A 288,358-nucleotide genomic window follows, 5' to 3' on the forward strand; every position below is an offset into this window, starting at 1 on the left:
GCGATAATCCTCAAACTTTTACAGAGTTACCTGGAGCAAGCACGTCTCTAGTCTTAGAGTACTAGTACTTAGTAACCAGTACTAAGCAGATACATTCGCCAGTAATTGACAACTGCCCTACTTGAAACAGCGGTAGGGGAAGAATGACCGTAGAAATCATTTCGTGACCAATCTCCACGAAAGTATCTGGCCCGCCCGGGAATCGAACCCAGGCCGCCTGCGTGCCAATCTGACGCGCAACCGACTGAGCTAGCCGGCGAAACAGTTACACAACCAGCAAAATCCATGTAAAGTGTGGTTAGGTTAGCTGTTTCTGTTACTGCTAGTTACGACGACGACGACGACGACGATGATGATGATGATGATGATGATGATGATGATGATGATACTTTTGTCACTTCCAATATTAGGTTAATACAATGTATTTGAGTTTGAAAAAAAGTTTACACATTGGCAGACTATTTCATTTATTAAGAAATACATAATTTATGTACCATATACGTAGGCCATTTTCATTTTATGAGTTTTTTTGGTATGTACCAAATACGTTTTGGCGAGCATAGAAAAACTTATTCCAACCGAATATGGTACAATGTTTGTACCATATTCGGTCGAAAATTGTACCATATTCGGTCCGAATATGGTACATTTGTACCATATTCGACCGAATATGGTACATTTGTACCATATTCGTTTTTGTACCAAATACGGTCCGACAACGCTGTATGCATGGCATAGTCTAATTTATCTATAATGAGAATCTGCACTTTTTAAAAAGAGATAACATTTCAAATGTCTCACCTCTAAAGTTGTTAATGTGGATGCTAATGGTGTCGCCGTCAACTGAAAATGTCAAAAGTAACCATTTTTAATTTACATTTTATTAGATCATTGTTACTATTCAGCAAAAACTTTTTAGTAGATGTACTCTTATCGTTTAATTAAAGAGAACTTTAATCGTACGAGATCAGCCTCCTCTGTTGATAGATCCATTGCCAAAACAGATGTCTCCCATACAGACATAAGACTATTGTAGTCAAGTTTATCTAGTGTTATGTCGAAAAACAAATCCAAATTTTCTCTCTCCGTACGCATTATACAAATGTGATCTGATTGACTAAATCGATCAAATTGACATCCATAACAATGTTCTTTCACAATCTTTGGAAATGAGTTCAACACTGTCCTTGCATGTAATATTTTGAAGTAAGATTCAAATAACAATTTGATTGATGTATTATTTGAAACAGACGTCATTGTCATTAACTCCAAAGAGAAAATGAATTTGAAGATGTGTTCTTGTGGTTGGTAAACGCAATATGATGTGATGGATCTCCTCCAACCATCTTTATATATTCACAATCCTTTGAATGTTTACTATGCTCCGCCCAGGGGTTATCAGATGACTTCCACTGAAACAATGTCTTTCCACAACTAAAACATGTCACCTTGTCACCCACATTGGTATAGAAAAATTCGGCTTTGGCTAAACTTTGTTAAGTAGGGATTATTTGCTCCGGCCAAAACGTATAGGTGCTAAGGCGATCCTCATAAAATTTATACACTGGATGAGTATATTCCGAAAAAGGAATACCACTTTGAAAAGAAATACAATCTGTTTGATTCATTTTCACTGATTTTCAACAATTGAAGTTAAAAACAAGAATGTTTCCTTCAAATCATACAAGTTAAATAATTGGTTTGAAGATAGTCTTACGCGTCTGCAACCGTCTTCTACAATGATGACAGAACTATTTTTCCATGGTTTTATAGTTAAGACACATTCATTAGATAGAACACATTTAATTTTTTCTTTTTCTTTTTCGTGATGAACTGCCACTATGCTAACATCTGCATTAATTTTAAAATTGATCGCATCCAGTTGTGCTGGTGTCATGATTTTTACAATTATTGAACAAGGTAACATATAACAGTTTAAAGCTATTGTCTAGGAATATAGTCCTCAATATCTTTACTTTGAGAAAAGGTTAATAAATATGGTATAAATTCGTATGTTTCTTCATGTAACTGTGGCTCATTGCTATTGTATTCATCGACAATTGCTTGAAAGTTGGAATGTCTTAATAGGTTTATCATACGCCGATGGCTAGTTTGCATCCACCAATATATACTTAAAACTTCACAATCAGATATCCATGGTAACTCTGATCCACTCTCATCAAAAAAAGAATTTATCATTCTCTGATTTGCATCATACACTCTCAAATCCATACTTAATATTATGTTTACAGATATTAAAATATGTTTTCTTTCTAATAATAACACTATGATTAAGATTAAGTTGACAGATGTTGTCCATCGGGTATCACCTTGATCAGTTTCAATTTCTGGACAACATATTGTCCCATTCCAGTTTGAACCAACATCAAATAGGCACTAAAAATATACGCCTTCTGTTACATCACATAATTCTGGTATGTGGAACCTTTGAGCGACCTGAAAAAAACAACAACAACAATATTTAAAGGTATTATCCTGTTTAGAGACACACGCACACACACGCGCGCACGACTAGAGTCCAAGCACATTGAGACAAACAGTGCATACATTATAGTAATTATATCAGTATAAATACAGGTTGACCGCCTTGGAACATAGGTTCACTAGGGGTTTAAACTATAATTATTATTATTTTTACTACTCAATCTAAAACTTACCTCAGCATTTATCAATAATTTATAAAATTAAAAAGTATATGTCTCATTAAAGTCTGTCTTAACTTGACAAATGTGAAGAGAAAAGTAGGACACAATTGAATTTACGTTATCATACATATAATATACGTTAATTTATTATAAAATACTTACAAAGGAAATTCTACATAATACACTTGCTAACCGTTTTAGTTACGCCATTTGCGAGGGTTTCTCACTTCCATTTTCTCGGCATTTCTTTGTTCTAAAAGTAATAAAAAATGAAGGTTTAAACAAGAGTGATTCAATAAAGCTTTCGTCATTGGATAGCTTAAATGAATTAATAATGGTCATTGTAAACACAATAAAAATATAAAACAGACATACATAATAATGATCAATTAAATAAAATAAAAAAATAAATATATATATATATACAATTTATGTTCCAAGAGAGTATAAATGATATACCAAATTTCTATAAATAGTTTATAAACTTACCGCAGTTTTCCAAATTAGACGCCATTGTATATACTCATTAATAATGCCATGCGTCTGGACAAAATTATCTATAGTGGATCCAAGTATATACTCATTAATAATGCCATGCGTCCGGACAAAATTATCTATAGTGGATCCAAGTATATACTCATTAATAATGCCATGCGTCTGGACAAAATTATCTATAGTGGATCCAAGTATATACTCATTAATAATGCCATGCGTCCGGACAAAATTATCTATAGTGGATCCAAGTATATACTCATTAATAATGCCATGCGTCCGGACAAAATTATATATAGTGGATCCAAGTATATACTCATTAATAATGCCATGCGTCCGGACAAAATTATCTATAGTGGATCCAAGTATATACTCATTAATAATGCCATGCGTCTGGACAAAATTTTCTATAGTGGATCCAAGTATATACTCATTAATAATGCCATGCGTCCGGACAAAATTATCTATAGTGGATCCAAAATTATGTACATGACGGTACAGAAAGGTCTCAATATCACTGTTTTGGATAGTCTGAACTTCCTACCTGAAGCTGGCGGCGCTGCCCAAGGCATTTGGTTTGACAGAATTTAAAAAAAAGGTTGATTTCCCACTTTTTCAATACCAGAGATAACCAGACTTATATCGGACCTTATCCTCAAGCCACGAGCTTTGGGTGTGAGTTCATGAGTTCCTAAGAATGGGAAGAACTGTTGACTTGGCTCGAATCCAAGAAAGACGAGGAATTTTCTTTTAGATAGGAAATGTTAAGAGTATTGTCGAAGTGACGTTGACATTCTTCGACAAGCCTGTTTGAAATTCCGAGAGCTCCTTATAACAGCTACACATACTTTGCGCTGATGGATTTTAAGCCCACTTCATCTACTAAACGACATACCATCCAAAAGAGTCCGAACATAATGAGCGTGTGATCGTCCAAATCAGTGTTTATATCCAATGTATTACAATTGGTCAACAGCATACGTCTTCCACACTACTACTAAGGTTTGTGTTCATCTGTCTCACAAACGTTTTTGGTGTTATTTTAGTTCCAAAGTGAAACCCACTCTGATTGAGCAAACTCCGTTTCCCAACGCCCACCATTTTTAAATATTAACAGTTTGAAGACCATTTGTCATGTTCGTTCATGGCGTTGTCATATTTTTCCCAGTCTTTCAATTTAATGTCACATCGAAAACAAATCACCCGATCCGAAAGTCCGGTATAATAAAACCCGGCTTTAGCCACTTCGTACTTGTCAGGAACCATCTGTGGCGGATAGGTGTCAAAGGTTCGTAATCTATTCTCGTAATATTCCATTCCAAAAACTCCGGCTCGAAAAGCTCATTTAAAAAAAAAAAAGTTAAAATGCACGGTGAAAACACCATGTTACACTCTCTATTTATAGCGTCCTCAATCCAGGTGGTTTAGGGAGGGGTTCTCTCAGACCAGCAACTAACTTGTTGATTGGCTTGTACAATATCGTATATTTGTACAGATGTCCAATACTTGTTGATGGTTGGTAAACTTAGAAAAATAACTCCTCTGCTCAAATGCTTTATTTTTATTGCAGGGTTACTTTTTGGCCAAAAAACTTCTAAGAACATTATGTTCGTTTTTGTCTACTAAATATCAACTCGTTGTTAGTCCTATAATTCAAAATAAGCAAAACTGACGTTCTTAATAAAAATGTATTGATTAAAAGATACTACGTTACTCATGAAATAATATGTGGCACAGGGACAAAGGATCAAATGATGTTTAGTTATGCCCAATAATATTGTTACTTTACTGTCCAAAGGCATTCGAGTAACACCGTAACAATTTTTTAAAGTAGGCTCTGACCAAATTACAAGAACAATTTCCAATGAATTTATAAAGGTTTTTCTATTCGACAGAAATGTTATAAAAAATTCTAAAACTTTTGTACATACAGGTATACATCATATTTCACAGTTCCAATATAACGTGTCTTATTGGTTTTCATAACCCAGACATCGCAAACATCATGCTCAGTGTAAGAAAACGAAATCACAAGGTTGAATAGGCCTATTAAAAGTGGTCCCTTAATAGCGATATGTTAGAGAAATGCCTAATTGTTGATCGTTTTGTCCCCAACTCCGGAAAAAAAAACAATAAAATCAACCGGTTCCTTAATATTAATTATAACACTAATGATTTTTGAAATACAAAACGAAAAAAAGCATTTCCCTAATAAATCCAAATATACTCGTATTATGATTCAAGTCAAAAACAACATAGGATTATTTGTTATAATTATTTTTTCAATAATTTTTTTTAGAAGGCAATTGAATTAGTCTTATCCTTTGTATATACTTTCACCACAGAAGGACATTTCAGCTTTTATTATTCCAATTATACTTGATACAAAGACTAAAATTGACTTGAGTCGGGCCCAACAGGTCGTGAATGTGGCAAGGTTTATGTTGGTTTTGTTGTCTTCGGGTAAGCAGTCTTTTTTGAAGGTCCATTCCATCTGGATGATGGATGTTTATTCAATTCTTCATTTATTTTGACCCGCCATTCTTCTTTGAGGAACTTTGTTCTGAATATATTCATACAGACGGACGCTATAGTAACTGACTTAAAAGGATCGACGGCACCAACCCACCTCTTTATTTCTGTCTTTCCTTTTGGACCCAATACGTCTTCATGTCTTCCTGTCGCTGACATTAACAAATACCTAAATGTCAAGCAGGCTTGTCTCAAAATATCTACATCGCTCCTACAGTATTCTAATATTTTCTTTCTAAAGTCAAAGACCTTTTCTCTTTTTGAAGTAAGCCAAGCCAAAAGGTCCTTTCTCTCTTTTTCACTCATGAAATCGACACCGAAATAGTAAGGCTCTGGATATGTACCGACATAGGATTGATTTCTATTCCCTCATCACTTTGGTCTTCAAGACAATTGATGATTTTATTGACCTTTTTCCTAAAATAGGGAATGTGTCTCCATGAGGTTTGCTGGGCTTGGACTTCTATCTACTTTATTGGATAGGCCGAAACAACGAAGTGTTTCTTCTGGTTACAAATCACCCTGACTTTGTTCGTGAGGGTTTTAGCGTACCCTTAAACACCGATGTTCCACTCCATCTCTTTTTCCAGCACAAATTATTTGAGGTCAGCTTTTCTCTATCAGGATGGTTGAAGCATTGCAATATACAAAACAGCATAATGTCCTTGTTCAAAAAGACAGAGGCGTCCGTGTCTTTTGCTAAATGATTTTGTGCAATGTGAGCGGATATACGTCCTTCGATGATGAAGAGCAGCAAAATGATAATGTAAACGTTATAGTGGAAAGACTAGTTGATCAACCATTTTCATTGGTCCGTTGGTTTTAAAACATGGTCAATCTTGCCACTGTTCGCTGATTGGTTCACGATTTGCGCCTGCGCGAACTCGACGGTCCATCTCTTCATTTGAGCTCCAGTTCAATCAGACACTAAGACACTAATACGTTCTAAGAATACCATTCTAAAATAAACCGATGATGATATAAACAGATCCCATTTTTGTAATTTTCCCGCCTTAATTTTCCCACCTAATTTTTCCGCCTTAATTTTCCTACCAAAAACGAAATTTTTGAATTTTCCCGCCAAATGTTTTTGCATATTCCCGCCTAAATTTCCCAAGCCACGCCATGACGTCATTCAAAATGGCGCTGGGGCGAAAGAGCTGACTATACTATTCCCCCCATAAAAGGGTTCATGCACATAAGCTTATGATCTCTATCCTTACATTCGCCCTATTTATCAATTTTTTGGCTTTTATCCCACAAAATATCTCATAACGAACGATACTCGTTTATCCTTCTTACTGTCATGTATGTGAATAAACGTCTCACCCCCAATAAAAAGGGTCACCGACATTGTCTTGTTTTCTCCAATTCTTACACTCACCCTCACCACCTCACCAATCTCGTTTCTTTTTACCGAGAGACTCATTTTCACGGTTGGTAGATTTAGAAGTTACCATCTAAACATCTGCTCAAATGATTTTTACCGCCATCAATAAATCATATTGAGCCTTTATTGACGTTTAGGTTTACTAAACATCAACTAATTGTATATCCAATTGTGGCCCTCTCTCGTTCTATGACCTCATAAAAAGAATATCACCAAGTTCTTAGAATCGTGATCGCAGTTTATTCATAGCAGTCTTTCCAGTTAATCTTAATATATATATATTTACACAACAAGTCCGTGTTCGTTTTAACTTAACGTTTTAATTTATTATATGTTGGTATATATTCTCCACAGTTATTTAAGTTTATACTTCGACTACATGTGATATGAAAATATAATACGAATATTGTTTCCGTATTTCTGGTATCATGAACGCCCTTGACGCGAATTGAGCGTTTCTCCAGGTCTGGCGTGGCTGATCAAAAGTGGGCAGGTATTTTATACTACGGCTCAGCCAAATGAGCACAATTTCCTTTTGGTTAATCGTGACTCTAGGCACAATAAATATGCCCGGCGTTACTTCTTTCAGTCTCAATCAGACAGTATTATAGCCAAAGCAGTAAATATAGTATTAAGGAAACTTTGTATCAGCAAATATAGCAAAATGTGGATTCAGCAAATTCATGCCAAAAACCTTGTATGTTTACACAACACACCTGTGTTTACAATTGAAATATCGCTTTTTAAGTAAAATACAAAAATAAATGTCGTAAGTGCATTAAATAGATTCAAAAATAAATGAATTAGTTCCACATTTACCGAAGCAATGGTGGCACAAAGATCTGGCCCCGGGACCTGGCCACCTATTCTTACATGGCACCATACCAAATTTCATGGCATAAATGTCCTGTGCAGGTTTTTGGTTCATCACTGTGTTTGCTTCACATGCTGGGGAATGGCATCCTTATCAACCAAAAAATGAGGTGACGTTATAATCTCTCCATGCAGAGACTTCCAGTTATGCCCTGGTGCGTGCGTGAGAATGTAAAGCATAACGTTGCATGGCAATTGAAATTTCCCCAGTCATAGCAGTTGCAAGAAGGTAGGACTCCACCAAGGTCAAGGTTGTACTGTCGACCACTAGAAACACAGGTTACAGTGAACAAATGATCCCAAGTCTTGTCAAATACACTCACGACTCACTTGTTATGAGTGACATACAGTGTTTTATGAATGATGATGCCTTACATGTGAGAAAGTTTGGTAGGTTTAGGAAGTAGCTCTCCGATACATTTTGCCTATTCTTTAAACATATCTAAGCAATAAAAATATCAATGCAATGCATTTTAACCAGTTAATCAATAATAAAATAAAAAAACAGCGTTTATTTATAAAAAAAGTATGGGCACTTTAGATGAGACAATACAAAATAAGGCGGATTGTAAAGTTATATGCAGTTGTCAGGAGGTAAAACGACATATGTGTGTTTGGTTTTTGGTATGTAGCATTAAGTAATGAGCAACATGGTGACATTGCTGGGTTATCCCTTGACCCCAGTGACGATTCCTTATAGTTGTCAGAGATACCAACTTCCATAATACTTTAGGTAGAACAATGTGTATGTTTGTTGTAACTTGTATGATATGCACAATTTTGCATCTCTTTTGTTTTGTTATCAAAAACATGTATTTTGTTCTCTTTAAGCAATTGAATATAACTATGCCTGTTTGTGCTCCATTTACTTCAGTTTATAGCTATAAGAAGAGCATTAAGTCTGTTTTTCCTTACCCATTAGGTCATTACAATTAGAAATCCATAAAGCTTGTTTGTCTTTCTTTTCTTTGGTCATTACTATGAGAACAGCATAAAGCATTTGTATTTGTATAAATAAAATGTAGGGTTTTAGTTAGGTTTTGGAAAGGACGGGGTGCTTAGGATGAAAAAAGCACCTGGTTTTGGGCAGTAAATAAATAAAACATTATGAATTTCATGGAAAATGCTTCAATGTTATATTAGGCTTCAACTACCAAACACGTAAAGTTTGTTTTACATTTTGATGATAATATTGATTTTATTCAAGCAAGCACAGTTAAAACAAATGTGTCGAGTCTGATTTCAAATACTGCAAAACACAAGCGATTCAATAAAACTTTTAGAGTGTTTTTTTTTTTAATGTTGACAACGTTTTTAAATTGACCGTGTTTTAAACAATCAGCCTATTATATGGAAATTAGGTTTAATTAATTGATATTGTCTTTGTTTGGTGAAATAATATATATGGAATATGACGGCACGAGTTTATTTTGTGTTGTCCCTTTTTAAGTGTAAAGCATAAAAAATATGATAAACAATGTTTTTTATTCAGATTGGCCTACAAAATGAGCTCTTACCGAGTTAGTTAGTTACATCATACTATTATATGCTTTATTGTATGGTTTGCTTGAAGACGATCTGATTGTTTTATAAAAAAAACGAACAAATTTATGTCTGCGTTCCTAATTTTCTATGTATGTATACATGTTTTTTTGTTTGATTATTACATGCGATAAATATGAGTTGTTAAATAGTATGCCTACATGTTTTAACCGATGTTACCATTGTTGCTTATGCATATTTGTTATATACATATTTGTTGTCTGGGGCCGGTGACCTTCAGCAAATAAAATATTGAACTTGAATTAGTGTTGTTTTTGATATAACCCAGGACTTCCCAGGTGAGATAGACCATTTTGTTTTATATAGTGTTTACCCTTAATCAGTAAGGTCCGATCAATAACTTAGAAAACTTTTCTTTCATCATCGCAAAATTTGGTCAGAATATGATTTAGCATAACAGTCATCGAAATTAGACTTTTTGATGAACAAGCCCGAATTCTTATAATATTGCTTGGCAATCAAAGTTTTAAACAAGCCCTGCTATTTGAAATTCAGAATTTGAGCAATCCCAAACCCATTTTACCAGTGCAGGGCTTGCGGGCTTTTGAAGACTGGCATTATATGCCAGAAAGTTCATATTACCAGCCACATCGCTTTTTTCACTCAAGAGTTATCGCCATTTAGTTGCAGAAATAACCAAATATTTGTCAATATTTATGAGAAAAGTCAAGTCCAATCATTAACTGAAGATTCCTGTCTCCAATCATCAAATTTTGTCAGAATGTGTATGGGTATCTCGGATAAGGCCAATAACCATCCATATTGCTTGAGTCATTTAAAAGGTATCCCCCTTAACCTATAGAAATTACCTAAAATCAAAGTCTTGTCCGACCATTAACTTTAGAAGCTTTTGTCCGATCAACACCTAATTTAGTCAGAATGTTTATGGGAATACTTTGGATAAGTTTGGTAACAAACCATATCGCATGGGACACTGGCGAGTTATCGCTGCTTCAATGTTAGTATAGAAATTACCTAAAATCGGTCTTGTCCGACCAACAACTTTAGAAGCCTTTGTCCGATCATCATGAAATTTAGTCAGAATGTCTATGGGAATAATATCTTGGACAAGTTCGGTAACCAGCCGCATGAGACACTCGCTTAAGAATAAAATAGATATTACCTAAAATCGGTCTTATCATATCATCACAAAATTTGGTCAGAATCATGAGAATGTGCATGAGCAGATTATCTCCTTCCAATTGCAACCACCCATGTCGCCTCCATCGCTTCAGTATCATGACCCTTGAAAAGGCCAAAACTGTTAAAATACGGCTCTTGTCCGCTCTTTAAATGTGACTGAACATACAATCGCTTAAAGAAAAATTATGAAATTCGCTTCCTTTTACATGGTGACGTCACACCAAGTTAAATGATCTTATACATTTTTAGTATGTGCATGACGTTATATATATGTTAATGCTGCACCTTATAGAATCGGCGTTTTGACATTTTATTTTGTTTTTGTCTTAGAATGAGACAATTTTTACGTTGTAGCTGCAAACCGTTGATAAAAGACTGCTGAAAAAAGATCCGATCGCAGATTTATATATTTCCGTTCAAAAAATAATGTTTTATGGCTAGTGCGTTTCTAACTGTTAAAGAAAAATGGATAAAACAACAATTTTTAAACTTAAATATAAAAATAGTTTTTGTCAACAATCTTATATGACTGGTTGTAATGTATGTTCGCATAAACTGGCTCGTTCCAATACATAACGGTTATCAACACGTAAAATCTGTGAGAGTGCAGCTTTAATATACTTGGAGCCAAAGATCAAAGGCTACGGGCATTTCTTGGTCAATGGCTGTCAATAAGATATACAGCTTCAATGTACTCTAGTCTCAAAAAAAGATTCGTTTAACAAGTCAAAATCTTTCTGTAACTTTGGGTGCTAACCATAACTTCTATTTGCGACCCTACCCATTCATTTCCGACATATCCGACTTCACTTCTAGGACTTGGTGTTTGATAGAGGCAGTGTTATGGTAAAATACACCGGCACACATCCTACTGATTTCAAAGTTGGTTCACCGTGGTTAAATCGATAGGCCAAATAATCTTTACAATGCATGGTAAAAACTGCATCCTTTTATATCCGAAAGCTTTAAATCGTAATAACTTTTATGGCGAATCACACTCCACAGCGCCATCACTAGAGCTACAGCGCCACGACTTTAACAAAATATGCGTATATTTCCTTGTTTGCGCCAATAAACAGGAAAACCTCGAGACGAAGGAATAAACAACTCGTATGTAAGGATGCATTTATATACAACAATGGCACCATATGAACAAGGGAGGTAACTTTTATATAACAGACCTAGTAAAAGACAACAATTTGGTGACACAACAATCAATACTTAAGATTGCGTTTTAGTTTAATTTGTGCCAGTGTAAGTATTTTACATAATTTTTATTTCCATGACTGTTCTTAGAGTGTACCTATGCACCGACAGTGGCTGAAATCCTGGAAACTCTCAAAATATGTCCACGGCCGAATTGGGAGAAAAGCTCCTGGCACCACATTTCGTAATACATTGGATACTGAAACGAAATCGTAGCGAACCTACAGTAAATATGTTCTTAAATAGTACCACATTCTCCAATTATCGAAAAATGTCCATGTTATAATTTTTTTTAGATGACATATTTATCATGTATGTATGAATAAAATGGAGTTTTGTATTTGGTCACCAAGAAGACAAGTGGGTTTTTACCGAGTTCTCCGGTTTCCCCAACAACACAAGACCATACTCCCGCGCAAAATCGTCCGAACGAGAGTGATTAACATAATGCTGTAATAACTTGTTTCACCACGTTATAAATTAATATGTTTAAACTAATCTTTAGAAATGGCTCAGCTGCAGCACGGAAGTGTCTACAGCTTATTTTTTTCTTTGCACCACCGATGAGTAGTGGAGTTGGCGTTCAGTGGGTGTGCATTTGCCAGATCCAAAACCAAGATATTTTAAAACAAAAGAACACGAGCTCTCATAGGGATGTGATAAATACCTCCGATTTTGCATTATATCCTAGGTGCCAATTAATCTTTGAAAAATTCGAATAAAGTTAGGTAAGTTGTAGCTGTGACGCGATAATGACGGACAAACTGACAGACTGATAGTGAGATACCTATATGCATCCCTTATAGATTGCCATATACAGACAATAACTTCATAATGAATTTGACTGTATTATTTATGGCATGTAGAAAAGAGCCAAGAAGCTACGTTCATTTCGGAACTCCTCGCCCATTTTAATCGAAAACAACCTCGGATGTATGCCGGTACATCAGTAGAAGTACTTCGTAATATTTTTAATTATATCACTTATTAAATGTTGTATTTTGGCTTGCATATGTAGATCTAAGTTTGAATTGATTGCCAGGGTAGTGTATAATTGCAAACATAATTAAGATTCCGAAAAATTAAGTCATTAAGTTCAACTGCTAAATTGAAATTACTATTACTATAAGCTCCGAATGTCTACGTTCATGACTCTGTCACACTCGGACTCTGTCACATTAGGAACTCCTCGGCAATTTTTATTTTTCGAAAACAACTTCGGATGTATTTGGAAACAAACTCAAAAAGCGGTAGGTTTTGGTTATTGTATAGGCATTTCGCTCCAAACACTAAGAAAGTTAGTCTTTATGTTTAGTTTTCTAAACATCTAAGACGGCAGGCTGCATGGGTGCAGCCAAAAATGAACTCAGTTTGTGGTATTTCTTGTCAGGAAAAAAAATTAACAGAAGGATTAATCTATACTATTATGAAAATAATTATGCCACAAAATTGAATATATTACAGATACAACTTATACTCAAGTTGCTAGCAAAATTACCAGCGGTATCTTTGATTTCACGAGTGTAGGGTAACTGACCTTATCATTTTATACTCCCTCAACAATATGTCACATTAACTAAATATCCATTACAAAAAGGCAAACATTGTTTATTACAGTCACAATATAACATTACACATACACCAACTGGCGTTTTAAAAAAAAAGAAGAAATATCGCTCTTCAATCTCCACAAACGCGTGTGCCGGAAACTACCAGCAGCGGAAATTACCGGTAAGTGTAAAACTCTGTATGTTCCGGTATCTACAAATAGTTTTAACAACAACACCCGCCTTTCCTTTTAGAATCCTTTCCGAGTTTTACGTTTTGATCTTGCTGTTTGCGTGGAATGCCGTGACTTGCTAACGTTTGTGCTGAAAATAAAAGCAAGAATAGGTTTTTTTAATTACACATATACATTACCAACGTGTTCGTCTATATCAGTTTAGGGTGAAATACAAGCAAGTTATATTTAAAATTATCTTGCAAATATATTACTTAAATGTTTGACTGGAGTTTGCGATGAAACAGAAGTAGAAAATGTAAAAAAAAATCGTAATACGTATAACGGTTGACAATAGAGAAATGTATGTGTATATACTACGTGATAAATTGCGTCATAAATGCTATGTCGGAAGGCAACATTTTGCTTAAAATGAAAATCAGATCGCATTTTACCATATTTACGTTCGAAAATTAATGTTTTATGGCTAAACGCGTTACTAACACTTTAAGGAAAACGAACTTTTCTGCATATTGTAAATTATCTAACTATTTTATTTAGTATCAAAACTGACAATCTATAAAAGTGCAGCTTTAATGTGTAGAGGATGGACATATCGACGCCGGACAACATGATCCCTACGCTCTAGTGTGACTGTAGCCTGCGCTATGTTTTATTTAAAATGGTGATGGAAAAGTGAAATTATCTTTGTTCAAAGTCTTATTCGAAGCAAAATATTGCCTTCCGACGTAGCATTCATGAGGCAATTTATCACGTGGTATACACACACTGTGCTAGGCTATATGTCTGTTTTGTTAATTGTACATTGTATGCTACCTATTGTCATGAATACGTCGCCCACACACATGCCGGTCTTGGCTGAAGCCTCGGTAAATATCAGGTTGTTCTCCTCAGCGAACGATTGGCCTTTCTACAAGAGATATACATGAACATTAAATAATTTCTTACCAAACCAATGGTATGAATTCTCTATCTACAATAATGCGCGTATGAGGAACGGCCAAGTATGTGTACGTACGGCACCCACAGCGACGACCACATTGCTATCACAATGCACCGTCTGTACGGCGTAAACAATTGTTTGTTTCCACGTACCCGGAACATCCTGTTTTTCTAGACCAAAGACTTTTCTTGCCGTATTGTGGATTTTCTTTTCGCAATTTCACATTTTGAGTGAACATTTAACTTTCAATACATTGAGATAACCTGATAAACGTCGGTTTTATACAGAATCTCTGTTTTCAAAAAAAACAATACAGAAAAAAGGTACGCACTTCTACCTACTTACCCTTTTTTTCGGAGATGTTAGTTGATATAATAACTGTTTTTGGCCTTATTATGCACCAGTCAATTGTAACATCGCCCCCAAGACCGGAGTGGGGGTGGTGGTATACCGGGGATAGCCGGGGAAATGGACAGTGTTTTTACCTTTTAGGTGGCCCCGGGTAAATGTGGTGGTTTTGTCTTCACACCAACAATAGCGAGGATGGGCAATACGGTCCCTGGGGTGCGGAGGCATTTGGCGGGAATTTTACCAGCAGTTTGTCCCCGCAGAGCGGAGATTTTACCCGGGCTTGGCTGGACCGAAAGTCAAAGTCCCCGTTATTCCCCGGACCTTGAGGGAGGAGGACGTGGTTACAATTGACTGGTGCAATACAACAGAAACCCGGGAAAACTAGACAGGCAATGTCTAGCAAACGTACCTCTTTCGGGACGGTTCGTTTCTCGGCGGCCATGTCCGCCTTGTTACCGACGAGGACAATCACGTTCTGAGAGTTCGCCAGCTGTTTCAGCTCCCTAATCCAGTCCACCGCCCGTGTGAACGTTTCCTGCGAAGAGAAATATACAAGTAAGTCCTGCCAATTCTTTTCATTTTTTTAAGAAACTAAGAAGTAAAATAAAAAATCACACTTGCCTTATGCACGGACTTTAGTTCAGTCGAGATATTTTTAATTGTGAGATTGAGTCCCTCCACAAAATAGATCGATTTGCCGAAAACCAAAAAAAACGGCAACTGTATACAAAAGAATATACAATCGACTTACAATGTCCAAATGCAAACACCGGTCAACCAGTATTGTTTAAGTCATATCAGTGCCAATGATGATAAGTAATTGATTAAATGCTTTTAAAAACTTAAATGTAAGACTATTGTTATCTAAAACAACCTGCTCTCACTATGCTATGATCCCCGAGTTAGAAAATCATTGTTGATCTTGAAAAGGCGTAAATACATTTGTTCGAACAGCATCAGCTGAATCAACTTTTCTTAATCTTTCAAAACTCAATGTCCTGCTTAGATTTGCTACAACATTTTCAAAACATAGCGCAATATAAGCACCGCCCTTACTGAATCGGGCATTGTCCTACGGGCATCGGGTAGGAATTCGTAGATTTTCGTGGGAAGACATGGATGGATCTACCAGTTGAATGATTTTCCTAATCATCCTGGTTCTCGCTGTCAAGATTTAAGCCCCGAATACCACGACATATAGCGTAAAGGCAGATGACCCGCATTACATTTATATACGTGTACGAATGCTGACGAGCGCCCAACGTTGGCACTACGAATGTTGCATACTGTAACATCGACGAGAATACGAATAACGTGAACGATTAAGGAAGATAACTCACGATTGCTTAAATGTATGTTGCAAACCTCAGTTGTGTAACAAATTGTATTTAATCGTAGAACAGCCCTGTCTATTTTCTTATTTAAAATTAAAGCAATGCTATGGCACAGCGGGGCACTCGCCAAATCTGTTATGTCGTATTCGACCAAGGCGGCCTTCGCTTACCCGTTACACATGCTAGGCTATCGTAGGGACGGGGCACTTATCATATTTGTTTTGTGGTATACCGAGGCGACATATGTATGGAAGCTGGGCTATGATAGAGACGGAGCACTCACCATACTAATACTTTTAATGTCGTATACCTCTACTGCGGCCTTTGTACCCATGTAATACATTGGGTCGAGCCAGTGGTACGGAATGGACACTAACCTTATGTGTTATGTTGACTACTGCGGCCTGCGCACCCTGGAAATACATAAGGTCGAGGCAGTAGTAGGGACGGGACACTCGAAATAATTTTAATGTCGTATACAACCACGGCGGCAATACTATGAGGTGTGGCTATAGTAGGGATGGGACACTCATCATATTTGTTATATCGTATAGGACTAAGGCGCCCTGCGAGACTGCGGTATGGACGGGGCACTTGCCATCTTTGTTATATCGTATAAGACTATGTTGGCCTGCGCACCGCGATAAACATTCGAGGCTGTGACTCACTATAATTATTATTTCATATACGACCACGGCGATCTGCGTGCCCCGCTAATACATTTTGATGAGGCTGTGGTAAGGACGGGGCACTCAACATATTTGTTATGTCGTATACGACTACGGCGGCCTGCGCACTCCGCTAATACATTGGGGTGAGGCTGTGGTAGAGACGTTGCACTCAACGCATTTGTTATGTCGTATACGACCACGGCGGCCTGCCTGCTCCGCTAACACATTGGGGTGAGGCTGTGGTAGAGACGGGGCACTCAACATATTTGTTATGTCGTCGACGACCACGGCGGACTGCGCGCTCCGGTAGTACGTTCGGGTGAGGCTGTGGTAGGGACGGGACACTCAACATATTTGTTATATCGGTATACGACTACGACGGCCTGTGCGCTCCGGTAGAACATTGGGGTGAGGCTATGGTAGAGACGGGGCACTTAACATATTTGTTATGTCGGTATACGACTACGACGGCTTGCGCGCTCCGTTAGTACATTGGGGTGAGGTTGTGGAAGTGACGGAGAATTCAACATATTTGTTATGTCATATACGACTCCAGCGGCCTGTGTGCCCCGGTAATACGTTGGGACGAGGCTGTGATAGGGTCGGGCCACTCACCATATTTGTTATATCGTAGACGACCACGGCGGCCTGCGCGCCCCTGTAATTCATTGCAGCGAGGCAGTGGTAACGTAACTGTCCCGAGGTGTCCCAAATGTCAAACTTAATCGTCTGTCCCGACACTCTCATCGCCTGTGTAAGAAACGCCGCTAAAATACAATAAGTATGTGTTAGCGCCACAACATGAACGGGAGATAACTGCGTGACACTCTATTAAACAAGAAAACGGGAGGCAACTCTATGAAGTGAGGTTAAAATGTATGAGTAGTTGTAAGCTTTATCTCTTTATTTAATTAGATAAAAGCGGCCAATTTGTATGTGACTGTAAAGAAATAAATAGATTTTATGTTAGTAAGCTACTGTCATACATCATCAAAGAACACACAGGTGATACATGATTTGACGAAAAAAAAACCGAGAATGCTCGTCTGTCTTGAATGTTTTTTAAGCTCGAATGGTTTGAGGGCTGAACACTAAGTTTTCCAAAAGGAAGGTATAGAAAGGATAGTTTTCAAAACATGAATATTATTATTTTCCCTCAGTGGGCACCGAAAATGTGCAAAAAAATCCATATAAGTTTAAAGATATCTATTTTACAAAAATTTTAAAACAAGTTATTACAACATTATAATAATCACTCCCGTTGGCACGATGTTACGCGAGAGTGTGGTCTTGTGTTGTGAGAGAAACCGGTGTACCAGGAGGAAACCAACTTGTCCGGCTTGGTGACCACAAACCAAACTCACATGCGCCCAGACCGGGTGGTCGCCTAGGTGAGAAGCAAGTGCGCTTACCACTTCGCCAACCAGACAACCACTATTGCACTGGCAGATTGTCTTACAGAGGGAAAGTCGCCAGGAACGTCGATACACATTCATTTAGACAAGATATTTATTTCCATACGTATGCCTTTATTACAACTACGTTTTTTTTAATAACTCACCCCCAGCTGTGGCTCCTGAGTTTTCTGTGAATTCTCCTCGAACGAACCTCAGAGCGATGCTGGATTTCCCCACGCCCTGGTCGCCAAGCAACATGAGTTTTACGTTCTGTAGTTCCCCGCCACCAGACATGGCACCTGCCGGCATGTTGCGCACGCTGTCCTTGGCACTGTGGTCTGATCTTTTGTTAGAAGACTTATATCACTGGTTTCCAGACTTAATGCCAAAAATTCTTATTCAAAGACAAAAACAAAACAAAAAGTTGTAAAAACGATAAATCTGTGAGAGTGCAGCTTAAACGTTGAGTGAAATGCAGACTAAGAAAAAGACTGCTATGTGTATTGCAAGTGCGTTATCATCAGTTAATTGATTTAAAATATTACATTGCCGAAAACGTAACTAACATTTTGCGCACTAAAATATAACTTTTTAAAAACAGACTTAAAAAAAATCATCATCTTATCAATATGCAGCAATTTGTCTATGAAAAGTTTTTTTTTTTCAACAATTGAAATGATTAAATTAATCTATGATAGTATTTTCAATCAACAATTAAATAATAAATAAATAATGTACCGCAAAATCCATTTTCAATATATATGTGCGTGGTTCGATCATTCGATTATTTACTACAGTACGCATAACCGCGTTATAACTACTTATACACCTTGCTTATGTCCATATGTACTACGTGTATTTTTATATGTATATGACTATTACATACACAAAAGATAATTGAACTTTGAAGTTAACCTTAGAGATAAAAAACAAATCCTGACCCCAATTTCTGGGGAGTTCTTTATCTGAACAAACTTTTATATCTTGTCTCGTATCTAAATGTATCACTCTAATCGTGATTAAAATAAAACCTAATTTATCATGGTTATAATATATACAATTTGCTTCCATGAATTTTATTATTACGTTATTTATCCTTAAAATAAAACAACAAAATACGCTTAGCTTAATCTTTTTTTTTAAGAATACAACCTATATGTTCAGCCAATGAATTTGCAGATAGACACTCTTTAAGTACAAGGCTGATTATCATTGTTTTAGAATTTCAACTTTCGCGCGTTTTAAAGGTCCGCCTTCTGCCACTCATCCGAAACACACTCCCTGCGTCAGATTTTGCGTTGACAATGTGTCAGCAAATATGGTTTTATTCTAAATCATTTAGATGACCTGAATTAAATCCTAATGATTAAGAAGGACTCGTTTGATCCAAGCTCATTCCGTCCATTCTTAATCATTAGGAGTTAAATCCATGTCATCTAAATATTTCATAGATAATGCCCGTAACTTCACTGGTGTACCTTAAGCTCTCTTAAGCAATGCAAAGGTTTACGACTTATGTTATCAATACTGACACTACAAATTGCTCAACATTTACACGCCTGTTAACCTATACCCCTTTATCATTACATTTATTAATTCAATTTTATATTCGGCATCAATGTTAAAAGTTAGACCTTGAAATATGAATGGTGAATTCACCAAATGTCTCGTATATGTTTCAGGTATCCGGTTTACAAATAAGGTGGTCGAGCCATTGACAACGATGCTAACTGGTGATTTCTGGTGTCTAAATATGATTTTGGTGACATCTGAAATGGTATTGTTTACCACGTGTAATTTTGTCATCATTTTAAATAGACTGCTTACCACATGTAATTTTGGTGTGATCTGAAATGGCATTGCTTACCACATGTAATTTTGGTGTCATCTGAAAAGGCATTGCTTACTAAGTGTGATTTTGGTGTCATCTGAAATGGAATTGCTGACCACGTGTAATTTTGGTATCATTTTAAATGGAATTGCTGACCACGTGTAATTTTGGTATCATTTTAAATGGAATTGCTGACCACGTGTAATTTTGGTATCATTTTAAATGGAATTGCTGACCACGTGTAATTTTGGTTTCCTTTTAATTGGTTTTGCTTACCACGTGTAATTTTCGTGCCCTTTTGAATGGAATTGCTGACCACGTGTAATTTTGGTATCATTTTAAATGGAATTGCTGAACACGTGTAATTTTGGTATCATTTTAAATGGAATTGCTGACCACGTGTAATTTTGGTATCATTTTAAATGGAATTGCTGAACACGTGTAATTTTGGTATCATTTAAGGGGCATTGCTTACCATATGTAATTTTGGTATCATTTTACAGGGCATTCCTTACCACATGTAATTTTGGTATAATTTTAAATGACATTGTTTACCACATGTAATTTATGTATCTCTTTAAATGGTATTGCTTACCACGTTTAATTTTGGTTTCCTTTTAATTGGTTTTGCTTACCACAAGTAATTTTTGTGTCATTTTAAGAGACATTGCTTACCATGTGTAATTTATGTGTCATTTAAAGAGACATTGCTTACCACGTGCATTTTTGTGTCATTTTTTAGGGGCATTGCTTACCAGGTGTAATTTTGGTATGATTTTAAGAGACATTGCTTACCACGTGTAATTTTTGTGTTATTTTAAGGGGCATTGCTTACCATATGTAATTTCGTTATCCTTTTACAGGGTATTGCTTACCATATGTAATTTCGATATCCTTTTTCAGGGTATTGCTTACCACTTGTAATGTTGGTGTCATTTTAAGAGACATTGCTTACCATGTGTTATTTTGGTATCATTTTAAGGGGCATTTGTAACCATGTGTAATTTAGGTATCTCTTTAAATGGAATTGCTTACAACGTGTACTTTTGGTATCATTTTAAATGGCATTGCTTGCCACGTGTAGTTTTAGTTAAATTTAAAATGGCATTGCTTACCACGTGTAGTAACTTTGCCGAAGTGTTTGTCCTGAGGGTGGTATTGAAAATAATAATAAAAAACTGTTTAAATTTTGCTTATATAAGTATTATACTTAGCAGCGATTTCACACTACAAAGAATAATAACAAATTTACACTTTTTTCGACATTATGAAAAGAAATAATAGTATAGCAAATCACATCGTCATCGAACTGCTAAATTCTTTCAATAGTGTGGCATAATTCCTTCAACTCTTGGAGAGATAGGGATATACTTTTCCCCTTAGTTCTGTCACAAAGGTGTGCATATAAGTTTCCCCTAAAGGTTTTTTTTATCCAATGTCTTGCTTTGTGAAAGATTAAATCTCATCTTTGCCATGATATCAAAAGGGTGGGAACTCAAGACATGTTGGTTTTTATAGGATGGTTGATAAGCATCAGTAAGGGGCAATCGTTTTGATCTATGGGCTGTGTAGGGAGTGATAATTGGTGGAGCTGTCGTCGATGTGTCATTATGATGCTTTGTTCTCAATACTTTACCAGCCAATGGTAAACTATAACGCTATGATAGAATTTGGGGTATTGATATTTATCTTTATTCTAGGGACAAAGAACACTTTGTGTCCCCTAGCAAATATCTAATTACTGAGGTCTTTGACCCTACTGATACCTCATGCGTATCCGAATAATTGTATGCGGATGACTTTTAAAAGTTTTTAAAAGGTATTCTTTTATTTAAAGACACGTATTGAAAACGGCACAGAATACATAGAAATTATATAGCAAAAATACGGGTGGACTACTTTAGCTATAAGGGTTAAAAATAAATCAATGTTATACAAATACCTCACTATTTATCAATATTCCATAGATAAAATAGCATTTGTCTTATAAGAGTCAGACTTTATTTACTTGTCGTGTGTTTAAGAGTGGATACATTTGAATTTATATCACGTTTTCATACATTAAATATACACTATATATATATATATATATATATACAATATATATAGTTGTCATTCCTTTCCCATTTCTTTAATTAAATGTTACATCGGAAGCAAATTACCCTATCCTAAAGTCCGGTATAATAAAAACCGGCTTTAGCAAAGTCGTACTTGTCCGGAACCATCTGTGGTGGATAGGTCTCTGTAGAGTTCATGTTTTCAATACGAAGACTGACTCCAAAATGACATTGTTAATCAAACCGTTCTTTTATATTTATATAATTTAAATCACGTGATGTCTATTTATAACAAATGGCATAAATACTATTTATAGAATGACATGTTCAAGCTTGTCTGGCTACCAGTTTTCGAAATTATTTGGATAACCTTCCGGACACTGTAGCGCACCAATCAGGTTCATGTGGTCACTTTGTAAGTAGCATGAAACAACCCCATCTATTTAATGAAACATACGGCCTACTTGAGGTATCAGTTCCTTTAACAGTTGGTTCTCTTTGAGTCCCAAACAAACCCTTTCTTGGTAGGGACCACTTCCCAAAACTGCCTTATGTCAACGCACGCGCTGCCCTTTCCTACACATATATAAACATTTCCACCTAGGTGAGCTTTCTATTCTTCTTTGTTTTGAAGCCCTTGATCCCTATAATCTGAAGCATCGACCAAATTTTTCCATCGCATCAAAGTGGGACTGATACCCTTCTTTGTCGGTTTGTCATTTTCCCACTCTCGTAGATCGACCCTGAGTTCCCCTTTCCAGTCTTTTACTTCCAGGTATCGACAGTTTCCCAATTGAAATTTCATTATGTCGGCAGTCTGAATGACACCACGTTTGAGACTGACACTTATGAAGCTCTTCCTTTATACATCGTTACCTTCTCTGAGTGGTCAAAATTTCTTATTTCTGATTGGTTGTCTGTATTTAGAATTAAGTCATCTTCTATTCATAGAATATTTTTTTTGAACACGTGTTCCACCTTTGAAAATAATAAGTTCCTAAAGAGGGACCTTATCCGTAAAAAGGGAAAGTGCTTGAGACAGGCTCGCTTGAGAGTACAGTTCTGTCGACTTTATTGGATACGCGGTTTTTTACATTGTTTTTTTTGTACTTGTTTCAATTTAAACATATTTAAAGCATTAAATTGGTAAAACATAATTCATTTTACAATGACAAAAATGCACGAATCTGGTGTCTAGTCTCTTTATCTGTGTATTTAGTTTTCATTCGTTAAATCAGTGATGCGGGTTATATTACAACGCCTAACGTGACCAGGGGCATATGTTGAAATTTTTGACGCCTGAATGATATTGGTATTGTCCCATTCTGGCATATGATGTTAAAACAGAGTTTTGACAGCTAAAAAGCAGAGAATAGAACTCTAAACTATGGGATTCATTATTGAAGCCTTCTAGTAAATGGCTAGATTCATGTAAGAAAACGACAATCAACTGTACAATACACGAAATGGAATCTAAATTTAGTACAATTGTATTCTTTGACGAACCAATGGTCTTTATTTTAATGCTCACAGGAGTATCGTTTGATCCATTGATCAATTTAATAACCGATGTTTTAAATTCTGTCGATCGATGGCCAATTTATTTTTATCTGTTAGAGGACGGGATTGATTCATTTGCCTACGGTCATTATAAAATACAGTAAAGGTATAGGAAATTGAATTGCATCGTCCTCTGTACGAAGCAAGAGGTGAAGATGTATTTTATTACTTGACATGTTTATTTACTATATACTATATAGTATATACTATTAATGAACAGCATTTGAATTGACTGAAAATCTTCTATCTTGTAATCACGTCTCTCATCTAAAACCAAAACATTGTTGACCATTATCTTCAAACATTATACATCAACAATTTATGGTTATTTGCTTTAGCACTTGCTTTTATATTTTTTTTTATTTTAGTCAAATATATTGAAATTTATTTTAAACAATATAAATATGTAAATTTGAAAAAGAGAAATGAAATGCTTATATGTATTTACTTGTTTTGTTTTAGAAAAGTTAATATTACCATGGGGATATAGTGAAGTATAACCCTTCATCCACAGCATCCACAGCGATGAAGTTTGCGGCTGCAAGGGTTTCCTAAAACAAAGTAGTTTCAATTGAAATTACAACTTTTCAGCGTCAGTGTCAAAACAATTCTTTTTACACAATACTATTATATAACTGAGTGAATATATAACTCACTGCATCCAACTGGCTTGGGTCCGTCATCGAAGATGCGATAAGAGCTACGTAATAGCTCTGAATTGGGATAGACCCAAGAGGGGTTGCTTAATATATTTCGTCAGTGTTTACTGTCTGGCGGTCTGGAACAAGTGTTAAATATATTAGTACAACGAATATAGACTTGGTCATACGTATAACGTAAAACATGTATACTTTAATGTTGAAACGGGAAATAGCGAACTATAAAAATAAAGTCTTACCATCTGAGTCTGAGCTTGGCTCATCGGTGGTGAAGGTGTCTGTAACAAATGTTAAATATATTAGTACAAAGAGTATAGACGCGGTCATACGTATGACGTAAAATTGTATACTTTGATGTTGAAACGCGAATAAGCGAACTATGAAACTAAAGACCTACCCTTTGAGCTTGGCTCATCGGCGGTGGAGGTGTCTAAGCTTGGCTCATCGGCGGTGAAGGTGTCTGTAACAAGTGTTTAATATATTAGTACAACGAGTATAAGGTAAAACTATATACTTTAATGTTGAAACGCGAATAGGTGACTATGAAAATAAAGACCTACCCTCTGAGTCTGAGCTTGACTCATCGGCGGTAGAGGTGTCTGTAACAAGTGTTTAATATATTTCTGTTTCTTTTTATCCATAATATGGATAAATGTATTGCCCATAAACGGGGTTAAATGTGCTTCTTTATGCCTCCCAAATTCGAGAGACACTTTGCTCACTTCGCCCGTAACACTTCTTTTTCACTGAAACTCATTCTGGAGATAGGGGAAATGGGTGAAAACAACATGTTACACTCTCTATTTATAGAGGGGTTCTGTCAGACCAACAACTAACTTGTTGATTGGCTAATACAATATCATATATTTGTACAGACGTCCAAACCTTGTTGATGGTTGGTAAACTTAAAAAATTTAAAACATCTGCTCGAATGCTTTACTTTTATTGGAGGTGACTCGTTTGCAAAAAAAACCATCTAGGAACTTTATGTTCGTTTTGGTCTACTAAACTTCAACTCATTGTTAGTCCTATATATCTGTTCCACTGATTCAAAATACGCAAAAATGACCTGTACACTTTTGTTACGTTCTTAACAAAAATGTATTGATAATAAAATACAACGTTATTCTTAAAATGATATGTGGTACAGGGACAAAGAATCCGCAGAGCCGGGTTTTATGTGTATTTTGTCTTTACTTATATTTCTTTGAGTTAAATTCTTACACGTCGTTTTCGGTCATTTCCCACACTTTTTGTTGTTATTACTTCAGAGTTGAAAATGTTGATCTTTTGTTTGTTTGCTGTTGTCGTAGCAAGTAAGAGAAGAACTTGGTCTGTGAAGAGCTTCCCTATACATTGGTGTATGAAGGTGTAGGTGAGGGTATTATATTAGCAACAAGACGAGTTGGCTACTTTAGTTAAAATTCGGTGTAAGTCAATTTAAAAGAACAATTTCCAATGAATTTATTAAGGTTTTTCTATTCGACAGAAACGTTAAAGGAAGTTCTAACACTTTTGTACATACAGGTATACATTCATTATATTTCACAGTTCCAATATTACGCGTCTTATTGATTTTCATAACCCAAACATCGCAGACATCATGCTCAGTGAAAGAAACGAAATCACAAGGTTGAATAGGCTTATTAAAAAAGTGGTTCATAAATAGCGATGTGTTAGAGAAATGCCTACGTTGTAAATCGTTTTGTCCCCAACTCTGGAAAAAAACAAGAAAATCCACCGGTTCCTTAATATTAATTATAGCACTAATGATTTCTGAAATACAAAACGTAAAAAGTATATAATATCCATTTTTAACAAGTTAGTTCCTTTCCCAAATAAATCCAAATATATTATGATTTATAATAAAATCATTTTAGGGGTTCAGTGTGATTTGAGAGTTAATATGTTGGACTTAAGGCCACTCCTTTTTTGGTTAACAAAAAAAAACATTCTAGGCTAAATCTCCACTTGGTGGTGGAACAAAAAGGAGAGGAGTATTCGTTATAATTATTATTTCAATACATTTTGTTAAAAAGCAATTGAATTGGTCTTATCCTTTGCTCTCCGAAAAATCTGTCTCGGGGTTCAATCTTTCTGTCAGATCCAAATGTTCGATAAAGGTTTTCATGTCTACGTCATTGTTTATCTGTTTATGAAATTCATGTTTCCTGATACACACATATTTCATTACCAAACTTTTGATATAGGTTTTCTTTTTCATCGTCAAAGCGTACACCTTCTTCATGGATTGTTTTGTAAGTGTATGGCACCCTCCTCTGGAAAACATTCAGGACAACCTTGGAATATGCAACCGTGAAACTTGTAAGCTGTGTTAGTTTCTAAACAATATCCGTTGAGCTTGTACCTTGTTTCTGGCATCGTTTTCTCGCGGTCATTGGGAGCGTGGTGTGTCGTCATCCATTTTAGCCATTGTATAGAAAGTTTACTAAACTGATCATTGTATCCACTGGGTGATATTTTATCAATGGGTGACGACACATTTTCGGTAAGGGTATCATTAACCTAATCTTCGTAAATTCATTCTTCGCCTTGGAGTATATTCAAATGTCCATCTATCATTTTAGCGTGGATCCATTCTTCATTTATTTTGACCCGCCATTCTTCTTCGAGGAATTTCGTTGTGAAGATATTCATACAGACGGACGCTATAGCAACAGACTTAAACGGCACCAACTCATCTCTTTTTTCTATCTTTCCTTTTGGACCTAATACGTCTTCCTGTCTTCCTATCGCTGACATTAATAAATACCTAAATGTCAAGCAGGCTTGGCTCAAAATATCTACATCGCTCCTACAGTATTCTAATATTTCCTTTCTAAAGTCAAAGACCTCTTCTCTCCTCGAAGTAAGCCAAGTCAAAAGGTCCTTTCTGTCTTTTTCACTCATAAAATCGACAAATACGATTGGTTCTCTCTGGTGTTAAACAAGTGAGGAAACCATCCGTTCTTCAACTCATTCAACCCAAACGCTTTGGGTAATGCCGCCAGCTTCATGGGTAGAAAAATTAGGCTATCGATCACTTTCATATGGAGACCTTTTTCTATATCCATGTACATGATTTTGGAGCCGTTGTTTATAATTTTTACTGGCCTCATCGACTGGTCAATGAAATACTCGGTCGGTTTTATCACATTCTTTACATCGTGTCCCACAGCTTTTACATATAGAGCATAGTTTAACCAGTTAATCAATAATATAAAATAAAAGACATAGGGTTTATTTACAAAAAAGTATGGGCACTTTTGATGAGACAGTACAAAATAAGGCGGATTGTAAAGTTATATGCAGTTGTCAGGAGGTAAAACGACATGTGTGTTTGGTTTTTGGTATGTAGCATTAAGTAATGAACAACATGTTGACATTGCTGGGTTATCCCTTGACCCCAGTGACGATTCCTTATAGTTGTCAGAGATACCAACTTCCATAATACTTTAGGTAGAACAATGTGTATGTTTGTTGTAACTTGTATGATATGCACAATTTTGCATCTCTTTTGTTTTGTTATCAAAAACATGTATTTTGTTCTCTTTAAGCAATTGAATATAACTATGCCTGTTTGTGCTCCATTTACTTTAGTTTATAGCTATAAGAAGAGCATTAAGTCTGTTTTTCCTTACCCATTAGGTCATTACAATTAGAAATCCATAAAGCTTGTTTGTCTTTCTTTTGTTTGGTCATTACTATGAGAACAGCATAAAGCATTTGTATTTGTATAAATAAAATGTAGGGTTTTAGTTAGGTTTTGGAAAGGACGGGGTGCTTAGGATGAAAAAAGCACCTGGTTTTGGGCAGTAAATAAATAAAACATTATGAATTTCATGGAAAATTCTTCAATGTTATATTAGGCTTCAATTACCAAACATGTAAGTTTTGTTTGAATTCATAATCATATTTCAAGTTTTAATCAAAATATAAGGAATAGTTGATTATCTTAAGCATTTAAAACTTTGAAGGCAGGAGTGGGCACATTCAAGCCACCATGAGGACAGAAGGGTGCGTTCAAAAGGACAGGTTGCAGCACCCTCCCCATAACCCTCTACCTAAAACTCTATATAATGAATTCATATTTCAGATTTGTTTATTATAAATGACATACATTGGGCAGATTGATAACAGCGTTGTAAACTCTATCGTTTTTACTTTTAAAGCAACTGTGCACCAGATGATCAATTTGCAAGAAAAAAAGGAATTTTTTTTTGGGAAAAATGACATAAAATTTGCATTAATGTGTACAATGCATTGAAACTTACTTACTGAAGTACCACATAGTTTACAATATATTCAAGTTTAGCAGTTATTTCGTGTTTTTCCATTAAAAAAGATTACTGGGTATGTCTTAATGCGTGATTGGCTAGACGATGTTATCACGTAATATTACCAAGTTAGGTGTAAACCTTAAATATACCACTCGTTTGGAGTAAGCCCTCGTAGCACAGTGGATACAACACTTAACTTCAATTTTGGCCACACGGGTTCGAACCCAGTATCCGAAACAATTTTCTTTTTACATATTGGTACTTTTTTACTATTATGATATCAAAGCGTTCTTATAAAAAATGTCCTGATATTCGTTACAGAAAAAAATCTTTTTTGGTGCCAATTTGGTGTACAGTCCCTTTAAACGTGAATTACGTTTACATGATAATATTGATTTTAATCAAGCAAGCACAGCTGAAACAAATGTGTCGAGTCTGATTTCAAATACTGCAAAACACAAGTGATTCAATAAAACTTTCAGAGTTTTGTTTTTAATGATAACAACGTTTTTAAATTGACCATGCTTTAAACAATCAGCATATTTTTTGGAAATTAGGTTTAAATAATTGATATTGTCTTTGTTTGGTGAAATAATGTTTATTAAATATGACGGCAAGAGTTAATTTTTTGCTGCCCCCTTTTAAGTGTAAATCACAACAATTATGCAAACCAATGGTTTCTATTCATAGTTACATCATACTCTAATTTGCTTCATTGTATGGTTTGCTTTAACACGATCTGATTGTTTTATAAAAAAAAAACGAACACATTTATGTCTGTGTTATTATCTATGTATAAATGTTTTTGTTTGATTATTACATGCAGTAAATATATATTTAAACACGATCTGATTGTTAAATGGGGAAAAAACACGAACAAATATATGTCTGTGTTCCTAATTATCTATGTATACATGTTTTTGTTTGATTATTACATGCAGTAAATATAAATTTGAACACGATCTGATTGTTAAATGAAAAAAACACGAACAAATATATGTCTGTGTTCCTAATTATATATGTATACATTTTATTTTAATTATTACATACAATAAATATAAATTTGAACACGATCTGATTGTTAAATGAAAAAAAAACACGAACAAATATATGTCTGTGTTCCTAATGATCTATGTATACATGTTTTGTTTGATTATAACATGCAATAAATATGAGTTGTTTAATAGTATGACACCATGTTTTAACCGATGTTACCATTATTGCTTATGAATATTTGTAATACATTGTATACATATTTGTTGTCTGGAGTCGGCAACCTTTAGCAAATAAAAACAATTGAACTTGTATTAGTGTGTGTGTGCGTTTACTATAACCCAGGAACCCCCGGGTGAGATAGACCATTTTGTTTTATCTAAGTTTTACCCTTAATCAGTATGGTCCGATCAATAACATCATCGCCAAATTTGGTCAGAATATGTATACTATAAGCATAACAGTCATCGAAATTAGACTTTTTGATAAACAAGCCCGAAATCTCATAATTTTGCTTGGCATCAAAGTTTTGAACAAGCCCTGCTATTTGAAATTCAGAAATTGAGCAAACCTAGAACCGATTTTACCAATGAAGGGCTTGCGGGCTTGTGCCGATTTGACTACTGTTAGAATGTGTATGGGTATGTCGGATAAGGCCAATAATCAACCATATTGTCATAAGTCATATACACAAAATTTGGTCAGAATCATGAGAATGTGCATGGGCAGATTATCTCACGCCATTTGCAATCACCCATGTCGCCTCAATCGCTTCAGAATCATGAACTTTGAAAACTGTTTAAATACGGTTCTTGTCCGCTCTTAAAATTTGACTGAAGGTACAACCACACAAGAAGAAGGGCTTTCACTTTTGTTTCTCATCATAAATACTTTTAATGAAATTCGCTTCCTTTAACATAGTGACGTCACACCAAATCAAATTATCTTATATTTTTTAAGTATGTGCATGACGCTATATACATGTTAATGCTGCAGATTCGCCATTTTGACATTTATTATTTTTTTGTCTTAGAATGAGACAATATTTACGTAATATCTGCATACCAGAGATAAAAGACTGCTGACAAAAGATCAGATTGCAGATTTATATATTTCCGTTCAAAAATAATGTTTTATGGCTAGTGCGTTTCTAACTGTTGAAGAAAAATGCAAAAAACAACACTTTTTAACCTTAAATATAAAAATCTAGTTTCTGTCAACAGTCTGATATGACTGGTTGTAATGTTTGTTCGCATACATTGGTTCGTTCCAAGACAAAACGGTTATCATAATGTAAAATCTGTGAGAGTACAGCTTTAATTTACTTGGAGGCCAAGATCAAAGGCTACGGGCATATCTTGGTCGATGGATGTCGCAAAAACATACAGCTTCAATGGACTCTAGCCTTAAAAAATTCGTTTATCAAGTCAAAATCTTTCTGTAACTTTAGTTGCGAACCATAACTTCTAATTGCGACCCTTCCCCCTCATTTCCGACATATCCAACTTCACTTTGAGTCGGGTGTTTGATAGAGGCAGTTTTATGGTAAAATACACCGGAACACACCCTGCTTATTTCAAAGTTGGCTCACTGCGGTTAAATCGATAGGACAAATAAGCATTACAATGCGTGGTAAAGCAGCACCCTATTTTATTCATAGGCTTTAAAATAAAAATAATAATAAACTTTCATGGCAAATCACACTCCACAGCACCATCACTAGAGCAACAGCGCCACCACTTTAACACTGTATGCAGTTGTTTCCTTGTTTGCGCCAATAAACAGAAAAACCTCGAGACGAAGGAATAAACAACTCGTATGTAAGGATGCATTTATATACAACAATGGCACCATATGAACAAGGGACGTAACTTTTATATAAAGAAAAAAAGAAAGTTTTATTGGTCAAGGCTCATTTCGAGCATATAACAAACAACATTTTTTGGCACACAACAACCAATACTTAAGATTGCGTTCTAGTTTGCTTTGTGCCAGTGTAAGTATTTTACATAATAGTTTTATGTCCATACACATGACTGTCCTTAGAGTGTACCCATGCACCGACTGTGGCTGAAATCCTGCAAACTCTCAAAATATGTCCAAGGCCGAATAGCGAGAAAAGCTACTGCAACCAAATTTCGTAATACCTTGGATGCTGAAACGAAATCGTAGCGAACGTGCGGTAGATATGTTCTTAAACAGTACCACATTCTCCGATTTTCGAAGTTTGTCCAAGTAAATAAAAAAAAATCAGATGAGTATAAGTTTTTTCCAAGGCCGAGGTTCATTCCGACCCGAGCGTACGGTGTTTTGCGGAAACGAGGTTTACCGAGTTTCCGCAATACACCCTACGCGAGGGTTGGGATGAACCTAACTTACACTTTACAAGCGGCTATGGTAGATGCTTTTTCTCCCACCTCAGATAAATAAAACTAAGTAAAAATGTATTTTTTGCTAGAACTCTTTTGTGCTTAGTGAAAATAATTGCGTATGGTTATGCGATAATTCGTGGTTGTCATGGATATGCGCGCAGTGATTCAGGCTATGTTAATAGTCAAATCGGTCTTTAAATAGTTCTGAGGAGAGTGAAGCATGATTTCTTGAAAGGTGCGTGAAAACTGTTTTCTGGTGACATTTGAAGCGATAAATAATAAATTAGCGTTCTAAATATTGCCACAATAAAAGATTTCCATGATGCTACAGACGAGAATCTTCAACAAGGGAGGTAATAACAATGTGGCGAGCATTAAAAAGGAGTTCCATACTGGCATTTTATCTTCGCCCGTGGGCAGGATAAGAATTTCTAGCATGGTTAAATTTTTGGATCTACTTATCTGACGTGGGAGAAATATTAATCTTACTTATGTATGCATGAATGAAAACGGAGTTTGGTTTGTGGTCACCAAGACGGACAAGTGGGTTTCTCCAGGTTCTACGGTTTTCCCCACAACGCAAGACCACACGCGTAAAATATAATTTTGTAATAACTTGTTTCATAATCGTTATAAAATTAATATGTTTAAACTAAACTAGTTATTAAAGGCACAGCTGCAGCACAGAAGTGTCAGCTTATTTTCTTTACACCACCAATAAGATGTGGAGTTGGCTTTGGAATAAAGTTGAGTTGTAGCAGAGACACGATGATAACGGACAGACTGATAGTGAGATTTCAGTTTGCACTCTTATAGATTGCCATATTACATACAATAACCTTTTAATGAATTTGGCTGTAATATTTATGGCATGCGGAAAGAGCCAAGAAGCTTTGGTATCTACGATCCATTCGGAACTCATCGGCCATTTTAATCGAAAACAACCTCGGATGAATACCGGTACATCAGTAGAAGTAAAATTTTGGAATAAATTAGTAATTTATTACAGTGTTTTAGCTTGTATTTGTAGATCTTAGTTTTAATTGATTGTCAGTCTAGTGTATAATAACATAATTAAGATTCCGAAGAGTTAAGTCATTAAGTTTAACTGCTAAATTGAAGTTTCTACGCGATCTACTTGCAGCGTTGTTGTAGTGTACCGATTTCTGATATTGTAAACCGTCTATATACATCCGGGGTTGTTTTTGATAAAAGTGGCCGACGAGTTCCGAATGTCTGCGTTCGCGGTCCATAGAATTACCGGAATCCCCCTAATTACCGGAATCCACCGGAATCTACCGGAATCCCCTGAGATATAAAAATTAAAGAATACTTTGAATTGCTGTTTGGGGTGTTTTAAGCTATAATATTCGTAATGTACTAAGAGGTTTACCTTTATAATCATATTTCCATATACAGAAAGTGATAAGGATTCCGGTAGTTTGAAGGTCGGATTGCCGATTATAATGATTTGAGCAAACTACCGGAATCCCTTACGTTCATGAATCTGTCAATTGGATCACGGGTAAGATTCATATTTCATAATTAAGAAAGCCTTTTACGAACGCAACCGCATTTTCCTCATGAAGTCATTACATGTAGTTTAATTAAGCTCGTGCATTCGCGCTTGTAGTTGTAAAGGCATTTTGCGCTAAACACTAAATAAGTTAGTCTTTATGTTTAGTCTTCTAAACAACTAAGACTGTGTGGTATCGTTCGGTACTGGTACCCTTCTAGTAGATTAGTCGAGGGTAATAATCGGGAACCAGGACATGGGAAGAAGGGAGACGAATCCGATTCATGAGGCCAGGAGTACGCTTGCTGTAGTTCAAGGTAAAAAGCCACTTTTTTAGACAATATACGGGTTATGCAGGTATCTCAAGGAAGGGAAATTGTCCTAAATAACCTATGCTAATTGTTGTACAGTAAAACTGCAATCGCTCGAAGTCGCCGGGGACCGAGCCTAAACCTCGAGGGAACCGATGTTTCGAACGACCCGATTTTTAATCATCCAGTCTGTTATGAAATATATTTCAGTGTATTTCAAGTATGAAGTAGTCTGTTTACTAAGACAACGATTATGTGTTGCGTTGTGGAAATTGCTGATATGTTCAAAGGCTGTCGTTTACTTTATGTATAATTCAATATAAAATGTAAAAGAAATATCAATAAATCGATTTTTTTATTAAAGTAAGCTGAAAAACACAACAACGGTAAGCCGGGCCAGTAAAAAATGAACTCTTTTTTGTATTTCTTGCCAGGAAAAGGGTGAAAGGATGAACTTTATTTATTTTGTTGGCATAATTACTCAACAGAAGGAGCAATCTACAATTATTATGAAAATACTTTTGTTACACAATTGAACCTTTTACAGATAAAATTTATTTTAAACGATCAAATATCACCAGCGGTATCGTTGATTTCACAAGTTCAGGGTACATGTAACTGACCTTATCATGTAATACTCCAATAGAAATGTCACATTAACTAAATATCCATTACAAAAAGGCAAACACTGTATATCACAGTCATAATATAACATTGCACATACACCAACTGGCGTTTTCAAAAAAAAGAAGAAGAAATATCGCTCTTCAATCTCAACAAACACGTGTGCCGGAAACTACCTGCAGCGGAAATTACCGGTAAGTGTAAAACTCGGTATGTTCCGGTATCTACAAATAGTTTTAACAACAACACCCGCCTTTCTTTTTAGAGTCCTTTCCGAGTTTTACGTTTTGATCTTGCTGTTCTCGTGGAAAGCCGTGACTTGCTAACGTTTGTGCTGAAAATAGCATTAATAGTTTTCTAAATTACACATATACATTACCAACGTGTTCGGCTATATCAGTTTAGGGTGAAATACAAGCAAGTTATATTCAAAATTATCTTGCAAATATATTACTTAAATGTTTGACTGGAGTTTGCGATGAAACAGAAGTAGAAAATGTAAAAAAAAATCGTAATACGTATAACGGTTGACAATAGAGAAATGTATGTGTATATACTACGTGATAAATTGCGTCATAAATGCTATGTCGGAAGGCAACATTTTGCTTAAAATGAAAATCAGATCGTATTTTACCATATTTTAGTTCGAAAATTAATGTTTTATGGCTAAACGCGTTACTAACACTTAAAGAAAAACGAACTTTTCTGCAGTTTTATAAAACATTTGGGATTTGATATATTGTAAATTATCTAATATGACTGAATTGGAGGAACTGATGCCGAAATCAGCCGATTCTGAAACAACTTCTTTATACAGTATCAAAACTGACAATCTATAAAAGTGCAGCTTTAATTTGTAGAGGATGGACATATCGACGCCGGACAACATGATCCCTACGCTCTAGTGTGACTGTAGCCTGCGCTATGTTTTATTTAAAATGATGAAGAAAAAGTGAAATTATCTTTGTTCAAAGTCTTATTCGAAGCAAAATATTGCCTTCCGACGTAGCATTTATGACGCAATATATCACGTGGTATACACACACTGTGCTAGGCTATATGTCTGTTTTGTTAATTGTACATTGTATGTTACCTATTGTCATGAACACGTCGCCTACACACATGCCGGTCTTGGCTGAAGCCTCGATACATATCAGGTTGTTCTCCTCAGCGAACGATTGGCCTTTCTTGAAGAGAAATACATGAACATTAAATAATTTCTTACCAAACCAATGGTATGACTCCTCTATCTACAATAATGCGCGTATGAGGAACGGCCAAGTATGTACCACACCCACAGCGACGACCACAATGCTATCACAATGCACCGTCTGTACGGCGTAAACAATTGTTTGTTTCCACGTACCCGGAACATCTTGTTTTTCCAGACCTAGGACTTTTCTTGCCGTATTGTGGATTTTATTTCGTAATTTCACATTTTGAGTGAACATTTAACTTTTAATACAGTGAGATTTCCTGATAAACGTCGGTTTTATACAGAATCTCTGTTTCCCAAAAAGCAATACAGAAAAAAGGTACTCACACCTACCTACTTACCCTTTTTTCGGAGATGTTAGTGGATATAATAACTGTTTTGACCTTATTATGCACCAGTCAATTGTTACTACGCCCCTAAGTCCGGAGTGGGGGTTGTGGTATACCGGAGATAGCCGGGGAAATGGGCAGTGTTTTAACCTTCCAGGTGGCCCCGGGTAAATGTGGTGGTTTTGTCTTCACACCAACAATAGCGAGGGATAGGCAATACGGTCCCTGGGGTGCGGGGGCATTTGGCGGGGATTTTACCAGCAGTTTGTCCCCGCCAGGCGGAGATTTTACCCGGGCTTGGCTGGACCGAAAGTCAACGTCCCTGATTTTCCCCGTGGGAGGAGGACGTGGTTACATTTTTTTTTAAAAACTGAGCAGTAAAATAAAAATCACACTTGCAATATGTACGGACTTTAGTTCAGGTCAGTCGAGATATTTTTAATTGTGAGATTGAGTCCCTCCACAAAATAGATCGATTTGCCGAAAACCAAAGTTCAAACAATTGGCAACTGGATACAAAAGAATATACAATCGACTTACAATGTCCAAATGCAAACACCGGTCAACCAGTATTGTTTAAGTCATATCAGTGCCAATGATGATAAGTAATTGATTAAATGCTTTTAAAAACTTAAATGTAAGAATATTGTTATCTAAAACAACCTGCTCTCACTATGCTATGATCCCCGAGTTAGAAAATCATTGTTGATCTTGAAAAGGCGTATATACATTTGTACGAACAGCATCAGCTGAATCAAGATGAGTCACGGCATTTCTTAACCTTTCAAAACTCAATGTCCTGCTTAGATTTGCTACAACATTTTCAAAACATAGCGCAATATAAGCACCGCCCTTAATGAATCGGGCATTGTCCTACGGGTATCGGGTAGGAATTCGTAGATTTTTGTGGGAAGACATGGATGGATCTACCAGTTGAATGATTTTCCTAATCATCCTGGTTCTCACTGTCAAGATTTAAGCCCCGAATACCACGACATTTAGCGTAAAGGCAGATGACCCGCATTACATTTATAAACGTGTACGAATGCTGACGAGCACCCAACGTTGGCACTACGAATGTATCATACTGTAGCAACGACGAGAATACGAATAACGTGACCGATTAAGGAAGATAACTCACGATTGCTTAAATGTATGTTGCAAACCTCAGTTGTGTAACAAATTGTATTGAATCGTAGAACAGCCCTGTCTATTTTCGTACTTAAAATTGAAGCAATGCTATGGCACAGCGGGGCACTCGCCAAATCTGTTATGTCGTATACGACCAAGGCGGCCTGCGCTTACCCGTAGCACAAAGGCATGCTAGGCTATCGTACGGACGGGGGACTTATCATATATATTTTGTGGTTAACTACCGAGGCGACATATGTATGGAAGCTGTGCTATGATAGGGCGGTGCGCTCACCGTACTAGTATTTTTAATGTCGTATACCTCTACTGCGGCCTTTGTACCCATGTAATACATTGGGTCGAGCCAGTGGTACGGAATGGACACTAACCTTATGTTTTATGTTGACTACTGCGGCCTGCGCACCCTGGAAATACATAAGGTCGAGGCTGTAGTAGGGACGGGACACTCGAAATGTTTTTAATGTCGTATACAACCACGGCGGCATGCGCACACCGGTAATACTGGCGATAGTCTGTGGTAGGGTCTTGGCACTAACCAAAATTTATGTCAAATACGACCACTGCGGCATGCGCGCTGCAGGTTGTGCATGGGAAAAAGGCTATGATACTGACTACCACGGGGGCCTGTTCGCCCCGGTAATACTATGAGGTGTGCCAATAGTAGGGATGGGGCACTCATCATATTTGTTATATCGTATAGGACTAAGGCGCCCTGCGAGACTGCGGTATGGACGGGGCACTTGCCATCTTTGTTATATCGTATAAGACTATGTTGGCCTGCGCACCACGATAAACATTCGAGGCTGTGACGCACTATAATTATCATTTTATATATACCACCACGGCGATCTGCGCGCCCCGCTAATACATTTTGATGAGGCTGCGGTAAGGACGGGGCACTCAACATATTTGTTATGTCGTATACGACTACGGCGGCCTGCGCACTCCGCTAATACATTTGGGTGATGCTATGGTAGAGACGGGGCACTCAACATATTTGTTATGTCGTATACGACTACGGCGGCCTGCCTGCTCCGCTAATACATTGGGGTGATGCTAATGTAGAGACGGGGCACTCAACATGTTTGTTATGTCGTCGACGACCACGGCGGCCTGCCTGCTCCGCTAATACATTGGGGTGATGCTATGGTAGGGACGGGGCACTCAACATATTTGTTATGTCGTTATACGACTACGACGGCCTGCGAGCTCCGGTAGTACATTGGGGTGAGGTTGTGGAAGTGACGGAGAACTGACCATATTTGTTATGTCATATACGACTTCAGCGGCCTGTGTGCCCCGGTAATACGTTGGGACGAGGCTGTGATAGGGTCGGGCCACTCACCATATTTGTTAAATCGTAAACGACCACGGCGGCCTGCGCGCCCCTGTAATACATTGAAGTGAAGAGTTGGTAACGTGACTGTCCCGCAGTGTCCCAGATATCAAACTTAACCGTCTGTCCCGACACACTCATCGCCTGTGTAAGAAACGCCGCTAAAATACAATAAGTATGTGTTAGCGCAACAACATGAAAGGGAGATAATTGCGCGACACTCTATTAAACAAGAAAACGGGAGGCGACGCTAGGAAGTGAGGTTAAAATGTATGAGTAGTTGTAGGCTTTATCTCTTTAGTTAATTAGATAAAAGCGGCCAATTTGTATGTGACTGTAAAGAAATAAATAGATTTTATGTTACTGAGCTACTTCCATACATCATAAAAGAACACACAGGTGATACATGATTTGACGAAAAAAACGAGAATATTCGTCTGTCTTGAATGTTTTTTTTTAGTTCGAATGGTTTGAGGGCTGAACACTTAGTTTTCAAAAAGGAAGGTAAAGAAAGGATAGTTTTCAAAACGTGAATATCATTTCTTTCCCTCGGTGAGCATCGAAAATGTGCAAATGTCAAGCATTTCCATATTAGTTTAAAGATATCTATTTTACAACAATTGCGGAACAAGTTATTACAACATTATATTAATCACTCCCGTTGGCACGATGTTACGCTAGAGCGTGGTCTTGTGTTGTGGGGGAAACCGGAGTACCAGGAGGAAACCAACTTGTCCGGCTTGGTGACCACAAACCAAACTCACATGCACCCAGACCGGGAATCGAGACCTGGTCGCCTAGGTGAGAAGCAAGTGCGCTTACCACTACGCCAACCGGACAACCACTATTGCACTGGCATATTGTCTAACAGAGGGAAAGTCGCCAGGAACGTCGATACACACTCATTAAGACAATATATTTATTTCCATACTTAGACCTTTATTACAACTACGTTTTTGTAATAACTCACCCCCAATTGTGGCCCCTGAGTTTTCTTCGAATTCTCCTCGAACGAACCTCAGAGCGATGCTGGATTTCCCCACACCCTGGCCGCCAAGCAGCAAGAGTTTTACGTTCTGTACTTTCCCGCCACCCGACATGGCACCTGCCGGCATGTCGCGCGCGCTGCCCGTGGCACTTCCTCTCGCTCATTTCCACAGAAATGTGTGTCTGAACTACCTGTATGGCATCATTTAATCCGTTTAAAATCATCTGTCACAGTGTTAAAGATGCACTCTCACAGATTCTCAGAATTGACACTTTTTAATCTTTTTGACTCGGAATCGGCTGATTTAGGCATCAATGCCTTCAAGTATTCATGTTAGATAACTCACAATATATCAGATCACAATTGTTTGGTTAAATGCCGGAAATTACATTTTTCTTAAAGCGTTGGTAACGCTTTTAGCCATAAACATATATTTTTGAAAGTAAGTATGATAAACTTTGGTCTGATCTTTTGTTAGCAGTCTTATATCACTGGTTTCCAGACTTAATGCAAAAATGTATCATTCAAAGACAAAAACAAAACAAAAAGTTGTAAAAACGGTAAATCTGAGAGAGAGCAGCTTAAACGTTGAGTGAAATGCAGACTAAGAAAAAGACTCCTATGTGTATTGCAAGTATGTTATCATCAATTCATTGATTTAAAATATTACATTGCCGAAAACGTAACTAACTTTTTGCGCACTAAAATATAACTTTTTAAAAAAAGACTTAACAAAATCATCATCTTCTCAATATGCAGCGATTTGTTTATGAAAAGTTAACTTTTTTCAACAATTGAAATAATGTATGATTACCGCAAAATCCATTTTCAATTTGTGTGCCTTAACTTCTGTAAAATGAGCGATTATAAATAGTTATGAGACAGCGATGCGTGATTCGATCGTTCGATTATTTTTTATTGTACGAATAACCGCTTCATAACTACTTATAAAGCATTGCTTATGTCCATATTACTGCATGTTTATTTATATGTATATGACTATTACAAACAAATTAGATAATTTAACTTTTAAAGCAACTGTGCACCAGATGATCAATTTGCAAGAAAAAAAGAAAATTGTCGAAAACTGACATAAACTTGGTATTAATGTGTACAATCCATTAAAACTTACTTACTGATGTACCACATACCACATCCTGGTACAGTGGATATAGCTCTGGACTTCAATTTTGGCGATTCGGGTTCAAACCCGGTCTTCGACACAATTTTTTTTACATTTTGGTATTTTTTTTGCAATTATGATATCAAAGCGTAACAAATTCAATTAAATAATTGTCCTGAGATTCGTTACTGAAAAAAAACTTTTTTATGGTGACTATCTGGTGTACAGTCCCTTAAAGTTTACCTTAGAGATATCAAAAACAAATTCTGACCCTAATTTCTGGGGAGTTCTTTATCTAAACAACCTTAAATAGCTTATCTCGTTAATTTAAATGCATCACTGAATCGTGATTAAAATAAAACCTAGCTTATCATGCTACGCTCACTCCGTCCATTCTTAACGTTAAGAATTTATAGTCTGGGTTCCGAAGCAGAAAAATGTGAAAAATAATAAAATATATTTACTGCACCCCTCTGCTATAAAAACTATTTTGGTATCCAAATTGTAGGTTATAGTCTGTAGATTATAAAAAAGTGAGTTTGGCCACTTGGCGGCTCTTGCGAAAAGAAAATATCCAAGATGCCCCCCCCAAAGAAGGCCGCCATTTATTGCCATTTCAGTAAAAATACTATGTTCGAAAATAGTTATTTTCATTGAATAACTAAGAAAGAATATTCACATGGATACTACGTTTCTCATAATGTACTTCAAATTGACATATAACCATAACTACTTCAAGGTCATTGTCAAGGTCATTTCAAGGTCAAAGTATAAAAAAACACCTAAAATTCTATTTTTCCTGCTTACTTTTCTTCTTTTTTTAATTCATTTATGTTTAGTGTTTGTCAAAAAGTGGTGGTAGAATTGTAAATTGTATGTTTCTTCATTGAAAACAATATTTTAGGATATAGCTTTTATATTTTTTGAAAACGCAAAGGTTTCATACTATAATAGCATGCCAAAGGTGGTCGCAAGATTGCTATTGCTGTAAGAGTCTTATAGCAAACTGTGCTAGTGTTACTCTGAAAGTCTAAATGCATGGTATGTATCTATTTCATAGTATGCTTTATGTTGACATATCTATCTGATCCCTCCCATGTCAAGTTCAAGCTTATTTCAGCCATTTCAAGGTCATGGTGATTTCAAGGTCAAAATATTAAAAAATAACTCAAAATATGTTGTTTTCCTACATACTTTTTTTTTCATTTTAATTTTAATTTGCGTTTGGTATGTGTTCAAGGCGTTGACACAATTGTAAATTATATGTTCCCTCATTTAAAACAACTGTTTAGGGTATAGCTTTTTTATTTTTCGAAACCACCTCCACCGAGGCTAATACCGTTACAGTGTGCCGATTAAAGGTGATCGCAAGATGGCTATTGCTGAACGAGTATAATGACAAGTTGTGCCAGTGTTAGAATCAATTAAAATGTATATCTTTATTCATGACATTTATTAATTTCATACTGTGCTTCATGTTGACATACATATCTGATTTCTTCAAGGTCAAGGTCAGTTCAAGATCAAAATATATTGAAACACAAACAGTTGAGAATGTTGTTTATTTCGCCTTTTTATTTTTTCAATTTTGTTTATTAAATTGTGATTGCAGAAAAGTAATTGATTATTTCCTCTATTTTGATCTCTGTTTATTTACTTTGAAGAGAAATGTTTTAAAGATGATATGGTGACAACTAGGTGTCGTCCTAGTACATGTTACCCAAGGCGGTTACCACAATAAGTTAATTCCTAGAGACTTCATTATTAGTACATTGTATCTGTTTCATTTTTAAACATATATCCATATGAAGAGATGAAAACTATTGTAATATGTAGTGCATATTGAAATACAAAATTAAGCTTTTCAAACTTAAAGTCAAACTCATTTGAATGTCAAAATACAAATATGCTTAATATCGGCGTTGTAATTATTAAATTAATTTATGTTTTGGTTAAATTATAGATAAAAATGTCTATACATTACCAAAATCACCAAGCAGTTTTAACCATAGTTAATATATTTCACAAATTAAAAGTCAAGTCAACCACAAAAGTTCCCTTCTTGAGCCAATTTAAACATGTTACAAGACATATATTTTTGCGAGTCCCATGAAAGCAAAACAAGCCATAAGTATCGCTTTTCAAGCCCATCCAGGGTTTAACCAATAAAATCTCAATATATGCACAAGGCCAAATCGGGAGAAAATCTCCTTGCACAACAGATCGTAATACATTGTATATTGTAAAGTGAAACGAAATCGTAGCCAACCAGTAGTCAATATCTAAACATGGAACCACATTTTTCGATTTTCGAAATTTCAGATGACATATAAATCATATGTGTGTGATAAAAAGAAAAAAAGGCACAGCTGCAGCACGAAAGTGTCGACAGGTAATTTTCTTTGCACCGCCAATGAGTGGTGGAGCTGGCGTTTAGTGGGCGTGCATTTGCAAGATACATACCCAAGATATTCTAGAAAAAAAGAACAACAGCTGTAATGGAGACGTGACAAATGCCTTCCATTTTGGCATTATATCCTAGGTGCCAATTGACCTTTATAAAATTCTATTAAAGTTAGGTAAGTTGTAGCTGTGACGCGATAACGACGGACAGACTGACATACTGATTATGAGATTACTATATGCTTACCTTATCTATTGCCATATACATACAATAACTTCATAAAGAATTTGACTGTATTATTAATGGCATGCAAAAAGAGCCAAGAAGCTTTGGTGTCTTCGTTCCATTCGGAACTACTCAGCCATTTTAATCGAAAACAATCTCGGATGTATGCCGGTACATCAGTAAAAGTAGTTCGTAAATTTTTGAACAATATCATTAATTAATTGTAGTATTTTGGCTTGCATATGTAGATCTGAGTTTAAATTGATTGCCTTGGTAGTGTATAATTGCAAACATAATTAAGATTCCGGAGAGTTAAGTCATTAAGTTTAACTGCTAAATCGAAATTACTACGCGATCTACTTGCAGCGGAGTTCCAATTTCTGACATTGTAAACCGTCCATATACATCCGAGGTTGTTTTCGATAAGCTCCAAATGTCCACGTTCATGATTCTGTCACATTCGGACTATGTCACATTCGAAACTCCTCGTCAATTTTAATCGAAAACAACCTCAGATGTATTTGGACGGTTTACATACTTCAAAACGGTACGTTTTGGCTATTGTATAGGCATTTCGCTCTAAACACTAAGAAAGTAAGTCTTAATGTCTTTTAAACAACTAAGACGGCATGCCAGGAAAAAAGTGAAAGTATGAACTTTATTTATTGTTTTGCATAATTAATATACAGAAGGATCAATTCAATATTATGAAAATTGAATATATTACAGATAAAACGTATACTCAAGATGGACAAAAAAATACCAGCGGTATCTTTGATTTCACGAGTGCAGAGTAACTGACCTTATCATATTATACTCCCTTAACAATATGTCACATTAACCAAATCTCCATTACAAAAAGGCAAACATTGTTAATCACAGTCACAATATAACATTGCACATACACCAACTGGCGTTTTCAAAAAAGAAGAAGAAATATCGCTCTTCACTCTCCCCAAACGCGTGTGCCGGAAACTACCAGCAGCGGAAATAACCGGTAAGTGTAAAACTCGGTATCTACAAATAGTTTTAACAACAACCCCCGCCTTTCTTTTTAGAGTCCTTTCCGAGTTTTACGTTTTGATCTTGCTGTTCGCGTGAAAAGCCGTGACTTGCTAACGTTTGTGCTGAAAATAGAAGCAAGAATAGTTTTAAAATACACATATACATTACCAACGTGTTTGGCTATAACAGTTTAGGGTGAAATACAAGCAAGTTATATTTAAAAATATCTTGCAAATATATTACTTAAATGTTTGACTAGAGTTTGCGATGAAACAGAAGCAGAAAATGTAAAAAAAATCGTTATACGTATAACGGCTGACAATAGAGAACAGTGTGTGTATGCACCACGTGATAAATTGCGTCATAAATGCTACGTCAGAAGGCAACATTTTGCTTACAATAATGGCTTTAAACAAAGAGAAGTTTTCTTTTACTACACTATTTGCCATCGAAGCAAAATGTTGCCTTCTGACGTAGCATTTATGACGCAATTAATCACGTGGTATACACACACTGGAGATACAACAATGAAAATTATATGGACAAACCAATCAGTCAAAAGAAAACATGTTAAGAGGCACATGGCAAGGACCCAGACTGCGGGCTTAAACTACATGTAGCTATGTTATGAAAGTAATAAGGTGATTAGTTTCACTAAACACTTCGACAAACCTGTTACCAAAATAATGTTTTGACAGTGCTGCGTCAGACGGCCGTGTTGTAAACAGTTTTTTTCGAAGTGTTATAAGAAACTAAACTCTCAAACTCTGGTAAAAGACCGAAGCGGTGCTCCGTAATCCGCGTTTTATGTCTTGGAATGAGCCAATTTTTGCTTAAATGTCTTGAAGCCAGTGATATAAGACTGCTGACAAAAGATCAGATCGCATATAACCATATCTACGTTCAAAAGTGAATGTTTTATGGCTGAACGTGTTACTAGCGCTTTAAGGGTAAATGAACTTTATATGTCTGTTTTGTTAATTGTACATTGTATGTTACCTATTGCCATGAACAGGTCGCCCACACACATGCCGGTCTTGGCTGAAGCTTCGGTAAATATCAGGTTGTTCTCCTCAGCGAACGATTGACCTTCCTTCAAGAGAAATACATGAACATAAAATAATTTCTTATCATACCAATGGTATAGCCACAATAATGCACATACGGGGAACGGCCAAGTTTAAAGTATGTGTAAGTACGACACCCACAGCGACGACAACAATGATTTCACAATGCACCGTCTGTAAGGCGTAAACAATTGTTTGTTTCCACTTACCCGACAGACTATGTTTTGCCGACCTAAGACTTTTCTTGCCGTATTGTAAATTTTCTTTTCGTAATTTCAAATGTTGAGAGAACATTTAAATTTTACTGCAATAGTGATATTACCTGATAAACGTCGGTTTTGCAAAGAATCTCTGTTTTCAAAACAATCAATTCAGAAAAAAGGTACGCCTAACAACCTACTTACCCTATTGTTTCGGAGATGTTAGTAGAAAAAAGAACTTTTATTTGGCCTTATTACAACAGAAACCAAGGAAAAGCCCGACAGGCAAAGTCTTGCAAACGTACTTCTTTCGAGACGGTTCGTTTATCGGCTGCCATGTCCGCCTTGTTTCCGACGAGGACAATCACGATCGGAGAGTTCGCCTGCTGTTTCAGCTCCTTAATCCACTTCACCGCCCGCGTGAACGTTTTCTGCGAAGAGGAATATACAAGAAAGTCCTGCAATGTTTTCTAAAGAAAATCAAGACACTTAAAACTGATAGAAATCACAGTTGCCTGATGTTTGAACTTCGGTTCCGGCCAATCCAGATACTTTTAATTGAGAGATTGGGTCCCTTGACAAAAATAGCTCGATTGGCCGGAACCGAAGTTCAAACATGCAGTTACAGTATAAAAAGTGTTTTGTGTTTTAGTGGGGTGCGAATCCACGTGGGTAAGGTAAAAAACAGTATACCGACACCTAAACCACAAAGCCACTGGACTCTAACAAAAGTAGAAGATATTCTGAACTCAGTCTCAACGATACATTGATAACATCACGTGGCGATGTCAATCAACCAATCACGAAACATCAAAGCTGTAATTAAGTGATGCATAGCATTGTTAACGCTTATATAAAATTTGGGTCTTCAACGACAAGATTTGAGCAAATATCAACATTCGCTGGAATGCTCCATCTTTTGTATCAGTTTTAACACTCCCATCAAATGATTTGCCACACTTTGTTTCTTTATACAAAAAAGTGCATTTTACAAAAAACATGAGTGAGTACCTTTGAACCCTTCAATGATCGCTAAGACCCTCTGCTTTCACTATACGAATATCCATAAGTTAGAAAATCATGGTTGTTCTTGACAAAGCGTAAATACATTTGTAACAATATTAGCATCGCCATTACTGAATCGGGCACTGCCTTACGGGCATCGGGTAGGAACTCGATGACCCGCATACATTTATATATGTCTACGAATGCTGACGAACACCCAACGTCGGCATTACGAATATTGCCTACTGCACTACGCCGAGGATTCGAATAGCAAACGATATGTATACGACTAAGAAAGATCACGTACGATATATTTCCATATAGGAGAAATAAGTAATAAAATGCGCCAAAAATGTACCATTTCGGACTAGATGTTGTTAAAATTATGGGGGTGGGGAATTACGGCTCTGAGGGAAGGGACGCTAGTCAATAGGTTACGCCCCTAAGCTACACTCCCTCTAACGTCGAATCCTGCATCCGCTCCTGACATATACAATACTTTGGATTGGTCACTGCTGTCATAAGGTGACTTTTGTGACACTAGGCACGGCATACAAATCTGATGTGGTTCTCGATACCAGGATAAACCAATCCTCAAGCTCAAAAAGTTACAAATGTATTTGCGAGCTGTCAGAAATCACGCCTATAAAGAGAATGGTATGCACTTGGCGCTTGTAATTTGTGTTACATCGTATACGACTACGACGACCTGGGCGCTTCAATTATTATTTGGAACACTATTTGGTAGTGACGGTGCAATCACCATATTTGTAATGTCGTATGCGAATATGGCAGCCTGACCATTCCATTAGCAAATTGGAGCAAGCTTATGGTAGGGGCGGAACACTTAAAGTACTTTATACATGTATATCGTAAAACGACCACGGCGGCCTGTGCGCTCCAGGGACGCATGGAGGTGCAGTGCTATGTTATGGACAGGATGCTCACTGTATTTGTTATGAAGTTTACGGCCAAAGCAGCCTGCACGTTCCAGTGATACTAGGATGTGGGAACAGGGCAATGGTAGGGACGACAAACACACCATAAATGTTGTGTCGTAGTTGACCACAGTGGCCTGCGTGCCCCAGTTATATATTGAAGCAAGTTTGTGGTAGGGACGGAACACTCATATGTTATGTCGTATACAAACATGGCAGACCGGACGCTTTCACCAGTAGGAAACTACTATGGTAGTGAGGGGGGGCACTCAGTATATATGATATACGGCATGTCGTATATTAACACCGCGGCCTTGGCGCTTCCCTTGAAAGCTATGGTATGACAAGGAGGAGGCACCTACCATTGTTATTATGTTGAATACGACCACGGCGGCCTGCGCGCTCTAGTAATGTATGAACGCTTTGGTATGACACGGACGGGACACTTACCATATTTCTTATGCCGCAAATGACCACGGCGTCTTGGGCGCTCGGCTAATACATGGGAACAATGCTAATGAAGAGACGGAGAACTCACCTGATGTGTTTTGTCGTATAGGACCATGGTGGTCTGTGCGCTCTATTAATAATATATTGGAGCATGGCTATGCTAGGGACCGGACACTCATCATATCCGTATTGTCGTTAACGATACCGGCGGCTTACGCGCTGCAGTAAGATATAGTAGTTAATATATGGTAGAGACGGTGCAGTTATTATTGTATTATGTCGTATGTAAAAAAACGGTAGGGTCGGAGAACTCACCACATTTGTTATGCTGTATACGTCCACGACGGCCTGTGCATTCCAGAAACACATGGGAGCAAGGCCATCGTAGGGACAGAGCGCTCACAATATATGTTATGTCGCTTTTGTAAACGGCAGCCTGTGCGCTCAAAGTGGCAAATTGAGCAAGACTATTCTAGAGTTGTGGCCCTCAGTGAGACCTTGAAACAGGGCTTTGGTAGATATGGAGCGCAAACCATATTTGCTAAGTCGTGTACAACCACGGCGGCCTCAACGTTCCAGTAATATATTGGAAACGGGCTGAGGTAGGGACCGGTCACTAACCATATCTATATGTCATATACGACCACGGCGACCTGCGCGCTCAGGTAAGATATTGTAGCAAGCGTATGGCGGGGACGTGACACTCACCGCGCTCCAGTTACTACGAAGGCTATTGTAGGGACGGGGCGTTCACAATGTTCTCGTTGTAGTATACGATCACAGCGGCTCAGGCGCCCCGGGCACAGCTGAGAATAAGACCATGGTCGGGACGGGGCGCTCTCAATGTTTTTGTATTAGACTACTGCGGTACGCGCACCCGGGTAAACACATTAGGTTGAGTCTATGGTAGGGTAGAATCACTCAACATATTTGTTTTGTCGTATACGACTATGGCGGCCTGCGCCTCGGTTAAACATTATGTCTAGGTTGTGGTACGGACTTGGTACTCACCATATGTGTTATGTCGTAAACAACTACGGCGGCCTGCACGCCCCGGTAATACATTCGGGCGAAGCTATGTTAGGGACGGGGTACTCACCATATTTGTTTTGTCGTAGACGACCACGGCGGTCTTCGCGCCCAGGATAGACATTGGAGGGAGGCTGTGGTATGGACGGGGCACTCACCATAGTTGGTATGTCGTAATCGACTACGGCGGCCTGTGCGCCCCGGTAACACATTTTGAGCGAGGCTGTGGTATGGACGGGGCACTCACCATATTTGTTTTGTCGTATACGACGACGGCGGCCTGCGCGCCCAGGATAGACATTGGAGGGAGGCTGTTGTATAGACGGGCACTCACCATAGTTGGTATGTCGTAAACGACTACGGCGGCCTGTGCGCCCCGGTAACACATTGGAGCGAGGCTGTGGTATGGACGGGGCACTCACCATATTTGTTTTGTCGTATACGACGACGGCGGCCTGCGCGCCCAGGATAGACATTGGAGGGAGGCTGTTGTATGGACGGGCACTCACCATAGTTGGTATGTCGTAAACGACTACGGCGGCCTGTGCGCCCCGGTAACACATTGGAGCATGGCTGTGGTATGGACGGGGCACTAACCATATTTGTTATGTCGTAGACGACCACGGCGGCCTGCGCGCCCCTGTAATACATTGGAGCGAGGCTGTAGTAACGCTCCTGTCCCGCAGTGTCCCAGATATCAAACTGAATCGTCTGTCCCGACACGTTCACCTTCTGTGTAAGAAACGCCGCTAAAATACAATAAGTATGTGTTAGCGCAACAACATGAAAGGGAGACCACTGCGTGACACTGTATAAAACAAGAAAACGGGAGGCAACTCTAGGAACTGAAGTTAAATGTATAAGTAGTTGCGGGCTTTTATCTCTTTATTTAATTAGATAAAAGCGGCTAATTTGTGTGTGGCTGTAAAAAGAAATAGATTTTATGTTACTAAATTACTGCCATACATCATCAAAGAACACACAGGTTATACATTATTTGACGACAAAACCCCGAGAATGCTCGTCTTGAAATGTTTTTAGCTCGAATGGTTTGAGGGATGAACACTAAGTTTTCCAAAAGGAAGGTATAGCAAGGATAGTTTTCAAAACGTGAATATTTTTTCCCCTCGGTGAACACCGAAAATGTGCAAATGTCAAGCATTTCCATATTAGTTTAAAGATATCTATTTTACAACAATTGTGAAACAAGTTATTACAACATTATATTAATCACTCCGGTTGGCACGATGTCTTGTGTTGTGGTGGAAACCGGAGTATCAGATGGAAACCAACTTGTCCAGCTTAGTGACCACAAACCAAACTCACATGCGCCCGGGCCGGCCATCATCGATATCCGCTTTTTCATTTTCTATCTTTCTTTCTCATTGAATGCCAATTGTTTACATGGTGTCGGTGGACACGACAATACAAAGTCATATAGACAATATATATTTATTTCCATACTTGGACCTTTTTCCAACTGTGGAGTGTTTTTATAACTCACCCCCAATTGTTGCTAATGCGTTTTCTGTATATTCTCCTCGAACGAACCTCAGAGCGATGCTTGATTTCCCCACGCTCATGTCGCCAAGCAACACGAGTTTTACGTTCTGTATTTTCCCGTCACCTACTTGGATGTTGCGCGCGCTGCCCTTGGCACTTCCGGACGCTCTCCTCGCGCTCATTTCCCCAGTAATGTGTGTCTGAACTACCTGTATGGCAACATTTAATCCGTTTAAAATAATATGTCACAGTGTTAAAGATGCACTCTCACAGATTGTCAAAATTGACACTTTTTAATATTTTTGACTCGGAATCGAATGATTTAGGCTTCAATGCCTTCAATTCATTCATGTTAGATAACTCACAATAGATTAGATCTCAAGTGTTTGGTTAAATGCCGGAAATTACATTTTTCTTAAAGCGTTGGTAACGCTTTTAGCCACAAACATATATTTTTGAAAGTAAGTATGATGAACTGTGGTCTAATCTTTTGTTAGCAGTCTTATATCACTGGTTTCCAGGCTTAATGCAAAAAAATCTCATTCAAAGACAAAAAAAGAGTTGTAAACACGATAAATCTGAGAGAAAGCAGCTTAAACGTTGAGTGAAATGCAGACTAAGAAAAACACTGCTATGTGTATTGCAAGTGCGTTATCATCAATTAACTGATTTAAAATATTACATTGCCGAAAACGTAACTTACTTTTTGCGCACTAAAATATAACTTTTTAAAAAAGACTTAACAAAATCATCATCTTATTAATATGCAGCAATTTGTTTATGAAAAGTTAACCTTAGCAACAATTGAAATGATGAAATTAATGTATGATAGTATTTCCAATCAACAATTAAATAATAAATAAACAATTTATGATTACAGCAAAATCCATTTTCAATGTGTGCCTTAACTTCTGTAAAATAAGCGATTATAAATAGTTATGAGACATTGATGCGTGATTCGATCATTCGATTATTTTTTATTGTACGAATAACCGCTTCATAACTACTTATAAAGCATTGCTTATGTCCATATTACTGCATGTTTATTTATATGTATATGACTATTACAAACAAATTAGATAATTTAACTTTTAAAGCAACTGTGCACCAGATGATCAATTTGCAAGAAAAAAAGAAAATTGTCGAAAACTGACATAAACTTTGTATTAATGTGTACAATCCATTTAAACTTACTTACTGATGTACCACATACCACATCCTGGTACAGTGGATACAGCTCTGGACTTCAATTTTGGTGATTCGGGTTCAAACCCGGTCTTCGACACAATTTTTTTTTACATTTTGGTATTTTTTTTGCAATTATGATATCAAAGCGTAACAAATTCAATTAAATAATTGTCCTGAGATTCGTTACTGAAAAAATCTTTTTTTATGGTGACTATCTGGTGTACAGTCCCTTAAAGTTTACCTTAGAGATATCAAAAACAAATTCTGACCCTAATTTCTGGGGAGTTCTTTATCTTAAAAAGCTTAAATAGCTTATCTCGTTAATTTAAATGTATCACTGAATCGTGATTGAAATAAAACCTAGCTTATCATGCTACGCTCACTCCGTCCATTCTTAACCGTTAAGAATTTATAGTCTGGGTTCCGAAGCAGAAAAATGTGAATAATAATGAAATTTACTGCACCCCTCTGCTATACAAAATATTTTGGTATCAAATTGTAGGTTATAGTCTGTAAATTATGAAAAGTGAGTTTGGCCACTTGGTGGCTCTTGCGAAAAGAAAATATCCAAGATGGCTCCCAAGATGCCCGCCATTAATTGCCATTTCAGTAAAAATTCTATGTTCGAAAATAGTTATTTTTATTAAATAACTAAAAAAGAATATTCACATGGATACTACTTTTCTCATAATGTACTTCAAATTGACATATAACCATAACTACTTCAGGGTCATTGTTCAAGGTCAAAGTATAAAAAATACTCTAAATTCTAAGATTTTTTCTGTTTACTTTTCTTTTTTAATTCATTTATGTTTAGTGTGTCTCAAAAAGTGGTGGCAGAATTGTAAATTGTATGTTCCTTCATTTTAAACAATATTTTAGGAAATAGCTTTTATATTTTTTGAAAACGCCAAGGTTTCACACTATAATACTATGCCAAAGGTGGTCAAAAGATTGCTATTGCTGTAATAGTCTTATAGCAAACTGTGCTAGTGTTACTCTGAAAGTCTAAATGCATGGTATGTATCTATTTCATAGTATGCTTTATGTTGACATATCTATCTGATCCCTCCCATGTCAAGTTCAAGCTTATTTCAGCCATTTCAAGGTCATGGTGATTTCAAGGTCAAGATATTAAAAAATAACTCAAAATATGTTTTTTCCTATATTCTTTTTTCCATTTTAATTTTAATTTACGTTTGGTATGTGTTTAAAGGCGTTGACAGAATTGTAAAGTGTATGTTCCCTCATTTAAAACAACCGTTAAGGGTATAGCTTTTTTATTTTTCGAAACCGCCACCGCCAAGGATCATACCGTTACAGTGTGCCAATTAAAGGTGATTGCAAGATTGCTATTGCTGAACGAGTCTAATGGCAAATTGTGCCAGTGTTAGAGTCAATTAATATGTATATCTTTATTCATGGCATGTATCAATTTCATACTGTGCTTCATGTTGACATACTTATCTGATTTCTTCAAGATCAAGGTCAGTCCAAGGTCAAAATATATTGAAACACAAACAGTTGAGAATGTTGTTTATTTTCGCCTTTTTTCATTTTTTTTTTTTATTAAATTGTGTTTGGAGAAAAGTAATTGATTATTTCCTCTATTTTGATCTCTGTTCCGTTACTTTGAAGTGAAATGTTTTAAAGATGATATGGAGACAACTAGGTGTCGTCCTAGTACATGTTACCCAAGGCGGTTACCACAATAAGTTGATTCCTAGAGACTTCATTATTAGTACATTGTATCTGTTTCATTTTTAAACATATATCCATATGCATAGATGATAACTATTTTAATATGTAGTGCATATTGAAATACAAAATTAAGCTTTTCAAACTTAAAGTCAAACTCATTTGAATGTCAAAATACAAATATGCTTAATATCGACGTTGTAATTATTAATTTATGTTTTGGTTAAATTATAGTTAAAAATGTCTATACATTACCAAAATCACCAAGCAGTTTTAACCATAGTTAATATATTTCCCAAATTAAAAGTCAAGTCAACCACAAAAGTTCCCTTCTTGAGACAATTTAAACATGTTACATGACATATATTTTTGTGAGTCCCATGAAAGCAAAACAAGTCATAAGTATCGCTTTTCAAGCCCATCCAGTGTTTAACCAATAAAATCTCAATATATGCACAAGGCCAAATTGGGAGAAAAGCTCCTTGCACAACAGATCGTAATACATTGTATATTGTAAAGTGAAACGAAATCGTAGCCAACCAGTAGTCAATATCTAAATTGGAACCACAGTTTTCGATTTTCGAAAATTTCAGATGACATATAAATCACATGTGTGTAATAAAAATTAAAAAGGCACAGCTGCAGGTAATTTTCTTTGCACCGCCAATGAGGGGTGGAGCTGGCGTTAAGTGGGCGTGCATTTTCAAGATACATACCCAAGATATTCTAGAAAAAATAAACAACAGCTGTAATGGAGATGTGACAAATGCCTTCCATTTGGCATTATATCCTAGGTGTTATTGACCTGTATAATTCGATTAAAGTTAGGTAAGTTGTAGCTGTGACGCGATAACGACGGACAGACTGACATACTGATTATGAGATAACTATATGCTTACCTTATCTATTGCCATATACATACAATAACTTCATAATGAATTTGACTGTATTATTTATGGCATGCAAAAAGAGCCAAGAACCTTTGGTATATATGTTCCATTCGGAACTACTCGGCCATTTTAATCGAAAACAAACTCGGATGTATGCCGGTACATTAGTAGAAGTAGTTCGTAAAATTTTGAACTATATCATTAATTAATTGTAGTATTTTGGCTTGCATATATAGATCTAAGTTTAAATTGATTGCCTTGGTAGTGTATAATTGCAAACATAATTAAGATTCCGAAGAGTTAAGTCATTAAGTTTAACTGCTAAATCGAAATTACTACGCGATCTACTTGCAGCGGAGTTCCAATTTCTGACATTGTAAACCGTCCATATACATCCGAGGTTGTTTTCGATAAGCTCCGAATGTCTACGTTCATGACTTTGTCACATTCGGACTCTGTCACATTCGGAACTCCTCGTCAATTTTAATCGAAAACAACCTAGGATGTATTTGGACGGTTTACATACTAAAAAACGGTACGTTTTGGCTGTTGCATATGCATTTCGCTCTAAACACTAAGAAAGTAAGTCTTTATGTCTTTTAAACAACTAAGACGGCAAGCCGGGCCAGCCAAAAATGAACTCATTGTTTCTGTATTTCTTGCCAGGAAAACAGTGAAAGTATGAACTTTGTTTATTGTTTTGCATAATTAATATACAGAAGGATCAATCTACAATATTATGAAAATACTTACGCCACAAAATTGAATATATTACAGATAAAACGTATACTCAAGATGAACAAAAAAATATACCAGCGGTATCTTTGATTTCACGAGTGCATAGTAACTGATCTTATCATATTATACCCCCTTAACACTTGTCACATTGACCAAATATCCATTACAAAAAGGCAAACATTGTTTATCACAGTCACAATATAATATTGCACATACACCAACTGGTGTTTTCAAAAAAGACGAAGAAATATCGCTCTTCACTCTCCACAAACGCGTGCACCGGAAACTACCAGCAGCGGAAATAACCGGTAAGTGTAAAACTCGGTATGTTCCGGTATCTACAAATAGTTTTAACAACAACCCCCGCCTTTCTTTTTAGAGTCCTTTCCGAGTTTTACGTTTTGATCTTGCTGTTCGCGTGGAATGCCGTGACTTGCTAACGTTTGTGCTGAAAATAGAAGCAATATACATCACCAACGTGTTCGGCTATAACAGTTTTGGATGAAATAGAAGCAAGATATATTGAAATATATTTTTCAAATATATAACTAAAATGTTAGAAAAGAATTTACAATTTCAATTTTCAAATTTCAAAATTCTTTACATTTTACTACGCTACAAGTAGATCGTGTAGTAATTTCAATTCAGCAGTTAAACGTCATGATTTTCCTATTGTGATTTTAAATAATTAATGCCATAATACACTTCAGGGTCGATCAGTTTAAACTGAGTTACACTCAATACACTTTAAATACTACAATTATTTAATACTATCATTTAAAAAATTACGAACTACTTCTTCTGATAAAACGGCATCTATCCGAGGTTGTTTTCGATTGAAACAGGCCGAGGAGTAACGAATGTGAACTATCAACACATTCGGAGCTCTTCGACCATTTTCTATATATTGTTTTCGATGGAAAATGGCCGAGGAGGATCGAATGCTACCAACATATCAACATATACACTTGCAAGCATCACAAATAGACCTTAAACGCATTGTAATAGCTTTACCGACAAATGTGTATAACTGCCTAGGAACGGTCAGTGAAGCAGTGAAGCACGAGTTTACTGGAACACGAGTGCGGGCTTAAACTACATGTAGTTTGTATCACCATAACATCGCACTACCAAAGGTATCCGATGTAAAATTATTTGAAATTTGATGAATGGTTATCCCTTTTTATGTTGGTATCAGTTGACAGTGTTTAAAGCTGCACTCTCATAGCTTGATCGTTTTGACAACTCTTTTTTCATTTTTTTTTGTCTTGGAATGAGCCAATTTTTGCTTAAATTAAGACTGCTGACAAAAGATCAGATCGCATATAACCATATTTACGTTCAAAAGTGAATGTTTTATGGCTAAACGTATTACTAGCGCTTTAAGTTCAATTTTGAATGATCTAATATGACTGAATTGGAGGAACTGATGCCGAAATCAGCCGATTCTGAAACAACTTCTTTATTTAGTATCAAAACTGACAATCTATAAAAGTGCAGCTTTAATTTGTAGAGGATGGACGTATCGACGCCGGACAGCATGATCCCTACGCTAGGCTATATGTCTGTTTTGTTAATTGTACATTGAATGTTACCTATTGCCATGAACACGTCGCCCACACACATGCCGGTCTTGGCTGAAGCCTCGGTAAATATCAGGTTGTTCTCCTCAGCGAACGATTGGCCTTCCTTCAATAGAAATACATGACATAAAAACTTTCTTATCATACCAATGGTAAATGGGCCCCTAGCCACAATAATGCACGTAAGGGGAACGGCCAAGTTTAAAGGATGTGTTGGTACGACACCGACAGCGACGACAACAATGCTATCACAATGCGCCGTCTGTAAGGCGTAAATAAGTGTTTGTTTCAACTTTCCATGTTTTCCCGACCTAAGACTTTTCTTGCCGTAGTGTGGCTTTTATTTTCGTAAATTCATATATTTTGCGAGAACATTTAAATTTTCCTACAATAGTGATATTACCTGATAAACGTCGGTTTTGTAAAGAATCTCTGTTTTTCAAAAACAACACAGAATAAAGGTACGCCTACCTACCTACTCACCCTATTTTTCGGAGATGTGAGTGGATAAAAGAACTTTTTTGGCCTTATTATGCACCAGTCAATTGTAACCACGTGTACCGGGGATAGCCGGGGAAATGAGCCGTGTTTTTACCTTCCAGGTGGCCCCGCAATGCCGGGTGAATGCGGTGGTTTTGTCTTCGCGCCAGATATGGCGAGGAATGGGCCTTACCTAGGGTCCCTGGGGTGCGGGGGCATTTGGCTGGGATTTTACCAGCAGTTTGTCCCCGCAGGCCGGAGATTTTACCCGGGCTTGACTGGACCGAAAGTCAAAGTCCCCGCTATTCCCTGGACCTTGTTGGGGGAGGACGTGGTTACAATTGACTGGTGCAATACAACAGAAACCCGGGAAAAACTAGACAGGCAATGTCTAGCAAACGCACCTCTTTTGGTACGGTTCGTTTCTCGGCGGCCATGTCCGCCTTGTTTCCGGCGAGGACAATCACGATCTGAGAGTTCGCCTGCTGTTTCAGCTCCTTGATCCATTTCACCGCCCGTTCGAACGTGTTCTGCGAAAAAATGTATACAAGTAAATCCTGCCAATTATTTTCAAAGATTATCTAGACACTAAAAAGTGATAAAAATCACGGTTGCCTGTTGTTTGTACATTAGTTCCGGCCAGTCAAGATATTTTTAAGTGACCGATTGGGTCCCTTGACGAAAAAAAAACTCCATTTGCCGGAACCAAAGTTTAAACATCCGGCCCCAATACCTCGAAACATCTTAAGCTTTAGTAGCTTATTTTAGTTACAATGTAGCCAAAATAAATAATTTTATTTTGATAAATGAAAAATTGTTAATTGTGATTATCATAAACATAATTCCTATCTAAAGTCTTAAATCTCAAAAAAAGATATAAAAAAACTCCCCACAAATTATAGGGAAACAAAAATAGTGAGATTAGCTTAATCCTGTTGTTTTTTTACTTAAGATGTTCTTCGAGACGGGACCTCGAAAAATTGGGGCTATTCAACTGTTAACAATAGAAAATACAATCGACGTACTCTGTACACATAAAAACACAGGCAAAGCAGTCTTGATTAAGTCGCTTTAGTGCCAATAACGATTAATGTAAGGATATTGGTTGCTTAGACCAGCTGATCCCACTATACGATTATCCTGAGTTAGGAAATCATGGTTGTTCTTGAAAACTCGTAATTTATTTTGTTACAGCATCAGCTGAACGCCAAAAGAGTCACGGCAGTTCTTAACTTCTCAAAACTCGTTGTGCTGCTTAGATTTCCTACAACATTTCAACACACAGTAGGGCCGGTTCTTGGAATTGGCGTTAGAGGTGGCGTAACTCAGGGTCGCAACCTTTTGATTTTTGCCCCTACCTCAGAACCGAAAGTTATGGCATAAACTGTTTGCATGGGGATTTGGAGTGACTCCATCGAGAAAACTTTAACAATATGTAATCGGAAAAGGTGCATTATGTATTCTATTTTTTCCCGAGATTGCAGAAAAAGTAAACTCGGACGATTTAAGAAGGGGCGCACGCCCCACCTCTATATCACCTAGTAAATAGCACAGTCCTTACTAAATCGGACATCATGGGCACTGTCTTACGGGCATCGGGTAGGCATTCGTGGATTTCCGTGGGTAGTCGTGGATGAATCGACCAGATATCTGACCAATGGTGAAGGATTTTCCTCACTGTCACGATTTCAGCCCTGATTTCCAAGACAGAGCGTAGAGGCAGATGACCCGCATAATGTTTATATATGTCTACGAATGCTAACGAACACTCAACGTGGGCACTACGAATACTACCGAAAGTGCTTTTCGAGAATACGAATAGCAAGCACGAGGTGTAGGACTAAGGGAGATAACTCACGCTTGCTTAAATGTAAATTTAGGGGTGGGAGTTGTCTAGTGGTATAGGTGTCCTCCTCTCACCCAAGAGGTTGTGAGTTCGATCCCCATCAAGGGTACTTTCCCATGGCCTCTCAAAAAGGACACAGTACTGGTTTCTGCCCAGAAAACGGACTCGAGAGTGATTCTATAAGCTTAGCTTTCGTCACAATCGAGCTAAAATAAATTTGTATATACTAAATGTAAATTACAATCCTCAGTTGCGTATCGAATGGTATTGAATCGTAGAACAGTACAATGAATTGTCATAAACTTAAAGTCACGATTAACGACGACCCTCCACGAATATTCATCGAAGGTCTCTAACACAGCTACAGCTATAAATTGCACCTATAGCTATGTCTAAACAAGAACAGCTATACACACTGGCGGTTTCACCTCACTTACCGTCTTTCTTCTAATTTCAAAAATAGGAGAAAAAAGTAATAAAATACATCAAAAATGCACCCTTCAGACTAGATATTGTTAACTTTATCGGGGTACGGTGGGGTTGGGGGTAATTACGGCTCTGAGGGAGGGGCACAAGTCAAAAGGTTACGCCCCTATGTTACGCTCCCTCTAACGTCAGATTTTGCATCCGCTCCTGACATATACATTCATTTGGATTGGTCACAGCTGTCATAAGGTGACTTATGAGACACTAGGCACGGCATACAAATCTGATGTGGCTCTCAATATCAGGACAAACCAAGCCTCAAGCTGACAAAGTTACGTATGTATTTGCGATCTGTCAGAAATCACGATTAAGGGGAATGGTATGGACATGGCGCTTGTTATATGTGTTACGTCGTTTACGACTACGACGACCTGGGCGCTTAAGAAATACTTTGGAACAATATGTTATGTCGTATACGACCACGGTGGCCTGCGCGCCGGGGTAATACATTGGGGCGAGGATGTGGTACGTCCGGGCACTCCCCATATGTATTATGTCTCATACGACCACGGCGGCCTGCGGGCCCCGGTAATACATTGGGACAAGGCTGTGGTATGGAAGGACATTCCTCATACATGTTATGGCGTATACGGCCACGGCGGCCTGAGCGCTCCGGTAATGTATAAAAGTTATGGTATGACACGGATGAGGACTTACCATAATTCTTATGGCGTATACGACCACGGAGGTCTGGGCTCTCCAGTAATGAATCAAAGCTATGGTATGACAAGGAGGGTGGGGCACCTACATAGTAATGTATGAAAGCTTTGGTATGACATGGATGGGACACTTTCCATATTTCTTATGCCACAAAAGACCACGACGGCTATACATGTGAACAAAACAATTGTAGAGACGGAGAACTTACCTTATGTGTTTTGTCGCAAAGAACCATGGCGGCCTGTATGCTCTATTCGTAATATATTGGAGCATGGCTATGATAGGTACCGGGCACTCATCATGTCTGTTTGTCGTATACATCAACGTCGACCTGCAAGCTCCAGTAAGATATGGTAGCAAGCGTATGACAGGGACGTGACTTTCACCATGCTCCAGTTACTTTGAAGGCTATTGTAGGGACGTGGCACTCACCATGCTCCAGTTACTACGAAGGCTATTGTAGGGACGTGGCACTCACCATGCTCCAGTTACTACGAAGGCTATTGTAGGGACGTGGCACTCACCATGCTCCAGTTACTACGAAGGCTATTGTAGGGACGGGGCGCTCACCATGCTCCAGTTACTACGAAGGCTATTGTAGGGACGTGGCACTCACCATGCTCCAGTTACTACAAAGGCATTGTAGGGACGGGGCGCTCACCATGCTCCAGTTACTACATAGGCTATTGTAGGGACGAGGCGCTCACAATGTTCTCGGTGTAGTAAACGATCACAGCGGCCCAGGCGCTCCAATCACACCACGAAGGAAGGCGGAGCGCTCTCAATGTTTTTGTATACGACTAATGCGGTACACGCACCCGGGTGATCACATTAGGTCGAGTCTGTGGTAAGGTAGAATCACTCACCATATTTGTTTTGTCGTATTCGACTTTGACGGCCTGCGCGCCTCGGTAAAACATATGGTCGAGGTTGTGGTACGGACGTGGTACTCACCATATTTTTTATGTCGTATACAACAATGGCGGCCTTCGTGCCGCGGTAATACATTTGAGGCTGTGGTAGGGACTGGGCACTCACCATATTTGTTATGTCGTATACGACCACGGCGGCCTGTGCGCCCTGGTAATACATTTGGGCGAGGTTGTGGTAGGAACTAGGCACTCACCATATTTGTTATGTCGTATACGACCGCGGCGGCCGTTGCGCCCCGGTTATACTTTGGGGGCGAGGTTGTGGAAGTGACGGAGCACTCACCATATTTGTTATGTCGTATACGACTAAAGCGGCCTGCGCGCCCCGGTAATACATTGGAGCGAGGCTGTGGAAGTGACGGAGCACTCATCATATTTGTTATGCCATAGACGACTTCAGCGCCCTGTGCGCCCCGGTATAACGTTGGGGCGAGGCTGTGGTAGAGACGGGGCACTCACCTTATTTGTTATATCGTAGACGACCACGGCGGCCTGCGCACCCCTGTAATACATTGGAGCGAGACTGTGGTAACGCTCCTGCCCCGCAGTGTCCCAGATATCAAACTTAATCGTTTGTCCCGACACGCTTACCGTCTGTGTAAGAAACGCCGCTAAAATAGAATATGCATGTGTTAGCGCAACATGAAAGGGAGCTCACTGCGTGACACTCTATAAAACAAGAAAACGGGAGGCAACTCTAGGAAGTGAGTTTAAAATGTGTGAGTAGTTTCGGGCTTTATCTTTCTATTTAATAAGATAAAAGCGGCAAATTTGTGTGTGACTGTAAATAAATAAATAAATTCTATGTAACCATTTATGTTACCAAGTTACTGCCATACATCACCAAAGAATACAAAGGTGATACATCATTTAACGGCAAAACCCCGAGAATGCTCGTCTGTCTTGAATGTGTTTTTAGCTCGAATGGTTTGAGGGATGAACACTTAGTTTTCAAAAAGGAAGGTAAAGAAAGGATAGTTTTCAAAACGTGAATATCATTTCTTTCCCTCGGTGAGCATCGAAAATGTGCAAATGTCAAGCATTGTTTACATGGAGTCGGTGGACACGACAATACAAAGTCATATAGACAATATATATTTATTTCCATACCTAGACCTTTTTAGACTATGAAGTGTTTTTTATAACTCACCCCCAATCGTTGCTTCTGAGTTTTCTGTAAATTCTCCTCGAACGAACCTCAGAGCTATACTGGATTTCCCAACGCCCTGGTCGCCTAACAACACGAGTTTTACGTTCTGTAGTTTCCCGCCACCAGACATGGACCCTGCCGGAATGTTGCGCACGCTGCCCGTGGCACTTCTGGACGCCCCCCTCTCGCTCATTTCCACAGTAATGTGTGTCTGAACTACCTGTATGGCAACATTTCATCCGTTTAAAAGTATCTATCTCTCACAGTGTTAAAGACGCACTCTCACATATTGTCAAAATTGACACTTTTTGACTCGGAATCGGCTGATTTAGGCATCAATGCCTTCAATTATTCATGTTAGATAACTCACAATAGATCAGATCACAATTGTTTGGTAAAATGCCGAAAATTGCATTTTTCTTAAAGGGACTGTCTCACAGATTGGCACCAAAAAAAGTTTTTTTTAAACGAATCTCAGGACAATTATCTAATATAATGAGTTACGCTTTGATGTCAAAATTGTAAAAAAAGTACCAAAATGTTAAATAAAAAATGTGTCGGAGCCCGGGTTCGAACCCGCGTCACCAAAACTGATATCTGGCGTCTTCTCTACTGAGATATCAAGGCTTACACAATTAGGGTGACATAATTAAGCTATAAACCTACCTCGGTAATATCACGTGATAACGCCGACTAGCCAATCACGCATAAGGAATGAATTCTACGCGGTAGACATACCCAGTAGCTTTTTTTAATGGAAAAATACGAAATAACTGCTAAACTTAAATAAATTGTGGTACTTAAATAATTAAGTTTCAATGCATTTTTCGACAATTTTATTTTTTTTCGCTATTTTTCATCTGTGAGACAGTCCCTTTAAAGTGTTGATATTAAACGCCCTCAGCCATAAAACATCAATTTTCGCTTTTTAATATGATACAGTGCGGTCTGATCTTTTGTTAGCATTCTTAAATCACTGGTTTTCAGACTTTAACGCAATTATTTCTCATTCAAAGACAAAAACAAACCAAAAAGTTGTAAAAAAACGCTCAATCTGAGAGAGTGCAGCTTTAACGTTGAATGAAATGCAGACTAAGAAAAAGACTGCTATGTGGTATTGTAAGTATGGTATTATCAATTCATTGATTTAAAATATTAAATTGCCAAAAAAGTAACTAACTTTTTGCGCACTAAAATATAACTATTTAAAAAAAAAGACTTAACAAAATCATCATCTTATTGATATGCAGCGATTTGTTTATGAAAAGTTAACTATTGCAACAATTGAAATGATGAAATTAATTTATGGTAGTATTTGCAATCAACTATTGAATAATAAATAAACAATATATGATTACCGCAAAATCCATTTTCAATGTGTGCTTTAACTTCTGTAAAATGAGCAATTATAAATAATTATGAGACAGCGATGTGTGGTTCGATCATTCGATTATTTACTACAGTACGCATAACCGCGTTATAACTACTTATAAACCTTGCTTATGTCCATATGTACTGCATGTTTATTTATATGTATATGACATTTACAAACAAAAAATGATAATTTAACTTTTAAGATAACCTTTGAGAGATATCCAAAACAAATCCTGACCCTAATTTCTGGGGAGTTCTTTATCTAAACAACCTTAAATAGCTTATCTCGTTAATCTAAATGTATCACTTTAATCGTGATTAAAATAAAACCTAGTTTATCAAGGTTATAATGTATTCAATTTGCTTCCATGAATTTAATTATTACATAATTTATCCCAAAAAAATAAAACAAAAAAATGAGCTAAGCTTAATCCTGTTTTAGAATACAACCTATATGTTCAGCGTGGACAATGTCAGCAAATATGGTTTTATTCTAAATCATTTAGATGACTTGAATTAAATCTTAATTAATAAAAAGGGCTCGTTCACTACGCTCACTCCGCCCATTCTTAATCGTTTAGAGTTTAATTCATGTTATCTAAATATTACATAGATAATGCCCGTAACTTTTGGTGTACCTTAAGCACTCTTAAGCAATGTAAAGGTTTACGAATAATTTTATCAATACTGACACTACAAATTGCTCAACATTTACCCGCCTGTAAACCTATACCCCTTTATTATAACATCTATTAATTAAATTTTATATTCGGCATCAATGTTAAAAGTTAGACCTTGAAATATGAATGGTGAATTCACCAAATGTCTCTATATGTTTCAGGTATCCGGTTTACAAATAAGGTGGTCGAGCCATTGACAACAATGCTAAATGATGATGGCTGGTGTCTTAATATGATTTTGGTGACATCTGGAATGGAATTGCTGACCACGTGTAATTTTGGTATCATTTTAAATGGAATTGCTGACCACGTGTAATTTTGGTATCATTTTAAATGGAATTTTGGTATCGTTTCAAATGGAATTGCTTACCACATGTAATTTTGGTATCGTTTCAAATGACATTTTGGTATCGTTTCAAATGGCATTTTGGTATCATTTTAAATGGAATTGCTGACCACGTGTAATTTTGGTATCATTTTAAATGGCATTGCTGACCACGTGTCATTTTGATATTGTTTTAAATGGCATTGCTGACCACGTGTCATTTTGATATTGTTTTAAATGGCATTGCTGACCACGTGTCATTTTGGTGTCATTCTATTTTATATTACTTACCACGTGTAATTTTGGTGTCATTTTTAATTGTTTTGCTCACCGCGTGTAATTTTGGTGTAATTCTATTTTATATTGCCAACCACATGTAGTCATGTAATTTTGGTGGCATTTTAAAATGTATTGGTAACGGATAACCAGCATGTAAAGTATATCACCGAAAATACATTACTGATAAAGTTCAGGAAGTTTGTATTTTAGGTCTTTATTTAATCTAAAAACGGAAGTGAAATGACCTATATTTTAATTTTTCAATACCAAGGCAGTGTGTTTGCAATTTGTTTACCAGTTAAGCATCATCTGCACATTAAAATACAACCTACATTTACAGCCAATGAACTTGCAGATATGCAACCATTAGGAACTATGCATAATCATTAAGAATTTCAACTTCCGCGGGTGTTTAAAGGTCCGCCTATAGCCACTCATCTAATACTCAACCCCTTCGTCATATTTTGCAGTAACCAGTGTGTCAGCCAATGAGGCTATATTCTAAGTTAGTTAGATGACCTGAAATAAAATCTTAATGATTAAGAAGGGCTTTTTGCTACGCTCACTCCGCCCATTCTTAATCATTAAGATTTTAAATCATGTCTTATAGATATTACTTAAACCCTTTTACGTAATACCAAGATAACGGTCTCGCACCATTTCAAATTTACTGGACATATGATACCTTAAAATAATTGTTGTAATATAGTTCAATATAGCTTGGCTGTTTTTGTTAACTTGTTAAATTTGTATCTTTAAGGCGGAACATGATCAGGAAAGTAAATCATAACTTCTGTAAACAATTTCGTTGACATGTTGAAACGAATTTGTTATAAATCGTCTGCCGCGCGGCGGTTTTTGCGTGTGTTTGTTTTTTGTATTTCAAATTTAATGGCAAAGCCTCTCTAATAGATTTCGTTATATTTAAAAGCTGCACTCTCACAGATTGACAGTTTTAAAATTGTTTTAGTTTTTGTCTCAGAATCAGCTGATTTTGGTATCAATGCCTTCAATTCAGTCATATTAGAACACTCACAATAGAACAGACCTCAATTGTTTGAAAACTACCAAAGAACTTATTTTCTTAAAGCGTTAGAAATTCTTTTAGCATTAAAACATCAATTTTCGAACCTAAATTTGAAAAACTGCGAACTGGTATTTTGTCAGCAGACTTCTATCATCGGTAACAAGACATTTACGAAATTTTTTGCTCATCCCAAAGAAAAAAATAGTCAAAACTGTGAGGGTGCAGCTTTATTTATATAAATGTTAACTAGTAAATATTCAATATTTAAAATGTTGTTGATTCTTATTGACATACATTAAAAAAACTGTTGTATAGTATTAGAAATTCGCATGGTAAATACGAGTATGCTCTCAAGCTCAGACGTTATCTATTCTACATTTCAAACATAATGTGCGGTATCACGATTCAATAACCTCCGCGTTTATCTAAAGGACAAAATGTGCCTCCTCTTAAAAATGCATTAAAGGGACTAGACACCAGATGGTCCAAAAACCGGCAAATACATTAAGTCCTCAAAACAAGCGTAGAATTATCAATAAGAGCTCGTTTGAGGCCGATAATACATCATTTTAAATGATAAAAAGAATATGTTGCCCTTCTCTCAGCTGAGTTTTCCCGTTTAAAAAATAGTGCTTACAGGTTTCCCAGTTTATAGTGTGTATATTTAGCATGTTAAGGTCCCATGATATGTATAGATACATATACCGGCGCTATTTTAAAATTAACTGGGACTTACATGGTAGACAAACCCAGTAAATTTCGCATTAGAAAAATATGCAAAAATTGCGAAAGATACATGTGTCGTGATGTGATACATCAGTTAGTAAGATTTAATGCGTAGTAGGCGGACCTTTAAACACCTGCGGAAATTCTTAATGATTAAGCCTATAACTTAATGATTGCCTATCTGCAATTTCATTGGCTGAAAATATAGTTTGTGTTCGAAATAATGTTTGAAATGCACCTAGTTCCCATTATGACCGCGTTGACATAGCAGGCCAAAATTGCTTATTCTAATATATGTATTGACACATGCTCGTATTAACCATAATCCTCCGTGTAGACCTAACTCAGAACAGTCTAATATATGTATCAAAATACGATGTGGATGCGGGTATTTAATATTATGAGCATAACCCAGGGGTGGTATTCAGAATTGGTCTTAACTGGAACGATGTAGCTAATCGGATTCCTCGATATAAATAACGGGCATATACAGTGGATAGAGTTAATGATGTATGACCATGACATTGATTCAAGTCGCATATTAAATACCATTCCAGAGGTTGACTATAATTCATGCATAGTTAATTTTAGATAATGCACATGTATCGTTTTGTACCAGTTACATACCTGACACGGTGATGTGGAGATTGTAGATCTATCTTCCTGATGTCATGTCTACATTTATCTTAATCGTTGCTTTAAATTTGATACAAATCCGCCCCTTGGTTAGCATACAGCGTTCATTTCAATGTCACTTAATTTAATCACTGCTCAGAAAAAAATGACAATTAGCTACTTCTAGTATTACACAATTGTTTTACGTTTAGGAATACTTTTAACACAAATCTAGTTTATAACTTTATCCCAGTTATATCCGCCGGTATATCTTAAACACATCTTGTTCTATTCATTGATAAATCAACAACTTCATATCAGTAAGTATGTGATAACTTAATGTAGGCATGTACACTCTCCAGTTTCAGTAATATAGTCACCTTGTACATATGTTATATACGCCCCCTAAATAGTTTTCTTGTATGTATAGCTCTCACAAACAGTGCAAATTGTTCAAATATAGTAAATGAAATAAAACATTGTATTATCACGGAATATTCTCATAATTTACACACATTTGCGTTGTCACTGCCGAATAATAACCATATCATTTATGTTTAATACTAATTGGTCCGATCCGGAAGTCATCACTACTCGCTAGTCTTATTCGGAATACCTCGGTCTCTCTTAAAGCGACTCTCTTACATTTTTAGGGTCAGATATTAAATCTGCACTCTCACACATATACCATTTTTACAATTATTTTTTTTTATCTCGGAAAGAGCAAATTTTTGCGTATATATCTGCAAATCAGTGAAATAAGATTGCTGACGAAAAATTTGATCTTAGATTTTCATATTTCTTTTTTTTTATGGCTTAACGGTTTAAGAAAAATGCATAAAATATCATTTTTTTTAACCTAAATATAAAAATCTGAGATCTTATTTTGTCAGCACTCTTATATAACTGGTTCTCATGGATTTTCGCAAAAATTGGCTCGTTCCAAGACAAAAAATAAAAAAGTTGTCAAAACTTTCAATCTGTGAGAGTGCAGCTTTAAGCGAACATAAATTATGTGTGCATTTCGAACTCACTGTTTGTAACGTTCATGAAACGAAAGCAGAAGTGTAGATAAGAGAACATATTGTTTTGGTATTACATTGAACATAAGATAACGCTGAATTTTGCCGTAATATAAAGCTTTACGGGTGCTAATGATTATCATTTTCGTACACCAGATCGATTTGATGATATCATATGCGTACAACCATTGTTAGATTTATCATTGTCAAACATCTGATGAATGAGAATGTTGAAAATTGAATGCTCTTGGCATTAATTATTCAACACTATGTTCCAATATATGAACATTTGTCATGCAGTCGATATTTAAATGAGTGGCAGATACTCGTTTAAGCATACTTAGGTACATCAACGTCTAACATTATTGAATTTTCAGTAGCGTTATCTGCAAAAGAGAGCATTTTATAAACTATTTATGCACCAGTCAATTGTAACCATGACCCCCAGGTCCGGGGAATAGCGGGGACTTTGACTTTCGGTCCAGCCAACCCCGGGTAGAATCCCCGCCCTTCAGCGACGGACTGATGGTAAAATCACCGCCAAATGCCCCCGCACCCAAAGGACCCTAGGTAAGGCCCATTACCCGCTATATTTTGCGCGAAGACAAAACCACCGCATTCACCCGGCACTGCGGGGCCATCTGAAAGGTAAAAACACGGCCCATATCCTCGGCCACCCCCGTTATACCCCCGGACCTGGGGGGGGGGGGGGGGGCGTGGTTGCAATTGACTGGTGCATTACGACAGAGCTTTATCTTGAACTTTTTGGTGATGTTTTATATCTAAATCGAGAATTTCACACGGATTTATCTGTTTCGATGGCTTACCCTATCAAGCGTGAACGAGTCCCTTTAAAACAGATTTAAATATATATTAGTTTTCTCTTAAGCACGAAATTATGAAAATTGTGTGCGATTTATAAATATAAGGGAGGACTATGTGTATTGTGGGGTGTGTCTGGGGGGGGGGGGGGCGGTGTGTGTATTGGTGTGTGTGTGGGGGGGGGGGGGGCGAGGCGGTGTGTGTATTGTGTCTGGGGTGTATCTTAGGGGGGCGGCGGTGTGTGCATTGTGGAAGGGTGTGTGTATAGTGGAGGGGGCCGGTGAGTATATTGTGGGGGCCGGTGTGTGTGTATAAAGGAGGAGGCCGGTGAGTGTATTGTGGGGGCCGGTGTGTGTGTATAGTGGAGGGGCCGGTGAGTATATTGTGGGGGCCGGTGTGTGTGTATAGTGGAGGGGGCCGGTGAGTATATTGTGGGGGCCGGTGTGTGTGTGTATAGTGGAGGGGGCCGGTGAGTATAGTGTGGGGGCCGGTGTGTGTGTATAGTGGAGGGGGGCGGTGAGTATATTGTGGGGGCCGGTGTGTCTGTATAGTGGAGGGGGCCGGTGAGTATATTGTGGGGGCCGGTGTGTCTGTATAGTGGAGGGGGCCGGTGAGTATATTGTGGGGGCCGGTGGGGCCGGTGAGTATATTGTGGGGGCCGGTGTGTGTGTAAAGTGGAAGGGGCCGGTGAGTATATTGTGGGGGCTGGTGTGTGTGTATAGTGGAGGGGGCCGGTGAGTATATTGTGGGGGTCGGTGTGTTTCTAGGGGGATGGGGGAGGGGGTGGCGTTTTGTGTATTTTTTGGGGGGAATGTATTATGTTGTGTGTATTGTGGGGACGGTGCATGTATTGTTGGGGAGGTATATTGGAGGGGGTGTATTTGTGGGGATGGGCGGTGTGTGAATTGTGGGGAGGCGGAGTGTGTATTGTGATGACTTGAGGTGGGGCGGTGAGTGTATTTTTTTTGGGGGGGTGAGGGGGTGTTTGCATTGTGGGAGGGGGCATGTGCATTGGGAGGGGCGGTTTGTGTTTTGTTTAGGTGTGGGGGCGGTATGCGTGTTGTTTTGATGCACTGTGTATATTCAGGGTGGGGTCATCGTGTTTGTTGTTGGGGGTGTAGTATTTATTGTGGATGGAGATCGGTGTGTATATTGTGGATGGGGATCGGTGTGTATATTGTGGATGGGATCGGTGTGTATATTGTGGATGGGGATCGGTGTGTATATTGTGGATGGGGATCGGTGTGTATATTGTGGATGAGGATCGGTGTGTATATTGTGGATGGGGATCGGTGTGTATATTGTGGATGGGGATCGGTGTGTATATTGTGGATTGGGATCGGTGTGTATATTGTAGATGGGGATCGGTGTGTATATTGTGGATGGGGATCGGTGGGTATATTGTGGATGGAATTCGGTGTGCATATTGTGGATGGGGATCGGTGTGTATATTGTGGATGGGCATCGGTGTGTATATTGTGGATGGGGATCTGTGTGTATATTGTGGATAGGGATCGGTGTGTATATTGTGGATGGGGATCGGTGTGTATATTGTGGATGAGGATCGGTGTGTATATTGTGGATGAGGATCGGTGTGTATATTGTGGATGGGGATCGGTGTGTATATTGTGGATGGGGATCGGTGTGTATATTGTGGATGAGGATCGGTGTGTATATTGTGGATGAGGATCGGTGTGTATATTGTGGATGGGGATCGGTGTGTATATTGTGGATGGGGATCGGTGTGTATATTGTGGATGGAATTCGGTGTGTATATTGTGGATGAGGATCGGTGTGTATATTGTGGATTGGGATCGGTGTGTATATTGTGGATGGGGATCGGTGTGTATATTGTGGATGGGCATCGGTGTGTATATTGTGGATGGGGATCGGTGTGTATATTGTGGATGGGGATCGGTGTGTATATTGTGGATGGGGATCGGTGTGTATATTGTGGATGGGCATCGGTGTGTTTTAATTGTGTGATGGGGGATGGGGAGGGGGCGGTGAGTGTATTGTGTGATGGGGGATGGGGAGGGGGCGGTGAGTGTGTTTGATGGGGGATGGGGAGGGGGCGGTGAGTGTATTGTGTGATGTGGGATGGGGAGGGGGCGGTGAGTGTATTGGGGGAATTCACAGATACGGTAACTTTTTACTGGGGTGAGAACATTGACCTAAATCAGATACGAACCTGTATAGTTTGCCATGATTAATATTGCTTATATAAAAACAACATCAAACACTGTCAGGTGTTATAATGTTTATTGACTTAAAATGTCTAAACCATAGTTTTATAGCAGAAATAATAAATTCAAAAATCACATAATTGGTAATAAAATGACAATTATAGAAAAATACACGCTACAATATGCACATACATGTATGTTATACGACATATTATGAATTAAAAACACGGTTCCCGATGTACAATTATTTGAAATTTGGATGCCAGGTCACCCTTTAGTTTTGGTATTGTTTGAAATGGTTTAGAGAGTAAAGAAAGAATATGTTAATATCAAACCCAAACAAATGTTACAAACAAGGATTTTATACCAAGAAAGATTGCAGAATAGGTTATTTCACGTTCGATTACAGTTGAAATAAGTACCAAAACTACGAACTGCAATCACTATATCGGTAATGAAATTTGACAAATAATTTTACATACAGTCGAACCCCGTTAGCTCAATCTCGCTTGACTCGAATTCCTCGATTACTCGAACTGGATGTAAAGGACAGATTTCTATATTCTGAAGGTAAGCATTCCCACTTGGCTCGAATTTTCCCGAGGCTCGAGGTATTTTCGTCGGTCCCAGGGAGATCGAACCAATGGGGTCCGACTGTATAGAAATAAGCAAGCAAAATACCCTTTCAAATACCACCAAAATGATATGGGGTCACCAGTCATCATATTTTATCATTATCGCCAATGGCTCGATAACAATATAAGCTGACTTGTATATCGGGTACCTTAATTCTCACACTGTTATGAAGGTTCAATCATGTATACAATCCAACGACAACATGTACTTAAATGGGCGCAATATAGGTCGATGAAAAAACAACAACATTTTTAATGCATTATTATGTTTAAGTCATTTGACTTAAATAAAAACAACAACATTGAATTTGTGTACATATGAAGAAAAACGCCTTATAAATGATTTTGACCCTATTTTTCATTAATATCTACGTGGCCACGAATTCCCCAGTTAAAAAGACCCAAAATTTCTCGAATTTGTTTTTTGTCTGAAGACCAGGCCCCAATTTCTCGAAACTTCTTAAGTCCCTTATAAAAAGATTAAGCTAATCTCACTATTTTTGTTGTTCTATAAAATGTGTTATAATTACTTTGTCAAGAATATTTAGAAATAATTTTGGAATAATCTGTATGATTATCAGAATAAACCATTTTTCATATAGCAAAATCCATTTTCAGTATGTATTTTAGCTAATTGAAATAAGCGACTTATGCCTGTTAAGCTTAAGAAGTTTCGAGAAATTGGGGCCAGTTTAATGGTTTATGTTTTGTTTTAAACATTTATGAGTTAAACACGATAATGCATTAAAATTTCAAAACAAAAAAACACACTATATTTTGTGCGAAGACAAAACCACCGCATTCACCTGGCACTGCGGGGGCCACCTGAAAGGTAAAAACACGGCCCATTTCCCCGGCTATCCCGGTATACCCCCGGACCTGGGGGGCGTGGTTACAATTGACTGGTGCATAAGTCTCAACTCTGCGACCGTGGAAACGCATTACGTTGCCTTATATCTGGTATAAAGAGAAGAATTACAATAATACTACGGATTTCAATCTTGAGGAAATGCGTTCTTAAAGCTGCACTCACACAGATTGTCCGTTTTGACGTTCCAAAATGTCTTGGAATCAGCTTTGGCATCAATGCCTTTAATTCAGTCATGTTAGATGACTCACAATAAAACTGATTTCAATTAATGGGAAAACTGCCTAAAAGTTTTATTAATTTATTTTTCTTAAAGCATTAGTAACGGTTTTAGCCATAAACGTCAATATGTGAACAAAAGTATGGAAAACTGCGATCAGATCTTTTGTCAGCAATCTTATTTCGCTGGTGTCAACAAATTTACGCCAAAAAAGAAAAATATAACAAAGTTGTAAAAACGGTCAATCTGTGAGAGTGCAGCTTTAAAAGAAGTATACGGACAGTAATACAACCTAGATTTTAAGTTTTAAACATCGTACGGCAGGATTTAGAGCTCTAACAAGGTCATTTGTAGTTAGATTTCTTGTTAGTTATTTTTTTTACTTATTGAGAAATTCTGTATTTAAATTTCTTCGCCAAAAATACCTAAAAATTAAATATATCCTTTCATTAAAGCTGGAAACGCAATTGGCTGGTAGTCTATTGAGATATCGAGGTCACTGCACCGGCATAACTATAATTCACTATTAATTTGTACATAAATCAATTTATTGGAAAAAAATGCAAAAATAAATTAATACAAATAAAGTCAAAACTCGCTATGTCGAAGTCGTTGGATCCTCGGGAAATACTTCGAGTAACGAATATTCGATATAACCGAAATACAAAAATTGTTAAACTATACCCAAACCCTTTGAGAAAAGTTCGACATAGCCAGAACATCGAGAAAACAGTTCGACATAGCGAGAACATCGAGAAAACAGTTCGGCATAGCGAGTTTCGACTTTTAAAGATGCAATTCACATTCACAGTATTATCTCGTTCATAGAGCGAAATTCCATTAATCATTTATATCAATCACCGAATACGTACACGTACAAACTTCATATCTAAAAATAAATAAAAACATTACGAAGCGTTGTTAGGGATGTCCATAAGCATTAATAACAATCAAGCACAGACAAAGAGCGACAACAAACTAACCCACGTTATACAAACTCAAAATGTTCACCGCCCGAAATATGAATGTCCAAATACTATTAGTATAATACAAGTCTCCGTCCTATGCACCTTGCCATTCTATCCAACTTATCTGACTGGAAGGACAGGTAACTGTATCTAACACACTGGTCTACTGATATCTGGCGTCGATGTGCCATGGTGGTAGAATTTGAACGATTCCAAGAAATATACATGGTCGGCGTTCGTGCTTTGTTCATATTTGGGGCATCTAACCCTGGAAAACTTTAGAGCCCACGTCCTCCCACCACCTCCTTCCATTGGGAAAATATTATTAGGGGCGTTTGTACAGAGATCACAGGGTGAGAAGGTTAGAGTGTCATACGCCTCTGATTATTACGAATATATTTGGACTAGCTAGTTTAAATGGCCGAAACAAGACTGTCATCTCTTATAATCAATCCACAAACATAAATCATTCATATGCAACCTGCCCCATATACGTATATAATTTGTTTAAAACCACAACTATATTATACAAAAAACACCGGACACACGGCCGCCAGCCTGTCAGCGGTCCCGTGTTATGTGGCGAGCGTTGCTCAATTCAACGACGTCACCTTCCTTATCTTCCACAAACATTTTCAATATCCTGCCGCGCGAGTAAGGATATGACTCAACTTCCTTTGTGGCCCGGCTCAATGCGTCGTCCTTAGCGTTTTCTAACGAAGGGAACCAGTCGCTAACCACTTCCGCTTTTTCCATATAGCCTCCCGGTCCCGCCAGGAACTCCGCCACCCAGCGATACTCCTTCCGTTCTCCTTTGGTTACCTGCTCGGTGTCCGTGCTCTTCGACATTGTTTTAGAGTCACTCAAGGGATTCGATAGATTTGAAATACAAGAACCAGTTTACCTCTTTCGTAATCAAATAAAGACTTCACTTGTTTTAAGATTGATTCCGTTTTCACTTATTTTTAAGATCCAATAAAGTGTCACTTATTTTGACGATCCAATGAGGCAGTCACGTATTTTGGTGATCCAATGGCACAGTCACGTTTTTCGATGATCCAATGACACAGTCACGTATTTCGGTGATCCAATGACACAGTCACGTATTTCGGTGATCCAATGACACAGTCACGTATTTCGGTGATCCAATGACACAGTCACGTATTTCGGTGATCCAATGACACAGTCACGTATTTTGGTGATCCAATGACACAGTCACGTATTTCGGTGACCTAAGAACGGAACAGCTTTGTTCTGTGATCTAATAACAAAACCCCTTATATGTTATAATCCACTAACGATGACACACATATGTTGATGATCCAATAACAAGATTACTATAGTAACGATATCAGTAGTTAATCTTATCAATTAGAGACTAATCTTAGCAAATAAGTGCAGTGAATAAAGCTGGTTTATGTAGGTAATTACTTAATTAGTGACGATAAATGTTAAACGGCAACTTTCGACGTTTTGTAAGTTGCAGGACTTTAGTGATGCCAAATTAATAGCCAAAGTAGCCTTAATTCTGATCCGTTGTACTTCAAACCGAATAGATTTTCTTCAGTTATTTCTTTAAACGGTTATTTTCATTGTTCATTGTCTATAAAACACGGCCATCAATCCTTGAACTCTAAATGGACTCAGTGCCGCACTTAAAGACCCGGGTTAAACAAGTTTCATTTTTCAAAAGACTTTCAATCCATATTCGACACAAAACTGCACACACACGATGTCTATTCACATTTTCCGCTCAGCTACTTCCGGTTGTATTCTTCGTGCCAAGTCACAGAAACGCTTGACGAACTTTTCCAAGCGCCTGGTGACAGTGATGGCCGCACTCGCCCCTGTTCCAAGTTGTTAGCGACTCCGCTGGATATCACAAGCGATCTGAAAAGAGATCGATACACCTTGATCAATATCTCGCCCTAATATTCCATTCACGAACATCAGACTTTAAAAGGTATAAAATTACACTGAACCACAGTGTGTTTTTTTTCCAGACAAATCGCACTTAAATTGTGCTTTGCTTTTACGTCCAATGAAAACAGTTTGCACTAAGTTTTTTTGAAGGTTTGATGCACAAGTTCCGTGATAATAATTGTCGCGTATATCAAGAGGCCACAATGAAATATCTGTTTTGCCAAATCTATTTTAAATTCATATCTTTGCTTACATTTAATCTATGACGGAGTAAATAATATCTGAACAAAAAAATCCGTATGACCTCAAATAAGAAATTCATTCAATTGAAAATTGAAGCTCCCAATAAGGACGTCCTGGTCTCTTGTTACGACATCACGGTTTACCTTTAATGGAAAACCTTCCTGCGCCACACAATTATCGGAATATGACAAAACAGGCAACGTATTAAGGATAATACAATACTTAAATTATAATAATAGATACTTTTAATTACACCTGTACGGCTGTAGTTTAGTGCAAGGCTGTTATCGAGGGGTGAATGCGAAAAGGTTCTAAGTGACATTAAATAGAGAAGAAGATAGAACCTTTTCGCTTTCACCCATCCGTATGCAAACTTAATATCGCAACAAACCGATAAAGCTTTAGATAATCCGACACTTAAAGTGCTATTAATCTTATCATAAGCCGCTTAAACAACCTCGATATCTTATATTCTCGTTTCCTATACTTCCTTATAGAATTATGCAAAACATTAGAAGTTTGATACGTTTTTAATTCTCATATCACCGTTCATCCATATTAAGGATGTAATCTATCTTAAATGGGATATTCAATTTAGAATTTGGCTTAAACTTAATTACGTAATTTGCTGGTCACTATGGTTTGGGATTTGTTGAAAACAATTTCGTACAAAAATTCTTAAAAACATCACATATCAGCATTTAAAGTGACACTCTTATTCAAAATCAATACAAACACATGTATTACAGACATAAATTTTGAGTGATAAACTTTTAACTACTAACTAAATAATGCATTTGTGGGAAATATAAATTACTGATAACAAGATTGTCCATGTAAAAGCTGAAAACGCAAAAATATTAATGATTGGTGAGTGTTTAAACCTTTACTGCGATCTACTATCGTTTCTTAAGTTAAAGATACCGAGTTTTCTACACCTTTCTTTCGAATCAGAACCATTGTTTTCGACATTTATTCATTCCTTTTGGTATATTAAAACAATTGTATTAATTGTGGTAGTAAATTATATTTGGTAGTAAGAGTGCATCTTTAAGAAATTTAGTGATTCAACGGACATATTCTGAAAGCCATTTTACACTGGTATCGTATTCGACGATTAGTGATAATTAAATTAAAGGGACTCGCTCATGTTTTTGGACCATTTTTTTCTCCTTCACGATAATGCATCTGAAAACATTAATATTTTAAGATTATTTTACTCTTTAATACCGACATGCAGAAAAATTGCAATTAAATATTAAAACAACAAGGTTTTGGTGGAGAGCGAACCCACGCCGATATAGTCAAGAAAAAACAGACAACAAAACCGCTCGCCCACGAGGACTCTTACAGAAACAGCGGGATAGTTTCACCTAATAACCTTTTTGTTGTAACACGTTACTTTCACTTTTTCAAAATGGCGACCTTCAAAGACAATATTTGAGCATATATCAACATTTGTTAAAAGGTTCCAGTTGTCAGTTGTTTTAAAAATTCTAATAATTTGCCACACTTTATTTTCGTTAGAAAAAAGTGCCTTTTACAAAACATGAGCGAGACTTTTTAAAAGGACCCGCATGTTTAATGGTGGTAACGACTTGACATTTTTTTTCAAATTAATTTAATTTACTTACTTTTATGAACAAACTCCAAACAGCAATTGGAAAATACTCATTTTAACAGAATTTAGTTAGATCAAGCCATTTTTTTCATCGGCGTATTAACTAACACCGTTTGGCAAAATAAAGCCCCCCCCTCCCAAAAAAATCAATAACAAAACAACTTTAATTTTACATTTTACTTTTGATGATGTTCTATCATTGTAATATGTATTGTATGCAAACTCCAAACATTTTATGTCTGACCGTTTAAAAAAATGAACGAATCCATTTAAGAAAAAAAATGAACGAGTCCATTTAAAAAAAAAATGAGTCCCTTCTACACTCTCACAGATATACCATTTTTACAACTTTTTTATTTTTTGTCTTGGAAAGAGCAAATTTTTGCATATATTTCTGCAAACCAATGATATAAAATTGCTGACAAAAAATCAGATCGTAGATTTTCATATTTCCGTTCGAAAGTTAATGTTTTATGGCTTAACTAACGGTTTAAGAAAATTGCATAAAATATCGTTTTTTAACTTAAATATAAAATCTGCGATCTAATAGTTTTATCAGCAGTCTTATATAACTGGTTTCCATGGACTTTCGCAAAAGTTGGCTCGTACCTAGACAAAAAAGTAAAAAAAAAAGTTGTCAAGACGTTCAATCTGTGAGAGTGCAGCTTTACGGTTGAAGAGCTATATTGTTACTTTATACTTTGTGTCAATTCAAGGTCTGCCTTTCCACCATTTCCTATCAATTGTCAAGCACTTAATGGAAAGAAAAAGAAATATTGATTTTACACCTTTTTCAGTAGAAATTATTGGGCTTAAGTAGAAATATTAGCAATGATGGCCAAGGTTTAAATGTTTGTACAAGGACGTAGCCGCCGTCTCCACCGCCGATAACGATACTATGTCCATTGCATACTTTTCTTTGTAAAAGACAGACAGAAAAACAACTAGTAATATAGCATCAGGATCATTGCCCACAAAAGCCACCAAAATACGTGTATTAAAACATTGCATGTATCTTTTATTGATCAGTGATTTCGCACTTCTAAACAAAATATTGTAGAAAATACGACAAAAACAGCTGGTGTTTCTTTAAAGTAAACACAATTTTCAATAAAATCCAGGAATTCATATTTCGTGCAAGAAAGATTTTCAGTACAAAACACATTTGCAGAATGTTAAACGGCCGACAATTACTCCGGATAAAAACGCCTATCTGTATAATAAGGTGAATAATTAATGAAAATGGTCGCTAAAATATTCCAATTTCGGATCGTAAATAGCAGTAGTCGAATCAAACGAGGCTAGATAATTCTTTAATTAAATGAGATAGAATTTAACCATCAAAGTGTTCTATTGGAAACGATGAATCATAGTAAACAGTTTTATTTACATTCGTTTGCACGGATGGAATGGAGCTCCATTGTAAATAATTTTAAGTACAGTCCTTTGTGAAACATTTCTTTAAATTAATGCATTTCAGACAGGCAGTTTATGACATAGCAACTGCGACAATGTACTTGCGCAAGCTAAACAGGGGGGGGGGGGACTAAACTAGAACCCATATTGACTAACGTATTAAGTCTGAGACTCAACCAGAACCCATACTGACTAACGTATTAAGACTGAGACTCAACAGAACCCATACTGACTAACGTATTAAGTCTGAGACTCAACTAGAACCCATATTGACTAACGTATTAAGTCTGAGACTCAACCAGAACCCATATTGACTAACGTATTAAGTCTGAGACTCAACCAGAACCCATACTGACTAACGTATTAAGTCTGAGACTCAACCAGAACCCATATTGACTAACGTATTAAGACTGAGACTCAACATAACCCATACTGACTAACGTATTAAGTCTGAGACTCAACCAGAATCCATACTGACTAACGTATTAAGTCTGAGACTCAACCAGAACCCATACTGACTAACGTATTAAGTCTGAGACTCAACCAGAACCCATATTGACTAACGTATTAAGTCTGAGACTCAACCAGAACCCATACTGACTAACGTATTAAGTCTGAGACTCAACCAGAACCCATACTGACTAACGTATTAAGTCTGAGACTCAACCAGAACCCGTATCAACTAACGTATTAAGTCTGAGACTCAACCAGAACCCATATTGACTAACGTATTAAGTCTGAGACTCAATCAGAACCCGTATCAACTAACGTATTAAGTGTGAGACTCAACCAGAACCCGTATCAACTAACGTATTGAGTCTGAGACTCAACCAGAACCCATACTGACTAACGTATTGAGTCTGAGTACTAGATTGAACCAGAACCCATATTGACTTTGATCTTTGTTTTTAAGTCGGAATCTCAAAATCAGACTTGAGACGTTTGTGAATATGTGCAGTGAGCATGACATTATTATGTCACTCTGTGACTTTATTTATTCATCTTCTGCCAAAAAAGTACAATAAATTAAAATTGTTTTTCATGAATAATGCCCATTTTCAAAACCCAAACCCAACGTGAAAAGCATTGTTATTTATCATTACGCTAGTTATTGCACAGTTGAACTCCGCCTACGTGTTATCGTTCCGATATGGTAGTTATTATAGAGACGAAATGAAAAACTCTCAAAAATGGTACAATTACACCCACGGCATTCTCGTACACTATAGTGATGATGCTATGCGTACCTCTTCTATCATTGTTAAACCTCTGATGAATGAGAAAGGTCCACGGCTGTTGGTTTGTTTTTGCCATGTCTGCCACAGGGTTCTTACCATAATTATGTTCCTTAAAGCTGCACTCTATCAGATTTATTGGTCTTAGAATTAGCCCGTTTTTGCGAAAATGTCTGAAAACCAATGATATAAGACAATAATAAAAACCTCAGATCGCGGTTTTTCATATTTATGTTCGAAAAATGATGTCTAATGGCTGTATTTTAGGTAGTTTTCTAAGCAATTGAGGTATGTTCTATTGCGAGCTTTCTCATATGACTGAATTGATGGCATTGATGCCAAAATCAGCTGATTCTGAGAAAAACTTCAAATTAAAGTCAAAACTGTCAATCTGTGAGAGTGCAGCTTTAAAAGAAACAGATATCTCTGGGAGAGGGGGGGGGGGGGGGGGGGGGGGTCCGTTAAGAAATTATACAAATTGTCGTTAAGCGCCGATGCAATCTTTCTCCGTGTGTCATCTTAATTCCGAAATAAAGTCCGGACACGTTATTAAACCGATATTCATTGGAAGGCATATCAACCCAGGGGTGGCAAAGAAATGGTATATTGCATCAATGTTATGGCCAGAGTATTTTATAGTTTCTAGAAATTGATATATTTAGAACATTCAATTGCTAGATAGAAGAAAATAACAATATAAAAATAAATCATTATGGACACTTTTTTATCATAATATGACAATAATGGAATGCACCAGTTGATTTCAATGGGGTGGGGTAGGATGGGGACCGGCGCTCGACCCCACCAGAAATTGTTCAAGCACAAGCGACAAATTCCCTCAAATATTTTATTGGGGTATTAGAATTACATGTACCATATAAAATGGTTGATGCATTTAAAGATGCACTCTTACTCCCAAATAAGATTTACAACAATTGGAACAATTATTTCAACTGACTGAAAACGATGAATAAATGTCGAAAACAGTTTTTCTTATGACGAATACTTTGTTAAATTTTAAAGAAAGGTGCAACAACACGATAATTCTACCTTGTTAGCCGATGGTAGATCACAGTAAATCTTTAAGCACTCACCAATCATTTAATATCGTTGCCTTTTCAGCCGTAGAATACACGGTTACAATCTTGTTATCAGTAGTTAACATTTTCCATAAATTCATTATTTAGAAAGTAGTTAAACTTTAAACCCTTCATTCAATAATCATGACTTTTATACATCTTATTCAGTGGATATACGAGAAAAACACAATGTATGTGTATAAATCAGCGTTTAAATGGGTAATATATCAGGAAAGATAGAAAACATGTCAGGTGTTTTAAGTGTTCATTTGCCGGCCAACTTCAACTGGGGGGGGGGGGGGTCACGGTCCTTGTGCCATCCCCCCCCCCCTTCCCCCGCTGGCAAAAATCACACGAAACTATTAAATTACGATTTTTTTTATAAATACATGTAAGGGTTACAAATCAATTGTATCGTCAGAGAACTAGTTATTATAACCTGAAAATATTGCGCACCAAAATTATGGGGATCACAAGAAACATTCTATACAGTCGAACTTCTTAGATTATTTTTACAGTCACCATTTCCTTTATGTTAGAATTGTTTTGCAAGAACTTTATGACGCCACAAAATAAATACATTATTTGATTGAATACTTGCAGTCCGTATGTCAATTGCAGAAGAAGGTTCAATGATTGCATAGCAAACAAATTGTCTTGCGGATAATTTATAAGAGAAAAGCGGAGCGGTAATTCAAACAAGCCTCTTACCGTTACGTGTAAATCGATGGCAGTAAATTCCAGACTTCTATATCAGCCGAACACAAGCGCGAGATTGTCGTCTGGTCCCGTGTCGCGCGCGCCTATATCGGGTATCCTCGGATATCTAGGTAGAAAATTGTTAATGGAATTGTAAAGGGCAAATTACAGCAATTCGTAAGTGCCGCGATGCTTGCGATGAATGACATCTAGAGTGGTCCTACAGCTCTGTCTATTGGATATGGTTTCATTTATCTGGTCTTAACTAATTGTTATTTAGAAATTTGATATTACATGTCTCTTAAAAACTATTAAAGTGACACTCTTATACAAAATCAATACATACGCATGTATAACATTCATAACTTTTGATTGATAAACCTTTCGACTACCAGGGGCGTAGCTTGACGAAAATGTATGTGTAGGCCACTTTTTAGAGTACTGACCATATGCAACTTTCGATAAATAATATACGAAACATTAATGTCGCGTGAAAATGAATTTTAGAGCAAAGGAAAACGATATATTTGAATATTTGAAATACCCGGTTTCCGATATATTAATGCGAATTTGTCGGAATTTCATATTTTAGACCCTTCTCTCTCCCCCCCCCCCCATGCCTTCAGTTTTTATTGCAGATTTGGCATTTTTAGATTTTCGGGTTTTTTTTTCTGAAAAATGTGTAGGCCGCGGCCTACACGGCCTATAGGAAGCTACGCCCCTGAGTCTACCTACTAAATAATGCATTTATGAAAACTAATAATTATTATATTCAACAAGATTGTAACGGTATATTTCATAGCAGAAAGCGCAAAAAAATATGAAATGATTTGTGAGTGTTAAAATATTTATTTTTAATATTCTTTCGTCTCATAAGGTAGAATACCGTGTTTTCTATCAAATTTAACTTGGTATCCACCACAACAACCATTGTTTACGATATTTGTTCATCCTTTTTGGTATATTAAAGCAATTGTATTAATTGTGATTCATCTTATTTGGAAGTAAGAGTGCATCTTTAAGTTGTAGGAATGTTATATTTAAAGAATAAGCATGTGTGGTTACATACAACTGAAAGTTCAAAGTTAAAGGGCAAATTACACTAAAATGGAAGTGCCTACTCTTTGTTACATGCCTTATTTATTCAAATTGACACATGACAGTGAATCAAGGCATGGTTATACATGACTACCTTTCATATTTGAAGGTTTTGAAGCTAAATGGTTTTGTGCTTTTTCAAAAACAGGTTGAACATGCTGGATCTACTTGATCTACTTTTTATTGTCTACATTTTCATTTCATTACTTGTCCTCGTACACCGGATACTGTCATTTTACCAAAAACACAGCGGTTACGTTCAACCATTTTTATTTTTCTTAGAAATTTTTTTTCTAACGTTGTTTAATGTTTAGTGGAACTTTGTTGTAGGTCGAAAAGCTCTAGAAATCAATGTTATCTTGCATGCTTATTGGTCAATTAACTATAGAATATATAGAAAAAAATATTTAGACTGAGTGGTGTCTGACTCGGGGTTATTAAAAAGCAAAAAATTAAAATATGTTGTTCAACCATTTTCACCTATGTCATTCACTATGGAAGGGCATGAGGATCGTGAACTCTAACATCTTCTAATTTTGCAGTAGAACTTCGAATTAAACTTTGCTTTCCTTGAAATGATGTTCACATGTAAATAATAAAGTTTTATAAATAAAAAAAACACGAAAAATAAACTTTAGGGTCATCTTTAAAAAATAGACTGGAAACGATTTGTAACTGCTACGAGATGAGATAGACGTTGGTATTGGTTACATCAGTACAACCAAACCATTAGATTTAATTATTTAAATTATTAAACAATTAAGTCCTTGGTCTCTAATTAACACGCGATGACAAATGATGGAAACAGAGAAACACGTGATTTGCGGCCCATTTAGAAAGTACATACTCTGTGAATACTTATTTTAAAGGACGTATTGCTGCAAAAAAAGAGGTCATTTTGATACAGTCTGTAATATAGACTGTCCGTGCTCGCCATTTACGCCTTATGTCAAGACAATAGCCCTTCTGGATCAGAAAAGAATTAAGTTTTCCATGGATGTAAATTTTGATAAGTGTTTACGGCCATGTCTCCGACAATAAAATCGCTGGAAGGATTCTGATTTAATCATTTAAGAAGCCTCTGACAACAACAGTCAAATCTAGCGCTGTCTATTACAGAGACGTTCGCGCGAAACACTTGGAAAGTTATTGTTTATTTTCGTTTATCATAAAATTGATTCTTCAGTTGTTCACAATTCAGATATATTTTCGTCTGTGTTTGATTTTCGGTTTGGCATTTACACAGCAATGCAATGCCACATTGCCCGACAGCTGGGCTTGTCCCTGTAGATTACTTCTTTTAATCATATTTTTGAAATATAACCAGTGACACTAAATATAATCAATTTGAAAATCCACGGGGCGGATGATCGACCTACAAAATCTTTGAAACTATAGTGATCACATTATTCATGAACGAATGAATACAGCAAAAGATTTTCGTCCTAAAATCGAAGTCTTACGCCGAGCGACATGAAAGCACTTTTCAAAGAGATTGTTTTTAAGCTTCCGTAGGATACTTCCGCTAGAAAAACTCGAAAGCAAAATTACAATACCGAGCCATTGTTATGAAGCCTTTTGTGGGAGATCTTAGCCTTCGCATCGCTGCACGGTTCCTTGGAATATACCCGTAATTAGTTGAAAAATTCTATGAACTATATCCGTAATAAGTACAGGGTTTGTCAGTTCTGTGCTCCAGAAGTTCAACATTGATTGCACGTACAAAACAAAGGCAGGTTAAACATGTAATAGTGCTGGCGGTAGCCCAATTCGGAGCTCCTCGGCCATTTTCATCGAAAACAACCTCGGATGTATGTCGGTACATCAACTGAAATAGTTCTTAAATTTTTGAATTAAATTATTAATTAAATGTAGTGTATAAGCTTGTATTTATTGATGTAAGTTTAAATTGATTGCCAGTGAATTGTATTACTGCCACTATAGTTAAGATTCCCAGTCGTTAATCAGTGTATGTATACCACGTGATAAATTACGTCATAAATGCTACATTGGAAGGTACTATTTTGCTTCGAATGAAGACTTAAAACAAAGATGACTTCACTATTTCTTCACCATTTTAGATGAAACAAGGCGCAGTCTACGCCTCTTTCGGAGCCCCACCTCCGTTTTTTTTACCAGAGTGTGATTGAGAGTTTAATTTCTTCAAACACTTCGAAAAACCTATTCACAGTACGGCCGTCTGACGGAGCACCGTCAAAACATTATTATGGGAAAAGGTTTGTTGAAGTGTTTGAGGAAACCAATCACCTAACCCAATTTCGGTAATTAAACGAAGGCGGTGCCCTTTAAGTGGCATAGGCTGCCCTTTGTTTAATTTAAAATGGTGTAGTAAAGGAAAAGTTATCTTTGATTTAAGTCTTCATTTTATGCAAAATGTTGCCTTCCGACGTAGCATATATGGCGTGTTTATCACGTGGTATACACACACTGTTAATTGTAACTGCTAAATTAAATTTCTACGCGATCTACTTGCAGCGGATTTAAACATACCCAATTGTGAGTATGTTAAACGTCCAAATACATCCGAGGTTGTTTTCGATAAAATAGCCGAGGAATTCCGAATGGCGATAACCCCTAGTCCAACATTTATTAATAAACGATTTATAAAATATTGTGTAAAATGTGTAAGCATATGCGGGGCTAAAGGGTTTGGGGGTAGCAATGGCGCCCCGACTTCCCCTTAAATTAATCATGATTGTGAATTGTTTTGTCAATATCGATGGAAAAAAAAACGAATATGATGCACCAATATAATACAATGTACAATTGCAGACCTAAACGAGCATAGGTGGTTTACCTTTAAACTGGGTAAAAGGACAATCGGAACTCCTCGGCAATTATCCATCAAATTTGATCGCGAAGCTTGTCGGAGATGACCTAGTTGTAACGATTGGGGGAAAGGGCACACGTCAAAAGTTGATATTGTTATTAAACAAGTTTATTGCAGGTGCTTGGCTGCAGGACTCAATGTGATGTCAATATAAGCGGATAAATATTGCGCAATATTAATTACTCCGCCCCAGAAATAGTGCAAATATTTTTCTAAAGATTCAATAACCGAAGCGAATTGGTGGTATAGATTTCAATTTCAGTCAAGATAAATCAGAAGCTTGGAATGCGTGTATGACCAGTAAGAAAATATTGTGTTATATGGTTGTACTACAGCATTATAACTAGAGTGCGACAAAGCTTTTACGGTTATCAATTGTAATTCTGTATTATAACCACTGATAGCTACTTATAGAACAACGCCCATGTCCTTTTTCTGGGTGTAAACCAGAACTGGTGCCAAGGAATCACTCCTATGATCATACCAACAAGGTCTTGCTCCAGAGGCGGAGACATCTATACAGTCGAAACTGATTGTGTCGAACTCTGTTATCTCGATGTTGTGGTTATATAGAATTTTGTTAGATCGTCTCGGATTTAGTTATTCTTTTTTTTGTATTTCGGTTATATCGAATGTTCGTTTTCTGGAAATATTTTCGAGGACCGAAACATTTCGACATAGCGAGTTTTGAATTAACCACTTCACCATCTTAGCGTTGATATTGACCACCTTGTATCTCATTCTGTCGTTTGCTTTAAGTTTGAGCATACTAAAACCCCAACGAACTCTAATGGAAAATAATAACTGTCAATGTCAGTCACGATGATTTAAGGACAGATGAGCGATTTAGGTCCGTAGTGGTTCTCTTGGAAAAGCTTAAAAGCATGTCATATATACTCACATATACATCAGAACTAGAAATGCATAAACATTCAGTTGTGACTCATTAAATTGCATGTTTTTCAATGTTGATGCATTTCTAGTTGGATAAAGTTTATGGGATTAGGCCCTAGATCTTGTATTTTATCAAACCAGTTTAAAGATGCACTCTTACTCCCAAATAAGATTTTCCACAATTAAAACAATTGTTTTAATATACCAAAAGGAGAATAAATGTCGAAAACAATGGTTCTTATGAAGGATACCTAGTTAAATTTGAAAGAAAGGTGCAGAAAACCTTATGAGACTATAGTGAACAGAACAGAACAGAACTTTTATAAGGCATAAACATTAACATGTTCGTAGCCAAATGCATATATAAACATTCAATAGTAGATCACAGTAAATATTTTAGCATCCACCCGTCATTTAATAATTTTACGTTTTCAGCTATCAAATACACGGTTACAATAAATGCATTATTTAATAAGTAGTTAAAGGTTTATCACTCAAAATTTATGTTTGTTATACAAGTGTATGTTTTCATTTTGAATAAGAATGCCACTTTAAGGATAAGGCACTAAATCGTTGCCTTTTATCAAACCACCGACTGTGGTGTCAGTATAAATTCAAAGGTTTCCAAGACCACAAATCAAGCAAACAACACACGCGCATACACGGTTACATACGCACTATTACAAACTCGATAAGCGTCCCTTTAAACAATAGCGAACGCACCAGAGGACATCAAGAAAAAAATAATTAAATCATTCAAATGTTTCAGCTACTGAACAATTGTCACTTATCCATTAACCGCTTTTGAAAAAGCTGAACATTCATAATTCATAGCTTCCGCCAATAAAAGACAATGCAAATACTGAATTCATCGATTGTGCAAATTGTCAACGTGCTCCATACAATTTAATGAAAAAAGTATGAATGTTAAACCAACCCCAATTAATCATGACAAAGGCTGTATTAGCAAATTTCCGGACTTTCCTTGTTTCAAACAATCGTTTGAATAATGCGTCGCGCCCGTGTGCCCGGCTTTCAGAAACCCATAAACCATTAAACCGATATGGTAATATAAACAGGACGTTCGGCATTCGGAACTCCTCGGCATTTTTTATCGAAAACAACCTCGAATGTATTTGGACGGCTTACATACTCAAAAAGCGGTACGTTTAAGTCCGCTGCAAGTAGATCCCGTAGTAATTTTATGACTGTTTTGAAGGCATTGACACCAAAATCAGCTGATTCTGAAAGAAAAATAAACAAAATGTCAAAAATTCACCATCTGTGACAGTGCAACTTTAACTTTGCACTCTCACAGATTTACCATTTTTACAACTTTTTTATTTTTTTGTCCTGGAAAGAGCAAATTCGTGCGTAAATATCTGTAAACCAATGATATAAGGTTGCTGACAAAAAATCAGATCGTAGATTTTCATATTTCCGTTCGAAAATTAATGTTTTATGGCTTAAACCGTTACTAACGGTTTAAGAAAAATGCATAAAACATCAATTTTTGATCTTAAATATAAAAGTTTGCGATCTATTTTTTGGTCAGCAGTCTTATATAACTGGTTTCCGTGGATTTTTGCAAAAATTGGCTCATTCCAAGACAATTTTTTTTTGTCAAAACGTCCAATCTGTGAAAGTGCAGCTTTAAAGGCAGCCAATCATATTCGTCTTTACATTTGTTACACAACGAATCAGTGATACACTTCTTTTACTGTACATTAAAGGGGCTGTCTCACAGATCAATAAAGCTATACATCTACCTCGGTAATATCACGTGATAACACCGACTAGCCAATCACGCATAAGGAATGAATTATACCTGGTAGACATATCCAGTAATCTTTTTTAATGGAAAAAATACGAAATAACTGCTAAACTTAAATAATTGTAAACTATGTGGTACTTCAGTTAGTAAGTTTCAATGCATTGTACACATCGTTGCCAAGTTTATGTCAGTTTTTGACAATTTTCTTTTTTCGCTATTTTATCATACGTGAGACAGCCCCTTTAAATAACATTATAAGTGCTTAAGATAAAATGAATTTTAAAATCAGGGGACAAAAATGAAACACTTTTTGAAGAGTTTAACACTTTACCGACATCCCACTTCTATTTTAGATTGGAAATACTACATTTACATTTAAAAATAACATCACGTTTTCGATCTAAGCCAAAAATTGAAAACCCAATTTATGAACCTGTTGAATGGATGGAATTTACCCGGTCTCAAATATTTTTTTTAATTAAATACTGTATGACACTACATATATTTTCGTCACACACACACACATCGATAACGTCTTCTTTTCACAATGGGCTGCTATATGCTCCTCGAATACCATATTGTCAAGATTTCAATCTTTGCGATTCCATCATCTTTCTGATCAGCAATTTTCTTTCCAAGGCCAATATTGCCTAATGAGGTCATCCACATTGGACAACTACCAGCCGGGCACGTCATCGACATAATGTGGCCATTTTCTGTCAATTCCTCTGCTTAATTGTTAATCGATTCAAATTAAAATCCTATTACCATTTGCGTCACTTGAGAAAATGAATAATAGCCAGCTTCCTGGAAAACTACATGTTCCATTTGTCAACATCGTGTCTGATTTCGTTATTTCGTGACGAGAGGAAACTTTGCAAGTGTTTTGAAACCCTATCGCAGGGCTCCCCTCCCCCATTACAATTCATTAATGATAAGGCCTTACATTAATGGTAGACGAAACGCAATCAAAAGGTCCTTATTCAAGGTGTTTTGCACACGCAATGGTAGTAAAATTATCCGGATTGGTAAAACTTCTTACACTCTCCTGCGCTCATAAGTGTTTCAGAGGTACCCTCTTTGATATTCGAAACATTTAAGACCTCATTTGGTCACGTAAGTATTACAGAATCCGTTCATATTTGGTCGAGCTCTTGTGATACCTGGTCGAGCACTTGTGATACTTGGTCGAGCTCTTGTGATACATGGTCGAGCTCTTGTGATACTCAGTCGAGCTCTTGTGATGCTTGGTCGAACTCTTGTGATACCTGGTCGAGCTCTTGTGATACTTGGTCGAACTTTTGTGATACTCAGTCGAGCTCTTGTGATACTTAGTCGAGCTCTTGTGGTACTTGGTCGAGCTCTTGTGATACTCAGTCGAGCTCTTGTGATACTCAGTCGAGCTCTTGGGACACTTAGTCGAGCTCTTGTGGTAATTGGTCGAGCTCTTGTGATACTTGGTCGAACTCTTGTGATACTCAGTCGAGCTCTTGTGGTACTTAGTCGAGCTCTTGTGATACTCAGTCCAGCTCTTGTGATACTCAGTCGAACTCTTGTGATACTCAGTCGAGCTCTTGTGATACTCAGTCGAGCTCTTGTGGTACTTGGTCGAGCTCTTGTGATACTCAGTCCAGCTCTTGTGATACTTGGTCGAGCTCTTGTGATACTCAGTCCAGCTCTTGTGGTACTTGGTCGAGCTCTTGTGATACTCAGTCGAGCTCTTGTGATACTCAGTCGAGCTCTTGTGATACATGGTCGAGCTCTTGTGATGCCTGGTCGAGCTCTTGTGATGCTTGGTCGACCTCTTGTGATACCTGGTCGAGCTCTTGTGGTACTTGGTCGAGCTCTTGTGATACTCAGTCGAGCTCTTGGGACACTTAGTCGAGCACTTGTGGTACTTGGTCGAGCTCTTGTGGTACTTGGTCGAGCTCTTGTGATACTCAGTCGAGCTCTTGGGACACTTAGTCGAGCTCTTGTGGTACCTGGTCGAGCTCTTGTGATACTCAGTCGAGCTCTTGTGATACTCAGTCGAGCTCTTGGGACACTTAGTCGAGCTCTTGTGATACTTGGTCGAGCTCTTGTGATACTCATTCGAGCTCTTGGGACACTTAGTCGAGCTCTTGTGGTACTTGGTCGAGCTCTTGTGATACTCAGTCGAGCTCTTGAGACACTTAGTCGAGCTCTTGTGGTACTTGGTCGAGCTCTTGTGATACTCAGTCGAACTCTTGAGACACTTAGTCGAGCTCTTGTGGTACTTGGTCGAGCTCTTGTGATACTCAGTCGAGCTCTTGTGATACTCAGTCCAGCTCTTGTGATACTTGGTCGAGCTCTTGTGATACATGGTCGAGCTCTTGTGATACCTGGTCGAGCTCTTGTGATGCTTGGTCGAACTTTTGTGATACCTGGTCGAGCTCTTGTGGTACTTGGTCGAGCTCTTGTGATACTCAGTCGAGCACTTGTGATACTCAGTCGAGCTCTTGTGATACCTGGTCGAGCTCTTGTGGTACTTGGTCGAGCTCTTGTGATACTCATTCGAGCTCTTGTGACACTTAGTCGAGCTCTTGTGGTACTTGGTCGAGCTCTTGTGATACTCAGTCGAGCTCTTGGGACACTTAGTCGAGCTCTTGTGGTACCTGGTCGAGCTCTTGTGATACTCAGTCGAGCTCTTGTGATACTCAGTCGAGCTCTTGGGACACTTAGTCGAGCTCTTGTGATACTTGGTCGAGCTCTTGTGATACTCATTCGAGCTCTTGGGACACTTAGTCGAGCTCTTGTGGTACTTGGTCGAGCTCTTGTGATACTCAGTCGAGCTCTTGAGACACTTAGTCGAGCTCTTGTGGTACTTGGTCGAGCTCTTGTGATACTCAGTCGAACTCTTGAGACACTTAGTCGAGCTCTTGTGGTACTTGGTCGAGCTCTTGCGATACTCAGTCGAGCTCTTGTGATACTCAGTCGTGCTCTTATGGTACTTGGTCATGCTCTTGTGATACTCAGTCGAGCTCTTGGGACACTTAGTCGAGCTCTCGTGATACTCAGTCGAGCTTTTGGGACACTTAGTCGAGCTCTTGTGGTACTCAGTCGAACTCTTGTGATACCTGGTCGAGCTCTTGGGACACTCAGTCGAGCTCTTGTGATACTTGGTCGAGCCCTTGTAATACTCAGCCGAGCTCTTGTGATACCTGGTCGAGGTCTTGTGATACTCAGTCGAGCTCTTGTGATACTCAGTCGAGCTCTTGTGACACCTGGTCGAGCTCTTGTGGTACTTGGTCGAGCTCTTGTGATACTCATTCGAGCTCTTGGGACACTTAGTCGAGCTCTTGTGGTACTTGGTCGAGCTCTTGTGATACTCAGTCGAGCTCTTGGGACACTTAGTCGAGCTCTTGTGGTACCTGGTCGAGCTCTTGTGATACTCAGTCGAGCTCTTGGGACACTTAGTCGATCTCTTGTGATACTTGGTCGAGCTCTTGTGATACTCATTCGAGCTCTCGGGACACTTAGTCGAGCTCTTGTGGTACTTGGTCGAGCTCTTGTGATACTCAGTCGAGCTCTTGGGACACTTAGTCGAGCTCTTGTGGTACTTGGTCGAGCTCTTGTGATACTCAGTCGAACTCTTGTGATACTCAGTCGAGCTCTTGTGGTACTTGGTCGAGCTCTTGTGATACTCAGTCGAGCTCTTGTGATACTCAGTCGTGCTCTTATGGTACTTGGTCGTGCTCTTGTGATACTCAGTCGAGCTCTTGGGACACTTAGTCGAGCTCTTGTGGTACCTGGTCGAGCTCTCGTGATACTCAGTCGAGCTCTTGGGACACTTAGTCGAGCTCTTGTGGTACTCAGTCGAGCTCTTGTGATACCTGGTCGAGCTCTTGGGACACTCAGTCGAGCTCTTGTGATACTTGGTCGAGCCCTTGTGATACTCAGTCGAGCTCTTGTGATACCTGGTCGAGCTCTTGTGGTACTTGGTCGAGCTCTTGTGATACTCAGTCGAGCTATTGTGATACCTGGTCGAGCTCTTGTGGTACTTGGTCGAGCTCTTGTGATACTCAGTCGAGCTCTTGGGACACTTAGTCGGGCTCTTGTGGTACTTGGTCGAACTCTTGTGATACTCAGTCGAGCTCTTGAGACACTTAGTCGAGCTCTTGTGGTACTTGGTCGAGCTCTTGTGATACTCAGTCGAACTCTTGTGATACTCAGTCGAGCTCTTGGGACACTCAGTCGAGCTCTTGTGGTACTTAGTCGAGCTCTTGTGGTACTCAGTCGAGCTCTTGGGACACTTAGTCGAGCTCTTGTGGTACTTAGTCGAGCTCTTGTGGTACTCAGTCGAGCTCTTGTGATACCTGGTCGAGCTCTTGGGACACTCAGTCGAACTCTTGTGGTACTTGGTCGAGCTCTTGTGATACTCAGTCGAACTCTTGTGATACTCAGTCGAGCTCTTGTGATACTTGGTCGAGCTCTTGTGATACTCAGTCGAGCTCTTGTGATACTCAGTCGAGCTCTTGTGGTACTTGGTCGAGCTCTTGTGATACTCAGTCCAGCTCTTGTGATACTCAGTCGAGCTCTTGTGATACTCAGTCGTGCTCTTATGGTACTTGGTCGTGCTCTTGTGATACTCAGTCCAGCTCTTGTGATTCTTTGTCGAGCTCTTGTGATACTTTGTCGAGCTATTGTAATACTCAGCCGAGCTCTTTTGGGACTCAGTCGAGCTCTTGTGATACTCAGCCGAGCTCTCGTGATACTTTTTCGAGCTCTTGTGATACTTTGTCGGGCTCTTGTGATACTCAGTCGAGCTGTTGTGATACTCAGTCGAGCTCTTCTGATACTCAGTCGAACTCTTGTGATACTTGGTCGAGCGCTTGTGATACTCAGTCGAGCCCTTGTGATATTCCGCCGAGCTCTTTTGATACTCAATCGAGCTTTTGTGATACTCAGTCGAGCTCTTATGGGACTCAGTCGAGCTCTTGTGATACTCAGCCGAGCTCTCGTTATACTTTTTCGAGCTCTTGTGATACTTTGTCGAGCACTTGTGATACTCAGTCGAACTCTTGTGATACTCAGCCGAGCTCTCGTGATACTTTTTCGAGCTCTTGTGATACTTTGTCGAGCACTTTTGATACTCAGTCGAGCTCTTGTGATACTCAGCCGAGCTTTCGTGATACTTTTTCGAGCTCTTGTGATACTTTGTCGAGCTATTGTGATACTCAGTCGAACTCTTGTGATACTTGGTAGAGCTCTTGTGATACTCAGTCAAGGTCTTGTGATACTCAGTCGAGCTCTTTTGATACTCAATCGAGCTTTTGTGATACTCCGTCGAGCTTTTGCGATACTCAGTCGAGCTTTTGTGATACTCAGTCGAGCTTTTGTGATACTCAGTCGAGCTTTGGGGATACTCAATATCAATCTCTTGAAATTCTCAGTGGAGCTCTGAGGATACTCACCAGAGCTCAGTCGAGCTCTTAGAATTATGAGTCGAAGAAGAGGACGAAGAAGCGGTTAAAGAAGAAGTAGTGGTAGTTGTAACGGTAGCGGTAGCAGTTACATTACAAGTAGTACTTGTTGTCAGCATACAAGACCTAGCTACCGACCTCAGCGGAATTTCGCCATTGTTTCGCCTAATATCTGGGCCGGGATAGTTCTTCTTTTAGTTCGGGGAAAGTTTTTGCTTTCGGTCAAGGTCTATCAGGTTGTCCGGTTAGCGCAGTGGTTAGCGCACTCGCTTCTCACCTAGGCGACCCGGGTTCGATTCCCGGCCTGGGCGCATGTGAGTTTGGTTTGTGGTCACCAAGCCGGACAAGTGGGTTTTCTCCTGGTTCTCCGGTTTCCCCCACAACACAAGAACACACTCTCGCGTAAAATCGTGCCAACGAGAGTGATTAATATAATGTTGTAATAACTTGTTTCACAATCGTTGTAAAATAAATATGTTTAAACTATCAGGTGTGTTATACAATTAATATAGCACGCAAAACATTTATAACGCAAATTCAAAAGAAAACGTGCGGTGACACGATATGTTACGCTCCTAGAATGGTGTTTTATTTGATCCGTTTTATTGGCTTAGAACTGTTCAATGCTAACAACAAAGAGAACTAGCTATTACCTGCATGAAATATAATTAAGCTCCCATTGTAAAAGAAGGGGGGTTTTCATTCAATTAGCGAGATCAGCAGTTGCGTTGCAATCCAATTTCCGGTTTAGCACGAGCGCAACGGGGCATTCGAGCTGATGTAAAGACAACAACATCGCTAACAATATTTTTCCATGATATTAATATAATAAAATCAATACCTTGAGACATTTCAAGCCTCTAATAGTTAGCAATCCCTTCTATAATCGTGCAAATCTATTGACATTATCAGCGCATCAAATTATTTGCTCGTGCTGTTGTGTCAAATTACGAGTACAAATATATCTAAAATACACAAAGCCCCCCCCCCCCCCCCCACACACACACACATTAATTTGTTGTTGTTGACATTTTCATTTATTCAAACAGAAAGTACAAAAATATGCAAACCAAGCAAAGTAACATTTATATACACATATACACCCCCCCCATTAATTTGTTGTTGTTGACATTTTCATTTATTCAAACAGAAAGTACAAAAATATGCAAACCAAGCAAAGTAACATTTATATACACATATACACCCCCCCCCCCTCTCTAAACTTGTACAATTGATCTCAACAATATTGAAAAAAGAGGTGCAATTACATCAAATTGCATCCTTTTAGACATAAATTAGTCAAACTTTTTAAAAGGGGAGGACTCCTTAACCTTTCGAACCTCATAACCACGTTTGGGGCATATCTGTTCCGTTCTTGTAAGATGGGAAGCACACACTATGTTACGACCCCCTTATTCGTCAAATCCTGGAATCCGATCCAGCAAAGTGTTATATACTAGAGTCATATGTAAAAGTTCGTCCCAAGCCTGCAATTTGTTTGGTGGCGCATCCGTGGTCTAGTGGTAACACACTTGACTATCAATTCAGGGGTCGCAAGTTCGATTGCCCGTTGCATCACTTAAAATACTAATCATCTTCCGGGAGGGACGTTATTAGGGGGTCCCGTGTGACAGTGCTATGCACTGGTGCACGTTATAGAACAAGGGTAGCTCTAACCAGGGTTACATTATGTCTGTGCACTACTCCAAACACTAAACTTCCTAAAATGACTTACAATCTTAACAGAGCACTCGCCAAATTGGCAAGGCCCGAGAGCAAGTATAAATAAGCTTACGCACCACCAAAAGCCTGCAATTAAGGTTGCATCCGCTCTCTCGGAGCAATCCTAGATCTACACTGACTGAAGTTGTTGTATATAACTTTAAGTTTAGTGATATAAAGCCTCACATTCTGTAAAAGATAAGATCACATAAAGTCTGTTCCCAATCATATGGAAGTATCTGAAGTATGAAAAGTCATTCAGAAAAAAATATATAATGCAGAAAATTAATTAAATTATCCAAACATCAGTTATTAAAGCAAATAAAGCTTCATTCTAAAATTTCAAACATATTTATAAAATTTGCTAATATTTTATTGCATGAATGTAAATACAATGTAACAATCAACAACATAAACAATCTTGTTATCAGTAATTAATATTTCCCATAAATTCATTATTTAGTAAGTAGTTGAAGGGAAATCAGTCAAAATTTATGTCTGTTATACATGTGTAAGTATTGATTTTGAATAAGAGTGTCACTTTAAGTACTGTGTACCCTTCTTCCGTGGCGTGAGCCATATGACATGTATACTGATTATTTCATATTGATCAACTTCATAACTTCAACAAATGTCGTCTGTGACAATACGTAAATTTTAGCACACTTACTTCATGTGCAGATAACTGTTTAGAGCTTACCTCCTTTCTTAGTTTTCTTGCCTGTTTCAGCAGCATCTTTTGTCCATTTTTTCTTGCTGTTATTTTCTATCGATCGTCCAATGAAACGCGTGGACACAAATCTCAGGTAGTTCAATCAACCAATAGGAAGGTCTGTTTTAAAGCCACCTTGGTTACCTTTCCAAGATGGCGACTTGATGAAATGCCAATTAATATTTACATTTTATATCGTCTTAAAATGAGTGAATTTAGGTAGTTTATTAACGCAAGCTTTACGATTTCGAAAGATTAAGGTCTAATTCTACTTAGACTCACCTTGTCATAATTCAGAATGGTAAGTTTCAAAGGAAAATTCATTTCAAAGTTCCAATCGTTATCTCAGATTTTACAATACAGATAGTACAGGTGCGTGCTACATTACCAAAACTATTTTTTTTGCGTTTTCATCCGTTTTTTTAGATGGTGGGTTGGACGGATTTCGATTTTTATATTCAAAAATAAATCTTCCACACAAAAGGAAGATAATAAACATGTGACAGTTTGGAAATTATTTAATGTATCAACCTTTGTTTTTGTAACTCGTCTTTGTATTGCCATTGACTGAATAACTTTATTTATTGCCAAAATAGTGGTCTGACTTGATACAACCATCATAAGAGTGAATGAAACCAGGAAAATTATTAAAAACTAAAAAGAAACAACACCCTCATATTTCAGAGTGAAGGCAGGGACACTTCAGTGAAGTCACCCACACTTGGGTCATCGGTCTCGGATGATACCCCAGTATGTATATGTTGCAAAATTTAAGACAACCACTTTTAATTTTCGCCCCAAAATGTTGTAACATTTTATACATTAAAGCTAGAGCCAATAATAATTTTTATCTTACCCCCATATTAGGAACAATTAATAGCACTTTGTGTATTTATTTCATAATGTTTTTTAAGCAATATGGTATGTCGTTTTGATTAACAAAGAATACTGAATAATTATCAAATATTGCTTATCAGTAGGATGTCTGTCATTTGTGCCATAACTTAGCAATGATTTCGGTCGAGGTGTCAGGTGGTTAATTGCACCGTTTTCCTGAAAGTGACAGATTCTGGGGTATTTTAGCATGGTTTTAAGATTTTTATTCTGGGGTATTATAGTATTGTTTTTAGATTTTTTAACGTTTTATAATTAAATTTAAAGGCAAGACTTCCAGATTTTTTCCTGGACTACCCGGATTTCAGATCCAGTAGTCTGAGGGACTCCCTTGTGAAAAATATTAGTGTCTAACCCTGTAGATGGTAAAATGATTTAAAAATACAAGTTCTTTTTCTTTTTTTTCTATTTTATATGGATTTGCATGGTTTCCTCTTTGTTATGACATTGGTGTTCAATTTTATAAATTTTATAAACTTCTTTTCCAGTACAAATATTTAAAGGGACTAGACACCAGATGATATAATTGCAAAAAGAAATTGTCAAAAAGTAACATTAAATTAATATCGTTGTGTACAATGCATGGAATCTTACTTACTGATGTATCACATAGCTTACGACACATGCAGTCTTTTGCAGTTTTTGCGCATTTTCCCAATTGATAATTTACTAGGGTTGTATACCACGTAAATCCCAGTAAGTAATAGTGTCCATATATTTATCTGCACTCATAAAGAGATATGAATTAAACTGGGAAACCGTTATGCGCTATTTTAAATGGAAAAATACAGATTAGACAGCAGCATGATTGTTGCGTTTATTATTTTAACCAAATCATCAGCCTCCTGCTAGCTTGCTTTGACAATTCTCGGCTTGTTTTGAGGAAATACTGTATTGGCCGATTTCTGAACCATCTGGTGTCTAGCCCCTTTAAACGTTGTACATCATGATACAAAACAGGCACTTCACCTGCAACCCTCTGATTGAAATTATACAACTGGCAATATGCATTTGCATATAGTTTCAATAACTCTGGTTGTGGGTACAGTTACTATTATGTATACAAATGTCTTAATAACAATTTCTAACATTATTTATTAGCTTGAGAGCCCGAGGTTGGGCCCATTTGATGCCGCCCAGTCCCAGAAGCTTGAAGGGGTGTCACAGATACATGCGGCAGCTGTCAACGGGGACAAGGCATGGCTTGCAAGAGTCCTTATGTGTAAGCCCAGAATATTATTTTTATATATGAATAAAAAATATTATTATATATGTTATGAAAAGAAAGTTATTAATGTATACTTTGAATTGAATTGATTTCTATTAAATTATTAAGATACTTTATTTTTTATTATACCCCCACAAACGAAGTTTGAGAGGGTATATAGGAGTGAGCTTGTCGGTCGATCTGTCGGTCGGTCTGTCTGTCAGTCGGTCGGTCTGTCGGTTTTCATGGTTTCCGGACGATAACTCATGAAAGGCTAGACAGATTTGAACAATTTTTGGTACACAGGTGTAACATCAGAAGATACAGGTCAAGTTCGATATTGGGGCTGGTTGGGCCAAGGTCAAGGTCACTGTTACTAAAAATAGAAAAATGGTTTCCGAACGATAACTCCTGAAAGGCTAGAGAGATTTGAACAATTTTTGGTACACAGGTGTAACATCAAAAGATACAGGTCAAGTTCGATATTGGGGCTGGTGGGGCCAAGGTCAAGGTCATTGTTACTAAAAAATAGAAAAACGGTTTCTGGACGATAACTCATGAAAGGCTTGACAGATTTGAACAATTTTTGGTACACAGGTGTAACATCAGAAGATACAGGTCAAGTTCGATATTGGGGCTGGTGGGGTCAAGGTCACTGTTACTAAAAATAGAAAAACGGTTTCCGGACGATAACTCATGAAAGGCTAGACAGATTTGAACAATTTTTGGTACACAGGTGTAACATCAGAAGATACAGGTCAAGTTTGATATTGGGGCTGGTGGGGCCAAGGTCAAGGTCACTGTTACTAAAAATAGTAAAACAGTTTCCTGACGATAACTCATGAATGGCTAGACAGATTTGAACAATTTTTGGTACACAGGTGTAACATCAGAAGATACAGGTCAAGTTCGATATTGGGGCTGGTGGGGTCAAGGTCAAGGTCACTGTTACTAAAAATAGAAAAAATGGTTTCCAGACGATAACTCATGAAAGGCTTGACAGATTTGAACAATTTTTGGTACACAGGTGTAACATCAGAAGATACAGGTCAAGTTCGATATTGGGGCTGGTAGGGCCAAGGTCAAGGTCACTGTTACTAAAAATAGTAAAACGGTTTCCGGACGATAACTCATGAAAGGCTTGACAGATTTGAACAATTTTTGGTACACAGGTGTAACATCAGAAGATACAGGTCAAGTTCGATATTGGGGCTGGTTGGGCCAAGGTCAAGGTCACTGTTACTAAAAATAGAAAAATGGTTTCCGAACGATAACTCCTGAAAGGCTAGAGAGATTTGAACAATTTTTGGTACACAGGTGTAACATCAGAAGATACAGGTCAAGTTCGATATTGGGGCTGGTAGGGCCAAGGTCAAGGTCACTGTTACTAAAAATAGTAAAACGGTTTCCGGACGATAACTCATGAAAGGCTTGACAGATTTGAACAATTTTTGGTACACAGGTGTAACATCAGAAGATACAGGTCAAGTTCGATATTGGGGCTGGTAGGGCCAAGGTCAAAGTCACTGTTACTAAAAATAGAGAAACGGTTTCCAGACAATAACTCATGAAAGGCTAGTTTTTCTTGTCAGCAGTGTAACTTCTAAATTACTCAACAGATTTAAATAAAACAATACATGCATGATAAAAGAAGATGCAGTGTGCAGTAACCTTGGAGTTATGGCCTCTTTTCAAAGGAATGGTTTGCCATTCCTGTGTCCAGGCGGCATTTGGAGGTATTTGTCACTCCTGTGACAGCTCTAGTTTTATTTTACTATAATGTTTTAAAAGTGGATTTTTATTTTATTTTACTATAATGTTTTAAAAGTGGTATTTTTTTTTAAAATAACTTGGAAGATTTTAGGAAATCAACTTAAGTTAGCAAATAAATTAAAAGAATACTGTTCTCCTTTAACAGCAAACACAGGTACCGGTGTGATCGACTCTGGTGACCAATTCGGCCGAACCCCGCTGATGTTCTGTGTCCTGGCCGACCGTCTAGAGTGTGCTGAACTCCTATTGAAGGCCGGAGCTCAGACCAACCAAAAGGACAAAGGCGGTCGCACAGCACTTCACTGGGCTGCTCACAAGGTATTAAATTGACTTGTTGCATATTTGTAAATGGAAACAGGGATGAGACATGTCTGCTGATTTGTGAATCTAATGGATCCAGGGACTACAATTGAAAAACTATAAAAAAAATACTGATTAAAATAGTTAACTGGTTGCATTTGGTTGTTACTTTATTGTTGTTACTATTGACACTTCATTTTGCTTCAAATTTGAAGTCAGTAGAGTCCTTCAATTTGCCTTAAAAGGGACTCTTAAAAGCCAGTATTGCTCCTGTGGCAGGGTGCTTCACCCACTGACATTTGGGGCTTCACCCACTGACATTTGGGGCCTAAAGCCCCCCTAGGTCCCATGGCTGAAATAGTTTCACTCCTTGACCTGCCAGGTCAATCACATTCCTTGGAAAGAAATTTAAGTTTTTTATACAAGATACAAGTATCTATATTTAAAGTCCGGTATATGCTAACAAGAAACATTAGCTCAATGAGCTATATTCCAACATGAGATCAGAGAAGAGTAAGACACATTCTCATTCGTTTTTACTTATAAAATATATTTATACTTCAAACTACTTAAGCATTGTCTTATCTTGTAAGCTTGATATACTAAAACAGCAAAGTAACTGTACTAGTTGTTTAAATATCTATACATTTTCAGGGCAATGTCAGACTGTTAAAGCTGGTGCTATCAAAGGGCGCTGACTGTCACCAGAAGGACAACGAAGGCCAGACAGCCTTGCACCTCTGTACAAGACACAAGTCACCCAAGTGTATGACCCTGTTGCTACGGCAACTGTTGCCAGGGGAGATAGATGATCAGGATAGGAATAAGGTATGGGTGTATATATAGAAGGATGCAAACACCTCGCAGTGTAAATTCCTTTGCAGTACTGTATCCACTGCCACCATGTAAATCACATGACCATAAAACTTATATTTGATTTTAAATAAAAAATGTATTTTAACCTCAATGCACCTTGAATAATTGAAATTTGATAAAAACCATCCCAAAAAGAGAGAAGAAAAACTTTTAAAAACAAACTTTGCATAAAGTTTATATAGCTTAAATACAGCCATACTCACCCTGGCATGGTGGCAGAGATCTATTCTACTTGTCAGGGGAGATCACTGTGTAAGAGATTGAGCAGGATGTACACTCATTCACTTAGCGAGTTTTAAACATAAGAACTATAAACTGTCTCAAAATAAATTGATCAGAATGTGGTAGATAGTTAAGATGCAAATAGGACAATAGGCCTGCTTTTGTTGTTTTCAAATTTCAATTTCTTTGTATAGATATCCAAACAGAAAGACAAACCCCCACCCCAACAGCTTATTTTGACTTTATAGTATTTATCAGGTGAAAGGAATAAATTTTAAGGAATAAACAATATTATGAAAAATCATTGACATTTATTTTTGGAGACTGACAATATTGAATGAACTCACTGAAACTTTAATGATATGTATTTGTAGAGGACAATCAACATTTATTTAATTATTAGGCTTAGATTTAAATGTTGAACAAATTTGCTTAAGTTTTAATGTTTTTGTGTTTTTACAGAGGACAGCCTTGCACTGGGCAGCCTCGTACGGCAACCTGGAACATGTTAAGATGCTCATCAAACAGGTAATCCTCTTACAGATGTACGGCCTTGTCTTGATATCACACTTCAATCAGATTACCACTGCTCTAGAAAGTTACCCAATTTGTTTAACAAGAGTACCAGTATGCTAAATCCAAGTCCATGTTGGTTTGGTTGTCCAGGGTTATCATGTGAATATCAAAGTTCTTCATTGGTTTAGTGTGTGTATACCATGTGATAAATTACTTCTGAAGGCAATATTTTGCTAGGGACGTCTTTGAACTGTTTCAAACTGTCATTATTTTAGGACTCCAACATTGGTATATCAGACAGAGGGTAAGACTTCTTGTCCTGATTCACAAGATGTCATTGAACTGTTCCAAACTTACATTAGTTAGTTTCTTACTAACCTTTCTGTGTTATTTTAGGATTCCAACATTGGCATACCAGACATAGAGGGGAAGACTCCTCTACACTGGGCCGCCAGCAGTAAAGACCCGGAGGCTGTCAACTGTGTCAAACTTATATTGGTCAGTTGAAACATACTTTTTATTTGATTATTGTGAAACAGGGTATAACAATATAAGTCTTAATTAAGCATGCTTTTTGGCACAATATTCCATCTTTTTTGGCCTTATTACCCAGGGTTCGAATTTAACTTTGAGGCGCACTCGCAAAATTTTGCGAGTGCTTTTTGAGGCAACTCACAAAATGAAAAATCAACTTGCAATTTGATTATTTGCCTTATTCTCTTATAATATTGTCTAATTAAAGTAGAAATTAACACCTAGGACATATTATGAATATTAAAACGTATCAATCTTAGTAACTTGACTACTAGAACTTGTTGATGGCTTATTCTTTTTGGGGGGTACAGAAAGACTCATCAGATGCTGGCCGCTTTTTGATTACAAAAGTGTCCAATAATTTGACATTGTTCACTTTGTATATTTACCCTCGCCATCGGGTTATATCCATTCGGCAAGGACGGTACAGATTTCATTAAGTCTATAAGTATTAAAAAAACAATAACATTATAAATTTAAAATAAATTCAATGGAACAGTAAATGTAGCGATGATGCTCTGGACCATGAAATATATCGATCGACAAAGTCTATTCACTTTAACAGTTCGGTGGAAATATATTCAAAGGTTGATGGGGTTTACATATAGTGTGCGAATGTGCTAAATTTAGCCAATGATTGAGCTAGGTGATTACGTCATTTGTATTCACTTTGTATTATGCACGCCTCAGAGCATCTTGGAAAGATTCGAGATAAAACTCGGCCTTTTCCGTATTTGTTCTATTTTTGAAAACTGACTAGAGCATGACTCCTTACTGTCTTTTTTAACTTATAGGCTGTTTACACTCGACTCATGCAGCAGAGTTAAGTTCATGTTTATTCTACTTTCCTTTTAACATTTTGTGGTCTAGAAAAAGCCACTCGCAGAATTTTGCGAGCTTGAATAAAAGTCACTCGCAATTTGCAAATGTCGCTCGCATTTTGCGAGTATGCGATTCTAAATTTGAACCCTGTTACCATACATGTGCCAACCTTCAAGTTATAGAAGCATGTGCCATGTGAATCAAATTTTAGACATCTTCATGGTTAACTATGTGTTAAACTGGACAATTACTGTACGGTAAGTTATATGGCAAGTTCCCAACTTGTGCCCATAGGAATACTGAAATTCTTCATTCCAGGATACAACACCGAGTGTTATCAACTGGCAGGATTACGAGGGGCGTACAGCTCTACATCTTGCAGTGGCTGATGGAAACATTGCTGTTGTCAAGGCATTGGTGAGTTTGGATGGACTTTGGTTAATTGGTTCATTTCATCACAAAGCAAATGAAAAGTAAGCAATTAAATTGCATTTTTTGAGAGGGACTTGAATTTAAATTGAAACATATTTCTGATAGCTTTTGAAGAGTTCTTAAATGTTGAATTAAAACAAGTTCATCTAAAAGAACTTCTTAATATGCCAGTTATATGGTTTATTTTCAGGTTGCCGTGGACAACTGTAATGTATCAGCTCTAGACAACATGTTCAGAACCCCGTTACATTGGGCGGCAGTTTTAGGTACATACTTTATACAGCAAGAATTGAGGGCCAGGAAAGGATTTTGTTTTTTGTATTTTTAGAGCCACTTGTTTTTCAAATCAATACATACACATGTATAACAAAAATAATAATCCTTTAATTACCTACTAAATAATGCATTTATAGAAAATATTAAATACTGATAACAAGATTGTAACCCATGTATTTAACAGTGAAAAACATATACTGAGTGACTGGTGGGTTCTAAAAGTTTTACAGTGATCAACTATTATCTCATAAGGTAGCAATACCATGTTTTCTGCAACTTTCTTTCAAATTAAACACAGTATCCGTCATGAGAACCATTGTTTTCAATATTTATAAATCCATTTTGTTAATTTAAAACATGTTTTTTTACTGTTTTTACTTCTTATTTGGGAATAAGAGTGCATCTTTAAGTTTTTTTTATTATGTAGTTTAAAGTTTAAAGCTTTATACAGATGCTTACGGGTTCGATTCCCGGCCCAGACCACACTATCGTGTAAAATGCCAATTGCCAAGAAGGGTGATAAAAATAATGTTTTACACTTTTTTCATAAATGTTGTAAAATATATAAGTTTAAACTAAACTAAACTGAATACCGTGTCCTTTGTTAATCATGGAAGAAACACTTTGAAGTCAATGGTATTTTGCAAACAGTTAAAGATTTCTGTTACAGGCCATTCAAAGATTGTTTCTCTACTACTTGATAACCATGCCGACTACTCCAGTTCCGACCAGAACGGTGCTACCCCACTACACTACGCAGCTCAGAACAACTTTGATGTGAGTGTTTATGGTTTTAGGAATATAAAACCACAAAATATTAATCTAGTTGTTCTTTAAACATTGGATTACTTTGCAGACTACTCAAGTTCCAAACAGAGCAATAACAGGGCTACACTGTGCAGATTTGAACAACTTTTTTGCAAGATGTCAAGATTTTGCGATTATAAGACACCAAAATATTAATCTTGTGGATCTATAAATGTAGGATTACTTTAAAGACGACGCAAGTTCCAATCAGAAGGCTGTAACAGGGCTACACTGTGCAGCCCAAAATAACTTGAATGTAAGAGTAAGATGTCAAAACCAAATGATTGTTAACACCAAAATACTAATCTAGAGGGTCTATGAGTGTTGAATAACCATGCGGAATACTCCAGAAACTTACCTAGAGGATATGTAGTCTGGGGAGGGTGCAGATGGCATTGTGTACACATTGATGATAATTATACGTGTAAACAATTATGATAAAAAATGTATTATCTTTCCTTTAATTTCTTTACTAGGCTAGAATACAGCAGAAGTATTTCTTTTTTCGTACCTCATGAACTGATGAAGCTGATGTCAAGGGCAGATCAATGTTTTTGTGGTGTCTGGGAAATGTACAGCGTTCAAAATATTATTTAAAACATTTAAATGAAAAGGCTTCAATTAAGTGAATAAACAAATCAATTATTATTTTTATAGGACACTGTTGAAGTATTCCTTTCCCGAGCAACCGTGACTGACGAAACAGATGTCGAGGGCAGGTCGGCCTTTATGTGGGCCTCGGGCAAGGGTGCAGATGGTGTGGTGTCAATGTTCATCAAACACAATGTCGACATACAACAGGTCGACAAAAATGGCGGAACTGGTATGGCTCTATGATCTTAACATTGTTGTAATTATTTTATAACTTAGCACATGCTCACAAGATGTCTGTTCTTTCATGTCAATGTTTTTTCAATATGTACACATATTTACAGCAGGGCTCATAAAACTGGCATTAGCAAATTATTGTTATGCCTCTTGGTCAACTGAAAAAACTACAACATACCAGTACAAGCATTGGTGTTAGCTCTGCAATGCTTTTGTTACTAAAAGAAATCTACATCAAATTCCATGTTTAGTTATTACAGAAAGATATAAGCATGGTCAGAACATTTGTCTTTATAAAATAATCTTTAAGCTGAAACATGTGTCAAATAAGATTCGTATCTCAATTAATTAGCTCAAGTACTGACAATATATAATAAACTACGACAACTCGACTTCAAAATACATAAAATAAGTATTTGCCAATAAGTGTTTTTTTCTATTTAATTTAATTTCCATCCCTCTATGTGCCAGCCTTATCTGGCAACACCTAAACAGTAAAAGACCTGCTAGACCATGCTGCCCTGATGGCGAAAGAAAGACACAGATCTTTCTTAACCGAAAATTATTAGAAAGACTGTATATTTGTTTTTTTCCTCAGCCCTTCATGCAGCAGCCCTGTCAGGCCATGCCTCTACAGTTAAACACCTGCTAGACCATGGTGCCTTAATAGATGCAACAGACTTTATGAAGCACACCCCGCTGTTTCGAGCATGTGAGATGGGACACACCGATGTTGTACAGACTCTTATAGATGACGGGGCCCGAGTTGATATGGTAGACGAGGATGGCAGGTCTCCTCTGCACTGGTATGTTAGATGCGTGCATATTTATTAATCAGACCTACATGTATGAAGACTAGTGTAAAGTAGAACTGGCCCTCGCAAAATTCTCAATTACCTGCTGGTATTTCTCACCTCACCAAAATAGTAAAACCTGCCTCAAAACGAAAACTGCCTGCAGAGTAGCCGGAAGGCTCACTGCTGACTAACTTCTGGCTTGGCCAAATAGCTTTGGATGGAAAATCAGGTAGCTTCTGAAGGGGGAAGATTCCAACAGTATGGCCATCTTAACTACTTCAATGAAAAACAACTCGTCAAACAGACGAATGAAAAAATACCCATAGTTGAACCAGCGTATGACCTAAGATAGTCAACATCTGGGAAGGGCTTCAATCTTCTAAAAGTGGAACCAGACCTGTGCCTTACTAGGGAATCCTAGTTTGCAACTTGTTAGTACTGCAACATACCTTATGAAGTACAGCTTAATGCTGTGATGACCTTTAGAAGCCAGTGTGTTGTTGGAATGTTTGGCTGTTTAGATTGAGAGGTGGACCAAAAAAGTACAGGGGCTGCAATTAATGAATGTGCATTTTCCTACCCCCATTTTCAGGTGTGGGTAGAAAGGTGTTGATTTATGTCATTACCAATTAATTAAAAAGATATGACCATCTGACTTTCTGGTAATGGGTTTTTATTTGAGATGGTCACAAAACCCCAAGCAAATTATTTAGTGTTGTCCTATTTTAATAGGTTACAATACAGATCCCCTTCTGGAGCACGAATATGGTAACCTTTAGTTGAATGCTGGCACTTATTTTAGATATAAAGCTATCCAAGATGATCAACTTTAGCAGTCAGACTGTCTTTTCTTCTTTTATTTTCAGGGCTGCCCTGGGTGGCCACGCCTACATCTGTCAGACCCTGATCAAGTATGGTGTGGACCCCAACATCAAAGACTCCTCAGGGTAGGTTTACATGATATTATAGTAAATTACTCTCATTGTAAACTCCATCAACCATGATGTCAGATTTTGATGCCAGCCGGTCACCAAATTTGATTTTGGTATCATTTTGGTAATTTCTTGGTGCTCAATTTTTAAAAGAAATATCTGAAAGTAAAGTGTATTCTTGCTCTTTATTTCAACTGAATTTTATTGTAATTGACGTATTTTACAATTTTTAAGGTGGTGTGTTTTGGTCATTCTTGGTCTTTATTTTTTGGACTCAAAACACTTTCAAAAAATATTAAATAATGTGAAGACACTTGCATCCAAAATTTACATATTTGTGGGTCAGATAGCTTCGACGTGAAAGAAGGAGTATATTATAGTATTCTTGTGGCTAAAGTTACAGCTTTATTGGTATATTTTTGTACCATCATAGAAAATGCTATCAATTAAGTAGTTAAAAAATGAACAATTTGTGTATCATAATCTTTATTTACAATCCTTCATTAACAAAAGCAATGTTGTTGGATATCTGATTAAACTTAGTGAACATGTTTGCTTAAGACACGCTATCATCATCATCATCATCATGTGTAATTTGAATTTAGGATAGCCCTAAAAAGGACTTCTTAAAAGCCAGTTTCGCCCCTGCGGCAGTGTGCTTCACCTCACTTGGACCAAAAGCACCGCCCAAACCCATCGCCAATATGAATTCAGCCCTTCAGCTTACTAACTGTATAACCAATTTCCATGATGAAAATGACATCCTAGGGTGTTGGCGATAATAAATAATTTTCAATCCCTACATATCTACATAATGTATTTATTTATCCCTTATTGCTGCTTGTTTCAGTCGAACCCCAATTCAGTGTGCTTCATATGGAGGGTATGTCAATTGTATGTCTGTCTTGATGGAACACAAGGCAGACCCCAACGCTCACGATTGCGAGGTAATATATTTCTACATTAATCAATTACCGTAAATGACTGGTTATTAGACACACTTTTTCCCCTCAGATTTAGATGTAAAAAAATGCCTGAGTCGTACAACCAGTAACAAGCTTTTAACATCTTTTCTGAGGTCGATATAAGCCTGAAAGTTTGTTAAGATTTATGTAGAAAGGGATATCACTCGCATCATATCGATCGAGTTTATACGGGTTAAAACAGCAGTTGACGATCGGGATACGGTGTATCATAAGACATCTATTATTTAAACAAAAAATTATTGTACAATTAAAATTATTTAATATTATTATGTATAAAACAATAATTAAACCTGCATATAAAGAAGCAAAGCTGTGCACTGTCGAAATATTTTTTGTCATGATAAGGTGTGAAAAACTTGCACTGCCTTTAAGCAGTTTAACATACCAATAGTACAAACTGTGGCGATAATTTCGCACTTTGCCACGTTCTTGATACTTTCATGTAGGTGTTTTGAGAATAAACACTTCAAGAATAAACACGTAAATAATACAGTTTTTGCATAGAAAATATGTCAAAATCGTCTGCCAATCTTGGTCACCATGTTTGTTGACAGTGACGAAAATTATTTTTTTCGTGAAAATGGCGATGGTTATCTTTAAAACCATACAATGATGATGCAAAATATGTTTCATTTTTATTCGTTTCATGTTAGGATAGGCACTGAAAATACCTTAGTGTGACAATTGTTTCTGGATGTCACTGAAATGTACCTTTTATGACTATTTGTAAGATTTCTTTCTGACAGTATATCGTAAATGATAACCTGTCGAGAATGAATAGGGAAGTCACTGTATGCAAAAACTTTATATTGTACGGGCTTGTTCTCAAAGTGTCAACACCTACAGAAAAGAAATAAGAACATTGAAAAGTGTGAAAAATCATGACCATTATTGCATCAGTTTGTAGTATTGGTATATTAAACAGGTCTAAAGGCAGTGCGAATTTTTCACACCTTATCGTACAACTGACAAAAATATTTTGACAGTGCCCAACTTTGCTTTTTTATATGCATGATTAATTATTGTTTTATTCAAATTAATATTGAATAATTTTAATAATTTAAATCGTACAATATTTTTTTTTAAATTATAAACATCTTGCGATATACCGTATCCCGATCTTCAACTGCCGTTTTAACCCGTATATACTCAATATGACGCGAGTACCTTTCCTTTCTATATAAATCTAAACAAACTCTCGACCTGAAATCGACCTCAGAAAAAAGTTCAAAAGATTGTTACTGGGTATTATACGCAGGCATTTTTTTTACATCGAAATCTGAGGGGGGAAAATGCGTCTAATACCCAGTCATTTACAGTAGCTAGCTAATATAATGCCTTGAGGATACGTTCTATCTTAAAATATATATGAAACATTTATTCTCATAGATTCTTTTACTATTTAGACCTTTTCTTTATATAAATGTAGGCTGAGCCTAAAATGTTGGTAATTTCTATATTCATAGGGTATAATTCCTTCTAGTAGAATTTCTATTTATGGATCTAAATTGTTTCATTTTAAAAATGTATGTGATAGAATCTTAAGATATTATTTTAATATTGAACTTTTAACCGTAGATTTTTACTTATTGTGTAGAATTTAATATATATATATATATATATATATATATATAGTCCATAGCACCCACACTATGATCAACGAAGCAGAAAAATGTTTTTAAAAACTGTAAAATTATTGTAAAACGTAGTGTGCTCGACGAATGGGTTTAACCCGATGGCCAGGGTAAATAAGCTCCCCCCCCCCCCAAAATAACACTCATTCTCAACAGGTTATTGTTTACGATACACCGTCAGAAAGAATATTTTGCTTTGTATTAGTATTGTATGGTTTAAAATAACCATCGCCATTTTCACGAAAAACAAAAATTTCGTCACTGTCAACAAACATGGTGGTGGATATTGGCAGAAGATTTTAACATTTTTTCTATGCGTTCTAACACTCAGAACATAGATTAAAAGTTTTTCACAATTTTTTTGTCTTTCGTCTTATAACCGGTCATTTACGGTAATGCGAAATGCTGATTATTTGTTAAAAGATTTGACTATACATGTATATTAATCTGGTTTCTGGCAGTAATGTGTTATTAGTTTTGATTGTGAAAATTTGTAAACTTATACATGTGTCTTAACTTTTCTGTTGATGGCATCTACCCCTGCAGCCCTAAAACATTCAGTGGCTTTAGACAAGTTCAGACACTTTTTAACTTTTTAAGGATGTTTGTGGAAATTTTAAGGGCACAACAGAAACAACAATTTCATATGTGTTTCAGGGTATGACGGCTCTCCACTGGTCGTGTAGTAAAGGACACCTGGACGCTGTCAAACTGTTGATAGAATACCGCACATTTCCAAATCACATGGAGTTTACAGAAGACAGGTAAACTCAATACTCATGGCAAAACTGCAGCTCTTTGCAAAATGCTTGGTAAAGAGGGAGAACAAGAATGTCCTTAATGCTGTCAAGTTGAAGAGTTAGTTTAAACATTATATATTTTTACAATAATTGTGAAGAAAGCAATGATAACTTTAGATATACTAAGTCACTCTTGTTGGCACAATGTTGTGCCAGAGTGTGGTCTTGTCTTGTGTGGGGAAACCAGAGTGCACAGAGAAAATCCACTTGGCAGGCTTGAAAACCAAAAACCAAACTCACAAACTCTCTAGGCTGGGATTAAAACCTGGGTCGCCTTGATAAGAAGCTGGTGCCCTTACTGGACAACTCAAGCTGAAAAATTGATCTCTCAAAAACGAATGGCTTTTCTTTGAAATCTAAATTACTATGAGGGTGAGAAGTGGTCAGGTCATGTGATGGTAGGATGCTGTTCCAAATATTAAAGCCTACTTTGTTACTGTTTTGAGCTCATGTTTTTTTTAAAGGAATTTCTTTTAAATGGTTAGTCGGCTTTGCATCGGCTTTCAAAAAAATTAACCGTGGGGAAAATTAACAAAATGTTAAGATATATTCATATGAAACTTGGTACACATGTTGCCAAAAACACTTTCTCATGTTTGTTTATTTTCACCTTGCCATAAACAATTGTTAAATGTATCAATACACACACATGTACAGGAAGGCCAACAACTGTGGCTATTATAATTGTTGAGTTATGCCCCTTTTATGCTGACAAAACAACAGATGAGCATTTGCAATCACTGCATGAGGCTCTTGTTCCTAATAGACCTGAGACTTGTATGTAATAAATATATTTTAGGTACACGCCTCTGGACTACGCCTTGATGGGAGAGCACCATGAGGTGGCCCAGTACATGCTAGAACAAGGGGCGCTTTCCATTACAGGTAGCTACTTAAATTTGAGCTTAATAGCAGAGCAGATAATATATAAACTTCCATTTGTCAGGCAGAATCTTTCACTGTCTGCTGCCCACTTTGGTGTCCAGGCTTTAACTGTACTTTTTAGGTTAAAATGAGGGGGATCTCGCTATCAAGAGTTGGTATTCCTGTAATTCTTATTCTTATTCTAAGACATGCTTCAGTGGATTGGCCAATTTTATAGTCCAATTAAAACGCTCAAATTCGGCTCTTATTTTTATGTTTAATCTTAGGTGGTTATTTTGTGTGAGCTGTGTATCTGCTTTTATTGTTATACTCCTCTATACTTACAGTAGTGATAAAACAAAGACCAAGACTCAGTATTATTGTAAGTGGATTGCTTATAGACGAGGTCACCAATAAATAACTTTTTTGACCTTGGAATTAATTATAACCATGAACCCCTATCTATAGGCATCCAGGACATAGCTGCCCTTAAAATCCAGTCTGCATTTAGGGGATACCGGGTTCGGAAGACTTTCAAGGAAAACAAACGACTACTTATGAAGCATGAACAGCTCAAGAAGGAGGCTGCAAGGTACTGATTGTTGGTTCATTGTTAATACTGGAACAAAATTTTGTTCTATGAGTAAATACAGCAACTATGAAATCCAAGGATTTGTTTTTGATTTTGGACAGATATTTAATGAATTAAATATTTAAATCATTGATTTCCTTCTTGTTTGCACCTAAAAAGTAAAACAGAGTGTTTTCTTTTTCCATGATCAGAACTATAACAAGTAGAATGGGCGTTACCGTTAATGACTTGGTATAAGGTGATAAGGGGTATAAGACGCAGGCAAAAATATCCTTGAAAAATCTGAGAAAAAAACTTTTAATCTATGTTTTGGGTTAAACGACGCATAGAAAAAATGTTAAAATCATCTGCCGATTTCGGCCACCATGTCTGTTGGCAGTGACGATTTTTTTTTTTTCGTGAAAATGGCGATGGTTATCTTTAAAACCATACGATGATAGTACAAAGCAAAATATGTTTCATCTTTATTCGTTTCATGTTAGGATAGGCACAGAAAAGTACTGAGTGTGACAATTTGTTTTTGGATGGCACTGAAAAGTACCTTTTATGACAATTTGTAAGATTTCTTTCTGACAGTATATCGTAAACGATAACCTGTCGAGAATAAAAAGTTAAGTTATGCAAAAACCTTATATTGTATGGGTTTGTTCTCAAAATGTCAACACCTACAGAAAAGAATAAAGAACCTGGAATAGTGAGAAAAAACAAGTCCAGGCAGCACAAATTTTCACACCTTATCATACAACTGACAACAAATATTTTGACACTACACAACAGCTATATTATATGCATGTATAATTATTGTTATATTCAAAATAATATTGAATAGTTTTATGAATTTCAATCGTACAATATTTTTTTTAAAATTATAAACGATATACCGTATCCCGATCTTCAACTGTTGTTTAAACCCTTATATACTCGATTGAAATGACGCGAGTAACATTCCTTTCTACATAAATCTAAACAAACGCTCGGCCTGAAATCGACCTCAGAAAAAAAGTTCAAAAGCTTGTTACTGGTTATTAGACGCAGGCATTTTTTTAAAAATAAAAATCTGAGGGAAAAAAGTGTGTCTCATACCTAGTCATTTACGGTACTCATCTGTAACTACCAATAATTGACAATATGATACAAAACCGTAATGTCATCGGCAACCCATGTGATTTAAACTATAAACCTGCTCTAAAGCGTTTGTGAATAATGTCAATAAATGGGATTGTAGGTACCATACCTGTTTCCTAACAGTTCTCTACTTAAAACATATTATTTGCAAAGACATTTTCTAAAATGAATTTATCATTAATTAAATACAAATGCTCACTTTGAACAGATATTTGAAAAAATAAATGTTTTTAAAGATAATTATATTAACAAATAATTCCACATTTTATGGGGATTGCTATAATTACAGATTTATTAATTTAATATTTTTTCCAACCACAGGAAAAGGGCGACGGAGGAGTTCCGTAAGAAAGAAGACAGCAAACATCGACGAGAGGTGGAAGACAGGTTACGCAAGACATCGCTTTTAGGAGGCTCAGCAAAATCTAAAACAGAGCCGGATAAATCGCGGCGTGAACATCCGCGGAAGTAGGTTACGGTGACGACATTCCGCAAAACACATGGTCCTGTAAAATACTCACATCGACAGGTTACTGTTTTTATTACGTTATTTTGGCATGCTTTATGCATATATCTGCTGTATTCGCCGTATCTTCGTATATCCTTCTCAGAAATAACAGGTGAAAATTCTTCTAATCTCAGAGCACCCTGATTTGACATGTTTACTCTCACAAGGTCTGGGAAATTTGAAATGATGTGCCTTCTTGAAGCTTTGTCAAATGCACTTTTCACAAAGTTTGGTATCCAGAATAATTTCTTTGTCAAACATTCATCATTAAAGCTGCACTCTCACAGATTGATTGTTTTGACAACCGTTTTTATGTTTTGTCTTCGAATGAGCCAATTTTTGCATACATTTTTAGAAACCAGTAATATAAGACTTCTGACAAAATAGCAGTTTTCATATTTAAAATGGTATTTTATGGCTAAAAGCGTTACTAATGCTCTAAGGAAAATGAACTTTTCGGCAGTTTACCAATCTATGTTCAGTTGTCGGTTATCTTATGTGACTGAATTGAAGGCACGGATGCCAAAATGAGCTGATTCTGAGACAAAAGAGTTTAAAACTGTGAATATGTAAGAGTGCAGCTTTATAAGTTTGGTAGAAAAAAAATGTTCATATTAAAATACATTTCTTCTAATGTTTAGACATTTTAATAGATTTGCACGGTTGTACGATTCTTATCCAAATGTAAATATATCATCCAAAACACGAAATGTCCAAAAAACTGCCCACATTCGTAATAGATCATTGTAAAATGAAATAAGTTTAAAACTGATAAGCAATGCCAGAATACAGATTTAATATCCAGTTTTACAGGACTCATGTTGGAAAAAAGATTGGTGTTGCTAAGCTAGTGATCTTGGTTTGGCATTAATAGAATATTTTATTGCTTTTTAAATTTTGTTTAATACGTTGATGTGGATTAATTGGATTCTTTTATTTTGAAATAATTTAATGCTTTGTGTTTAATTTATCATGTGTTGGAATGTCTTCTTAACACCATTGTGTTCATTTAGGCACAAAACTAAAACACAAATTTAATAGGCTACTTACATATAAACAGAACGCTTCAGTTTACATGAGTTCGTTGTTTTTCTGTTGCTAACCTGCTATAGAACTATGTTTCCTTAGCTTCACATAGCCTGCCTCATGTAGGTTTAGCAAGCTTTTATCACCTGCACCTTCCTCCCTGGTTTGTTTCTATTTACAGGGGCATAGCCTGGCACATTTTCATCTTTAAGACCAGCAGGGTCAAAGGGCCGTTTCAGAAAAGGATTTAGTTGTAACTTCAATGATCTTAAAGCTGCACTCTCACAGATATACCATTTTTACAACTTTTTATTTTTATTTTTTGTCTGCGAAAGTGCAAATTTGTGCGTGAATATCTGCAAACCAATGATATAAGCTTGCTGACAAAAAAATCAGATCATATTTTTTCATATTTCAATTCGAAAATTAATGTTTTACTAACGGTTTAAGAAAAATGCATAAATCATACATTTTTAACCGTAATATAAAAATCTGCGGTCAAATTTTTGTCACCCGTCTTATTTAACTGGTTTCCATGGATTTCCGCAAAAATTGGCTCATTCCAAGACAAAAAATAAAAAAGTTGTCAAAACATTCAATCTGTGAGAGTGCAGCTTTAAAGCTGCCTAAACTTCACAAATGGCAAAAGATTGTTTATTTTTATTTCCTCAAAATCGTGTTCATTTTCAATGGTGCTGAAGTTAAATTCAACCACAAATATGTAGTAAAATAATGAAACTGGCACTAAGATGATTTCAATTTAAGATTTTTATCGGCTAACATCTTTCTTGAATCGGCTCCCTGTATCATTAAACATCTTAGGTCGTTTCCTAATTTCCTAACTTAAATTGCTTACAAAATTAATAGTCAAATTACAAGATATGTGTATGTGTTTTTGACATAAAAGCATGCATTTTCAATAAAGTCAATGAAAATATTGTATTCCAGAAAATATTAAGTTGTAATAGAGTGAGATACTCTAATTAGGAAAGAGACTTAAGTTAGAAAAGATGTTTTATGAATACTGACCCAGCTTTTGGGTCAAGGGGCTTACCTTCTATATCCCTTCCATTTCTCACCAGATTTGCAATATTTGGCAACCTTTATTTTCACTTTTGCAACTGATGTTACCGTAAGCACATGTGATTGTTTGTACTGCTAGCTATGCCTCTATTTATCAGTGATGTTACCCACTTGTATATTCATGTATATACCTATCTCACTTGTTTTTGTGTTGTTTCTTTTAATGATTATCACAGCCTTCGCGTCATCATATATGTAGAGCATAATTAAAATAAAAATAAACTAAATTAAGATATATACACAAAATATAGTACACAGTCATGTTACCTGAGTGACATTATATATGGGTAACTCTAGGAAGGCCCCTTACTCTGGCTAAAATTATTGTTGAGTTATTTCCCATGCAAGGGAAACTTAGGAACATAGAACTGTTGGTATCTATTTACTTTGCATTTGTTTCTTGAGGCATAATTGAGTTTCTTACGGTACTTGATTATAGATTGTCTTTAAAAATTCTTTTAACAATATTCTTGCCAGTAAGGTGAAAGATCTCGGACAGAAGTAGATTTAAGACAGGAGTAGATAGATTTCTGACAGGAGTAGTTTTTGGACAGGGGAATGCATCCATAATATGAGTGTGAAATTCAATGAACACACAATCGGTAGCTTTTTTGTTGTATCAAAGACCAATGTTGACTAAGTCCAATAATTGTTGTAATTATTGTGTGTTGCTGTATCTAGTCTTATATTAATTATATAATGTATATATTACGCTAAATTTTGCTGCGTAAAGACCCCTGGCACAGTAAGATCAAAGTCCCCTGGAATTCAGACCAAAATCCCCTAGGAAGCCCTCATAAATAAGGGATGAATCCCCTGGGAAGCCTCTCAGAAGTAAGGGATGAATCCCCTGGGAAGCCTCTCAGAAGTAAGGGATGAATCCCCTGGGAAGCCTCTCAGAAGTAAGGGATGAATCCCCTGGGAAACCTCTCAGAAATAAGGGATGAATCCCCTGGGAAACCTCTCAGAAATAAGGGATGAATCCCCTGGGAAGCCTCTCAGAAATAAGGGATGAATCCCCTGGGAAGCCTCTCAGAAATAAGGGATGAATCCCCTGGGAAGCCTCTCAGAAATAAGGGATGAATCCCCTGGGAAGCCTCTCAGAAGTAAGGGATGAATCCCCTGGGAAGCCTCTCAGAAGTAAGGGATGAATCCCCTGGGAAACCTCTCAGAAGTAAGGGATGAATCCCCTGGGAAGCCTCTCAGAAGTAAGGGATGAATCCCCTGGGAAGCCTCTCAGAAGTAAGGGATGAATCCCCTGGGAAGCCTCTCAGAAATAAGAGATTAATGGGTATAAATATTTAGTTTTTCAGGGTAATACAGCCATGTTTGTGTAAACAACTGCTCAGCAAAAACTGTTTTCTATTTATATTTGTCAGCTGGGTACATAAAGTATTGGATTTTTATCTCAAATGTTTCCTCTAGATTGAATTAAGTGCACTGTGAATTCCTTAATTGTAGAATTATCATTGTTTTATTATAAGATAACCGATCACTTGATAAAAATCAGTTATGCGGGGTATATCGAACATTGATAAATATAATCGTTAATCAATTTATGTCTAATTTTTTGCAATATTGTCCCCATGATCTTTTTTTGTGTTTGCCCATAATCTGTGGTGCTAAAATTTTAATCTTAAATGAAATGGAAAATTTGAACTGAATTTTGTACTAACATTTTTATTGTGGTAAATATTATATTTAAGAATAACAACAGACATTTTCAACTTTTAAAAGTTTTTATAAAAGCACTGGATAAAATGAAGAAAGTGTGAATTTTAATTATGAATTTTTAATCTGACATTATAAGATTTATAATACATTCTTTTTATTAGAATGGACTTAAATACCAATGATAATTCATTGTTTGGTGCTCCAAATATGCTTCAGTTATGGTAAGTTATACTGTTTAAGAATTGTTATAAGATTTTAAATGATGAATGGTGAAAAAAGGGACCATATGCTCTTTAAGGGCCTTTGTTAGTATAGCAGGTTTTTTGTTTTGTCCGCAAAATTATTATTTCCTCATGATGTATAGATATTTATCGCGTCCAAGAAATGTGCAAGTAATGTATTTTTTTCTAAATTGCCAAAAAGATTTGGTTTAACATGCTTGTAATCGGAAAATAGATAAGGGCTGACGGTCCAGAGTGGGTGGTGGGGTACAATTGGAAAAAAAAAATAGGGGGGGGGGGGGGCATAGGAGAGGGTTGGTACAGTTGGAAAAATAGACTGCCCCAGGCTTGGGGTGCCAGAAGAGGGTGGGGGTAGTGTATAGAATATAGAATTGGGCTGTGGGTAACAGAAAGGGGAGGGGATGTTTTGTGGCGGCTGAGGGGTGGTAAAAGCAAACAGTTTGCAGTTATCTATGTTTTAACTTATAGGTATTTGTTATAATGCCCAGCAAGACCAATGTTTATAAAGGATTTAACTTAAGTATGCAACTTACGAAACATTGACAAAACAGCAATTATGAGTAAAAGCAATATCTGAGGTATTTTTCGGTCATTGTGTTAAAGAGAAATACATTTGTACACTTGAAGTTCACCTAAGGTGAAAATGATTGGTTAGAAAAGTGATAATTATAATAAGATTGTAAGTTTCGTTACAATTATAGTAAAAAGTTTGGCGTTAATTGAAAGACATTTAGTTCACAGTTGCTTGATTTGTTTGAAATATACTGAAGCTGCTCTCTCACAGATTGAACCTTTTGACAATTATTTTTTATTTTTTGTCTGTGAACGAGAATTTTTGTATGGAAACCAGTGGTATAAGACTTCTGACAAAATATCAGATCACAGATTTTCATATTTAAGTCAAAAATTGATGTTTTATGCATTTATCTTCAACAGTAATTAATGCTTAAAGCCGTAAAACATTAATTTTCAAATGGAAATATGAAAATCTGCAATCTGATCTTTTGTCAACAGTTTTATATCACTGGGGTAAGTTGATATTTACACAGAAATTGGCTCATTCCAAGACAAAAAACAAAAATGTTGTCAAAATGGCAAATCTGTGAGAGTGCAGCTTAAAAAAAAGGACTTGTTTTAGTGATAACATCATTATTTATTTTGTTTGAAATATACTCAAATGATGGAAAACAGGAGTGGATTATTAAGGAACTGCATCTCTCAGACTTCTGAAGGATTGTTTAAAGACGTAGCGACCACAGGGTTGTAAGTTGGATTTCAGTTTATGGGTTTTCGTAGCTTTATGACTCTTCTGCTAAAAATGTTGTTTAAACAGGGTGTAGAAACCTTGACAAGTTTGTTAACAATTATACCCTTCACAAAGTTTGGGGTGGGGAGCTGGAGTATACAGGAGTGGGGTTGTTGGTGGGTCAGTCATTTGGTGCATTGGTTTTAACTGTGTCCTGATTATTTGTCATGAAAAGGTGAAGGGATTTATTTATATATTATACAATTATAATATAATATTTAACACCATATCACACAGGTCTATTTTGACTTTGGTTACAAAATACAATATTTTCGGTGGCGTTTAATAATGATCTCTTTTCAGCTTAGAATTTCATGGGAGGGTTGACAGCTTAAAATGATATCTGGTACACATATTTAACGCTATAAAATAAAGCTTAAGTTCAACTTTGGTACATTTTTTTATCTTGGAATGTGCCTAATGTATGCCAGCACGCTATACATTAGATTATAGATGGATCAACATATTTTTGTACTCCTGTTCAAAACCATGAAATACAGGTCAAGTTTGACTTCGGTTACAAACTACCAATTTAATTGAGTTATGGCCCATTTTAACTCCAATTTACCTAAGCATGCGTCTATAATTCATGAATGGCTTTAAAGCCGCGCTCTCTTAGATTGAACATTTTGACAACTTTTTTTTATTTTTTGTCTTGGAACCAGCCACATTTTGCGAAAATCGATGGAAACCAGTTACATATATATAACACTGCTGACAAAAATTAGATCGCAGAATTTTATATATAAGTTCAAAAAATGTTTTATGCATTTTCCTTTAACCGTTAGTAACGGTTTAAGCCATGAAGCATAAATTTTTGAACGGAAATATGAAAACCTATGATCTGATTTTTTGTCAGCAATCTTAAATCATTGGTTTGCAGAAAATTTTGCAAAAATTTGCACTTTCCAAGACAAAAAGTAAAACAGTTGTAAAAATGGTATATCTGTGAGAGTGCAGCTTTAAAGGGGACCCTGGGTAAAATCCCCGCCTGCGGGGCTGAACTGATGGTAAAGTCCCCGCCAAATGCCCCCTCATCCCAGGGACCCTAGGTAAGGCCCATTCCCCATTATATTTTGTGCAAGACAAAACCACTGCTTTAACCCAGCACTGCGGGGCCACCTGAAATGTAAAAGCACGGCCCATTTCCCCGCCCATCCCTAGTAAACCCCCGGACCTTGGGGGGCCGTGGTTACAATTGACTGGTGCATTACTAACCACAGCCTGTTAATCAAGTTATGTCCCCTTTTAAACTTGATAAAAAAAATGGTGTGATTAAAAATCTGTAAAAAAAAAATGTCCTATTTAAAAAGAATTGATGTTAATCCTTTTTAATATTTACAGGTAGTGTTTAAGATCATGTCCACCAAAGGAATTGCTTGATGGATTCAGATTTAATAATTAAGAAGGCTTTGGATAATAATGACAGGCTAAATTGTACTTAGTCATAAATTGGCTTCATTAAGTAGGTTAATATTATATATTGAAGTCACATGCACACTGGCTTATATAGTGACATTTGCACCAACACCAAGGAAATTAGTGTGTGTTTTTGGTATTGAGTGTTTAAAGGCCTAGTTTAAGCCTTCTATAAGTGCCCCCCCCCCCCCTCCCCCAAAAACAACAACAACAACAACTGTGTATAGTACACAACCTCTATTTATTGATCTTCATCTACTTGCCTTGATCCCTGTTATCAGATCTCTGATCTGAGTATCCTACTGTGCAGTTTTAGAAGTTTTATTATAGAAATGGGCCCTAAATGGCATTGAGCCAATAAACGAATAAACAGGAAATTGGCCCCTAATGTGACACCAGTGCAATTAGCCGGAGATGCACAGCAAGGGATTATCATGCCAAACGTTCCTTAAACTAGGCCTTTAACAATAAAGTTGACGCTGGGCTATGCCTGGATAATGTCCCCTAAATTGTTAAGTGAAACAAAAATAACTTATTTTTCAGTTTTATAAAGGAATGCTAGAGTTCTGTTAGTGACTTCTTTACGATCATTATTCAGTTACAAATAATAGAACTAAAAAATGGTTCTTTAAATTCTATAAATTTAATTTCTCTAACAAGTTGGTGACAACCCCATGAAATGAAGTAATTGCTAGATACATATCTCTTTTACTTTCACCTTATAAACCGCACAAAAAGGCAATAATGTTTTAATAACTTGGGGCATTGATAGATTTTGAACAGAAAAACCATAATACATGATTGTATTTCACATGTTGAAAGAAAGAACTCGGCTCTGTGAAACAAAATATTGTGATATTGCCATTGTGTTTTATGATTTTATGGACTTTGAATTTCACACTGATTATTTATTGTATAAACAGACAAATGAACTATTGTATTTCTAATGAATGCCCACGGGAAAAATTATTGCGCTAGTCTTATTACATTTTTACAATGCATTCAGTAATGATTTAATCTTTATTTTATTCTCAAGAGAAATTATCAAAGAAAATATCAAACAAGTTGAAAGCATTATTGAATGTTTGTTATACATGAATTTAAGAAATCTTTATTTTCATTTCTGATTGGATTATATAATCTTTTATACAAACAAGCTTTACAATAAACATTTTTAAGGATTATTAAGTGCTGTATATTAAAGAAAAAATATAAGTAACGCTTTTTAAGTATTCTCAAACTTAAGTTTGAAGTGGGTACATTTCTTTCGTTATTTGAAAACGGCTGTATACAAATGCGACTGGATTTGTGCTCAATTTGTCCGCAAATAAGATAAAAATATCCTTTTTGAATGCAACATGCTTTTTAAAAGACCCTTCAGTTCTGTAAAAAAACATTGTCATCTATCACATTATTAGAAAGTATTATGGAAACGCTGAAAGGATTATGCGAAATATTTTAATGGTGACTTGAATTGAAAAAATATTTAGTGCTTGATAGTGAACTTATAGTGTACTGCATTAAATTGACTTGTTCTGCTGTGAACAAGATGTATTTAATGTAATAACCGAGTAAATATACAGTGCACGGATATGACTGAGTTTGTCAATCTAATTTAAAATGAAAATCAGACCAAATGCTATATGGTATAAACATACATGGTCTTTGTGAAATATCTTCGTTCAAACTGTGAAACTTTTGTAAAATTTTGGACGGAAAGTAAACAGAACACCTGATCAAATTGTTATAATAAAATTATAAAGTCTAAATAAAATGATTAACTGCTTTGATAAATGATTGAGTTGAGAATAAATCATGCTGATGTTGAAAAAAAGTGTTAAAAATGTGAGCTAATTGACTTCATGATCATAGCAGTGTAACATTAACATTCATTTTCTTGAAACTTCTCACAAAATTGTTGTCATGGATGTAAAACCAGGAGGAGGGATGGTAAATACCTCCCGTAACGTTAAAAATGTCCCTCCAAAGCCTGAAATACCAATGTCTGCGGCGGGGCGTGTGAAAGGGAAGAAAAGTTTCCGGAATGTAGCCGGGAACATCATGCAAGTACAGAAGGTTGTTAATTCACACAGACAGTTTGCCAGGTATGTTGAGGTCAGGGGGGGGGGGGGGGGGGGGGGTTAGTTCTTTAAGGGCCTCAGTGTCACACATTATACCAATGTACTTTGTCAGGACTAAACCGGCTCACTCAATTAACAATGGTGATAAAATCGGCAGAAATCCATTGAAAAAGCACTTGAAAAATAATAATTGCCATAGCAGTATCGCTGTTACCTCTCCCATATTTATACAGATTGGTAATTTAGTCGCCGTTGTGCATTGGCAGAAACTGTTGAGCATGTTCAAATGTATACCAGTACAGTACACATTGAGGCCACCGGAGAGCCGCCGGTTAATTACGGGGGGATCCTGGTGCTCTTCCGACATAAACAAAGCACTTCCATTTCAATCCCTTTGCTCACTTCGGAATTTTTGAGCATGTAAATTAATCATAATCCCACCTGCCATGGCTTAATTATGTTTTTGCTGATGTCTGATGATGTCCCGACAATGTACTCTTAGTTATGTGATACTGTTGAGCTGCCAACTAGTATCAATCCCCTTAAATTCCCAAGTTTGTGCTCAGTGTGACAGGCTCTTTCAAGGGACTAGAAACAAGATGATACAATTGCAAGAATTGTTTTTGTCAAATTTATGTTACGGTACATAAAATTGTTATCATTGTGTACAACACACTGAATCTCAATTCTTGATTATCATATTGCTTAAGATACACGCATCTAATTTAAACAGAGACAGTGAATGGAAAATTATTGCAGTTATTCCATGAGGACATTATAGTTCAATCTAACAACATTGTGGTTCGTGTTGCTATGTGCAAGACTATAAGTATCTTCCATGGCCGAGAGTGTAAGATAGGTTCATTCCGACCCGAGCGTAGGGTGTTTTGCAGAAACGAGGTTTACCGAGCGGTAGATGCTTTTTCTCCCACCTCAGTTAAACAAAATTAAGTAAAAATGTATTTTTTTGCCAGAACTCTTTTGTACTTAGTGAAAATAATTGCGTACGGATATGCAATAATTCGTGGTTGTCATGGATATTCGCGCAGTGATTCAGAGTGTGTTAATGGTCTGATCGGTCTTTAAATAGTTCTAAGAAGAGTTAAGCATTATTTCTTGAAAGGTGCATGAAAACTGCTTTTTGGTGACATTTGAAGCAAGAAATAATTAACTCGCGTTCTAAATATTGCCACCAGACAATGTTTCCATGATGCGCTACAGACGACAGTCTTCAACAAGGGAGGTAATTTTAATGTGGTGACCATTAATAGAAGTTCCATACGTGCATTTTATCTTCGCCCGTGGGCAAGATAAGAATTTCTAGCATGGTTAAATTAATGGATCTACTTATCTGAGGTGGGAGAAATAATTATGTAATGCCGGTTTTATGGTAAATTCTGTCCAACTTATGCAGACTGTTCAAAAGCTGTGCATATTAATATTTGAGTTTAGAAAGTTTGGCAACCTCTGTTTAGAAGGATCTTTTTTGATGTCAGTAATTCATGTATTAAAGTAACTGTTATTGTTTTAAAAAATTATCTTGTTGTCAATTTTATTGAAAGAGATGTTTTTGAAAAAATGAAATTGTATGATTTAAAAAGTCTAATAAGGAAATTAAGTATTCGATAGACAATTTATCATGCTCATAGATGGTCAAACATAATACTAAAGAGCATTTAGTCTCTTAATAAAGTAACATTACAAAATTTAGTGATATTACTAAAAATAGAATATTAATGGAACACAGGAGAAGAAGGGAGATAACTCTGAGAAGTATTTGGGAGTTGGAGGGCAAAGTAAAAAATAATATGCGAAAGATGGTCAGTACATACCAGCAACGTGTCAAGTAAGTTGGATGGGTGTTGTTATTATATTGGCGAATAAATCTTCCTTGCTATATAGGAGGGTGTAACTGCAGTTCTCTCCCCCTCCCCCATTGTAAACTGAAATTCCGTCAATATCCATCCGAATCCTGAGTTGCAAATATTATTGGAAATCTTTTACATGTCCACATACTGAATGCCAAATTTTGAGTATCTGCCTACTATGTATACACCTTCTTGGATTTAAAGCTGCACTCTCACATTTTTTGTCTTAGAATGAGTCCATTTTGCGTAAATGTCTGAAAACCAGTGATATAAGACTGCTGACTACGAATCAGATTGCAGTTTATCATTTTTACGTTCTAAAATTGATGTTTTATGCCAAAACACTCAATTTTCTTTAAGCTTTAGTAACACTTTTAGCCACAAAACAATTTTAAAAACTGCGGCCTAATCTTTTGTCACCAGTCTTATTTCACTGGTTTTCAGATATTTACGCCAAGATTGAATTATTCTAAGAAAAAAATAAATAATGTTGTCGAAATGGTCAATCTGTAGGAGTGCAGCTTTAAAATATATCTTTTAAATCATATTGGGTCATTATGCTCCTTTTCAGTACCAGGAATCGGTTCTTGCAGGCTTTAAGTGCTTGTCAAGTAAGTTTGATGGGTATTATATGGTGCCACGTGGCATATAAATATTTCCTTGGCCTTATATGCACCCCATAAGTATATATAGAAGGGAGACAACCTGAATTGTAAAGTAGTGTAGCTCTAAACTAGATTGACTTCCCTTATCTCACTCTGAAACATGAAAAGGAAAATAATTTGGTAACAGACGCATCACAAAGCAAATAACAATGCTCGTCTATTGTTTTTGTTCTCAGTCAAACAAGGGGCATAACTAAATAATTATAAATGTGCACCCAGTGTGTGCCCCCCTTAAATTATTCAAGTGATTATTCATGACATGGCAGCAAATATGTGCTTTACAAAATAGAACTGCAGATAACATTAAATACTTTTAAGTGTATTTTACGACCTTATGTGATTTTGTGAAGTGTACGCCATGGGTTCATTGCATAAAGTGTAACAGTGATTGTTAATGTCTACTGGAACATTGTCAATGTGCATGTATTTTACTTAACATGGTATGCTCTATCCTAACTGATTTCAATAAAAAAAACACAGCTGCTGGCCTAAATGGATAGTTCAAATGGCAATTGGGCCAGCTGTTATAAGTTTGAAAAAAAGTAATTTCCAATGTTTTCAATAAGGCATGTTCACATTTGGAAAACTAAATTAATTTTAAGTAGAATAAGTAAAAGCTGGTCGGTTACTTTACTATTTGAGATGGTTCAACCGAAACTTATTGAGAACCCTGAATTTCTATGGAGATGAAGTAGTTTCTGGTCGGTTACTTACATTTTTGAGATGGCTCAACTGAAACTTATTGAAATAACCCTGTCCTAAACTCAGAATGTGATTGACTATAAACACCAGGCAGCACATACTTCCCTCTGCACCAGGCAGCACATACTTCCCTCTGCACCAGGCAGCACATACTTCCCTCTACACCAGGCAGCACATACTTCCCTCTGCACCAGGCAGCACATACTTACCTCTACACCAGGCAGCACATACTTCCCTCTGCACCAGGCAGCACATACTTCCCTCTACACCAGGCAGCACATACTTCCCTCTGCACCAGGCAGCACATACTTCCCTCTACACCAGGCAGCACATACTTCCCTCTACACCAGGCAGCACATACTTACCTCTACACCAGGCAGCACATACTTCCCTCTACACCAGGCAGCACATACTTCCCTCTGCACCAGGCAGCACATACTTCCCTCTACACCAGGCAGCACATACTTCCCTCTGCACCAGGCAGCACATACTTACCTCTACACCAGGCAGCACATACTTCCCTCTGCACCAGGCAGCACATACTTCCCTCTGCACCAGGCAGCACATACTTCCCTCTGCACCAGGCAGCACATACTTCCCTCTACATAATAAAACCACAACGCTCTTCAAGAGCACATACTTCCCTCTACATAATAAAACCACAACGCTCTTCAAGAGCACATACTTCCCTCTACATAATAAAACCACAACGCTCTTCAAGAGCACATACTTCCCTCTACATAATAAAACCACAACGCTCTTCAAGAGCACATACTTCCCTCTACATAATAAAACCACAACGCTCTTCAAGAGCACATACTTCCCTCTACATAATAAAACCACAATGCTCTTCAAGAGCACATACTTCCCTCTGCATAATAAAACCACAACGCTCTCCAAGAGCACATACTTCCCTCTACATAATAAAACCACAACGCTCTCCAAGAGCACATACTTCCCTCTACATAATAAAACCACAACGCTCTTCAAGAGCACATAATTCCCTCTACATAATAAAACCACAACGCTCTTCAAGAGCACATACTTCCCTCTACATAATAAAACCACAACGCTCTTCAAGAGCACATACTTCCCTCTACATAATAAAACCACAACGCTCTTCAAGAGCACATACTTCCCTCTACATAATAAAACCACAATGCTCTTCAAGAGCACATACTTCCCTCTGCATAATAAAACCACAACGCTCTCCAAGAGCACATACTTCCCTCTACATAATAAAACCACAACGCTCTTCAAGAGCACATACTTCCCTCTACATAATAAAACCACAACGCTCTCCAAGGGCACATACTTCCCTCTACATAATAAAACCACAACGCTCTTCAAGAGCACATACTTCCCTCTACATAATAAAACCACAACGCTCTCCAAGGGAAATCACTGAATCGGAATTTCTGCGTAAATTTCTGGAAACCTGAGTGATATATGACTGCTGACAAAAGAGCAGATCGCAGTTTTCATATTTACGTTCGAGAATTAATGTTTTGGGCTAAATTAGTGTTATTAACAACTTACGGGAAATGAAGTTTTCGGCAGATTACCAAACAATTTAGATCTGTTCTATTGTGATTGAGTTATCTTATATGACTGAATTGAAGGCAGGGATGCCAAAATGAGCTGATTCTGAGACAAAAGAAATAAAAAAAGGTAAAAACTATCAATTTGTGAGAGTGCAGCTTTAAACTTGCACATTTTTAATCAGGTTTTCAACGAAAACTGGGTTATTAGAATGAGGTTGTCGTTGGGCAGGCGGGTGGGCTTCGGGCGGGCTGGCGGGCGGGCGGCCGTCAAACATTGGTTTCTGTTCAATAACTTTAGTTAGCAATGATAGATATTGATGAAATTTGGTTTGTAGGTAGCTTATGGGAAGAGCTAGCTTGGGATTGCTTTTGAGGGGGGTGGGGCTAAGGTCAAGGTCACTGTTACTAAAAATAGAAAAATGGTTTCTGCCCAATAACTTTAGTTAGCATTGATAGATATTGATGAAACTTGGTGTGTTAGTTGCTTATGTGAAGAGCTATCTTGGGATTGCTTTTGAGTGGGGAGGGGCTAAGGTCAAGGTCACTATTACTTAAAATAGAAAAATGGTCAAGGTCACTGTTACTTAAAATAGAAAAATGGTTTCTGCCCAATAACTTTAGTTAGCATTGACAGATATTGATGAAACTTGGTGTGTAGGTAGCTTATGTGAAGAGCTAGCTTGGGATTGCTTTTGAGGGAAGTGGGGCTAAGGTCAAGGTCGCCTGTTACTAAAAATAGAAAAATGGTTTCTGCCCAATAACTTTAGTTAGGATTGATAGATATTGATGAAGGTTGGTGTGTAGGTAGCTTATGTGAAGAGCTAGCTTGGGATTGCTATTGAGGGGGGAGGGGCTAAAGTCAAGGTCACTGTTACTTAGAATAGAAAAATGGTTTCTGCCCAATAACTTAAGTTAGCATTGACCGATATTGATGAAACTTGGTGTGTAAGTTGCTTATGTGAAGAGCTAGCTTGGGATTGCTTTTGAGTGGGGAGGGGCTAAGGTCAAGGTCACTATTACTTAGAATAGAAAAATGGTTAAGGTCACTGTAACTTAAAATAGAAAAATGGTTTCTGCCCAATAACTTTAGTTAGCATTGACAGATATTGATGAAACTTGGTGTGTAGGTAGCATGTGAAGAGCTTGCTTTTGAGTGGGGAGGGGCTACGGTCAATGTCACTGTTACTTGAAATAGAAAAATGTTTTTTGCCAAATAACTTTTGATAGCATTGATAGATATTGATTAAACATGGTGTGTGGGTAGCTTATGTAAAGAGCTAGCTTGGGATTGCTTTTGAGGGGGGTGGGGCTAAGGTCAAGGTCACTGTTACTAAAAATTTAAAATGGTGTCCGCCCAATAACTTTAGTTAGCATTGATAGATATTGGTAAAACTTGGTGTGTAGGTAGCTTATGTACAGAGCTAGCTTGGGATTGCTTTTGAGGGGGGTGGAGCTAAGGTCAAGGTCACTAAAAATAGAAAAAATGGTTTCTGCCCAATAACTTAAGTTAGGATTGATAGATATTGCCGAAATTTTGTGTGTAGGTACTAGTAGCTTATGTGAAGAGCAAGCTTGGAATTTCTTTTGAGGGGGGTGGGGTCAAGGTCACTGTTACAAAATATAGAAAAATGGTTTCTGCCCAATAACTTTAGTTAGCATTGATAGATATTGATAAAACTTAGAGCGAAGGTAGCTTATGTGAAGAGCTAGCTTGGGTAATTTTCAGTTACGTCTCTTTTTGATAAAAGTAAAGATAAAGTCATACAACAAATTAATTGGCTATAATTTCTGATTGCCCAGAACAAAAACCTGGTTTCGTCGCATTGCGGCGCTTCTAGTTTAAACTGTTCAGAAGTATTTCATTTTAAATATCAGAGTATAATAAATGGCATAGATAAAATTAATACTGTTATTCATAGTAATTATTCATAAATTGCGAAATTGTTGGTAAGTTTTTTTCTAACCGATGCTAATTATGAGATTAAATGGATATAAGTGACAATGGCCTACAGTCAAATCTCCCTTTTGGTCTTTCTATGGTTAAATTTAACCTTCAACAGATCATTATGATTTCAAAAAGCTGTTTAAATACTTAATTTGATACATAAGTGTGTGTATTTAGAAAATATGGTATTGTACCGAAATCAAATCTTTTATGTTTGCCTTGCTAAATACATAGTAAAATACGAGAAGTACATTTGAATTTTTGTTAGGGGAATAATGCCTTAACTCGTAATAGTTCTAATTTAAAGTTAGTGCAGTATTGAATTGACTTGGATAAAAAGAGAAAACTTAAAAGTAAAATGCTTCTTGGATCATGCATTGGTTTAATCCTGCTAAAAGTCTTAATCCAGTGTTTATTGTTAAGTTAAATACGATTAGCGGTGATTAACAACTTCATAGCTTCAATCATGGAATGGATTTGGATTATTGCGCGATACACAAAGTTGTTTATTTCAAATCATTAGTAACAATGTGTGTGTGCTAAATATCTGTGGTAGATTTTTTTTTGGAATTATTTGAAAATATCAATGTGGAAAGTTTTAAGTTGAAATTTTATGTGTTCCTTGGATTAAGCAGTTTTGAAACAAAAATTAGCAGTTTTTCTAAAAAAAGTGTAATTAAATTACTTTTAACCTTAATGTAGGCATATAATAAAAAGAAAAATTGTTTGTTTCAGTGTAAGATAGCACTCATGACCACCAAAAATGAATATTTCACCATGATGGCTTTGCCACTTGTAAAGTATATCTTTTTTTGGTGCTCACTCTGTGAAATATATAATGATCACACATTGACACAAACAATTATCCTCTATTTATTCAATAAATAAAAATCTGCGAAATTTCTTTTATGAGCATTGAAGAAACTGAAACACTATATCGTGGTTTAAATTTTATGAGTTGGTTGGGCGACACCAAATAAACTAATTAATAATTGCAGTCACAGCTTATCATAAAACCTGAGTAATATGAAATGATGTCGAGATCGAATTTCGATCATCAACAACCTTTAAGCATTTTCCCGTAATTTTGTCTGTCAATATTTTGTCAACGTTAAAGAGATAGATTATCACTCACATTGATTTTATATTATTTTGTGGCTTAAGGGGTCTCGAGGTTTTGTTGAAGTTTTGGGGTAATTCTTCATCGATATCGTGATAAAGAGCTTTCTTTACTCTAAATGTTCTCACCGAAAACTGCTTTATAAAAATGTGACTTGGAAGAGTTAGACTGAAATTTGATTTGCATACAATTATATGCAAATTTTTTTTTTTAGTTTTAGCGGATGTAATTTTTTTATGGATTTCTTCCAGATGTGATAGAAAATGGTTTCCATTTTGACTGATACGTGATATTAAATAATAACTGAATGAAATATAATCAAATTGAAGAGGCTTGGTGAAACATTTGATTCGGATTAATACTTGTTAAATCTGGATTAGAAGTATACTTGAATGGAACTTAAAAAATGCCTGGAACAGAATTTATGAGTCCTCCCTTGGTTAAATCCGGGCAGAGAAAAATGGAGCCCCGCAAAAAACATGGATATGTAGAACCCACTGAGGGCCCCAATACGAAGCCTGGATATATAAAACATGTGCGCAGAACTACAACTATGGAGAGACTTACCGGGTACTAAAGTCTTGATATATTTTCATTGAACATTTTAAAAGAAATATAACGAGGTAGCAAATTTTATATTGACAACTGAGAATTGATCAATATCTTGGTTGAAAAATACATATTTTTTTATTAAGGCTATATATAAAAAAATATTAGCACAAATTTGGCAAGGAATTCTGCTGAAACAGTATAAAACATGTCTCATAAAATATGAACCTGTAATATATTTTGTGTGAGTTACTGCCCTTGTTTTGGGGAAGTTTGATAAGTGAATAAATGATTAATTTTGTAAACAAATGCATAATTTAAAATATTTAAATTTTGTGTACAATTCTATGCTCCTGAAATTTCAGTATTTAAATTCATGAGAAAATAAATAACACTGCCCAATTCAAAATCTTTGAAACCAAATTGTTCATCAGAACTTTTTAATTTAATGAACCAGATGAAATTCTTGAAAGCATGATGCATAATTTGAAGATGATGATCACGTAATTATCTTTTTAAAAAATACTTAGGGACAAATTGGCGATTTTGACCCTAGGGCTATTACTAAATATTATACCTTACATAAATGTGCCCCATCTTTGTTTTTATAAAGTTGATCAGTCCGTATATCAAATTGAATGTATTTTAATAAAAATCCAGTTTTTATGACGTCATCGGTCCATATTATGTTTTGGGGCGGTCCGGACCTCGCCAAAAATATAATATGGACCGCAAACGTCATATAATATGGCAAACTGATGTGATAAAACAGGTGAGTGCTACTTGCAATTTTCACAACATCATTTTTTCCGCAAGTAAACATTTAGATTTGTTCAATAAAACACATCAAAGGCGCTTTAAAATTATTATATGGTAAAAGAGTGTTCGGTATTATATATTCTAATCTTCACAAAAATGAAGAGCTAATATAAACTATTTAAGAAATATTACACACCACTTCAGGCCATATGACATTATAAGGACCGGCCAGTCCTTATAATGTCATATGACCCTCAGTGGTGTGTAATATTTCTTAAATAGTTTATATTAGCTCTTCATTTTTGTGAAGACTAGAATATGTGGTATTGTCTTTCACATCTTTAATTAAAGAATGAATTGCGGGTTTGATTTCATTAGCAGTGTATGAAGGCAGTTGGGCTGGATAAAGTGTGTGGAGTCCACTTTTTAAAATGTTGATTTAAGTTTTTTGGGGGCTGTTGACAATAAAAGAAACAATAACGAAATGAACTTTAAAAAAAAAGTTCATGTTGATTGCTATGCAGTGACTCACAATCCAAACATACCCGAAGATGTTGCGTTCATCAGATGATAATCACATCTACTGAAAGGCAGTTCATTTAAATAAAGGAAGCTAAAGTGTAAATATTTTTTATTGAGTCAATAGTCCCTTTTCACTGAAATACAAGATACTTTGTTGGCATTCGGTCCAAGCGGAGCTTGACCTTGTTTATCTTTTTATAGATATATTTTAGGACTTTGTAGGGCTAGGGGTTGAATATATACTTCTATTGTTGTTGCATGTCACCATACATGTTTAATATTATATCAGATTTTTAAGTCATTTTAATCCTTATTAAGAAGATTTAATTAACCTTGTTGAGCCAGTAAACTGTAACGTGTAACAAAACTGAATTTCATAGTATTCATAGAAAACAGATGTGATGTTTAAGTGTTCTGAATACATCAATGTAAATGTAACCCTGATTGATATTTGAAGAATAATTAATGATTTTGAATTAATTGTACTATTATTCATATACTTTAGAAGTTGTAGTACTTTTGTGTTTTAACTATAGTCTCCTTTGCCTCATACTAAATTTTGCGTTGCAATACATTTTGTTGTCATTTTATCATGATATGTATTGATCAGCCTTCAATAAACTACCATTTTACCTTCTAAACTAAATTAATCATTATCATAGTTACTTGCTATAATTTTGCCAAATTGTAGAAAATTAGAATACATTCAGTGAAATGAGTGCATTTACATTAGTTTTCAATTACATTTGTATTAAGTTTATACTTAAGTTTTGAATTAAGACAAAGCTTGTTAAAGCTGCACTCTCACAGATTGAACATTTTGACGACTTTTTTTTATTTTTTGTCTTGGAACGAGCCAATTTATGCGAAAATGTTGTGATATAAGAGTGCTGACAAAAAATCAGATCGCAGATTTTAATAATTATTAAAGTTCAAAATTAAATGTTTTATGCACTTTTCTTAAACCATTTTTAGCCATAAACATTAATTTTTAAACAGAAATACGAAAATATGTGATCTGATCTTTTGTCAGCAGTCTTTTTTCACTGATTTGCAGATATTTACACAAAAATTGGCTCATTCCAAGACAAGAAATAAAATAGTTGTCAAAACAGTAAATCTGTGAGAGTGCAGTTTTAGGATTTAAATATTGTTTTGTAGAGTTTGTTACAGAGATAGTTAATTTATTGTCGTTTGAAAAGGAATTGATTTTGATGTGATTTAACCATGAAAATACCATTGATTTTGAGTTTTAAATGCATTATTCATGGATTCAATCTTTTGACATTGAATTTCAAATTGGTAATTGAAGACAATTAATTCATGTAATATTATCTATGAAGATAAGGCCAAATGAATAAAATATAAATTATTCAACATAAAACTTTTTATTGAGCAGTCATTATGTTTTACACATGAAAATAAATCTAAAAATGAAATTTAATAGTCTTCACAATTTGGATGAATGTATGATGTAAAAAAAACTTTTATGAGTCTTTCATTTTAAATTCTGTTTGACTGATAAAAAATATATTTCAATAATGAAGCAGTTAACATGTTTAATATCTAAGATGACTCAGTCTGTTTACGAAGCAGACAACATGTTTCACATAAAGGTCTACCAGTCTATTAAACCAGGCACATGTACTTCCTGTTTACAGGTCAAGGAAGGAGGCTCGAGAGGAGGAAGAACATGTGTTACGGAAGCGGAAACAGACGCAGGTCGTTAAGCAGACGGAGAACACAAGACTACACGATTTTAGGCGGAAACAGTATGCTGCCATGAGGATACAGAAGGCTTGGAGAAAGTGAGTATTTTTTGGTATATTTTGCTGGCAAGGGTGGAATTTGGTATTAAAAGGTCAAATGTAGACCTGACCAAGGTGGGATTTGGTAAAAATGGGCAACATTAGGCAAAGGTCGGATTTGGTAGAAAATGGCAATCGATGACCGTGCAAAGGTGGAAATTGGTAGAAAATAGCAACTGTTGACCGTGCAAAGGTGGAAATTGGTAGGAAATGGCTGAATAAACCAATGGCTAGGGATGTGCAACACCTAGTGGACTACCGATTGGCTGAATAACTAAATGGCTAGGGGTGAGCAACACCTAGTGGTGTACCGATTGGCTGAAATAATCAAATGGCTAGGGGTGAGCGACACCTAGTGGTCTACCGATTGGCTGAAATAACCAATTGGCTAGGGGTGAGCAACACCTAGTGGTCTACCGATTGGCTGAAATAACCAAATGGCTAGGGGTGAGCAACACCAAGTGGTCTACCGATTGGCTGAAATAACCAAATGGCTAGGGGTGAGCAACACCTAGTGGTCTACCGATTGGCTGAAATAACCAAATGTCTAGGGGTGAGGAACACCTAGTGGTCTACCGATTGGCTGAAATAACCAAATGGCTAGGGGTGAGCAACACCTAGTGGTCTACCGATTGGCTGAAATAACCAATTGGCTAGGGGTGAGCAACACCTAGTGGTCTACCGTTTGGCTGAAATAACCAATTGGCTAGGGGTGAGCAACTCCTAGTGGTGAACTGATTGGCTGAAATAACCAATTGGCTAGGGGTGAGCAACACCTAGTGGTCTACCTATTGGCTGAAATAACCAATTGGCTAGGGGTGAGCAACACCTAGTGGTCTACCGATTGGCTGAAATAACCAAATGGCTAGGGGTGAGCAACACCTAGTGGTCTACCGATTGGCTGAAATAACCAATTGGCTAGGGATGAGCAACACCTAGTGGTGAACCAATTGGCTGAAATAACCAAATGTCTAGGGGTGAGCAACACCTAGTGGACTACAGATTGGCTGAATAACCAAATGGCTAGGGGTGAGCAACACCTAGTGGTCTACTGATTGGCTGAAATAACCAAATGGCTAGGGGTGAGCAACACCTAGTGGTCTACCGATTGGCTGAAATAACCAAATGGCTAGGGGTGAGCAACACCTAGTGGTCTACCGATTGGCTGAAATAACCAAATGGCTAGGGGTGAGCAACACCCAGTGGTGTACCGATTATCTGAAATAACCAAATGGCTAGGGGTGAGCAACACCCAGTGGTGTACCGATTGGCTGAAATAACCAAATGGCTAGGGGTGAGCAACACCTAGTGGTCTACCGATTGGCTGAAATAACCAATTGGCTAGGGATGAGCAACACCTAGTGGTGAACCAATTGGCTGAAATAACCAAATGTCTAGGGGTGAGCAACACCTAGTGGACTACCGATTGGCTGAAATAACCAAGTGGCTAGGGGTGAGCAACACCTAGTGGTCTACCGATTGGCTGAAATAACCAAATGTCTAGGGGTGAGCAACACCTAGTGGACTACCGATTGGCTGAAATAACCAAGTGGCTAGGGGTGAGCAACACCTAGTGGTCTACCGATTGGCTGAAATAACCAATGGCTAGGGGTGAGCAACACCTAGTGGTCTACCGATTGGCTGAAATAACCAAATGGCTAGGGGTGAGCAACACCCAGTGGTGTACCGATTGGCTGAAATAACCAAATGGCTAGGGCTGAGCAACACCCAGTGGTGATCCGATTGGCTGAATAACCAAATGGCTAGGGGTGAGCAACACCTAGTGGTGTACCGATTGGCTGAATAACCAGATGGCTAGGGGTGAGCAACACCTAGTGGTGATCCGATTGGCTGAATAACCAAATGGCTAGGGATGAGCAACACTTAGTGGTGTACCTATTTGGCTGAATAACCCACTTGCTTGAGAACCCTGTAGATAGATGAGTACCCATTTGTTTAAGACTCCAATGGCTAGGAGAGTACACATTAACTAAAGGACCCAATGCTAGGTGTGTACCCATTGGCTTGAGAACCCAATGCTAGGAGAGTACCTATTACTGTAAAAACCCAATGGCTAGAAGAGTACCCATTGGCTTAAGAACCCAATGGCTAGGAGAGTACCCATTGGCTTTAGAACCCAATGGCTAGACGAGTATCCACTGGCTTGAGAACCCATTGCTATGAGTGTACCCATTGGCTTTAGAACCCAATGGCTAGGAGAGTACCCATTGGCTTTAGAACCCAATGGCTAGGAGAGTACCCATTGGCTTTAGAACCCAATGGCTAGGAGAGTACCCATTGGCTTTAGAACCCAATGGCTAGGAGAGTATCCATTGGCTTGAGAACCCAATGGCTAGGAGAGTACCCATTGGCTTTAGAACCCAATGGCTAGGAGAGTACCCATTGGCTTTAGAACCCAATGGCTAGGAGAGTACCCATTGGCTTAAGAACCCAATGGCTAGGAGAGTACCCATTGGCTTTAGAACCCAATGGCTAGGAGAGTACCCATTGGCTTGAGAACCCAATGGCTAGGAGAGTACCCATTGGCTTAAGAACCCAATGGCTAGAAGAGTACCCATTGGCTTTAGAACCCAATGGCTAGGAGAGTACCCATTGGCTTGAGAACCCAATGGCTAGGAGAGTACCCATTGGCTTAAGAACACAATGGCTAGAAGAGTACCCATTGGCTTTAGAACCCAATGCTAGGAGTGTACCCATTGGCTTTAGAACCCAATGGCTAGGAGAGTACCCATTGCTTAAGAACCCAATGGCTAGAAGACTACCCACTGGCTTTAGAACCCAATGGCTAGGAGAGTACCCATTGCTTAAGAACCCAATGGCTAGAAGAGTACCCACTGGCGTTAAAATTGAATGGCTAGAAGAGTACCCACTGGCTTGAGAACCCAATGGCTAGGAGAGTACCCATTGGCTTAAGAACCCAATGCTAGGAGTGTACCCATTGGCTTAAGAACCCAATGCTAGAAGAGTACCCACTGGCTTGAGAACCCAATGGCTAGGAGAGTACCCATTGGCTTGAGAACCCAATGCTAGGAGAGTACCCATTGGCTTAAGAACCCAATGGCTAGAAGAGTACCCACTGGCTTGAGAACCAAATGGCTAGAAGAGTACCCACTGGCTTGAGAACCCAATGGCTAGGAGAGTACCCACTGGCTTGAGAACCCAATGCTAGGAGTGTACCCATTGGCTTTAGAACCCAATGGCTAGGAGAGTACCCATTGGCTTTAGAACCCAATGGCTAGAAGAGTACCCATTGGCTTAAGAACCCAATAGTTAGAAGAGTACCCATTGGCTTAAGAACCCAATGGCTAGAAGAGTACCCATTGGCTTAAGAACCCAATGGCTAGAAGAGTACCCACTGGCTTGAGAACCCAATGGCTAGGAGAGTACCCATTGGCTTAAGAACCCAATGGCTAGGAGTGTACCCACTGGCTTAAGAACCCAATAGCTAGAAGAGTACCCAATGGCTTGAGAACCCAATGGCTAAGAGAGTACAACAGATTGGGTACCCAATGTTTTTAAGAACCCACAAGTTTACCCATTGGGTATGGAACCTAATGGCTAGGGTACACACTACTAAGAGAACTTTGATTTAAAAAGGAAAAATAACATTTTGTCTTAAGAAAGCAATCCTTTTGTAAATACTTGGGGTTTTAAATCCATTGCTACAATAATGGTAACACCCAGGTGTCAAAGTAAACCTTTCCTATGTAAATTAATATACAGGCAGATATTTTATAAATATTTAATCGTTAATGCATTTTATGTTCTAATAAAGGAACAAATAATTAATGGTAAATGAAATCTTTTGAAACCTTTGCTTGACAATCCATTAAATACAGTAGTCTTTTATCCTCAAAAGTTTTCATAATCATTATTTTGAATAGATAGAGAGAATATTTTATGTACATTTAGCCGCTATTTCAACCTGTTAAAGCAATGCGCCATTATGCTGAATGGAAGGTTTCACATATAATGTGACACAAGTGTTTTGGAAGCTTTAAGAAGATATTGTGATTTCAACATGGAGAAAAAACGTTGGATAATATATTTGTTTTATTCTTATTTCTGCATGCTTTATTATTAATATTTTGAGAGATCAGATTTGTAAATAGTTACACAAAAGTTTATTCTAGCATATAAACCAGGGCTGGTATTTATAAAACATCTTAAGTCATTTCTTAACTTAAGTTGAATTCCTAAAATGTTCACAGTCAGATAGAAAGATTAAAAGAATATGATCGTGTTTCAACATGAAAGTGTTTATAGTATATACAATTAATATAAATATGGTATAATATAAGATTGTATTTCGTTATTATATCATAGTAATATGACCAGTGATATACTTTAATCAGCTTGAAAATGATTTATAGCTCTCATTCTCACAGATTTACCATTTTTACAACTTTTTTTTTATTTTTTTGTCTTGGAAAGAGCAATTTTTGCATAAATATCTGCAAACTAATAATATAAGATTGCTGACAAAAAATTAGATCATAGATGTTCATATTTCCTTTCAAAAAATAATGGTTTAGGGCCTAAACTGTTACTAACAGTTTAAGAAAATGCATAAAAGATCAATTTTTGAACTGAAATATAAAAATCTGTGATCTATTTTGTTGTCAGCAGTTTTATTTAACAGGTGTCCATGGATTTTCGCAAAAATTGGCTTGTTCCAAGACAAAAAATAAAAAAAAGTTGTCAAAACGTTTAATCTGTGAGAGTGCAGCTTTAAGTAAGGAATTTACTATGTCTTATGAATTACGACCCAGGGATTCTTAAGATCAGGAATAGTCCTAAAGTCTTGGTTGAGATATTTTTAACTTTGACTATTTTGCAGTTTTAAATATTGTTTTTTGTTGGAAACATTTGCATCAAATAATAGGAAGTACCTTTAAATGAATATAAATGACTATGGAAACAAATTGAAAAGGGATTTTAGGCCTTTAACTATGTTTTTGGCATGAATCTATCATACTTAAGGCTGCACTCTCACAGATTGGACGTTGTGACAACTTTTTGTATTTTTCGTCTTGGAATGAGCCAATTTATGTGAAGATGCATGGAAGCCAGTGATATAAGACTGCTGACAAAAAATCAGATTGCAGATTTTCATATTTAAGTTAAAAAATGATGTTTTATGCATTTTTCTTAATTTAAACCATTAGTAAAGTTTTTAGCCATAAGAAATTAATTTTCGAATGGAAATAAGAACATCTGCAATCTAACCTTTTGTCAGCAGTCTTATTAAATTGCTGGTTTGCAGATATTTACTATGAAAATGCGGAATTGGCTCATTCCAAGACAAAAATAAAAAAGTTGTCAAAACAGAAAGTCTGTGAGAGTGCAGCTTTAAACTCACCCCCAGCTAATTTTTTGAATTGACATTTATCAGTTATTTAGAGTTATGGTATTATGACTATATTCATTTTTGAACTATCAAGTTTACATTGAAGTTCGCAAGTTTATTGGTAAACTTACCACATAACCAGGCTTAATAACTTAATATCCATGTATACCATATTTTCAAGAAAATAATAAGTGATGAATTTTTTTAATATTTATAATTTTTTGTGACACACTTGCATTGCATTGCATGGAATACATGAAGGGATTACTTTAAGTATTGCGTCATTGACTCATTGTCAACTTGCTAGAGATTGCGAGTCTCTTAACTTGGCCTTGGTCATGGTCATTAGATGACCATTATGGATTTTTAGGTCAGTAGATCAAAGGTCAAGGTCTAGGTCATGCTGAACTTTACTAGGAAAATGATTGGCGCTCCCAACAGGCAACACTTTTTATGCCCCCACAAAGTGGCGGCATATAGGGTTGCCCTTGTCCGTACGTACGTCTGTCTGTCTGTCTGTCTGTACGTACGTACGTCCCGAAGATTGTTTCCGATCTAATTCTTGAAAACCGTTTGTCCAATCCTCACCAAACTTTAAACACATGTTTGTGACCATAATATCTTGATCAAGTTCGATAGTCATGGAAATCGCTTTAGTCATTTAGGAGTTACGGCCCTTTTTTGCCAAAAATACTTCAAAAATATATGTTTCCAATCTAATTCTTGAAAAGTATGTGTCCAATGTGGATCCAACAAGTTTTTTCCTGCCTGAATGGCGCCATATAACCTATACAGTCTTGCGATGCCGTAAAACCCAACTCAACTCAACTTATCCTATATGTGCAGATTATCCTGAATAATCATTATGGCTTATTTTCTGTGACAAAAAATCGAAGTGGGGGCATCCGTGTCCTATGGACACATTTCTAGTTTTTGTTGAAGTCTACTTCAGTTACTGGTATATAAAGCATGCAGAAATAGGATGAACATAAAATGGAATTTTAAATATAAGTGAGTAAAAGTGTTTTTCATATCTAAACAAATAATTTTATGGGTGAACACAATTATTGCACAATGTGCTGTTAAATTTCATTGTGGATATTGTTCTGAATAGTTGAGCAAAGAAATTGACCTGAATAATGAAATCTGGAACTAGATAAAAGCCCTCGTTTAGTTTTGTTATTAAAAAAAAAATCAGCATTTCATTATTTAAAAGTAAACACAATCATTGTTATTGTTTGCAGCTGACTTTATTTTTATGCAAAAGCTGTAGTGTAGACTATAACTTGGAAACCATTCAAGGTATTGAAATAAGAGTTACTCCCTACCCCTTTCACTCCTTCGAATAAGTGGGGGTAAATTGCTTGGTACATGTCAGGGTGTTGGTCAGTCCGTTGAGCAAAATCTTTTCCGATGGATAACTAGTGTATGCTTTGGCCTGTGGTCCTCAAACTTGGTATGGAAGTTGGTCATGACCAGCAAATGACCCTTATTGGTTTTATAGTCAGTAGGTCAAAGGTCAGTCTTGGTCTTGGTGACCTTGATCACAAAAAAACTTGTCATTGATAACCAGAGTATGCTTGATCCTACAGTTAATACTTAGAGGTTAATACACAGCGTATGTCGAGGGACATTATGAGCACGAGGGCCAATTTTCACTCAACGGCCCGGCTACGCCGTGTATTAACCTCTTTAATACATACGGTTGATTTTTTTATTTTGCAAGTTTAAAGTTTATCTGCTATCCAAGTGTGCATTCTCATTTCGTTCTAGCTTTACGTAACGATGAGTTAACTCACTCTCAAAATAAATTTACTTTTTATACGCCCATCTTACAATGGCCGTATTATGGGAACACCCATGGCGGGCGGGCGGCGTGCGGCGGGTGGGCGGGCATCTCCACAATGTTGTCCGCTCTCTAACTTGAACATTTCTCATCCAATTTCCACCAAACTTCATGAAAGTGTTTGTTCTTGAAATATCTAGGTCAAGTTCGATAACCAGCCAAATCACTTTAGGCACTCCAGAGTTATGGCCCCCTGAATTTGTCAAAATTGGCCATTTTAGCTTTGTCCGCTCTCTAACTTGATCATTTCTCATCCAATTTCCACCAAACGTCATGAAAGTGTTTGTTGGTGAAATATCTCGGTCAAGTTCAATAACCAGCCAAATCGCTTTAGGCACTCCAGAGTTATGGCCCCCTGAATTTGTCAAAATTGTCCATTTTAGCTTTGTCCGCTCTCTAACTTGAACATTTCTCATCCAATTTCCACCAAACTTCATGAAAGTGTTTGTTGGTGAAATATCTAGGTCAAGTTCGATAACCAGCCTAATCGCTTTAGGCACTCCAGAGTTATGGCCCCCTGAATTTATCAAAATTGGCCATTTTAGCTTTGTCTACTCTCAAACTTGAACAAGTTGTCTTAGAATCCAAGAAATTATTGATGGGCATATTTTGTGAGTGTCACTCTTGTTATTATTTAGTTTTTGAGAGTGGGCAAAACAGGCAAACAACATTTTGTTATCATCCTTAAGTTCCCATACCAGTTTCAATTTATCACCTTGAAAATTCAACAACACGTTTATCCAAATTTTTCTGTACGAATCACTGACATCTGTATGTTCATGTCCGGAATAACTAAATTCAATTCAATAAACATGAACACTTAGCAAGTAGAATGACCGTTTGTACTTAAATAAACCAATACCTCGTATTCTTGATGTCAACATGTATGAACATTTGCAGTTTTTAAAGTAAATTCAATTTTGCCGCTTCCTTTGTTTTTTTTTAAAAATGTCAATGCAGAATAAAACATGCCGCCCTAAGACTAGCATTTCTTCCTAAACTGCGTTTACGTTTGCCTCCCTTTCGGATTATAAAAATAAATATGTAGAGCAATAAATTTTGATTTATTTAGACAAGACATTATTTTACAGTCGCCAAAATTGATTTTAAGGCGAAAATTGAATTCATGTGCGAACGTTCTACGGGTCGCAAAAATATAATTAAAAATCGGCCCAGCCCGCAAAACTGATAATCGCTGTGTCATGCAAATAATCGTGAAATCCCTTAACAAATGTGTTACTATATATAGTAACATATGTATTAATTATGTTTTATCACTAAGTACCTGATAACATGAAATAACAGAATGTTTGACCTTTTCTCTTTTCAGCCACAAGATGCGTTCATTTGCAATTCTTCTAACAGCGAAGCAGGCTGTCAAAAAAATGAGGCTGAAACAAGGTGCCGAGGAATTCCACAAACAGATAGCTGCCGTCACTATACAGCTGGCATGGCGGAAATACATCAGGTAACATGGTCATTGCAAGCTACAATCATTATTTATTGTGTGATTTTTAATTAAGAATTAATTGCATTGATGTGTGTGTTCAAGCTGTACAAACAAAGAAGGACAGCCAGCAAATTCCATGAAGTGCACCAGGTTTTATCCCAATTGGATAATTGTTATAAATTTATTTATTGTCTACACAAGTCATAAACCTTTGAAATGTAAAAGGGGAATTACTCTGGAATTACTAAGGCAATTTTACAAACACTGTCACCAAGTTCCATAACATTTGGTTAATAAATACCTAGAGTCAATAGACACATGTAAACAAAGCCTTATAACAAGTAATTTATGAAAAGGGGCGTAACTCTTGACTTCCTTGGGCGATCTATCTCACAATTGATATTGACCAAGACTTTATGACCACAAAGCTCTTACCAAGTTCCATTATGATTTGATTAATGAAAAAAATCATCAGTGATATTAATTTTGAAAAATGATATTGTTGTAGACCAATATCTGTCATCATGTGATACTGTCTGTGATTTCAGACGGAAGCTGTTACAGTCTCTCTCACCCAACAAGCGCCAGTTACGGATGTGGGACCCAGAACTTGTGGCCATGAAACAGCGGGCCCTCGTCTCACAGATATATGGTATGACATACAAAAGGATCATAAGTATATCTGAGATGTAGCAAATACTTTAGGTTTGTCCATTTTGCAGTGACAAGTGTGGGATAAAGTACAATCCTGTTCGTCCTGTGTTGAATTACTGGAATTTCTCTTTGAGACCCGAAATAATTTGTACAAGCCTTGGGCACAAGGGGCTATTTCAAAAAGAATTCTTGGAGTGTTTTGTACCTGGGAAAGATTATAAACAGTACTCTTGAAACAACCCCCAAGCCTTTGATATTATGGGCTGATTGTGTAAAAATCTTGACTGTGTTTCTCTTACTTTATCAACCATAGAAACTTTATTTACTTTTACCTTGTAAGTTAGCAAATTTTTAACCTTATCTTGCACTGTTACTTGTACCATGCTTTCAACCAGGAGCTTCTTTTCCTACTTTTCCCTACTTTTTGATCAGGCTCCTACTTTTCCCTACTTTTTCTTGAAAAAGCCCTATTATCCGGACTTTTTGGTAAAAATAGTTTGAGAAATAATAGAAAAGTTCTAACTAAATGCATGATTGAAATATTCTAAATCTTGATTTAGACTTCTAATATCCCTAGTTTTCCCTACTTTTATTTTTTTAACCTACAATGTACTTATATCCCTACTTCTTTGTTTTTTGGTTATTTGAAAGCCTGTTGTACTGCAACAAATGAATAACTAGGAAACCAGGAAGGCATTGGTACCTGCTTATGTTGTTTTTCTTTGTTGATAGAGTCTAAAGGCTTCCATTTCTTATCATGTTATGTTATAGCTGAGCCGATTAATGCCCGCCATTCTGTGACATCAACATGTACCACCTCTGAAGCAAAAACCATCACTCTGCCTATAATAGTACTCCAGTTTTTCCCCTGGATTAATTCCTCTTTATTGTGTTATAGGTGAACAGATAGATGCCCCATTCTGGCATCCCAACATGTATCGACCACAGCGGCCGTACTGGACAAAACTGGCGCCATCCTCCGCAGGTATGAATTATTATTATTTATTTTTAGTTAATTAAACTTTACAGCAGGCTGCGACATTGGCATCCAAACTGAGCATATAAAGAAAACAAACTTTTCGCTTACTTTGTTTGTAATTTTTTTTTATTTAGCTTGAATGTTTGTCAAAGAAAAAAGGTAGAGATGCCATGATAGCATTTGTGTTTTCGTCTCCAATGCAAAACTTTCACCTTTGCCATAGCTCATAAAAAATTTAAGATATTGGAATGAAACATGTGTATCAAGGCCAATAACTCAGTTTTAAAAATTGTCTAGTAATTCCCCTTTTTTGCCAAAAAAAAAAATAGATGAGCGTACTGTGCACAATCCTTGGTGCTCTTGTTTCAAGTTCCACTTGAGCGATTTTTCACGTATTTTTTTTAATAAATGTGACAAATGATGTATTAAATAGAATGATTTTGAAAACCATTTTTAGACAGTGAGCGTAGAGGTATGGTATTTTGACATTGCAAATTTGGTGAAATAGGCTATATGAAGCTATGCTATATCTGGTTTTCAATGTTGTATTGTTTTATTATAATATAAGATGTGATTGAATTAACCATATGTAATAATAATTATTTTACTGCTAAAATAAATGGTTTTAAGTTAATGCTTTTTAAGTACCTTAACATTCTTAATGATGTATGTTGCTAGATGCTTATATTTTTAATTTACCATTTAAACATCATATTTGAATTGCTTTGCTAATCTGTTTCTGCTCTTTTGATAACAAACTTAATTAATCATAAACTGTAACTCAAACAAGCTAAAAAGTTTCCATAATCCTAGAATTTGTGCAAGTGTACCTCAAATATGTGTCTCATCATTGTAGTTTTGGACAAAATGAGATATTAACATATGACCTTAGTTGAACTTTTACCATTATAGTTTGGTTTCTATGCCCCTAAAGGAGGTCATATGGTAGTCAAACTGTTCGCCCAGGTGTCCGTCCATTACTTACCTGTTTCAAGTATTACTTGCTTAATTTTATTAGGATTTTGATCAAACTTCCCAAAAATGTACAGCTGCATGGGATTTTTTTTCTGTATAGCATTCATGATCTTGCCTCAAACCTCAAGGTCACCCTTAGAGGTCAATTGGCTATCACTCTGACAAGATCAAATCGAGCAAATCGGTCATGTTCCTGTAATCATACTTTTATTCATGTTAGGGCTTCTGGCTGGGAACCAAACATCTTGTGATGGGACACATGAGTTAACTAATAACATAAACTAGATGTACTGCTTTGTTAATCCATGTACATGTACTTAATGCTAATAATACTTAACTATGTGTGTGTGTTCTTGCCAGCGTTGTCCTACAACTTTGCCATAGACCAGTACCACCCCCTGGTGGCAAAGAAAGGCTGCCTGCCGTCCCCATTCCTGGACGAGCGTGGACATCCAAAGGAATTTCTCTGGCAGATGATTGATGAGGATGAATTACAAGGTTGACATGATGATCCCCCACTTAGCACCTTCTTAATCCCTCCCCCTCACCTCTTGCCCCTCACCCCTGAGAGTTTTCTCATTTCCCTATACACTTCTGAGAGTTTCACAATTATCTCCCTTTGTAGTACTTTTCACTGACAAGATAACCTGCCTTTTGTAGAATTTCATAATTACCTCACTTTCTTGTTCAAAATTCCACAATTATCTCCCCTAGCTTTGTACTTGATACATTAACCACTCATTCGTTCCATATGAATGATTTAAATCCCTAGATAGAAGCATTTAACCATACATGGACAAGTTTTGCAAGGTTCACAAGATTAATTGCTCCTGAATTGTCTTACTAAATTATATAGAATTTCACTATTACCTCCCTTTATGCAAGCTTTTCACCATACCATGTGTTGCAGGATTTACAAAATATATAAGTCTGACCCTGAGTTCCTCCCCTTTTGTAAAATTCAACAATTCTTCTTTTGAATTTGCTTCTCACATTAAAAAAAATTAATGTGTTTAAGCCTTAGCATTACCTCCCTTGTGAATTATGTTAGGATTATCTCCCTTTCTGATATGGCAGCTTCTTACTTTATATGACTCACCAGATTACAGATTTGCTTGATAATCATGACCTGTTTCCCCTGCTTTTGTGTGCACAGTTTTTATAATTATTTTCATAGTAGCAATTGATATGATGCTTTACTCAATGTGAGTACCACCTACTGATGATTGCCTTCTTTCTACGTATTTGGTCCAAGTCCTCATGCATTTTCTTTGACCAGCATATTCATGTGGCAAGTAAATCTCTCCATTGGTTAAGCAGTTAAGAATACTTATATCAGGATGGCTCGGTGTCAATTCTCTTGACATTGCCTTCACTACAAGTTATACAGGATAACTCATCCCTGGTCACCTTTCTAGTTCATTCCAACTATGTTGCTTAGCATTATGCATTGCAAATTAATACTAACATATTATTCAGGGATCTCAAATTCAGGATGAATCCACAAATCAGGCAGAAGACCTTTGAACTTTAAACAATTCCATCTAAAACAGAAGAAAGTACCTTGAAATGACTATAAGTGACTTTGGAAACAAATTCAAAAGAGGTCTTAAGCCCATTATCCTGCTTTGGGCATGATTCCCTCATACCCCTGGCTATTTTTCAGGATCAACATTTATCCGCTGTTAGAACCCATGATTATATGGTTAATATGCTATTGCCTTGCATTAAAGTAATGAGTTTTTTAACACTAAATTATTGACTGTTTTTTATACAAACTAATTACTGCACAGTTGATAATGTATTGCTAATTTGTTCATATGTTTGTGAAAAAAACTTTCTACAAACAAATAGTTCTTGTCTTGGCAAATCTATTTACAGATTGATTGTAGGAATCCTATATAATATATAAGTTTATGAATTACGTTTCATAGTATGAATTCATTGAATTTATTACAGTTAAAGACATATTTTTTTTTGTTTTGTTTCATATAATGAAAAAAGTGACTGTAACTTTATTTTAATTAACAGATGATAAGCTATAAAAATATTCTGTAACATTATTAAAACTTTTGATTTTCCCGCTAAATTATTTTTGTCATATTCTAAATAAATTATAACATACTAACATGATCGATTGTTTGTATAATTGAAGGGTCTGAAGGTAAGATAATGGGTTTGAGTACTGAAGTTTCGAATGATGTTTTTTTACTGGGAATGCATCTATCAATGGTAAACAGGTCCTTTCCAAACTGTCTTATCCCAATAAAAGTCCAGTGTGTTGGTGGCGGCATTTGTGTTAATGGACAAAACTTTTAACTTTGACAATAGCCTAGGAACAGTTCGAGGGGTGAATGCGAAAAGGTTTTAATTGACATAAAATAAAGAAGCAGATAGAACCTTTTCGCTTTCACCCCTCGAGTTGTAGTTTGTTAAATTTTGACTGGGTAAATATTGTATCAAATATTTTTTTTTTGTCTGTAGTGTAAATGTTATCATAGTTTAAAAGGTCAGGTTATTGTCAACTTTGGCAATAACTAAAAAACTTTTAGAGGGACTAGACACCAGATGATACAATTGCAAGAAAAAAAGAAAATTGTCAAAAACTTACAAAAAATTAGTATTGTTGTGTACGTTGCACTGAATCTTACCATCAGAACGACACATGTATCTTTCGCAGTTTTTATGTATTTTTCCAATTTGAAATGTACTGGGTTTGGTTACCATGTCAATCTCAGTGAATTTAAAAATTGAGTCGGAATATGTATCTGTACTAAACACATGACTTTCACATACTTAATATACACACTTGGAAATCATTATGCGTTTTTTTTTAAACAGGTATATTCAGCTAAGACAGCAACAAAATATTCTTTGAATCATGTAAAGAGGTGTATTAGTGGCCTCATACCATCTCGAATTGACAATTATAGGCTTGATTTGAGTAAATACTTTATTTGCCAATTTTTGCGACCAACTTGTGTCTAGTCCCTTTAGATTCTATCACCAATGCCAACAGAACCCTTATGAAGTAAGATACTCTTGCTTTGATTAATGTAAAGTAATGCCTCTTGATTGGCTTACAACTATAGATGTAACGATTGGCAAGGCTTGCAGTGCTATGATTTTATGTTGTTTGTGGTTATGCTGTTTGAGGGTCTGGGCTGGTTTTCATAAAACATCCTAAGTCATTTCTTAACCCTTAAGCTGCTGATGGCAATTTTAAAGGCTTTGCAAACAGCTTGGAACCAGACCAGAGGCCGAGTAACTCGGCGCCTGGTCAGGTTCCAAGCTGTTTGCCACTCAGTCAATATATCCCCAAAGTTTTAAGTAAATTGAAAGAAATTTAGAATAAACCAGACGACATTTTTGAGCAGACGACAATTTACCCAGCATGCAAAGGGTTAAGTTAAGTCGAGTTTTTTCTAATTTTTGTAGTCAAATTAAAAGAAAAAAGTAAATGATTTGATAATAAGAGTATGTTGATTGAAGCTAAACTCATAAAACGATACAGTCCACCCAGCATAAATTTCCTTTTGTACATAGCCAGTATCACATGAATCATCTCAATATTGCTTTCCAATAACTATACAAGATAACACAGCATTAAAGCCTGATTTGTTATTTGACGATGAACAGAATTTGCTATTTCGAGACTCGAGTCTTAAACTCAGACTCAATACATCAGGGAATACAGCCACTGGTTAGTTCTATGATTTTAGCTCCTACCATCAAGCCACTGTGGTCTGGTGGTAGAGTATGACATGAAGTAACCTGTTTGAAGAAGAAGGTGTAATTTAAATGATGCCCAATCGGATTAAGACTGATCTAATAATTACCTACCTTGTTCAACTATTAAAGCTGCACTCTCACAGTTTTTACAATGTTTTTTTATTTTTTTGGAACAAGCAAATTTTTGCGAAAATGCATGGAAACCAGTGATTAAAGACTGTTGAAAAAAATCAGATTGCAGGTTTTCATATCTATGTTAAAAAAATGATGTTTTATGCATTTTTAGCTCGACTATTCGAAGAATAAGGAGAGCTATACTACTCACCCTGGCGTCGGCGGTAGCGTCGGCGTCCGCGTTGGCGTCACACCTTGGTTAAGGTTTTGCATGTAAGCACCTTTAAGTCATTATCTCAGTAAATACATCAGTTATTGCATTTAAACTTTGGATATGTATTCCCAACTATCTTACATACTAAATTAATGAAGTTAGATGACAATTATTTGAATATAATGCAAATAATAGGCCTTTATTATTCGACTTAGAAATTCTGGTTAAGGTTTTGCGTGTAAGCACACATAGGTTAATATCTCAGCAACTACTTGAGGTATTGCATTGATACTTGATACAATGGTACTCAACCATCCAACCTACTGAATTAACCAAGTAAGATAACTCTAGTTTGCATTTAATGCAAATAATTGCCCTTTATTATTTGACTTAGAAATTCTGGTTAAGGTTTTGCGTGTAAGCACACATAGGTTAATATCTCAGCAACTACTTGAGGTATTGCATTGATACTTGATACAATGGTACTCAACCATCCAACATACTAAATTAACCAAGTTAGATAACTCTAGTTTGCATTTAATGCAAATAATTGCCCTTTATTATTCGACTTAGAAATTCTGGTTAAGGTTTTGCGTGTAAGCACACATAGGTTAATATCTCAGCAACTACTTGAGGTATTGCATTGATACTTGATACAATGGTACTCAACCATCCAACCTACTAAATTAACCAAGTAAGATAACTCTAGTTTGCATTTAATGCAAATAATTGCCCTTTATTATTTGACTTAGAAATTCTGGTTAAGGTTTTGCGTGTAAGCACACATAGGTTAATATCTCAGCAACTACTAGAGGTATTGCATTGATACTTGATACAATGGTACTCAACCATCCAACCTACTAAATTAACCAAGTTAGATAACTCTAGTTTGCATTTAATGCAAATAATTGCCCTTTATTATTCGACTTAGAAATTCTGGTTAAGGTTTTGCGTGTAAGCACACATAGGTTAATATCTCAGCAACTACTTGAGTTATTGTATTGATACTTGATACAATGGTACTCAACCATCCAACCTACTAAATTAACCAAGTTAGATAACTCTAGTTTGCATTTAATGCAAAATAATTGCCCTTTATTATTCGACTTAGAAATTCTGGTTAAGGTTTTGCATGTTACCACATTTAAGTCAATATCTCAGCAAATATATCAAGTATTGCATTGAAACATTAGATTTGTATTCCCAGATAACACTTTTTTGAATATAATGCAAATTATGGGCCTTTATTATTTGACTTAGAAATTCTGGTGAAGGTTTTGCATGTAAGCACACATAGGTTAATATCTCAGCTATTACTTGATGGATTGCATTGATACTTTATACAATGGTACTCAACCATCTAATTAAATAACCAAGTAAGATAACTCCAGTTTGCATTAAATTAAAATAATGGCCCCTTTTTTATTCGACATAGAAATTCTGGTTAAGGTTTTGCATGTAACCACTTTTAAGTCAATACCTCAGCGAATACGTCATGTATTGCATTGAAAATTTACACACAGGCTCCCATCTATTTAACCTTCTTATTTAATCAAGTAAGATAACTCTATCTTTTATAATATATAATTTTTGCCCCTTTATTGTGCGACTTATAATTTCTGGTTAAGGTCTTGCATGTTAGCACCCATAGGATAATATCTCAGCAACTATTTGATGTATTGCATTGAGACTTTATACAATGGTATTCAACCACCCAACTTAATTGAATAACCAAGTTAGATAACTGTATTTTGCAAATAATGGCCCTTTATTATTAGACTTAGAAATTCTCGTTAATATTTTGCATGTAACCACATTTTTGTTTATATCTCAGAACACCATGTATTGCATTGAAATCTAATCTAACATGAATGTTTCGCCAAAACTTTTCAATCCTTACATTGAAAAGCGGCGGAATAGTCGAGCGCGCTGTCTCTGTGACAGCTCTTGTTCTTATAGTGTTAGTAAAGCTCTTAGCCATAAATCATTTATTTTCAAATGTGAATTTGAAATTTTGCGTCCTTCTCAGCATCATGTCTCAGAATCAGCTGATTAGGGCATTAAAGGGAATGTACTCCATATGTCTCCAATTTATTGATTAAATAGCAAAAAAAGAAAGAAAATTGTCGAAAACTGACATAAACTTGGCATTGATGTGTACATTGCATTGAAACTTACTATATGAAGTACCACATAGTTTACATTTTATTAAAGTTTAGCAGTTATTTCGTATTTTTCCATAAAAAAAGATTACAGGGTATGTCTACCAGGTAGAATTTTTTTATGCGTGATTGGCTAGTCGGTGTTATCACATAATATTACCAAGGTAGGTTTATAGCTTAATTATGTCTTCCATTTAGAGTAAGCCATCTTAGCTCAGTAGATACGACGCTTGACTGCAATTTTGGCGACACGGATTCGAACCCGGTCTCTGACACATTTTTTTTTTTACATTTTGGTACTTTTTTTTACAAGTATGATATCAAAGCGTGACACATTCTATCAGATAATTCTCCTGAGATTCGTTAAAGAAAAAAACTTTTTTTGGTGCCAATCTGGTGTACAGTCCCTTTAATGCCTTCAATTAAGTCATATTAGATCACGCATAATAGAACAAATCTCATATGTTTGGTAAAACTGCCCAAAAGATCATTTTTTCTTAAAGCGTAGGTAATGTTTTTAGCCACAAAACAGCACTTTTCTGGAACTTAAATATGATAAATTGCGATCTGATCTTTCGTCACTTCTTTCCAGACATTTTTGCAAAAATTTGCTCATAATCAAAGACAAAAAAATGAATAAAAACGTTTGTCAATACAATGAATCTGTGAGAGTGCAGCTTTAACATTAAAATCTGGCCCCTACAAGTAATAGTTTATATGCATGGTAAAATATATTTCAATATCTTTAATTCCGAAGACTGTGCTATTCTCGGATACGTTTTTATCACAGCTAGGAGACTTATGGTTATGGTAAAAATGAAAATATATCTTCAATATTTTCCTCCTTTACGTGTAATTACTTTTTAGAAAATATTGTAGGTCAGCCTTCAAGTGCGACTAGGAAAAAAGTAAGACAATGCTAGCTTATTGCATGGCTAACAAAACTCATTCTTAGTACATGTAGTTTGTGAGAACATATTTAACGATATCATGGGGCAAATTGTTCGGAACTTTAATTAGTTAACAATTTGATTAACAAAATTTTTGTTAACTTTTAAACATGAAATATTTGATGTTGTGCTTACATATTGATATATAAACAAGTTTAGCTTCTACAGTTGTCACAAATCTAGGTATAAATACACAGGGGTGGGGGTGAGTGTGTAAGCTTATTTATACTCGCACTTGGGCCTTGCCGATTCGGAGTGCTCCGTTAAGATTTTAAGTCATTTTAGGTTTTTCTGAGCATAGTGCACAGACAGAATGTAACCCTTGTTAGAGCTACCCTGGTTCTTTAACATGCACCAGTGTATAGCACTGTCACACAGGACACCCATTTAACGTCCCTCGCGGAAGACGATTAGTATTTTTTAGTGACGCCAAGGGGAATCGAACCTGCGACCCCTGGATTGATAGTTAAGTTTGTTACCCCTAGACCTTGGATTCGCCACATACACAGGGGTGGTATTCAATATTGGATCTAAGAATGATGTAGCTAATCGGATTACTTGATATAAATAACTGACCAATAGAGTGAATGAAGTCAATGATGCATGACTATAAAATTGGCTTAAGTTGAATTTTTAATACCACCCCCAATCACAAGCGCATCTATTAAACTTAGAGACAAATAGTGATTTGTGAGTTGACATTCAGAGGTGACATTGAAAATGTTTTTAAACTTTAACACAGTTCTGTAAAATCAGCTCATCGTTATTATATCAACTACAAATTAATAACTTTGAAACTAAATGGTAATTCTTGATAGTTTGTATGTTTGATTGATTCTTTGTATTATGCTATTTTAATTACATGATGTGATTATTACATGTTTTGGCATACTTAAAACTTATTTCAGGCTTAAAGAAATAACACAAAATATTAAAATATATCATTGCTTTAACTGTTCGTTTACCTTGATTTATCATAAATTATCGTAACACAGTAAAAACTATATAACTAATTAAATAAAGCCAATTAAATGTTAACTATATAACTAGTTTTCTACTAAAACGTTGTAAACATTATTGCTAGATTTCTATTGCTTGTTTTCAACAAGTTGTTTTTATGTTTTTTTACAACATTTAGTACAAGATATTAAAATATGAAACATAACTTACATTTATATTTCTTAAAATAGTATTAAGTGTTTTGTTCACAGAAATCCTATCAATGTATAGAAAAAATAATGTGTAAGTTTTGAACCTAATTTATAATGTACAAACGATCTTTTATGTTTTACAGGTCAGCTGAGCCTGGTGAAGCTTGAAAGTCAGTCACAGTCACGTAACTACTCCTATAACATGAACAGATAGGTAACCAAGGAAACACACAACCTTCTGTTGCCATGGAAATGTAAAACATTCGGTTACCTTGGTTATAATCATCCTTCCGTCACCATGAACACAGCCTGCCTTCTGCAAGAATGACCAATCTTCTGTTGCCAGGGAAATGTAATACATTCTGTTACCTTGGATACAATCATCCTTCTGTCACTGTGAACACAGCCTGCCTTTCGTAAGAATGACCAACCTCCTGTTGCAGTGGAAACAAACTTTCTGTTGCCATGGAAAAAAACAACATTTAGTTGTCATGGATACGATCAACCTTCTGTAATCATGGAAACAATCAACTTTCTCTTGCAATGAAAAAGACCAGTCTTCTGTTGCCGCGGAAAAAAACACTTCTGTTGCTATGGAAATGACCAACCTTCTGTCATCATGAAAACATTCAACTCCTATTGTCATGGAAACAATCAAACTTATGTCGTCATGCAAATTACCAATCTTTTATTGGCCTTCTGTTAAAGGAAATAGATTGTCTGAAGACAGAACTGTTTTTCTCCCACCTCAGATAAGTAGATCCAATAATTTAACCATGCTAGATATTCTTATCTTGCCCCCGGGCGAAGATAAAATGCCCATATGGAACTCCTTTTTAATTGTCACCACATTGTAATTACCTCCCTTGTTGAAGACTGTCGTCAGTAGCATCAAAGAAATTTCTCTTATGGTAATATTTAGATCGCTAATTAATTATTTCTCTCTTCAAATGTCACCATAAAACAGTTTTCACGCACCATTCAATAAATAATGCTCACTCTCCTTAGAACTATTTAAAAAGACCGATTTGACTATTAACATTAACTGGATCACTGCGCACGTATCCATGAAGACCACGTGCTATCGCATATCCATACGCAATTATTTTCACTAAGCACAAATAAGTTCCAGCAAAAAATACATTTTTACTTAATTTTGTTTAACTTAGGTGGGAGAAAAAGCATCTACCATAGCCGCTCGTGTAAGATAGGTTCATCCCGACCCTCGCGCAGGGTGTTTTGCGGAAACTCGGTAAACCTCGTTTCTGCAAAATACCCTACGCTTCTATCTATCTTACACTCTCGGCCATGGAAGATACTTATAGTCTGTGTTTAAGTTAGAGATCTGTAGCAGCTTGTTTCCATACAGTTACTCCTTAGCAAAGTGTATTCACAAGCATGTATGTGTGATTTGTTAATATGTTATTTATGCAATTTGTGTGTAATCAATTAAAAACAATTAGTTTTATGTTTGTCATAAATTGTATAACCACACAACAATAGTATTAGATTTCTATCATGGCAGCCATACTTGCTGAGGAACAATATTTGTGTAATTGTTTCCATGGTTACAATTGTATAAGAATGTGTGGGTATAATTTAAAGAATTTACTTGAGTGCTCATTTTCTTAGATTGGAAACTTAAACAATACATCAGCTTTATGATTCATTGTTTAAATTGTCTTAAATGTCTAGTGTGTTTATGTTTGTTTAAGGGAAGAACAAATAAAAGGTTTTTCATTGTGTAGTTGCATTGTCTTATGATAAAGTGTTTTACACATGTTTCTATACATGTACATGCACATTTAGCTATGCGTTTTGATATTGACTTTACCTCCATCCATACATTTGACTGTGATAGCTTTCTTGTCATTGTCCATATGTATCATTTCTACAACTATGTTATGGTTAAAGGTTATTACTATCCATTTACCAATATGAATAGGGTCCCACAATGATATAGATTATAAGTCTTAAGATCGTAAAGTTGTAGGCGTAACTCTTTTTTTGGTGTGAACTGCGTTGCAATGAAATCATTCGAAAACATTGATTGCATAAATTCTTCCAGCTGTTTACAGCTGTACCCTATCACTCTTAGCGTAAGCACGGACCTATAAAGCATGGATTGGCAACTGCCCCATATCGGTGAAACGATAAGAAATAATAATTTACCCACAATCCTTAGCGCGCGCTCGGCAAATATCGAAAAATTCCGCCGAATCTCCGATTGGTGATTAACGGCGATCTTCGGTTATTTCCGCAAACTCTGCTAATAATGCCTTGTTCGTTATAGATTTAATTAATATTAATAACTGTGATTTTAATCAGATTCCATTGGACTATTATCAACTGAAATAAAAATACCACGCATTTAAGTCAATTTTAATTAATGTTTTCCTACATGTATATATTCGGCCGTATATATTTTATACACGGTAAGATCTCGGAATGAAATCCCGCTGCACGCGTGAGTTTGAGATTATCGCATTAACACAGATGAGAGTTGCCAATCCATGCTTTATAGGTCCATGGCGTAAGGTTTATGACTTAAAAATCTTATTGAGATTATAGCAGGTGTATGTACTTAGTCCAATTATTTGGTAAATGGGTCCTTATAACTTTTTACCATAACAGTTTAGTGTTTAATGTTATATTTTGTCTACTACACAGCCCCCCGATTTAAATCAATAATGGCTTGATGCTGATTTACCAAAATAAATGAATGTCATATTTGAAGAACACTGTCATCTGATTGGACAAAATATAATTTTGGACACTAACATCGTTAAGTTTATCACGTTCATATGCAAAAGACCAACCTAGTGTATTTTAATGTTTGTTTAAGATAAGGGTATAAAATCTCTTGTCTAGTTCTAAGCTCAACTTGTTGAGTTGAATCAACACATGTGATTCTTTTGCGACTTCAGTACAATGAAAACTGAAAATTAGTTATTGTAGGAAAAGTAGCGAAAAATCTGTTTTCATTTTAAAAGTGTGTTTACCATACAAAAAGAGGTTTCTGTTATGATAAATAAACTGGTAAGATATGTTTATGAACTGTAGGCTGTTTGCTAGTAGGGGAGCATTTTACACTGTTGAACTGTATACTTGAGCGAGGTGTTAACATCATGAAATCTTTCTTTAATTTGGCCTGAATATGTTATATGTATAGGGGTGGAGGAAGCTGTAGGGGTGTCCCTTGCCATTGGAAATATTTGAAAACCATAGTTACAAAAGAGTGTTTTGAACATTAACATTCAGTTAAATTACGAAAACAAAACTACCAAATAACCAGTGAATAGTTACATGTATATAAAGTATACCCCCCTCCCTCCTCCCTAGCGGTCAATTTTTATTCCTGATTTTGATTAATAAGCATATGCCATTTCACAGGAGCCAAATTCAATTTGTACACTCGGGCGTATTGTAGTTTGCTTGGATTTCCCCCTGGTTTTATTATGTAAGACTATTTTCTACATAACCTAATGCAAATGTTTTACATGTATACATCAAGAAAGATGTCAACATCTTTTAAATTGAAACATGCTTTCAATAGTTAGCATAATTTTAGGAATTTACTTAGTTAATATATTTTTTATTGCATACTACATGTATTAATGTTGTTATATCTGTTATCTGTGATACAAAATATCTTGCATTGTGTGTTTTAGTCATAGATTATGAATTATTGATTAACTATTAAAGAAAATTCAAAGAAGTACTGAAATAACAGTGTGTTGTTTTTCATGTTGACCGTTCTAGCTTTTTTGCCCAATTTCAAGTTCAGAATGTGCATATTGTTAAGGGATTTTTTTACTTTTAAATGTTACCTCAGCTGGTCAAAAACAAAGCCATGTGCTGTCTTTTGTAAACCAGGTGAAGCGATGATCATGTGATTTCTGAGTGTAGTTTATTTGGTATTTCTGAAGTAATTGTGATATTATTGTGAATGAAGAACTGTCCATTACTTTCAATGTTTAACTTTTATTACAGTAACACACATAAACATGCTGCAAAGTCTTCAAAAATCATGATGAAGGCTTAGCACAAAACAAACGTGACTCTTACGAGGTACAACCATTTGCACTGAGCCCTCAATATGGAGTTAAGTGTATGTTGTTAGGCCACACATTGAGTTTAACCATGCATTTCAATTTTGATGGATATACAATGTGTGTGGAAATGTCTCTGATCTTAAGCACTGTAAATGACTACTTCTAAGAGATCTGCAGGTAGATAATGCATATAAAACTACAAAGCAACGACAAACATACTATAATCTTGTTTGATGTCGCAATGTTTAACATTTTGGCTTTACATACTGACCAAGGGTCAAGACTGTTGTCTTCTTAAATGACACTAGGGTCAATAATGTTGTATTTTAATGCCACAAGGATCAACAGTGTGGTCCTATTAAATAACACAAGGGTCAACACTCGTCTTATCGAATGACACTAGGGTGAAGACTGGTCTTGTTAAATGACATTAGGGTCAATAAAATTGGCTTGTTTAATCGAACAAGGATCAATACTATGGTCTTGTTTAATGATACAATAATACTGTGGTCTTGTTTAATGATACAATAATAATACTATGATCTTGTTTAATGATACAATAATAATACTGTGGTCTTGTTTAATGATACAATAATAATACTGTGGTCTTGTTTAATGATACAATAATAATACTATGATCTTGTTTAATGATACAATAATAATACTATGATCTTGTTTAATGATACAAAAATAACACTGTGGTCTTGTTTAATGATACAAAAAACCCACTGTGGTCTTGTTTAATGATACAAGGATCAACACTGTGGTCTTGTTTAATGACACAAGGATCAACACTGTGGTCTTGTTTAATGACACAAGGATCAACACTGTGGTCTTGTTTAATGACACAAGGATCAACACTGTGGTCTTGTTTAATGACACTAGGGCCAATAAAATGGCTTGTTTAATGGAACAAGGATCAATACTCAGTTCTTGTGTAATTGCACTCGGATCAACACTGGTCTTGTTTAATGATACAAAGGTAAACTTAAGGTCTTGTTTAATGCCACTGTCCCTGTGTTATGACACTTGGGTCAAGAATGTTGTCTTGGTAAATACCACTAGGGTAAAACCTGTTGTCTTGGTAAATGCCACAAGCATCAATACAGTCCTCGTTTAATGACACTAGGGTCAATATTGTTGTATTGTTTAATCACACTAGGGTCCATTTTGTCCTTGTTTAATGATAATACCTTAGCAAAACAGTTGTCCTGTTAAATGAAACCAGGGTCATGATTGCTGTATTGTTTAATAATTCACGGGTCAACACTATTGTTTTGTTGAATGACATATGGGTCTATACCGTGGTCTTCTTTAATGACAGTGTTTTCTTTTTAATTATGATCAACACTGTGCTTTTTAAAAATGACACCAGTATCTAAAATAGTCTTGTTTAAGGACACAATGATGAATAGGTTAGGACAATGATCAAATCTATGGTCTTGTGTAATGGCACAAGTATCAATTCAGCTGTCCCGTTTGGTCACACTTATATAACTAGTATATTTGTTTTCATGAAAAAGGTATAATGACAACCTTCGTATATTTGAAGTGTAAACAGATGTGCATGGGCCGGGAATCGAATCCGGGCCGCCCGCGTGGCAGGCGAGCATTCTACCACTATCAATGCGTTTAAATCATACGTTAACGTCAATAACGTATGTGCCAAAAGGCATGTTTTCGACCGTTCTGTCAATTATGCAAAATTTAATTATTATCCATCATTGTTTCAACGTTTTAGACAAAAGACAAAAAGACAAAACCCAGTATGTAAAGCGACAGTATGATGCAGTAAATATAATTAATTGATATAACTTATGCATAAACATAGCACTCACGTCCAAAGTTCTTGAAACATTTAAGCTCCTTATAACATAATTAGGCTTAGCCCACTATATTTTTTATACTATAAAGTGTTTAATCTTTACATTCTTAAGCGTTTTTGGACTGAAACTTTATGTAACGAAATAATCTTTATGATAACACAAACCTATAAACCAGGGACCGTATTTAAAAAGCGAGGTTAATATGGCCTTGATTATAATCAAGGTAAAGTATTTTCTGATATGAAGATTGAGTAAGAGATTTGGTTTAATGAAATAAGTTACGACGCTTAAGAACTTTTGAGAAATTACAAACGTAGTATTCATACATTTAAACTTGAACTTATTTATTTTACAAAGATTGTGAAACTAGTTGTTACAACATTATGTAAATAACTCTCGATGGGATAAACCGGAGTACTGGAGGAAACCCACTTGTCCGGCTTGGTGACCACAAACCAAACATCACATGCACCCAGTTTCGTAACTATTTGTGCAAACCATGAACACCAGGCTCTGATATCATATAAATTACTCAGGTCAAATCTCAATCTAAACTCATTTTACTACATAAATCTAGCAATTCTAAAACAACCCATATTTTCTGCTTGAATGCGATAAACATTGTTTTGCCAACAACACACTTATTCTGAAGTAAAAAGTATTTGAGTAATTGTCTAAAACAGTTGACATTTTTTTAACGTATATTGTTTTCTTCGGAATCATGAACACAATTTCTTATCTTTCTTTGAGAGAATGTGCCTTTAAAAAGTGTTAACCATAAACGGTTTATAGCAACTTTTGATCTCACGTAGTTAAAGTAGTTGAGATTGAAATTAACTTATATATAATAAGTGTTTTCATGATATTTAGTCAAAATTGTGTGGCTGATTTATTTCTTCACCAATCTTAGAACGTGAAGAAACTCACCCCGTCAAAAACAGTGAGTAGACCGATTCAAACGGTTTCTTACGAAAGCTCCGCTGGTAATTGTCTGCCAAATCTGTTTTTGTTATTTTTAACAAAACAAAACAGATATTAACATTGTGACGGTACGACTGGGTTGCTAAACGGCATATTAATACGATCGGATGATGATATATACCAAGTTTAATCTTTAAAATCCTGCAGTAAGTGCAGAAATGGCACGGACCGGAGACGAATCTCTCCAGTAAGCAGTCCAGGACATATGAACCCTTTAATTTGCCACAGAATAAGAAACTAGCATTTAAGAAAATGGTCGCTGGGTTATAACTGCAAGAGAAAATAAATATACTGTATTCCAAAAATAATTTGTTTATTAGAAACCACACACATACATATGGATCAACGCTTAGGTACAATACAAAAGCGATTAGCTAATGGCTGGCATGTAACAATACAACAATGAATAAAGCTAACACAAATTATTACCAAAAAATGGACAATACATTAACTTGCAAATGACATAGATGATATACAATTATAAATGTATTCAAAGGATTATAGTTAATATATTGGAAAACACGTTCACAATGCCTTATTTCACTTTGATAGACAGCGCAGGTGTTTTCAAATGAATAAACTTTAATCATGGCGGATAAGTGATCAGATTTTTTTTTAAATTAAATCAAATGCATGCATTAAACAAAGTAATAATTAGATAATTCGAACCTCAGAAATACGTTTGAGGAAGTGATGTTGACACTTATAATACTGCGATGCTAATTTTGAAGTGAAAACAAATATATATATTTCGATAATCAAAACAATCATGTCATTTATTATTCATAGTCGTGCATTCAATTGCTAGATCAAGTTTTGAAATATTGATTTTTTTTAATGTAGGAATATAGTTTATAAATTGACAGACTTGACTCCCTCAATTTTGTGCAATTCACATATTTGAATACTCGTACAAACATCAGTTAATTACAAGATTCAAAATTCCAGATTCAACACATTTATTCAGTAATTTGAACACAAACGTGTTCCTCATTACACGATCAAAATATTTATTCAATTATACATATATACACAATAGATATGATTTGAAACAAAAATAATTAAATAAAGATCACTTTTAATAATCAGTATTTCAAATATTAAATTGTATTAAGGTATATATTTTAAATATATTGAATACAGACTATAGACGCACACATATAAAAACGCACACATATACAATATATACTTACTAAAATGATTGCATATACATGTACATGCCAGCCAGAAAATGAATACAGATACAGTTTATACGGTTGAACTAAACCATAATTATATCAGCTTTCGACTCATTAAAAATAAGACTGTTTCATGTAACAGCCGTATGAGGGTCTCGAACTCACAAAGTAGAAAAAAATATATATTAAGGCACCCGCTTCCAACTGAGCCATTGAATCAGTTAACCAGTCGTAAACAAGTAAAATATATATCAAATACCATGTTTCTTTTTGACTACGCGTGTTATCTTAAAGACCGATACTATAAGACAAGATGACACATTAAGAAACTATGTCAGCTGTGAAATTATGTTAATAGAGTTCAGGAGCATCAGGTACTTTCGTCGAATTTATTTTAACAATATTAAAATGAAGAATGGTATTACAGAAAACAAATGTGCCTGTTGGCATGCACTGAGGACATGAAACATTATACTGTTAAACATAACATAGATACATAATACAGGTACGCTTTTAGCACTTATATGCATCAAATATACAAAGGAAAAACTGTAAATTCTCTATTACGAAAAAAACATATGAAATTAATATTTGATTAATTGCTTTTTATAGAGGTTACACATATTGCATCCCGCAGGAAGATGTCAGAGTAAAGTATATCTCAAGTGTAAACAAAAATACATTTGATTTTTCACCCTACCGATTAATCAGAAACAAATTGACTTAACAAATCAGAGAGACTTTTCTATACTTGTAACAAATTGACTTAAAGTGACACTCTTATTCAAAATCAATACATACACATGTATAAAAACATAAATTTTGACTGATAAACTTCAAACTACTGACTAAATGATGCATGTATGGAAAATATTAACTACTGAAAACAAGATTTTAACCTTGAATTTAATAACGGAAAGCGCTAATATTTTAAATGATTGGTGAATGATTTACTGTGGTCTACTTTAGTCTAACAAGGTAGAAATACCGTGTTTTATGCTCATTTCTTTCAAATTAAACTCGGTATCCTTCATAATAACCATTTTTTTCTGACATGTATTCATCCTTTTTTTGGAATTTTAAAACAATATTATTAATTGTGGTAAAACTATTTTGGAGCTAGAGTGCATCTTTAACAAATCAAGGAAACTTTACTATACTAACCCCCGCAACGCGTCCATACAGTCGAAAATTTGTAGTTTTATATTAAACTCACAATAACAGAGCGTTCGAATGATAAAAAATGCACGACGCCTTCGCCGAAGAAGAGGCTGCCGCGGAATTGTAAATGCTATTTACAGATTTCATTTTTTGTTACTTTTCAGGAAATATAAAGCCTTCCTATTATATGTCGTTAGAACTTTTGTATGGCAAATGTGAATGATCTATTCTTATTACACAGTTGCAGACGTATATATACAAGCTGCATTGTTTGAGGACGACAGATTTTATAGTAAATGATAAGTCGGAAATAAGAATAGTCAAAACATGGTGTTACGAATTGAGTCGGCAATTAAACGAGAAGAAAGCCAAACATATCGTATTTCGTTATTCAATTACTCTCTTGAACGATAATATATTCTATGAAATAAACAATGAATTGTCATAAGGATTTAAATTTTCATCTGAGAAGACGCAGTATCATTATCGTATGGGATTATTTTGAGACAAGCATTCTGACAATGTCTAATTGCTATTTATCGCGATTCCAACGAGTCTTGCTAAGCTCACACGAATCATCAAGTGATCTTAAAAAATGCTTTGTATACCAACCTTTTTGCAGGTACATTTCCCATTAATCATTAAATCATAGAAAAAAATACTTAATCCGGCAGAGCATTATAGACCATCATGGTCATTATAATAAAAAAATTCGCTAATATTATAATTTTATTAAATAACCAAACTTATCCTTTGGTCTGAATTAAAGTGAAAAGTTGCAGACTGCATGTCTCATTTTTGTTTTATTTTGTCATGAGTATGTAGTTTTAAACAACAATTTAGTGTCATAGCATTAACCTTTAACGTGTCATGTTACCAAAACAAATTGACTTAACAAATCAGAGAGACTTTTCTATACTTGTAACAAATTGACTTAAAGTGACACTCTTATTCAAAATCAATACATACACATGTATAAAAACATAAATTTTGACTGATAAACTTCAAACTACTGACTAAATGATGCATGTATGGAAAATATTAACTACTGAAAACAAGATTTTAACCTTGAATTTAATAACGGAAAGCGCTAATATTTTAAATGATTGGTGAATGATTTACTGTGGTCTACTTTAGTCTAACAAGGTAGAAATACCGTGTTTTATGCTCATTTCTTTCAAATTAAACTCGGTATCCTTCATAATAACCATTTTTTTCTGACATGTATTCATCCTTTTTTTGGAATTTTAAAACAATATTATTAATTGTGGTAAAACTATTTTGGAGCTAGAGTGCATCTTTAACAAATCAAGGAAACTTTACTATACTAACCCCCGCAACGCGTCCATACAGTCGAAAATTTGTAGTTTTATATTAAACTCACAATAACAGAGCGTTCGAATGATAAAAAATGCACGACGCCTTCGCCGAAGAAGAGGCTGCCGCGGAATTGTAAATGCTATTTACAGATTTCATTTTTTGTTACTTTTCAGGAAATATAAAGCCTTCCTATTATATGTCGTTAGAACTTTTGTATGGCAAATGTGAATGATCTATTCTTATTACACAGTTGCAGACGTATATATACAAGCTGCATTGTTTGAGGACGACAGATTTTATAGTAAATGATAAGTCGGAAATAAGAATAGTCAAAACATGGTGTTACGAATTGAGTCGGCAATTAAACGAGAAGAAAGCCAAACATATCGTATTTCGTTATTCAATTACTCTCTTGAACGATAATATATTCTATGAAATAAACAATGAATTGTCATAAGGATTTAAATTTTCATCTGAGAAGACGCAGTATCATTATCGTATGGGATTATTTTGAGACAAGCATTCTGACAATGTCTAATTGCTATTTATCGCGATTCCAACGAGTCTTGCTAAGCTCACACGAATCATCAAGTGATCTTAAAAAATGCTTTGTATACCAACCTTTTTGCAGGTACATTTCCCATTAATCATTAAATCATAGAAAAAAATACTTAATCCGGCAGAGCATTATAGACCATCATGGTCATTATAATAAAAAAATTCGCTAATATTATAATTTTATTAAATAACCAAACTTATCCTTTGGTCTGAATTAAAGTGAAAAGTTGCAGACTGCATGTCTCATTTTTGTTTTATTTTGTCATGAGTATGTAGTTTTAAACAACAATTTAGTGTCATAGCATTAACCTTTAACGTGTCATGTTACCAAAACATGCACTGTACGCATACACCTGTATCAAACGTAAACACTATTCACAATTTAGTAATTTGAAAGTTCCTTTATGAGCTTTCGCAAGTTGATCTAAACCTTCATGCAGATAGTGACAAAAGTATTTTTTTTTCTCTGTATTTTTTCCCGAGGATCCCAATTTCATCATTTCACCCACTACTATGCCTATAGCTGTCATGCTATCATCATCAATGCTTTCTGTTAAGACAAAAGCTCCACTATCGCCACTATCACAAAACGGGGCATTTTGTCCTGGCAAGTCAGTAACAAGAAAGAAATTGACGCTACCTTTCGAACAATCGTTAGAAAGTATCATACCTGTACCAGGCTTTGAATTCGCCCCCCAAATATGCACATGAAGACCACGAAGTTCATTTAAATCTCGTCTGTTGTTGTCGTAAAGACTGCAGGGCTTATCATACCCGTTTTCATCTTGAAACGCAAACTTGCAATTTGGAACAAATTCATTAAATATATGGGCGGCTGCAATGTCGATTGTTACGTCAGTTTCGTTTTTTAGCCATTTGCCAATACACACGCCATCAACAATACACGAATTGTTCCCTGAAAGTATCGCTAAATGCCTGGTAGTGACTGCACATATACTGGTAGAGGATATATTGTTGTGCTCAACAAATCCTCCTAGTGTACCATACGCGCCATGTACATCTCCGACGCATTGTTGTGCATCACAAGAAACCCTGGAACCACAACTTAAACGGGAATATAGTTTCAATTTTGCAAAAACTACTTTATAGGGTAACGCTTCCCTCTTAAGAATCTTTGAGAAAATGAAATCCAGACGTTGCATAGTGCTTTCGTCGATCATGAAATCGACGTAAACGTTCAGTGCCCCACTGTCAACCTCAAAACCGATTACGTGTGGATATGTCTGTGCCTGAAGTCCTTCGACCAGCTTAAACACGAAAACGTATGTTAAGTCATGAACTATAATAGGGTTATTATTAGTGCAATTTGATCGGTAGGTTGTATTCGATGGTAATGGTTTACATATATTTTAATCTCTATTTTGTTTTTTAACGTCATTTTAACATCGCGCAATAATAGTTGCTTGCCGTGACGTCATCAGAGTGGGATACTGCCGAATATACTAGGGAAATGCGGACAACCGTATTGTACGATACGTATTGCTTGCAGATTTATGATGCGTATATAATAACAAATAAAACTTGACTTGTGCAATAATACAGTTTATCAAAGAACGTAGCCTACCTCATTAACAGGATTTGGTATGTCTTGAATGTCTTCTCTTTCTTCTTCCGGTATTTTCGTCTTTCGCCGTTTGTATAACGCATTTGCCATCTGTAGAACATTGCTTATATGCGAAGCGTTCTTTTTCAAAACTTTGTTGAGTTGGTGCAAGAGAACGTCTTCTGAAAAAGGAAAAAAAAAACACACGAGTAAAGGTATATTAAAACATGCAACAACAGCAAAAATGCTTTCACATACATGTGTCGTAGCGGAATCAATTTACTTGTAACGTGGAAATCATTTGAATATTGAAATATTATAACCATGTAAAAGGTGCTTAGATGAGAACATTAGGCTGTGACAAAGGCAAAAGTAAAACACATGATACTCCGTCATAAAAGTAACAGTGCATGCAGATTTTAAGAGAAGAGATGGTGAAAAAAATGTAACACTAAAATAACATAGAGCATATTAGTCTAATCTCCTTACACATTACTTCTTCTTGCGACTCAAAATTTATCAATCGTTTAAAAATCAACATATTCGTATGCTGCTATGTCTAGCATGCTTCATATCGTTCATCCAAAATATACGTTAAATTGTTAATGTGCAAAACCTTTATAAACACATTTTCCCTTTATATTTACAACACACGGCATAAGTTCTGTAGCTCTCTTATGTGTATCTTTTGGAAACGATTTTTCTCAAAAAAAAAGATAGAGACAAATTAGCATGTAAGTATCAGTATTTTTTTAGAGCATAAAATATGTGAAAGTGAACTATATCAAACCTTTTATAAAACTGTACTGACATAATCGGAGTTGGGGTTGTACACAATTTCATTAATTAACAATATCAAAATAAGTCCGAAAACGGCAAGTAAGGAAAGGAGGGAACGGAAAAGGTTAATCTGGTCATATTTTTTACAAATAAAGGACCACAAGTAAGAATTGACTGAAGTTATCAAATTTTCAAAAATCCAATAAAGATTATAACAACGTTAGGTATGTATATAAACGTCCAATTGGTTGTAAACGTGTCAACTCAGAGAGGAGACACCGTCATTTTGGTCGAATATCAACAATTTGATGACTCATATATTTCTTAAGCGATTCGACTTGTTCTCGAAATCAACTGAGACAAAATGCATACAATTTTTAACCAAATTTAGAAAACCTTATTAAAATTAAATGGTTACGTCAGAGAGCAGATAGCCTCGCTGACAGCAGATGAGCAACCGTGAATGGATCCATAATATGCCCCGTCTTAAACGGGGGTATTACTTTTTACCACAAACTTGCTAAAAAGTAAAGACGAGGTTTCAAAAATCGAAAATATTATCGTCGGCACATGGTTTAAAAAAATATTTTTATAAATACCTGTGTCAGCACTTGATTTTTGGTTGTCCATAGCTTTCGCAACGAAAACGATTTCAAATCGACTTCTCAAATGCTGGAACATATCTTTCAACGCCGGTGTCTCAAGTTTGTTTTGGATCTCTACTTGTTCTCTAAATAATAACAGCGTCTGCACTTGAGATCTCAGGAAATGCATTACATTCCTTTCTAGAAGAACACCAATGCTGTTTGATATGAGTTCAGGTCTTGTTTGGCATATGAAGCATTGCACTCCAAAATCACCTGGTTGAACGTAGGGTATATCAGGTCCTCTTTCGTTGACGAAAACCACACATACATGAAAAATACCTTTTTTGTGGTCAGATAGATATGTATGCAAAAGTTGTTTCTCATCTTCAAAGGTGATAACCACGATCATTCGTTCATGTTGAGGAATATTTTCGATATCCGTGTTTGATTCAGCAAACTTCAAGTGATTTTCAAACATCCGTATGCCTGTTATAGTATTCGACAATGCAAATATTTCAACAGAACAATTTTGTTTCCTTACATTTTGTAAGAGCTGTAATTCGCATTTCTTTCTATCCACGTTTTGTACATCTAGCCCGCATTCATCAAGTAATGTATAATAGGACTGGGATATCTCTTCGACGTAAACGCAGCTTCTCCTAAAACCAGGCCATTTTCTTGATTGTTCACAAAAGTGCTTGGAATATGCTGCTTTACCTTCAATCACTGTAAAACAAAGTATTGATGCATTGATTCGCTCCACGTTGTTTTTCATTTGAAAGAATGTGATTGCATGTTTTTCGGACAATTTATTTCGAATAAAATACCTTTTATGCATTGACATTTCCTATACAAAAATGAATACCATTTGAATCGGATAAAAAACTAAGCTATTTGATGATGACATGTATAACAACAGTGTCGTAATACCGTTCGTCTGTGAAATAAATATGTACCATGAGTTGCTTTGAAATTCTCAGATTGCCCGTAGGACTGAATCGCACGAATTAGAGCACTTGCTGTTCCTAAATCGCACTCCTTTCCAACTGCAGTCGTTAGCATGTCGACGCATGGCAAGGCAATTCTAGTACTACCTCCTGAGTTAAATACTTCAACGTTTTCGTCAAAAACCTTCTTGGATAATTCAATGGCTGAAGTAAATAAAGTTCACTTAGATAAATAAGAAACATAATCTCTTTACCACGCACACAATGTCTTTTTTGGTGAATTGGATTATTTTGACATTTTCTTTTTAAACCATTTACTTAAAGGTTTATCAATAAAAAACTGTAGGTGATTATTACTGTTAAATTTACAGCGACATGGTTAAGTTTTTATGTATCTAATTTTTCTTGGAAACTTACCTATCTTTTGAATAATTCCTGGAACCATTTCCTGCCTTATGGTTACTGTTTGTATGTACGAGGCGTGCCAGCTTTTTCTTACTTCGTTTTCCAACGGGGCAAACCATTTTGTGAGCTCTCCAGAAAGACTGGCTTCATAAAGCTGTTTGAATGCACTCATAGACTGACACTGTACTCTTAGGACGATGCATTTATTTTCCGCGCCCACAATTCTAATTCCATCTGAATATTTGAATATACATTTAAACTATGAAGTCGTGACCACAATAACCATTGTTAATACAATAAATCGAAAACTAGACGTTAATCTTACGTCAGTCGGCCTATTTTGTTAGATTGATACACGTTAAATATTGCAACACTCGATGGTTAGGCATGACTCTTTAATAACTACACTTACTTTGTGGCAAATCACGCAAAACCTGGCATAATGATTCATTGATAGAATCTCTTTGTTGATTGTCAAACGGTGTTCCTTTCATTTCTATACAAGCATTTATAAGCTGTACAAAACGTCTGTGCAACTCATCTATTTCTTCCTTTGGACGGTTCGACTGGCCCTCAATCTCTACCAATACATGTACCGGAAGTTTTTGACCTAAAATAAAAAAGATATATTATCTGACAAAGAAAACGTCATTGTATTACGACATATTCGATATGTAAACATATAGCTGTCGTTACACAACAGTCCAGGTGATTGCATGTCTATACAAAAAAGCGTTATATATGTCGTCCTATGATACCTTCCTCTTTATATATTTGTAACCTTTAATCAGAGACCGCGTGCCAAATGTGACGAAGGGCAGATGTGCCCGTTCGTTCAATGAAATAAAAATTCAACTTATCAAAAACAGAACTGCTCTTACCTAATTGGTTTTCCAATACAGTTAATCTGTCCAAAGTTTCTGTAAAAGTGAGCTTCGTCATAAACATTTGTAAATGGTGTGGCATAGTTTTTTTTTAATATTTAAATTTGAATCCCTGATAAAGTTTTATTAAAACCATCTTTGGACTTGACACTGCAAGCGATTCAAATATTATAACGTTATTATACATTATTTCTCGTTTTAAATTCTCAAACGTTTCGTAAATAACAAAATATATATTATAATTCTTACGTTTAACCATTTCCTGTGTTTGAGCATGCTGGATTATGTTTTCTGAAAATTAAAATTCAGCTAACGAATCGCATCACATAAAGAGCAATTTTCTTCACCTGGCAATTAGATTTTGTGACACTTTGTTTTTGGAATATGCTTAAGATACAATCACAATTACTGTTTATAGGCTAAGTGTACAATTTTGTTAAAACATGTAAAAATAAACAAAATCAACATATTAAATGTTGAGCCAGTATCATTCAGTTTTCTTTTTTTAATTACCTGCGTGGTGCTGATCAAGTTTGTTTTCAATTTCATTTTGTCTTATGGCCCAGCTGTTGAATGCAACACTTGCGTCCGGAAATGACATAGCATAGCATTTCTTCTTTATCATGTTGACCCCTCTGTCAATAGTTCCATTGAACTCAGGATTGTTAAAAAACTCCTTGGTATTCTTAATCAAATGGTCTATTTCTGATGTAAACTTCTTGTAGTCGTCCTGGTCAACTGATGCCTTTTTACAGTGAACCAATGTATTTCTTATCGTATGCGTGGCGTCAATAGCACAATGTAGGGGCACTCTCACATCTTGCGGAAATGCGTTTTTCAAAACGACACAAAGCATTGGCATCGTCCAACGGGTAATATCTGGATTCTGAGAGGAAAATGCATAACCTCTAGTTTGACCAATATTTGAATTTCCTATACCTTGCCGGTGGGTGAGCAGAACCTGCTTGAGATCCATACCCGATGAACGAACACATTCTAAAAGCAAATCCTTTTGCAGCTGTGTAAATACTGCGTCTAGCATCGACATGTCCCATTCCTTAACATTCGTTTTTCTTCCTCCCGTGGGAAAAAGTATGTCCGTAGCTTCTTTGTCACATACTGATAGGATAATACCCCTTTTTTGTCCGAGGTAAGTATCAATATCTGTCCGACTTACTTGTGAAATATACTTAACCAATAATTCTTCCTTTACATATTTAACACTGTCCATCAACAGCATCACGATTTCAATGTACGCATCTTGTCCATCGAAATTCATTGTGTGTATACTTGATCAGAAAAATGATCAGTTTACAGTTTATTAAGACTAATACAAAAGAACATCGTATAAATACGTAAACATGTATGCATTAACATGTATGTGCTTGTCACCTGTCATAACCATGTTATACAATCCATAATTTATATAAATAAAAGCTACAGACTACAGACATAATCATTAAACAAAAAGCTTCTTATAAGATGAAGTCATTACTTTAGTAAAACTTTAATGCTGATAGACTAACATAAAAATAACGTTTCATAAACGTTTTTTATAGTTGAAAATAATAACGACATTTTCATAAGGAGTGGTATTCATCATCTATGTCCCTATCGTAACACAAATATAATTATTTCCGTTTGAAATTGGCGAATTGTCGTCTGCTTATGAGTAAGTTGTCGATTGGCTTATGAATATTGGCAGGGGTAGTTTTTATATGTCGGCGGCGTGTTTGCGCGATTCGAGATTTTATCTTTTGCAGCAAGTAAGGTTTTTTAGGCTGTAGGCCGCTAGACCTGCAGACTTTTATAGCCGTATCTCGGAAATCGCATCGGCAGATCGACATAACAATTTTAACTTTTGCAGATTAATGCGCTCACGGGCGTATCACCCCCAGCGCGGTTAGAACTGCGGTGGTCATCGACCTAATTTACATCGAAAATAACTAGTAAGCAATCTGCTCAAATAGCTACGGACTGCGTTCTTCATATTAATTAGCTTGCTATGAGTAGCTTGGTAACAAATATCAATCTTTGATATGCGGTTAATATAGTTCGAATAAGCTGCGTTTTACGTAATATACCGCAATTGAAATTGTACAAAAAGGATTTTTTTTTCATATCGGCGAGTTACAGAACGTAATATAAAAAAGCAGAATCAGAATAAGTAAAGAAACAGAATAGTTTCAAAATGAACGCGTACTGAATCAAATAAATACGACCGAGGACCGATAATATATACATGTACATTGTAGTTAAGAATAGAATGTGGGTCATCGCATTCAGATAGGTTTATTCCTCGGAAATAAACTCTGAGAAGTCGTTAAAATCTGGAATAAATCTGAATCGTATTATGTTGCAATTAAATGCTAATTAGGCGTAAAATATAAACTCATAATGTTTTAAAGATGAACTCTTACTCCCAAATAAGATTTACCACAATAGATAATATTGTTTTAATATTCCAAAAAGGATAAATAAATGTCGAAACCAATGGTTCTTATGAAGGATACTGAGTTTAATTTGAAAGAAATGAGCATAAAACACGGTATTTCTACCTTATGAGACTATAGTAGATCTTAGTAAATCTTTTAGCATTCACCAATCATTTAATATTTGTGTATTTTCAGCTATTAAATACATGGTTACAATCTTGTTATCAATAATTAATATTTTCCATAAATGCATTATTTAGTAGTTAGTTAGGTTTATCATTCAAAATTGATGTTTGTTATACATGTGTATGTATCGATTTTGAATAAGAGTGACACTTTAAATGAAATTATAGTACTTCATTTTACCCTACAATCAGTTCTTTGGAAATTGCGGTTCATTCTTAAGTATATTTTCTATGTTTTAAATATGTAACGTAACGCCACATAACTCTTCAGAACTTTCTATAACTCTAAGTGTCTTGCCAGCAGAACTCTAACTCATTAAACCAATAATTTTTCATATGTTATTTCTTTATTAAAATGTTCCTTCTTAACATAATAACATATTTCTAGATAACATATAATATTCTCTATGTCCCTGCCAAAACCCAACTCTTTCGGACCGCCCGGACTCTTCCTGAACTCCCGACTCTCGACTCCCGACTCTAATACACAAAACAAATGAGTATAAATACTTCAAATATAGGTCAATACTGTCATAAACACAATTCACTATAGTACATATTTTGACAGACACATTAAAAAAGTAACCTACGCTTATTAAAGCTTTAACACTTACCAAACGACATATAAATAGCAATTCTTTATACAAATGTTTACAATGAACTGTCAAAAGTACTATACTCTCACATTTTACGTCCTTACTAATTGTTCTGAATGGTCACATTCCATAAGACAACCATATGCTGTTGACAATTTATATGCCCAAGATGTGCGATTATCAATAGTTTCTTACCTATTATTTCTGAATTAACATCGGTACTAATGTGACCATTTAGTTTTATATTGAATATATGTATTGTTAAATCAATGTTAGTTTAATGAAATAAATTAATCTTGATACTTTAAAAGAGACTCTGTTTTTTTAACCGTTTATACTCAACATTTTAGTCGCATTACGCGACAAATTTCCTAAATCGGCTTTTACTTCACATTTTTTATTGAGATTGTTAGTTTTTACTTGTGTTTGTAAAATGAGTGTCGCATAAAACCATTCTATTGTGTAAGTACATATTAACAACCTTTGAACCATAATTTAATGAATATTATACACGTTTACCATTCCAATCAAATCGCGTAAAGCGTTGACAGGCTATCGACCTGCTACAATTTGTGTCATTGTCATGTAATGCTGAATGAAACGGAAAGTATGTGAATATTTCTCAATTTGTCTCAGTAATTTCAGTCCAATATCTTGAGCATGTAGCTTAATTCATTTGCATATTTAAAAAAAGGACTGATATAAATATGTTCATTTTGTCCACGAGTGACATATGTTTAGGGCAATATTAAGATACATGAACATAAAAAAATACAGGGAATGAATAGTATGTGGGTGATTCGATCCTGAGGTATTTGGCATTGTAGAAAGAAGCCTTAAACATAAACATAATTAATATGTCCAATGCATTATGTTGGGATGCATTTGGTTTAGCTGGCATACCCTGGGTAGGAAATTAAATACGCCAAAGTCAAGTTTGAAGTGTAGAGTAAATTTTACTAAAAATTCCTTAATGCTTTATCCGTGGCAGTGCATTGTTTATGAAACTAAAGCCCCAGATAAGGTTTTATATGATATTGAGAATTACTCCATACAGTATAAGTAACTATTTGGTGTATTCCACATTTCAAGTGACCTATACAAGCCATTCAACGCTTTAAGCCCTTTGATTTGAAAATGTCGTCGCACCCCCCCCCCCCCCCCCCCAATTTAATGGTGATTTTTGAGGGTCATTTATTATCAAAAATAGTTAAGAGTTGTTTTTCCTCACAGACAGCTATAATTCGGGGAAGGAAGGAAATGTTATTTCTGGTTTTACATAACCACAATTTTTATTTTAGCGTTCAGTTTCGGTACAGCTAGATGTCTTTGGTGTTACCAAGTCACGTGACGTAATTCGGGTGAACGTTTCCATGACAGTTTTCTGGATTATGACAACTACCTGGGACGGAGGTGTTGACTACCATCCAGAACGATCTACTATACACCTATGTTGAAATTAAAATGTTAGATAACAAGCATATACTCCTTCTTTTTGTTGTTGGTTTTGTATTATTATACAGATTAACTCTATTTAGTCTACGATGTCTGGTATATTTGACTATTTTGAGTAACAATAGTAATAAATATAGTTGTTTTACTCACGATTTGACAAATAACAAATTCGTTACGAATAACAGTTACACTCATTACTCATATATTATCATTACTCATATTTTATTATTATTATTATTATTATTATTATTATTATTATTATGATTATTATTATTATTATTATTATTATTATTATTATTATTATTATTAAAAAACTTAATATCCTTCATAATCAAAAGTGGTTTTAAAAGATTCAACGTAGAAGATACTGTAAATATATCATCGTGGTAAAAACAACTACTCAAACGGAAAAAAATCTGTGCGATTATCCTATTTGAGAAGAACATGATCGGGGAACGATGCAGTTACTGAAATAGTTTGAAAGCAAATATTTCATTTTTTTAAATTTACTGATGGCAATCCGTTTATTGTATAAATCACATGTAAACACTTGATACTTTATACATGAAATCAAGCATGAAACAAATATCTTAAATAATAACATATTATTAACCATGTCATCAAGCAATGAGAAAAGCTATCTGGCCGGGAAATTTAGTTCACTTTTGCGGAATTAATTCATATTTTTTTATAGTAGTTGAATGTAGATACCTTTATATGTAAATAACTAAAAGGTCAGTATACAGTAAGGAACCTATACTTTTCTTCTTTCAGAGAGGAAAAACAGTGGCCTATTTGAGATTCTATTAGTGTTGATAATAGTATACCCTTTGTATTCAATTTTATAGCAAATTATAAGATATTCCAGGCTATTCGTGCTTGTAAATATATTACGATATTATAAAGTGATATTTATCGTTAACCGGAATCGAGCAAAATACGGGCAATTAATAAGAAAATGACAATAGTCTTTTACTCGATGGCAGTGATTGCATAAAATCCTTGCAGAGATATTCCAATGGGAAATGTTTGAATTTGTTGCCATGATGTTAGAAAATAGCCTATAGCTGGATCCGCTTGTGAGTACAGCAAACAAAAATATAGGAAAATGTATGGAAGTCTTAGGGATTCGTCAAACTCAAATCCAAAAGCATAAAAATAGCATTCAGGGGCGAACGCCAACGCTGATCTGGTATTGTGTTTTACAAGACAAACACGGGACATAAAATAAACAAGAGATGTTTGTCAAACATAATGCCCCCTGAGCGCCATATTGTCAGGATTATATGGACAATTGAATGAAATATGCATGTACCTAAATGACAGCTGATTTGTCGCTGACATTGGATACCGTTGAGGCAGTTTTAAGATTATGACCATTCAAAGTTTGAGGATAGAGTGTGTTATGACCATGCATTTGAGTTTAAGACCTCAAAATCCATAGGAGTCTTCAGCTGGTCCCCAAAAATCTAAATGTTAAGTTTGAGGGCCATGGGTGCAGACATTGACAAGTTATCACATATACAAGCTTTTTTCGTTAAAGGTCACTGTAACATTGACGTTTGACCCGATGACCCTTATACTCATAAGGGGTCATCTACAGGTCAGACACAACTCCAAGTTAAGTTTGAGGGCCATGGATGCAGGCATTGTCCAATTATCACTTGAAACATTTTCGCATTCACGGTCACTGTCAACCTGACCTTTGACCCTATGACTCGTAAAATCAATAAGGCTCATCTCCTGGTCAGGCCCAACTTACATGTCAAGTTTGATGATCATAGATTCAGGTATTGTTGAGATATCACTGGGAGAAGATTTGTTAACTTTTTTGCGTTAAAGGTTACTGTGACCATGACCTTGGCCTGATGACCCCGAAAGTAAAGAGGGGTCATCTACTGGTCAGACCTAACATTCATGTGAAGTTTGATGACCTTAGGTCCAGGAATTGTCGAAGTTGCTTTCAAGGTCACTGTGACCTTGACCTTTTACCCTTTAAATCAATAGGGGTCATCTACTGGTCAGGCCCAACCTCCAAGTCAAGTTTGAGTGTCATGGGTGCAGGCATTGTCGAGTTATCACTCGGGCAACCTTTTATCGTTCAAAGTCACTGTTACCTTGACCTTTAGCCCAATGACCCCTAAAATCAACAAGGGCCATCTACTGGTCAGGTCCAGCCTCCAACTCAAGTTTGATGGCCATGGGTGTAGGCATTGTTGAATTATCACTCAGACAACCTTTTACCATTCAAGATCACTGTGACCTTGACCTTTGGTCTGATGACCCCCAAAAACAATAGGGTACATCTACCCGTCAGGCCCAACCTCCAAATCAAATTTGAGGGCCATAGGTGCAGGCATTGTCGAGTAATCACACGGACAACCTTTTACCATTCAAGGTCACTGTGACCTTGACCTTTGGTCCAATGACCCCTAAAATCAATAGGGATCATCTACTGGTCAACCTCCAAGTCAAGTTTGATGGCTATGGGTGCAGGCATTGTCTAGTTATCACTCGGACAACCTTTTACCATTCAAGGTCACTGTGACCTTGACCTTTAGCCCGATGACCCCCAAAAACAATAGGGTCATCTACTGGTCAGGCCCAACCTCCAAGTCAAGTTTGAGGGCCATAGGTGCAGGCATTGTCGGGTAATCTTACGGACAACCTTCACCATTCAAAGTCACTGTGACCTTGACCTTTGACCTTATGACCCCTAAAATCATCCACTGGTCAGGCCCAACCTCCAAGTCAAGTTTGAGGGCCATGGTTGCAGGCAATGTCGAGTTATCACTCGGACAACCTTTTACCATTCAAGGTCACTGTGACTTTGACCTTTGGCCCGATGACAAGCATAAACAATAGGGGTCATCTACTGGTCAGGCCCAGCTTCCATATCAAGTTTGAAGACCATAGGTCATAAGGTTTAAAATTATTTAACCATTAAAGGTCACTGTGACCTTGACCTTTGACCCGATGAGCCCTTAAATCAATAGGGGTCATCAACTGGTCAGGCCCAACCTTCATGTCAAGTTTGATGACCATACGTCTAGGAATTGTTGAGTTATCACTCGGAAAAGCTTTGGTCTACCGACTGACCGACCGACCGACCGACCGACCGACATGCCTGTGCAAAGCAATATACCCCTCTTCTTCGAAGGGGGGCATAATTATTATCACAGCCAGTTATGCATATCGTTATACAGGTGCGTATTGGCTCTGTGTACCAGTTTTATTTATATCCCCCTTGAATTGTTTTTAAGTTATTGCCAAGGTTCAAAGTTTTGCACGACGCCATCGATGAGGACAACGACGATGATGATACCAATGCTATCACAATGGTCGGAGGTTTTTCATTCGAAAGTTTACATAATATGTAGGAAACTAATTTAATGCTAAGTGTATCAATAATCAACATGTTACTATGATGACCATAAAATACATCGATCAATAAAAACATAATGTGTGTCTTTAAATCAATAGATGATAGTACCTTGACATATGTGGTAAGAAAAACAATGCTTTAGAAAAAAAGTGTCATATTAGTTTTGATATAAATTTCCGGCACTGACAGTGTATATATTGGATGATATTGATATGCATTTTCCTAATTTATTTCATCACGTACTTCAACTAGTGTTGAGTGTCGTTTTATGGCTAAAAAAAGATCTGCATAAGATGTAGCTATTAACTTCGTGTAGAAAACAACAACACCCTAACACGTGTTCTTAAGTGGCAAAAGTGATGCATTCACCAATACAGGATAGTCTAAAATAAACAAGATTGGTGTGTTAAGACTCAAAAAGTGTCTCATCAATGCATTATTTTTCTGACCGAACAATATAAATTATTTTTGTTTTACATGATCTTAATTTTATTTAAAGCTACTGGTCCAAATTTCTTATTATAACAGGATCAAGTAATTTGATTAATTGAAATAAAAGACTAAAGCGTGTTATGCGATGAATAGGTGCCTGGTCCATGTATTTTCCATTTTTTTTGTAATAAATGAAATATTTTGTTTTGCATTTCCAACAGTGTATATATTGGTATTATATGAATACAGGTAAATGGGCAGATTAATCGAATGTCAGTTAATATTTTGTGATGCTGAAAATAGTTAATTCATAAAAGCATACCCCGATGTTATAAAATAGATATACATGATTTTAAAATTATTCTGTTTGAAATAGGAATATCACCTTTTCCATTTAGCTTTAACATTTAGCCATTATCATGTGAAGAATAGACAAATTGATTTGTATTCAAACAGTTTATAATGGCGAGTGTTCATGAGCGTTGAGGTATAGACTTTATTTGAAATTTGATATACGTATCGTAATTAAAACTACATTAAGAATATTGACTGATACCAACTCAAACTAATTGCGTGCATTAATTACTTATTTAACGTAAAGTAGGTTCACAAATATGCTTCATCACTAACACTATCAATCGTACTTTAGTTTAAACAAAATAAAAGAAATATGTTATAGTGGCGAATGATGTAGTTGTGAAACATTGGTAGATGTCCAGAAAGTCGTCGTAAATAAACTATTTTAAAGTGATGGTTAGGGAAAAGAAATTGTTTGATTGTGCGTAGAAAGCAAATGGTACATATATCAAAATACATATTGAACACAGTAGAAAATAATGCTTTTGTTTGATTGGAATTTGTACAACAATTAATTTCAACGAATTGATTCGGCGTTTCATACAGAACTTCAGTGCTTAAAAACAATATTGCCTATTTTAGATACTTTTGCAACTCTAACAGTAAGGAACTGTGCTGCAAACACAGTTTACTTAAAACTGTGTTTACTTCATGATTTTCTTAGAAGTAAGCACAATGGTATATCAGACAATAAGTAGGTAAGAAGGGTGTTTAGATTGAAAACAAAACAAAGTATGCACTTTTTTATTGAAACAAATTGTTGAATTGGTTTCAAAACAATCGTTTCCATCCCAAAGACTTTTGTTTGAAGATTGATTGTATAAACAGTAGTCTACTTTCGTTTCCGACAGATGTTAATGCAGAACAGGTAAATCACTTCAACGTATCCAGTCGTGCAATGAAAAAAAAACAACAACAAGAAAACAATTCATTATATTTTTTTCTATTTTCCAGACACTAAGATTATCAATACAACCAAACTGATGTTTTAACTTTTTAGAATCGGCAATGTCCGATTTAAAGGAATGTCCCCCAAATCAACCCGTCCTCATAGTTTGAATGCTACATCCTTCTTTAGTTTACTGTAAGATATATATCATTTTCAAATTAAAGTTTGGACTAAAAGCCCTTTATAAGTATCTGTTGCATGTTAGGTATTAGGTTTTAGTTTAGAAGCATGTATGCATTTTATAATAGCGATTGTTAACGGGCATTGTGGCATGCAGTTTACCTGAAACTTGAGACATATTCTTTTCTGATGTAAACGTTAAGAATATCGAATGACTCAAACTATTGCGTAGCTAAATCACACCTTTTATTTGTAAAAACAAATATGCCTTTTTCTTAAGAATGTTAATCGTACTTTGGTTTAAACAAGGAAAATAAATTTGTAGCACATATTGGTAGTGCCGAGTGAAATAGTTGTACATTGATAAATAATCATGGTAAACAAAGAGTAGGTCAGGAAAAAGAAATTGTTTGTCGGCGCATTTAAAACTAATGGTACGTAACTATATATATATACATACATATATATATACAAAGGCAGTAGAAAATAATTCTTGCAGTCAATTTGGACAACAATCACCTCATATACTTTGAGGCAAATACTGTCGACTACATGTTGTTGTGCAGTCATGTTATTGAAAAATGTTACATCAGACAATAAGTAAGTAGGAAGGGTCCTGAGATTTTCTTAAACATGCCCTTGTTTTGATGGAGTTGTTTAGCTTCTGTTTTATCTCGCTTTCATTTTGTTCCATAACATGATTGATTCGGTTTTCAAAACAGTTGTTTCCATCATAAAATATTATGGCCGAATTTAAAAGTGGTGTATTTCCATTTCCTACTAATATAAGTATTTCTCACGCGTAAATCAGTTGCCTTAACCTTACCATATATGTGCAAAGACAAAAAAACAGCATAGCACAAATATTAACTCAGGCATGTATTTCACAGAGTGCATGTTTCAGAACACTAGGTCAATTCTTATGACTGTTTTTTCGTCTATTTTCAAGAAACTAACACTAACCATGCAAAATAAGTTATGTTTTACCTTTTTGGAATCGATATTCCTTTGTCCGATTAGAACAAAAGTACCCCTAATCAAGCAATAATAATCATTTGAATGCCATCTCCTTCTTCAGTTTACTGTAAATATAACATATCCAAATGAAACGTTGGACTAAAAGTCCTTTATAATAGTTTATGATAGTCCCAGTTGAAAAACAAGATCATAGATATCTGTATTAAAAAGTGAACCATTTTCTTTTGTAATTACTTCCTCTACGTGGCAAATCATGGCGGCCTATGAAAATCCTCTATTAATAAATTCTGACGTAATTTATGGTCGGGTTAAAATAATAAAGTTTCGTTGTCAACCATTTAGAAATTGTGAAAACCCGTTTAATCAAAGGTTCAATGCGTTAAGAAAAATATTTCAAGCAGTGGAGATTTAATTTAAGTTTTCTTTTCGTTATAAGTGAATGTTTCACGTGAGAGCAAACGTATTGTTAGTGAAATAACGTTTAAATGTTTGTGAAAATCTGAAATATAACTGTCCATGTTATATCGACAGTACTGACAATTGCAGGGCAGCAGCCATCATTGGACTTAAGCTGTCAATGATAGGGAAACTCGAAAAATGTCTTGTTACGACTGTTCCTCAGAACAATGGTATCTAGGAAGAACGCTAACTGGAGTGTCAAGGTTCAAGCGCATGCGCATATGTACCATACGAGGGTGTGGCCAGTTACTGATGTTGATTTGGCTTATAAAAAGTTCAGAAATAAAATCCTGAAATGGTACTACAGAAGATGTCATCAAATTCTTCTACAATCCAATACATCATGTTGGCCTTTGCCTGTGATCTTCTCTTCTGTGAGTAGGTGGGGTGAGGCTTGTTTCAATTGAAGATGCTTAAGCATCTCGATCACGCCGTCACTAATCCTAAAGTCTGCGAAAACCATGCCGGCTGCTCAATTTTTGACCATCTCCATCTATCTGATGTAGGATTGTGTGTGGATCCCATAGGGCAGTGGCATACTCTACGAATGGTCTTCGAATGAGGTAACATAATATATAAAGCTTCCTGGGCCGTTTTAAACCTTTTCATTGATGAAGAATCTGGTGTTTTCAGCTTCCTTAAATATTTTTTTATGATTCAATCGATTCAATATGCCATTGACTTTTGGCCATTTATATGGCTTATGTCCTCCGAAGCGTGCAGATACATCCCTCTAATGTAAAATCCTTGGGTTTAAAATGACAATTTCGGGGAGAAAAACGACTTCGCTTTGATGCTTTGAGGTGAACTCGAAAATTGAATCTGTTAACAGAAGCCGTGTGTGTTATCATGACTATTAGCGGATGTCATAATATAGTTGTATACCGGAACGATTTTTTATTTGTTGCTAAGACAAACCATGAGTGCATGGCCACCTTGAATTAACGATTGAGTATGTCTGTCAATAATGGGTTATGCATCTGTTCCCACTTCACTAGCTACAATATGTCGCTAAGCAGCGTATCTTGCTAGAACAACACCTTAATATATTTCACTTGCTTCATGACCAATTGGGACTGCGTAACCGGTAAAAGATCTGATCTCGTGCCAACTGAAAGGGATAAGACGTCATATTGGTGTCTGTGGTTCGGAAGAAACATTTAAGCAAATAAGGTAAAAACATACTAGTGAACTTGGATATAACATACTCTCTAGACCCAACTATCGCAATTTAGCACTGCAGTTCGACACTTTAAACATAAAAGACGGCGTGATACATTTTTTGCTTGAAGCTTGTTGCTTGCCATCCGCTGGAGTGAAATGATACAATTCCAGTCCAGGACGTTTTTATTACTGTTTTCCCGATTGGAGGATAACATTAGCCCCAGTTCAGGCATCTCACATTATGTTGTTATTTGTTTAACAATAAACTGACCGCATTAACATCCAAGAGGTTGAAGGCCGTGTGCAGTTCAATCTCTTTTTATGTCAACTCTGAATACTTTGCAACTCAGTCTATCACCTGTGGGGTGCATGTTGTTGATGTTTTTCGTGACTTCCGCCTGATTGCATTAATCTTCTAGATGACTGGCGTTCGTCTTCATTCCCTAAGTGACTATATTTGAGTTGTCATGTATTCCGGGTCTGTGTACGACTATTCCATTCATCCTCCTTAACAGGCTTCATAGGAATTGCATGTTTGAATACGGCACTCAAAATCGCATAAATGTTCCCAATAGGAATTTCACTCCGTGGTAAGTGTATGCCCGTGTTAGTTTGTTTAATCAGTATTATTTATTAACAAATAACAGTACACTAAACGCAAGCAATGGTTTGAGTGAATAACGACACATAGTATGTGCTCAAATCGGATAAAGTCGCTTGTCATGATTTAATTCCCTTCTATCTACAATGTTCTTACTGTGGACCTGATCTTTGTAATTAGATTTTTTTAATACTTTAGGAAACTTGAACAATATTTCAACAAGACACATTTTAAGGTGAGAATTAAAGTTGTTATTGTAAATATTGGAGTGTTGTCTTTATGTTTGCCTCATTTTTGTGTTGCATCTTTTACACGTCATACGACACCAAACAGGAGTTCATTTCATTCAAACGACTATATGCGATGGTTGTTAAAATAGTTCGTAGAATCTATTGAAAATCTTATTATATGTATGACGTTAGTTATACAGATAAAAGAGAGGAATGATTGGTTCATTATTATTAAAAACGAGTCTTGGCGATTGTTTTTGGATTTTTTTCGTAATGAATGACCACGAATGTGATATTCCATTTACATCATTCATATTTATTTGCTAAATGCTGTCGCCGTATCCCACTTTATCCGGAGTTGTATTACTTCGAAATCCGACCGCTGTCACCAGTGTCGCCGTTTCTCACTTAAACCATGATTACGATATTTATAGATCCCAGCATTGCCACCAGTGTCGCCGATTTTACTTTATCAGGATTGTGTTTCCTTTGTATTAACTACTAAATCAATCGCTGCAATCATCCAATATAATATATCGAACACGCCACGCTGCTGAATTGTCCAAAAATCCAAATTTGCACCAGAGTGAAAACAAATTTTCTTGCTGGTTTATTTCAAACATTCACCAAGTTCCCTGACATATTAAGAGGAATAACGTCTTTTAACACTTCATATTTCAGCAATATCGAAACAATTATTCACTCCTTTAATGTAGCGTTTCATGTCCCTAATATTTCCATATATTAAGATAACTCAATGTAGACATACTGAATCCTGTTTAATCACATATTCCTGACCACAGGAAACACTTAAGGAAATATTTTCTGGATACTGTTTTCCAAGAAAGATTAGAACAAATATCTGGATCACTTGTACTATTATGTTGCTATACCTTGCAATACATCTCATAACTAATTTCAAAAGGCGAACGTTCGAACAATTGGCTGATGAAGACAACATCATGATCAACCAGAGTCAATGACTAAACAGCCTGATCATAATCTCCTTTTCTGAGGATACCCACTGTCAATTATAATTAGGATCCATTCGATCTTGAGGAATTACACACACCGTATGCCCCGCACTTAGCTACGCGCTATATACCCAGTATACAGCTTGGCAGTCCTAACATAACTAGTTCTAGAAGAAATTGCAGAAAGGATGTGACCCAGGAAAAGCATAATAACTTATAACATAGCGTTGCAATGTCATAAACAGTAGGTCATCTAATAAACCTTTGCAAATCTTGACATTTGTGGATGTCATATGGGCAAGTATAACAACATCCTCAAAACGTGTGATGTATAAAATCTCAACTACGCATCTAACATGGTAGTCACTGTTAATCTGCTTTGTATCCTATACACTTTTTTCAATTCAAACTATGATAACACTTTTATTTACAACAATTAAGCCACAAAGGTCTTCCTTAGAATAAAAATTTATGAAGTCGTCAGAACTTGTAAATACACACACCTCTCGCATCATCTACGCTACTTTAAGGTCCAAGGGAAGTAACCGCTGTCAGAAGTTAGGGAATTATAGTGTACTGTGACCGTTATTTATTGAAGCATTAGCGCTTTGTGTCTTCGTTCAACGACACTGATAAAAAGTTTTCCTAACAAACGACTGTGTTTGACCATTTTTTTTAATTTTTTATTCATTAAATATAACGTAAGGACCTTTGGTTCGTCAGAAGAACCAGGTATATATATTATTCTATATTTACGCTTTGAATGAAGGCTTTACTGTTCTTGTCTTAAACGTTTAACTATTGCATTAACTGTTAAAAGCACATGGTTTTTTTTGTTTATTATCAGTTCAGGCATTCAGAAGTGTCTGTTTCTTAAACGATTAACGGTCCTAAAATCTAAGATTTAGAATATTAAGAATGACTGTTTAGTATGTTAACCATATTTCATTGTGGTTAAATACCTTGTCCGGGTTAACTATTCTAACATGTGTGCATTATCTTAAATTTTACAATGGCTGTACTTTCATCTTCTATCGGCTATCATAACTGGCGGAGAAGTAACAGCTGCTTGCGGAGATACCTCTCGGTCCTCCGGCTTGTCACTGTTGTCGCTGACATGGTGGTGTTGCTCTGTAACGTATTGAGCACTGGCTGACCCCTTGTGCACAATCTCACTCTGTATTACTGAGCCCTCCGGCCAAGAAATACTATGTGCCTGCTGCGCACTTTCCAATGCGGCTGTAGCCTCCAATCCTTGACACACGCTCCTGGATGCTGGATTCCTGAAGGCACGACTTTCCACAACCATAGCCTTCTGCGCGGCCACCGAAACTGCATCTACCTCACGGGAAAATGAACCACATTGGTTGTCAGCCCTCGCACAATAATTACAACCACCGCAAGGAAGATTTTCAACTGAAACGTTAAGCTACATATGAATTGCAGTGACCAGGATGTTGCTTCTTTCCTGATCGGCACTCCAAGACAATGTTGAACTGAGCCAATTCCTCAATCCAACAAGCTAGCTGATCCTGCGGTTCTTTGAAGTTCAACAACCATGTCAAACTCGAGTGGTGGGTTCGGACCTTGAAAGTTCTACTGAACAAATAGTATCCATACTGCTGAGTAAATCTAACGATTGATAACAGCTCCTTTCTCGTAGTGCAATATATCTGCTCCTCTTTCGTTAGGACATAACTGCTTTAGGCACTAACATGTTCTGCATCGTTCTGAATTTGCAATAGCTTTGCGCTAACGAAATTGTCCGACACATCACAATCCAGAACAAACTCACATTACGGTTTTGCGAATGCTGAAATGGATTTCAACAGACAAACCTTGAGAGGAGTTGCAATCTCGTCTAGAACTGTACCATCAGCTGGCAGGGAGGGGGCCTGGTGTCGAACAAGGAGCAGGTGTTTCGACATGTTCTTCTGGCTGTATGTCATTTGTGGTCTCATTAAATAAAACAATGACTGCAGATGGGGCGTCTTGTAATGTATCAGATGGTACGGTCTCATTAGAAACAAGTTTGCTTCTCGTTTCGTTCTTCTAGGTTTGAGCCTGTGTATTGTTGGGTCGAGGATTGTCCCCTTTTGCGTTTAAAACAAATGCCTTAAAGTCCTTCTTGTAGGGACATTCAGCAATCATGTGTGACTTACTATCACGAACGAAACAGTTATACGTACCTCGCGGACGGTTGAAACTTTGCTACGTTGCTGAGTGGGTCTGCTTCGCAAAGCCGCTTCACCTCTTCTCGCATACTCTGTATTTCCTTCTGAAGAAGGCTCATGTCTAACTCAGGTCCAGTATTATGCTGAACGGCATAAACATTTGCTGCGTTATCATCATAATCTACTACTTTATGAACCGATTTACTCTTACCCATATCACTCTTGGAATGCTGAAACAACCTTATGTTATTCATGGCCTCTTCGATGGTTGTATACTTAAGCATACAGGTGCTATGACCAGCTTCACGATCTTGCAGGCCTTGACAGAAACGGTCTATCGCCTGCTGGTTTGTGAAGGTCTCCGAAAGTGACCGGTAAACTTCGGCAGCTAGTTCCTGTACCATATTAGCCCCCATCGTTCATGTACTCACACTTTTCCTGTGAAGCGTCAGCAAACCTGGCCTGAGCGGAGGCGGGAATCTTTGAACCAAACCTTTCCTTAAGTTTGCTGTTAAAAGAACGGTAAGGCATTTGTGGACTGCATTGAAGAAATTGAGCACATTTGTCGAGTGCCTTTCCTGACAACCAATGTAATAAGCAAAGTTTACAATCATCTGTACCCCTTCCATTAGCATGTTGGTTTATGCAGATGACAATATTAAGACCACATTCTTCGGCACTGTTCCTGTTAACAGTCCGCCGTTAAACTGTTCAATGTAGTTCCTAAATTTGTTCAATTGGAATTAGTCCTTCAGTTGCACAACTACCCTTCTCCACAAAATTGTAGTTGGACTGCGTTTTATCAAACACATTAATTCCGCAATTGTTCGTGATTATAGGGAATAAAAAGAAGTTTGTCTTTGAAATCTTATATTGAGCCAAAAGAGAATTCAAGTCCAAAAAGAGGGATCCTGAGCTAATTTGCCTGCTCCTTAATATATTACCAGCTGCATTACAGATCCAATGTCAGCTGATCAAAAGGTCGTAGTCTCTTGGAGTTTCTTGTTGTCGCTTAGTAATAGATGGGGTAACTTACATAATAGTTTTGGGTCTTTTGCCTAATAGCTTGGGTAACTCATGTTTAAGAACACAATGATGAACCATGTAGTTTTGTCTTAAAGGGCAAAATAGTCAAAACTAGGATCTTTTGTTATGACCTTATTATAAATACAGCTGTCTCGTTTTGTCACACTTATGTACACTAGTATATTTGCTTTTCATGAAAAAGATAAATGACAACCTTTCGTATATTTGGATCTACCACTGAACCACCGATGCTTACATATGTACATGCACGTTTTTACGTTTGTATCAATGCGTTCAAATCATACGTTAACGTCAATTACGTATGTGCCCGAAGGCATGTGTTCGACCGGTCTGTCAGTTATGCAAGTTTAATTATTTCCTATCATTGCTGCTACGTTTTAGAAAAAATAAAACAATCAAAGTATGTAAAGCGACAGTATGATGCAGAAAATATACATGTAATTAGTTTACTAATCTGATCAATGCATGAAAATAGTACTAGGTCCTTATTTTACGAACCATTTTAAGCCCCTTATTTCAGTATTAAACTGAGGGCCCTTATTTTGCTTTGGTGTAATTTGTGTGATATTAACAAGGCTTGCTTAATAGTTTTTGGATTCTATCTTTACCTAACGAAATTATCTTTATGATAACACAGCCCTATTAACCAGCTGAATTGGGCCTTAATGATATAAACTATTTTTTATATAGTGGAATGAAGATTGAGTAAGTAATTTAGATCAACGAAATAAGTTTAATGAGGCTTAAGAACTTTCGAGAAATTACAAACGTTTTTCATATGGAAAGTTCTAGTATTTTGGCCAAATTTTAAATTCAAAATGTGCATATTGTTAAAGGATGTTTTTCATTTTTAAATGTTACCTCAGCTGTTCACAAACAAAGCCATGTGCTGTCTTGTGAAAACCAGGTTATCCAATGATCATGAGATATCCCAGTTAGTAATTGAATACAAATATGCTCGAGTAATTGTAGTAGTATTGTAAATGTAGGAACTGTCAATTACTTTCAGTGTTTAACTTTTACACTAACGCATTTATAAACATGCTGCAACGTCTTCAAAATCCATCGCGAAGGCTTAGCACAAAGCAAACGTTACTCTCACAATATCAGGGATGTACAACCATTTGCATTGAGCCCTTGATATGGAGTTCAGAATTAAGTTTAAACATGTTTTTCAATTTTGATTGATATATTTGGAAATTTCGCTGAACTTAAGCGCTGTTAATGATAACTACTAAGAAATCTGCAGGTAGTCACTAGTTATGCAAATACAAGTAATATATTTGTGCATGCTGGGATTATGGTCAACAATATAGCTTTAATAATGGTCAACATTGGGCTGGTTAATGGCACAGGGGTCAAAACTGTAGTGTTGTTAAATGGCACACGGGTAAACTCTTTGGTCTTGTTTAATGATGCAGAAATCAACACTGTGGCATTATGTAAAACACTGTGGTCTTGTATTATGACACAAGAATCAACACTGTTGTATTGTTTAATAATACACGGGTTAACACTGTGGTCTACTTTACTGATTACAGTGGTCAACACTTCTCTTATTTAATGATACAAGTGTCTACACTGATGTCTGTTTAATGATACAAGGGTTGATACTGGGATCTTGTTTAATGTCCCAAGGGTCAAGACTGTGTTCTGTTTTAATGGTACACATGTCAACACTGGTCTTGTTTAATGACATAAGAATTAACACTTTGTTATTGTTTAATAATACACGGGTCAACATTGTTATCTTGTTTAATGATAACTGTGGTCCGCACAGTTCTCTTGTTTAATGATACAAGGGTCAACAATGCTTTAGTTAAATGACAAAAGGGCCATCATGGATCTTGTTTAATGATAAACTGGCCAACACTTTGCTGTTGTAAAATAACGAATGGGACATCACTGATCAAGTTTAATCGCACACTGATCAGAACTGTTGTCTTTAAAATAAGACAAGGATATTAAAAGACCGTGGTCATGTTTAATAATACACGGGTTAATACTATGGCCATGTTTTATGACTAAAGGGTCAGGTCTGGTCTTTATTTAATCACAGAAGGATCACCACTGAGCTCTTGTTACATGTCACACTATGGAATTGTTTAATGTCACAAGGGTAAACACTGTTCGATTGTCTAATTACACAAAAATTAACACTGTGGTTTAATTTAATGACACATGGGTAAACACTGTGGTCTTATTTAAAGACACAAGGTTCAACACTGTGGTCTTATTAAATGACAGAAGGGTGAACCCTGTGGTCTTATTAAGTGACAGAAGCGTAAACACTGTGGTCTTATCTAATGACAGAAGGGTTAACCATGTGGTCTTATTAAATGACAGAAGGGTAAACACTGTGGTCTTATTAAATGACACAATGTTCAACACTGTGGTCTTATCTAATGACAGAAGGGTTAACCCTGTGGTCTTATTAAATGACAGAAGGGTAAACACTGTGGTCTTATTAAATGACAGAAGGGTAAACACCGTGGTCTTATAAAATGACAGAAGGGTTAACCCTGTGGTCTTATTAAATGGCAGAAGGGTAAACACTATGGTCTTATTTAATGACAGAAGGGTAAACATTGTGGTCTTATTTAATGACACATGTGTGAACACTGTACTCTTGATTAATGTCACAGGGATCTTCAATAGTCTTATTTAAGGACGACACCATGATAAATTGATCTGGCAGTTACGAAGTATAGGGCAGAACGAATGTCCAAACGTGTTATGAGCGCAAATGCGCGGGTCATTTTAACGTGAAAGTTATGTGGTATTCGATCTAGGGTGGTCGTTTATATTGGCGGGCAAATCAGTTCTAGGCTTGACTTCTAACAGCGAACATCGATTTTATTTAAATTCGAAAAAGTATATTTGTATACATGTTTGATATGTGTTTATACATACATACATACATGTCCGGATGGATTCATTAAATCCTATATTCTGAGGAATGAATTAGGGTTTATTAGGCTCCACAGAGCGAGCCTTTTTTTAGTGATTGGTTTATGAGATCGTACTGGAGACGGAAATGATTGATTTTAGCCTTTCGATTTTAAGTGTATACACAGAAAAGTATTGTTGAAAATGTAGAATTAGAGAATTATACTATTTTGACTACTGTTAGAGTGATTTCGATTTATCTTTTGTGAAAAAGTTTTTCTTCACCTACTTAGCAAAAAGTGTAAAGTAATAAAGTAATTTGTCGATTTCGAGGCGTATAAACAAAGGCCCGGAGGTCAATAACTCCTTTCAATTTTTGAGCATGCGCAAAGCAATTCTACGCGCCGTCGATGTAAGTTTGCGCGTTTGTTTGTTAACAAGAGCACGCATTTCTCAGCAGCTATTTTACATTTTGATTGAAGAAACTGAAACAAAGACGGGTATGTAATTAATGCTTTCTTTGACGGGTTGAGTTATTGCGTTGTTTCGTCTATTTGTTGTAAACTGACGGCATGTGAGTACTGAACGTTTACCAGGTCTGACAAGTGGGTTTCCTCGGTTGCAGGACGAAGTGAACCATTTGGTTACCCAAGTGAACCACCTATACATTGTATTAGAGGCACTTCTTTAATAGGGTGGGAATTACACCTATTAAAGAAGTGCGAATGACACCAATGAAAGAAGTGACAAACTGGACAATAGATAATAGGTGGTGTTATAAATAAGGTCATTAAATGAACACATAAAACATGAAATTGTCAGTCAAATTTATAATAATAATAAATGTACTAGTGTACATGAAAGTGAAACAAAACATAAATGATAACTAAACAAATACACACATAAAAGTTTGCAAAGTAATACATAATATATTAGCACATGAAAATGCACGCTTAATGTTTACACAAATCATTCGCCGTCCTCGCCAGATTCCTGCACGGAAGATGGGATCGGCCAACGTCCGATGAGATTGATCATTTCACACATTTATTTTTTTACTTGTACATTGTAAACATTTTCTTCTTTTTCAATAACTATTTGCCAATGTATATAACCGTGTATAAAGTTGCTTTTTTGTTCTTTTAATGAATGCTCATAATGTATACCAACCTTTCCGTTGAACTTTTGATACACAATGATAACATTCATTTGTGGAAACAACTAAATTTATTCCATTTATAAAACTTTTCAATAATCCTTTCCCATTGCTTTTAAAATTCTGACATTATTATTCCCATTCGTAATCATCGAACTGCTAGAATAAAATGTAATTACCTTGCACATTTGCAACAAATGCTCATTTCATAAAACGGTTCCTACAAATTGTTCTGCTTCTTAAACCTTTTAACGCATTCTTTTGTATGTTAATGTTATACATATTAAAACAAATACGAACATTTGTTTTTCATTTCTATTTAAAATTTTGAAATCATCTATTTGTACGCTGTTGTTAAAATTGAATTAGCCTTATTGTCATTTATAGTGCTTCGTTCTAATTTCAGCACTTCAAAATACACAAAATGCAGCTTTTTTTTAAACAAAGTTCTCTTTACAAAACGTTTCAAGGTATATTACTCAAAATCTGTCTTAAAGTAAAATAAAGCTTAAAAGATGTCCTGCATTATTTAAATACGATTTGTGAACTCATCCATGTTTGCATTATATATATGTAATAAAACGAACCTAGGCTAATACAATTTCCATATGTCAGTACTGAAACTGACCATTTCGACCCCTCACAAAACACAACTTTACATTGGCATGAATCGATTTAGAGCGAGCCTTTTTTGCAGTCTCCTACAGCAATTTTGTACTTGTCTGTTGTAGTTAAGCCCTACGTGCAACGCTACGGTAACACGTTTTATCCACCGGGTGTTTTTCATGGGCGGATGTCATTCCTATGAAGGATATATGATCAAATCTGTATCATAAGTAAGATTAAGAGGTGTAATTAAGACTCTTTGAAACTTTGTTACTATCAATTGTTGACGCCTGGTAGTATACAGGTTTGATCAGGGCATGTGCCGAAGGGGCCGGCAATATTTAGACAAAGGAACAGAAGGAAGTCGATGTTGTCCTAGATGGAAGAAGAAATAATATTAGTTGAAGGTGTTGAATGTATAATGTTATTAGATTTTAAGAAGTGTTGTAAAAGTATTTATGTAGAGAACTTGTGTTTTTTGTATGCGTTTGTGTATGCCACACTGCTTCAACAGTTGCCAAAATAAATATGGAAGTCTTGTCCCCTGCAAACATGTGTTTGTCTTTTGTGCGGAGGGACGTTTAGACTGATATTGTTTTAATTTATGACACAATGATCAAAACCGTTGTCGTGTGTTTTGGCGCAAGTACCAATACATCTGTCCCGTTTTGTCACACCTTTGTACACTCGTTCTTTTGTATCTCATGAAAAGGGGAAGATTTATTGTAAAAAGATCGGCCGGGAATCGAACCGGGGCCGCCCGCGTGGCAGACAAGCATTCTACCACTGAACCACCGATGCTTACATTTGTAGATGCACGTTTTAACGTTTATATAAATGCGTTTAAATCATACGTTAACGTCAATAACGTATGTGCACAAAGGCATGCTTTGGACCGTACTGTCAATTATGCAAGTTTATTTATTATCCATCAGTATTACAACGGTTTAGATGAAAGATTCTGATATAACTTGACACGGACAGATCACTCAGGTCCTTATTTCTTGAAACAGTTTAAGCCCCTTTAATGTAGCAGAATTAAGCGTAGCTCACTATTTTTATAACTGGTGTAATATTTACGTTCTTAAGTGTTTTTTACTTAAACTTTAACTAACGAAATAATCTTTATGGTAACACAAACCTATAAACCAGGTTAATATGTCCTTGATGATAAACTCTTTTTTGATGTGAAGATTGAGTAAGCCATTTGCGTAATGAAAAAGTAACATGATTTAAGACATTTCGAGAAATACAAACGTAGTCTTCATATAGTAGGTAAGATGGTTAAACGGCATTCTCCTTTCTGGCCATTTTTTGTTTGTTTTATTAACGAACAAAGCAATAAATAGCAAAAATACGTCGTTTACTCTACTTCATGCTATAAATAGTTATTAGCTCTGCATGAGTTATCCATAATCTTGACGAATTTGGTGGTTCCGAGATGCCGGACTGCGCTATGAAGTATTTTAACGTCGTTAGCCGTACGTTCCGTGAGTAGAGGATTATTAATAAAAAGGTAGGCGCCTATCTCTTCATGGTGTTCCTAGGTGTTTTGGTGGATGCGTCTCTTCTCTTAGGACTCTTCGCCATAAATATTAAAACTGGTATAAGACTGCTGGCAAAACATCAGATCGCAGTTTTTATATCTTTTCGTAAAGCATTTGTAACGCAATTAGCCATAAAACATTGATTTTCGAACGTAAATATATATACCAGTTTCAATATTTATGGTGTGTAGAAACGACTGATCTACAGATATCCACACTTCGTATTTACGGTTGATTAATTATTTTCATTAGTAACACAATAATGACTTCTAGTGGACTATTCAACGTTGTTTTAAACTGAATTGAAGGGCAATAACTGTTGTGTAACTGACCCAATCTAGACGTTTCATGCTGGAGCAACTCCGCAATATAATTGTTGCATACATGTTTAATTAATCCCTGTCTTTCAGCAAAATAATAAAGTTTAATTGCTTCGGACGGACACTTTAAGCATTAATTGAATTGAAATGACTATTGTGATACTGCCCAGATCCAGACCACTGTCCTATAGTTACACTCACTTCGTCTAAGTTGTACATTTCTGTCCATATGATACTTAGTAAATGCATTCGGCCGTATGGAAAAACGTACGGACGGGCGGACCAATAGAAAGACGGACTGACAACGCTAATTCTATATCCTTTCGACTAAACCTTGTGCGGGTTATTAAAAGGTAAATACAGACCGACTCATTAACACGCGATATAAATACGTTTAATTATCACAATCAGGCGGTCATACGTTATATAGCAATGGGTAGCAAACAGGGAAGGAAAGCTGATCCAGTTTCAGTTTTTGACGAAATTGGAAATCTTTTTATAAAAGAGAATATAACATCGAAGCTTGTTTCATCTGCGTTTTAATAATGTTAAATGATTGCTGAAGCCATTGTTGAAGCAACTCAGTATGGTATCCGTCGTATAGCAATATAGAATAATATATTCTACGTTTACGTTTGACCATACGCTTGTAAGCTACTATGTAATCTAACATAAATAGCCTGTTGTCACCATTCTTGTTACAGTTTAATTTTGCCTCACAGCACTCTAAGTAAAACCAATCAGACTTTTTAATATGACTATCTTGTGGGCGGTTTGAATATACATTGTACAATATATCGAGTTGGCGACGCCTCTAATTATACTTGTATAATCGTGAACAGTATTTTCAAAACTTTAGCATTTTGCATATCAATATTTAATTACAAAGTATTGAAGTCGTACAATTTGGCCCAAAACCCACTGCGCATGTCATTTTCAAAGGTTTTCCAAGTATACGTGTATACGCTCGAATTATATCTAAACAAAACATGCAGCACTACTTTTTAGTTTAAACATTTTTTTTATTTTACAACAATTGTGAAGAAAGTTATGATAACTTATATTAAGTCACTCTCGTTGCCACGATATTTTACGAGAGTGTGTACTTATGTTGTGGGTGAAACCGAAGTACCCGAAGTAAACCTACTTGTCTGGCTTAGTGACGACTAACAAATAACAGTGCACAATGATTAGACCCTTCACCAAAATTGTCTACATTAAAATTATCAATACAATGAAAATCATGCTCATTCAAGATCAAATAATCTATGTCACTTAATCGCACGAGACTCTTGAGTGTAAATGACCCCGTCTCGTGACATATTCGACCCGGCGGATCCATGGTCTAGTGATAACACACTTGACTGTCAATCCATTGATCGCAGGTTCGATTCCCCGCCGTACCACTAAACATCAACTACTCGTCTTCCAGGAGGGACGTTAAATGGGGGTTCCATGTGACAGTCTTATACACTGGTGCACGTCTAAGAACAAGGGTAGCTTTAACCAGGGTTACATTCTGTCTGTGAACTATGCTCCGAAAACCTTAAATCACTAGCAATCTTATCGGAGCACTTGCCGAATGGACAAGGTCCAAGTGCGAGTATAAATAAGCTTACACACCACCACCATCACCACCACCATATTCGACCATAAGCTATACGCAAGGCAGTGGATGTACACAAATCTAATAAATAAAAAATATATGCAAAGCATCAAGTCGACGCAATAAAAATCAATAAAAAAAACTTGCAGATCACACAAAAAATGTAATTATTCAATGATAACATGTTAGGAATACATATGTTCGAAAAACATTATTGTTGATATTAGTGTTACAATTATATTTGTTGTTTTGAACACACTTTACTGTTATGAGTAAATAGAACTATACATCATAAGGGAAAAATCATTAACTTATTCTTTCGAATGACATTTGCAAAACTAACAATTAAGCTTGATGTTTTTCAAAACTCCCCTTTTCGCTGCTCGCTAAGGGTGATTACTGCGAAGGAGGATGAGAAACATAAAGGAATTTCTTATAGTTCCGTCTAACCTTCATCTATTCGCGGAAAATCAATATTAAAACACACACACACCAATATTCAGAGCCGTTATCATTTAAGACTTCGTTATCAATTAAAGTATAGTTGTTTAGGTACACTGTACCTGTACACATTTTATCGTACAACGTAGAAAATATCAAAATCATTCTTCTGCAATTATGAACTGCTCCCTAAGTTAGAGAACAATAGTGGACACTATCAAAAATAGCCGGTGCCTTTCTGGGTACCGACTCATAATAATATTTTTAAGCGAAATTGGTTATAAGCATCACCTGAATATCTAAATAAGGCAGAATTGGGTACATAATCTTCATTATCTATCAAATTCATGCGCTTTACAGTCACGTTTATTTTCATCACTTGCGTTTCAGAGATCAATAATAAAACTCTGCCATGGGATTGAAAATGATCAATATCTTGTTGTAGTAAATCAAAAAGATCGAATGTTAACAATATCATAAGCTGGCGAATTTTCTGGCCATGTTTAGAGCCCAGCTAAATATATATCTTATCTAAATAAAATATAACTTAAGAACGCTTAGGCCACAAAAATAGTATCATGTCTATTCAAAACTTCACAACTCCTTTGTAAATCGAAAAAGTTCCTTCATTATATTTCGAAAGCCGATCTAAACTGACTTGCAGAAACGAGCAGACGTAAGATCCTTCTTTCGAGGAACCCACACTTTTCCCTAAAACAATGCCTATAGCTGTCATATTACTGCCGTCAATGCTTTCGGAGATGACAATTGCTCCACCATCACCGGGTTTAGAAAACGGTTCATCTTGTCCAGGCAAGTCATTAACAAGAAAATAAGCGTTAGAAGTAGTCGTATACTTGGAACAGGCTATGATACCTTTACCAGGTTTTGATGACGCTCCCCAAATATGTACATGGCGACCATTCCATTCTTCAATATCTTCTGTCTTAGTGTCGTAAAGGTTGCATGGCTTAGCATCTCCGTTTGTATCTTTAAACGCTAACTGACATTTTGGAACAAATTCACCAAATATCTCCATGGCTGCTATTCCAACGTCGACAAATTGTACGATCTCTAACAATTTGCCAATACGAGCGCCATCAACAATCATTGTATCATCCTCTGATACCATAGTACGCATAACATGGTTGGTAGTGATTGCACATACGCTGGTAGATTGTAAATGTGTGTGAAAAACAAATCCCCCGAGTGTACCTCTTACTTCAGGTCGTGAACTGGAAGAAACCTCAGAACCACAACTAAAGTATTTGCATGGCTCTGCATCGGAGTCGGATATCTTAAAAAAGGAACAATATGTTAAACGATGAAATATAATAAGGTTATTTAACTGCGTTTCGATCGGAAAGTTATATTCGACGGTTTAAATATTTTTTCGTCATTTAAATAATGCGCAATAATATTTGCTATGACGTGACATCGGCAGCTTCGAATACGCCCGTATTCCACTAATACGGACAGGCGTATTTTGCGACATGTATTGCTTACAGCTATGTGATGCGTCAATGATAAAAATTTAACGTGACTGGAGCATTAATACAGTTTATCAAGGAACGTAGCATACCTTACGAACTGGATTTGGTCGGTCTCGAATTTCTCCTCTTTCTTCTTCCCGTTTCTTTTCTAAAATAAAGATATATCTGACAAGTAGTATGCACCAAAAGGCCGCTCCATAGCATCACCACCATCTTCATATTTATGTTGTTACCAAACCGCCGGCTGTCCGTAGGTTAATGATAGAAAATTCACATGCACAAACCGATGCGTATATATAAGATACAAATTCCATACATGATGCGAAGTAATTGATGACGTAAGATTAATAAGGGTTAGGGAATTGTTGGGGGAGGCTTAGTTTTGGCTGGAGTATTGTTGGGTTAGAGGTAAAGTATTTTTTAATTAGAGTTAGTCAGGGGGAGGGTATTGTTGAATAAAAGTTAGTCAGGGTAGGGTATTATAGGGTTAGAGTTAGTCAGTGATAGGGTATTGTTAGGTTAGAGTTAGTCAGGTTATGGTATTGTTGGGTTAGAGTTAGTCAGGGTAGAGTATTGTTGGATAAGGGTCAGTCAGGGGTAGGGTATTGTTGGGTTAGGGTTAGTCAGGGTCGGGTATTGTTGGGTTAGAGTAAGTCAGGGGTAGGGTATTGTTGGGTAAGGGTCAGTCAGGGGTAGGGTATTGTTGGGTTAGGGTTAGTCAGGGTAGGATATTGTTGGGTAGGGTCAGTCAGAGTTAGGGTATTTGTGGGTATGTCAGGGGTAGGGTATTGTTGGGTTAGAGTAAGTCAGGGGTAGGGTATTGTTGGGTAAGGGTCAGTCAGGGGTAGGGTATTGTTGGGTTAGGGTTAGTCAGGGTATGGTATTGTTGGGTTAGTCAGTGTTAAGGTATTGTTGGGTAAGGGTCAGTCAGGTAGAGGGTATTGTTTGGTTAGGGGTAGTCAGGGTAGGGTATCATTAGGGAAGGGTCTGTCAGGGTTAGGGTATTGTTAGGTTAGAGTTAGTCAGGGGTAGGGAATTGTTGAATAAGGTTCTGTCAGAGTTAGGGTATTGTTAGGTTAGAGTTAGTCAGAGGTAGGGTATTGTTGAGTTAGTCAGTGGTAGAGTATGGTTGGGTAAGGGTTAGTCAGGGTTAGGGTATTGTTAGGTTAGAGTTAGTCAGGGTAGGGTATTGTTGGGTTAGGGTTAGTCAGGAGTAGGGTATTGTTGGGTTAGGTCTAGTCAGGGGTATGATATGTTGGGTTAGAGTTTGTAAGGGGTGGGGTATAGTTGTGTTAGGTTAAGTCATGTGTAGGGTATTGTTGGGTTAGGGTTAGTTAGGGATAAAGTATTGTTGGGTAAGAGTTAGCTAGAGGTAGCGTGTTGTGAGGTAAGAGTAAATTACGGGTAGGGTGATGTTGGACTAGGGTTAGTAAAGGGTAGGGTAATGTTGGGTTAGGGTTAGTCAGCGGTAGGGTATTGTTGGTCAGGGTAAGTCAGGGGTAGGTTATTGTTTGGTAAGGGTAAGTAAGGGGTAGTGTATTGTTGGGTTAGGGTTAGTCAGGGGAAGGTTTGTGTTAGGCTAGGGTAAGTCAGGGGTAGGTTATTGTTAGGTTTGGGTAAATCAGGGGTAGTGTATTGTTGGGTTAGGGTTAGTAAGGGGTAAGTTATTTTTAGGTACGGGTAAGTCAGGGGTAGGGTATTGTTGGGTTAGGGTAAATCAGGGGTAGGTTATTGTTGGTTAGGGTAAGTCAGGGGTCGGGTATTGACGGATTAGGGTAAGTCAGGGGAAGGGTATTGATGGAGTTGGGTAAGTCAGGGGTAGGGTATTGTTGGGTTATGGTAAGTGAGGGGTAGGTTAGTTTTGGTAAGGGTAAGTCAGGGGTAGAGTATTGATGGATTAGGGTTAGTCAGTGGAAGGGTATTGTTGGGTTAGAGTTAGCTAGAGGTAGCGTGTTTTGAGGTAAATTACGGGTAGGGTAATGTTGGACTAGGGTTGGTAAAGGGTAGGGTAATGTTGGGTTAGGGTTAGTCAGCGGTAGGGTATTGTTGGTCAGGGTAAGTCAGGGGTAGGTAATTGTTTGGTAAGGGTAAGTAAGGGGTAGTGTATTGTTGGTTTAGCGTTAGTCAGGGGAAGGTTTGTGTTAGGTTAGGGTAAGTCAGGGGTAGGGTATTAATGGATTTTGGTTAGTCAGGGGTAGGTTATTGTTAGGTAATGGTAAGTCAGGGGTAGTGTTTTATTGGGTAAGGGTCAGTCAGGGGTAGGGTATTGATGGATTAGGGTTAGGCAGGGGTAGGGTATTGTTGGGCTAGAGTTAGTCAGGGGTAGGTTATTGTTAGGTTAGGGCAAGTGAGGGGTAGTGTATTGTTGGGTAAGAGTAAGTCAGGCTAGGGTATTGATGGATTAGGTAAGTCAGGGGTAGGGTATTGTTGGGTTAGGTGTAGTCAGGGATAGGTTATTGTTAGGGTTAGGGTAAGTCAGGGATAGTGTATTGTTTGGTTAGTGTTAGTCAGGGGTAGGTTATTGTTAGGTTTGGGTAAATCAGGGGTAGTGTATTGTTGGGTTAGGGTTAGTCAGGGGTAAGTTATTTTTAAGTTAGGGTAAGTCAGGGGTAGGGTATTGTTGGGTTAGGGTAAATCAGGGGTAGGTTATTGTTGGTTAGGGTAAGTCAGGGGTCGGGTATTGACGGGTTAGGGTAAGTCAAGGGTAGGGTATTGATGGAGTTAGGTAAGTGAAGGGTAGGTTAGTTTTGGTAAGGGTAAGTCAGGGGTAGGGTATTGATGGAATAGGGTTAGTCAGTGGAAGGGTATTGTTTGGTAAGGGTTAGTCAGGGGTAGGTTATTGTTGGGTTAGGGTAAGTCAGGGGTAGAGTATTGTTGGGTTAGGGTTTATCAGGGGTAGGTTATTGTTAGGTTACGGTTAAGTCCGGGGTAGGGTATTGATGGATTAGGATAAATCAGGGGTATGGTATTGTTGGATTAGGGTAAGTTATGGGTAGGGTATTGTTGGTTTAGAGTTAGTCAGTGGTATTGTATTGTTGGTTTAGAGTAAGTCAGGGGTAGGGTATTGTTGGATTAGGATAAGGCAAGGGTAGAGTATTGTTAGGTTAGAGTTCGTTAGCGGAAAATTATTGTTGGGTTAATGTTATCCAATGGTAGGATATTGTTGGGTTAGGGTTAGATAGGGGTAGGGTATTGTTAGGTTAGAGTTCGTTAGGGGTAAACTATTGGTGGGTTAATGTAAGTCAGGGGTAGGGTATTGTGGGGTTAGGGTTAGATAGGGGTAAGGTATTGTATTTAAGGCTTTATCTGTTCTCAGTATTGCGGGATAGGTGTCTACACCCCTAAATTGACGTGAACTACGATGACATAGACTGCCTTATGATATTATTTTTAATATTATTTAAAATCGTTATTTTTAATTATAATAATTTTCCCATTTAGTCCGCTCTTTTAACACGTCTCATGGAATATGTCAATACAAGAAATCTTCCAAACGGCAAGATTTTACCTTTATTTGCATGCCTTGAAAATTCAATTTCAGAGAGTAATCTGTTCTTACCTGTTGCTCTTTCTATTCTCGTTAATCTGTCCAGTACGTCTGTAAAAACAGCATAAGCATTTGGACATGCTGTATATATAACACACGCACGATAATATTATGGTAAATTAACAAAATGAAATGCTTGCTAAAATTATCGAGCGAAAGTTATATAACGATATTTCCTGCATGCACCTTCAATCAACAACCAATCAATCTAAAGGTTATTCATACCTAAATACAACAGTATGATACTATCTAAAACTGTTTATCATTTATTGACCAATCTTTTGAGTATTTAAACTGGAATCCGCTTTTTGAAAATAAAAGACTTTTTCTTAATAACATGCAACTAACAAATCGCATTCAATGAAGAACTAGCGTCTTAGAAATAGGTGCATTCTAGAGTTATCAGGCTTTAATTATAGAAATACCTTAAATTGGTCTGGTTTGATAAACAACTTTAGAATCCTTTGTCCAGTAGGGAATAATATCTTGGACAATTTCGTTAACCAGCCATGTCATTTGAGTCATTTAATCATATAAGTTACCTAAAGCTAGCCTTGTCCGATTAATTACTTTATTCCATCACCAAATCAGAATGTGTATTAGCAAAATATCTTGGTCTGAATTGATTTGCTCACGTTTGAAGTAAAAGACTCACTTCAGCTTACTTTTTGTGCAAAAAACTCACATGTGCTGCGAAAACCCCACTATAAACTTACTTATTTCCACAAAACCCATTCATTTTGTTGCCATGCACGTTTTGAAAGATAAAGTATGAACAAGTCCGTACCTCCATTCAATTCCAGTAACCGAGCAAGCTGGTTAAAGTTTCCTGAAAATTTAAGAATAAATGTTCTTACTTAAAACAAACTAATATGTGCTTTTACAATGCTCCTTAATGTGTCTGAATAGTCGGTAACAAGAGCGAACACATTTAGGTTTTCTGTATCTTATATAACTCACGTGCACAATTAGTTAGGTAACATATCAAAACATACTGAAAGATATAATTATCGAGCGCAATTTATTAAACCATTTTTTTAACCAATTTATTTTGCCTGCATGCAACGCCAATAAACAACCAATCATACAAATGTTATTTCATACGGAAATAACGCAGTATGATGACATTATAAGGACAAAAACAATAAAGACAAATGTTTTGTTTATCTTTACATGCATTTGTGACAAAAAAGTACCGGAGATATTTGGCAGTTTACCATGACAAGGAACTGTGTAAATAAAACATGAAATTATTTAAGCATATTATATTTAAGTGTAAATAAGTCCGAACCTCCAATCATTTCCTGTGTAATAGTGCATTTATGGAAAATATTAATTACTGATAAAACGATTATAACCGTGTATTTAATAGCTGAACATGCAAAAATATTAAATGATTGGAGAATGCTTAAAGACTGTGATCTACTATAATCTCAAATGGTAGAAATACTGTGTTTTATGCATATTGCTTTCAAATTAAAAAGGTACCCTTGATTAGAACCATTGTTTTGGACATTTATTCAACCTTTTCGGAAAAATAAAATAAAAGTATTAATTGTGGTAAATCTTATGTGGGAGTGTGCATCTTTAACGATATTTCCTTCATGCACCGCCGATGAACAACCAATCATTATACAGTTTATTCATACACAAATACAGCAGTATAATGATATCTAAAATACAAAACCATTGATCGACAAATGTATTGAATATTTTGATATGGATTCGTACCAAAGCTGTACCGGAGACATTTGGAAGTTGAGTATGAAAGTGATCTGTCCAAACAATAATATGAAATATTCATTTTTTTTAAGCACGAACGCCTTGAAAGATAAAGTATGGACAAGTCCGTACCTTCAATCATTCCATGTGTCCGAGCGTGCTGGTTTGTGTTTTCCGAAATTTGAAGAAGATATTTTCTAAATTTGCATTCAACTTATAATTGCTCATATCATACTCCTTTATATGTCTGAAGAGTATGTTTAAACAGCTTAGACATTTAAATTTGCTGTCATTGTGTGTGTATAACTAACACACGATAATAGTACAGTTCATCAATAAAAAAACTTGGAGTGATCAATTTATTGAGCGCTATTAATAATTTTAACGATATTTCTTACCCGGACCGCCAATCATACAATGGTTATTTCATACATAACTACACAAAAACATACACTATTCATTTTTTAATCATGATTGTTTTAAAAGATAAAGTATGAATAAATCCGTACCTCCAATCATGTCATGCGTCCGAGCATGTTGGTTTGTATTTTCTGAAAATTAAAGAGGATACATTTCTTAACTGTCAATCAACTGATAATTGCTCTTATTGTGTTCCTTAATATGTCTCAAGATATGGTAAAAATAGCATGAATATTTAGGTATACTGTATAACTATCACACGATGTATATATATATATATATATATATATATATATATATATATATATATATATATATATATATATATATATATATATATATATATATAACTCACGCACTATATATAAATAGTTTAGTGCATTATCAAAAAACATTGAATGGTCAAATTATCGAACAGAAGTTACTTAGCGCTATGTCTTGAATGCACTGCCAATAAACAACTAATAATTATAAGGTTAATACATACATAAAAACAACAGTATAGTAATATCAAAAAGACAAAATCATTGACTGACCAATGTATTGAATAATTTGACATGAACTTGCGTCAAAGCTGTACCAGAGATATTTTGAAGTTGATGATAAAAGGGAAGACGTGCCGAAACAATAAAATACAATATTATTTTTGTTGCCGTGCATGTTTTAAGAGAACACTTATGAATAATTCCGTACCTCCTATCATTTCCTGTACCCGAGCATATTGGTTGTGTGAACAGAAAATTAAAAATGATATATTCTAAATTTACACATGTAACTAATAAATGCTCTTATCAAGTTCCTTCATATGGCTAAAGTGTTGGTATTAAAAGCATAACATTTAGGTATGCTGTATCTTATATAACTCACACCCGATACTAGTAAGGAACAATAGCAAAACATATAGCAAGATCAAATAATCGAGCGCAATATATTTAAAGATATTTCCTGCATGCAACGCCAATGAAAACCAATCATACAATTGTTATTTCATAATGAAATAACGTAGTATGATACCATCATAAAGACCAAACATTAAAGACAAATGTATTGAACATCTTTACATGCATTCTTAATATGTCTGAAGAGTATGTTAAAACAGCTTAAACATTTTTGATGTGCTGCGCTTGTTCATGTATAACTAACGCACGACAGTAGTATAGTGCATCAATAAAAAAATATTTTTTTGAGCGCTATTGATTATAACGATATTTCTTGCCCGCACCGCCAATCATGCAATGGTTATTTCATTCCTAGGTACAGAAACATGATAATATCTAAATATATAATCATTTTTTACGAAGACTTTACCAGAGTCATTTTGAATTTGACGATGAAAGGAAAGTCCCTAAACAATAACATGTACTATTTATTTCGTAGTCGTGCACTCTTTGAAAGATAAAGTATATACCTTCAATCATGTCACGTGTCCGAGCATGCTGGTTAGTGTTTTCTGAAAATTAAAGAATATATGTTCTGAATTTACACGCAACTAACAAATGTTCTTTTGATCCTCCTTAATTTTCTGAAAAGTCGGTAAGACAGCCTAAACATTTAGATATTCTGTATATGTTTACATCCCAATGCAAAAAAAAAACATGGTACAATAGCAAAATACTTTAAACGGATTGATCAAATTGTTGACCTGAAGATTTACAATGATATTTTCCAGAATGCACCACCAAATAACAACCACTGATTCTCAGGTTATTTCATACATAAATTCAGCAGTATGTTTATATCTAAAAGATAAAATCATTGATTGACAATGAATAGACTATTTTGACATGACGTGACAAAGCTGTTCCAGAAGTATTTGAAGTTGACAATGGAAGGCAACTGCTGTGTACTGTATATAAAACTCATACACGATTATAGTGTAACAGTATAAAAAAGTCAATGATTGAATTATAAGTAATAAGAAAATATTTCCTGCATGCACCGCAAATGAACAAACAATCATAAAAAGGTTATTTAGTGCCTGAAAACAACATTATGCTAATATCTAAAACAGTTTATCATTCCTTGACCATTGTATTGTATTGAATATTTTGGACTTTAATCCGTTTTCTTTTTAATTAAAGATAAAATGTTCTCAATAACAACGAAAAATCGCATCAGAGAAAGCACTCGTGTCTAAGAGATAGTTGCATCAAATAAAAAAACCCATTGAATAATCAAATTATCGAGTAATATAACACTATCTCCAGCATGCACATCCCATTTATCGATCATATTATTAAATAGTTTGACTAGAATTCGTAATCAGGTTGTACATTTTGACATTTTAAAGTTGGCGATGAAAGGGAACTGCTAAAGCAATAAGATGAAATGTTATTTTTTTCAATCATGAACGTAGAAACAATTCCGTACCTGTTATCATTCCCTGTGTCCGGTCATGCTTTTTAATGTTTTCTGAAAATTAAAGACACAATGAACTAATCGGATCAGAGAAAGCACTAGTGTCTAAGATACGTTTTTACGCTTTGTGACATTAACTCGTGCAGATTGATACAAAAACAGATAAGTATTATTGATTTAAACATGTTAAAATGAACCAACTCACAATATCAAATAAAACATTCCAGTTAATCTACCTTCATGTTAGGTTCCATGCTTCAATTACCTTCGTGGTGATGATCAAGTTTTTTTTCAATTTCATTTTGTGTTGTGGCCCAGTTGTTCAACGCAACAATTGCGTCCGGTAATGACATAGCTGAACATTTCTGCTTTATCAATTTGACGCTACTGTCAATATTTGCATCAAACGAAGGGTCATGTACAAACGTCTTGGTGTTTTCAATCAACTGTGTTATTTCCGATTTAAAATTCTCGTAGTCTTTCTTTTCAAGAAATGCCTTTTTACAATGAGCTAGTTCATTCCTTATGCTATGCGTGGCGTCAATGGTGCCATGGAGAGACACTTCATTTTTCGAAGAAAAGGCGGTTTTCAAAACGAAGCAAATCATTGGCATCGTCCAAAATTTGACGTCTGGTTTCAAAGCAAAAAATGTACCAGCTTTTGTTCGACCAATTTGCGAATTTCTTATAGCATGTTGGTGGGTTTTAACTATGTCCTTGAGACTATTACCAGATGCACGAACACACCCCAAAAGCAAATTTTTTTGGAGCTGAGTAAACACTAAGTCTATCATTGACATGTCCCATTCCTTAACATTCGTTTTTCCTCTCGAGGGAAAAAGTATTGGCACAGCTTCTTTGTGGAGGAAGGGTTCGAGCTTAAGTTTATTGTTTCGAAGGTATGTGTCTAAATCGATGTGACAAATTTGTGAAACATACTTAACCAATAATTCTTCCTTCACAAATTTAACACTGTCCATCAACAACAAAACGATTTCCGCGTAAGCATTTTTTCCATCGAAATCCATTTTGTTAATACCTGTAAAGATACAACATAGAACCGTAAATATATCATTATGGTCAAAGATTACTGCTGTTATTAAACCTCAAACTGCCTATATTCTAATAAAAAATGACTTTTGATTACATTATATGATAAAACGCTTTTTTCTGTAGTATTGTTGTTGATTGATTACACTTTGTTCATATGACAAGTCTTGTTATCATTCGGGGTACCATGCACTTACTGAAATGGTTTGAAAGAATATATTATACCCTATAAAGTGTTTTTATTTTTTTATATTTTTTGAATTAAAATTCCCCTCGAACGTTTTTTAAGTAATGACCAAGATTAAAACAATCTTAGGTCCACTATAATAGGATCAAGCTGAACAATCTTTGTTTTGGTATGATTTGTGTGCTTTTTAAAGGAAATATTTTTTATAATATTCACGATTAACATTTTATATTTTTGTAAGTATTTTGATTAAATATGCACTATTACTCCGAAATAAGATTTATCATAATTAATACAATTGTTATAATATATCAAAAAGGATTATTAGATATCGAAAACAATGTTTTTATGAAGGAAACCGAGTTTAACTTAAAAGAAACGTGCAGAAAACACGGTATTTTTTATCCTTATGCGACAATAATAGATCACAGTTAATGTTTTAGCACTCACAAATCACCAATCATTTAATATTTTTGCGTTTTCAGCTATTAAAAACATAGGTAAAGTTTTGTTATCAGTAATTAATATTCTCCATAAACGCATTATTTAGAAGTAAGTAGTTACAGATATAACACTCAAAATATATGATTGCTTTAAACATGTGTATGTATGGATTTTGAATAAGAGTGTCACTTTAATGAAATAAAAGACTTAAGCGTGTTATGCGAGGAATTGGTGCCAGGCCATATACTCGTACATGTAGTTTTCATTATTTTTGATGAAATATTTTTTTTTTATCAAATGTCAGTCAATATTTTGTTAAGCTGAAAATAGTTAATTCATAAAAGCATATCCCGATTTTACAAAATAAATATACATGAAACTTAAATTGTTCTGATTGAAATAGGAATATCGCCTTTTTCAGTTAGGGTTAACATTTCGTACAAGCCATTATTATGTGCATAATAGAACAATTGATATGTATTCAAACCGTTTATAATAACGATTGTGAATGAGTTCTAAAGGTATGAATATTATCCGAAATTTGATATACGTTTCGTGACTGAAACTACATTAAGATTGCTACCAACTCAAACTATATACGTGCATAAATCACATATCAAATATCGAAGTTGTTTGATGAAACAAATATGCTTTGTTTTAAACAAAATAAAAGAAATATGTTATAGTGGCGAGTGCAATAGTTGTGAAACACTGGCTGATGTTCAGATTGCCGTCGTAAATAAAACATTTTTAAAGTGAAGGTAAGGTAAAAGAAATGTCTGATGACGTATATAAAGCAAATGGTACATATATATCTTAATATAACAAACGCAGTAGAAAATCATACATTTGCTTGAGAAGATTTTGTACAGAAGTTATTTTTATGCAATTTATTCGGCGGTATCATACAGAATTTCAGTGTTTTGAAATAGTGCCTATTTTAGATTTGGAATGGCTCTTAGATTATGTGAAACTCTAAAAATGTAAGGAATTGTGCTGCAAGCAGTGTTTACGTCATGATTTTCGTTGAAGTAATGTATTAAGCACGATGGTAAATCAGACAATAAGTAGGTTAGACGGGTGTTTAGATTTAAATAAATGATTGAACGAAATGTTAAATTTGTTTCAAAACAATCGTTTTCACTTTAAAGGCCTTTGTTTATAGTTGAAGATTGATTGTATTAATAGTAGTCTACTTTCGTTTCCAACAGATATAAATTCAGAGCAGGTATATTTGTTTAACGTATCCATACGTGCATTGGGAAACAAACAACATCAGGAATAAACAATTCTTTATATATTTCTATTTTCCCGAAATTAACACAAACAAGACAACCTAATTGATGTTTTACATTTTTAGAATCGGCAACGCTATGTCCGATTACAACGCATGTCCTCGTAATCGGTAAGTGATAAAAGTTTGCAAGCTACCTGCTTCTTCGGTTTACTGTAAAATATACATCATTTTCAAATTAAACTTTGGAATAACAGCCCGTTATTGGTCTTTGTGTTCAAAGTGAACCGTTATGTTACCTTTTAACTTACTCGCGGTGGAATCATGAGGGCGAATGAAATAAACCTATAAATAAATTTTTACTTTATATATGGTAGTGTTTAAAATTCTGTAATATCGTTGCCAACCATTCTACATTTGCAATAACCATGCTTAATCAAGTTTTAAATATAACAATTAAACTATGTAAGCGTGTGGGTCGTTTCTTTATAATTGTACTCCTTACGTTGTAGCCAACATATGACTGATACAATAAAGTATAAAAATTGGTGAAATTCTAAAATAGTTAAATATTACAGTCCATATCAAATCTTGCAGCTGTCAATGGTATAAAACCATACCTGTCACAGCTGTTAACGGAGATTGATGTTACTTGTAAAGAGCTCTTTTTGGAGTGTCAAATTTCGTGCGTATGGTACGGGGTTTTGGCCTCTTATTTGCAATTGATGAAGTGTGCATGTTATTTTGTTTCATTAAGGCAGTTTCTATTAAAGTATATTTTTTTTTATTCTAGACTAAATTTAATTTACATGTTCTGATTCTGTTTATTGTTTTTGCATTTTCTGTTTTAATGTTGATTTGGCCTGTAAAATCATGCTCAGAAATAAAAGCTACAAATCGTGTTACTTTGGATTTTGTTGATTACGACATTGCATTTAAACAGAAATATACATACAACTAAACTAGTTTCCTCAAGTAAATGCTTACTTTGATAAGATTTACCTTTTACGTTTTTTCCTTTATATACGATTGTTGGGAGTAGAGTGATGTTTGTGCACGTAAACCGGTTTAAACCCCCAGTAAATCTTTGATTTACTGACCGTTCCAATGCGTAACCTAACAAACCTTGATAAACAAACCTAGTTTTTTATATAGTATATATGCACTGTGCTGTTTGTGGAGATTTGCGCTGTAGTTCCATGTTTCTTGTTTGTGATTTTTTTTGTTCTATGTCTTTGGCAATTACTCAGTGACATTAAACGGGGCTTATGTTTAAACGTTTGGCTACTGAGCTTGTTTCTGTAGTTTTTACATAAGTATTGTTCAAAATATGGATTTGATATTGTGCATTAGCATTCAGAATATGTTTTCACCTACTAAGAAGCAATTATCATGCTCCGTTTAGAAGCATTTATGCATCGTTTAAAAGCGACTGTGAATATGTTTTAAGCCAAGAAATTGGAGACATATTCTGTTGGTTTACGGACAATTCGGCACTAAACGAATTCGGCATACTTACCTTTTTGGCACCAAGTTAATTCGACACCGCCAATTCGGCACCATCAGATTGAATACCATGATAATTCGGCACCGTTTTACTTTTTTGCTCATGTATTAAGCATAAAGGGTTTAAATGTTTTTCAAGAAAAATTATTATTCCCCGAAATATATATAGAGCTACTTCTTTTTTTAAATTCTTATTTCATTATTCATTGTTATCAGTATATTGTACTGCATTCTAAATTCTTACTACTGGTACAAAGATTTTAAAAACATTTGTACAATTTAATCCGTTTATTTTATTTTTTATTTTTGGAATACTGAATTTAACAGGAATTAATGTTCGAGATAACAATCAATATACGCGACATAATAAAAATGTTTACATTATAACTTTATGCTGAAACTTTCGTTGTTAAAATAGTAAAACAATAATGAATGTATTTTGCAAAGACATGGAAAGAAATATAATTATTATTTAAATTTTAAACTTTTATTGACAAATTGCTTTCTTATTATGTAGGCTTAGAATACTTAAGTCGATTATCGTCATGAACTACTAAAACAATTAAAATAAACAGACGACTTAAAATTTATGACAAAGTTATTTTTTGTTTGATGAGATTATTATCTGTAGAAACACATTTCATAGTGTGTCAGCATGTGTCTCGTTAATCAAGTTGTGCACCCTGTCCGTTCAACCCCTGGTGTGAAAATTAATAATAATCTTTTTAACATAACATTGTTTATTGATAACCATATGGTTTCATTGAGTACACGGGGGTCGCATGGCAACTTTCTGAATGATATTTATTAGCGTATATATTCAGTCAGACTGATTTTAGTTATAGTTGTAGAAATTATATTTTTAATTGTTAAGCGTTCCGATTAGCTGTTGAACAACTTTATTGGTTTAAACAATGATCGACGATTTGTGCATAAAGTGTCGCTATCTAGTGAGGCCTAGACAAAAGGGAAGGATACGTTTATCATATTGAAAACAACAACAACATGAAAAACTGCCTTGAAGGTAAAATCTTTCATCGTATAGGTAAAATGAAAGTTAATTGTTGTTTTTGAGTTATTATATTGTTGCATAAAAACTTCCAATGGATATTATGTTAGTACAATAAGTGATTGTTTTATGTAACGTGCTTGTTATTTATGTGTTTTCTTTGCTGCATACATATATGTTATACTATTTAGAAAAACATACAAAATAATTATGTTTGATCTGCCTTTCTTAAGTCAATTGAGGCAATTTATCGACTCATTTGAAAATACATAGCGGAGTATCACTCTTTATGTACTAATAAAATCAAGTTACATTATAATTGTCATAAAAACAAAGAAGTGAAATTGAAGTAATAAACCAACGTTTAATTTTTCATCTCTGTTTTTGTTTTAGAACAAAAGCTTTATATTCAATAATTTGTTTAAAAAAAGAAAATTTGCATTTATTTTAAACATTTAATACAAACTAGCATTTCAGTATACCTCTTCGGTTTTAAACCGCCAAATGTTTGCTTACATCCGTTCTAATTCTCTAAAAATCCAAATCAATGCAAGATATCGAAATGGAGAAAAATAGGTTTAACATTGTATCATGTTTTTTACCCATTCATTTCAGATCCATTTCGTGTTAATTTACGTTTTAGCTACACAAAGAAACTTACGCCACGAGGGAAGATCAACTCAAGATCCAATCTTTGCAAACTTTTATGTTTATTCAATTATTAACTCAAAATTGTATTTGCAAATTACTATTAATGATAATATATTAATTGCTTTTAAATTTTTAGAAATAAACGAACCATATGACGACTGAAAGTGAGAAAAGTTGAGTTAAAGATAATTTGATTTATGTTCCGAATTGACTATGCTTTATGGTGTCGAGTGATCTGAGTGCCAAATGTGTTGGTGCCGAATTGACTAAGCCGAACTATCTTGGTGCCGAATTGTCCAGTTACCATTCTCTACAGGTATTGTAAATAATCGTATCGTAAAACTATTTGCGTACATGCATCTATCAATTGCACCTTGTTATGAGGAAACAAATATATTCAATCCTTAAGAATGTTAATCGTATTTTGGTTTAAACAAGGAAAATAAATTTGTAGCACATATTGGTAGTACCGATTATAGTTGTACATTGGTAGATACTCATGGTAAACAAAGAGTAGGTCAGGAAAAAGAAATTGTTTGTCGGCGCATTTAAAACTAATGGTACATAACTATATACATATATATATATATAACAAAGGCAGTAGAAAATAATTCATTTTCTTGCAGTGAATTTGGACAACAATCACCTCATATACTTTGTGGTAAAAACTGTCAACTACATGTTGTTATGCATTTATGTTTTTAAAAAATGTTACATCAGACAATAAGTAAGTAGGAAGGGTCCTGAGATTTTGTTAAACCTGCCCTTGGTTTGATGGGGTTGTTTAGCTTCTGATTTTCTGGCTTGGATTTTGTTCCATAACATGATTGATTCGGTTTTCAAAACAGTTGTTTCCATCTTAAATTATTATGGCCGAATTTAAAAGTGGTGTATTTCTATTTCCTACAGATGTAAGTATTCCTCACGCGTAAATCAGTTTAACCTTACCATATATGTGCAAAGAAAACAACAGCATAGAACAAATATTAACTCAAGCAGAGTGCATGTTTCTGAAGACTAGGTCAACTCTTATGACTGTTGTGTTCGTCTGTTTTAAAAATACCCAACACTAACCATGCAAAATAAGTAATGTTTTACCTTTTTGGAATTGATATTCCTATGTCCGATTAGAACAAAGTCCCCATTTGAATGTCATCTCCTTCTTCTATTAACTGTAAATATAACATTACAAAATGAAACAATGGACTAAAAATCCTTTGAAATTGTCTCAGATGAAAACACTAGATCTTAGATATTTGTATTTAAAAGTGAACCATTTTGTTTCGTTTTAACATCCTCTCCGTGTCGAATCATGGCGGCCTATGAAAATCCTCTATTAATAAATTCTGATGTAATTTATGGTCGGGTATAAAATAATAAAGTTTTGTTGTCAACCATTTAGAAATTGTGAAAACCCGTTTAATCAAGGATTCAATGCGTTAAGGAAAATATGTGAAGCAGTGGAGAATAAATTAATTTAAGTTTTCTTTTCGTTATAAGTGAATGTTTCACGTGAGAGCAAACGTATTATTGGTGAGACAACGTTTAAAGGTTGGTGAAAATCTGAAATAGAACTGTCCATGTTATATCGATAGTACTGACAATTACAGGACAGAAGCTATCAATGGACTTAAGCTGTCAATGATGGGGAAACTCGAAACATGTCTAGTTACGACTGTTCCTCAGAACGATGTTATCTAGGAAGAACGCTAACTGGCGTGTCAAGGTTCAAGCGCATGCGCATAGGTACCATACGAGGGTGTGGCCAGTTACTGAATTTGTGGTACTGAGCAAGCTATCTATTTTCTCTTACTTAGGCAACTTGTACAAAGTATATCAATATTGTAATCTAGGCCAAATTCATTTACAATATTTGGTTCTTTATATTGTATTTCCAACTGCACTTCGATTTCTGTTTTGATGTTGATTTGGCCTATAAAATGTTACGATCAGAAATAAAATCCTGAAATGGTACTACAGAAGATGTCATCAAATTCTTCTACAATCCAATACATCATGCTGGCCTTTGCCTGTGATCTTCTCTTCTGTGAGTAGGTGGGGTGAGGCTTGTTGCAATTGAAGATGCTTAAGCATTTCGATCACGCCGTCACTAATCCTAAAGTCTTCGAAAACCATGCTGGCTGATCAACTTTTGACCATCTCGATCTACCTTATATAGGATTGTGTATAGATTACATAGGGCAGTGGCATACTCTACTAATGGTCTACGAATGAAGCAACATAATATATAACGCTTCCCGGTCTGTTGTACACCTTTCCATTGGTGAAGACTTTGGTGCTTTCAGCTTCCTTAAATACTTTTTTTATGATTCCAATCGATTCAATATGCCATGGACTTTTGGGTCATTTATATGGCTTATGTCCTCCGAAGCGTGCAGATACATCACTCTAATGTAAAATCCTTGGGTTTAAAATGACTATTTCGGGGAGAAAAACGACTTCGTTTTGGTGCTTTGAGGTGAACTGGAAAATTGAATCTATTACCAGAAGCCGTGTGTGTTATCATTATTATTAGCGGATGTCATAATATAGTTGTATACCGGAACGATTTTGTATTTATTGCTAAATTAAACCATGAGTGCATGGCCACCTTGAATTAACGATTGAGTATGTCTGTCATTAATGGGTTATGCATCTGTCCCCACTTCACTAGCTACAATATGTCGCTAAGCAGCGTATCTTGCTAGAACAACACCTTAATATATTTCACTTGCTTCATGACCAATTGGGACTGCGTAACCGGTAAAAGATCTGATCTCGTGTCAACTGAAAGGGATAAGACGTCATATTGGTGTCTGTGGTCCGGAAGAAACATTTAAGCAAATAAGGTAAAAACATACTAGTGAACTTGGATATAACATACTCTCTAGACCCAACAAACTCAATTTAGCACTGCAGTTCGACACTTTAAACATAAAAGACGGCGTGATACATTTTTTGCTTGAAGCTTGTTGCTTGCCATCCGCTGGAGTGAAATGATACAATTCCAGTCCAGGACGTTTTTTTTACTGTTTCCCCGTTTGGAGGATAACATTAGCCCCAGTTCAGGCATCTCACATTATGTTGTTATTTGTTTAACAATAAACTGACCGCATTAACCTCCAAGAGGTTGAAGGTCGTGTGCAGTTCAATCTCTTTTTATGTCAACTCTGAATACTTTGCAACTCAGTCTATCACCTGTGGGGTGCATGTTGTTGATGTTTTTCGTGACTTTCGACTAATGGCATTAATCTTCTAGATGACTGGCGTTCGTCTTCATTCCCTAAGTGACTATATTTGAGTTGTCATGTATTCCGACTCTGTGTACGACTATTCGATTCATCCTCCTTAACAGGCTTCATAGGAATTGCATGTTTGAATACGGCACTCAAAATCGCATAAATGTTCCCAATAGGAATTTCACTCCGTGGTAAGTGTATGCCCGTGTTAGTTTGTTTAATCAGTATTATTTATTAACAAATAACAGTACACTAAACGCAAGCAATGGTTTGAGTGAATAACGACACATAGTATGTACTCAAATCGGATAAAGTCCCTTGTCATGATTTAATTCCCTTCTATCTACAATGTTCTTACTGTGGACCGGATCTTGGTAATTAGATTTTTTTTAATAATTTAGGAAACTTGAACAATATTTCAACAAGACACATTTTAAGGTGAGAATTAATGTTGTTATTGTAAATATTGGAGTGTTGTCTTTATGCTTTCCTCATTTTTGTGTTGCATCTTTTACACGCCATACGACACCAAACAGGATTTCATTTCATTCAAACAACTATATGCGATGGTTGTTAAAATAGTTCGTAGACTGTATTGAAAATCTTATTATATGTATGACGTTAGTTATACAGATAAAAGAGAGGAATGATTGGTTCATTATTATTAAAAACGAGTCTTGGCGATTGTTTTTGGATTTTTTTCGTAATGAATGACCACGAATGTGATATTCCATTTACATCATTCATACTTATTTGCTAAATGCTGTCGCCGTATCCCACTTTATCCGGGGTTGTATTACTTCGAAATCCGACCGCTGTCACCAGTGTCGCCGTTTCTCACTTAAACCTTAATTACGATATTTATAGATCCCAGCTTTGCCACCAGTGTCGCCGATTTTACTTTATCAGGATTGTTTTTCCTTTGTATTAACTACTAAATCAATCGCTGCAATCATCCAATACAATATATCGAACACGCCACGCTGCTGAATTGTCCAAAGATCCAAATTTGCACCAGAGTGACAACAAATTTTCTTGCTGGTTTATTTCAAACATTCACCAAGTTCCCTGACATATTAAGAGGAATAACATCTTTTAACACTTCAATATCGAAACAATTATTCACTCCTTTAATGTAGCGTTTCATGTCCCTAATATTTCCATATAAGATAACTCAATGTAGACATACTGAATCCTGTTTAATCACATATTCCTGACCACAGGAAACACTTAAGGAAATATTTTCTGGATACTGTTTTCCAAGAAAGATTACAACAAATATCTGGATCACTTGTACTCTTATGTTCCTATACCTTGCAATACATCTCATAACTGATTTCAAAAGGCGAAGGTTCGAACAATTGGCTGATGAAGACAACATCATGATCAACCAGAGTCAATGACTAAACAGCCTGATCATGATCTCCTTTTCTGAGGATACCCACTGTCAATTATAATTAGGATCCATTCGATCTTGAGGAAACCACACACACCGTATGCCCCGCACTTAGCTACGCGCTATATACCCAGTATACAGCTTGGCAGTCCTAACATAACTAGTTCTAGAAGAAATTGCAGAAAGGATGTGACCCAGGAAAAGCATAATAACTTATAACATAGCGTTGCAATGTCATAAACAGTAGGTCATCTAATAAACCTTTGCAAATCTTGACATTTATGGATGTCATACGGGCAAGTATAATAACATCCTCAAAACGTGTGATGTATAAAATCTCAACTACGCATCTAACATGGTAGTCACTGTTAATCTGCTTTGTATCCTATAAACATTTTTCAATTCAAACTATGATAACACTTCTATTTACAACACTTTTGCCACAAAGGTGTTCCTCAGAATAAAAATGTCTAAATTTATGAAGTCGTCAGAACTTCTCGCACCGACTACGCTACTTAGGTCCAAGGGAAGTAACCGCTGTCAGAAGTTAGGGAATTATAGTGTACTGTGACCGTTATTTATTGAAGCCTTAGCTCTTTGTGTCTGCGTTCAACGACACTGATAAAAAGTTTTCCTAACGAACGACTGTGTTTGACCATTTTTCTTTAATTTTTTATTCATTAAATATAACGTAAGGACCTTTGGTTCGTCAGAAGAACCAGGTATATATATTATTCTATATTTACGCTTTGAACGAAGGTTTTACTGTTCTTGTCTTAAACGTTTAACTATTGCATTAACTGTTTAAAGCACATGGTCTAAAGGGCGTTTTTTTGTTTATTATCAGTTCAGGCATTCAGAAGTGTCTGTTTCTTAAACGATTAACGGTCCTAAAATCTAAGATTTAGAATATTTAGAATGAGTGTTTAGTATGTTTACCGTATTTCATTGTGGTTAAATACCTTGTCCGGGTTAACTATTCTAACATGTGTGCATTATCTTAAATTTTACAATGGCTGTACTTCCATCTTCTATCGGCTATCATAACTGGCGGAGAAGTAACAGCTACTTGCGGAGATACCTCTCGGTCATCCGGCTTGTAACTGTTGTCGCTGACATGGTGGCTGCTGCGCACTTTCCAATGCGGCTGTAGCCTCCAATCCTTGACACACGCTCCCGGATGCTGGATTCCTGAAGGCACGACTTTCCACAACCATAGCCTTCTGCGCGGCCACCGAAACTGCATCTACCTCACGGGAAAATGAACCACATTGGTTGTCAGCCCTCGCACAATAATTACAACACCCGCAAGGAAGAACTGAAACTTTAAGCTACATATGAATTGCAGTGACCAGGATGTTGCTTCTTTCCTGATCGGCACTCCAAGACAATGTTGAACTGAGCCAATTCCTCAATCCAACAAGCTAGCTTATCCTCCGGTTCTTTGAAGTTCAACAACCATGTCAAACTCGAGTGGTGGGTTCGGACCTTGAAAGGTCTACTGAACAAATAGTATCCATACTGCTGATTAAATCTGACGATTGATAACAGCTCCTTTCTCGTAGTGCAATATATCTGCTCCTCTTTCGTTAGGACGTAACTGCTTTAGGCACTAACATGTTCTGCATCGTTCTGAATTTGCAAGAGCTTTGCGCTAACAAAATTGTCCGACACATCACAATCCAGAACAAACTCACATTACGGTTTTGCGAATGCTGACATGGATTTCAACAGACAAACCTTGAAAGGAGTTGCAATCTCGTCTAGTACTGTACCATCAGCTGGCAGGGAGGGAGCCTGGTGTCGAACAAGGAGAAGGTGTTTCGACTTGTTCTTCTGGCTGTATATTATTTGTGGTCTCATTAAATGAAACAATGATTGCAGATGGGGCGTCTTGTAATGTATTTGATGGTACGGTCTCATTAGAAACAAGTTTGCTACTCGTTTCGCTCTTCTAGGTTTGAGCCGGTGTATTGTTGGGTCGAGGATTGGCCCCTTTTGCGTTTAAAACAAATGCCTTAAAGTCCTTCTTGTGGGGACATTCAGCAATCATGTGTGACTTACTATCACGAACGAAACAGCTATACGTACCTCGCGGACGGTTGAACTTTTGCTGACTGCTACGTTGCTGAGTGGGTCTGCTTCACAAAGCCGCTTTACCTCTTCTCGCAGACTCTGTATTTCCTTCTGAAGAAGGCTCATGTCTAACGCAGGTCCAGTATTATGCTGAACGGCATAAACATTTGCTGCGTTATAATCATAATCTACTTCTTTATGAACCGATTTACTCTTACCCATATCATTCTTGGAATGCTGAAACAACCTTATGTTATTCATGGCCTCGATGGTTGTATACTTAAGCATACAGGTGCTATGACCAGCTTCACGATCTTGCAGGCCTTGACAGAAACGGTCTATCGCCTGCTGGTTTGTGAAGGTCTCCGGAAGTGACCGGAACACTTCGGCAGCTAGTTCCTGTACCCTATTAGCCCAATCGTTCATGTACTCACCCTTTTCCTGTGAAGCGTCAGCAAACCTGGCCCGAGCGGAGGCGGGAAACTTTGAACCAAACCGTTCCTTAAGTTTGCTGTAAAAAGAACGGTAAGGCATTTGTGGACTGCATTGAGGCAATTGAACACATTTGTCGAGTGCCTTTCCGGACAAACAATGTAATAAGCAAAGTTTACAATCATCTGTACCCCTTCCATTAGCATGTTGGTTTATGCAGATGACAATATTAAGACCACATTCTTCGGCACTGTTCCTGTTAACAGTCCGCCGTTAAACTGTTTAATGTAGTTCCTAAATTTGTTCAATTGGAATTAGTCCTTCAGTTGCACAACTACCCTTCTCCACAAAATTGTAGTTGGACTGCGTTTTATCAAACACATTAATTCCGCAATTGTTCGTGATTATAGGGAATAAAAAGAAGTTTGTCTTTGAAATCTTATATTGAGCCAAAAGAGAATTCAAGTCCAAAAAGAGGGATCCTGAGCTAATTTGCCTGCTCCTTAATATATTACCAGCTGCATTACAGATCCAATGTCAGCTGATCAAAAGGTCGTAGTCTCTTGGAGTTTCTTGGGTAACTCATGTTTAAGAACACAATGATGAACCATGTAGGTTTGTCTTAAAGAGCAACATAGTCAAAACTAGGATCTTTTGTTATGACCTTATTATAAATACAGCAGTCCCGTTTTGTCACACTTATGTACACTTGCAAATTTGCTTTTCATAAAAAAAATAAAATGACAACCTTAGTATATTTGGATCTACCACTGAATCACCGATGCTTACATATGTACATGCACGTTTTTACGTTTGTATCAACGCGTTCAAATCATACGATAACGTCAATTACGTATGTGCCCGAAGGCATGTGTTCGACCGGTCTGTCAGTTATGCAAGTTTAATTATTTCCTATCATTGCTGCTACGTTTTAGACAAAATAAAACAATCAAAGTATGTAAAGCGACAGTATGATGCAGAAAATATACATGTAATTAGTTTACTAATCTGATCAATGCATGAAAATAGTACTAGGTCCTTATTTTACGAACCATTTTAAGCCCCTTATTTCAGTATTAAACTGAGGTCCCTTATTTTGCTTTGGTGTAATTTGTGTGATATTAACAAGGCTTGCTTTATAGTTTTGGGATTTCATCTTTACCTAACGAAATTATCTTTATGATAACACAGTCCTATTAACCAGCTGAATTGGGCCTTAATGATATAAACTATTTTTTATATAGTGGAATGAAGATTGAGTAAGTAATTTAGATCAACGAAATATGTTTAATGAGGCTTAAGAACTTTCGAGAAATTACAAACGTTTTTCATATGGACAGTTCTAGTATTTTGGCCAAATTTTAAATTCAAAATGTGCATAATGTTAAAGGATTTTTTTCATTTTTAAATGTTACCTCAGCTGTTCACAAACAAAGCCATGTGCTTTCTTGTGAAAACCAGGTTATCCAATGATCATGAGATATCCCAGTTAGTAATTGAATACAAATATGCTCGAGTAATTGTAGTAGTATTGTAAATGTAGGAACTGTCAATTACTTTCAGTGTTTAACTTTTACACTTACGCATTATAAACATGCTGCAACGTGTTCAAAATACATAACAAAGGCTTAGCACAAAGCAAACGTTACTCTCACAATATCAGGGATGTACAACCATTTGCATTGAGCCCTTGATATGGAGTTCAGAATTAAGTTTAAACATGTTTTTCAATTTTGATTGATATATTTGGAAATTTCGCTGAACTTAAGCGCTGTTAATGATAACTACTAAGAAATCTGCAGGTAGTCACTAGTTATGCAAATACAAGTAATATATTTGTGCATGCTGGCATTATGGTCAACAATATAGCTTTGATAATGGTCAACATTGGGCTGGTTAATGGCTAAGGGGTCAAAACTATAGTGTTGTTAAATGGCACACGGGTAAACTCTTTGGTCTTGTTTAATGATGCAGAAATCAACACTGTGGCATTATGTAAAAATACACGGGTCAACACTGTGGTCTTGTATTATGACACAAGAATCAACACTGTGGTATTGTTTAATAATACACGGGTTAACACTGTGGTCTACTTTACTGATTACAGTGGTCAACACTTCTCTTATTTAATGATACAAGGGTCTACACTGATGTCTGTTTAATGATACAAGGGTTAACACTGGGATCTTGTTTAATGTCACAAGGGTCAAGACTGTGTTCTGTTTTAATGGTACACATGTCAACACTGGTCTAGGTTAATGACACAAGAATTAACACTTTGTTATTGTTTAATAATACACGGGTCAACATTGTTATCTTGTTTAATGATAACTGTGGTCAGCACAGTTCTCTTGTTTAATGATACAAGGGTCAACAATGCTTTAGTTAAATGACAAAAGGGCCATCATGGATCTTGTTTAATAATAAACGGGCCAACACTGTGCTGTTGTAAAATAACGAATGGGTCATCACTGATCGAGTTTAATCGCACACTGATCAGCACTGTTGTCTTTAAAATAAGACAAGGATAAAGACCGTGGTCGTGTTTAATAATACACGGGTTAATACTATGGCCATGTTTTATGACTAAAGGGCCATGTCTGGTCTTTATTTAATCACAGAAGGATCAACACTGAGCTCTTGTTACATGTCACACTATGGAATTGTTTAATGTCACAAGGGTAAACACTATTCGATTGTCTAATTGCAAAAATTTAACACTATGGTTTAATTTAATGACAGATGGGTAAACACTGTGGTCTTATTTAAAGACCCAAGGTTCAACACTGTGGTCTTATTAAATGACAGAAGGGTTAACCCTGTGGTCTTATTAAATGACAGAAGGGTAAACACTGTGGTCTTATCTAATGACAGAAGGGTTAACCCTGTGGTCTTATTAAATGACAGAAGGGTAAACACTGTGGTCTTATTAAATGACAGAAGGGTAAACACTGTGGTCTTATTAAATGACAGAAGGGTTAACCCTGTGGTCTTATTAAATGACATAAGGGTAAACACTGTGGTCCTATTAAATGACACAAGGTTCAACACTGTGGTCTTATCTAATGACAGAAGGGTTAACCCTGTGGTCTTATTAAATGACAGAAGGGTAAACACTGTGGTCTTATTTAATGACACAAGTGTGAACACTGTACTCTTGTGTATTTACACAAGTGTCAACACTGTGTTCTTGATTAATGTCTCAGGGATCTTCTATAGTCTTATTTAAGGACGCCACCATGATAAATTGATAGTTCTGGCCGTTACGAAGTATAGGGCAGAACGAATGTCCAAACGTGTTATGAGCGCAAATGCGCGGGTCATTTGAGCGTGAAAGTCATGTGGTATTCGATCTAGGGTGTTCGTTTATATTGGCGGGCAAATCAGTTCTAGGCTTGACTTCTAACAGCAAATATCGATTTTATTTAAATTCGAAAAAGTATATTTGAATGGAAACTGTCACGTAATAACGTCAGAAATGCACCGACGTGCTCGTGACGTAGGGTATGGTGAGACGTAAATTTCAATACCAGAACCAAGCTCCTATCACTCTTGGTTCCGAAGATACCTTCGAGATTAGCTCCCCCTTAGTAGCTATATGGGAGCGCGTTTTGTGTACGAAATGTCGCGAATTCGCGCATACTTTGACGCTGCTGAAAAATTGGTCCCAGTCTGATCACGTGTAGGGATGCTGAGATATCTTCGAGATTGCCAACCCCATTTTAGGGCATTTTGTGCTGCATTTTAGTGTATAAAATAACGTAATAGGCGAATGGAAACTGTCACGTAATAACGTCAGAGATGCACCGACGTGCTCGTGACGTAGGGTATGGTGAGACGTAAATTTCAATACCAGAACCAAGCTCCTATCACTCTTGGTTCCGAAGATACCTTCGAGATTAGCTCCCCCTTAGTAGCTATATGGGAGCGCGTTTTGTGTACGAAATGTCGCGAATTTGCGCATACTTTGACGCTGCTGAAACCAGTCAAAAACTATCATCCCGCACATCCCAAGGGGTGCATCATTGAAGGGTTTAGCGTCCCCTACATGGAAAAATTGATCCCAGCCTGATCACGTGTAGGGATGCTGAGATATCTTCGAGATTGCCAACCCCATTTTACGGGCATTTTGTGCTGCATTTTAGTGTATAAAAAATGCTTTCTTTGACGGATTGAGTTATTGCGTTGTTTCGTCTATTTGTTGCAAACTGACGGCATGTGAGTACTGAACGTTCACCAGGTCTGACAAGTTGGTTTCCTCGAGTGCAGGACGAAGTGAACCATTTGGTGACCCAAGTGAACCACCTATACATTGTATTAGAGGCACTTCTTTAATAGGGTGGGAATTACACCTATTAAAGAAGTGTGAATGACACCAATGAAAGAAGTGACAAACTGGACAATAGATAATAGGTGGTGTTATAAATAGGGTCATTAAATGAAAACATGAAATTGTCAGTCAAATTTATAATAATAATAAATGTACTAGTGTACATGAAATTGAAACAAAAAATAAATGATAACAAAACAAATACACACATAAAAGTTTGCAAAGTAATACATAATATATTAGCACATGAAAATGCACGCTTAATGTTTACACAAATCATTCGCCGTCCTCGCCAGATTCCTGTACGGAAGATGGGATCGGCCAAAGTCCGATGAGATTGATCATTTCACACATTTATTTTCTTACTTGTACATTGTAAACATTTTCTTTTTTTAATAACTATTTGCCAATGTATGTAACCGTGTATAAAGTTGCTTTTTTGTTCTTTTAATGAATGCTCATAATGTCACTCTATTGTATACCAACCTTTCCGTTGAAATTTTGATACACAATGATAACATTCATTTGTGGAAACAACTAAATTTATTCCATTTATAAAACTTTTCAATAATCCTTTCCCATTGCTTTTAAAATTCTGACATTATCATTCCCATTCGTTTTCATCGAACTGCTATAATAAAATGTAATTACCTTGCACATTTGCATTCAAATGTTCATTTCATAAAACGGTTCCTACAAATTGATCAGCTTCTTAAGCCTTTTAACGCATTCTTTTGTATGTTAATGCTATACATATTAAAAAATACGAACATTTGTTTTGCATTTCTATTTAAAATTTTGAAATCATCTATTTGTACGCTGTTGTTAAAATTCAATTAGCCTTATTGTCATTATAGTCCCTGTTCTAATTTCAGCACTTCAAAATACACACAATGCAGATTTTTTTATTTTTTTGAAACAAAGTTCTCTTTACAAAACGTTTCAAGGTATATTACTCAAAATCTGTCCTAAAGTAAAATAAACCTTAAAAGATGTCCTGCATTATTTAAATACGATTAGTGACCTCATCAATATTTGCATTATATATATATATATGTACTAAAACGAACCTAGGCTAATAAAGTTTACATGTGTCAGTACTGAAACTGCCCATTTCGCCCCCTCACAAAACACTAACTTTACATTGGCATGAATCGATTTAGAGCGAGCCTTTTTTGCTGTCTCCTACAGCAATTTTGTACTTGTCTGTTGTAGTTAAGCCCTACGTGCATCGCTACGGTAACACACTTGACTGTCAATCCATTGATCGCAGGTTCGATTCCCCGCCGTACCACTAAACATCAACTACTCGTCTTCCAGGAGGGACGTTAAATGGGGGTTCCATGTGACAGTCTTATACACTGGTGCACGTCTAAGAACAAGGGTAGCTTTAACCAGGGTTACATTCTGTCTGTGAACTATGCTCCGAAAACCTTAAATCACTAGCAATCTTATCGGAGCACTTGCCGAATGGACAAGGTCCAAGTGCGAGTATAAATAAGCTTACACACCACCACCATCACCACCACCATATTCGACCGTAAGCTATACGCAAGGCAGTGGAAGTACACAAATCTAACAAGAAAAAATATATGCAAAGCATCAAGTTGACGCAATAAAAGTCGATGAAAAATATCATGCAGATCACACAAAAAAATGTAATTATTCAATGATAACATGTTAGGAATACATATGCTCGAAAAACATTATTGTTGATATTAGTGTTACAATTATATTTGTTGTTTTGAACACACTTTACTGTTATGAGTAAATTGAACTATACATCATAGGGGAAAAATCACGAACTTATTCTTTCGAATGAAATTTGCAAAACAAACAATTAAGCTTGATGTTTTTCAAAACTCCCCTTTTCGCTGCTCGCTAAGGGTGATTACTGCGAAGGAGGATGAGAAACATAAAGGAATTTCTTATAGTTCCGTCTAACCTTCATCTTCATCTAAAACACACACACACCAATATTCAGAGCCGTTATCATTTAAGACTTCGTTATCAATTAAAGTATAGTTTTTTTAGGTACACTGTACTTCACATTTTATCGTACAACGTAGAAAATATCGAAATCATTCTTCTGCAATTATGAACTGCTCCCTAAGTTAGAGAACAATATTGGACACTATCAAAAATAGCCAGTGCCCTTCTGGGTACCGACTCATAATAATATTTTTAAGCGAAATTGGTTATAAGCATCACCTGAATATCTAAATAAGGCAGAATTGAGTACATAATCTTCATTATCTATCAAATTCACGCGCTTTACAGTCACGTTTATTTCCATCACTTGCGTTTCAGATATCAATAATAAAACTCTGCCATGGGATTGAAAATGATCAATATCTTGTTGTAGTAAATCAAAAAGATCGAATGATAACAATATCATATGCTGGCGAATTTTCTGGCCATGTTTAGAGCCCAGCTAAATATATATCTTATCTAAATAAAATATAACTTAAGAACGCTTAGGCCACAAAAATAGTATCATGTCTATTCAAAACTTCACAACTCCTTTGTAAATCGAAAAAGTTCCTTCATAATATTTCGAAATCCGATCTAAACTGACTTGCAGAAACGAGCAGACGTAAGATCCTTCTTTCGAGGAATCCACCATTTTCCCTAAAACAATGCCTATAGCTGTCATATTACAGCCATCAATGCTTTCGTAGAGGACAATTGCGCCACTATCACCAGTTCTAGCAAACGGTTCATCTTGTCCAGGCAATTCATTAACAATAAAATAAGCGTGAGAAGTAGTCGTATACTTGGAACAGGCTATGATACCTTTACCAGGTTTTGATGACGCTCCCCAAATATGTACATGGCGACCATTCAATTCTTCAATATCTTCTGTCTTAGTGTCGTAAAGGTTGCATGGCTTAGCATCTCCGTTTGTATCTTTAAACGCTAACTGACATTTTGGAACAAATTCACCAAATATCTCCATGGCTGCTATTTCAACGTCGACAAATCGTCCGATCTCTAACAATTTGCCAATACAAGCACCGTCAACAATCATTGTATCATCCTCTGATACCATAGTACGCATAACATGGTTGGTAATGATTGCACATACGCTGGTAGATTGTAAATGTGTGTGAAAAACAAATCCCCCGAGTGTACCTCTTACTTCAGGTCGTGAACTGGAAGAAACCTCAGAACCACAACTAAAGTATTTGCAAGGCTCTGCATCGGAGTCTAAAATAAAGATATATCTGACAAGTAGTATGCACCAAAAGGCCACGCCATCACCACCATCTTCATATTTATTTTGTTACCAAACCGCCACGTTGGCTGTCCGTAGGCGAATGTTTGGGCGTTCACATGCACAAAACCGATGCGTATATATAAGATACAATTTCCTTCATTACGTACATGATGCGAAGTAATTGATGACGTAAGATTTTTGGGTAAGAGTTAGAAAGGGGTAGGGTATTTTTGGGTTAGAGTTAGTCAGGGGTAGGGAATTGGTGGGTAAGTCAGGGGTAGGGTATTGTTGGGTTAGAGTAAGTCAGGGGTTGGGTATTGTTGGGTAAGAGTCGGTCAGGGGTAGGGTATTGTTGGGTTAGGGCTAGACAGGGTATGTTATTGTTGGGTAAGGGTCAGTCAGTGTTAGGGTATTTGTAGGAAGTCAGGGGTAGGGTATTGTTGGATTAGGGCTAGTCAGGGTAGGGTATTGTTGGGTAAGGGTCAGTCAGTGTTAGGGTATTTGTAGGAAGTCAGAGGTAGGGTATTGTTGGGTTAGGGCTAGTCAGGGTTGGGTATTGTTGGTTAAGGGTCAGTCAGTGTTAGGGTATTTGTAGGAAGTCAGGGGTAGGGTATTGTTGGGTTAGGGTTAGTCAGGGTATGGAATTGTTGTGTCAGTCAGGGGTAAGGTATGGTTGGGTAAGGGTCAGTCAGGGGTAGGGTATTGTTTGGTTAGGGGTAGTCAGGGTAGGGTATTGTTGGGTTAAAGTTAGTCAGGGGTAGAGTATTTTTGAATAAGGGTCTGTCAGTGTTAGGGTATTGTTTGGTTAGAGTTAGTCAGGGGTAGGGCATTGTTGTGTTAGTCAGTGGTAGGGTATGGTTGGGTAAGGGTAAGTCAGGGTTAGGGTATTATTAGGTTAGAGTTAGTCAGGGTAGGGTATTATTGTGTTAGGTTAAGTCATGTGTCGAGTATTGTTGGGTTAGAGTTAGCTAGAGGTAGTATGTTGTGAGGTTAAAGTAAATTACGGGTAGGGTAATGTTGGACTAAGGTTAGTAAAGGGTAGGGTATTGTTGGGTTAGAGTTAGTCAGGGGTAGGGTATTGTTGGTCATGGTAGGTCAGGAGTAGGTTATTGTTTGGTTAGGGTAAGTCAGGGGTAGTGTATTTTATGGCTAGGTTAGTCAGGTGTTGGTTTGTGTTCAGTTAGGGTAAGTCAGGGGTAGTGTATTGATGGATTAGGGTTAGTCAGGGGTAGGGTATTGTTAGGTTAGGGTAAGTCAGGGGTAGTGTTTTATTGGGTAAGGGTCAGTCAAGGGTAGGGTATTGTTAGGTTAGGGTAAGTAAGGGGTAGTGTTTTATTGGGTTAGGGTCAGTCAAGGGTAGAGTATTGATGGATTAGGGCACGGCAGGGGTAGGGTATTGTTGGGTTAGAGTTAGTCAGTGGTAGGTTATTGTTAGGTTAGGGCAAGTCAGGGGTAGGGTATTGTTGGGTGAGAGTTAATCAGGCTAGGGTATTGATGGATTAGGGTAAGTCAGGGGTAGGGTATTTTTGGGTAAGGTTTAGTCAGGGGTAGGTTACTGTTAGTGTTAGGGTAAGTCAGGGGTAGTGTATTTTTGGGTTAGTGTTAGGGTAAATAAGGGGTAGTGGGTTGTTGGGTTAGGGTTAGTCAGGTGTAGGTTATTTTTAGGTTAGGGTAAGTCAGGGGTAGAGTATTGTTGGTTTAGGGTAAATCAGGGGTAGGTTATTGTTGGTTAGGGTAAGTCAGGGGTTTGGTATTTATGGATTAGGGTAAGTCAGGGGTAGGGTATTGATGGATTAGGGTTAGTCAGGGGTAGGGTATTGTTGGGTTAGGGTAAGTCAGTGGTAAGTTATTGTTTGTTAGGTTAATTCAGGGGTTGGGTATTGTTGGGTTAGGGTAAGTCAGGGGTAGGGTATCGTTGGGTTAGGGTAAGTCAGGGGTATGGTATTGTAGGGTTAGGGTAAGTCAGGGGTCGGGTATTTAAGGATTAGGGTAAGTCAGGTGTAGGGTATTGATGGATTAGGGTTAGTTAGGGGTAGGGTATTGTAGGGTTAGGGTAAGTCAGGGGTAGGTTATTGTTTGTTAGGGTAAGTCAGGGGTAGGGTATTGTTGGGTTAGGGTAAGTCAGGGTTAGGGTATTGTTGGGTTAGGGTAAGTCAGGGGTATGATGTTGTTTGGTCAGGGTAAGTGTTGGGTAGGGTATTGTTGGGTTAGGGTAAGTCAGGGGTAGGTTATTGTTTGTTAGGGTAAGTCAGGGGTAGGGTATTGTAGGGTTAGGGTAAGTCAGGAGTAGGATATTGATGGGTTAGGGTAAGTCAGGGGTATGGTATTGTTCGGTTAGGGTCAATCACCTATAGGGTATTGATGGATTAGGGTTAGTCAGTGGTAGGGTATTGTTGGGTAAGGGTTAGTCAGGGGTAGGTTATTTTTTGTTAGGGTAAGTCAGGGGTAGGGTTTTGTTGGGTTAGGGTAAGTCAGGGGTAGGTTATTGTTTGTTCGGGTAAGTCAGGGGTAGGGTATTGTTGGGTTAGGGTAAGTCAGTGGTAGGGTATTGTTGGGTTAGGGTAAGTCAGGCGTATGGTATTGTTCGGTTAGGGTAAATCAGGGGTAGGGTATTTATGGATTAGGGTTAGTTAGTGGTAGGGTATTGTTGGGTTAGGGTTAGTCAGGGCCAGGTTATTGTTGGGATAGGGTAAGTCAGGATAGAGTGATGTTTGGTTAGGGTTAGTCAGGGGTAGGTTATTGTTGGGTTAGGGTAAGTCAGGGGTAGAGTATTGTTGGGTTAGGGTTAGTCAGGGGAAGGTTGTTGTTAGGTTAAGGTAAGTCAGGGGTAGGGTATTGTTGGGTTAGGGTAAGTCAGGGGTAGTGTATTGTTGGGTTAGGGTTAGTCAGGGGTATGTTATTGTTAGGTTAGGGTAAGTCAGGGGTAGGGTATTGTTGGGTTAGGGTTAGTCAGGGGTAGGTTATTGCTAGGTTAGTGTAAGTCAGGGGTAGGGTATTGTTGGGTTAGGGTAAGTCAGGGGTAGTGTATTGTTGGGTAAGGGTTAGTCAGGGTTGGGTTATTGTTAGGTTACGGTAAGTCAGGGGTAGGGTATTGATGGATTAGGGTAAAGTATGGGTTGGGTATTGTTGGTTTAGAGTTAGCCAGTGGTATTGTATTATTGGTTTAAAGTTAGACAGGGGTAGGATATTGTTGGGTTAGGATTAGATAGTGGTAGGGTATTGTATAAAAGGCTTTATCTGTTCTCAGTCTGAGGGATAGGTGTTTACAACCCTAAATTGACGTGAACAACGATGACATAGACTGCCTTATGATATTATTTTTAATATTATTTAAAATCATTATATTTTATTATAATAATTTTCCCATTTAGTCCGCTCTTTTGACACGTCTCATGGAATATGTCAATACAAGAACTCTTTCAAACGTGATGATGGCAAGATTCTGTTCTTACCTGTTGCTCTTTCTATTCTCATTAATCTGTCCAGTACGTCTGTAAGAACAGCATAAGCATTTGACATGCTGTATATATAACACATGTACGATTATACTATGGTAAACTAACAAAAAGAAATGCATGATAAAATTATCGAGCGAAAGTTGTATAACGATATTTCCTGCATGCACCTTCAATCAACAACCAATCAATCTAAAGGTTATTTCATACCTAAATACAACAGTATGATAATATCTAAAACTGTTTATCATTTATTGACCAATCTTTTGAGTATTTAAACTTGAATCCGCTTTTTTGAAAAGGACTTTTTCTTAATAACATGCATTTAACAAATCGTATTCAAGGAAGAACTAGCGTCTAATAAATAGTTGCATTCTAGAGTTATCAGGCTTTAATTATAGAAATACTTTAAATTGGTCTGGTCTGATAAATAACTTTAGAATCTTTTGTCCAGTAGGGAATAATATCTTGGACAATTTCGTTAACTGGCCATGTCACTTGAATCATTTAATCATATAAATTACCTGAAGCCAGCCTTGTCCGATTATTTTTTTTTATTCCATCACCAAATTTGATCAGAATGTGTATTATCAAAATATCTTGGTCTGATTTGATAACAAGCCATGTCACCTCAGTCACTACATAGTTATGACCCTTGAACTGGCAAAAATGTCTCTAGAATGTCCATTCTCTACATACAACCACTTATTACAAAACCTGGTGTCTTAAAATAATGACGTGCATTTTTTGTGACAGTTGGCGCTCTTATTAAGTACGTATATTTAAATACTGCTATTTGACAAAGCCTATTTGTTGTTCCTGATAAATATTGTTTTAATCACAATATCTTTTACTAATAACATTTCCTAATAAATATATTTTTAATGATGATATTCTGATATTGTATCCTTTTCATAAATAATCTTTTTCATAAACAACACTTATAAAGGGAAAACTCAACACTTAAGAATTGTTTAAGGATGCTTAAACAGTACAGTGATATGTTTGAATTCTCTAAAAGACTGCAATACAAAAAGACCCACTTTTGAAGAAGAGTTTATTGTGAATCTTTTTATGGTGTCTTCCGTCTGAAAAAAACTAACTCATTTTGAACAGACCCATTCTTTCCTTTCACCTAATTTAAAAGATTTACCTATGTGTCTGAAAACTTACTACCAGACTATAAAGACTCGTTTCTGAGAAATAAAGACTCATTTCTATTGTGAAAGACTCGCTTTTTACTCATTTCAAATGTAAAGGCTCACTATTTGCTTACGTTTGCAATAAGACTCTCTTAAGCCTACCTTTTGTGCATAAAACTTACATTTTCTGCGAAAACATCACTATAAACTTACTTATTTCCACAAAACCCGCTAAAACACACATTTTATAAAAAAAAACCATACCCCCCCGCTTATAAGTGGGTTAAGTGGGTTTAAGCGAGTGTTTGGAAAAGCCCACCTTTCAATACAATATTCATTTTGTTGCAATGCACGTTTTGAAAGATAAAGTATGAACAAGTCCGTACCTCCAATCATGTCCTGTGACCGAGCCTGCTGGTCAGTGTTTTCTGAAAATTAAAGATGATATGTTTAAAATGTAACTTATAAGTGCTATAATTGTTAATGTATAACTAAAACACGTCAATACTATAGTACATCAATAAAAAAAATATTGGAGTGATCAAATTATTGAGCGCTATTAATTTCAACGATATTTCTAGCATGCAGCGCCAATCCTACACAGGATTATGATAATATCTAAGTATTTAATCATTTTCGACGAATTCATTCACTATTTTGACATAATTTCGGGATAAAGCTGTACCAGAGGCATTTGAGGTTGACGATGAAAAGAAAGTCCCCTTACATCCATATTCATTTCGTAGTCGTGCACTCTTTGAAAGATAAAGTATGAACCTTCAATCATGTCATGTGTCCGAGCATGCTGGTAAGTGTTTTCCGAAAATTAAGGAATATGTGTTCAAAATCTACATGCAACTAACAAATGCTATCAAAAGCATTTGAAGTTGACAATGGAAGGCAACTGCTGTATACTGTATATAAAACTCATACACAATAATAGCGTAACAGTATGAAAAGTATTCAATAATTGAATTATAAGTAATACGATACTATTTCCTGCATGCATCGCCAATGAATAACCAATCATTAAAAGGTCATTTAGTGCCAGAAAACAACAGTATGCATATATCTTAAAAAAGTTTATCATTCTTGACCAATGTATTGTATTGAATACTTTGGACTTTAATCCATTTTTGCTAAAAATTTAAGAGGACATGTTCGCAATAACAACGAACAATCGTATCAGAGAAAGCACTCGTGTCTAAGAGATAATTGGATTGATGCTTTTACGTTTTAAGACATTTAGCCGTGTTTACACAAAACGCTTAGGAATCAATTTATCAAAACAGTGTTAATAATAGTATGGTGCATTATCAACAAACAATGAATAATCAAATTATCAAGTAATATAACACTATTTCCAGCATGTACATCCCATGAACCGTTCATACAAGGTTTTTTCCTACATAAATGCAGTAATATGACGATAACTTCAAGAAAATATTATTTACCGATCATATTATTTAATAGTTTGACTAGAATTCGTGGATAAGCTGTACATTTTGACGTTTTGAAGTTTGCTATGAAAGGGAACTGCTAAAGCAATAACACGAAACGTTCCTTTTTTAATCATGAAAGTTTTGAACGTTCAAGTATAAACAATTACGTACCTCTAATCATATCCTGTGTCTGGTCATGCTTTTTAATGTTTTCTGAAAATAAAAGACACATTGAACTAATCGGATCAGAGAAAACACTAGTTTCAAAGATCTATTTTACGCTTTGTGACATTAAGTCGTGTGAATTGATGCAAAAACAGATAAGTATTATTGATTTAAACATGTTAAAATGAGAAAACACTAGTGTCAAAGATCTATTTTACGCTTTGTGACATTAAGTCGTTTGAATTGATGCAAAAACAGATAAGTATTATTGATTTAAACATGTTAAAATGAACCAACATACAATATCAAATAAAACATTCCTGTTTAGCTACCATTATTAAAGGTTTCAATTACCTTCGTGGTGCTGATCAAGTTTTTTTTCAATTTCATTTTGTGCAGTGGCCCAGATGTTTAACGCAACAATTGCGTCCGGTAACGACATAGCTGAACTTTTTTGCTTTATCTTTTTGACGCTACTGTCAATAGTTTCATTGAACTCAGAGTCCTGTAAAAACCTTTTGGTATTCGCAATCAACTGAGTTATTTCTGATGAAAAATTCTGATAGTCTTTCTCATCAATATATGCCTTTTTACAATGAACCATTGCATTCCGAAAGGTATGCGTGGCGTCAATGAGGCAATGGATTGACACCTTTTCATCCTGTGGAAAGGCAGATTTCAAAACGACGCAAACCATTGGCATCGTCCAATGACTAACGTCTGGATTCTGAGCGGAAAATGCATTGCATCTTTTTTGACCAATTGTTGATTTCATTATACCTTGTCGGTGGGTCAGCAGAAATTGCTTAAGATCCATACCTGATGCTTGAACAAACTCCAAAAGCAAATCCTTTTGGAGCTGAGTAAATACTGAGTCTAGCATAGTCATGTCCCATTCCTTAACATTTGTTTTTCCTCCCCTGGGAAAAAATATGGCCATTGCTTCTTGATGTGAGATTGTTTGGAGCATACGTCTATTTTTTCCGAGGTATGTATCAATATCGGTCTGTGAAATATACTTTACCAATAGCTGTTCCTTTACAAATTTAACACTGTCCATCAACAACAATACGATTTCCATGTACGCATTTTGTCCATCGAAATCCATTGTGTCAATACCTGTAAAGATTCAACGTAGTGCCGACTATATGTTTATCATTATGATGAAAGACAAATGCAGGAACTATATAGCAAACTGGTTAAAATTGCAATTGAGTAAAACATGATTTAAGTTAATTTATTTATGTACAAACTTGTTTTGTTGCTGATTACACGTTTTTAATTTGACTATTATTGTAAGCAATCAGGAAACCAAGCAATTACTGAATTGGTTTGACCGGGTTTATGTTTAAACGTTTTGCATGTGTTAAATGAAATTCACTGGAATTGCTCATACCCTCTCTTCGAAAACAGCTTATGAATTCTCATTTTAGAACTTGAAATATAATACCGATTCAGTTCAAATGAATATACAGAGCATTTGACTGTTGGTTAATATCACTTAATATGTTTGCAATTAAACAAGGTCAAATTGAATGCTTGTAAATTCATTTTTAATACAAAACATCTATTTCATTTCGGTATAAAAATTCAAGCAAGCTCTAACATGATTGATTCGGACAGAAGGTTCATTTGGATTCGGACAGAAGGTTCATATTCAAAATTCTATTTTATGTAATGCACTTTTTATATATAACACGTACAATGGTAAATAATTATGTATTTTGTTAACCCATAAGCCATTGCATGGTTATTCGAAACATTCTGAAACAGTGTAGAAAAATAAATAGTAACTGCAGGTTATAAGAGCTCTTGGTACATACACTGTACTGTCTTTGTATAATATACGCAGTAGAAAAATATACATATGTTTTCGTACTTTATTCGGCGGTATCATACATTTTCCTTGATACAAATGATAAATTTATAGTATCCTATTCATAGACGAAAGTTTTGGCAAGATAAAAAATAGCATATAATCTTGAAAATAATTGTTCGCAATCGTTTAAATGGTCATAAACTCAGATATCATATCAATATTTAAATAACGATCTTGATATACATACAGTTTATTAAAAGTTCATCAAACTATAATACCGCCTTATTTAGACGTAGTTTTTCGATTTGTTTAAAGGCCTAGTTTAAGCCTTCTATAAGTGCCACCCCCAAAACTATATACAATACACAACCTCTGTCATTGATTCTTGCCGTGATCCCTCTTATTAGATCTCCGATCTGAGTATCCTGACGTGCAGTTTTGGAAGTTTTGTTATAGAAAAGGACCCTAAATAGCCCTGAGCCAATAAACGAATACACAGGAAATTGGCCCCTACTGTGACACTTGTACAATTAGCAGGAGATTATCATGACAAACATTCCTTAAACTAGGCCTTTAACTCTGCGAAAGCATGGAACTGTGAGGCAAATGTAGTTAATTTCCTGTCAATTAAGAAATGTAAACAAGAAATAGGGACTTGTATAAAATCGAATTCTAAAATTCTAAATGAGTATATGCTTTATATTTTGCATCATGGATTGTAAATCACACATTTGTTAAGTACTCAGCGGACTCAGCGATTTCAGGCCCCCATCTACAACCTCCTATAGGTGTCCGGATAAATTTTGTATGACAATACGGCACACATAATATTTATAGAATACACTAAAATATCATTTTCAATGACTAATAATCCAAATCTTCAACAGTTCAAAATTAATGAATTTGGGCCTCAGACCGGGGCCAAATTTACGTCCCATTAAATGTCAAATTCTAGATCAACTCCTGCTTGAGATGTGTATAACATGCCATTGTTTTAATAGATTTGTTATTGGAAAACTGTTTTTCATTTTATTTTAACATGGGTTCAATCTTAAAGCCATATGCTAGAAGATGTTCAAACTCGATACTAAACTTAGAATATGATAATTGTATTTAAAGGTGTTCAACTTAAACTTCTAATATATGCAATGTCAGTACAAGTTAACCAGTTTTGCAGTGCGAAGGAAAAAACAGCAACAATGATCACAGAAAAAAGATAACCAAAGTAGTAAAGTGTTGTCTGAAAACAATATTAATCATTATTGTCTTTGTCTTTATTTTCTAAAAGTCAAACAAAGGAATGTTTTACCTTTTTTGAATAAGATATTCCTATTTCTGATTATAACAGTCCCCCCGATCAATCAATAACAAATAATAGCTTAAATGTCACCTCCTTTTTCATTTTACTGTTGGATAACAGTTCCAATAAAACATGGAACTAATATTCCGTTATTATAGTCCTTGATAAAATACTTAATAAAAATGTATTCAAATGTGAATTGTTTTGTTTTAATTTAACTTACTCTGGCAAGCCTATGTTTGATAACTTTTGATATAATGTTTTATACCGTTCGAACTTTTATCGTTATCAAGCATTTAAAATGATCAAGTCGGACATATTAACTAGTGGTGATATGTACTTAATTTGATCTATTTTAACTGTACTCATTACGTACTATTGCAGATATGTTTGCATCAAGATTGTTTAAATGTTGATTAAAACATGGTGAAATTCTAAAATATCTGAATATTAACGTCTATGTGAAATATCCAATATAGGCAACTAAAAGGCTTCACTCCTGCAGCTGTCAATGGTAGAAAACCTCATAACTGTCTAGGGACGCTTGGGAAGAACGGTACCCTGAAGAGGATACGAAAATGCATTTATCACAATTGCATGTGTAACGGTCCGCTGTAGGCGGATGCGCGTTCTCAGTATAACATTTCGTTATAGACGGAAGTACGTTTATAGTACGTATGTTTACTTGGTTGGTAATTTGCAAATAAGCAAAGCCCGGGCTCCGTGTGGGTTTAGAATTTACTGTATACTAAGACCAGTGAACCCCATTCAGGGTCGAGCATGCTTTTCTCTGAAGGGATCTGTTCGGCTTGAAAACCTCGCACGTTACACATGCAACAAACCCAAACTTATATTCTAAATATAGCGCTTATGTACCTACCTTATTATCATATAGCAAAGGAGTAGTCCATTTAGTGAAACCGGTGGACATCCCAATACATTTCTGTTTAATAAAGTAATGTTTTGAACTTGGGGTTTTATCAAAAAAATATAAGACTATCTAGTTAAATACCCGCTTAAATGAGTTTCCTGTTAATTATTTAACCCTAAACATACTATGACTTTAATAATAAAGCTTGTTTGTTTGTTTGTTTGAATGTGATTTTTTAAATGTAAGTTTTTAAATTTCTTTTAGACAGGCAGTCAAGCAGCCAAAAATTACCAGGGGTTACATGACATGGGCATTCTCTGAGATTTGGCACCCGCTTACCGCTTATCAGAAGCATTGCGCGTTTGTTCTATCATTAGCTCGGCGCTTCATTATCCGGGTACCCTTTCCTTGTTTACGTTTGGTCTTGCTTCCTTGTACACTCTTGCGTACAGTGGTTAGAAATTGTTTCAGGTTGAGAAATATTTATTTAGCATATAGAGAACTGAAGTTTTTACGTCTGTACCTTGTGCGTAGTAGTGTGCAATGTCAGCGAAAAACTATACTCTCCAACCTTATGCAAGTTTGCCGTTCAGTTTTATCAATCGTAGTGCATGATTTAAAAACTTTTTCCAGATTCAAAGTTTTTGTAACCTCTGCATATATAATACAAACGATACGAGGTTAACAGTAAATGAACATACACAAAAAATAGGTCTGGACTAGAAAAAAGGACAATATTATTTATTGTTTAAACATATAAGTATACATTTTATTTTTTTGAGTACAATTAGCCTGGTGTATTCCTCAAATAAACCGTTAAACTTATTTTCTACATCAATTAAGTGAGAACATTTAAAAAGATAATGAAATTCGCCATTGAAATCGTTTGATTGGCAAAGATGACATTTCGTATCGTTACGTTCAATATTAACTCATCGTCCCTTTCCAATTGGGAGATATGATAACATTGCATACACGAATCATCAACGTTTAACTATCATTTGTTATTCCATTGTTTGTATTGTTTATGCGATTTTGTATGATTTTGCACTTTAGCGCGCATACATGTAATTGTTTATTTAAGTATTAAGTTTCTAAATTTCGTTTAGTCAGGTCAGGAGCGTGCTTGCCTAATCAACATTGAAGCTCTATATCCTCACGTATCTTGTTTGTTTGTTTAAAGATAATATTGCTTCAAAATTTACTTGTTTACTCATCATCCCATTTTCGTCGCTGATAACCTTAGTAGATATATGTGAGGTGTCATTATGACCGGGTATATTTACGAATATCTCACTAACCCTCGATAACAGGTTTGATGGGTTATACATGTTTAATCAGAGCATTCAAGATCGCATATTATGAAATTCAGTCAATGGTTAGTGTACGCCCGTGTTTTTAACCAGTTTTACAACAAATAATAGTACACAAAACACATATAATGCAGCGACGGAACCAGGATTTGATGTTAGAGGGTGTGTTACTTAGGAGAGTAACATTTCATCTTGCGCCCCTCCTTCGGAACCGAAATTTGTAACCCCTTTAGGATTTCATTCCAATTCATCGGAGTTGTTTAACCTTTTAGAATTGATATAAAACTTGCCTTGGTGATGAGTTGAATTAATTTCATATTGATTGATCAATAATGTGATATTATATTTATATAATAATTTTTTATATGCCAATGTACAGCGCTAAATAGTTAACGTCGACCATTTTCGACTCTATTTATAAGTGTAACGTCAAACGTTTTTGGAAATCTATTACACTAGTTATAGATAAGTGTAACAAGGGTGGTGTAACAATGAAAGAGGGAACTCTCTTAGGGTTTATCTATACGTTTATTTCCGGCCTCTATAACATCTAAGCCCTGAAATACATGATACAATCAGTTAGTCTATATAACATAATTAATACGAGGTATCTAGTGGCCGATACTGGAATAAATGAAACATTGATAACGAATAACAATACAATCACATTAGAAACAATACACATATAAAACACATACAAAGTACATAACATTCAGGTACAAGTTCACAACAGAACTACCGATTGTGGATCGAACTCGTGCAATAAGGCTCACACCGCTATCACTCGTCTCTGTGCTGCTACTGTTACTGTACTGCAACGTTAATAATGGTGAAATAGATAGAGGTCGTGACTCTATAAAACATGCAATCATTCAGAATTATGCCGCCATAATGAAATATACAGGTACAGCCATTTACATGAAATATAATTCAAAAAGACGTTAACAAACAAGGCATTGCCCAATTTGCAATATATAACAAATGCAAATATGAACAGATACAAAACTAACCTCAAAATCCACAAGTACCTGACAAGTTTAAAATAATACTATGGTTTCATGAAGAGACACGGAATGGTTTCCTCTTCCTCCAAAACTTATGTAAAAGTGCAGAATGTCACATGACCAATTATAGGATTAAAACCACGAAAAATGCGGGAAATGATTTCACGCCTGACTTCAATAAACACAAATCATAAAGCTATTGGTCAAAGGGAGACAATTGATAACTCTATACAAACCATAGGTTTACAGCTACCAAAATTGGAAATGAATGAAAATAATGTATTTTCAATCCGGTTACATAAATATAACGAAGTTATTTGGTGATAGCGATCTCATTTATGATATAATATACACTTTTTAATGATTAGAAGTGAAATGTGTTTAAATTTAACCAAAAAAGTCATAAGTGACCGAGTTGATAGCGGAGGTCAAAAATGATATTTTACAGCTTATAAGTATATAGCTGTTTTTTTAACATGATACAGCATAATGGCATTATGATATCGTAAAATAAACTGTTTCCTTTCTACAAAAAGACCGATTTGGCGTTTTGACGTTATTTGTCCGCGTTATTATTGGTCATAAATATAAACTGTTTCCGGTTTATGAACAGTTAGGTCAATATGGCCTTTATTCTGTTTTATTTACGTTTCATGTGATGTTATGCAATTAATTAGTTATTAACTCTGAAATATGCCGTTATATTGACAAAAAGTGCCTCAGTCAAAAATTATTTTGCGGTCAATATAAACTGCATATTTTACAGCTAATGTTTAAAAAACTGTTTTGTACATAATACATCATGATATATTATGACGTCATATGCAACACTATTTCCGGTCTTAAAATAGACAGGTCAATATGGCGATTCTGAAGTGATTTTTACGGCGGTATTATGACATCATAAGAAAACTGTGTCCGGGCTATGAAAATACAGGACAACAATGCTTTTATTTTGTCTACGGAAATTGCTTTTCGTCTAAACACAGAAGGTTTATCAAATAATAATGTTAACAATAACTACAAACACTTCAACCCAGCTACACTAGTGACACCATAATCTTCCAATGTTGGAGGTGTGCGTCTATCTATCTAGTTCATACAGCAAGGGTGTGTCTATTATTGAGAGGGAAGATCACTCTGTGTTGTACTCTTCAAAAACAAATATACAGAATAAGTATTATTTTGCATCAAAACTGAATTATTAAGAGACAAGTTACAAGCCCCTAGGCTTTAAACTATTATCGTTGTTTTCTGTGCTCTACCATGTGGAGGTGGACCAAAAGTTCAGCTTAATGGAGGTCTTTTAACTGGTCTTCCGTTAAATTTAAAGTAATTTGCTCTCTAGTCCATGTTAATAGATCATTGTTTTAATATTATATTGTGTCATATGCCAAATAATGTATGCAATTAAAGTAGTCGCTGTCATAGCTTACACGGATGTATTTTTTTATAAGTACCGGCAGTCATGGACCGGTATCAAAAACATTCAATAATAATATTTAAGGATTTCTTAAACTAAGTTTTTCTATTTAGTTAAGTATCGCACTTGCCATATGATATAGCAAGGTAATAATATCTAAAAAAAACCATTTTGCTTCATTAATTATGTGAAATATTCATAATTTTATGTTGAAAACACTTGTATTCTAATATGGATTTTGACAAAGGTGAATGAGCGTACTTTAAGGAAACTATTTAACTTAAAACATAGGATACTGCGTCCTGCGCGTTAGATATTTGCTCAATACTGAGGTAACGTTTTGCCTAGTGACCGGCAATACATAACTGGCTTTACGGGCTTATACTCCTGCATAGTTTCAATTAACATGGGGTGTTTTTTCGCGTGAGAGTTGCAAGGTCATTCATAAGTCGACCCTGCTGAATGATTTAACACATGTACTATGACCGATTCATTATGACCGTCGGTAGCGACGGTCACCTATCCCCGCCTAATTTATTTAGTCGATACGAGTTATCTGTTGCGAAAGAACGAGTTCGCTCATGCGAAAGAACCAGTGACACGCCATTTAAATTGTTTTTAAAACATCTTTGTTTCCAGTTCATTATAACCAACTACAGGCAAAACATTGACGTGTTTAATCAGATGGACGTCTTATGTCCTTCGAACGTCCCTTCTGTATAACACATACTTCAAATAGTAGGAACGCATTTGATGCAGTGTAATATGTCATTCTCGTGTTTGTTTGCTTAGGAACATCGCACAAGTGATTCAGCTCTTTGTTGAGATTCCAACGTTGGCGTTTTCGAGTGCACTGTCCGTGCCTGCATAATGCTCAAAACAAAAAGCCGCATTTGAGTTATCAGCGAAAGAGATAGTTGGACGATATAACTTTGAACCTTGATGGCAAAGTTTTCCCTCTGAGCATAGTCCAGAATGGGCATGTTATGTCATAAGCAATGAGCTTGACACTAGATGTAAGTAAAATAACAATAGAACCCCCACATACACATCAGCAAAAAAGTACATTCAACTAAAGGAGAATTGGTAAGCTTGTAAATTATTAACCGATTAGATCCTACATGTCTGCAATGTGTTGTTAAAACTATATTTGAGTCGTAGCATGGAATGGCTTACTTAATTTCAATTATAAGACGGAGAATTAAACAAGAAACACATTTAAATAAAAAAATAACAAGTAATATCAAATTGATTAAAAATGAAACATTCTACAAACCATTCTTAAGTTACTGTAAAAGTTACAAATTCAATTCATGTACTTGGTTATCTTCAGCTTCACTTCAGCCGGATTTACCTTTTCCTTTTTTTATATATGTCCAATCCCCTGAAAGCATATCTTCTGCTATTTTGTTATAGTTGTAAACAGGTACACTTCCCAAACAAGGCAGGTAATTAAAAGTCGTTGAACAAATATTAACATTTACATGACCAGACGGGTTCAGGACAATCTACATTCAGCATCCAATCAGATTGCGTTAATCCATGATGGTTTGACAAAGTGGGCTATCCAAAGCTACAGCACAGTCACAGCACAATTTGTTGATAAAGAATGAAAACTGCGTAATGTTGTAATTAAAACATCTGATACTTAGGGCTCTCACACAGCAGAGACTATTACAGATGGTCTTAACGGTAGTGCTTGCTTGGTGCTACCCTGTTTTGATTTAGACATACAGCTTTATTGTTTCAGTCTTTTTGAATACATATTTGTAATAACACAATACAGTTGTTGAATACTGTTGTTAAATAGAACAAATATCTTGTCAAAACTGATCATAGTCATAAAGTTTTGTCTTAATTGTTGAACAATGTTTATGTTGTAAACTTTAAATGATTGAAATGTCGGGGTTTAAATTTAAATGATCTTAAATACTATTATTACAAATTACTGCTCTAGTGGGAAATTGAGTTTCTCACTCGTATTGATTATTAAAAATATTAGCTCAGCTTTAATATGAAATAAATATACAAACACTGATTTTTAAAGCAATCAATCTGTACTCTGCAGTTTCTCACCAAAAAACGTATTTGCCACAAAAGAAACTGTACATGTTCAGGCGTTATTTTTAACTCTTTCTTTTATACTTTTAGACACAGTTGAATTTAACTGCCTATACCAACTGTGGTCATAGCAAACACAGCAAACAAAAAAGAAGTATATATTTTATGTATATTACTTGGATGAGAGAAATTTGGCTATTTCGAGCACGCAATAAATCTAGTAATAAAGCATTCGATACAGGTTCTTGTAGTCAGCAAAACTCTTGCAAAGTAAAAACTTACATGCCACATGTTAAATGAGCGCTATTACAGATTGATATTTTTTCAACTTTTGTCTTATAATAAGCTGATTTTGGATGAATGCCTGTAACTTAGTCATATAAGATAAATAACAACAAAATAAATCTTAATTGTTCTAAAAAACGGCCAAAGTTTTAATTTTAATAAGTTTGAAGCGTTAGTAACGCTTTAACATAAGCCTTTAAACATCAAGTTTCGACATTATATATGAAAACTGCAATATAACCTTTAGTCAGCCTTTTGGTATGACTGGTTTGATGACATTTACGCAAATTTGGCTTATTACAAGACACAACAAAGTTGCCAAAAGGTAAAACTGTGTTTTTACAGCTTAAATTGCAAATTTGCTCACCAGACAGTTCACTTAGCATGCTTTCACTTATTTGTGAGCAAAAGCCAGCAATAATGGCAGCTTTAAGGGATAACGATCTAAGTCAAACTTCCTCAGACAAAAAAGCCACTTTGCTCGATATTTGGAAAAGAAAAATGTAGTTGAGGAATTGAAAACAGTATTGTTTCTATTTCAGAAAGCAGCCACAATACCTCGTGCTGAAAGTCCTACAATGAACAGAGTTTCCGTACTTTTTCTAAGATTCTGTTGTCAGACAGGTAGTTGCTGTAGTGAAACAAGAGTCCTTAAAAAGAAAATAGGCTGAATAAATATCTCTTATGGCTGCCATGGTAACCCTAGACACCAGCACTTTGTTTTTATGTCAGAGGCTGGTAGGTTAGCAGTTAATCGTTTGCTCACTATCAAAACTCAGTCCTTGTTAGATTGAAACTTTAATTTGGTTGTTAATGTGATAAAAAGAAGTCACAGAAGGCGTGTCGGACATTGTCCCAGAACTTCCAAACTTACTAGTACTACCATTCACAGACTATCCTTTAGGTTGAAACAGAGGCTTAAGAAATCTCTCATATGGATGCCGTGTTAAGCAAAGAGACTAACTATTTGCTTTTTATGTCAGAGTCCGGAAGGAAGCAAGCTCATCGTTTGCTTATTACCAACTTAATTTGGTTGTTGATGTGAAATAAGAGGTCATTGAAGGAATGTCGGACATTGCCCCAGATCTTCCAAGTTTACCAATACTACAATCCACAGACCATCCTTCCGGTTCTGACGTTGAGTCAGTGTTTACTCACCAGTGAAATAACTTAGCTTAAATTTCAGACCTCGAGGAAGGGATTGATTATGTTTGCTTTACAGTGAAATCAATGAAATTCAGAGATGTTTTAATTGAAAGAAATATTTTATATATCATGCAGCAAAAATGTGATAAAGAAACTGCTTAAAATATTTTGCAATGATAGACAAATTACCAGTACCTTTACCCAAAGTTGAATGTACTTGCTAAAAAGTATTTGCCGGTCTTAAGTGAAGCTGATAATTTGGTCAGCAAAAAAAAATTCGAATGCAGCCTCCTCTTGTGGTTACTCTGATACTTTTGAAGATGACTATAGATCATCAGTGGTGAACGTTCAATGCTTGACATTTGCTTCTATTGAAAAACCAGTTTATCATTTACTCACTTAACAGGAAACCTTTCTTTCACAGTGTTGTTTCCAAGAACAGTTTTTAGGCTGTAAGGCCGCTAGGCCTGCAATCTCTTATAACCGTAAATTTACCATTAGCAGATCGACGTAACATTTTGAACATTTGTCAAATTGATGCCCAAACGGGTGTATCAACACTAGCCTTAATAAAATTAATTACTTTGTTCGATGTATTTTGGATTCAATTGGTTAAGCGTCATACATGGGAGTAAATTAAATACAACTCAGTCATGTTTAAAGAGTAGAGAAGATTTTACTTAAAAATGCCCAAATGCTTTATCCGTGGCAGTTCATTGTTGATGAAACCAGAGTTCCAGAAAAGATTTCATATGCAATTTACAATGACTCCATACTTTAAGAGCTCTTTGGGCATCACATACATTAAATGTGGATTTGAAGTGACTGATGCTACATGGTTTTTATTTAGTTGAGTATCAGCATAAACATCTAAATGTAGTTGCAAAGGAATTCATGAGCATGCACGTTCACCCGTATATTTACCATTTATCTTAAACTGACTCTCCTATTCAAAATCAGTACATACACATGTATAAGAAACATTAATTTTGGGTGATAAAGCTTTAACTTCTTTCTAAACAATGCATTTATGGAAAATATTAATACGCAAATATATTTAATGATTGCTGAATGCATTCAGTATTGTAGCCACTTTAGTCTTTAAAGCATGACTGTATGCATCTTAATTTGAAGGCATATCAAATGAGTTGATATAATTCGAAATTAATATACTTGCTTTAGTCTCTATAGCCTCTTCTGGTCCCAATTCACCGAAAATATGCGTTGTCATATTAAAAGTATTTTGATAACAGATCGAAGGAAAAAGAGTATAAAGAATGAATTCGGACTCCCCGCATACTTTGACTAGCCCAATTGCGTTCATATCCCCGATAATGACATCAATCCCGCAATTCATTACTTATATTAACACCAATAGTTCATTATTTCATTGAAGAATTGTTAACAATTTCCTTGTATATTTCTATGCGATGAATTGCGATCCGAACATACTCGAAGAAGTTGCGTTCATCGGATGATAACCACAATCATTTAAGGAATTGAAATTGAGGTGTAAATATTAATAAATAAAATATATTATATCTTATTACACACAGCATGATCAAACACACATATTTTTATGATAATTTAGACCCTAAATCTAAAATATTGTGCAAACAGTACAGGTCGTACTTTATCCCTGGATATGCTGCTAGGGTAAGAGTTTATCAGCACATAAACTGTTAGCATATTCGGCTGATTTAAAATCCCTCCTGTTTTGTAAATATGCGTATCGTGATCTAAATCACGTGAAGGATATTGATGCACTCCGTACCAAATTATTTGCGTAACCTAAATAAATCTGTTTATCTGATAAACCAAAATTGTATCATCTTTAGGAATATTATCCGTACTTTGGTTTAAAAAAGAAAAGAAAAACGGTAGCACATATTGGCTGTCACGGGCATTGTCAGTTATTCGTAGCAAACAAAGTTTAGGTCAAGGAAAATACATTATTTAATGACATATCTAAAGCTAATTATATATAATAAACGCAATAGAAAATGAAACATATTCTTTTGGGCAAATTGGACAACAAACTTTTCATGCACATTTAAGGCGATATCATCCATGATTGTGCTACCCTGCGAAAGAAAGAAATTTGGATGCATATACTGTTTGTTTCATTTTGTCTTGCAATTATGTGTTTTTGAAAAAACAACAACGTTACCTCAGACATTTGGTAGGTAAGACAGGTCTTTAGACTTTTTTTAATATATGCCGTTGTTGGATTGAACAGCTTGGTAAGATTCTGGGATTCTCCCTTTGATTTTGTTCCAGAAGATGATTTATTGTTTTTGTTTTTAAAACAATTATTAGCGTTACAAAGACTTATGCTGGAATATTGATTGTACTAAAAAGTTGTGTTTTTCCACTTCCATCTGCATGTAATGTCAATATTGGTAGATCAGTTTTAGTGCAAAGAAAAAAAAGAACAAAAAATACCGTGTTCTAATTACGTGACGGTTTCTAATGATGGGCGTGTTCGTCTATTTTCCCGAAACTAACACAAACTGCGCAAAACAAGTAATGTTTTACCTTTTTGGAATTGATAGCCCTATGTTCGATTAAAATAAAAGTCCTTCCAATCAATCACTAAAAATGATTTGAATGCCATTTTGTTTCGTTTTATCTTCCTCTCCCTGACAAATCATCGTTGCGAATGAGATATCTTTATTAATTAGTGCTGATGTAATATAAAGTAGGGTACACAGTGATAAAGTATTGTTGAAACCTATTCAAAATAGGTGATAACCCGTCTTATCTAGTGTTCAATGCAACAAGGAAAACATGTTAGGTAGTGGATATATGAATTTAAATTCGTTCCATTATCAGTGTACTCGTCATGTACTAACAAACATAAGGTTAATGCAAGAACGTTTAAATGTGAAATTCTAAAACATCAAACTATAACAGTCCAGGTAAAGTTCGCAAGTTCTGTATTTTGCAAAGCAGCTGTAAGGGCTTCTCTCCTGAAGCTGTTAATGGTAGGGAATTTCACAAATGTATTGGGACGCTTGTTCCTCAATTTGATGGTATTCCCCGTGTCCAATCGTTACGAGTTGAAGTGGTGGAGATAAAGTTTGTAAGTGGTCGGATAACAATGGATCGTGGTGGTTAACACGACCAGTCGTTTAAAAATTTCATAAAAGTAATCGGAAAATGGAAATGTTTCTTCACAGGGTTATTTGCAAGCTGACCTCCTATTTTTACGGATTTCATGTTTGTATTTGGTTTCCTCTACAATGTCGCCGTTTCTCCAATCATTCGAGAAAAAACACGACATTATATATGAAAAGTTTGATTCACGAGATAAAGTAAAAACGCAGCGATTAACATGATTATGTTTTTCACTTAACCCCTAAAGTACACTGCGACCGTCATAATAGACTTCCAGCCCCCTCTTATTTGCCTCGTTTGTTTGTTTAAATATGATTAATTTTCTTACTGTCGTTTAAACATGCAGTGAATATACACATACCAGGGGCCACATGATCAACCCCTGGCTATTCTCTGCGAATTGGCACCCGCTCACCGATTAGCAGACGCATTGCGTGTTTATTCCATCATTTGCTTGGTGCTTCGTTTTCCGGCTACTCTTTCCTTGTTTATGGTTCGTTGTTTGTTCATGTTTCCTTTCAGGGTAAGAGTTAAAATGTACTCTCTTTTCTTATGCATTTTTGCCGTACAGTCTTATCAATTTAAAATAATCCAGTGTAATTAATCTTAAATAATCGCTTTAAAAAAACTTCGCTATATTTACTTATTGCATATACGAGTAATCAAAGTTTAATCATCAGTTGTTATATTATCGTTTGTATTGTTTATGCGATATTGTATAATTTTGCTCTTAGTGCGCATCCATGTCATTGTTTATTTAATTATTAAGTTTCTTAATTTTGTTTAGTCAGGTCCGGAGCGTGTTTGCCTAATCAGCATTGGAGCTCTATAACCTCATTTATCTTGTTTGTTTGTTTAAAGATAATATTGTTTCAAAATTTACTTGTTTACTCATCGCATTTTCATCGCTGATAACTTAAGTGAATATATGTGAGGTGTCATGTTTACCGGGTCTGTGTACGAATATCTCACTAACCCTCGATAACAGGCTTCATGGGAATTACATGTTTGATAAGGACATTCAAGCGATCTTAATATGAATTTTAGTCATTGGTAAGTGTGTACCCGTGTTTTTAACCAGTATTACAACACATAATAGTACACCAAACACATGCAATGCAGGGGCGGATCCAGGATTCGACGTTAGAGGAGCGTAACTTAGGAGGGTAACCTTTTATCTTGCGCCACTCCCCCAGAACCGAAATTTATTTGGTTTAAAGCATTGGTATCGGGGGAGGTAATCCGCAAGAAAATTTGAACAATTTCAATTTCGAAATTGTGCTTTTTATTTCTTTTCCCCCGTATATTGAAACAAAAAGTAAACTTGGAAGATTTTACTTGGATCCGCTAGCGCAATGATTCGGTGAATAACGAAACCAATTATAAACTCAACTAGGACGAGAGCACAGTCGTTTGAAGGGAGTGAACTCCCCTTTATGATTTCGTTCCGATGGTGATGAGTTTAATTATTTTCATATTGATTGATCAAGAATGTGATATTCTATTAATATCATAAATTTTCATATGCCAATGTACAGCGCTAAATACAGTTAACATCGACCATTTTCGACACTATTTATAAGTGTAACGTCAAACGTTTTTTGAAGCCTATTACATTAGTTATACCTAAATATAACGAAGTTATTTGATGATAGCGATCGATCTCATTTATGATATAATATACATTTTTACTAATTAGAAGTGAAATATGCTGTCATATTGACAAAAAGTCATAATTGACTGAGTTGATAGTGGAGGTCAAAAACGATATTTTACAGCTAATAAGTATATAGCTGTTTTTAACATGATACAGCATAATAGCATTATGATGTCGTAAAATAAACTGTTTCCTTTCTATAAAAAACCCAGATCGATTTGGCGTTTTAAGGTGATTTTACCGGCGTTATTATGACGTTATATGATAAACTGTTTGGTCAATATGGGCTTTATTCTGTTTTATTTACTTGTCATGTAATATTATGCAATTATTGTTTTATTAACTCTGAAATATGCTGCCATATTGACAAAAATGCCTCAGTCAAAACTTATTTTGCGGCCAATATAAACTGCAAATTTTACAGCTAATGATTCAATAACTGTTTTGTACATAATACATCATGATATATTATGTCGTCATATGCTACACTATTTCCGGTCTTAAAATAGACAGGTCAATATGACGATTTTGAAGTGATTTTTCCAGCGGTACTTTGATGTCATAAAACTGTTTCTGGGCTATGAAAAGACGGGTTAATAATGCGTTTTATTTTGGTACGGAAATTGCTTTTTGTCTAAACATAGAAGTTGAATCTATAGATCACGTTATAACAATAACTACTAACACTACCACCAAGCAACGCTAGTGACATCGTTATCTGCCAGCGTTGGAGGTGTGCGTCTACAGTGTGTGTATACCCCGTGATAAATTACGTCATATATGCTACGTCGGAAGGCAACATTTTGCTTAAAATGAACACTTAAAACAAAGATAGCTTTTCTTTAACTACACCATTTTAAATGAAACAAAAGGCAGTCTATGCCGCTTAAGGAGCCCCGCCTTCGTTTTATTACGGGAGTTTGATAAGGTGATTAGTTTCATCAAACACTTCGACAAACCTGTTTTCAAAAAAATGTTTTGACAAAGGTTGTAGAAGTGTTATAAGAAACTTAACTCTCAATCAAACTCTTGTAAAAGACCGAAGGCGGGGCTCCGTAAAGGGCGTAGACTGTGCTATGTTTCATTTAAAATGGTGAAGAAAGAGTTATCTTTGTTTGAGGTATTCATTCGAAGCAAAATATTATCTTCCCATGTAGCATTTATGACGCAATTTATCACGTGGTATACACATCACACACTGGTCTATCTGAATAAGTTCATAAAGCTAGGGTGCGTCTTCTATTGAGAGGGGAGATATCTCTGTGCAGTACTTTTCAAAAAGAATATACAGAATAAGTATAATTTTGCTTCAAAACTGAATTATTAACAGACAAGTTACAAGCCCCTAGGCTTTAAACTATTTTCGATGTTTTCTGTGCTCTACCATGTGGAGGTGGACCAATAATTCACCTTAATGGAGGTGTTTTAACTGGTCTTCCGTAAAATAAAAAGTAATTTGAACCCAACCTCTCTAGTCCATGTTAATAGATCATTGTTTTAATATTATACTGTGCCATATGCCAAATAATGTATGCAATTAAAGTAGTCGCTATCATAGCTTACGCGGATGTATTTCTTATACATACCGGCAGTCATGGACCGGTATCAATAAACATTCATAAATAATATTTAAGGATTTCTTAAACTAAGTCATTCAATTTAGTTAAATATCGTACGTGTCATATGATATACCAAGGTAATAATATCTGAAATACATTTTGCTTCATTAATTATGTGAAATATTCATAATTGTATGTTCTTATTTTATGTATTTTAATATGGATTTGGACAAAGGTGAATAGTGCAGACTTTAAGGAAACTATTAAACTTAAAACTGCGTCAAGCGCGTTAGATATTTGCTCAATACTGTGGTAACGTTTTGCCTGGTGACCGGAAATGCGTAACTGACTTTACGAGCTTAGGTCTCAATTGACATTGGGGTGTTTTTTCGCGGGAGAGTTGCTAGTTAAACACACGTAATATGACCGATACATTATGACCGTAGGTAGCGACGGTCACCTATCCTTGCCTAATTTGTGTAGCCGAAACGAGTTCTCTGTTGCGAAAGAACGAGTTCGCTGAAATGAAAGAACCAGAGACACACCATTTAAATTGTTTCTAAAACATCTTTGTTTCCAGTTCATTATAACCAACTACAGGCAAAACGTTGACGTGTTCAATCAGATGGCCGTTTTCGAACGTCTTCTGTATAACACATACATCAAATAGTAGTTTTACCTACACGAGAACTGAATGCATATATTGATACCAATTTTCAAAACAGTGAACTGTAATGAGTGTGTTATACTTGTTAATCGGAATGATTGTTTACCTGCATTCTAACAGATTGACATTTGACATTTTGTTTTTGGAATGAGCCATTTTTTGCCTAAATATCTGGAAACAAGTGATATAATACTGGTGAAAAAATATCAGATCAAAGTTTTAACATCTACGTTCGAAATTTGAAGTTTAATGGCTAAAGCGTTACTTACGCTTTAAGAAAAATGACTGTTTTGGCATTAAACATAAATTTGCTTACGTGAATATGTCAAACTGCGATCTGATATTTTGTCAGCAGTGTTAAATCACTGGTTTCCAGATATTTACGTAAAAATGGGCTGATTCTAGTTTTATCAATGAGAGTGAAGCTTTAAAGACCGCATTTAAATCAAATGGCCTGGAACGCGTTTGATGCGGTGTAATATGTCATTCTCGTGTTTGTTGGCTTAGGAAGATCGTAAATGTGAGTCAGCTCTTTGTTGAAGAGGTCCCAACTACGGTGTTTTCGAGTGCACTTTCCGTGTCTTCAGAATACAAAAAATAAAAAGCTACCTTTAAGTTCTCCGTGAAAGAGATAGTTGGAAGATTCAACTTTGAAACTTGCTGGCTTGTTCTCCATCTAAGCATAGTCCTGATTGGGCATCTTATGCCATAACCAACAAGCAAGACCCTAGATGTGTATACAATATAAAAAAATTAACAATACAAAACACACACACACATCAGCAAAATGGTACATTCAACTTAAGGAGACTTGGTAAGCTTGTAAATTATTAACATCTGGATGTCTGCAATGTGTTGTTAAATTGTATATTGAGTTGTAGCATGGAATGGCTTAATTCATTAAGATTATAAGAAGGAGAATTGAGCAAGAAACACTTGATTAATAGATTTAAAACTGAAACATTCTACATGACTTGAAACAAACCATACTTGCGTTTCTGTAAAAGTAACAATTCTAATTCATGTACTTGGTTATCTTCATCCACGTCATCCTGACTGACTTAACTTTGCTTTTTTCATGTACACCCAAACCCTTAAAAGCATATCTTCTGCAACTTTGTTATGGTTTTAAACAGGTGCACTTACCCAACAAGGCATGGACTTATCGCAGTCGACACTCTTCAGCATCCAGCGATATTGCGTTAATCCATGATGGTTGGACAAAGTGAGCTATTCAAAGCTACATCAGAGTCAACGCACAATTTGTTGATATAGAATGGAAACTGTGTACTGTGGTGCTTCAAACATCTGATACTTAGGGCTCTCACACAGCAGAAACTATTGCAGACAGTCCTAAAGATAGTGATTGCTTGGTGTTGTTCCGTCTTGTTTAAGCCATACAGCTTTATTGTTTCAGTCTTTTTAACACATATTTGTAATGACGCAATATAGTTGGTGAATAATTATGTTGTTAAATAGAACCATATATTGTCAAAAATAATCATAATCATTAATTTTTATCTCTTAATTGTTGACAATGTTTATGTTATAAACTTTAAATCATTGAAATATCGGGATTTAAATTTAAATGATCTTGAACATTATTCTTAGAAATACCTATTCTGCTTCAGTGGGAAAATAATTTTCTCACCCATATTGATTTTTATTGGTATTGGTACCGCTGTAATATGAAATAACAATACAAACACTCATTTTTAAGTCAATCAGTCTGTACTCTATAGTTTCTCGCCACAAAAGAAACTGTACATTTTCAGGCATTATTTTTAACTCTTTTTTATACTTATAGACACAGTTGATCGATGTTAACTGCCGGTACCTACTGTGGTCATAGAAAACACAGCAAACCAAAAAAGAAGTATATATCCTATGTATATAATTACTGGGATGGGAGAAATTTATTATTACGGGCACGCAATAAATCTAGTAATAAAGCATTCGATTCAGGTTCTTGAAGTCAGCAAAACTCTTGCAAAGTCAAAACTTACTTGCCACATTTTAAAGCTGCGCTATTACAGATTGATAGATTTTATTTATTTTTTAAACTTTTGTCTTAAAAAAGTTGAATTTGGAAAAAAATCCTGTAATTGAGTCATATAAGATAAATCGCAATAAGACAAATCTTAATTGTTCTAAAAACGGCCGAAGTTTAAAGTTTAATTGAATCGTTAGTAACGCTTTAACAAAAGCCTTTAAACCGCAATTTTCGACCGTATATATAATATAGTCAGCCTTCTGATATGACAGGTTACCAGACAGTTACGCATGTTTGGCTTATTCCAAAACTCAACAAAGTTTTCTTAAGGTAAAACTATTTTGTACAGCTTTAATTGCAGATTTGCTCAGCAGACAGTTCACTAAGCATGTTTACACTTATTTGTGAGCAAACACCAGTTGCAAGCGGTACCAATCTACGTAAAACTTCCTCAAATAAAATAAAGCCACTTTGCTTGACATTTAAACATGACAAAAGTAGCTGAGGAATTAAAAATAGTATTGTTTCTATTTCAGAAAGCAGCCACAATACCTCGTGCTGAAAGACCTACAATGAACAGAGTTGCGTTACTGTAAAAGTACTTTTTCTGAGATTCTCTTGTCAGAAAGGTAGTTGCTGTAGTGAAACAAGAGTCCTTAAAAAGAACATAGGCTAAATAAATATCTCTTATGGCTGCCATGGTAAGCCAAGACACCAACACTTTGTTTTTTTATGTCAGAGGCTGGTAGGTTAGCATCATCGTTTGCCTATTACAAAAACACAGTCCTTGTTAGATTGAAACTTTAATTTGGTTGTTGATGTGATAAAAGAAGTCACAGAAGGCGTGTCGGACATTGTCCCAGAACTTCCAAACTTACTAGTACTACCATTCACAGACTATCCTTTAGGTTGAAACAGAGGCTTAAGAAATCTCTCATATGGATGCCGTGTTAAGCAAAGAGACTATTTGCTTTTTATGTCAGAGTCTGGAAGGAAGCAAGCTCATCGTTTGCTTATTACCAACTTAATTTGGTTGTTGATGTGAAATAAGAAGTCACTGAAGGAATGTCGGACATTGCCTCAGATCTTCCAAGTTTACCAATACTACAATCCACAGACCATCCTTCCGGTTCTGACGTTGAGTCAGTGTTTACTCACCAGTGAAATAACTTAGCTTAAATTTCAGATCTCGAGGAAGGGATTGATTATGTTTGCTTTACAGTGAAATCAATGAAATTCAGAGATGTTTTAATTGAAAGAAATATTTTATATATCATGCAGCAAAAATGTGATAAAGAAACTGCTTAAAATATTTTGCAATGATAGACAAATTACCAGTACCTTTACCCAAAGTTGAATGTACTTGCTAAAAAGTATTTGCCGGTCTTAAGTGAAGCTGATAATTTGGTCAGCAAAAAAAAATTCGAATGCAGCCTCCTCTTGTGGTTGCTCTGATACTTTTGAAGATGACTATAGATCATCAGTGGTGAACGTTCAATGCTTGACATTTGCTTCTATTGAAAAACCAGTTTATCATTTACTCACTTAACAGGAAACCTTTCTTTCACAGTGTTGTTTCCAAGAACAGTTTTTAGGCTGTAAGGCCGCTAGGCCTGCAATCTCTTATAACCGTAAATTTACCATTAGCAGATCGACGTAACATTTTGAACATTTGTCAAATTGATGCCCAAACGGGTGTATCAACACTAGCCTTAATAAAATTAATTACTTTGTTCGATGTATTTTGGATTCAATTGGTTAAGCGTCATACATGGGAGTAAATTAAATACAACTCAGTCATGTTTAAAGAGTAGAGAAGATTTTACTTAAAAATGCCCAAATGCTTTATCCGTGGCAGTTCATTGTTGATGAAACCAGAGTTCCAGAAAAGATTTCATATGCAATTTACAATGACTCCATACTTTAAGAGCTCTTTGGGCATCACATACATTAAATGTGGATTTGAAGTGACTGATGCTACATGGTTTTTATTTAGTTGAGTATCAGCATAAACATCTAAATGTAGTTGCAAAGGAATTCATGAGCATGCACGTTCACCCGTATATTTACCATTTATCTTAAACTGACTCTCCTATTCAAAATCAGTACATACACATGTATAAGAAACATTAATTTTGGGTGATAAAGCTTTAACTTCTTTCTAAACAATGCATTTATGTAAAATATTAATACGCAAATATATTTAATGATTGCTGAATGCTAAGATATTTATTGTGATCTACTATAGTCTCATTACGTAGAAATAACGTGTTTTATTTTCTTTCAAATTAAACTCGATATTCCTCATAAGAACCATTATTTTCGACATGTATTCGCCCTTTATATAATATTAAAACAATAGTAAATTTATTAATTGTGGTAAATCTTATGTGGGAAAAAGAGTGCATCTTTAAGTTTTTTGTGTTAATTCTTTTTAAAATTACATGAGTACGTATACTTGCAAATCGTAGCTGGCCGAAAGCCTTCCAACGCGTTAGGCACTTTGATTATAAACTGTTATTCATTCCTTGTTTGGTGAACAGCCCTTTTTGGTCAGAGAAATGTGTTGCAAAATCAGTGAGATAAGATATTGTATTAAGTGTTCATGATTATCATAAATAATGAAAAAACAATAGTATTTTTCAGTGTTTATTTCTTATGTAATAAAAACAGAAAATACAAAATGAATAGAAATGCTACAGTTATACACACGTATCATATGACAGTGAATAGGTAAAAACGTCTCGATTAAATTTAATCGATAGTATTCTGCCGATTCGATTCGACCGTCTCTAGTGATTTTGGTCCAATTAGGAAACACTAACTTGCAGATAACTACTCTGTGAAATAAATGACCAACAACACAATCTCTGTAAAACAACTGACCAACAACACATTATCCGTGAAATAACAACTGACCAACAACACATTATCTGGGAAATAAATGTCAACTACTCTGTGAAATAAATGACAAACAACACATTATCTGTGCAGCAAATGACCAACAACACATAATCTGTAAAATGGATAAATGACCAACAACACATTATCCGTGAAATAAATGACAACTACTCTGTGAAATAAATGACCAACAACACATTCTCTGTAAAACAAATCACCAACAACACATTATCCGTGAAATGACAAATGACCAACAACACATTATCTGTGAAATAAATGACAACTTCTCTGTGAAATAAATGACAAACCACATTATCTGTGCAGTAAATGACCAACAACACATAATCTGTAAAATAAATAAATGACCAACAACACATTATCTGTGAAATAAATGACACAACTCTGTGAAATAAATGACCAACAACACATTATCTGTGAAATAAATGACTAACAACACATTATCTGTAAAATAAATAAATGACAAACAACACATTCTCTGTGCAGTAAATGACCAACAACACATTATCTGTAAAATAAATAAATGACCAACAACACATTATATGTGAAATAAATGACAACTACTCTGTGAAATAAATTACCAACAACACATCTGTGAAATAAATGACAACTACTGTGTGAAATAAATGACCAACAACACATTAGCTGTGAAATAAATGACGAACAACACATTATCGGTAAAATAAATAAATGACAAACAACACATTCTCTGTGCAGTAAATGACCAACAACACATTATCTGTGAAATAAATGACAACTACTCTGTGATATAAATGACCAACAACACATTATCTGTGAAATAAATGACAACTACTGTGTGAAATAAATGACCAACAACACATTATCTGTGAAATAAATGACGAACAACACATTATCGGTAAAATAAATAAATGACAAACAACACATTCTCTGTGCAGTAAATGACCAACAACACATTTTCTGTAAAATAAATAAATGACCAACAACACATTATCTGTGAAATAAATGACAACTACTCTGTGAAATAAATGACCAACAACACATTGTCTGTGAAATAAATGACTAACAACACATTATCTGTGAAATAAATGACCAACAACACATTATCTGTGAAATAAATGACCAGCAATACATTAACTTTGAAATAAATGACCAACAACACATTATCTGTGAAAAAAAGACGAACAACACATTTTTTGTGAAATAAATGACGAGCAACACATTATCTGTAAAATAAATGACCAACAATACATTATCTTTGAAATAACTGACCAACACCACATTATCTGTGAAATAAATGACAACTACTTTGCGAATTAAATGATGACCAACACATTACAAATACAATCTTGCACTCATTTTGATATTTTTGTCAACAGAAACCAGTAGTAAAATGATCGACTTTTCAATCTATCAAGGTCAACAGAGTGTATATATGTAAAGCTTAGATATTTTCATGTTCTTCATCTACACAATAAACCGTATAAATGATTACAAACTAAACAATTAGGAAACTCTTTTACATGATTAACACAAATATTTGACGGATGTGATCAATACAAAAGTACTTAAATTGAACACTATATTAGCAACATGACCTGCAATAGAATACGAGGGAATTTTAATTGATAAATAAAGACTTATTGCTGTAGTCCATAGACCGACTCTTTAAGTTGATACTTATTTGAATAAACCGATTATCTTTTTTTATTTGATGCCTACTCTTTTTAGGTCTTAAATCTAAAAATATACACAATATTAACAACTACCTTTAATACCTTTTATGAATATTCTAAACCAACATATATCAGAAATACATTATGTAGATATTGCTTAAATGCCTATCTAACAGAAACAGTAGCATCAAACCGCTTCAATATCGGTCTGAAACAGTGGCATCAAACCGCATCAATATCGGTCTAAAACAGTAGCATCAAACCGCATCATTATCGGTCTAATCCAGTAGCATCAAACCGCATCAATATCGGTCTGAAACAGTAGCATCAAAATACATCAATATCAGTATTAAACAGTATTATCAAACCGCACCAATATTGGTCTGAAACAGTAGCATCAAACCGCATCAATATCGGTCTGCAACAGCAGCATCAAACCGCATCAATATCGGTCTAAAACAGTAGCATCAAACCGCATCAATATCGGTCTGCAACAGTTGCATCAAACCGCATTAATATCGGTCTAAAACAGTAGCATCAAACCGCATCAATATCGATCTAAAACAGTAGCATCAAACCGCATCAATATCGGTCTGCAACAGTTGCATCAAATCGCATCAATATCGGTCTGCAACAGTAGCATCAAACCGCATCAATATCGGTTTGCAACAGTTGCATCAAACCGCATCAATATCGGTTTGCAACAGTTGCATCAAACCGCGTCAATATCGGTCTGCAACAGTAGCTAAAGAAGTGAGGTAAAATACAACACAATGACACTGATTCATATCGAATCAGGAATCAGTGCGCACAATTATAAGTCCATTTGTTTAGTGTAAGGTCTATATTGTCTTTTAGGTTAAAATGATTGTTTGTATAACTCTCACTAAAAGCATCTTGCGCAATCAACAAAAAGCGATTTCAAAGCATGCCGAAATTCGGCGATTTGTATGGCATACAGAATTGGGTTCACCAAAGCATTACATGAGATAGTTGTAAAAATAGGAAACTTGACAGCTCGGCTAAGTGTCCAAGAGTCCGTTATACTTTCCATCATAAGCATGAGCACTCCAGGCCAGGAACATAGATTTAGAAATAAAATGATCAAACCGAGCAGCGCGTATGCCTTCTTTATTTTTGTCGGCGTGCTCGATTGTATATCTGAGTGAACACTGATTCCCTTAGGTCCCAGATTTTGAGAAGTTGATGCTACTGCAATGTGTCTTGTGTTGGTATTATCAACTAATGTTCCCTGCATGTTGGGGTCAAAGCGAGTGATCGCTTGGTTTAAAACATTATTGGGTTCATCCTTATCTCGGTTATTCTCAATAGATTCAGGTTTGTCTCTTGTACATTCTTGAAGCTCAGTTCGAGACATCATATCATTTGTGTGGTTCTTCTTTTCCTTTGTTTTCCGTTCTTTAAATGACCGTGTATTTGCTTGGTGTGTTTGTTGATGAATAACAGTTGCGCCAGATTGTTGTGCGTGCTTGTCCATTTCGTGTGTTTGTGGAATGACATTGTTCCGAACATTCCTTAACAAAGCAAACACAATACCATACAAGATGTTGGTAGTTATCAATGGTATTAAAAACATAGCAACCAGTACCTTCATTGCTAAACTTAAACTATCACCAAACACTGTCTCCATCGAGCATCCATCTTGCAAATAGCGGTTGTCACGTCTTGCCCAAATCAGAAAAGGTAGAAGACACGTCAAAAAACTAAAACTCAGTGTAGCCAGGCAGAAAATTAAAATGTGATGCAGTCGCCATTTCGTTTGTAAGCCTTTGAATCTTGCTTTGTGAAGAACTAGAACCCGGACAACCCCAATTGTAAGGATTCCATACAGCGTTGACGCTTGTGAAGATATGAAAAACGCGCAAGTTCCACAACATAATGCTAAGCTTTTTGTGAAAATTGCCATGTCCGTGAAAGACACTATGAACACTGAAAAGCCAGCAATTACGTCATTTAGACTCAGGCACATAAGTTGCATCCAGTACACATTTGGTACACAATTCTGCTTTAAAATCAGGCATGCGAGAACCATTGAGTTTAGCAACATTACTGCTATACCGTTAACCCTCATCAACGTCGCAATTAACGCGGGCACTTGTTCAGAATATGTATTATTCAAGTTAAAACTTGTTGTTGCGTTCATCTTTAACTATAAAGATGAATTAATACTCGTGTCCTTAACATCCTGTACTGGAAAAAGCAGCGATCCGACTTTAATATTTATATGCGAAGAACTGCGAATTCCTAAATGGTATTGGAAAACGATAAAGGTATGTAGTTACATGTATTACACTATTTAGTGTTTGCGGATTGTTCTTGTCGTATGCAAATATACGTCAATCACAGCCAGTTTTGTAAGCAAATTAACATGTTCCCTTCATTAATCATTGCAATCTTTATCTTCGATACTAAGCTCTTAAAACGTTGTTGTCTATCCTCTATTTAATTCCTTGATATGTATATCCCGATATATTCCATTGAACAATTATTTGACCTCTTTGTTTCTGTGCGACATGTGAATCATCTTTGCATTTCAGTCCGGCTTACAAACTAATAATAGCGCAGTCGATGTAGTATTTTTCTAACAGTTTATTTCTTGCCAAGCAATTACAAAAGACAAAAAAGTAGTATTCGTATTACGTTGACCTACTGTGTTGAGTGTTTTGACTCTCAATATTGATATGGTCAATGGTAAAAGTGGTTGACGTCTGGATATGTTAAACGGCTGTTTAATAAAATGGAATCCAGTTTGTTGTGAATGTTTGTGTTAAACAGATTGGATCATTGTCTGATTCGTCAATTGTTATCTAGGTCTCCAAAGAGGAAAACAGATGTCACCCATCTTGTTTTCTAGTTTGACAATTATATAGAACTATATTAAGTAATAATAATCATGCAGAATTAACGCTAAATATCATTATAAGTATGATACTGCATTTTTTTCAAAGATTGCTGAAGGTCTTCAAAATGTTTAAATACAATGTATGAATACATTTCGAGGTAGTCACTAAAGTATTTTGTTAATTAACAAAAGTAGTGGCTTATACGAATTTATTACATGTACCCATAAATAATTTTAACCCATTTACTGTGATGATTGTTTAAAGGGATTAGACACCAGATACATTGCAAAGAACAAAGAAAATTGGCATCATTGTGCACAACACAATGAATCTTACTTACTGAATTATCGCCTCACCTATGGAACATGCATCTTTCGCAATTTTTACGCAATTTTCTAATTCGAAATTTAATGGGGTCTACCATATGAATACCAGTGAATCTAAAAAAGTGTTTATAAATGCAGCTGTATTAATCATGTGACCTTCACATGCAAAAAAATGCACAATTTAAACTCAGAAACCAATATGCGCTAATTTTAAACGAGTTAATTCAGTTTCGACAGGGATAACATTTTCTTTTAATCATGTTAACTCATAGGCCTCGGACTAAGTGGTATTAAATATTTTAGGCTTGTTTTTAGGAAAAAAAATTGCCGAATTTGAGACCATCTGGTGGTTAGTCCCGCTAAGAACCAAAACATGAAAGTTTCAAAATTTTATGATTTTATTGATATTGAGGTTCAAAATAGAGCAAACATAATACAAACATGTGTTGAAACATGTGAAGGAGTGATAAGGAGTTCAACAACTCCCTTTGAAATAAGATTTTTCAGATTTTCATTCAAAAAGCATTCACAGTTTATCGGATATGTCTTATTACAGAATGAAATGTTTTTGTTTCAAAATAATAAAGACTATCTAATCTACAATGTACTGTGTGTGTTTTGTTGATTACAGCAATTAAATGAAGGGAAATTGCATCATTGTTACCAGGAAGTGAATTTAATAAAAAATTATGCAACATATTTTTGAATTTCTTTCACATTACACCACAAGACATTGTTCATTGTTAAGATGCACTTGATATCTTCTACGGCAGTATTATAACAGTACAAAGTGTATATTTCTGAAGAAACAATTCGCATTTTGGGCACAGAAATTTTTAGTTAAGAATAATACATTTTTTTATAACTTCGATTTGAAAATCCGGTGCCAGTGCTTCAGTTGTTTTTGTTTTCTTCATGTGTTGCGAGTGAAGAAATATGTTCCAGGAAGGACAATGTGTAAAGGGTACTAATTTGATTTGCATAGATAGGAAGGCTTGCCTCTTCTGATCAAAGATGAGATGATGAAAACAAAAATATATTTCTATAAACAACATTGACATCATATCGAAAGTTCAACTAAAATGTATTTACGAATTGAAGTATTTACTGTACAGTTAAGTTGTATTTTAATGTGGGTATTTGTACTATGTACATGTCTTAATGTTCAATCTTAAAATCACCTGATTTGAATTATTTTGAAATTATAAATTATTACAGATGTTAATCATTAGATTTCAGTTATTATGCATTTATATTTTTTCCAGATGTCCAAAAAACACATTTTGAAAATAAAAAGCATTAAAGAGACTGTACACCAGATTGGCACCAACATTGTTTTTGTAGCGAATCTCAGGAAAATTATATAATAAAATATTTTACTCTTTGATATCATAATCGTCAACAAATACAAAATGTAAAAAGAATCGAGTCGGAGACCGGGTTCGAACCGCTGTTGCCAAAATTGCAGGCCAGTGTTGTATCCACTGAGCTACGAAGGCTCACTCTATACGGTTGGAATACTAAAGGTATATACATAACTTGATAATATCACGTGATAACATCGACTAGCTAATCACGCATAAGGAATGAATTCTTCTAGGTAGACATACCTAGTAATCTTTTTTAATGGAAAAATAAGAAAAAACGGCGGAAAATAAATTAATTGTAAACTATGTTGTTCTTAAGTTAATGATTTGCAATGCATTGTACACACCGATACCAAATTTATGTCAGTTTTCGAAAATTTCTTTTTTTCCGCTATTTCATCATACGGAGTACAGACCCTTTAACGTGTTAACCTCAACATACTCACGCGATCATATGCTATACAATACGTCATTTAAATAGCCTACAATCATGATAGTTATTTGGATACCACCCTTGCTAGCTGTTTTTCAAAATTATCCACTGCCATATTAAATGAAAGACAGAAATCATGGGCTGTATATTGTATTCTCTCAGATGCCTTTTTATATTAAAAATCAGATACAGCACCGTTGTTCATGTTTGTTTTACACTCATAATTTTAAGAGCAGTTTACTAACAACCATAATAGCCTTTTATGTGTTTTTGTGTTTTAAAACAGCTTACGATTGAATTGATATAAACAGGCTTTAATCCAATCTTATCAAAGTAGGAATCGACCGTTAATGTTTGACCTTTATAAGATCTATGTATTGTGATGTGAAATTTTATGTGAAACAAATATTGTCCGTTTTTCAGAAGGTATCTTGGCGCGTTAAGAGGGGGGGGGAAGCGAAAGGTTTGTAAACAATGGTTAATGTTTTATAATGTCGATTGAAATTACTGGGCCGATTTCGTTTTTAAGAGAGAGAGAGAGAGAGAGAGAGAGAGAGAGAGAGAGAGAGAGAGAGAGAGAGAGAGAGGGGGAGATAGACAGAAAGAGAGAGAGAGAGAGAGAGAGAGAGAGAGAGAGAGAGAGAGAGCGAGAGAGAGAGAGAGAGAGAGAGAGAGAGATTTTGTTTGCCAAATTCAAATATACTGCTGAAAGATATCTGCATAGGTAAACAAACTCTTTGTTTCTTTTAATTGTGTTCTTTTTTCAAAAAGGCAATTTTAAATTCTCCACGATTTTACCTTTAGTGATAAGAGCTTAGTCTACATCAACTCGATTAATAAACATGTAGCAATAGAATACAACTATATTAAATATACTCTTAGCATCATCTTCTATATCAAAACATTATCAGTTTCAGTTTAACATGTAAGCTGCCTCAGTCTGTCGTCACTGTGGGCTACTCTTTAAGAATATTTCTATATTTATGTAGCAGTATTTTTAAAAATTACTTCCGTGTTAGAAGACGTAAAAATCTCAAAACAGAAATGTCATATAATATTTATCCGTAAATGTAAATGTCAACTGAGTCATTAGCCAGTTAACATTAAATGCTGCCAGCATCTTTGGCGTCTGATACTTATACGGGCTCTAAACCGAGCGAAGCTCGGCAGAGCCCTATTACGGTCACACATAGCACTACTTTTGTTCAAAAGTTGCACATACTATCAGCCTGAAAAAAGGACGTAAAGGTGATGAAACCAGTATTTTTCTGTTGAGAAACTATATTGAGCGCATGCATGCCGGACACCAAAATCATCAGAGCGTGACGACACGGAAAAAAACAGGCTCATGAAATTATGAGATGCGAAATAGCGCCCCACTAGTTATTAAAATAAATCAAAATATGCTTATAAACAATTACTATGAATACTTGTGGTAAAGTCACAAAGACAAATAAAACATATTTCTATAGATTGTCTGAGATATACCAGTATACTGTACTTTGTTTTCACTTGTTTATTAAAGATATTCACACGCATTGTTTACCATTCTATACGAAGGTCACACTTGACAGTTAGTAGTTGTCATTTTAGGCTTTACAATATCGATACTATTTAGATGTTTGACAGTTGTTGATCGGATAGAAATTGCGAAGAATTAATTCCTGTTGGATTACCGATTTAATTACGACCATGGATTATACCGGTACACATAGCAGAGCTTGTCACGTCAGCCAGGTACAGTACTGTATGATTTTTTTGTAAAAAACACTTTTCAGTTAATCATACAATCAAGATATCAATTTCATATACTTATGACATGCGGTTGACAAGTTTAGAAATCGCTATGGCTGAGCGAGATATTGTCACTGAAAAGATGGATGGGGTGTACCGTCTGTGAGACTCAACAATGGATATGTGAGATTTTTGACTGAGATCAAAGGATGGGAACACCTTTCAATTACCAACACGCTGGTTGAGAGATTGAAACTAAAAAGATATACAGAAATTGTGTGACAGGTGAACTCTTGTGCCATGCAACACCACTTTTGTGTAAATTAAGAAGTTGGGCGGGGAGGATGCGGGAGGGGTATCCCCTCCTGCCAAGTGAAACCATGGCGGAGCGCAAGATTATGACTGAAAAGATCAATGGACGGTTGCGGTCCGACAACATGTGAATGATAAAGATTGTATTTAATATTAAAATAATTAATATGTAAAAATATACGACCCAAAGTGGATTATTTGTTCATTATATGTATCATAGAGTACACAAGCACATTTTTTTTTTAATTCCCAGACCAAGAGATCACCCAAGGGACCGAATCGCTCACTCAGATAGCTCGACTGGCAACAACTGCAGTCCAAATACCAGGTAACTGAAATGCAACACCACTTTTTGTGACAGATGTTATTAAATTAAGAAGTTGGAAGGGGAGGGTGCGGGAGGGGTTTCCCCTCCTGCCCAAAAAAACAACAACATGGCAGAGTGCAAGATTATGACTGAAAAGATAAATGGACGGTCCAACACCATGGCTTTGTGAGCTATTGTGACTGTAAAGATGAATGGTTTTGCTTTGTTGTGTGAAATATTGTAAATAAATAGTGCCGAGTGACCACTCGTGCCAAGCAACACTATGGGAGATGAGAGATTGTGACTGAATATGTTGAGAGGAAGGCTGACACCATAAGAGTGCAAGATTGTGATTGAAAGACAAATCGGCAAATGCGGGTTGAATGTTTTGCTGTGGGCCACAGATCGTGTGAAATATTGTAACTATATAGTCAGTCCAGGGTGTGGAGAAGGCGAACCATCCTGCCAAACAACCCTCATGACTGAGTGTGAGTTGCCGTACCCTTTCCATGAAACAACATGGCTTTGTGAGAGAATAATCAATGTTACTAAAATACACTTACTTTACAGGTGCACCTGTATGTTATTAAGCTGTGCAATTCTTAATTCATACGTTCTGTTCTTTATATATTTTAAAACTTTTAAATGGAGGTGCACCTCTTACATAAATACAACTGCACCTCTATATTTAAGATGTAGGTGCACATTTTAATATACAACTGCACCTCTATTTTTTGACCGTTATGCCATTTCTTAGACCTGTACCTTAAAAAATTAGGTGCAACTCCATTTTTTCAATTTACATCGCCGTTGTAATTTTTCACCCAAATGGTAAGTCAAACTGTACTGGCTTGCTGACACTCAATCTCATGGTCAAGTTTATTATAAAATTGCCATTGTGTCAAAATTTCTGCTTGTTAATTAGTAAATAAGTCTAAATGAGATGCCTAAAGAAGTTTGTGTTGTTAACAGTAAATACTGTAAACACCCTCTGCGATTCACTCAAATCTGCATGCGATAATGCACCAGTCAATTGTAACCACGTCCCCCCCAGGTCCGGGGAATAGTGAGGACTTTGACATTTGGTCCAGCCAACCCCGGCTAAAATTCTTATCCTGTAGGGACGAACAAATGGTAAAATCCCCGCCAAATGCCCCTGCACCCCAGGTACCCTAGGTAAGGCCCAATTCTCCGCTACATTTAAAGCGAAGACAAAACCACCGCATTCAACCGGCACTGCGGGCCACCTGAAAAGTAAACACACGGCCCATTTCCCCGTCTATCCCCTGTATACCCCCGGACCTGGGGGGAGCCATGCTTACAAGTAACTGGTGCATAAGACCCCAGCTTCTCGATAAATCTCAAGCGTAACGAACTTAAAAAGCTTGAACCTGTAATAAAATATTTCCATAAATTGGGGCAAAGAAACATGACATACAAAACAAAAAGTCATGTACACACAGTGTACTAATGCTCAATAGCAATATGTTTGGTCATAAAGAAGTTGTGTTACTATAGTATAGGACAATTAGATTTCAGTGTAAATCACTTGTAAATGGGATATGTCAGATTAGCACAAATTACAAACTCTTTTTTGTATTTCAGAATACATCCATGCCACCTGGTTTTTGGCATAACAGCTGTGGACTGATTTTCAGCAATGCAGGTATTGCCATGTTAGTATTGCCATGTTATGTATTACTGGAGGCAATACGTTTGAAAATAAACCGGACTTTTGTCAATGTTTCTCTGAAATAAATTGCCAGTATGTTACTTGCTCTAAGCTCTTTGATATTAACATTTGCTTGCTATGACATCATGATCAGTGTTTATTTCAATATTGTGCTCCGATTAGATTAGCGCTACACCATTACCTATTGATATGGAGGTTCCAAATGTCAGCTATTCTTGATCGTATAAGCTCATTGATATACTGTTTGTTTCTTTCCTAATTAAATTTCTTTCATACCGTTTTTGGTGCGGCTTTGAGATAGTATCATTTTCTAATGAAACTGCTGACTTGTATTGGTCTTTGGTCTGTATTGTGCATACTTTCTTCATGCATTGTTATATTCAATGATGAAATGGTGCTAACAACGTCAACTACAGGGAATTTATATTCATTTCAAACTGCTGAGGGGGTCAAACCATTTTTTGGGGTTATTTGCAGAACCCGTCTAAGGCAGTGCCTTATTTCATATTATAATTATATGGCATAATGATTAAACGTAGGTGGCGGATTAAAGGTATTAGGACAACATTGTTCACGATAACTAAACACCATTACCTTACTAAGTACAGTATTCTTTTTTAATAATAAGAGACTTGAATGTATAAATCACACCTAAAGACCTCCTCACATTCACTACTGCTAAATTAGTATTTTTAAGTTTGCTTTTTTTTCTCTCGCGGTATTGTATAACTTGATTGTAAATAATATAATGCAAAATTCACTTTGATCTTTCATGCATGCAATATTTATTATTTGTATTTATTTTTGTGTTTATAACAATGAGCTATATATGCTACAGTTGAATAAACATTCTGTTCTGTTCTGTACAATACAGTGAAGCACGCTGCGTAAATATAATCGGTGTATTCATGGCTACACGTGCTGAATGTATTAATATGGCTAGACCTTGACGGCGCGCAAACACTGCTGAAAATATACAAATGTATTGTAGTAGTACTAGAAGTAGTAGTAGTAATAGTAGTAGTCTCAGGTGACATTCTGCTCTCGGGTTGACAATATCAATGTCACACATGCTGCCGTATGATATTTATATACTGTCACCTTCAAGGCGGTCAATATTTATATAATGTTCATGATTTGCTTCACCCATAATCTTTACTCTGTAGTATCCTCTTCTTTTGTTTGATCTGTCCTAGAATGTGCATTAACCGGACGGAAATTAATGGCAAAAACCTCTTTGTTTCAATAAGTTGCTATAGCTACTAAGAGATCGTTTATCATTTTACACACGCATTATTAGTTGGTATCCATGCATAGGTAATAAATTGATTAACGGTATAGTGCTATATTTATAATGTTACATACAGTGCCTGACATAATCAATGCATCTGAATAACGATCGTTTATATATATATATATTCCAAGCTTTACTTTGGTGAAAGATAAGCGAAACAATATAACAAAGAAATGAGTACACACAGGTTATCAGTTTAGAAGATCTATTTTCAGTTTAAGGTTAAAGTCACAAAATGTTTAAGTACATTATAAACTTACTACTTTTGTATGTATATACAAATGACTTCCCTTAACCTTTTTGACATTTGTAAACCCTCAGGTTGATAATAAAATGAATTTATCGCAGTTACAAACATGCCACAAAAACCGAAAGTTTAATCTAAATAAAGTGCACCCAATGTCATCACGAATCTATACATCACCTGTCTTTTCAAAGGTCTCCGAATGCTATGCTGCTTTCAATAGAAACGATTTCCATTTTTTAATAAGAATTTTATTGGATTCATATTTTTTAAAACAAAATAATCACACATACACTGTTAATTTCATAAAACATTTCAAATGAAAGCTTAATTATTTTTCATGTGACGCAAAGGGAGGTAATGACACAATTTTTATTGACACATAAAATCAGCGATTTTCACTTAATAATATTGCTAGTTTTTGTCCGATTTTTTGTATCACATGTAGTTTAGACACAGGCGCTAAATTGTGTTCATGTGAAATTTCATCCGACTAGTGCAGTATTTCTCGAGTTTAATACCTCAAAAGGATTCTGGAAACTGCTCAGGTACTGTTTGCTCCGCCCACTTAACTACCTTATTGGTATATACATGCAGTGAGTCAATGGTCAACTGAGTGAATACCTTAGAATTTTTCATCAATTTCTGTTCATTAAGCATCATGTGAATCTCCGAGATTTATCGAACACCAGCTGAGACTCTATCATAATCATATACGCACTATTATTTTCTCTCTTTATATTTTACGCTATGCAGAAATAATTTAAAAATACACCTTTTCGAAATGATGATAACCTGTCATTACAGTATGTTCGCTAATGCATTTTCATCCCAGGAAGATCGCTGTCGTCGTCAGCGAAAATGAGCCCTGTTAAGGTAATCTCGCTCCCGAGATAAATCGAGATTAAAGAAACAACAGGTTTGCAGAGCAATTATCGTTTTGTTATTATACGCTATAAAGGTACGTCACTCTGCTATCAGTTGAGTTCTATCTTAAAACTAAGGCTTTCCCATTAAGAATAAGTTTGTTGTATTTCTTATACACGTAATTTTATGTTGTCATTTTAACCAGATGCATTTTTTTCCTATTTCTTTAATTCATATTGTTCGCCTACATTGTTCACAGTAACAATACTTGACCTTGATAAATGCAATAAGGTATAGCAAGTGATAATAATTTTTGTTTATTGACATAGCTATTCCACGGAAGCTTTTAGATTCATGCACTACATGTGCTTTTCCCAATGTATAAATAGATATCTCACTACAAACCTACACACTTTGAGTATATCAAGGCGAGCCTTCGAGGGCAATCCGACGAACTACCAGACGTACAACGCCAACCCGCGATGTTGCGAGTTGAAAAAGGCGACCACTGCCACTCTCACTGATGCCGCCTCCACTGACGCTCCTTCAGACACTGACGCCTCTGCGGCCGGCGGCGGACCAAGTGTCTCATAGACTTTGAACTATGAAGTTGCCCATTTTATGCCTACGACTGTCATCTCATTTAGTTAGATAAATTATGCAATTATTAGCAATATGATGCTCAAAATCAATGTGTTTATATGTAGAAATATAAAGCAGACATAAAAACTATTTACCAAAGTTTAGGGTTGAATACGAAATAGTCAAGAAAGTAGTTCATCACATTAAAAGTACAACTTATTTGACAGTTTGAATATGCTTTCGGACCAACAATACACAAACTTATAAATCGCATTACGAACAATACCTGGCAGCTTCTTGGGGATATTGTTTTCAAATATTAAAATTAGAAAGTGACTTCTTGATAATGAAATGCAAATGCCTTTTTTAAAATACAGAAGCAGTCACTAAGTCAAACAGCATTGATGACTGGATAGTGTTAAACGTTTTGACCTATTAAACTATTTTTGCTCTTGTAGTACTTAGAACTGCGTTTGAGTTCAAATGATGTTTGTTGTTTCTTATACTAAATTATACTAAAACCCTTTTGTTAAAACTTGCGCGAAGTTTTCAAAAATAGTTTCAATCAATAGGACCATAACGTCAATCCGTTGTCCTATTGTTAAAAAATGCACTCTTACTCCCAAAGATGATTTACCACAATTAGTAATATTGTTTAAATATTCCAAGAAGGATGAAAACATGTCGTCGAAAACATTGCAAACATTGTATCTTATAAAGGACCCTGAGTTTAATTTGAAAATATTTTAGAAAAAACACACAGGTATTTCTACTTTATGAGACTATAGTAGACCACAGTAAATATTTTAGCATTCACCAATGATTTAATATTTTTGCGCTTTCTGCTATTAAATACACGGTTACAATCTTGTTATCGGTTATTTATATTTTCCATAAATGAATTACTTAGTAAGTAGTTGAAGGTTTATTAGTAAACATTGATGTATATTATACATGTGTATGTATTGATTTTGAATAAGACTGTCACTTTAACTGTCACGCTTTACAGACCCATTAGTCTTATTATTGATAAACTAGAGAATACTTGTGGTATCCTTTGTATACGTTTTGTAAACTACACAATACAATGTTATTTTTAAATAGGAATAAATCATCAAGAATTTATTCATCAAAAAGATGATAGAATGAATTGCCTAATTTATAGCAAATTCAACAAACTTTTTATTAGTGGTGTTCTATTCCAGCTACCAGTTTCAATTGTAAGCCTTTGTTTTTTTTGTTCTGAATTTATCAACAAAATGATAGTTTTAAACGGTTGATTTAAGAATTATGACATAATGCCAAATTTAGTTTTAAATATTCTGGAAAAACGGTGCTTTTTTGGTATGTTTATGGCTCAGTTAGACTTAATCATTCATTTATAAAAACATTTATTTTAACTTTAGCTTTACCGTTTCTTTCAGCCATTTTTGTTTCACAAAATAATTGGCTTTCCCTTATATTGTTTAACCCACATTTACTTTAGATACACTTTAATAGATGATGATCAATGGAATATTCTTATTTATAGTTGCTCAATAGAGTTGACTAATTAATTATATATTATAATATATCATATTCAAAAAAGTCTCTTTGTATATTGTACAATAAAATGTTATTGTTTTTAATTATCAAGGCTAAATCCGGTTCGATCATTAGTTATACGTTACGTCGTCGAATTGTCGTCTACAACTCTACGGTCTTGTGGGAATGCTAGTGCCATCCTATGCACTTTTTTGGAGGGGTGGGGGGGCTTCCGAATCTTGATGGACACAATCGCTGTTGTAGTTTTTGTAATTGTAAATATTGTTGACCGTTAGTATAAGTAGTCAACGACCTGTCGAACGTACACCAGCTTATGTTCATGAATATTTCAGTTATATTGAACTTTATTATCTCGTAAGACGAAGACTGGTAATCAGTATTTATAACAAACGTTTAAAATAATTAGTGTGTTTTTTCAATCTATGATAAAAGAGGCACGCGAGATCTCTTTCACTAAGACCGTACTGTAAACCCTTTCGTGGCAAAGCTTGCATTAATGAAATTAATTTTATTCTGTTGCTCGCATACACATTAATCCAAACACATGCTGTGTCGTGCAAATTTTGCTATATTATGATAGTTGACCACGTGCTGTTTATCGAAAGTCAGTTGGTCACGAGACCGCGAAAGCGGACTTCTTTTATATTCTGAATTGTCAGAGGAAAAACACAAACAGTACTTCATGATCGTATCAATAGTCCGCCAACAACCGACCTCGACAGTCACTCACCCTAAAAGTTCAATTACTCTGCATTATTATAACACCAGCAAGGAAAATCGGCCAGCAAATTTACATGTACAAATACCACATCCGCAACTGCTGAAAATGCGCAGCACTCAACGACAGTTAATTCCATTTCAAATGAACAAACGGACGAACAGCGCATCTACTGTTTGTGAATATGCGACCCTTTTGCGCCACGAACAACCTTCAGAAAGAATTATTGTCATGCACCAGTCAATTGTAACCACGACCCCCTTCAGGTCCGAGGAATAGTGGGGACTTTTACTTTCGGTCCAGCCAACCCCGGCAAAATCCCCGTCCTGCGGGGACGAACTGATGGTAAAATCCCCTGCCAAATGTCCCCGAACCACAGGGACCATAGGTTAGGCCTAGTCAGTTTAAAATGCCTTCCAGGCTAACCATCATTAAAAAAAGCCTGGACGGCATTTAAGAATGACTAAGGTTAGGCCCGTTCCCCGCTATATTTTGCGTGAAGACAAAACCACCGCATTCACCCGGCGTTTCAGGGCCACCTGAAAGGTAAAAACACGGCCCATTTCCTCGGCTATCCGCGGTATACCCTCGAACCTGGGAGCCGTAGTTACAAAACGATTACAAGAAAGACCATTGATGCAAAGCATCAAAGGGCGCCGTTTAATAGTTTATGCACTTGTTATATGTTGAAAAACAAGGAATGTCAAGGCCAACAAGCATATTATGGTGTATTGAACCGCATCTATGAAATTCTCAAAATGTTTGTAGTTTTCTGCATGACAACATAGGCAAAAGCATTGAAATTGAAAATTTTCAAGTTGAACATTTCATTAGGGGTGGGGTACATTAATGAACACGACAGAATTAGGGTGCTTGTGCACTGTACTTTTTGTCATTGCCACATACCCATATACCAAGTTTTATTTCAATACCATAAGAGTTTTAAAGTAATGCTCTGGTGAAGAAAAAGCGGCAAAGGACAATAATTACGTAATTAGCTTAAAAACAGCTAAAGTCATTGTGCACTGCACTTCCTCTCGTTGTGCTAAATACCATTGAATGATGTTTAATGAAATTCCAAAAAAAGTAGTTTTCTAGTTATGCTCCGGACAGGAAAAGATACAAAGGGAATAACTCTTGCAATACGCTGAAATAGAGTTATTGTTCATGTACACTGCAGTTCTAATCATATAGGGGGAGGGGGCAACGTCACCATGCTGAAATGACAACTTGTAGGGAAGAATAAGTTACCTCATTCATCATGAAGAAGTGATATGAAATATCAATTCAACAATTTGTGTTGTACTTTAATAAACATTATCATTTCGTCCAAAAGTTGCAAACATAAATAGAACATAATTATTGAACTGTAAAGTTGCAAACATAAATAGAACATAATTATTGAACTGTTATATAAAAAGTGAACATTGTTTACTAGATGAAATGCATTTATAACATAACATGCCTTGTTTTTAGCTGTTTAATAATACTAATGTTAACTTCTTCATTTACATAGTGAGGAAGAGTAGAAAATGGATGTTTTAGTTGATATTAACACAAAAACAAAATGTGTCTTATTGGACAATAGCATTTTTTCAAATATGATAAAAATAACGCATTCAAACTGAATATGTATCAGACTATGTATGAAGGAAATAATACTTTTCTATTTTTCACAAAGGCTTTGAAATACAACAATGCACATATAAGCATAAATAGGCCAAATATGCAAAAACAAAATAGTAAACAATGTGTGAAAGTGATACTGAACACTTAAAATAATTTTTTTGTGCATTAAATGAATATATACCAGAAAAGCAATACTAAATCAAGTCCAAAATGTATAATAACATGAAGAACACCCTTTATGAATATCTTCATAACAAATCAGAGTACATGTAAACAATAAACATTTATATCATTAGTATCAAATGTGTCCAGTTTAAAGTTTGTTTTCATTTGCATTAAATTACATTGTAATATATACCAGAAAAGCAATTATAAAAATCCTTAAATGTATAAGAAACTGAAGACAATAAAGAATAACACCCATTTATGAATATCTCCAAAACAAATCAGAGGTCACCTATATATAAAACAATAATCATTCGTATAATTAGTATCAAATGTGTCTAGTTTTGTGTGTCTGTTCATTATCCTTAAATGAGCATCTTTAAAGTGAAACTCTTATTTGAAATCAATACATATAATTATATATATAACACACATCAAATTGAGTGAAAAAACAATAACTACTTACTAAATAATGCATTTACTGAAATATCGTTTACTGATAACAAGCTTGTCACCCTGTTTATAATAGCAGAATGCATGGCAAATATTAAATGATCAATTGGTGATTGCTAAAAGATTTACTGTGGTCTACTATAGTATCACAAGGCAGAAATACCATGTTTTAAGTTCATTCTTATTAGCAAATTGAACTCCTTCATTAGAAACATTGTTGTTGACATCTATCAACCCATTTTGAAAAATGAAAACAATAATATTAATTATCATAAGTCTTATTGGGGAGTAAGAGTGCATCTTTAAATATAGTGTTTGTGTTTTTTCACTTAAATATGTAACAATTCAATTTGACAAATGAGACAAAAGTTAGGAAATAGAAGTAGTAATTGTACATAAAACAAAACATCAACACAAATTGACAAAGCTCAATATAACAGGAAATCTATATTATGAAAACACAAATCCTTAAAGGCCATAATTATTTGAACTGAATTAAGGTATAAGTAATACACACTTTTATAAAGCTTTTACGGACAACATAGTTATTATCATGGTACACTATGGGACTTTTATCCAAATTTTGAAGATTTTTTACTGTTAATTACAAATATTTTGTCTTTATTTGATTTTTTTCACATTATCAGAGATTATGAAATAAACACAACAGTTTCTGGTAAAATAAACTTCAGTTAACAGAAAAATTACGTTCAACCGAACACATTATTGATACACATGGAAAAAAATCCTTTTGATTGATCTTGTGAATCTTCGGAACAGAGCAGTATTTCGATGTTTGAAAATATATAGCAGTTTTATAAATTCATAAAAAATAGTTAATAATAAGACAACCTGCTGAAATCATTTAAATATTTTCTATGATGTCTAATGAGCAATTCAAATGACAATTTATGATAGTTTACCGTTCAGTTTTGAAGAAAATATACATAATGTCATGTAACTATACATTTTTATAACTAATAAAATGCTTAAAAATCAACCTTTTTCTTGTAAAAAGCTCAATTGGACATATTCATAAAATGTAATCATTCAAATAAATGAATTTTACTTATGATACTAACTAAGAATTCAGATTTAAAAACAATGAATGTACTTTTAAATTAAAATATGTAAAGAAACAAGAACACTAAGTAGGCGGTAATGCCCCTCCAAAAATGTCAGAGTGAAAGTTCTCAACTAATGTCTTTTTAATATTATAACATGTAAACAGTCTCTGCTGGTAATCGATGTCTATTTGTTTTATTTAGTCAATGGTAGTCTAACATTTAGAACTTTTCACAATAATTCTTCACTCTTCAACATTTGAAGTTTTGTTTGTTCCCATGCGTTTGTACTTGCAGTGTCTGCAGAGATGAAAATTACTCAATGCTGAGTCAAAGCTGATTTAACAGGTCTTTACCCATCTAGAATGTTTAGTGCTGTCAAAGAAAAAAAAGTACTTTCTAACTAATTTGTATAGATAATAATACTGCCATACATATACAAAATAAAATATAAACAGTTTAATATTTCTCAACATTATTTAAAAACAACAACAATAAGCTGATACATACATGTATATAATATAAAGAAAATTACTAAATTTATCACTAAAATTCAACATCACCACCACCATCACCACCACCACAACTACTGGATTATTGAAAACAGTGAGTTTATAAAACAACAAACACCAACTCAAATATGTTTTATATGAAATACTCACATCATCTCTATCAGATGTGGATAGACATGGATGTCAAATCTGTCTCAATGATCCAACAAAGTATTTAATGCAGGCTGGAATTCTTCATATAATAGTAATATTCAGTCCTTTTCCTGCCTGAAAGAAATTAAACTTCTGATTATCAACCAACAGAAACTACAACCGTAAAATACAAATGCACATGTATTAATTATACATTCTGCACTAATATCCGTTTTAGCCAAAAGTAAGGGTTGGTAGGCACAAATGTGTAGATGTTGTGCATATAATTGATAATGATTCACAACAGTATGGCGTTCAACGAGACCTACACCAAGCAAGTGAATGTCGCTTGTGTCCAAGCTGTTGTGGCTTCCAGCCCGAAACCATGTAGATCTTTTAATACAGGTTTATTTTGAAAATATGCAGTTTGTAAACAAATAATGGGTATTTTTAAGTCTAATATTTTTCTAAGATAAAACAATCAAATAAAAGATTACATACTCATATCATATACATAAATGATGTACATAAGTACATTTAAAAATATGTAAAATGTACATAATGCACCAGTCAATTGTAACCACGGCCCTCCAGGTCTGGGGATATGCCGGGGAAATAGGCTGTGTTTTTAACTTTCAGGTGGCCTCGCAGTGCCGGGTGAATACGGTGGTTTTGTCTTTGAGCCAGATATAGCAGGGAATATTCCTTACCTAGGCTCCCTGGGGTTCGGGGCATATGGCGAGGATTTGACCATCAGTTCGTCCCTGCAGGACGAGGATTTTACCCGGGGTTGGCTGGACAGAAAGTCAAAGTCCCAGTTATTCCTCGGACCTGGTGGGGCTTTGGTTACAATTGACTGGTGCATTATAAGTAGATGTAAAGTATGTAACATGTATATTTATAGTACATGTTGAAATATTAAAACGCTGTCTTAACGTTTAGCAAATAAAAATGATTTAAGAATTCCAAAGAAATTAAAAACAAACATTTTTGAACACATAAACTTACACAACTACTAAAGGATACTTACATGAATAGCCCTTTGAAAGGAATATCCCAATTCCATGCTGATTGTTGACATTAGTTTTTTTCGACAGAAACTCTTCTCTTACGCGTATAATTCACTTAATAATCCATGTTTTACTGTAATGACTCAAATTGTTAGATGTATCCTATCAACTGTCAGTGTGCACTTTTAGTGTTTACTTATTTTAAACGTATATTCATGACAAAACCGAGTTTCCAACTATTAATCGACGATGTAGAAATTCCATTATTGACCTATGAATAGCGGGGAAATACCTTCTGGTTCTAAAAATAGCAACATCCGGATATGTGTAGTGTTCTAAAAATAAAACAACTCGGGGGCAATCGTAATACAATTTTACTAATGTCACCTTCAACATATTAAACAATAAAGTTAGGTGAACATTAAATCCAATATCGATTAAATTAAAGAAAACAGCTAACCTCATTGTTTATTAATGCAGTAAACATAACAAATCAACATAAAACATAATTATTCCCATTCACATAATTACCGGTCCACACATTTTACATTTCATTCGGATCTCCTCCGAATATTTACATTTCCGGCACGTGATATTACAGTTAACCAATCGGAAAACGTAAACGAAACGGGAACAGTTATTAAGCTTATTTGTCGTTTTTCAAATATAATGTTTTGAAGGTAAATTGAAGACAATCTATTCAACCACAAATAGCATTTTTAACACCCATGCAATCGCCATCCATTTGCATTTTTTAATCATAATAAAATAACAGTAAAACCCAACTGTCAATCAACTTAAAAACCGCTCCTACCACTAACTAAAATAAATTCCCATTCCATAAAAGGCGCGCTCTTCAGAGCGGCGCCAATGAAGAATATATTTTCGGGTGCATTTCTTAACATTCAACACTTTATTTTTTGATATCAGCATGAATTAATTCCGTTGAAATTTGGCGAGTGTTTGTTAAAGCTGCACTCTCACAGATTGAACGTTTTGATAACATTTTATCTGTTATTTACTCATTTCTTTCAAATTAAACTTAGTTTCATACACAAGATCCAATGTTTTCGACATTTATTCAACCTTTAAGCAAATGTTTACGAAAATCCATGGAAACCAGTTATATAAGATTGCTGGCAAAAAAATAATTAAGTTCAAAAAATGATGTTTTATGCAATTTTCTTAAACCGTTAGTAACGGTTTAAGCCATAAAACAATATTTTTCGAAAGGAAATATGAAAATCTACCATCTGATTTTTTGTCAGCAATTTTATATCATTGGATGCAGATATTTACCCAAAAATTTGCTCTTTCCAAGACAAAAAATAAAAAAAAGTTGTTAAAATGGTATATCTGTAAGAGTGCAGCTTTAACACACGCCTTATCTTGAATTTGAACCATTACCGAGATTTGCGCAAAAAATGTTACATGATTAGATGATTGTTTGGTGACTTTTCCACATTTATGCACTTTTTAAAGCTTTTCTGTTTTGAAATGATATCGAACTTTTGAAAAAATGACAATACAAGTATTGAGATAGAGTGAACAGTTTTGGGAACTATTTTTGGTACATTTAAACACTGCAAGGGTAGTAATTAAGCCGATGCCAATAGGAATACAACAGTTGTGTCCCTTTTTCAAAATGTACTTGTTAATCGAAAGCGTTTCATCGTGTTTTAATAACAAAGTAACAGAAAAAATGGAATACTAGGTTAATTGTCATGAATAGAGAAAGTTTAGCTGGCTCAACTACGGAGTTAATCAGGTGAGCCTACGGCTCAGCCGATAAAATCTTTCGCCTTTCCAGATGAATTAAGTATCAACTCTGTTATTTTGGGTGATGGAACACAATCAAAACTGCCATTCTTTGCTGTATCTTTACGATGCATAAAACATGTATACAGATCAAAAGATGTTAAAACATATACAAATAAAGAAACATATTTAATTGTAAAGTTTTTTTACATAAATGTTTTGTTTCTAACTATTATAAGTCTAAGCACCTGTGATGAACAAATTATATTGAGCTTAAACAACTCGACAAGTTATTACAACATTATATTAATGATGTTATGTGAAGGTGATATGTTTTGTAGTTTGGAGGCAAACCCACTTGTCATGCTTGTGGACAAAAAACAACAACAAAAAATGCATGCGCCAGGCCAGGAATTGATACCGTTTTGCCTTGGTGTGGAGCACTTGCGCTTCTTTATGACTTCTGTTATGTTTTATTCAGATCTAATGAGTCACTCGTAATTTAAATAGTACTTATAAACACATTCTTTCTCTTTTGATCGATATTTAGGATTTTGATAATGATAATTATGCAAAAGGGTTGGGCATCATGTTATTAGGAGTATTAGAAACGACCCTCTCCCAATGGAGTGGTTAATGTTTTTAAGATGAGCTATGTATGAGATGACAGCATGAATTCCATGTTTAATTTGAAAGAAATATGTAGAAAACACGGTATTTTTTACCTTATGAGACTATAGTTATTCGCTGTAAATCTTTTAGCATTCACCAATCATTTAATATTTGTGTGTTTTTAGCTATTAAATACACGGTTACAATCTTGTTATCAGTAATTAATATTTTCAATAAATGCATTTCTAGTACGTACATTTATCACTCAAAATTTATGTTTGACATATATGTGTATGTATTGATTTTTAATAAATGAGTCACTTCAATTATTCCCTAATGGATCAAGTGCCTATTGATACTGAATTATGTTAGTACAGGGAAATAATTTTTAACTTGTATGTATTTGTTTTTTAATAAATGCTTTAAGTTCTATATGTTCAGTTATTTTACGTTGCTTTAAAAATACACGTTCTTGTACACCAGAGCGATGATGCTATGAAACCTCTGTTAAATGAGAATGCATTATCAAATAAAATATGTGCATCGGCCGGGAATCGAACCCGGGCCGCCCGCGTGGCAGGCGAGCATTCTACCACTGAACCACCGATGCCTACGTTGAACGTGTATACGCTTAAATCCGAGTGTGACTTTCATATAACACGCTTGTCTGATGTTTTATCAATGATGCGTGTTAGTCTATTACCAATTATTGATGCAACCCTTCATTCGAAAGAACTATTGAGATTTTGACTCTGCAAAAATGCATCCTAATTTCAAATTTTATTCTCATAAGCACAATGCATGCATGTTCATCCATAAATAATCTAATACCATGCTAGTGTATATAAGTAATAATTCATAGTTTGGCATCTTAAGTAACGTTTATTAAAAGTTTTTTTTTCTGATTTTAGGAATTCCTTAAGTTGTCAAGGAACTGTCATGTCCTACCATTCTGCTATCTGGGAACTTGCAAGTGCGTCATGATACATCGTTTCATTTTCAGGACATGAATGTTATTTACATCTTTTAATGTAATATTAAACTGTCTTACAGGGTCATTTGTTACTAGCAAATGGTTATTCAACAGATGCATTATATCATTCACTTCTCTGAACTGATATGTTGTTGATCTATTTTGTACCATCCGCGAATTATAAACTCTGAATTTCAAGGTAATGAAATTATGCTGATTCTGACTTTTGCAAATGACTAAAGGTCACAGTGCAATAAATTGTTATCTCCATGGCGACAGATAATACCCTTTGTTAATATTTGTATGTTTAACTCGATGTTCATGCATACTATTCCTTGTTGTTTACTTGACCGAAGTAGTGCCTTTTAGGAGTGGGAATTGAGCCATTGAACAAGGCGGCAGTTAGATTCCTTGCAATCAGACAAAATAAAATCATGTTCAAACCAAATACATTTGTACAAGAAAACAGTGTTGGTCGTTTTGCTTTGAAACAAGGATATTGTGTTGATCCATGTGTCATTTACCAACTACATCACTGTTCACCCTTATGCAAATAACCAATACCAAAATTGTTATATATGTGCTATTAATTAAGATAAGAGGTGAACATTGTGCCATTAAAGAAGACAAGAGGTGAACTTTGTTCCATACAAGACAAGAAGTGAATATTGTGCCATTAAACAAGGTAAGGGGTGAACATTGTGCAATTAAATAAGACAAGAGGTGAACATGAAGCCATTAAACAAGAAAAGAGGTGAACATTGTGCCATTAAACAGGGCAAGAGGTGAACATTGTACCATTAAACAAGACAAGAGGTGAACATTGTGCCATTAAACAAGGTAAGAGGTGAACATTGTGCCATTAAACAGGGCAAGAGGTGAACATTGTGCCATTTAACAAGGCAAGAGGTGAACATTGTGCCATAAAACAAGACAAGAAGAGAACTTTGTTCCATACAAGACAAGAAATGAATATTGTGCCATTAAACAAGGCAAGAGGTGAACATTGTGCCATTAAACAAGACAAGAAGAGAACTTTGTTCCATACAAGACAAGAGATGAACATTGTGCCATTAAACAAGACAAGAGGTGAACATTGTGGCCTTCAACAAGACAAGACGAGAATTTTGTTCGATACAAGACAAAAAGTGAATATTGTGCCATTAAACAAGGCAAGAGGTGAGATTCGTGCCATTAACAAGACAAGAAGTAAACATTGTGCCATTAAACAAGATAAAAGGTGAGCATTGTAACGATAAACTAGGACACAGTGTTGATCATTGCGGCATTAAACAACTTTTGCCATAAAGAAAGTTCGACAGTGACTGTGACGATTTAATAATTTTAGAAATAAAAGAACTTCTCTTTAAGAAATAAAATGAAAATATTGAAAATAACTAGAATGTATAACAATATGCATTACCCTAGATCTGATCTGGCTCACAAACTATTCAGCCTTAAAACATAATTATAGAGATGGGAAGAGGGCATTGAACTTAAATGGTATAAGGATGTAAATGTGATAGAAAATTGAGAAAAAGCGCATGTTACGCTGATTAGGTTGTATCCGCCCTATTTAAAAACAAGGAAAACATTGAAATAAAAAGGTATTTGGTCTCCTTAAGAATGAACCGGCACGTTCCGGCTATCGCACTCTTAGAAGCATCGTTTTGTTGATAGGTACTTTCATTTTTAGAACTGTTTTCGAATGCTTCATTAATGTATTTCAAGGCATGTATCAGGGGCTGACCCAGGATTTGAAGTTAGAGGGGGCGTAACTTAGGGGCGTAATCCTTTGACTCGCGCCCCTCCCTTTGGTGGTTTGGGGGTTCGGTGGTACTCCAATTTTTACAATTTCTAGTCCGAAATGGTGCAAATTGGGCGTATTTTATTACTTATTACTATATTGAAATAAAAAGTAAACTAGGATGATTTTATGGGGTCGCGCGCCGGGATCTGCTTAGGTGAAAGATTAATGTATTTTTTGAACTAAAATTACACAGACATTTTATTCCGTTAAAAAGAACATGTGCATCGGCCGGGAATCGAACCCGGGCCGCCCGCGTGGCAGGCGAGCATTCTACCACTGAACCACCGATGCGGACATTGATATTTGGACGTTTTTACGTTCCGTTCAATACGCTATGATTATACGTTGACGTGCATGATACGCGTGTGCCCTAAAGGCTTGTTTTATTTCAGCAGTGCTCTCAATCATGCGCAAAAGTTTTAAAATATATCGCTGCTTTAACGTTTCACACATCATCCATTTTAAAAAAGGCAATACCACGAAGTAAATACAAGCGTTTAAAAACAATTCAATATATCATTATAGCAAAAACGCGCTGTCCGTCCGTTAGTTCATTTGAATAGTTCATTAACACAATTGTCTCATTCTTATCTGTTGCATACGATGGAATGTTGTGTTATCACTATATTCACGGTTCGTACGGCCACAGGTCAAGGTCATAATTAAGACTCTGGATATGATTGCAAAACAGTAATTATGTTTGAATTTGCATGATTGCTGTTCAAATCGAACAAACAATATATCAGGTGTATCAAGCGGCACAGATCGTGTTTATGATGGAGCCACATTAACTACTCAACAATATTTTTTGGCTCTAAAGAACTCCACAGGGAAACTTATAAATGTGTAATAGAAATAAAATACTTAATAAAAAATCAATTAAAAGGACTGAATTTCAATTAAAGGAATCGCCCGAGAATTGCTAATGTCAAAAATCTGTTCCCATTTGAAACCCTTATTTAGATTAATCTATCTATGAGATCGTATTTAATGACACACGTATCAATACGCTGGCCGCAATGAAGAGCAGAAGGGTCGACACTTTGATCACGTTCGATGACAATTAACTTATAATTGCAGTCGCATTATTGTTGTATGGCACAAAAAAAAACCCTACTCCAAGTCTGTTCTTTATTTTCTAGCAATATTTTGTTGTTGTAGTTGAAAACTCACCATCCGCTATTCGGTTATACGTATTATAAATTATATCACAAACGTTTCATTAGGACCATCAATATAAACGTAATGGGGCAGTAATGAATTAAAAAGATGATTCCTACAACCATTCCTTTTTAACTTAATGATATAGTGCTGCATATTATTGTTCAATTGTTTTTTCTAATATAAACGATATTCCGGATAAAAAAATATTTAAATGTGTAAAAAGGTCTGGCCACCAGTTATTAACATCATTAGGACGGTCCTCCTCTTATGGGCTGGTTAATGGAGTCATGATGATCAAGCATATATATGTCAATAGAAAAAACAGGTTTGAAAAGTATACCCATTATAAAACAGCGTGCAAAATTAAACTGAAATGACTTATTACAGAAAAACTGATACATGAATGTATATCTATTTTGTTACTTAATACGTTAATTCTATATTTCAAAGTAAATTTCATTGTACATCTGATAATAAAAATATGCATCGGCCGGGAATCGAACCCGGGCCGCCCGCGTGGCAGGCGAGCATTCTACCACTGAACCACCGATGCTTACGTTTATACGCTGAAATCAATGACGTTTAAATCCTACGGTGACGTTCATATAACACGATTGCTCAACAGCCAAGGACAGCCGTACTGTCAATGATGCGTGCTAGTTTATTATCTATCATTGTCGCAACCTTTCATTCGTAAGAGACTTAGCCATGAATAAAGGATCATTATGGTGCAGTTGGTACATTATTTTATAATCATATGTATGGTACGAGAAAGACGTAGTTTTCATAATATAGAAGAGGTGATTTCGGAGTCCTAATTTATGTACGGGTATAGGCCAAAAAGAGCCCATTATGTTAGTCCGAGGCACAAAAATCAAAATAGTTTGTGCTAATAGACATATAAATTGTAAATATTTATTTTAGTTATACTAGTACATAAAATAGTCATCGTTAGAATTAAACTTCAATGGATAAATATTAAGTGCAACATGTATTATCATTGTACATATTGTAAATGTATTGCTAAATGCGGAAAGTTTTAAGGTTAAGTTTTTTTTCGTTTTCTCCTGTATGGACATACAACAAATAAACATTTTCATTTTCTCTAGCGGCTGCACAAACCTCAGTCACTTTTTCTTCGGGCACTGAGAATATGTTACAACCTAAACATCGGAATTATTTTTAAAATTTAAATATTTTTACAATTATTCATTTAATCTAAATACAAAATTGTTTTAAAGTTGATTATCTTCAAATAAGTGTATAATTCAGTGTCATACAGCCATTAAATTTTAAATGAATGATATTGTGCTGCATATTATTGTTCCGCATTGTAATCCATCATTATAATAAACGATATTCCAAATGAAAAAAATAAATTTAAATGCTCAAAAAGGTTGGGCCATCAGTTAATAACAACAGTATTTACGGCCTTCCCCTTATGAATTGGTAATGGAGTCAAGATGATCAAGCATTTATATGACAATAGAAAGAACAGGTTTGAAAATTAAACATTCCATTTTGAAACGACTTGCAAGATTTAAATGACTTATTACAGCAAAAATGGTATTTGAATGTGTATCTATGTTGTTACTAAATACATACAATTTATATTTCAAAGTATTTTACATTGCATAAAAGGTACATCGGATAATAGAAATATGTGCATATCGGCCTGGATTCGAACCCGCGTGGCAGGCGAGCATTCTATCACTCGGACGAGTGTGTTTAAGCATTGCCATTAACTAAATCAAACTGTTGCTTAATAAATGTTTCCTGTGTAAAACGTTGCAGCAGTGATATATCAAAAACTAACACGCATCATTAACAGTCCAGTCGAAATCGCATTGTGGGCACTAACGTTTAATAAACGTTAACGTACAATTAGAGCGTATTGAACGTACGTCAATGTAAGCATCGGTGGTTCAGTGGTAGAATGCTCGCCTGCCACGCGGGCGGCCCGGGTTCGATTCCCGGCCGATGCACATTTTTGCTGACATTGTATAAAATACATATGATTCAATTAATTTCAAGTTTACTTAATACATTTAATTCCATGATTTAGTAACACGATACGTGAGCCAATAAATAAAGGTATGTATATAGACGCCTCGCGCATGATGACGTTGAGCACGTTTCTGAAACTGCATAGACTACTGCCAAACCAATGCTGCACAACTTACAATAACCGTGCGTTAAGATTTAACAATTATGACGATGAGGATACCCTAAACAAAATACGTTGAGGAGGAGAAATGGGTAAAATTTGACGAGTTGGCTTGCAGCCATTCCGAGTTCGGTTTCTTGAAGTGGTTTTTCTCTTTGGAACTTAATTGATTGGAGTGTCATAGTTTTGCATGATATATTTGTTGAATAATTAATTGTTGTTAAAAAAATACATTTGTTTATAATGATTTATAGAATGATTATTTAATTGTTTATTTTTATTGCAAAATGAAACATTAACATTCATTCATTAACAGCATTTATCTTCTCATTTAAGTAATAAAAAACTTTAGAAATAAAACTGTTATTTAAGCTTGTATTACTGGATGTATCTGAGATAACGGAGCATTACATTAGTCAAAGTAATCTTGCTCGTTTCATGACATTCACTGAAACAAAACTAACTAATTAAGTGTATATCAACTTTGATAATCTGGAACGCCTACAGCGTGTTAAAGGTATTGGTTAAAAATGTTTACTGGCATTGCTGCTTTACCGTTTCGAAATCAAGAAAAATCGACAGTGACGTCATACCAAAAGGTCCTGTTGAACCTCCGCCTCACACGTGAGACACATGACATGAACCGGTACTTTGCCTTTACATTCAGCATGACACTGGAACATGCTGAAGATTTTTCTCAGTAGGGATCACCAAAAACCGACAATCGAGACAATAGAAAGGAACAGTTTACCACCATGTGTCCCACCAACGAACCAAATCAAATAAAAAGAGAATTCGGGTGGGTTGCGCAAGCGGTCGCCCAAGATCCAAATTCCATACAAGCATCTTGCATCAATGTTTTAAGGATAAACTGAACGCTTTGATTGTTCGCGAGAAAACAACGCCAATAAAACCTAAGTCAAAAAAGCCAATGTCAAAGTGGCTATGAATACAATGAAATATTTCTAGCATATCTCCCATGCCATGGATTGGAAGAGGGACAAGAAACAGAAAGATTTTCCCGCAATGCAGTGTAGAAATGAGTAACGAAAAGGCCTATGAGAGGATGGAGGGGTTGATAAAGACAAAAGAAAATCTACAGCGTGGACACAACAATCCTCGGTTTTACCAGAGGCCATGACGAGTGATTGGTAACTGGTGTTTTAATTTTTTAAAAGCATGACATTTTAAAGTCACAACCACAGCATGTGAATAGTAATTGTGAGCATGTGCGTAGTATAAGAATAACTTGCTTACAATATGTTTTAATAACCCTCAAGTTAAGATGGGGTAGGAATAAATAATTCATTATTTGCGGATGCGCACAGAATACTGTTGACATATGATTGCTTAGCTTTTAACTACTTCTTGAAAGTTGGAGAACTTGCCATTCTGTTGGAAGTAATACGGGTACATTCGCAGAGAAAAATTGGGCCACTTTTTAGAAGAACTCTTTTGGTGTTACTTCTCAGACGAGGAAACTTTCTCCAATAGCGCTGAAATGCCGTCAGAGGATGAGCTGCCTCCAGTAATTGCGGGCGGGGAGTTTGGGTCTTAGAGAAATCTGAAACACCAAGCCTCTGCGGAGCAAATATGTCACAAATAAACCAAGACAAGGTATGGCGCTCAACATGTGGTCGATTCAATAATGTATAAATGGTAAACAGCAAGTGTTCAAGGCGTAGGAATGTTATCGTTTAATGTCATGTGGTATTAACAGCTAATGGTAGCTTAAAAGTAAGATAATGTCTTTAACCGAGATACTATGGAAAACCAAAATGTGATCGTTGACAGCCACTGGGAAGCTAAGAGAACCGACCAGCAGAAAAAGAAATGACCAATGCAGAGAGCACTTACACAGCAATTTATCTTTTTCTCTGCATGACCTTTTCCACCAACGCACTTCATGCGTCATCATGCTATACAGACACTCGTTATCGTGGAGCGCCAGCGGTACAATCCAGCCAACCTTCCAAAGATGAGCTATGATGCCACTGCAAAGTGACCGGAACAGCTATGTTCCCTGTGTATTTTGTTTTAAAAGTTTGGTTTTCTTTACTATGCCATTGGGAAGGACTCTGTGTCATTGAACGGGTTATTGTTTACACTTGATTTAACCATATCATTCATATTCATTCAAAACGTATGTGCATTGCCGATGAACCGCCGATGCTTACACAAAACATTACTCCACAAACATTACACTACATATATCATATATCATATATCAAACTATGGGTGTTAATCAAGGATTATTAGGAACCGCCTGGAAGGGTCAGTTAAATGTAAGTTTACTTGGGGGTTAATCTTGTTTGTATGCACAATCTCACATTAACCCCAACAATCCCGAATCAAGTAAAACGTACATGGTAAATCTTAACAAAGTATGCATTAACTAGAGGAAACAAAGAGTAAACGCGTTGTAAGAATGAAATACAAAAGCTATTGGAATTAAGAGTTTTCCTCTTTATCACCTGTATACCCATATTTCTTTATTTCGTTTAAAGTTTAAGTGTAAGAATCATAAGTACTTTCTCACTTATATCAATCAACGAATAACCATGCATTTTACTTCTTAAATATATCAAGTTTATTAGAAAAGGTTTAAGCTAAGCTCACTAAAATGTTATAATTTGTATAAAGTTAACATTGAAGATAATCACGATAACTCAATTTTCTTTTCTAAAACTTAGATAAAGTAAAACAAAATTAGCCTAGGTAATAACAAATGAAGATTGTTATAC

The 288,358-nt window shown here is 35.8% G+C and overlaps 8 protein-coding genes, 1 long non-coding RNA gene and 4 other non-coding genes across 26 annotated transcripts; 2 read left to right on the plus strand and 11 right to left on the minus strand.

Annotated features, from left to right (window-relative positions):
* Positions 1–551: 551 nt before the first annotated feature.
* LOC128241326 (baculoviral IAP repeat-containing protein 3-like) lies at positions 552–4,475 on the minus strand. Its single transcript, XM_052958257.1, has 2 exons — positions 4,285–4,475; positions 552–1,491 (listed from the first exon to the last, which is right to left on the minus strand). The coding sequence occupies exons 1-2, from the start codon at positions 4,473–4,475 to the stop codon at positions 1,263–1,265; spliced, it is 420 nt and encodes a 139-aa protein (XP_052814217.1). The 3' UTR covers positions 552–1,262.
* A 7,340-nt stretch (positions 4,476–11,815) lies between these two features.
* Positions 11,816–19,152, minus strand: LOC128240290 (uncharacterized). Of its 3 annotated transcripts, none has more exons than XM_052956883.1 (8): positions 19,041–19,152; positions 18,467–18,680; positions 17,521–17,672; positions 16,612–16,647; positions 15,310–15,435; positions 14,423–14,516; positions 13,595–13,736; positions 11,816–12,064 (listed from the first exon to the last, which is right to left on the minus strand). In XM_052956883.1, the coding sequence occupies exons 2-7, from the start codon at positions 18,609–18,611 to the stop codon at positions 13,639–13,641; spliced, it is 651 nt and encodes a 216-aa protein (XP_052812843.1). In that variant the 5' UTR covers positions 18,612–18,680; positions 19,041–19,152; the 3' UTR covers positions 11,816–12,064; positions 13,595–13,638. The 3 variants fall into 3 exon arrangements, with proteins under 3 accessions (XP_052812843.1, XP_052812842.1, XP_052812844.1); XM_052956882.1 differs by having other exon boundaries at positions 18,467–18,696; XM_052956884.1 differs by lacking the exon at positions 16,612–16,647 and having other exon boundaries at positions 18,467–18,696.
* A 5,071-nt stretch (positions 19,153–24,223) lies between these two features.
* On the minus strand, positions 24,224–39,653 carry LOC128241327 (ras-related protein Rab-5C-like). The gene is made up of 7 exons (XM_052958258.1): positions 39,509–39,653; positions 38,548–38,699; positions 35,599–35,692; positions 24,807–24,869; positions 24,649–24,687; positions 24,518–24,528; positions 24,224–24,301 (listed from the first exon to the last, which is right to left on the minus strand). The coding sequence occupies exons 1-7, from the start codon at positions 39,651–39,653 to the stop codon at positions 24,224–24,226; spliced, it is 582 nt and encodes a 193-aa protein (XP_052814218.1).
* A 4,293-nt stretch (positions 39,654–43,946) lies between these two features.
* Positions 43,947–63,502, minus strand: LOC128240288 (ras-related protein Rab-5B-like). 2 transcript variants are annotated; one of them, XM_052956877.1, is made up of 6 exons: positions 63,485–63,502; positions 50,477–50,684; positions 49,570–49,721; positions 45,856–45,981; positions 45,283–45,376; positions 43,947–44,405 (listed from the first exon to the last, which is right to left on the minus strand). In XM_052956877.1, the coding sequence occupies exons 1-6, from the start codon at positions 63,494–63,496 to the stop codon at positions 44,308–44,310; spliced, it is 690 nt and encodes a 229-aa protein (XP_052812837.1). In that variant the 5' UTR covers positions 63,497–63,502; the 3' UTR covers positions 43,947–44,307. The 2 variants fall into 2 exon arrangements, with proteins under 2 accessions (XP_052812837.1, XP_052812836.1); XM_052956876.1 differs by lacking the exon at positions 63,485–63,502 and adding an exon at positions 51,354–51,383.
* Positions 54,926–67,745, minus strand: LOC128240289 (uncharacterized). Its single transcript, XM_052956881.1, has 6 exons — positions 67,165–67,745; positions 62,127–62,346; positions 61,436–61,587; positions 57,457–57,582; positions 56,585–56,678; positions 54,926–55,437 (listed from the first exon to the last, which is right to left on the minus strand). The coding sequence occupies exons 2-6, from the start codon at positions 62,317–62,319 to the stop codon at positions 55,340–55,342; spliced, it is 663 nt and encodes a 220-aa protein (XP_052812841.1). The 5' UTR covers positions 62,320–62,346; positions 67,165–67,745; the 3' UTR covers positions 54,926–55,339.
* Positions 67,746–71,239: 3,494 nt separating this feature from the next.
* LOC128240291 (uncharacterized) lies at positions 71,240–82,271 on the minus strand. The gene is made up of 2 exons (XR_008262110.1): positions 82,102–82,271; positions 71,240–75,763 (listed from the first exon to the last, which is right to left on the minus strand). It is a non-coding gene; the product is annotated as an uncharacterized LOC128240291 (long non-coding RNA).
* Positions 82,272–96,742: 14,471 nt separating this feature from the next.
* Positions 96,743–155,961, plus strand: LOC128240286 (inversin-like). 5 transcript variants are annotated; one of them, XM_052956873.1, is made up of 25 exons: positions 96,743–96,882; positions 97,266–97,331; positions 98,577–98,697; positions 100,601–100,773; positions 101,410–101,583; positions 102,316–102,381; positions 102,766–102,867; positions 104,044–104,142; positions 104,348–104,423; positions 105,104–105,210; positions 105,898–106,063; positions 106,667–106,874; positions 107,732–107,812; positions 108,648–108,744; positions 111,075–111,181; positions 112,017–112,102; positions 112,550–112,673; positions 114,120–114,266; positions 134,473–134,619; positions 143,167–143,304; positions 143,835–143,938; positions 144,839–144,925; positions 145,377–145,391; positions 152,996–153,024; positions 154,361–155,961. In XM_052956873.1, exons 1-25 carry the CDS (start codon positions 96,880–96,882, stop codon positions 154,367–154,369), a joined length of 2,532 nt encoding a protein of 843 aa, XP_052812833.1. In that variant the 5' UTR covers positions 96,743–96,879; the 3' UTR covers positions 154,370–155,961. The 5 variants fall into 5 exon arrangements, with proteins under 5 accessions (XP_052812833.1, XP_052812830.1, XP_052812831.1 ...); XM_052956870.1 differs by lacking the exon at positions 145,377–145,391 and adding an exon at positions 146,255–146,392; XM_052956871.1 differs by lacking the exon at positions 152,996–153,024.
* A 6,671-nt stretch (positions 155,962–162,632) lies between these two features.
* LOC128240285 (uncharacterized) lies at positions 162,633–181,598 on the minus strand. Of its 6 annotated transcripts, none has more exons than XM_052956867.1 (10): positions 181,365–181,598; positions 170,977–171,349; positions 170,713–170,754; positions 170,461–170,499; positions 169,992–170,189; positions 169,592–169,813; positions 169,184–169,378; positions 168,240–168,953; positions 166,882–167,042; positions 162,633–166,564 (listed from the first exon to the last, which is right to left on the minus strand). In XM_052956867.1, exons 2-10 carry the CDS (start codon positions 171,323–171,325, stop codon positions 165,668–165,670), a joined length of 2,817 nt encoding a protein of 938 aa, XP_052812827.1. In that variant the 5' UTR covers positions 171,326–171,349; positions 181,365–181,598; the 3' UTR covers positions 162,633–165,667. The 6 variants fall into 6 exon arrangements, with proteins under 6 accessions (XP_052812827.1, XP_052812826.1, XP_052812824.1 ...); XM_052956866.1 differs by having other exon boundaries at positions 170,977–171,752; XM_052956864.1 differs by having other exon boundaries at positions 170,977–171,790.
* Positions 181,599–195,002: 13,404 nt separating this feature from the next.
* LOC128240287 (uncharacterized) lies at positions 195,003–213,487 on the minus strand. 2 transcript variants are annotated; one of them, XM_052956874.1, is made up of 9 exons: positions 213,289–213,487; positions 206,346–207,148; positions 206,122–206,163; positions 205,160–205,201; positions 203,841–203,882; positions 202,397–202,438; positions 201,622–201,660; positions 198,152–198,210; positions 195,003–197,866 (listed from the first exon to the last, which is right to left on the minus strand). In XM_052956874.1, the coding sequence occupies exons 3-9, from the start codon at positions 206,129–206,131 to the stop codon at positions 197,156–197,158; spliced, it is 945 nt and encodes a 314-aa protein (XP_052812834.1). In that variant the 5' UTR covers positions 206,132–206,163; positions 206,346–207,148; positions 213,289–213,487; the 3' UTR covers positions 195,003–197,155. The 2 variants fall into 2 exon arrangements, with proteins under 2 accessions (XP_052812834.1, XP_052812835.1); XM_052956875.1 differs by lacking the exons at positions 203,841–203,882; positions 205,160–205,201; positions 206,122–206,163; positions 206,346–207,148; positions 213,289–213,487 and having other exon boundaries at positions 202,326–202,437.
* A 66,552-nt stretch (positions 213,488–280,039) lies between these two features.
* Trnag-gcc (transfer RNA glycine (anticodon GCC)) lies at positions 280,040–280,110 on the minus strand. The gene has a single exon. It is a non-coding gene; the product is annotated as a tRNA-Gly (tRNA).
* Positions 280,111–282,503: 2,393 nt separating this feature from the next.
* Trnag-gcc (transfer RNA glycine (anticodon GCC)) lies at positions 282,504–282,574 on the minus strand. Its single transcript has one exon. It is a non-coding gene; the product is annotated as a tRNA-Gly (tRNA).
* A 1,355-nt stretch (positions 282,575–283,929) lies between these two features.
* On the minus strand, positions 283,930–284,000 carry Trnag-gcc (transfer RNA glycine (anticodon GCC)). The gene has a single exon. It is a non-coding gene; the product is annotated as a tRNA-Gly (tRNA).
* A 1,361-nt stretch (positions 284,001–285,361) lies between these two features.
* On the plus strand, positions 285,362–285,432 carry Trnag-gcc (transfer RNA glycine (anticodon GCC)). Its single transcript has one exon. It is a non-coding gene; the product is annotated as a tRNA-Gly (tRNA).
* Positions 285,433–288,358: the final 2,926 nt, after the last annotated feature.

The sequence above is a fragment of the Mya arenaria genome, chromosome 7, assembly GCF_026914265.1.
Source record: "Mya arenaria isolate MELC-2E11 chromosome 7, ASM2691426v1".
Lineage (NCBI taxonomy): Eukaryota > Metazoa > Mollusca > Bivalvia > Myida > Myidae > Mya > Mya arenaria.

Coding starts and splice junctions, on each gene's coding strand:
- LOC128240288 (XM_052956877.1), bottom strand. Junction 49,722..50,476: donor CGCATTAGCAACAATTGGGG/GTGAGTTATAAA, acceptor ATTGTATTTTAG/CGGCGTTTCTTACACAGAAG. Junction 44,406..45,282: donor CGACCTGTTCATGGCAATAG/GTAACATACAAT, acceptor TTCTATTTTCAG/CACAAACGTTAGCAAGTCAC.
- LOC128240286 (XM_052956868.1), top strand. Junction 102,868..104,043: donor ACTGTGTCAAACTTATATTG/GTCAGTTGAAAC, acceptor TCTTCATTCCAG/GATACAACACCGAGTGTTAT. Junction 107,813..108,647: donor AACATCAAAGACTCCTCAGG/GTAGGTTTACAT, acceptor TGCTTGTTTCAG/TCGAACCCCAATTCAGTGTG.
- LOC128240290 (XM_052956883.1), bottom strand. CDS start 18,611: ATGCCGGCAGGTGCCATGTCTGGTGGCGGGGAACTACAGAACGTAAAA. Junction 15,436..16,611: donor TAGTCAACATAACACATAAG/GTTAGTGTCCAT, acceptor TTCTCTTCGCAG/GAAACGTTCACACGGGCGGT. Junction 13,737..14,422: donor CGACGTATTCATGACAATAG/GTAGCATACAAT, acceptor TTTTATTTTCAG/CACAAACGTTAGCAAGTCAC.
- LOC128240287 (XM_052956874.1), bottom strand. Junction 198,211..201,621: donor GAGAATAGAAAGAGCAACAG/GTAAGAACAGAT, acceptor TCTTTATTTTAG/AAAAGAAACGGGAAGAAGAA. Junction 197,867..198,151: donor GACCAAATCCAGTTCGTAAG/GTATGCTACGTT, acceptor TCCTTTTTTAAG/ATATCCGACTCCGATGCAGA.
- LOC128241326 (XM_052958257.1), bottom strand. CDS start 4,475: ATGGAATATTACGAGAATAGATTACGAACCTTTGACACCTATCCGCCA. Junction 1,492..4,284: donor ATGAACGAACATGACAAATG/GTCTTCAAACTG, acceptor TACTTAACAAAG/TTTAGCCAAAGCCGAATTTT.
- LOC128241327 (XM_052958258.1), bottom strand. CDS start 39,653: ATGCCGGCAGGTGCCATGTCGGGTGGCGGGAAAGTACAGAACGTAAAA. Junction 24,870..35,598: donor CGACGTGTTCATGACAATAG/GTAACATACAAT, acceptor CACTTGTTACAG/ACACCTTCACCGCCGATGAG. Junction 24,688..24,806: donor CGATGAGCCAAGCTCAAAGG/GTAGGTCTTTAG, acceptor CATTTGTTACAG/ACACCTTCACCACCGATGAG.
- LOC128240285 (XM_052956866.1), bottom strand. CDS start 171,742: ATGAATTTCGATGGACAAGATGCGTACATTGAAATCGTGATGCTGTTG. Junction 169,379..169,591: donor AGGAATTATTCAAAAGATAG/GTAAGTTTCCAA, acceptor TATTTACTTCAG/CCATTGAATTATCCAAGAAG. Junction 168,954..169,183: donor GAATTTCAAAGCAACTCATG/GTACATATTTAT, acceptor TTTGTTTTACAG/TGATTGAAGGTAAAGCAGCA.
- LOC128240289 (XM_052956881.1), bottom strand. CDS start 62,319: ATGAGCGAGAGGGGGGCGTCCAGAAGTGCCACGGGCAGCGTGCGCAAC. Junction 61,588..62,126: donor CTCAGAAGCAACGATTGGGG/GTGAGTTATAAA, acceptor ATTCTATTTTAG/CGGCGTTTCTTACACAGACG. Junction 55,438..56,584: donor CGACGTGTTCATGGCAATAG/GTAACATTCAAT, acceptor TTCTATTTTCAG/CACAAACGTTAGCAAGTCAC.